The sequence below is a fragment of the Mauremys mutica genome, chromosome 4 (genome assembly GCF_020497125.1).
Source record: "Mauremys mutica isolate MM-2020 ecotype Southern chromosome 4, ASM2049712v1, whole genome shotgun sequence".
Taxonomy (NCBI): Eukaryota; Metazoa; Chordata; order Testudines; family Geoemydidae; genus Mauremys; species Mauremys mutica.
Genome location: NC_059075.1, coordinates 117,207,221 through 117,490,066, shown reverse-complemented (window position 1 = coordinate 117,490,066; position 282,846 = coordinate 117,207,221). Strand labels below are relative to the sequence as shown.

Sequence of the window (282,846 nt, the reverse complement as noted above, 5' to 3'; positions counted from 1 at the left end):
ACCTTTACTCACAGTCAGTCAGTTCTCCTTAGTCTGCAAGTGTCCCACTTAAGCTGATTAAACTCAACCTGATTATGGGTGAGCAGTACAAGGCCCCTCATGTGTAGAACAATTTGGCTGTGGTCTGATTTTTTACTGCTGGTTTGTCTATATCCCAGATACGCAAGTCTGTTGTGATTCAGTTAATGGTGTTGCCTAAATAGTCTCTTCTTACTCTCCTACAGGAAATACCTGTCTGTTCTTCAGGTTTAGCTGCTTTTCGTTTAAGCAAAGAGTGTTAACAATACACGGACATAGATCAATGCGTAACTACAGTGCAGTGTCTTCAAATGTGTTTCCATCCATGGGGCATAGCCTGTTCCCTGTGCTGTGTATAAATCCTCTCCTTTCCCAGTCCTGCCAGGTGAATGCCCTAAATACCAGGCTATTGAGTCATTCTCACCTTCACTCTCTGGCCCAGTGACTATTTATACAAAGCAGAACAGCTTCAACAGGAGAGACTGAGGGTCTGTCCACACTGCCCACATTACAGTGCGGCCATGGGCAGTGTAGTCACGCTTCAGCGCTGGAGGAGAGGTGTCCTGGCGATAAAAAATCCCGCTCCGAATGAGCGGCGGTAGCTTTATTGCCGGGAGCAGTGTCTATACTGGTGCTTTTCAGCGCTAAAACTTTTGTTACTCAGGGGGCTGTTTTTTCATACCCCTGAATGACTAAAGTTTTAGTGCTGACAGTGGCAGTGTAGACACAGGCTGAGGCCCACATCAGAATATCCCATAGACTGGGGTGTTCTCCTGCTGCGTGGGTGACGCAAGTGCAAATCCCTTCATGTCAGGCAGAGGGGGCTGACTTTTGGGTGTGCAAATAATCCGGGGCTCCAGTGATGGCATTTAGACATCTGTTGGATTTGAGGGCACCATCAGTTAGTCAGTCATCTAACGCCACAATCCTGCAATGGCCTCACATGATGGCTTTGTTCCACAGGAAAAAGAAAACTGTCAGCAAAGAGGGAAAGATGCATAGCTGCAGGAGACCAAACGGGCTCAGCACTGTGGAACTCACTGCCAAATGGAATAAGAACAATCTGCCCCCGCCCTCCCCCCACCACACACAGCGCCTTCACTAAAGAGAAACCCCACTTCTTTGACTGAACTTTCTCACATTCTCCTCAAAGCTTCACACTGTGTATATTTGAAAAAACTCACAGTATCTAAGAGAGATTTTTGTGTTTGCTTCTTGTGGAAATCACTCAGATACCTCGGCAGTAGATGACATTATAGAAACAGAGGGGTGCAAAAAGGGGACTCACATAGCACAACAACCCAAAAGACTGGATGTTTTGGGCCTGTGTTATACAAGAGGTCAACTAGGCTATCACAATGGTACTTCCTGCATTGGAACCTATTAATGGTGTAACCCCTCTGCTAGGCTGAAATGATAGCAGCAAGGGCCAGGTTCAATACATAGGGGTCCCTTTCCCACCACGTAATGCAAACCAGCTCGAGCCCCCACCCAGTGACCTGGGAAAATCTTACACACACCCCTGGGCACCTCAAGGAGGCAATACTTCCCCTCTCGCAAGCACAGACTCTTGGTGTAGCAGAAAAGGTTTAATCACATAAGATAAACAACAAGCATTAAATTTGGAAAATACCTCAACTAGAGTTCATAGGTCAAACTATGAGCAAAGACCCACCCCAGCAAATTGGGCCGTGTCCTTCTCTCTGGGCCCTTGAGTCCAGCAACCCCACCAAATCACCCACAGTCCCAAAAGTCCCACAATTCAAAAGTCTCTGTCCCGGGTCAGTGCAGCCCCAGAGTTCAAGAGTCTCTTTGCAGAGGTCCCCCTCCCCAGCCTAGGTAGAAAGGGGCACCTTACGTGGTTCGGGGCCAACTGCCCTGCCTCTTCGTGGGGTTCTCCTTCCACTAGTCGTCCCCGCAAACAGCTCCGCTCCGCTTGCTCTGTGGGCTGCTCCGCTCTGCCAGCTGCTCTGGTCCACCAGCTGTCCTGTGATCCGCTCCAGCCGTCCTCACGAGCTGCTCAGCTCCACTCACCCAGTGGTTGCACAAACTGCTCCACTCTGCTCTGCCAGTATTGCTTCAGGCTCCCCCACTCATTAGCACAGTGATCTCAGCTCAGCAAGTCCAGCTCTTCAGTGATTTCAGCTCTGCTCATTAGCACAGTGCTCTCAGCTCAGCAAGTCCAGCTCTTCAGTGATTTCAGCTCTTAGTGATTCCAGCGCATAGTAGGGGAGCCCCAGTACCAGTGAATTCAGCTCAGTAACTTGCATCTAGATTCTTAAGGGAATCAAAAATTAACTCTGACATTCCACAGTGGAGAGAGGCATAGGTGGAACTGGTGCGTCTGGCTCACACAAGAAACCTATACCACCAAGTACAGCTATCTGTCCCCAGCCTCTCTCTCAACTGGGTTTTGGAACCCATGTCCCTTGTCTAGCAAGTGCTATTTAATTGATAATGAAACCCTCTATCATAAGACAGTTTTGTAGTTCCTCATTTACTTAATCGGGGTGACAACATTTTATTGCTCCTGCCCCAATAACAATGAAATTGGGGCTCCCACAGCTGTGAAAATAACCATCCCAGGCTGCTGTGCGGTATGCTAAGTGGGGGTGGGTGTGCCAATGCAAATAACTGAATTGCTAATACGAATACTTGAAACTTCTTTCTGCACTCCCCATAATCTACCACCAGAGGTCAGGGTAAAGCTCATCCTGACTCTGCTTACAATGGGAAAACAACCCTCCCCCCAACCCCACTTCCCCCAGTATTAGGCAGCCAAGAGACTGAGGAAAGAGCGGATCGAGGACAAACCCTGGGACCTGGCTAGGACGAAGGCCCTAATGATTTTGCTTAGGGAAATTTCAGTGGAGAGGAAGCTGCATTGGAGAGGGTCTGGGAAAGCATAAACACCAATTACACAATGCATGTCATAGTCGTCAAACTTACATATTTTAAGCAAATACTATTTTTTTGGATTTTATCATTGTGGGTAAATTAAAGTCAACACTCATGCTGATTTCTATTATCTTCAGAAATGATTAAACAATTGTTGACCAACAACAAAGCACAAAACCACTGGTGATCTTCCCATTTGTACAAGTTCTTCGAACTGCATGTGAATGCTCAAAGCCCCAGAGTACTGCAAGTTCAGAAAAGGAATGGGTTGTACTTGCAGCACCTACTTTATTTGGCTCTGTGTGTTTAAAGTACGTCCTTCAGTATTGAATATATTTTTGTTTTAGAGGATTTACAAATAACTGAAACTGTAGAATACCTCATATGTAGCATACAACGACAGCAACCAAGAGGCTATTTTAATGTCCAGGAAACAGAACACAAACTTTTTAAGAGCAGCAAAGAATCCTGTGGCACCTTATAGACTAACAGACGTTTTGCAGCATGAGCTTTCGTGGGTGAATACCCACTTCTTCGGATGCAAGATCCGAAGAAGTGGGTATTCACCCACGAAAGCTCATGCTGCAAAACGTCTGTTAGTCTATAAGGTGCCACAGGATTCTTTGCTGCTTTTACAGAACCAGACTAACACGGCTACCCCTCTGATACTTGACAAACTTTTTATTTTCTCTTTTTTCAGGGAACACTGTCAGGATAAGCCAAAGCCTTCACCTATTTACTTGCACTGTTAAGCACTGAAGGATCCAAACTGTAAATTAAAGAAACTAGAGTGAATATCTCTTTTTTTCATTTTTAAATCCCCTTATCACTGCTGTGATCCCAGAAACTCTGCAGCATCGAATAGCATCTTTGCCATAGCTGGTGTAATGACCATCTAAAGTTATCTAAATGTCTAGCAATGTGTTGAAATTTCCAGTCATTGGGCACATTCTCAGCTGGTGTAAAGTGTCACAGTGCCATTGAATTTACTTTGAGCTGTGACAATTTACACCATTGGCTAGAATGTGTGCAGGGGTTGGCTCCATGTCTGCCTAGTGTTTCCATGACACTTAACCCAATTATCATCTAATGGATGAACAGGAGAGACGGAGGTGAGCATTGTGGCCAGGGGAAATTGATGTTAGGAATTACTAAGAAGGCTAGAGAGAACATCTTAGGTATTTCTGAAGTGCCCATCATCATAGTGTCTAAGCCCTGTACTGTCTGTCTATTTAACATTCAGGTATCCTCACTTCATCTGATTTCTCCCCAATTCAAAGGTGTGTGTTGTGACAGGTTTGGTCACAGAGACCCCCTTGGGACTGTCACCTGATGTGCTGAGACTACCTTTGAGCCTATTTTCCCTCCCAGCTTGGGACTTCAGAACCCTACCTTGTTGAGCCAGACACGCTAGCCTCCTGCAACACAGACCCAGGGTCTGAACCATACCCCCTAAGCTGCAGACTTAACTGAAAACAGCTCAGCAAGTACTCCTGTCTCCAGCACCCAGACACCCAGCTTCCAATGGGATCCAAACCCCAAATAAATCTGTTTTACTCTGTATAAAGTGTATACAGGGTAAACTCATAAATTGTCCACCCTCTATAACACTGATAGAGATATGTGCACAACTGTTTGCTCCTCCAGGTATTAATCACTTATCCTGGGTTAATTAATAAACATAAGTGATTTTATTAAGTATAAAAGGTAGGACTTAAGTGGTTTCAAGTAATAACAGACATAACAAAGTAAGTTACCAAGCAAAATAAAACAAAACATGCAAGTCTAAGCCTAATACATTAAGGAATTGAATACAGGTAAATCTCACCCTTAGAGATGTTCCAATAAGCTTCTTTCACAGACTAGACTTCTTCCTAGTCTGGGCCCAATCCTTTCCCCCCGTACAATCCTTGTTAGTTTCAGGTGGTAACTAGGAGATTTCTCCATGACTGGCTGCCCCCTTTGTTCTGTTCCACCCCATTTTATATCTTTGGCACAAGGCGGGAATCCATTGTCTCTCTTTGGATTCCCACCCCTCCCTTTAAATGGAAAAGCACCAGGTTAAAGATGGATTCCAGTGTCATGTGGCATGTTCACATGTCCTCTAAGACCCCAGCCTTCATTCTTTCAGCACTGGCCTGCAGGTAGGTACCCAGGAAGTTTTGCAAGTAAACAGAGCTATTCACAACCAATTGTCCAAGTTAATGGGAGTCATCAAGATTCCAAGCCACCATTAATGGCCAACACTTTTGCATAATTACAGTAGGACTTCAGAGTAATACTTCATATTTCTAGTTTTAGATACAAGAATGATACATACATACAAATAGGATGACTGCACTCACTAGATTTTAAGCTTTGTAATGATACCTTATATGAACCCTTTTGCATAAAGCATATTCCAGTTACATCATATTCACACTTATAAACATATTTTTATAAATCATTATGGAGTGCAATGTCACATGTGTGTGTGTGTGTGGGGGGGGGGGGTAATGTAGCTGGTTGGGGGAAGGGATTGTGTTTCCCCTCTCTTTGTATCCCATTCCTAATGCCACCTGCAGCTTCTTTTCTCTCTCTCTTTCCTCTCATCTCTCACCATTTCCATCTTAGGCTGACCCTGGTGTTACTGGGAAAGGCTTTAGCGAAGAAGTGGGCTTGCATTTTGCTCTGAACATGGCCAGCCCAGAGCTCAGCTTGGTCCCCTCTGACAAGTGTTTCTGTGCAGGGGATGGTGTCTGGGAACTTTGCCTCAGAATAACATATCTGGAACTCAGCATAAATGAAAGCTACAAGCCCACATGGATTGAAATTCACATGTGCTCCTCAGCATCCACTTCTACAGCACTGTGATTTTATTCGCAGATTAATGGAACACCCCCTGAGGGAACTGGACAGACCAGTGCTCATTTCCCTCTCTATTTATCTGTCTCCTACAGTCTTTCTGGTTGTGATCTCACAGCCGCCTCTTGAAGGGATCTCTCCTCTGTTCTCTGTACCAAACCAACGCTGACTGAGTTGGACCTGGGGTGGAACAAAACAAGCTGGGGAATTCAGGAATGAGGCTGCTGTGTGAGGAGCTGAACCATCCAAACTGCAGAAACTGTGGTGAGCATTTACACATTTCCTTTCTGTAAAGAACTCACCAGGATCTGAGGATGAGGTAATATGTCATTTCCCTGCAGGTAGGTGGACAGGCTGAAAGCTGAGTGTACCTCCAGCACCTGATGTGTTAGTGGCTCCCAGTATCCCAATAGCCTGGCACGTTTGGAGAATGGAAGTTATATCTAAAGATGGACCCAAGTGGGAGCAGTAATTCCAAACCCACTGAACTTGAGGAATAAATGTATATTTGTGAAGCTGATAGCAGTGCCTATTATTAAGGTTGCCTAACACTTCCCATTATAAGACTCTGTTTTCAGTTGCTTTTTCACTTTGACAGAATTTCAGCCCAAAAAGTTTGGCAGAGACCAGCCTGGCAATCACTTTTTTGTTGGAACCCTGGCTATGATTTGTCAAACATTTGTCAAACCCAACTCACAGTCACGAGAAATTTCTGGTTGAACAAACCAGCATTTTCTGATGAAATTCTGTCTTGTTAGAAAACTTGTGACCAGCTATAGTCTGCACGATCCCTACTTCATGTGTTGAAGAAGTTGGAAGGTAGATAGGGAATGAGGCAGGGGATTGAAGGAAGAGAAAGGATGGTCTCCTTGTTAAGGTAACTGAACACTGCCCTGGGGATTTGGATTCTCTCTCTGTCTCTGCTAAAGAATTCCTGTGATCACAGGGAAGTCACTGAAACCAAACTTTTCACAGGTGGTCACTAATTGTATCGGCCTCATTTTCTGGGTGCCCAACTTGAGACCCTGGAGTCTGATTTGCAGAAGTGCTGAGCACTCACAGCTGCAGCTGAAATCCACAGGAGCCGTGCTTTGAACACATGAAGTGCTATGTGATACTAAGTACTCTGAAAAATTAGGACCTAGGTTTCTCAAATTGGGCACCCAAAATTAGTGGATGCTTAACTTGAATCTCTGTCTCCATTCCCAGTCTGTAAAATGGGGGCAATAATAGCCCCTCACTTCAGAAGAGTTGTGAAAATGAATTCAGTTGTGTGTGAAGCACTCAGATGCTACAGTGATAAACACCATAGAAAAACTTAGGAAAAAAATAATAATTCTGTCTTCTGTGTGGGGTTTGGCCAGTGAGCCATTAATAAGACCCAGAGCAACACACTGATGAACAATGAGGAGAAAACAAAATATTGAGTAGCTGCTCCTTGAGTGATCACTGTCCCTTCTGTGCACTAAATGAGGCAGAGGCCTGTGGAAAATAATAGTATGTGATGATGTAATGGGCTGGTCCACACTAAGAAGCGGGGTCGAACTAGGGTACGCAAATTCAGCTACGTGAATAGCGTAGCTGAATTCGAAGTACCCTAGTTCGAACTACTCACCCGTCCAGACGCCGCGGAATCGAAGTCCGCGGCTCCAAGGTCGACTCCGCCACCGCCTTTTGCAGTGGTGGCGTACCGGAGTCGACCGCGGCGCTTCCGGAGTTCGAACTATCGCGTCCAGATTAGACGCGATAGTTCGAACTCCGAGAAGTCGAACTCACCGCGTCGACCCGGCTCGTAAGTGTAGACTAGCCCAAAGACTAACATAACGCATTGAAGACTAACAATGGGGCAAACTAAGTTAATTCTGGCATTTCCTTACATTTGAGTGCTTGACTTTGCAACCTTAATAATGTTCTTTTATTTTAGTGCTTCTGTACATTTATATATGGGGCTAAGCCCCTGTTTTTCAGTTGCTTATAACTTTGCCATACTTTAACTGTTTGGGCTGATGTTATCTGTGCTGGATGTTGGCCTCAGGCTGAAGGTTTTTGTTAAATTTCAGCTAGTACACTTCAGATGTTTCCAAGAACGGGGTTAGGGGAGAACACATTGTTTTGCCCACATTAAACAAACAAAACTGGTCATTTTTGTCTTTGACAAGCTGTAATTCCCTCATGCTTTGGAGAAGGGAGTCTAAATGTGGCAGGGGCTGGCCTTTATATCAGGCAGATTTGGGCAGATTTTCTCAGGCAAATCAAGTATGGCATCTCGGGGCCTTACTATAGTCTTGTCCATTTCTACAGACCATGTTAAGGTTTTTATTTCCCCCCCTTCCTCGACCTCCCACACGTATAGGCTCAAGGGCTTTCCCATTAGATAGCAGCATCTCATTTGTCTTTAGTGTCCTTTGTTTTTTGGGTATGTAGACCTCTGCAATGGGTATGTAATGCCAAAAAGACAGTGGGTGGGCTTGACCCTGCGCTTCCCCTAAAGATGATCCTTGCACTGTTATTATAGAACCGATCTGAGCTTGGTGGATGCATGAGGAAAGTCACTGCATCTGGTATTGAGTGTCTGTTGTTTCAGACATTGTTTCACAGTGACTTTACTTGATGCCTTCATAGTTGGGTACCTAGCAGCAAGACCAGGAGGACTATTTTTTCCCAGACTCCTCTTGCTCAGTGACCTACAACTGGGCAAGGATGAGCTGCAGCTTCACATCTGTTTTTTCCCCCAAAACTTACAAGCAAGGTTTAGAGGTGCCTCTGACATGCTCTCACCAGGAATAGACAGGTCTGGTCTGGTCTGGGCACTGGAGGCTGATCTGCTGCTGTGACCGAGAAGGGAGGGCTTTATTTTCTTGTATGGGCATGGGAGCCTACTGATGGGCAATCAGTTTGTATTGGTGCTCTGGGTGGCACTGCCATTTCTCAAGAGATCTTCATGTGAGTTTGGGACCAATTCGTCTCAGACTGGGATGGTCACTTCAGCAGTGGCTGCTGGTTCTCAGCTCACTGCTACGTGTGGGATTGGAAGCTGGCAACACATCCCAGTGAGAGCACTAAGGGGACTGCAAACTGCTGTGAATAGTCAGTCACAGATTTAAAAAAATACAGTGAGCCCTGCAAGGATATCACTGGGAAAAGACTGTACCTCAGCCCCCGAAAAACAACTGCAAGGAGAGAGAATTGACTCTCTGCTCTCTCGGGGGCTCTTCTCTCTCCATACCTTGGGGATCCCCATCACCACTAGGCTCTTCTCCTCTCTGTCTCTCCCCCGCATCTGAACCTGGTGACAGTGGAAGGTGGGTGTGATGCTGCCAGTGCTGGGCCTGGTGGCTGCCTCCCCTCCCCAGGCCTGACGATCAGAGCTGGGAGCTGATGGGCTGGGGGCAGAGACAGGGACAGGAGACGGCCTCATCCTGCAGGGGAGCAGCAGAGCCAGTGCCAAGGGTGTGGAGGGACAGGATGTCCCAGCTCCTCCTGCTCTGTGCCTGGCCCAGCTGCCTGGGGAGAAGGCTCCCCCTACAGCCTCCCTGTAGCACTGCTCTGATTGGGTTGCACCGTCCCAGGGCTGATTAGTACAAAGTCCAACGTGATTGACTGAGTGCTGAGCAGCTGGTGCTTAGGTGCGGCAGCTTTCTGCCCATCCTGAATTCTGTTTGGTCAGTGAACCAGGCTAGGAGTGGTGCTTAGAAAGTCTTAGCCCAAACCTTATTCCTCATTGGTCAGTGGAATTGGGTGAAGTGCAAATGGTGGGGTTTAAATGGGGGATTTAACCCCCCCGCACTGGTTTCTCACTGACTGACCGGTGGGTCTTGACACGGTGTAGGGCAGGACTTCTGTTCCATTCTCAATGCTGATTGGTGAGGGAGAGGGGCTGGTGGGCAGGATCCCTCCAGCAGAACAGCTGTGATGAGCCCCTTCACACTGTGATTGACCTTCTCTGTGTTTCTCTTGCAGGTTGGAGTATTGTGATCTCACCGCCGTTCTCAGAAGCAGCCTGAGCCTGACAGAGCTGGAGCTTGGTGCTAATTATTCTGTGCAAGATGCTGGAGTGCGGCTGCTATGTGAGGGACTGAAACATCCAACCTGCAAATTACAGAGACTGAGGTAAGTAACATTTGGCTATTTACAGGCGTCTTCTATGTAAAGTGCTTGATAGGGTGTATGGCTGGTGGCTCATGTCTGTTCCCTGCGGCCACATGGAGAAGCCAAGAGTTCAGTGTCTCTTGAGCACCTGTGTCAATGGCTCATAGTAAGCTGGCCCTGTTTGGAAAATGGAATTTATATTTTCTTTTAAAAAAACTTTAATAAAATTCATTTATTAAAAATAATTCATTCTTGGCCTTCAGCTATAGATCACTGTAGTGACTTTTGACACTGTTTAATTAGTTTATTTATTTAAGTTTATTTAAAACTAATAAAAGAAAAGAGGCCCCAGGAACCCAAAGTTTCTAAACCTCTCCATCTGAGCTGAAATACTCAATTTGGGTTACAGCTTCAGCCCCACCCAAAGTGACTCCTGTCTGAGATGTTTCCAGGTTTGGGACTGAAGTTGATCTTAGCTGAGAGACACCACACGTTTGAGGAAATATTTTTGGTGGTGTAACCCACTGAGAATCAGGTTGTGTTTACAGTTACAAATTGGCATTTTCTCTGATCTGCCCTACATTGGATTCATTATAAAAAACTCAACCTTTTAGAGAAAGCTTATGGCTCTTCCCTTTTCTACCTCAGTACAGTTCTGTTCTGCTTTCAAGGCAGAGGCCCTATCCCAGACCTGTGAGATCCTGGGGAGATCTGGGGACTTAGGGCCAGATTTTCAAACAAGCTCAGCACCCAAGAGCCCCCATTGTTACACTTCTGCCCAGATGTTTAAAAGGCCCGGTTGCTGAGCTCTCTTGATAATCTGCCCCTAAAGCACCAGAGTGAATGGAAAATCAGCCTCCTTTGACTATAGCTGATGTCCATCACTGGAGCTTTGTGGTTATTATCAACAACTCATAATGCAGGGACACCCACCCTTCTCTCCCAAGGGCATCGTATCCTCTGCTTGAGAGGCTGAGGTGCTTCTGTCTGCATCCACCAGTCCTCAAGCAAGGTCTCAAAGCTTTGCCTTTGAGTATATGGATAATAGTAGTTAAGGGCCCTACCATCAATCAAAATCTAACCCCGCCCCTTGACCCCTGTAACCCCGCCCCTTGACCCCATAGTCCCTCCCACCTGTCCCCGGAAGTCCCACCCTATGGGGGTATTACTTCCGGGGTCAAGGTGGCCACATGACCAGTGAGATGTGTCATGTGACCCCTCTAAGAACTCCTCCCACCACCCTCTACCAATCAGGAGGGGTTTTGTCCAGAAAGGACCACCCCGAGAGGACATTTTGCCCAATGAGGGTGACTTCCGGGGTGGCCACATGACTGGAAGCGTGGTGGCCACCCCGGAAGTCACCCTCTGGCGGGGGTGGTGAAGGAGTCCATGTTTCCTCTCGGCAGCCTTTCTACGCTTTTCTAAAACACGTGTGCTTGGTAAGAAATGGCCTCCTCTGTCCGGCGGTGGGACTTATGGGGTAATGGTGCTGCACTCAGATTGGCGAAGGGGCTTGGGAGGAGTTCTTAGAGGGGTCACACGACACACCTCGCTTCCGGTCATGTGGCCACCCCGGAAGTCACCCTCATTGGGCAAAATCTCCTCTCGGGGTAGTCCTTCTGGGACAAAACCCCTCCTGATTGGTAGAGGGTGGTGGGAGGAGTTCTTAGAGGGGTCACATGACCCACTTCCGGACCGCTCACCCCACCCCCGGAAGTCACCCTCATTGGGCAAAATCTCCTCTCGGGGTGGTCCTTTTGGGATGAAACCCCTCCTGATTAGTAGAGGATGGTGGGAGGAGTTCTTAGAGGGGTCACATGACACACCTCGCTTCCGGTCATGTGGCCACCTTGACCCCGGAAGTAATACCCCATAGGGTGGGACTTCCGGTGACAAGTGGGGGGACTATGGGGTCAAGGGGCGGGGTTATAGGGGTCAAGGGGCGGGGTTATGGTTTGATCGATGGTAGGGCCCTTAACTACTGATAATGAATTTGATCACAAAGACAATGCAAAGGAGGAGCATGAGGCCACTGCTGGGCACAGCTGTTTGAGACTCTGAAACCATGAGACCCCAAGTGATTCAAATGGTGGGATGTAAATAAAAGAGCCAAGTCACAGGTGAGGTGTAGGTTAGAATGTTTAGGGGGCTGAAGAAAAAGGGGGGTGCTGGTGATAGCCACAGCATTTGGTTCCCAGACTTTAAATTCCAATTTGGATTTTTTTCCCAAAACTTTGGAATTTCTCACTGAGCAGAAACTCTGATTTTCAGCCAGCTCTAGCTTTATGTTTCAGGAGGATACTCTGTATTTTTATAGCTAAGAGAAGAGGTTGAATCCCTGCTTCAAGTGCAAAGTGGAGCTCAACCTAGTGGTGGAGTTGCAACTAGAACCTCTGTAATCAACCCAGAAACAAAATCATTTGCTGGAAGTTAAGGTGGCTTTCAAACATAACTCAAAGCCCAGACCACACTGGAAACAACAACAGGTGTAATACAACATGATGTATGCAACTCAGATCACATGCTGTGAAATTTATACCACATTAAAACATTAATACAAGTTACTGAACAGTTCACAAGTCACAACATGCAGCCTTCACTCTGACTTAGCCCTGGTTATTTTTATGTTGACTGCACTCTAGCCATAAAATTAATACAGTTTTTACATAAATGAAATATTATAGGTATGATAAAATAAGTGATAGAAATAATAACTTATGTTTGAAAACTACTACATTAATACTGTAAGAATCATTAAATGTCAGTAAAATCTGTTATTAAAAGCTAGGAAAACAAATGCATTTTAAATTTTTCTTTACACCCTAGACAATATTTTAATCTTATTAATGCATACATGCTCTCACTATAGAAATTGCCAGGAGGGATGGGAGTATCAGGGAACAGAACTTTTCAGGAGCCAGGGAAGGGAAAAGATCAAGGAGCAGGGAGTGTCAACTTGCAGCAGGACACTGAAAATGTTACGTTGTCAGTACTAAAAATGTTGGGATATTCTTGTTATCTTTTACTTGAACTTAACATTTTATCAAAAAAACAAAAACAGGAATATTTATTTGTAACTTCTGGTAGCAACTGACACACCTAAGTGAGACACCCTAGTCAACATTTGAAAAAAGCAGCAATTTTCAGGGGTTCTAATTCTGTGTGCATGAACTCAGTGTTCATCAGGCCAACATTGAAATTCACCTTTTGAAGACATATCAAAATAATTGTTTAACCCTCCTGTTAAAATGAAAACTCTGCTGTAATCTTAACCATGATGTGACTACTGTAGGGTTAACAACTCTCATGATTGTATCATGTTTCATAAAATATGGTGTTTTCTTATAGCTCTAGCTCCTGGAGTCCTGTGATTACATGAAAATCTCAGCATTTAAACAATGTTTCTAGTCCTCATGACTACAGGGAAAAGCCTGATAATGTGAAGCAAGTGCAGCCTAATGCTCAGAAATCAGAAGGCAAATAAAAAGGACCTGAAAGTATTATATTTTTAATCTCATGATTTTCTGTCAGACTCATTTTTGATTGCTTAAGTTGTCAGTACTGCTACTACTACAACACAATAAAAAGCTTGGGGAAAAAATCATAATTAGGATTCAGGGGAGTGTTTCTTTCCTGTCAGATCTCTACTGAGAAATACTTAAAGCAAAATACAGAAAACATCATCCAGACCAACATGCAGTATTAATAAACTATTAAAGGGTTCTCCATATTAGCCAGAGCGGTCAGTGTTATTACCCCATTTTACAGGTGAGGGAAGTTGAGACTCAGATTTTGAGTGTCCCCAAGATGTCTCAGTAACACATTCTGTGATCCACACCCAGGCTTCCTTCCTGTGTAGCAGCTTTATAAACAGAGGCGTTTTCTGTTGCGGAGCCTGTACAACAACAGGCAGTTTATCTGGAGATAACTTGGTCCCTGAGAAGGCTGAAATCACCTGTCCCAGGTACAAAACACATTGCTGTACAAAGGAGCACTAAGCAGGATTCACTGTGAATCCCTTCATTTTACAAGTATTGTAAACCCCACTTTAGACTTTGTTAATGGGCCTAATACAGGGAGGGGAGGAGGAAGATCATTTTTCACACATCTATAAAGTCTCTGGGAGTAGGGAACCCAGTTCTGCTGAACAGACGGGCTGTGGGTGTGTTTATTCTGTCATTTGCAGACTATGAGAAATATAATGTAACCTGTCTCGCAGTTTGGAAGGGTTCTGGCTTCCACAGACATGACACGGGGGAATGGTTTGGGGAAGGCAGGGGAGCTTTTACAGACTCTTTGGTTCCTTTCTGCTTAGGCAAATGAAATCTAGAGTACCAGCACTGGGAAAGGGTTTGCACTGTTCCTCAGTGCCCGGTGTTAGGATTCTACAGTTCATTACAAACACCCCCTCCCTCCCATGCACACACACACACACGCACTCTCTGCTTCCCTCCCTTCAGCTCATCTGGACATTCCTTTGTGGAACACAGGGTGACTGACAGAGTAGGGGCAGGAATCCACACAGGGGCCTTTGGTATCAACAGTCCCACAGCCTCCTGTAAGAGCCCTGTGACTGAACTCTTCTGAATGAACCATCCCCTTCCACACAGGTGCTGACATCAGTGAGAGAATTGCCACAAACAGGGAGGAAATGAGTGATCGTTTCCCTCTCTGTTTCTGTCTCCTGTAGGATGTGGGATTGTGGTCTCTCAGCTGCAGGTTGTTGGGATCTCTCTTCTGTTCTCTTTATCAGCCAGATCCTGACAGAGCTGGACCTGGGGTAGAACAAACGGGGAGATTCCAGAGTGCAGCTGCTGTGTGAGAGACTGAAATATCCAACCTGCAAACTACAGAAACTTGGGTAAGGAACAGCTTGTTTCCTTCAGTGTGTGCCTGTTAACATTGTGACTCCAGCTCTTTCTACTAGGATCACAACACTAGAGATTTCATGAGATTAAAAAACTTAATTGCAATTAATCATGCAATTAATCTCATTGTTAAACAATTGACTACCAATTGAAATTTATTTAATCTTTCTGGATGATTTCTACATTTTCAAATATATTGATTTCAATTACAACATAGAACACAAAGTGTACAGTGCTCACTTTATATTTATTTCTGATTCCAAATATGTGCACTGTAAAAAGCAAAACAAATAGTATTTTTCAATTCACCTCATACAAATACTGTAGTGCAATCTCTTTATCATGAAAGTTGAACTTACAAAAGTAGAATGATGTACAAAAAAAAACTTCATTCAAAAATAAAACAGTGTAAAAGTTTAGAGCCTGTATGTCCACTCACTCCTATTTCTTATTCAGCCAATCGCTCAGACAAATAAGTTTGTTTACATTTGCAGGAGATAATGCTGCCCGCTTCTGGTTCACAATGTCATCTGAAAGTGAGAACAGGCATTCGAATGGCACTATTGTAGCTGGGGTCGCAAGATATTTACATGCCAGATGCGCTAAAAATTCATATGTCCCTTCATGCTTCAACCACCATTCCAGAGGACATGTGTCCATGCTGCTAATGGGTTCTGCTCAATAACTATCCAAACCAGTGTGGATCAAAGCATGTTCATTTCATCCTCTGAGTCAGATGCCACCAGCAGAAAGTTGATTTTCTTTTTCGGTGGTTTGGGTTCTGTAATTTCTGTATTGGAGAGTTGCTCTTTTAAGACTTCTGAAAGCATGATCCACACCTCTTCCATCTCATATTTTTAAACCTTGGATTGAGTGCTGTAGCTATCTTTAGAAATCTCACCTTGGTACCTTCTTTGCATTTTGTCAAATCTGCAGTGAAAGTGTTCTTAAAAGAACAACATGCTGAGGCTATGGCTACACTTGCACTTCAAAGCGCTGCCGCGGCAGCGCTTTGAAGCGCTAAGTGTAGTCAAAGCGCCAGCGCTGGGAGAGAGGTCTCCCAGCGCTGTCCATACTCCACCTCCCTGTGGGGAATAACGTACAGCGCTGGGAGCGTGGCTCCCAGCGCTGGGGCTTTGATCACACTGGCGCTTTGCAGCGCTGCAATTTGCAGCGCTGGAGAGGGTGTGTTTTCACACCCTGCTGCAGCGCTGCAAATTTGCAAGTGTAGCCAAGGCCTGAGTCACCATCCAAGACTGTTATAACCTGAAATATATGGCAGAATGCAGGTAGAACAGAGCTGGAGACATACAGTTCTCCCCCAAGAAGTTCAGATACAAATTTAATTAAGGCATATTTTTTTTAAACAAGCATAATCAGCGTGGAAGCATGTTCTCTGGAGTAGTGGCTGAAGCATGAAGGGGCATATGAATGTTTAGTATATCTGGCATGTAAATACCTTGCAATGGCAGCTACAGAGGTCCCATACGAATGCCTGTTCTCACTTTCTAGTGATCTTGTAAATAAGAAGCAGGCAATATTATCTCCCATAAATGTAAAGAAACTTGTTTGTCTTAGCGATTGGCTGAACAAGAAGTAGGACTGAGTGGACTTGTAGGCTCTGAAGTTTTACATTGTTTTATTTTTTAATTGTTTTTTTTTGTACATCATTTTTGAGTGCAGTTATGTAACAAATCTACATTTTTAAGTTGCACTTTCACAATAGAGATTGCACTGTAGTATTTGTATGAGGTGAATTGAAAATATTTTTATCATTTTTAAGTGCAAATATTTGTAATCAAAATGATATAAAGTGAGCACTGTATACTTTGTATTCTGTGTTGTAATTGAAATCTGTATATTTGAAAATGTACAAGACATCCCAAAATATGTAATACATTTCAATTGGTAGTCTATTGTTTAATAGTGCTATTAAAAGTGCAGTTAATAACAATTAATGTTATGATTAATTTTGAGTTGATTAATTGCAGTTAACTCATGTAATTAACATCCCTACTATGAATCCACTAATCCCTGAAAAGCACCCACATCTTCCCAAAGAGACCCTGTGAATGGATGGCCTCCTCCCTAGTGCCCCCTGACGACTTTTGGGCAGTCCTGCAAGTGCTCCCTTGCCTCAGTTTCCCTCTGGGTCCCCAGTAACCCCATACAAGCTTATCTTCGAGTTCATGAACATAGTTTTAGTAACCAAAACATAGCGCAAATAGTCCATAAGCAGCAGTCCCACAACATAGTCTACATCACTCCCATGCAAGTAGTCTTTTAAAATCTGGCTTCGTTCTCACTATCCCGATGTCTTCTGCCACACTGGTCTCTTCATCAGTCTTGTTCTGTCCCTCTGCCAGGGACAGCCACCCCAGCCATTCCTTCTGGAGCTGCACAACCCCGCTCTTCCCACTGAGAATGGGCACAGCCTTTCTGCTGGGGGCAACCCTCACTCCCCTGGACCTCTATGTTCCAGCTCTCCAGCAAGGAGACGCCAGCAGCTCTCTGCTGCTCCCCTTTCAGCCTTCTCTTGCCCTTGGCTCTGGCTCTAAGCCAGAAGCAATCTCCCTCTGCTGCTCCTTCTACCCTCAGCCCTGGCTTTCTGGCTCAGGGATGCCAGCCAGCAAATCCCTCTTGCTGCTTTCCTGCCTTCAGCCTTCTGCCAGGAAACACCTTCTCTCTCTGGCAACTCTCATTTCCTGCAGTCTCCTGTCTGCTCTCCCATTATTCTTCTTCTTGGGGTGGGTGGCAGGCTCACATTCTGAGTCTATAACCACCAGGTGCTGGATTCCATGATATAGTTCTAGTCTCTTTCCCAAGTATTTTTTTTTAAATATTGCTTTCTTAATGTGCCCCACTTTCCTGATGCTCTGACTAGCTATTTTAATGTAAACTTTGTCACTTTTAAGTTGTCATACAAAATCCTCCCATCAGTGTTACACTCTTGACACTCCCAGTGGATGTGATCAAGCATTTCTTTGATGTTGCATGTCTCACACAGCTCATCTCTGTGTTCTGTGTTGATTAATTAGCGCCAAGTTACTGTTTAAGCCACAGTGTCTGGTAAGTATTCGGAGAAGAGCTACCTTAATCTTTCTCACATTCTTGCACTATGTAGCATTTTCAATTCTAGTTCTTTTAGATTTTACATCATAAAATCTTTTTCCCCCTTTGGTTCTTTTGTCCATATTTCCTGCCACTCCACTCATAGTTCATTTTAAATGGGATTTTTAACTCCTGTTTCTTTACAGGGATTTTGGCCAAAATTTTTTTTTTTTACACAGCATTTTTTGTTACGTTTTCTCATTTCCTGGTATTCAAGCATAGCATGGATTCCAGCATATTTCAGTGTTTACTCCCATCGGGTGCCAAATGTTGTTGTTAACAGTATTTAATTACAGTATATCATTTCTGCTATCTGAATTCCCATTTTTGTTCGTCAGTAGTCCTGATAGTGAATCAGACAAGACGACAGAGGTAGGTCGCTCATTCTATATCCAGTATAATGATAACATTATCCCTGCTAGTTCAGTTGTCAGTTCAGTTTCCCTGTTCCCTATGACTTTTGCCCAGAAGATTAAGTCTAATAATTCATTCTTAATGCTACAGGCATTTTGCCAGCAACTATCTGCATTACATGCAAAGAGGTCGTGATGAAAGCACCACATGCAGTGTGAAATGCCTGGGCTTGGATCAAGTCTAATTTTCTTAGCTTCATTTATGAAGCTAAAGTAAATGTTTGAAAGTTCTGTGGAATAATTGGTCATTATGCTCTATACAGCATTACAGATGCTCTCTTATCCATGCCCCAGGTGGTTTCAGAAATACTTTTAGATAGCATGATTTTATCTTTGCATTCATCTACAATATTTTCAGTGTGATCCTTCCATGTTAACTTGCTATTAAATGCCATACCCAGCTTTTAACTATGTCGACTATAGAGACAGTTTACATCTTTTTTAAAATTTTCCTTCTGTAACCCTTCTGCCCCTCTGAGTTGGCAGCAACAAGGGCTGGGTTCAGTATCCAGGGGTTCCGTGTCAATAACACAATGCAAAACCGGCTCGAGCCCCCACCCAGTGACCTGGGACAATTACCTACCACCCCCCCGGGCGCCTCTAGGAGGCAATACTTCCCCACTCGCAAGCACAGAGTCCGAGTGTAGCAAAATCATTTTAATAAAGGAGGGAAACAAGGCGGCATCACGTTGGAGAGACACCACAAACAGGACTATACACAAACCATAAGCAAAAAACCCACCTCCAAGTACATTTGGCACTGTCCTTTCCCCCTTAGGGTCTTAAGTCCTATCACCCCAAAGTCCAACAACCCAAGAGTCTCTGTCGCTGGTCAGTGCCACCCCAGAGTTCAAAAGTTTATCTGCAGAGTTTTACCCCCCCCCAGCCTGGGTGGAAATGGGGGGGGGGACACACGCAGGGTGTTAAGGGACACCTTACGTGGGCCAGGGCCGACTGCCCCGCTTCTCTGTGGAGTTCTGCTGTAGCCTTCACCACGACTGGCTCTACTCCACCAGCTGTGCCGCTCCTCCAACCCGTGAACCGCATCAGCCGTCCACGCGAACCGCTCCACACTGCTCATTGTTCCACGGGCTGCGCCAACGTGCTGCAGACTGCTCCGCTCTGCCAGCTGCTTAGCGATTGATCTTCAGGCTCCCCCACTCAGTGATCTCAGCTCAGTAAGCTTAGCTCTTTTAGTGATTTCAGCTCTTAGTGGTTTCCACTTGTAGTAGAGGAGCCACAGTGCCACCTTGGCCCAATGTGAATTCAGGTCAGCAGCCTCCAGATGGACTCCTAAAGGATTCAAAATTAGCTCTGCTCTTTAACAGTGGAGAGAGGAGGATGTGCAATTGGTGTTCCAGGCCCTCAAAAGGGGCCATACCATCAGGTACACACACCAGTCCCCAGCCTCTCTCCCTTCACTGGGTTTTGGAACCCATGTCCCTTGTCTAGCAAGTACTGTTTAATGTAGGTTGAGTCATTTCTGTCATAAAGCAGTCTCATAGTTCCTCATTCACATAATTAAGGTAACAGCCCTTTTTTTTTCCTTCCTGCCCCAATAACAAAGAAATTGGGGATCCCACAGTGTGAAAATAACCATCCCATGCTGCTGTGTGTTATGCTAAGTGGAGTGGGTTTACCAATGCAAATGCACATTCCTAAAATTCCTTTGCCCACTCCTCATAATGTACCACCAGATGTCAGGGTAGATCTCATCCTGACTCTGCTTACACTTCTAATGAATATTATTCCTTTAGTTTCGAGAATCGAACATTTAAAAGCCCCCAACGTCTCTCTATTCTGCACTTTTCCTAAATGCGTCATTAATTTGCTTCTGAGCTTTTCCCTGGTTTCTGCTTTTAGCCCATCTGGCAAAGTCATCTGCAAACAAAGAAATGCACATTCCTGCACTCATCCTTTTTTGGGAGAATATTTATCATTATATTGAGTAAGGTAAGGCTGATAACACTCACCTGTGGAGTGCTATTTATAATTATATTATTATTATTTATATAATTGGAAAAATCTTACATCTCTATTTTCTTTCTTTTGTGCCCATGGATGCTATTTTATGCAATAAAATCATAAAAAAATAAGGTTGGAAGAGACCCCAGGAGGTCATCTAGTCCAATCCCCTGCTCAAAACAGGACCAACACCAACTAAATCATCCCAGCCAAGGCTTTGTCAAGCCAGGCCTTGAAAATGTCTAACAATGGAGATTCCACCACCTCCCTAGGTAACCCTTTCCAGTGCTTCACCACCCTCCTAGTGAAACAGTGTTTCCTAATATCCAACCTAGACCTCCCGCACTGCAACTTGACAGATCAAGGAGCAATGGTCTCATCTGCCACCACTGAACAGCCGAGCTCCATCCTCTTTGGAACCCCCCTTCAAGTAGTTGAAGGCTGCTATCAAATCCCACCCCCCTTCTCTTCTGAAGACTAAATAACCCCAGTTCCCTCAGCCTCTCCTCATAAGTCATATGCCCCAGCCCCCTAATCATTTATTTTTTTTTGCCCTCCACTGGACTCACTCCAATTTGTCCACATCCCTTCTGTAGTGGGAGGACCAAAACTGCATGCAGTACTTTAGGTGTGGCCTCAGTAGTGCTGAAAAGAGGGGAATAATCACTTCCCTTGATCTGCTGGCAATGCTCCTACTAATACAGCCTAATATGCCATTGGGCTTCTTGGCAACGAGGGCACACTGCTGATTCATATCCAGCTTATTGTTCTGTAATCCCCAGGTCCTTTTCTGCAGAACTGCTGCTTAGCCAGTCAGTCCCCAGCCTGTAGCGGTGGATGGGATTCTTCCTTCCTAAGTGCAGGACTCTGCACTTGTCCTTGTTGAACCTCATCAGATTTCTTTTGGCCCAGTCCTCCAATTTGTCTAGGTCCCTCTGGACCCTATCCCTACCCTCCAGCATATCTACCTCTCCCCCAGTTTAGTGTCATCTGTGAACTTGCTGAACATGCAATTAATTCCGTCACCCAGATCATTAATAAAGATGTTGAACAAAACCAGCCCCAGGACCGACCCCTGGGGCACTCTGCTTGACACTGGCTGCCAACTGGACAATAAGCTCTCTCTCCATAACAAATTATCTGTTTTTCCATATCTAAGAAAGCTACTCTCATACTTTCTTGTGCTTCCATCTCTACTCTTATTATATGATCAGCTGTACTCCCTCCCCTCCTGAACCCCTTTGCTCATTGTCTGTAAGTCCATTTCTCTCCAGACATACTGGCAATTTTTCAGTCACCATTCTTTCCATGGCTTTACCCATGCATGATGCAAGGGCAACTGGCCTGTATGCATCAGGTTTCATTTGCAGCTTGTCTGGTTTCCACACTAGAACTACAGCCACATGTTTCCACTCCACTGGTAGCTCACCTTTTTCCCCCATGCACTGTTGTACAATTTTAGCAGTATTTTCAGACTCCCTTCTTCCAGGTGTCTTAGCATTACCTTACATACCCCATCTTTGCCTCGTGCAGAGTTTTTGCTTTTATCAATAGCTCTTTGACATTTCTTCCTGCAGAAGTTTTCATTTAATATTGTATCCTCATTCTCCTCCGACCTCTTCCATTTCTCATGATTCTCTTCACTGAATTTTTTTCCTCATGCAGATTTCTTCACTCTGATTTTCACGATTACCAACGGTATGGAATATTTTTGCTGGGGCTTCTGCCTTTTCTTCATTAGAGTTTAATCCCTTGGCTTTCTACAGTGAAGCCTGGTATAGAATTGCCTTTACTCCATATTCCATTCCCTGTCGTCATCTGCCTACATCTCTCTGATGTTTCAGTATTTTTATTTATTTTCCCACAGTACTTTCTCCAGCTCTTGTTTTGCCTTTAATACCCCTTTGCTCAATTTCCTTTTTCTTTTATATTTCCTTAAGTCCTCACTCCTCGTTCTATTATTAATTTTCTCATAGGCCTTGTTCCTTTCCTTAAGTGCCTTTTTACTCTCCTCATTCCACCATGGTTCATTGTTTCTACCTTTTAGGGTGACTTGGTGTCTCAGGTATAGCTAACTTTGCTGCCATCATGATTTCCTTAGTTATATGGCTACTAAAGTCCTCAGTGTCATCCCTTATACATTGTTCAGTAATACTTTCCTTCCATTTGCTTCTAAATAGTTCCCCATTTTTTAATGTTCCAAACAGGGAGCCTTCCTCCATCCTCAATGTTATCTTTACCTTGATATACTATAAGTACGGGGAAGTGATCACTTCCCATTCCCTCTGCATTGACTTCCCAGCTGCATTTGCTTGCTATATACTACTTGACAATTCCCAGGTTTAGACAGGGGACACTTCCATTAGCTCCATTAAACCTAATGGATGTACCCTCATTCAGTTATTACTAAAGTATTTTCACCAACAAATTTGCCATTCTTACCATTTTCCCCCACTTTCTTACAGTCTGTTATGGCTGTTTAGGTCTCCACATATAATCTATGGGCCCATTGCATCTTCAGCTATCTTTGTCAAATTCGTAATCTCCAGTTTTCCACAGGAGTTGTATATATTACATATTCTCAAAGATGCAGATTTATTTTGCAGAGGAATCTTAATAACATTAAACTCTATATTTAGTTTCTTTACCTCAATTCTACTTCCACTTTCTCATGTTCTCTGTAGGTATAAATATCTTCTTGCTGTATGTTCCAGTCTATGCATCCGATGAAGTGGGCTGTAGCCCACGAAAGCTTATGCTCAAATAAATTTGTTAGTCTCTAAGGGCTTGGCTACACTTACAAATTTGCAGCGCTGCAGCAGGGTGTGAAAACACACCCTCTCCAGCGCTGCAAATTGCGGCGCTGCAAAGCGCCAGTGTGGTCAAAGCCCCAGCACTGGGAGCGCGGCTCCCAGCGCTGTCCGTTATTCCCCACAGGGAGGTGGAGTACGGACAGCGCTGGGAGCTCTCCCAGCGCTGGTGCTTTGACTACACTTAGCACTTCAAAGCGCTGCCACGGCAGCGCTTTGAAGTGCTAAGTGTAGTCACAGCCTGAGGTGCTCCTGTTCTTTTTGCAGATACAGACTAACATGGCCGCTACTCTGAAACCTATCTAGGAGGTGTTACTCGGGAACAAAACATGCTTGAGAGACAAATCATAGCCAATATTCATAACTTTAGATACAAAGGCGATACATATATTTAACCAGAATAATCATACTTGATAGATTGTAACTTTTCCATTGACACCTTACATGAAAACACTCATACAAAATGTGTTGCAATTTTATAATAGTGGTAATATCAGTGATATAAATGGTTGTCTTTAATCATACAGCATCACACCACAACCCAAGAAATAGCTTTCATTCTTCTCCCACTGCTATATTGATGTAGTTTACTTATTTAGAAGTTGGATAATATGGTGTATTTTAGTGCACTCTAAAGCAGGGTATTGTTGTGTTAGAACCTGAAGTTATTTTATTCAGTGAGGAGGACTGAGAACTTTAAGGAACCTTCCTTCACTCAGCTAATTTGCTACTATTACCATAATAAATCCTGGGATAAAAACTAAAAGAGAAACAGAGAAAGAGAGGAAGAGTGAAAGGACACAAAGGGTATGGCTACACTGGCGAGTTGCAGTGCTGGAAAGCCTCCACCAGCGCTGCAATTAGTAAGTGGCCACACCTGCAGGGCACTTCCAGCGCTGCAACTCCCTGGCTGCAGCGCTGGCCGTACACCTCACTCAGCATGGGGAATAAGGATTCCAGCGCTGGTGCTGCAGCGCTGGTCATCAAGTGTGGCCACACACCAGCGCTGTGAATGGCCTCCAGGGTATAAGGATGTATCCCAGAATGCTTTTATAAATTACTCTCTTTGTTTTGTTATGCAGCCTCTCTTTGTTTTGTTATGAACGAGCTCTGATCGGAGCTCCGTTGCTTATCTAAAAAACAAACAGAGCTCCTGTTTGTTGTGATCATCTGTACCTGGCTGTAAACAATCAAATGAGAGGCAGGCAGGGAGGGAGTGAAACAGCGGGGAGTCGTGTTGGCTGCAGGCTGTTTGCAATTAAGAGTTAAGACTAAGGGGTCGGAAACATGTTCTGATTTTTCAATGCAGGAAGCTAAACACACAGTGTTGGCTCCAAAAATCCCCTCTCTCTTTCCCCCTGCTCCCTATCACACTAAACCCCACTCCACCCCCCTCTTTTGAAAAGCACGTTGCGGCCACTTGAACACTGGGATAGCTGCCCATAATGCATCACTCCCAACAGCGCTGCAAATACTGCAAATGTGGCCACACACCAGCGCTGGTAGCTGTGAGTGTGGCCACACACACCAGCGCTGGCCCTGCACAGCTGGATGACCAGCGCTGCAAACCGTAAGTGTAGCCATACCCAAAGAAGAGTATTAGCTTAAGTATTTTCTTGTTGATCCTGTACATTTGGCCTTCCAGTCCATGAGAGGAGCTCCCTTGCCTGTAGCATTGCCAAGATGTGATAGGGCCATTCACCAATCCTTTGTATTGTGATGGTCTTCAATGGCTCATGTACTCTTGATAGGCCTCCTGAATGGGGAGGTGAGGGGGTGGATTCCCCTGCCTGGGTCCACAGGTTCAGAACAAACATTTTCAAAGTTATAACAGGAATGCTGGGAACTCCCTAAAAGTAAGTGTGTGTGTGTGTGTGTTGGGGGGGGGGGGGTCACCAGCACCTGAACTGTTGCCCTGCCCCATGCCACCCTTTCCCCTTAAAACCCCTCCCTTGCACCTACTCTTCCCCCCCTAAGGCCCTGCCTCCTGCTCGCTCCTCTCTGCCCCCTTCTCCCTGTTGTTAGCCCTTAGGGCTGGTCAAAAGCTGGAGGACAAAGCTCTCCCACTTTTAAAAGTGATGGGGTCCTGGCCCTCCCCTTCTGTTCTGGTGCCCCTGAGTTATAAAGCAAAGCTACATATTTCTGTATAGCGTTGCCAGGAAATCAATGCATGCAGCAACTAACAGTGTTTTATACAATCTAAACACTAAATACATTTTTATAAGGCTAGTACCTATTTTGAAGAAAACTAAGATACAGATGAGCTGGTTTGGTTTCCAGCTATGAGTTTGTCAGTTCTTAGCTAATGCCTGAGGCCTTGGCCAGAGCTGGCACTTGGTTTACCAGAGTTAAACCAAGTTAAACCAAGTCTGCAGCCCCACAACAGCTGCTGAAACCTCACCCCCTTATAGAGCTGTGTTACCAAAGCCCTGTGGGGAGATGGCGTGAGGAGCCCACGCAGCACTGAGAGCTGAGGTCACACTGCTTCCAGGGAGAGATTCTGTGAGCTGGATTTTGCAGCCTCTGCTCCCTATGAGCTCTGAGTAGCCCCACAGTGATCAATGAGACTGTCCCTGTCAGTAAGTGCTCACTGCCCTGAGCAAGGGCTGCTCAATCCAGCCCTTTATGTGCAGAAAGGACATTGCTGTCCCTGCCCAGAGCTCACAGAGTGGGCTGTGAGTGGGGTGTGGGGGGAGCAGGCCAGGCTACAGACTGCACGAGCTCTTCTCCTCCCCTCCCACAAGGGAAAGGCACCTGCAGGCCCTGAGCTCAGCAGGCAGGGGAGCGACAGTGACACGGATCCTGCGAGCTCTGCCAGGCAGCAGGGACTGTGAGCTCTTTGGGGTTGGGACCGTCTTTGTGTTCTGTGTTTGGGCCGTGCCCAGCACAATGGGGTCCTGGCCCATGACGGGGGCTCCTAGGCACCACCACGCTACAAGGAGTAATAATACTAAACCCAGTGGTGGGCAGTGCTTTGGGCCTCAGAGGGACCGTGGGCTCAGGCATCATGTCTCAGAGACAATTAACACCTTGTTTTCTTTCCTTATTTCCCCTTCAGGTTGGACTATCGCTGTGTAAACAATGAAACCCGGCCAGAGCTGGATGCTGTGAAAAACATAAAACCTGATCTGGGCATAGAGATTTGATGCAGCTGGTGGGTGCCAACCCCTGCACCAACATGGCTGTGGCCTGGCTGCCCTGCCGCTAGCCAGGACAGCAGCTGTGGGATGGGCAACACCTGCCCCTTCTAAGATCAACCGCACCATTACCAAGGACTTTGTCAACATATCTGAGCATCTGTGGTAGAGGGGCTGGGTAGAGATTGTCAGGGCCAACCCTCCTGCCTCAGGGTGAGAGACTCAGGACTAGGAGCTGGGTTTGCTCCACTACTGGGCTGACCTTGGAGGTGGTAACTGGTTTGTGGGGGGAATGAGCAGGAGAGAAGAAGGGGGTCAGGACCCAATGGAGGGAGAGACGTGAGAGCATGAGATAGAGGGGTCTGTAACCTCCCTTCTCAGTCCCTGTCAGTGCAGGGGGGAGACTCAAGAACCATCCTTGGAGCCACTGGGGAATTTCATTCACTATTATTTGTATATTTACAAGGGGCTTTATAATTTTACACAGTTCCAAAGCTATTAAAGTGGCATTTTCTGCATTCATCTCCAACATTTTTTTTTATCCCAGATGTACCATTTGTGTGTCATTTTGCTGGAGACCCATAAAGATCATGAACCAAGAGCTAATGTTGCCCTTCAGAGTTTGTATTTCTTGCCATAGTTTGTGCTAATGCACAAGAATTCTCCCATTCCTCGGGGCTAGGGGAGTCCTCAAGGATAGTCCCCAGGCATTTATTTCATTGTTCCCATTTCCTATTCATTATGGTTAACATTGTAATGATAGTAGGAACCCAAGTTACCCACAGCGTTGTACAGAGGTGAAGATGACCGAATCTTTATGTAGTGAGTCTTATCATCAGAAGCACTCATAGAAGATTAGGGTTGCAAGAGACCTCAGGAGGTCATCCAGTCCACCCCCCTGCCTAAAGCAGGACCAACCCCAATTAAATCATTCCAGCCAGGGCTTTGTCAAGCCGGGCCTTAAAAACCTCTAAGGATGGAGATTCCACCACGTGCTAGTGCAGTTGGAGACATGCTAGCAACCCTACAACATGGTAAGTGTTTGTTACTTCAGAAGTGCATCATCTTTTCTTGTTATGTTGGCAAGAGCTACTACAAACACTTTCAGAAGCTTAGGCAGGGAAAAAGGACAGTTTGGGCAGCTGGGAGAAGGTTTGTTTGTTTGTTTTCTGTTCTCTAGGGGTTCCCAGCTATTTCAGCAACATGGTGGGGGGGGGGGCAATAAAGGCCCCTGAAGGCTCAGGTGGGAATGGAGAACAAAGGCACAGGTCTGGGGGATAGGAAAGAGCTAACAGGACAGATGCTGCTGCTGTGGTTAGGCCTAATGCACAGCTAATCTGGCAGTTACAAGTGAACACACCCACCTCAAAGCCACTGACTTGCTCACTCAGATACAACACAGCTGCAGGCTCCATTACACACAGATTGAAATATCCCCAAACACACAGACTATGGGCTTGAGTGAGACACAGAGAGCTTGTGTTTGTGGGTTTAGCCTGAGCAGGAAGGCAGGAGACAATGGGGCTTTCCCTAGCTCTGTGCTAACAAGTAGTAGAAGAAAAAAGAGATTTTTTTAAAAGCAGGGCAAAGTTGAGGACTGTAGGCCAAAAACCCCTTGACCAAAGGAGTCCAAGTTTCAACCACAAACTCCACGCTGGATCCTCGACAGGGCTAGCAGTTTTCAGGCCAATCTGCCAATGCACATGGATTTTAAAGCACTTGGAAAAATCAGCTGTAAACTGCAACAGAGGCTTGCCTGTGGTGCAGCTCTTGTCACCCCATAATTGAAAAGGGGTCTTTGGAGGAGTTCTAAACTACTTTACAAGGGTGACTATTGTGATGTCCCCCAGGGTACAATCGGGATTGTAGGACAGCTGTGCCCCCTTAATTCTCCAGTCTGGAGAATGCCTCGCTTTGCTGTGTGAGCTGCCACTCTGCCAATCACCCCAGCCTCCAGCATGCAAGTCCCCCCAGACATAACAGGGTGCAGTGCCCAGCCACTCTTGAATTACATATAGGGCAATCTGCATATCCCTAGTCCCAGCCTCGCAGCCCAAAAATGTACCATGTTGTACTGTTCAGTAACTTACTGAGCAGCAGCAGCTCATAAAATCCGCCATTCCATCAAAGGGAAATGGACATGTACCAGCCTTTGTAATATGAATAGATTTCCCAAACACTTCAACCCAAACCATATGGGTTTAGATGAAATATAAAACAGATGTATTACTATAGATAGATTTTAAGTGATTAAGTGGTATTGACATAGAAGACCAGAATTGGGTACAAAAAGGAAATAAAAGATAAAATCACAACCTAAATCTTAAATTTTATCAAGCTAATAATTCTAAAAGCCAAAAGATTTCTGTCACCCACAGCTTCGCAGCAGTTCATGCTCACTAGAATGCCTTCTAGGTAGGACAAGCCCCTCCCATAGTCTCAATGAAGATTTCTTTTTCTTCCAGATGATCTTGTTTCCTTGTGTAGAGGTGGGGGCGGAGAGGCAGGTGAAGTGATGCTGTCACTGTCCCTTATTTATGCTCTTCTCCATGTGCTGGGAAAACCCATGCTGTGTCATGGGGCTAGGCAGCCCCCACTGTCTGCGTGAGCTGTCAAGTGTCCTTCATTTGAATGGCAAAATCTTGCTTGCATCTTCTGAATACATGCAGCCTTATGCCAAGTGTCCTTCATTTGAATGGCAAAATCTTGCTTGCATCTTCTGAATACATGCAAACTTATGCCAAGTGTCCTTCATTTGAATGGCAAAATCTTGCTTGCATCTTCTGAATACATGCAGCCTTATGCTTCTCCTCTCTGGGGATGACATGCAGGTCTTTTGTTTATAGTCTTTTTGTTATTTCTAAGGGGCTACTCCAGGGATCTCAAGCTCAAATCACCAGGAGGGCCACATGAGGACTAGTACCTTGGCCCGAGGGCTGCAGCACTGAAATCTTTTCATACAACAATACAAAAGTATAGTAAAAGATGAAGAGTAATACAGTATGCTGTTAAAAGTCAATGTATTAACTTTTTAAAAACTGTAATGCGAAAAGTCAGTGCTAATTTTGACAGTCATTTCATTTCTGGCCACTTAACTGGCAGCATTAATTTGTTAATTGTATGAGTTAAAAAAAGTTCTGTCAGCCTGTGATGGGGTGTCCCTCCCACACAAGCACTAAGTAGGTAAATGTGGGCCAGAAAGGGCCAGTTAACCTTATATGTTGCACTTGGACAGAAGCCAGGGATTTGATAAGAACTAATGGAAAATGAAGCCCAGCAGGCGGAAGACCTGGGCTAGGATGATAAAGCTGGGAAGTGAGAGCAGGAAGAAGGCTGTAGGGTGGAGGTCTGCAACCACTCTTTAAAAGGAAAGGGAGTTGGCTAGAGACAAGGAGGAGATCAGGAAGAAATTAAATCTTGTGGTTCTGTCTTGGATTAGGAACTCTCATGCAGGGGCAGCTCTAGCTTTTTTGCCATCCCAAGCACAGCAGGCAGGCTGCCTTCGGCGGCATCCCTGCAGGAGGTCCCCGGTCCTGCGGATTCGGCGGCACACCTCCGGGACATCCGCCGGTCCCGTGGCTTCAGCCTACCCGCTGTCAAATTGCTGCTGAAGCCACGGGACCAGCGGACCTCCCACAGGCATGCCGCCGAAGGCTGCCTGCCTGCCACCCTCTCAGGGACTGGCAGGGTGCCCCCTGCGGCTTGCCACCCCAGGCAGATGCTTGGAGCGCTGGTACTTGGAGCCGCCACTGCTCTTACAAGAGGCCTGAAAGGGTGGAGTACCCACAAGGAGGTGCTCCTGTGGTGAGTGGACCCCTTTACACAGGTCTGCAAATGTACCTTGTAATTTCAGTCCAGCAGTGTTCTTTCTCACTTATGCTTCTTCACCAATACTATATTTTGCAACTGGAATTTAGGGTTTTGTCTAACTCCCATTAAAATCAATGGAAATAATGTAATTGATTTCAAAGGGGGTTAGATTAGACTCATAGTCAAAAGTTCTGTTGATGATGCATAAGCCTGAATAGTATAGAGCTCATGCTCTCCCTCTCTGCCCCTATTCCACCCACTTCCCCAAATCCCCACCCCGCCCCTGCCTCTTCTCTACCTCCTCCCCCGAGCGTGCTGTGTCCCCACTCCTCTCCCTCCCTCCTGGAAAGTCCTAAGTATTGCCACACAGCTGTTGGTGTCAGGAAGCCCTGGGAGGTAGGCAGGGCAGCAGGGATGCGGCTCACTGGGGTGAGGAGGAGAAGAGGTAGCGGGGAGTCAGTGCTTATGGTGGGCCACAGGAAATAGCTCCAGGGGCCGCATGTTTGAGACCCCTGGGCTACTCCATTGGCATTTCCCTGACTCACAAAGGGCCTCAGTAACACACATGTAGCAAAATCTCAGAACTTCATATACATGCTGAAACACACATTTAAACAGGACAATTTTTAAATGCTGCCTTTCAAGGCATACTTAGTACAAAATGTCATAACCATACACAAGTGGTGAATATGGGGGTTACAGAGTGTTATTTTCAGGTACAGTGTGTCACAACTATAGAGGGTGGGTGATGTAATATCTTTTATTGGACCAAGTTCTGGTGGTGAGAGACAAGCTTTTGAGCTTACCCAGAGCTCTTCTTCAGGTCACATTAGGATGAGATGTTTCAGGGAGAGTCCCAGGAATATTGGAGAAGTTGTTGGGTATAAAATCTGAACCTCCCAGGCATGTGGAGGTGGATTTTGACAGGCCCTGTCTGCTGCCAGGCGCTTGGAGTGATTAGTAATGCCTGGCTGAGGAGTGACTAGTAAGGAGAGTGCACAGAAGGAATCACCTGCCTTCTTCCAAATGCTCCTCTTCTCTCCTTGCTCTCTGGGGGATGAGAAGTGCATCTTCCTTTGGAGTTAAAAATGTTTCTGCTCTCAGAAACATCTGTTCCTTTCCATAGCGAGGGCAACTTTCCTCATGAGCCATGAATTGGATTTTTCACTGTGTGTGTTTATAGCAATTGGAGCAGGATGTGCAGTAGTTTGTCCTAGTAAACCTTGGTTGGTTTATATGACAATAATTCCTCTCTTCTGGAACTAGGATGGAGCTAATAGATTGCTGGGCTGCAATTACATCCGTGCAGCTCCACTGACCCTTGGAAGTTACACATGGACAAGACCCAGGATCTTTCTGCTAGTGCAGGATTGTTCCTGCAGAAGCCAAAGGGGCTGCACAGCGGGTAACTCAAGGTGGAATTTGACCATAACACTCTGGGTGATTCTCCCATGTTCAGATAGTTGCATCTGAGCAAAGCTGGCGTGAAGAGCATATAAAACCTTACTTGGAAATTTTACCCACTCTGTAGGCCCAATACTGCTGCCATTGGAGTCAACTGCACAACTCCTATTGACTGCAGTGGGGCAGAAATGGGCTTTATGTGCCTGGTCCAAAGCTCATGTGAAACCTGCAGAGAAACCTCCACATCCTACCAGCATCATTCTTTTCTGGGGACAGGACTGGGCTGGCTTAGTGCTTAGTCTGGAGACGGCTTTTTCTTCATTCTCTGAACAGAAGCCAGGGTGAGTCGGGGTGTGATGGTTTTATTCTCTGGCTGTTAGAACATCCCCAGGGTGCCCTGTGTTCTATGGAATCAGGAGGGGTGAGGTGAGGGCTCCTCTTCCAAACTGCAGCTGAAGAACACGGGGCACTGCCAGAAGACAGGAGAACCCAGATGCATTTTATAAAGGGTAGGGAGTGTGCCCTGCTCTATGGCTGTCCCTCTCCAGACGCCTCCCAGTGAGCTCTGTTTCTCTTTTCCTGCTCTCATCTCTGACAGCCTTTTTTGTACCTAGTCCATGGCCATGGGAATCTCTTTGCTTTTGTGCAATGTGGCAGGTCAACCCTGGGACCATGTTTGATTGGAGTGACAATCACTGAGGCCTTGTGCAGACAGGTGGTGGGGAGAGAGCAAAGAGTCACAAAGCAGCTGAACAGGTTCTCAGATGGTAAAGTGAGGCCCCTCAAATCCCAGCCAGTGCTTGTAAAAAGCAGGCAAGGTCTTTGCAGGCTAAACTGTGAACACTGCAGTGCTGCAGATCCAGGGGATTTTCCCAGGGCTGTGGACAGGGAGTGAAAGCTTTTGTGGAGAGACCCATTTCCTCTGCAAATTTATTCAACATTTGTGTTGGGAACTGCTTGGGACAATTTCACATGCAGCCAACAGATCCTTTCACCCCCTTGTGCTACTCTTCACATTCCCCAGGTAACAGGGCCATCAGTTGAGTGATTACTAGTCCCCACTGCTACTGCAGAGACTGGGAATGAACAGAGATTGACATATTGCCTGTTTTGTCCTACTCACACCCACTTGGCACATTCCTTCCATCCATCTCACTGAGCATTCGCTGCACACCCACTTTCATTCCGTCCTGTTCTTCCACCCACACGCTCATTACACACAAACTCTCCAGACACCACTTACTGCACCACCCACCCCCATTCACTCCACACTGAGTGCACAGACACTGGACACAGACAGAGCCACTCACTGTGCACACCCACCCCACCCATTCTATAGCCATCTGTGCCCCATGCACACACCCATTCACGCTCCATTCAGCGCACACATCGCCCCACTTGTTTCATGTACACGTCACCCAATACACATCATCCCCATTCATCCTGTGCACACATCCCATCACCTCCAGGTGTCTCCACAGAACCAACCCGCAAAGCAGGATAGCACAGCCAGAGGCCTGCCCCTTTATAGGCAGACCCTTGAAGAAGGAGGGGTTTCCATGTGTTCAGTGCAAGTCTTATCTTTCCCTGTGAGCACCCCAGCCCCTGGCTCCCGCCTCTACCCCCATCTCCTAGTTCCCTGGGCAAGAAACTGCCACCGTCCTAGTCCCTCGTGCAGGCCACAGGTTCCCCCCCCAGTATCTGGTCTCCCAAGTTTAATGCCTGGTTCCCCTGTCTCTGGCCAGAAAATTTCCCAATCCAGTGCCCCTTTATATCTCCCAACCAAGGGGTCGCTCAGCCTGGTTCCCCTGCAAACCTCCAGCCCCCACATTCCCAATTTCCCTGAGCTCCTAGATCCGTGCTCCACCCCCACAGCTGTGGGCTGGACTTTGCCAGTGACACCCCCAGAATCCTCAAACCTCCCGTGGTGACTGCCAGGGACTCCCAACCTCCTCTGTGTGGTGTGCACCTCTGACCCTTGGTCCGCCCATCTGACATCCCCACATGGCTCTGACCCATGGCTTTCATGTGCCCATGACACCTCATGTGCCTCTTCTGCCCCCGCCCCACCCCATGTGTCTGCACAGCCCATGCTGGGGCAGGTGTGGAGCAGCACTGCCCCAGGCGAGGGGCTGGGGTGATTGAAGCTGTTCTACTGGACTTCATCCGAAAAGGGTGCTATTCTTGTTACTTCTTGGTCCCTTAAAAAAATGGGGGGAGAGAAAGAGGGGGAGACCAATGCTGGACCGCAGGACTTTAAACACCTTTGTCCGCTCTCAACAGTTCAGAATGGTAACCCTAGCAACAATAATTCCCTCTCAGATCCAGGAGATTGGTTTGTTTCCCTCGACCTTCAGGATGCTTATTTTCATGTTGCCAATCATTCCTCACACAAGTTCTTTCTATATGTTGTGGCAGGCAGGGACCACTACCAATATCCTGTCCTACCCTTTGGCCTCTCCACTGCCCCAAGGTGAAGTTTTCTTTACCAAAGTTCTGTTGACCACAGCAACCTACAGATGAACATAATTGTCTTCCCCTGCCAGGGGCTGCCCTAGAGCAATCGGGAACCTGCTAGAATCAATGAAGACAGGAAAGCTAATCAAGACACCTGGACCCAATTAAGAACTTTCTAGAAACAGTTATGGCAGGCAGGCTAATCAGGACACCTGGTTTAAAAAAGACCTCCCGTCAGTGAGTAGGGGGGGTGTGTGCAAGGATTAGGGAGTAAGAAGGTGCTGCTGCTGGAGGAGTGAAGAGTTCAAGTGTGATTAGGCTTCAGGAGGAAGATCCTGCAGTGAGGATAAAGAAGTTGCTGGGGAGGCCATGGGAAAGTAGCCCAGGGAGTTGTAGCTGTCACACAGCTGATACAGGGAACATTGTAGACAGCTGCTATCCACAGGGCCCTGGGCTGGAACCCGGTGTAGAGGGTGGGCCTGGGTTCCCCCCATTCTCCCAACTCCTGATCGGACACAGGAGGAGTTGACCTGGTCTGTGAGAAACATCAGAAGGGAAGGTCTAAATGGGAAAGGGATCTGGCCTGTTCCTGACCCACTAGATAGGACACAGAGACTGCGGGGATTGTACTCCGTTTCCCGCATGCTGGCCAGTGATGAGGTTAGCTGAGTGGACCCCAGGTTGGAGCCACTAGCAAAAGTGGCCAAACTGAGGGCTGACATGAATCTCTGAGGCGAGCAAATCTGCCAATAAGCACAGGGCCCACCAAGGCAGAGGAGGAATTTTGTCACACATGGTATAGAGATCCTTCTCTCTAGATGCCTGGCTGGAGTGTCTTGCTCACATTCTCAGTCATATACTGATCTCCAGATTTGGGGTTGGGAAGGAATTCCTGCCCTGGTCAGATTGGCAGAGACTTTGCGGGTATTTACTCTTCTCCTGCACTGAGGGGCTCAGATCACCTGCTGATATCATCTGGGTATATCTCAGCCATTGGTGGCACCTCAATCTCTTTTGTTCTCTGCCTGTGGGGCACAACAGTTTAGTTTCCTGAGGCATGAAATGTTTGGGGCTAACTAAAGCCTTTGGGTTTGATATAGGGCTAACTTGGTGCAGTTTAGTGTCTGTGATCTACCGGAGGTCAGACTAGATGATAGGGTGGTCCCTTCTAGCCTTTAACACTGTGAAACTATGGAAGTCCCCAACTGGAATCCATCACTAAGTGGTGGTTCTTCGTGTGATTGCACATGTGCATTCCACTTTAGGTTTCCACTTTGTTTCAAAGAAGAAGAAACAATTACTAACCTGTTCTGTGAGATGTGTTGCATGTGTCCATTCCACATCCTACCCTCCTACCCCTTTACATCGAGTCTTTCTGGTTAGAAGAAACTGAGGAGGGTTGGGGGGCAACACCAGTTTTTAGACCATCACACGGCAGCAAGTGTCAGCGGATGACACATGAGCCGTCCCTGCTGATGGAAAAATCTCTGACAACAGTGCCCTGGGCCTGCAGATGTTTCTTAAGTGGAAAGGGATGTGTGATATATTTTGAAGATATATCTTGAAGAACAACCGTTACAGAACAGTTAGTAACATGGACCACAGGTATAATAGGCCAGGGGAGGCTAAGCCTCCCTACAACCAGGCCGTGGCCCCGCCCACCCTGTGCCCTGAGGCCCTGCCCTCGCGCCGCCTCTCCCCAGAAGCCAGTGTGGGCTTAGCTTGGGCCAGTGGTCCAGAGCTTGGTGCCCGAGCTGCCCAATGGCTCAGGACCTGGGCAGCGGGCGTCCCTCAAGTTGCAATGGGGGATTTGGGGGAGCTCAAGCTGCAATGGGGGGCTCAGGGCTACTCTGGCTCTGGTGAGGGTGGGGTAGGAGTGGGTCTCAGGCGGGGCAGGAGGCTAGCTACTCTGAATGGAGAGTTCACCCACCATATGGTTAGTAACCGTTTCATTCAGTGCAGAAGTAACTTAGATCTGTCCATTTCTTCCCTTCAGCTTGTCCAGCTGCAAACTCTCATCTGCTTTCCCTGAGGACCTCTCCCCTAAGACTCTGGTCCCTGGAAAAGCTAGATCTGAGTGCTAACACACTGGGAGACTCAGGACTGAAACATCTGTGTGAGGGACTGAAACATCCACACTGTAACCTGCAAACACTGCTGTAAGTAACCCAGCGCTGTATTTTGTTAGTACGTGACTTTTTCACTAATCTCTGTGTTGTTTCACACACCTGCTTTGTCCTAGCTTTTAGCCTAATAGCTCTTTGAGGCAGAGATTGTCATATTTTTGTACAGCACCTGGGACACTGGGGCCTAGACCTGGTTGAAGCTCTACATGTTATTGCAATGCAAATATTTATTAATCAGTAATAAATATCACACGCTGAGATCCATCCAGTCTTGCAAACTCAGCAGGAGAAGGACGTGTAAACACATGTAGGGCAGGAAGTGGTGTTGATGGATCCTTCACTGAGCGTCTGTGGTGGGAGTCCTGCCACTGTGCTGACGTCCTTCAGTTCTGCCACCATCTTAGCCAAGCGGCTCGACTTCTCCATTCTCATTTAATTCATAACCACAAACTCAGGTGTCTTGTAACCCTTCCTTAAAATCCAGTGTGACCTGCCTCCTTCCTCTCCCTGCTAGTCCCCAGCTCACTCTCCACTTTACCAAGACAGAGACATTCCCACATGGGTGAATGCAGTCATACAGGTGTAAATGTGCTTGATGCTAGCGCTGTCGATTAATCGCAGTTAACTCACATGATTAACTAAAAAATTGCAGTGTTAATCGAACTGTTAAACAATAGAATCCCAATTGACATTTATTAAATATTTTGGATGCTTTTCTACATTTTCAAATATGTTGATTTCAATTACAACATAGAATACAAAGTGTACAGTACTTACTTTATATTAGTATTATTACAAATATTTGCACTGTAAAAATGATAAACAAAAGAAATAGTATTTTTCAATTCACCTCATACAAGTACCATAGTGCAATCTCTTTACTGTGAAAGTGTGATTTACAAATGTAGATTATAACGATGTAAAACTTTAGAGCCTACAAGTCTCCTCAGTCCTACTTCTTGTTCAGCCAATCGCTCAGAGAAACAAGTTTGTTTAAATTTACCGGAGATAATGCTGCCCATGTTTTATTTACAATGTCACCTGAAAGTGAGAACAGACATTTGCATGGCACTGTTGTAGGTGGCATTGCAAGGTATTTACATGCCAGCCATGCTAAACATTCGTATGCCCCTTCATGTTTTGGCCACCATTCCAGAGGACATGCTTCCATGCTGATGACGTTCATTAAAAATAATGCATTAATTAAATTTATGACTGAATTCCTTGAAGAAGAATTGTATGTCCCCTGCTCTGTGTTTTACCCACATTCTGCCATATATTTGGTGTTATAGCAGTCTCGGATGATGAACCAAACGCTATCTGAAATATTCTGAAAATCTTCTTGCATTGTGCACAAATCAAATCTGAGTCAGGAATTCATCATGTAATGAATTTTAATAATTAAAATGCATTGGATGACATGCATACAGGCTTTGTAGACACTGAAAGTACCAAGTAGCAGAGGGCTAGCCGTGTTAGTCTGGTTCTGTAAAAGCAGCAAAGAATCCTGTGGCACCTTATAGACTAACAGACGTTTTGCAGCATGAGCTTTCGTGGGTGAATACCCACTTCTTCGGATCTTGCATCCGAAGAAGTGGGTATTCACCCACGAAAGCTCATGCTGCAAAACGTCTGTTAGTCTATAAGGTGCCACAGGATTCTTTGCTGCTGAAAGTACCAAGTTACCGGAAAGAAGGAAGTGTCACTGCACTAAGTGAAGTGAATACTGACCCTTTATGGAAGGAGACGGTAATTGTTCTCTCTGTTCACTTTGCAGGTTGTGGCACTGCCATCTCACAACTGCTTGTTGTGGGGATCTCTCTACTGCACTCAATACAAACCAGTCCCTGACTGAGCTGGAGCTGAGTGGGAATGAACTGAGATTCAGGAATTAAACTTCTGTCTGAGGACTGAAACATCCCAGCTGTAAACTGCAGAAATTAGTGTAAGTCATTGCTGGGTTCCTTGTTAGACCAGCCTTTGCAAAAGTGCTGAATTTTGCACTGAGAATATTTTGAGGTCCTTTTTTCACTTATGAGATCACCTGCATTTGCAGAAGCAACTGGATATACAGTCACTAAATTGTGAGCACAGACATTTGGGCAGGTAATTGTGGGTTTTGTACATTATATCTTTTGGTTGTACACAAACATTCATAATAGACAGATGAAAATTCATTTTTTACTGGTCCATGCCTCAAATATCAGGACTGTCCCTATAAAATCAGGACATCTGGCCACCCTACTGTCTGTTCCTTGTGCCCATTTCCATCTCTGCAGGGTTTGGGATTGCCATCTGACTGATGCTTGCTGTGGAGATCTCTCCTCTCTGCTCAGCACAAACTAGTCACTGAGAGAGTTGAACCTGAGCAGTAATAACCTGAGTTATTCAGGAGTGAAACTTTTGTGTGAAGGACTGAAACATCCAAACTGCAAGTTAGAGAAGCTCAAGTAAGTGACTTCTGGTTTCTGTAGGAAAAGAATCCGTCACAGTGTGTGCTGGGCTTCCAGTCACCTAGCTGTGTATGAACTGCATGGCCCAGTGAGGTGAATTGGGCTGATCTGCACGGGCTGAGGGCGGGAGTGTGTTCTGTGCCTCCAGGAGGCGCTGCACACACAAGTGCAACTGAGGGAGGGGGCCAAAGTGTCTTTAACCTTCCTTTGAGCCATTCTGACTCCAGTCTGGTCAGGGATTTAAACAGCAGACAATGTAATGTAGGCAACCTGCCTCCTCCAACCTCCTACACCGGGGCTTGCACAATACAGCCTGTGACTGTCTGGCACAGTGCTAGTACTGGAGGAATTTCCCTCCCCACACTTGCTAAGGAGAAGAAGGGAGAATTCTCCTCCACGTGTGTGAGATTTTCAGGGCAGGGACAGTGTCTCCCCAAGTGTTTATACAGCAGTTAGTAGAGCTGGTCTGGAAGTTCCCACTAATATATTTTTTGATAGAAAATTTTGGTTTCTTCAGAAATGAAATTTTCCATGGGAAAATATTGGTTTTTGTGAAGCTCTTTCAACTTATTTTCAATTTTATTTTATTTTTTGGTTAGGAAACATTTCATTTCAGGTTAGGTTGACATTTAATCATTGCGTCTGTCTGAAGTGCCGCAGTGCCCCATGGGAATTGTAGTTTGGGTCCCTCATCCCCCTCATTCTCATTTGTTGGCTGCATTTCCCTTCCAGTATATGTACCCCATGATGGGCCTGCACTGCAGAGCTCAGTCACAGGAAGAGACTGTGGTGCATCATGGCAGATAGGCCCTGGTGCCCACACCAGTGGGGCAAAGGGAGGCAGGAGGTATTCCAGGAGACAGAGCAGGAGCTCCAGTGAGAAAGTTCCCTGCTTAACAAGTAGAAGTCAGCAGCAGGACTGGTTGAAATTAGGACTGGTTGACATTTTTTTAATCAAAAGTTCATTTGACAGAAAATTGAGTGTAGAACTAAATGGAAATTTTCACATATAGTATCTGCTTTCTTATCAAATTCTCAACCTTCCTTCAGGAAACAGAAGACTCAAAACGCAAGAACTTTCAGTTGAAAACCAAAATATTTTTTTCAGGGTTTCTTTCCCCAACTTAACAGGTGAACATTTGGGGGATGAGAGGATGGAAGGAGGAAAACATTTTCTAACCAGCTCTAGTTGAAATATTCTCTGCCAATTTGTAGAATTTTGGTCAATATTTGACTAGTGAACCCTTTACAAAACAATTAAAATAACCTATTTATCTGGATTTCTAAACTATTCACCAAATAATACCAGGGCACAATTGGGTTACCCTGCCGCCCACCCCTCCAATGGGTAGTGCACACAGTAGCAATGTTATCTCCTTCCTAACACCAAACCAGTCAATCATTGCTAAATCTATTAGGAACTCATGTATGGCTGTCTGTCCTATACGATGATGATGTCACAGCATTGCATGTGTATTCATGTGGCTGTATAGCAAGACCACAAACATGTCACACACAAACATGCAGGCTCCCATGATGCTTGGGCCTTTTTTTCAGTCAATTTTTCTTGTCTGTCTTCCTCAAACTGTTCTTGAGAGTAGCTCTCCATTCATGTGTGTCCTTGGCTATGTCTTCAAAGTTATCAATATTTATGCCACATAAGGCTCCCTTCTTGAGCTTTCTGAGTTTCAGCTCACCAAAGGGAACTTTCTTTGGAAGTCCATCATTGCCGGTTCTGATAACACGACCTGTCCATCTAAGCTGAGCTTGGCCGATCATTGCATCAGTGGTGGTTTTTCCATTTTCAAGGATGTTAATGATTGAGACTTTGTCTTGCCATTGACCTTCCGAATGGAGAGGAGAGAGCACATGTGGAATTTTTAAAGTTGCTTAATGTCTCTGTGCTAACCTGTCCATGTTTCACATCCATACCTGGATATTTATAGACTGAAACAAACAACTGGGATACACAACTTACGTACCACATTTTTGTTACCTCTCCTTGTATCTTATTCCTGATATTTCAGACAAAACATTCCTATTCATTATTCTGTCAAAACATCTTATCTTATGCTAGGTGTATTTGTAATGGCCTTGTGGAATGTATTTATATAAATATCTAGGGCCTAGCTTTTCTTAGGAGGGCCTATGTTTTGGCAATGCTAGCAGCAGCTTTGACAAGTTCATGTACCAGTCAGTGAACTTTGCTTTACTATATGGCCTGATGCTGGTCCACAGCCTCTGGCTCAGGCCTCAGTTCTTGTACCAGGGTCTCTCTGACTATTACAGTGGCCTCTGAGAACCTATCAAGGATAAACTGTAGGTCATGTTTAACTCCGATTAAATAGAGCACATTCACCTAGAAAAAGAGCTATGTGTATGAGTTTCTCAAGAACTTTTGTCTTTGCAGTAACCCTTTGGAGATTGAAGAGTTTTCCATTCAATCTGTACCTAGTGTAGACGCCCTTATGAAGGTTGTCAGTTGCATAAGTCAGAATGGTTGCAAATAAGAGACTCAAAAGGGCTGGTGCCAGATTTCAGCCCTGTTTCACCTCATTAGATATGGGAAATGGTTTAGAGAAGCCACCATCAGAGAGTACTTGACCAGTCATGTCTTCATGGAATTGACATATGATATTAATGAATTTGGTGGGGTAGCCAAACTTTTCTAGAATTTTCCAGAGGCCATTTCTGATCAGTTTTTAAAGATCAGTGATGACAGCAGACAGTTCCATGTTTTGCTGAATGCATTTTTCTGGAATCTGTTTCACAAAAATAAATCCTGTCTATGGTGCTCCGACCTGATCTAAATTCATATTGGGTCTCTGGTAGAAACTTTTCTGATACTGTTCTGACAAGTCAATTGAGCAAAATGTGGAATAGGATTTTGCCACCTACAGATAGCAGGGAGATACCCTGATAATTACCACAGTCAGATTTGTTCCCTTCATTTTTGCATAGTGTAATTATAACACCTTTGAAGTCCTGAGGAATTTCCTCAGCTTCCCAGATATCCTTAATGATTTTGTGTAGAAACACATGAGTGCATTGTGGTTCCCAGCTGCCAATTGAAGGCTTTGACTTGTGCCCATGGCTGTCTGTGTGGTACATACAATTACATTTCTACATTTAATACTGATTATGGGGAATGGTCCAGAAATTGGTGCAGGCCCACAGACCATTGCTGGAAGGCTTTGTTCATCACCTCCCAATATTCCTCTACTTGCTGATTGGCTCCTTTCTGGATCCCCTTCCTCTCATTCTCCCCAATTCTCTTCCATGAATCCACAGTTCCTCTATCTGTCGTTTTCCATAGTGTCTTGACTCCTTGCGCATCTGTGATTGACTAGTATGTTTTGGGCCTTGATAATCAGTGCGCAGTGGAGGGGTCTCCGGGTGTGGAGCATCTTGTCTAACTAATGCCTGGCCAGGAGGTGAGGGTGTGAACTTGCACCTTGTGAGTTAGTTCCATGTCTCTAGTGAGAACAGGACATGTCTGGGACTATGAGAGCCCTGCTAGGGCTTTGAATATTCAAAATGAGCCGCTGTGCCCTTAACCACACCCTTTTCTCTCCTTTTGTTCCATACTCACCCCAGACCTCTGATGTATGACTAACGTCTCCCCCCGCCCTTTAAATAACACTCTGAGCTTCCAGAGGAGCAAAACGGAAACCTTGTAGCTGCCCAGCCTGCCAGGTTTGGCTGCACAGGCTTTGGAAAATGTCATCTCTTAGTGCTTCAGTTACCTCGTTTGTTAAATGGGATTATCTCACAGGTGTGCTGGGGGCTAAATTCGTTCATGTTTGTACAGTAAGTCTAGATGGTAAATCAGGGCTGCCCAGAGGATTGAGGGGGCCTGGGGCAAAGCAATTTCAGGGGTCCCTTCCATTAAAAAAAGTTGCAATACTATAGAATACTATATTCTCGTGGGGGCCCATGTGGGGACTGGGGCAAATTGCCCCACTTGCCCCCCTCCACCCCCGGGCGGCTCTGTGGTAAATAGAAAAGTGAAGCAGTGGTTTGATTCTTCCTATAAGCACCAAAGGTCTCTCCAAGTCCCTCCACTCCCTGATAGAAATTCCTCCTGTTGATCCCTGGATATTTGACAACCGTTTTGACCATTCACTGATCCAGCTCCTCGCTATAGTGAATATCTTAAATCTCTTCTTCCTTTACCGGTTGGTTAGGTACATTCAGCTGCACGACGTGTGTTGGCCAGGGTTTAAGATGCCTGCTGACAAAACTCCACAGTAACATGGGGTTTGAGATATTCCTGGTTGAACTGCCAAGCTGTCTGAGATTTAACACGTCACTCTGTGATGGTTTTAGATACACATCTACCTGACAGTGAGGGTGCACAGGATGGCAGGGGTTAGGAGGGCAAAGTTAGTGTTGTGGGAGCCTTAATTCTACATTTCTATACTTTCTAAAGTTGTTTTCTCTTATTGTAACTTGAACACTGACTTTTGTGGCACCTGTAGTTAAAATTGCAATGCTCTATTAAGCTTCATTTCTATTAAGAAGCTGATAAATATTTACAAGCTTGAGTTTAGGTTGATAGTTGTTTGTCATGGTTCATTTTTGTTTTCACAGTTTGTCAGTAATCCACATAGATGAAATAACAACTAAAGAACTGGAAGTTTTGCAGAAGATAAAACCTGGTTTGTCGATTGTGCATAACGCAGCATCCAGCCATCAGAACCCAGGTACAAGGACAAGGAGGATGGAATGTCTTCTATCTCAGTGTCATACATTCAACTTTAGACTAACGTCTCGGAGTTCAGAAATGATGTGGAATATTTTTGTGATGCACTGTCGGGAGGTTGTCTGTACAGCAGCCCCGCAAGAGGACAGGGCTGGGGATGGAGCTGGGGCGTTACAGCTGCGCTGGAGGAGCTGCTGTCGTGGGCTTCTGCACTTTTTGCCACTGTGGTTCCCGGGCTGCCACACACTGGCAGCTGCTCCACTGCGGCTGTCCAGACCCCAGACAGGAGATGCAGGCACACAGCTGTGTGGTAGGGCTGGGGGCGGTACAGCCGTGCTGGAGGAGTTCCAGCATGGGCAGCTCCTTCTGTGTCTTTCCAGTATGCCGTACTCGCTATAAATAGGTATACCATGTACCAGTAACCTGACCAGACTACCCTACTTGCACCACTGAAAGCAGGCTTATATGTGTGGCAGGATGGGAGTGTGACATCCCCCCAGGGCACAATCTGGAACTGTGGGACCACTGAGTCCCCTTAAACTCTTTAACCTGCTCTATCTCTTATCATGCTGTGCTAGTGATAACCCGCAAACTCCTCCAGGTGCTGTAATCACTCAGCCATCAACATGTGGATGTCAACACCCAGCTGAGTTGCATGAATTTTCTCTAAGCCACTCATGAATTATACATAGAGAGACCCCAGCCAATCTATCCAGCCCTCCCAGCCTTGCATCCCAGTGATATACCATCTTATACTGCTCAAGACCTTCTCTTGGACAGTGCAAGCACATTAATTAGTTCACCACTTCATTAAAGGAAAGTGGACATGTATCAGCCTTTGTAATCTTAGCAGATTCCCCAAGCACTTTAGACAGACTCATTGATAAGGTTAAAACATTAAAAAAAAGTTTATTAAAATCTTTCTTTCTGTAGTTAAGTGTTTATAAGTGTTAGACACAGAGGTCAAAGTTGGTTACATAAGAAATAAAAATACTCACAGTCTAAATTCTAAACTTTACCAAACTAAACTAAATCAAACAGCTTTTCTCACCTCACTGGCTGTTCCTGGCAGTTTACAGTTTTTAATACACAGGCTGAATTCCCTTCCCAGCCTGAGACCAATCTCCCCAGTTCAAAGTCTTTGTCTTCCAACCAATCTTCCAGGTGTTGAGAGCATGATGTCCTCGACTCTCACTTAGACTTTCTCTCCAAGTGCTAGAAAGAGCCTGGCTGTGATATGGGGAGTTAAGCAGCCCCCACTGAATATGTGCCTTCTCTGAAGAGCCTATGGGAGAGTGGATTCTTTTTGGTGCACCATCAACTCCTGTCTGGCCAATCTAGATGTAAATCAGTCTTGTCAGTGTTAGTTGCGCCATTGTTGCCACTGGCAGGTTAGCTGTAGGCATTTCCCACTTACCACATATTTTAGTAACAAACCTTCAGCAATATTTCCTAACCTCACATACAAATTTCATAGACGACATGTCCGAGGGGTGTGTAGGGTCAAGTGCTCCCAGATTTCTGCTTGGCATGCTGGGGAAGTAGGGAGAGGGGCTCTGTCCTTCTTCTACAGTGCCTGCCCCCCCGCAGCATGGTGGAAGGGGTGGGACCAGCCACTTCTCATGCCAGCCACTCCAGGTCGCTGCTCTATGCTTCCCGCCCAGGCCTACTTACTGGGGACAGGGGCTGAGTGAGCCAGGGGCCTCTCTGCCCCTAGCAATTTTCTGGCTTGCTTTCTCCCTGTTCCTGGCAGCTGGGACCAGGTGGGGATCGGAGGGGCCAGGCTCCTCAGCCAGGCTCTCTGCACAGAGCAGCGACCCTTAGCAGCCACTTTCAACTGCTTGAGAAGTGGCTGCATACCGCTCCCCGCCCGGGTCCTGCTGCCAGGGAGAGCGGCAAAATGTGCTGAGGGGAGAAGGCGTAGAGGGAGCAGGACAGAGACCCGTCTCTGCAGGTAACTCTAGTGGGGTGGGGAGAGAGCAGCAGTCCCTGGCTGGTCGCATGCTGGGAGGTCGCTGGGGAAGGTGCTGGGAGCAGGTTCCCAGGTCTCTGCCTAGCTGGGGCCAGAGCTGGCCCCGGCAGGCCCAGAGGCACATGCTCCCTGCTCCTGTGGCCCCAGGAATTGCCCAGGAAAGGCTGGAAGGTCCTCCCAGAGGAGAAATATAGAATGGTCATGTGTTCTCCCCTTTACATCACCTCCCCTACCCCCCCCTCACCCAGTATCAGGAGGCAGGAGTTGTCTATGCATGTGATGATAGTACATAACATTTAACAGGATAGTAATGCTCAACAGATCAATATTTTTAAAATGCTACTTCACAAGGCATACTTTGTACAAAGCATAGCATAATCATATCACAGTGGTGAATACAGGCGTTCCAGGGTGCTATTTTGAGGTACAGAGTGTCTCAGGGAGTTAATACAGGGAAAGAAAAATACAAGGGAAAAAAGAGGAGACGCACAGACAGTGAAGGGGGGAGATAAACAAAGGACAGAAATAAGAACTAGTCCTAAAGGAGAGGAGATTTACCCAGTGACTGATACTGAATGGGACAGGAAGATACTGAAGAAATAATAACAGAACTTTTCATTGGTTGGTATCATTGCTACTTACAGGCAATGTTCTACCCTGCAGCTCTGTGCCAACCTCCCATTGCCATCCATGGGAGCTCTGCTGTGGATCAAGGGGAGTGTGGTGTCTGACATTTATTTCCTGACCCAAGGACCATAATTTAACAAGGAAATTCAGCCGCTTCTAAAGAGTGAGTTTGAGAAACACCATAGGTGTCAATGAGAGACAAAGGGTTAATCCCCCCAATCCATCCGGGATCTATGTTGAAACAGAATCTCTGCTCTGTACATTGAGGACTCTATTTATCAGTTAAAGCAACTCTTGCTGAAAGCTTCTTCTTTGCCTAGCTAAACTTAAAATGGCCAGAATGATACAAAGCTCATTATGACATGTCCTTGCTTAGAGTCCCAGAGAGAATGTTGAGGCTCCAACCAGATTGAGGCCTCTAGGTGCTATTGTAAAATAATCATAAAAACAATACAAGGGGAGTGGACATTTCTGTAACCATAAATGCCAGTTCCAAGAGACACGAGTGGAGAGGCTGTTCTCAATTTAGTCCTGGCTGACTGAAAGAAGTTGGTTCAGCTAGTGACAGTGACCACAACCCTACATGTAACATCTTTAGGGGAGAGATTCTGCCAGAACTATCTGGATGACACTGAAATTTGGAGGGAGTAGGTTGTTAAAATTGGGGAAGCTCACAGTAAAGACCTTACAGCAAGGGTTTCAAACTCAATTTACCTTAGGGCCAGTGCCAGTCCTCAAATCCCCCAGCAGGCCAATAATGTCACTCATGCTGACCAGAACCCGCCTCCCGAAATTCCACCCCCAAAAAACTCCACCCCAACCTTTCTAAGGCTCTGGGAGGGAGTTTGGGTTGGGGAGGAGGTCTGGGGTAGGGTGTTGGGGTGCAGGTTCTGAAAAGAAGTTTGGGTGCAGAAGGGGTGAGATATTGGGCTCTGGGATGGAATTTGAGTGCTGGGTGCAGGCTCTGGGCTGGGGCAGGGGGCGGGATGTAGGAGGAGGGGTGTGTGGTTGCAGGCTCTGGAAGGGAGGAGGGGGAGGGGTGCAGGCTCTGGGAGGGAGTTTGGGGGCTCAAGTGTGTGGGGAGGGGGTGCAGGCTCGGAGAGAGAGTTTGGGGGAAGGTGTGTGGGGGAAGGGGGAGGGGGTGTACGCTTTGGGAGGGAGTTTGGGAGTGGGAATGGGTATGTGGGAAGGGGGGGTGCAAGATCTGGGAGGGGATCGGGGGGGTGCGGTGCTTACCTGGGGTTCCAAGGCAGGGCAGGCTGGGGGGCCTCCGTGCTCTGCTGACCCCTGGCACCACCCCCACAGCTTTCCATTGGCCACAAGGGCACTAGAGGCGGGGCAGCATGCGGGGGCACAGCCCTGCCCCGCCCTGCCCCGGGATTGCAGGGATGAGCTGGCAGACATGTGCAGCGAGCAGGCAGAAATGCTCAGTTCCGCTGTGCTGCCAGTGGTGGGCAGAGCCCCGGGCCACTCTAAATCACCCGGGGGATGCACAGGGCGGGAGAGTGCCTGGGGGTGGCAGGTGGAGCCAAGGGAGAGACCCGGCCCCAAAATTGCTGGAGCCCCGTGGCCCACATTGGGAAGGTTCTTGGGCCGCAGATGGCCCATGTGCCAGGAGTTTGAGACCCCTGCCCTACAGCCAAAAGTGAGGGAATTACAATCCTTAGATTCAGCATGGAGGTTACTCACCTGTACCACAGAACTGCAGCAAGCGGGCATAGCCCTACACCAGAAAGGAAGCAGGAAGGGTTAATTGGCAAGAATCAAGAGGTTTTTCAAACTAAACAAGCCGACTTCCAACACCAGTGAAGCCAATAGAAAGGAAGATAAAATATGGCAGCTAAATGTAACAATGGGCATTTGGAGGGTTTTGAGAGACTTTAAAGAGCAGTTAGCCAAAGAGAGAGGCTCCTTCACTATAGGGAAAGCAGGAAGCCTGCGCTGGAATTAGTGAGCCCCTGCACTTGCAGGGAGTAATGGGAGTGATTCAAGAGTATAAAGAGATTGCAGATGGAGTAAGGCTTTAATCCTAAATGTTTGTAGGGTTGGGAAACAAATCATTTATTCGTATCAGTCATCACTGTGACAGAGATTTCAAATGAATGCAGCATGTTTGGGGACCATATTGTATTAAGGTTGCTAATGGTTTATGTATCACTGTGGGCCAAGGATTGTATGCAATTCTGAGGGGAGGAGTCACCTCAGCTGCTCCAGGAACTACAATCAGTGGGGGGTTATTGAAGTGAATCACTCAGGCTGTAAAAACATCCAGAGAGGTCCCATCCCCTGGGGAGGTTTCAATGCTCTGGTACCAGCTGGGTTTTCCAGAAACTAACAGACAAGGAAAGGGCTTTTGACATCAAAATACTGAGTCTGAACTGATCCAGCCTTCTTTTTCCTTCTTTTGATCCAGCAAATGGACAGGTCTTTCTGCCCAAGGGGGCACCAATCCTTGCTTACTAGGACCCCATAAGACTGAGGGTGACCTCTGGTAAGCTTTTAGCATGTGTATCGGGACTGTTGTTGTTTTGTATATGTTTCCTCTGTAATGCTTTCACCCTAGCAACAAAGGAGCTTTGCTTTTGGAAGACTGGTTGGTAACAGGTATATGTTGTTGTTGCTCCTCGAGAAAGGTTAACCGCAAGTGCTGGATTCCAGGCAGACCGGCTGGGGAAATCAAGTGAAGTGCAGTGGCCCTGAAATACCTAACCTCAGTTTGGTGGGAGAGAGACACAGGTCTGTGCCCAGGGGAGGTGATGGCTGGGAGCCTGAACCTTAATAGGGCGCCTTCCAGGAAGACCAAGAGTGGGATCAAAGTTGCAGTTGTCTCTGAAACTGGGACATCCCTTATTCACAGAAATGAAGTTACCTAATTCCTCTTCAATTCCCGGGTCTGTTTGTTGCACAAGTGCTAATATCATGGGATCATGTACACTCTTGGTGCTATGCCATACTGACATCGGGAGTGTAACCAGCACAGCACAATGAATTTCACCCAGGTTTTGCAATATTAGCAAATTATTGTTGACCAATGGCAACCGAACACCAAATTTGAAACTCTTTATTCTTAAAAGTGACAATTGTGAAAACATTTCTCATTTCAGGTCTCTGAAAGACAGAAATGAATCCTTTGGGCACCTGGGCAGGCTGCAGATTGGCACATTTCTGGATCTCAAAGCATTCACCTAACTCTACAAGTTCATTGTATTATGGCAGCTAATAGAGCTAGCTCAGATTTCTTTCAGCTGCATCCATACTAGGAAATCTCCCTATTCATGGAGTAGCTTAAAATTCACTTTAGCTGTTCAACTAATTCTAAAGTTGCCACAGAAATATTAATGCAGAATAATAATAATTAATAAATACATAATCATTAATAATATGCTCATAACTTGCCACTCCAAACACTTCAATTTAAACACACTGGATTAGATAGAACAATAAAAGAAGATTTTAAATGAGTACGAGTAATGACAAAGGAGTCAGAAATAGTTACAAGAAAAATAGAGATAAAATGTTTACTGATGCCTTATTTAAGAAGCTACATTAGATCCAAAGTCAAGTCTTCTCCCCACATGCTTCAGCAGTCTCACTGACCAAACTTCTTAGGTCAGGACCCCTTCTCCCAAGAATCCAGCAAATGCTTCCTTTGTCTTGTCACTTCAGGTACAGCGAATGTGATGGGCACGGAGAGGGGGTGGAGGTGCCTCGTGGTGTTTATTCCTCCTTTTTATAATATCAGTCTCTCTCTTGGAAAATATTTCCAGCTGAGATCCTGGAGACAAAAAAGTCTATTGAGGTCTTATGTTTTGTCCTACAACTCGGTGAAATCTACTGTAATACTGGCAAATATGTAATAAACATTTAGAAAAATATTTGGTGTACATCTTATGTAAAATTCCTTCATATTGCAAGGAAAGAGACATCTGTAAGACATAGCTAAGAGTGGAAATATACCAGCAACAACTTCTTTAAAAAAAGCCACACACACACTGACAATTTTTTGACAACATGAAAATTCAAAGTTAAAATTCCACTTTAAAAAGCATCCAATAGAAATGATGGGAAAGCACAGGCTGGCCCAGGCAATGTTGATTCTTTCCCTCAAGGATAGCCAGCCTCAATCATCCCTTCTAATCTTAAATTTGAAGAAGAGATTGTCCTTTTTACATTTTGAGGGTGAAGAATTGAAAATATTAACCACAGAATATTGGTTTTTATAACCTGGTCCATGTATGTCTCATATTAAGACTGATGCTTTGTCACACTGAGATGGATTGGATCCAGGAACCCCCTTGGGAGCTGTCACCTGATGCTCTGAGACTATCCCTAAGCCTGTTTTCCCTGCCATCTTGGGACTCCAGTACCTTGCCTGGTTTGAGCCAGACACACTTGCCTGCTGCAAACACAGACCCAGGTCTGAACAACATCCCTTAAAAGCTGCAGGCTAAACTGAAAACAGCTTAAGAAATGTTCCTGTCTCCAACACCCAGGTACCCAGTTCCCAATGGGGTCCAAACCCCAAATAAATCTGTTTTACCCTGTATAAAGCTTATACAGGATAAACTCAAATTGTTTGCCCTCTATAATACAGATAGAGAGATATGAACAGCTGTCCCCCGCTACCCCGGGTATTAATACAGTTAATTAATAAGTAAAAAGTGATTTTATTAAATACAAAAAAGTAGGATTTAAGTGGTTCCAAGTAATAACAGGCAGAACAAAGTAAATGACCAAACAAAATAAAATAAAACATGCAAGTCTAAACCTAATACAGTAAAAAAGTGATTACAGATGAAATCTCACCCTCAGAGATGTTCCAATAAGTTTCTTTTACAGACTAGCCTCCTTCTAGTCTGGGTCCATTAATCACTCATACCCCTGTGGTTGCTGTCCTTTGTTCCAGTTTCTTTCAGATAGCCTCTCCACCTGCAAAGATATCTCTTGAGCCAGCTCTAGACTAAATAGAGGGGTCTCCCACGGGCTTAAATAGACTTTCTCTTGTGAGTGGAGACACCCTCCTCTCTCCTATCCAGAATCCAGCTCCAGGATGGAATTTTGGAGTCACATGGGCAAGTCACGTGTCCATGCATGACTGAATTCCTTACCAGCCAGGTCACATTCCTGGAAAAGCTCAGATGTGGACTGGCGTCTCTAAGTCCCTTGTTAGCTTAAGTGTTTCTTGATTAGGCACTTACTGAGACTAGTCTTTTCCCAGGGCTTGGCTACACTTACAAATTTGCAGCGCTGCAGCAGGGTGTGAAAACACACCCTCTCCAGCGCTGCAAATTGTGGCGCTGCAAAGCGCCAGTGTGGTCAAAGCCCCAGCGCTGGGAGCGCGGCTCCCAGCGCTGTCCGTTATTCCCCACAGGGAGGTGGAGTACGGACAGCGCTGGGAGAGCTTTCTCCCAGCGCTGGCGCTTTGACTACACTTAGCGCTTCAAAGCGCTGCCGCGGCAGCGCTTTGAAGTGTAAGTGTAGCCAAAGCCTCAGGAAGCTGACCAATTGCTTCACTGAGGCTACTTAAAATCAAACCAGTACATAGCCAATATTCATAACTTTGAATACAAAAATGATACATGCATACAAATAGGATGAATATATTCAGTAGATCATAACCTTTACAGAGATATGTTACATGACATATGTAGCATAAAACGTATTTCAGTTATGTCATATGTACTTTCACAAGCATATTTCCATAAAGCATTGCAGGGTACAAAGTCACACACAGACCATCTAGCTTTTTGTTTAATTGACAACGGTTCTCTGAGCAATGCTGTTACATGTCATGAATTCATCTCTTTTTGTTACAACTAAAGCTGGACGGCCATGTATAGACTCACTCAGTCTGTTGCAGAGATTTCTTTGTTGCAGACATTTGCAAAGCAATGACAAGATCCTTTCTCCACACATCTGCTAAGTATTATTGCTCGGATTTGGCCTCCACAAGGGATTTCTATCTTAGACTCTCCACACCCCAGAACCTGTATTCGAAGCAATTGAGGCCCAAATCTCCCCTTTTCAAAACAGGTTTGTTTATATGTAGGTTGGCCAGACTTTTCTCTAGTTGAAGTTTTGATCTGTTGCAATATTTTTACTATTCTTCCTTTGGAAAGTGTTAGACTGCATGGTACCTTTAGGGAGATATTTTACCCATCTTATGATATTTAGAAAAGGAATTAATACTTCCCATTTCTCTATTAGCAATGGCCTTTAGGGTTGCTGGTTGTTGCAGCCTGTTTTTCCTTTTGGGACATCTGCCTCCTCAATTCAACAGGTCTCTCTCTCTCCTGGAGATGGTTTCTGCTGAGTGATGTATAGGAGATGCAACTACAGTTCTTCCTACTCCCCACACACTTGCTTCTGGGGAAGAGTATCTCCAGTACAAACCCTGTGCTCTCCCAAGAACTCAGTGGGGATACATGATACACCTGATGTGGCTGCCTAATGTGGGGGAATTCCTGTTCTTCTGAATGGCTATGTAAGGGCTGGGAACAATCTAGCCCTAATTGTATACAGTTCCAAGATAGAGAAGAAGTGCTGGAGCATTCTTGAACTCCATAGTGTACAAAGATATGGAGGATATCAAGCTGGGAGGGGTTTCAAGTGCTTTGAAGGATAGGATAATAATTCAAAATGATCTGGACAAACTGGAGAAATAGTCTGAAGTAAATAGGATGAAATTCAATAAGGACAAATGCCAAGTATTCCACTTAGTAAGGAACAATTAGTTGCACACATAGAAAATAGGAAATGACTGCCTAGGAAAGAGTACTGCAGAAAGGGATCATAGAATCATAGAATCATAGATCAGAAGGGACCAATATGATCATCTAGTCTGACCTCCTGCAAGATGCAGGCCACATTAGCCGATCCCCCCACTCCTTTAGCAAGCGACCCCTGCCCCATGCTTTGGAGGAAGGCGAAAAACCTCCAGGGCCACAGCCAATCTACCCTGGAGGAAAATTCCTTCCCGACCCCAAATATGGCGGTCAGCTGAACCCCGAGCATGCGGGCAAGACTCTCCAGCCATACCCTCTGGAAAAAGGTTAAGAATATCATATAATTGACCCATTGTACTATTTACCAGTGTGGCACTTAATTAACCTATTGACTAAGCCCGGTATCCTATCATACCATCTCCTCCATAAACTTATCTAGCTTAGTCTTGAAGTCATGGAGGTCCTTCGCCCCCACTGTTTCCCTCGGTAGGCTGTTCCAGTATTGCACTCCCCTGATAGTTAGAAACCTTCGTCTAATTTCAAGCCTAAATTTCCTAACTGACAATTTATATCCATTTGTCCTCGTGTCCACATTAGCACTAAGCTGAAATAATTCCTCTCCTTCCCTGGTATTTATCCCTCTGATATATTTAAAGAGTGCAATCATATCTCCTCTTATCCTTCTTTTGGTTAGGGAAAACAAACCGAGCTCCTCAAGTCTCCTTTCATATGACAGGCCTTCCATTCCTCGGACCATTCTAGTGGCCCTTCTTTGTACCCGTTCCAGTTTGAATTCATCCTTCTTAAACATGGGAGACCAAAACTGCACACAATACTCCAGATGAGGTCTCACCAACGCCTTATATAACGGGACTAGCACCTCCTTATCCCTACTAGAAATACCCCGCCTAATGCATCCCAAGACCGCATTTGCTTTCTTAACGGCCACATCACATTGCCTGCTCATAGTCATCCTACGATCAACCAGGACTCCTAGGTCCTTCTCCTCCACCGTTACTTGCAACTGGTGCGTCCCTAGCTTATAACTAAAATTCTTGTTAGTCATCCCTAAATGCATAACCTTACACTTCTCACTATTGAATTTCATCCTGTTACTAATACTCCAGTTTACAAGGTCATCCAAATCTCCCTGGAGGATATCCCGATCCTTTTCCGAATTGGCAATACCTCCCAACTTGGTGTCGTCCGCAAACTTTATCAGCCCACTCCTACTCTTGGTTCCCAGGTCAGCAATAAATAGATTGAATAAAATCGGACCCAAAACCGAACCTTGAGGAACTCCACTAGTAACCCCCCTCCAACCTGACAGTTCCCCCTTCAATACGACCCTCTGCAGTCTCCCCTTTAACCAGCTCCTTATCCACCTCTGGATTTTCATTTCAATCCCCATCTTTTCCAATTTAACCAGTAATTCCTCATGCGGTACCGTATCAAACGCCTTACTGAAATCCAGATATATTAGATCCACCGCATTTCCCTTGTCTAAAAAATCTGTTACTTTCTCAAAGAAGGAGATCAGGTTGGTTTGGCACGATCTACCTTTCGTAAATCCATGCTGTAAACTATCCCAGTTGCCATCGGCCTCCTGCTCCGTAACCACTCTCTCTTTTAAAATTTTTTCCATGACTTTGCATACTACAGATGTTAAACTAACAGGCCTGTAGTTACCCGGGTCACTTTTTTTCCCCTTCTTGAATATAGGAACTACATTAGCTAATCTCCAGTCCAACGGTACAATCCCCGAATTTAGAGATTTATTAAAAATCATCGCTAACGGGCTAGCAATATCACTCGCTAATTCCCTTAATATTCTAGGATGAAGATTATCCGGGCCCCCCGATTTACTTCCGTTAAGCTGTTCAAGTTTGGCTTCCACCTCTGATACCGTAATGTCTACCCCCATATCCTCATTCCCATCGGTCCCTCTATCACTGTTCCTTAGCCCTTCATTAGCCTCATTGAAGACCAAGGCAAAATATTCATTCAGATATTGTGCCATTCCAAGATTATCCCTAATCTCCACTCCGTTCAAAGTTTTAAGCGGTCCCACTTCTTCTTTCTTGGTTTTCTTCCTATTTATATGGCTAAAAAACCTTTTGCTATTGGTTTTAATCCCTTTCGCTAGGTCCATCTCCACCCGTCGCTTTGCCTTTCTCACTGCTTCCCTACACCCTCTGACCTCAATAAGGTAGGTTTCTTTGCTGATCCCTCCCATTTTCCACTCCTGGTACGCTTTCTGTTTTTTCTTAATGACCCCTCTGAGACGCTTGCTCATCCAGCTCGGTCTAAAACTGCTACCTACGAGCCGTTTTCCCTTTCTCGGGATACATGCCTCTGACTTCTCCTGCAACTTCAACCTGAAGTAACCCCAGGCGTCATCTGCCTTTAGATCCCTAAATATGTTAGTCCAGTCTACTTCCCTAACTAGTCACCTTAGTTTAGTAAAGTTAGCCCTTTTGAAATCGTAAACCCTAGTCTCAGATGCAATATTGATTATCCTCTCATTTATTTTGAAACGAATTAGCTCATGATCACTCGAGCCAAGGTTGTCCCCTACAACTATTTCCTCAACAAGGTCCTCGTTACTCACCAAAACCAGATCTAAAATGGCATCCCCCCTCGTCGGTTCAGCAACCACTTGATGAAGGAATTCATCAGCTATCACGTCTAGGAAAAGCTGAGCCCTATTATTGTTACTAGCATTTGTCTCCCAATCCCCCATGATCAAGCAGTTCCTATTAGTGTTTACCTCCTTAAAAACATTAAAGAGCTCTCTATCCGTCTCCAGGCTAGATCCTGGCGGTCTATAGCACACCCCAATCACTATCCCGGGTGAGGCTCTAGTAGTTTTCTTCCCCAATGTGACCATTGCCCAGACAGACTCCGTATTATCCATTGCATTGCTAGTTATTTCATTACATTTCACCTCATTATTGATATACAATGCTACTCCCCCACCTTTACCTTTGCATCGGTCTTTCCTAAACAGCACATACCCTTCCATACCTGTACTCCAGTCATGGCTACCGTTCCACCATGTTTCGGTTATTCCTACGATATCCGGTTTCAATTCTCGGACCAAGAGCTCCAGTTCTTCCATTTTATTACCTAAGCTTCTCGCATTGGTGAACAAACATCCTAACTTTTGCTGTTGGGCTCCTCTCACTCTTTTCACCCAACTCGGTAGGGACACAGTACTACCAGCATGACCTGTAGATCTAGTATCCGTCCCCCCCCACTTCCTTACACCTGCCTGCCCCCCTCTGGCTATATCTGTTGTTATCTTGTTGTTCTCACTCCCAATGTATAAATTTGGCGTGGAGAGCACCAGGACCTCTCCCAACCGTCTCCCCTCAGTGTCTAGTTTAAAGCTCTTTTAATCAGATGAGCCAGCCTCCCTCCTAGAAGTCTACTTCCTTCCCTACTTAGGTGGAGCCCATCCCGTGAGAACAGTTGTCTGTCCCCAAAAGCCTCCCAGTGCCCATACATCCCAAAGCCCTCCTTGTAACACCACTCCCTCAGCCAACTGTTAATCGTCACAATTCTCTCGCCCCTTTGGCGCCCTTCCCTAGGGACAGGTAGGATCCCACTGAAGATCACCTGAGCCTCAATTTCCTTGAGCGTCTTACCCAACCTGGCATAGTCTCCCTTGATCCTGTCTAGCGAGAATCTAGCAGTGTCATTCGTTCCCACATGAAGGATGACCAAAGGGTTCTTACCTGCTCCTCTTAGGATCCTTTTCAACCTCAGGTCCACATCCCGTATTTTAGCGCCCGGTAGACAGCACACCCTTCTGTTCTCCGGATGGGCCCTGGTCACAGACCTATCCAACCTTCTCAGTATGGAATCCCCAATCACGTAGACCTGCCTTTGCCTGGGGATAGTGCGGTCCTCTAACCTATCCCCCGTCCCCCCTCGTCGCACGCTCCTTCCATTCCTATCATCCCTTGTGGTTCCCCTTAAGCCATCCTGTAACCTCCCTGGGCCCAAACTTGGTGCTGTCTCCATAGACTCCTCCCCTCTTTCTATGGGACTGGCCGCTCGTCTCTTTTTCCTTGGCCTCCCACCGTCAGCTACCACCTGCTGTACCCCTTCCTCATTCTCCAAACCTTCAAACCTGTTCCTTAGCTCTATTTCCCCCTCACTGGCTCTCCTTTTCCTCGGCCTGCTTCTCACGGTCACATGCTTCCACCGCCCATCTTCCTCGTCTGGTGGTCCCCCCTCGTTGACCTTAGCCCCTGCTCCCCCCTGTGCCCCTGGGCGTTCCCCTTCAATTACTGCCTGCCATTGCTCCATCAGCTGCTCGAACCCCCTTCTATTCTCTATCAGGGTTTCTACCTGCAGCTCTAGGCCCTGGATCTTTTCCTCCAGCAGCTCTATTAGGCGACACTTCATGCATACATAGTACTGCTCTGGGTCCCCCGCTAGAACCAGGTACATACCGCAGCTGCTGCATGCTCTCATCCTCGGTGTGTCCTCCACGGCTTGGCTCATGGCTGCTGCTGTCCCGGCCTCGCTTGGTGCTTGTACCTAGGGGAACACAGGGGACACGGCGCCGCCCCCTTCCGCCTCCCCCTGCAAACTCCCACTCAAACTCCCCTGTTAGCAGCCCTGTTTTCTGCCTCCTGTGCCGCTGCCTGGCTGGGCGGCCGCTTTTATAGGCCCCTCCTAGCCTGGCTCCACCCCCTAATCAGGGCTCAGCCAATCCAGGCTCGGCTGCCCCTTCAGCAGTCTGCCCCTCCGGGCCTCTGCTCCTCCAATGGGAACTCCCACTCAAACTCCCCTGTTAGCAGCCCTGTTTGCTGCCTCCTGTGCCGCAGGATCTGGGGGTCATAGTGGATCACAAGCTAAATATGAGTCAATGGTGTAACACTGTTGCAAAAAAGTGAACATCATTCTGGGATGTATTAGCAGGGGTGTTGTAAGCAAGAAACGAGAAGTAATTCTTCTGCTCTACTCCATGCTGATTGGTCCTAGACTGGAGTATTGTGTCCAGTTCTGGGCACCACATTTCAGGAAGGATGTGGACAAATTGGAGAAAGTCCAGAGAAGAGCAACAAAAATGATGAAAGGTCTAGAAAAAATGACCTATGAGGAAAGATTGAAAAAACTGGGCTTGTTTAGTCTGGAAAACAGAAGACTGACAGGGGACATTATAAGAGTTTTCAAGTACATAAAAGTTTGTTACAAGGAGGAGGGAGAAGAATAGTTCTATTCTGAGGATAGGAGAAGAAGCAATGGGCTTTAATTGCAGCAAGGGTGGTTTAGGTTGGACATTAGGAAAAACTTCCTAACTGTCAGAGTGGTTAAGCACTGAAATAAATTGCCTGGGGAGATTGTGGAGTCTCCATCATTGGATATTTTTAAGAGCAGGTTAGGCAAACACATGTTAGGAATGGTTTAGATAATACTTACTCTTGCCATGAGTGCAGGGACTGGACTAGATGACCTGTCGAGGTCTCTTCCAGTCCTATGATTCTGTGATAAGATACATTCATTCCTGATGCAGGAAAGGAGACAGATATGCAACTTGCACACACTCATCCAGCCAAATTGCAGATCATACATAGAGGAAACATATATTCTTTAATATCCCAGAAGAGTCAAATAAGTTTCTGGACACCCTGGATGATCTGGATAATATTCAAACATCAGGTAAGTGAGCAAGTTGTTGCCCAGCAAGAAATGGAGACAGTTGAAAAAAACATAATAGAGGAGAATTCTACAGGAATTTCAGAGAAGTGACTTTCTAAATTACATTAGTACACCTCTACCCCGATATAACGCTGTCCTTGGAAGCCAAAAAATCTTACTGTGTTATAGGTGAAACTGCGTTATATTGAACTTGCTTTGATCTGCCGGAGTGTGCAGCCCCGCCCGGAGCGCTGCTTTACTGCGTTATATCCGAATTCATGTTATATCGGGTCGCATTATATCGGGGTAGAGGTGTCATTATTTTCTTCCTGGCTAATGGAATTAGTTTGATTTAAGGGAAAGAGAAAATGATTTTCTTTTCCCCCTAGCCCCAGGAAAGTGTCTCCTGAGGGAAATATTTTTGCATTTGATCAGTCAATAACTGAGGATTCTTTTTCAACTGATAGTCCCTATGGGTGAGCCACTTTAGGTGAGAATGCACCCCATGTGCCTTTGATCAACGCTTTCTTGTGAGCAGTGTTCATGTGGTTCATGCATGCTTCCTAACTGTCTTCATGCCCTATACTGTGTGTATACAGAGCAGTGCTGGACCATGCACCGCATTGATTCCATCTCAAGTGCCTTTTGCCTGAGCTGGAATGCTGTGCAGTCAGTATAGCTAGTTCTTTCAGGTATCTACACAAAAAGCTGAAAGGACCTTTCCCAGCACAGGTTGACAGACATGCAGAAGCTCTGCTCAAGTTAGTGCACTAAAAATAGCAATGTAGTCGTAGTGCCATGGACAGTTGCTGAAGCTGGTGGGCCAAGTACAATCCCACCGTGGGTCCAAGTGTCCAGTGTTTTGTAGGTGGGTGGGTTTTTTACTGTTAGATTGTCTGTTAGTTAAAGATAATGGTTAGGATTATATTTGAATTTATTTTATTTATGGGGAAGTTTCTTATTTTATTCGAGTACTTCCCTTAACCCACCTTCCTGAGAGAGAGAGCGCCTCTCTGTTTACCAGCCATGATAGCAGGGAGGAAAACAGTGGTACTCTGCTGCTTGGGAGGGTAAGAAGTCTTTATATTTTTAGGGAAGAAAGGTCTAGATTTCCTAGTTGCAAGATGTATGGCATTTGTAGGGGAGGTGTCTGCTTAAGTGATAGTCACATGACCTGCCTTTACTGTTTAGAGCAGGGATTGGCAATCTTTGGTACACAGCCCACCAGGGTAAGCACCCTGGTAGGCTGGGCTGGTTGGTTTACCTGCTGCATCCGCAGGTTCGGCCGATCATGGCTCCCACTGACCGTGGTTCGCCATTCTTGGCCAATGGGGGCGGCGAGAAGCAGCAGCCAGCACATCCCTCAGCCCGCCGTGGTTTAGAGGAATCATATATCATATAAAAGTAGCAAAGAATCCTGTGGCACCTTATAGACTAACAGACGTTTTGCAGCATGAGCTTTCGTGGGTGAATACCCACTTCTTCGGATGCAAGTGGTGGAAATTTCCAGGGGCAGGTTTATATATGCAAGCAAGAAGCAAGCTAGAGATAACGAGGTTAGTTCAATCAGGGAGGATGAGGCCCTGTTCTAGCAGTAGAGGTGTGAAAACCAAGAGAGGAGAAACTGGTTCTGTAGTTGGCAAGCCATTCACAGTCTTTGTTTAATCCTGAGCTGATGGTGTCAAATTTGCAGATGAACTGGAGCTCAGCAGTTTCTCTTTGAAGTCTGGTTCTAAAGTTTTTTTGCTGCAGGATGGCCACCTTAAGGTCTGCTATTGTGTGGCCAGGGAGGTTGAAGTGTTCTCCTACAGGTTTTTGTATATTGCCATTCCTAATATCTGATTTGTGTCCATTTATCCTTTTCCTTAGAGACTGTCCAGTTTGGCCGATGTACATAGCAAAGGGGCATTGCTGGCATATGATGGCATATATTACATTGGTGGACGTGCAGGTGAATGAACCGGTGATGGTGTGGCTGATCTGGTTAGGTCCTGTGATGGTGTCGCTGGTGTAGATATGTGGGCAGAGTTGGCATCGAGGTTTGTTGCATGGATTGGTTCCTGAGCTAGAGTTACTATGGTGCAAGGTGCAGTTACTGGTGAGAATATGCTTCAGGTTGGCAGGTTGTCTGTGGCCGAGGACTGGCCTGCCACCCAAGGCCTGTGAAAGTGTGGGATCATTGTCCAGGATGGGTTGTAGATCCCTGATGATGCGCTGGAGGGGTTTTAGCTGGGGACTGTATGTGATGGCCAGTGGAGTCCTGTTGGTTTCTTTCTTGGGTTTGTCTTGCAGTAGGAGGCTTCTGGGTACACATCTGGCTCTGTTGATCTGTCTCCTTATTTCCTCGTGCGGGTACTGTAGTTTTGAGAATGCTTGGTGGAGATTTTGTAGGTGTTGGTCTCTGTCTGTGGGGTTAGGGCAGATGCGGTTGTACCTCAGTGCTTGGCTGTAGACAATGGACCTTGTGGTGTGCCCGGGATGGAAGCTGGAGGCATGAAAGTAGGCATAGCAGTCGGTAGGTTTTCGGTATAGGGTGGTGTTAATGTGACCATCAATTATTTGCACCGTAGTGTCTAGGAAGTGGACCTCCCGTGTAGATTGGTCCAGGCTGAGGTTGATGGTGGGGTGGAAGGTGTTGAAATCGTGGTGGAATTTTTCCAGAGTCTCCTTCCCATGGGTCCAGATGATGAAGATGTCATCAATGTAGCGTAGGTAGAGAAGGGGCGTGAGTGGACGGGAGCTGAGGAAGCGTTGTTCCAGGTCAGCCATAAAAATATTGGCATATTGTGGGGCCATGCGGGTGCCCATAGCGGTGCCACTGATCTGGAGATATATATTGTCATCAAATTTGAAATAGTTGTGTCTGAGGATAAAGGCACAGAGCTCAGCAATCAGTTGTGCTGTGGCATCATCAGGGATACTGTTCCTGACAGCTTGTATTCCATCAGCGTGTGGGATGTTGGTGTAGAGAGCCTCTACATCCATGGTGGCCAGGATGGTGTTTTCTGGAAGGTCACCAATGCATTGTAGTTTCCTCAGGAAATCAATGGTGTCACGGAGATAGCTGGGAGTGCTGGTGGCATAGGGTCTGAGTAGAGAGTCCACATATCCAGACAGTCCTTCAGTGAGAGTTCCAATGCCCGAGATGATGGGGCGTCCAGGATTTCTGGGTTTGTGGTTTTTGGGCAGTAGATAGAATAGCCCTGGTCGGGGCTCTAAGGGTATGTTGATTTGTTCCGGTGTTAGCGTAGGGAGTGTCCTGAGTAGATGGTTCAGTTTCTTAGTGTATTCCTCAGTGGGATCTGAGGGAAGTGGCCTGTAGAATTTGGTGTTGGAGAGTTGTCTGGTGGCCTCCTTTTGGTAGTCAGACCTGTTCATGATGACAACAGCACCTCCTTTATCAGCCTCTTTGATTATAATGTCAGGATGGTTTCTGAGGCTGTGGATGGCATTGCGTTCTGCACGACTTAGGTTATGAGGCAAGCGATGTTGTTTTTCCACAATTTCTGCCTGTGCACGTCGGCGGAAACATTCAATGTATAGGTCCAGACTGTCATTTCGACCCTCAGGAGGAGTCCATGTGGAGTTCTTCTTTTTGTGCTGTTGGTGGGAGGGTAACTGTGTATCAGTGCGCTGTTCAGTGTTGTCCTGAAAGTATTCTTTGAGTCGGAGACGGCGAAAGTAGGCTTCCAGATCGCCGCAGAACTGTATCATGTTGGTGGGGGTGGCAGGGCAGAAAAAGAGTCCCCGAGATAGGACAGACGTTTCTTCTGGGCTGAGTGTGTGGTTGGATAGATTGATGATATTGCTGGGTGGGTTAGGGGTACCACGGTTGTGGTCCCATGTGGCAGGTAGGAGTTTAGACAGCTTACAGTCCTTTTTCCTTTGTAGAAAGGTGAAGTGAGTGATGTAGATCTCCTGTCTTATTTTAGTGAAGTCCGTTTGTATCATATATCATATATCCCTTCTAAGTGCAGCATTCAAGAGGAGGATGCCTAAAATGGGAGAGAGATCTTTTAGGTCCTTCCACCAATTCATAGAATTGAGGACCAATGGACAACCTCTTGGATAAACTGTGTCTGTTGGGGGCTCAACTATGCTTGGAGACACCAAGAGCATAAGTACGGCCATACTGGGTCAGATCAAAGGTCCATCTAGCTCAATATCCTGTCTTCTGACAGTGGCCAATGCCATGTGCTTCAGAGGGAATGAAGAGAGCAGGTAATCATAAAATGATCCATACCCTCTCGTCCATTCCCAGCTCTTGGCAAACAGAGGCTAGGGACACCATCCCTGCCCATCCTGGCTAATAGCCATTGATGGATCTATCCTCTATGAACTTATCTAAGCGAAGTCTAGCAAAGAAATTCACGAAAGTATAGGATACCAAATGGCCCAGAAGTTGTAGACAAGCCTTTGCAGTGGTTTCTGCTGAATTGTTGAAACAAGGTTTGACATTGTGGTAAATGTCCCTGGGTAAGTACACTGATGGAAGAAGAATGGAATGTGGCCCTGATAAAATCTATACATTCTGTGAGTTTTAGGGCAGACTTTCCCACACTGCGGGAGAGACCCAGAGAATGAAACAGAGCCGGGCCTTGCTGGTTGCTGTCTGCACTTTGAGAAGTGAGCAGACTTTGAGGAGCTGATTATCCAGGCAGGGGAAGACAATTATGTCCGTCTGGTAAAGATAGGTTGCTGTGGTCAACAGAACTTTGGTTAAAGAGAACTTCACCCTTGGGGCAGTGGAGAGGCCAAAGGGTAGGACAGGATATTGGTAGTGGTCCCTGCCTACCACACCATGTGTGAGGAATGATTGGCAACATAAAAATAAGCATCCTGAAGGTCAAGGGAAACAAACCAATCTCCTGGTTCTGAGAGGGAATTACTGTTGCTAGGGTTACCATTCTGAACCGTTCAGAGCAGTCAAAGATGTTTAAAGTCCTGAGGTCCAGAATTGGTCTCCTCCCACTTTTCTTAGGGACCAAGAAGTAACAAGAATAGCACCCTTTTCGGATGAAGTCCAGTAGAATGGGTTCAATCACCCCAGCATTAGGAGGGATTGTACCTCCTGTTTCAAGAGATTCTTGTGAGAAGGGTCCCTGAAGAGGGACAGGGAGGAGGTGGAGGGGGGTGGTAAGAGCTGAATTGGATGGAATAGCCTGTGGAAACCAACTTCAGGAACCATCTGTCTGAGGTGATGAGCTCCCAGGAAGGTAGAAAATGGGAAAGACGATCGTTATACAGGTGAAAGCAGGGTGCTGGTACAACATTACATCTGGAGCAGGTAGTTTGTGATCCTTGACCATGGGGTCAAAATTGACATTTTGAGGCTGTTGATGAGTGTGAGGTTCCTGAAGAGATGGGTCCTTTCTTAGGGAGTCTGGGTTTTCTCCTGATGGCACAGCTGGTAGTGGACCAGAAGAAATCATTGATCCATCTGCAACCTTCTGTATTTTCCATTCCTTTCAGGTGTATAACTGCCCAGAGGTTGTAGTGTCTTGGAGAGAAGTAAACAACTTGGGTCCCTCAAAAGGAAAGTCCTCAACAGTATTTTGTATCTCCCGGTGGGGGATGGGGGTTGGTGTACAGACGCTCTCTGATTTAAACAATTGTTCCATGCTGGAATGCCTTGCGTAAGTCAGAAACGTATAACTGACCATTACGCCAAAAAAAAAAATGAACCCAAACCTCTCCTATTTCTAGCTTACAGAACTTTTTCTGTAACTGCGGATTTGTGTAACTCGGGTCTTGCGTAACCCGGGGAGTGTCTGTACTGCAGCCAGGAGACATGGCCCATGGGCATTTCTGCTGTGGTTTGCAGATTTGCTGTGGTTTGATCAGATTTGCACGTAGGTCTGTCTTTGAAATGCTAGGCCAATCTGTTTCTTTTTTCCTACCTCAGTTGTAAGCATTTCTCAATCTTGCATTTGTATTGGCCCATTTCCTGTTTTGAGGTTTCCACACACTATTTTACTGACATTACTGACTCTTTGGTTTCCTAGAAGAGCAGAAGCTTCAGCTTCAGCTGCCCGGTCTGCGGCACATCTCCATTAATCTTTCCTTGCATTGATTTTTGCTGCTTTGTCTGCATTCTTGTTCCATTTTTCTTTATCCGCTATTTCCTTGGTCTTAGCATTCAGAGTTCCTTTCAGTGCTTTTCAATTTGTGATCCACTATAACCACCAGATCCTTTTCAGTAGTACTGCTACTTAGCCAGTTATTCCTCATTTTGTAGTTGTGCATTTGATTTTTTTTCCCCTTCTGAAATGAAGTAGTTTGGATTTATCTTTATTGAATTTCATCTTGATGAATTCAGACCAATTCTCCAATTTGTCATGATAGTTTCGAATTTTAATCCTGTCCTCCAGTGTGCTGGCAGCCCCACCCAGCTTGGTGTCATCTGCACATTTTATAAGCAGACTCTCCACTCCATTATCCAAGTCATAATGAAAATATTGAACAGTCCTGGACGCACGATTTATTTCTGTGGAACCCCATTAGAATGCCCTTCGCATTTGATAGCCAACCATTGATAACTACTCTTTAAATGCAGTCTTTCAATCAGTTATGCGCCCACCTGTAAATAATTTCATCTGGATCATATTTCTGTAGTTTGCTTATGAGAATGTCACATGAAACTGAGTCAAAAGCCTTACTAAAATCAAGATATATCATGTCTACTGCTTCTTCCCTATTCCCATGACCAGCAATCTGTCAAAGAAGGAAATTAGGTTGGTTTGGCATGATTTCTGCTTGACAAATCCACGCTGGCTATTACTTATAACCCTATTATCTCTCAGGTGCTTACATATTGGTTCTTTAATAATATGTTCCAATATCTTTTCAGGTATTGACATTAGGTGGAATGATCTATAATTCCCTGGGTCATCTTCGTTCCCCTTTTTAAAGATAGGTACAATGTTTCCCTTCTCCTGTCATCTGGGACCTCAACTGTCCTCCATGAGTTCTTGAAGATAATTGCTAATTGTTTCAAGATTGGATCAGCGAGTTTGTTAAGTACATTAGGATGAATTTCATCAGGCCCTGCTGATTTGAATACATCTAACAGATATGAACATCCTTTAACTTGTTCTTTCCCTATTTTGGCTTATGTTCCTTCCTCCTTGTTGTTAATATTAATTGTGTGGAGTATCTGGTCACCATTAACCTTTTTAGTGAAGACTGAAGCAAAATAGGCATTAAACATCTTAGTCTTCTTCACGGCATCAGTTATTAGCTGTCCTTCCCTTCTAAGTAGAGGACCTGCACTTTCCTTCGTCTTTCTCTTGATCTTAATGTATTTATAGAATCACTTCTTCTTGTCTTCTATGTCACTTGCTAGGTGTCACTCATTTTATGCTTTAGCCTTAGATTTTGTCCCTACATGCCTATGCTAGTCTTCTGTACTCCTCCTTATCAATTTGTCCATCTTTCCACTTTTTGTAGGATTCTTTTTTGATTTTCAGGTCATTAATGAGCGCCTGATGGAGCCATATTGGTCTCTACTATTCTACCTCTCTTTCTTTACAATAGGATAATATGCAGTTGTGCCTTTAATAATGTGTCTTTCAGAAACTGACAACTCTCCTGGAAAATATTTTCCCTTAGTCTGTCTCCCCATAAGACCATAACTACCAGTTCTCTGAATTGATTAAAGTCTGCTTTTTTGAAGTCTATTCTCTTTATTCTGCTGCTGTTTCTCTTTCCTTTTCTTATAAACATGAAATCTATCATTTCACCAAAACTGCTTTCCACCTGTAGATTCGCTACCAATTCCGCCCTGTTGGTCAAAACCAAGTCTCAAATGGCTACACACACACACACACGCACACACACAATGGTTACTTTCTCAACTCTCTGAAACAAAAACTTGTCCCCAATACATTCCAAGAAATTACTGGAAATTTTGTGTTTTACCATATTATTTTTCCAACAGATATCTGGGTAATTAAGTCCCCCAATTCTATCAGGCCTTTTGTTTTGGATACTTCTTTATTTATTGTAGAAATGTCTCATCCACCTAGTCTTCCTGATTTGGAAGAAAAACTTGGGAGGCAGTTTATTTTTGTCACTAGGTTCTTCTGTCAGAGCATTGCACTGTATGATAGACATCTTTGGGAATTTGGTTTGGAATCTGACATATATGATACATTGGTTGACAGGTTCCCAGTTGTGAGTGCTTTTTCCACAGAATCTGTCATAATTAGTGCTACTCCCTCTGAGTACATTGTTACTGTGATCTGAATAGATTAGATGTTTCTTCTCTTGCTGGAAGTGCTTCTCTTCAAAACCAGTCAGTCTGCTCTCACTGATGCCCAGGATATAGGACTGAGAAGACGTGTAGGCTCTAAAGTTTGACATTGTTTTATTTTTGAGCGTAGGTATGTAAAAAAAATCTACATTTGTAACATTTGTACAACATTTGTAAGTTGCACTTTAACAATAAAGAGACTGGACTACAGATCTTGAATGAGGTGAATTGAAAAATACTAATTCTTTTATTTTTTACAGTGCAAATATTTGTAATAAAAATAATATAAAGTGAGTACTGTACACTTTGTATTCTGTGTTGTAATTGAAATCAATATATTTGAGAATGTAGAAAAACATCCAAAATATTTATATAAATGGCATTCTACTGTTTAACAGTGAGATTAAAACAATGATTAATCATGACTATTTTTTAATCTAGCGATTAATCACATTTAATTTTAATCATTTCATAGCCTTAATAAATAATAAATTATAACCATCTCAGTTTAAATTCTCTAGTTTCCATTTGAGATTCTTCCTAATATCCCACAGTGAGCGGAGGGAAGTCACTGACTGACGTCCTCGAGTAGTGACTGGGCAACATGTTGTCATAGGAGGGCTGATATAAAAATCAAGAAAGCATTGAAGATCAGCTTTAATTGGAGATGATTCAGTTTCTTTATTGAGGAAATAGCCATCTGCTCAAAGTTTTTCTGTTCCTCTTCCTAGATTTTTTTTTTTTTTTTTTTTTGCATCTGTGTTTGAGCACTGAGAAAACTGAGAGAAACAAATCAAAGAACTCCAACAGATCTAACCTGTAGCTTTCTGGCTAATAGTAAGTTCATCATTCTCTGCATTTTGCCTTGGAATGGGATCATTTTAATCTTCAGAAGTAGTTTTGCTTTCTGATACCTGGTGATGGAAAACCGAAGCAGAATCAGTGACCTGCTCGTGCATGCCCTTGACAACCTTCCTCAGGAAGACTTCAAAAGATTTAAAGACAAACTATCACATTCTGGCTTTAAGGGAAAAGGTACCATCCCCCTAGGTCGGCTGGAGAATGCTGACAGGATAGATACTAAGGCCTTGTCTACACTACAAGACTATTTCGAATCAACTTAGTTCGAATTTGTGGATTCGACCTTATGAAGTCGAATTTGTGTATCCATACTAAATACACTAATTCGAATTTCTGAGTCCACATTCACGGGGCCAGCGTCGACTTTGGAAGCGGTGCACTGTGGGAAGCTATCCCACAGTTCCCGCACTCCCCGCTGCCCATTGGAATGCTGGGTAGATCCCCCAATGCCTGCTGGGGGAAAAAATGTGTCGAGGGTGGTTTTGGGTAACTGTCGTCATTGAACCGTCAATCACGCCCTCACTCCCTCCCTCCCTGAAAGCGCCTGCGGGCAATCTGTTCGTGCAATTTTCTGGTCAGTGACAGCGTGGACGCCACAGCACTGCAAGCATGGAGCCCGCTGCGATCCTCGCCGTTTTCTCCTCCTCGCACTTTATCGTCCACCTCTTCCACATTCAGCTGCTGAGAAATTGGGCTACTTTTCAATGGTTCTGCAAGCACTGGGGGACCATAGGGGACGTTTTACCAACATGAACGTCGGATGGCCGGGCAAGGTTCCTGATGCGTGTGTTCTCAGGAACTGTGGGCTGCTCAGACGCCTGCTGGAAGGTAGTTTCTTCCCGTACCACGAAATAACTGTTGTGGATGTGCATTTGCCTATAGTGATCCTCGGTGACCCAGCCTGCCCGCTAATACACTTGCTCATGAAGCCCTATACAGGCGCCTGGGACAGCGACAAGGAACTCTTCAAATACCAGCGAGCAGCGTGAACTGTGACTGTTCAGTTTCTTTACAGAGAAGCTGAACCTGCCCCTGTTTCTTTACCCAGTTACTGTTGACTCTCCTCTTCGGTTAAATACCCCGTTCTCCCCGTTTCCCCCACTTCCAAGACACGTGTAAAAATAAAATACATGTCACACTGTTACTGAGGAGAGGTTTCTTTATTCATGACTTTTCGTTAAAGGGTTGAAATTGGAACGCAGACTGTGGTGGGTAGGGTGTGCGCTGATGTAAAGACCGCCTCTAAACTCAAGGAATGACAGGCTCCTGCTCCTACAGCGGTCCGCATTGCCGGACTGCTTGTTTCAACGGAGCCTGCCATCCCTCCTTTTTGGGATTCTGTGTGCGGGGGGCTATGTGGCCTTGTGGCGGAGGAGGACAGATACAGATTCCTCTGCTGCGTGACTCAGCGGTCCAGGACAAGGACCGCTGTATAAGATCTGTAACCGCCCTCCCCCGCTAAAAAGTCACATCCCCACCGCCCACACAGAACCTGGAAACCACCTCCAATACCGACCACGGTGCCTACTGACTGCACTGTGTGTGTGACCCGCTGCTGATCCGGCCCCCGTGTCTGTACCCTGGGAAAGGTGCCTGTCCTATGCAATTAGCAACGCACTTCCCCACGCACCCCATTCAAACACAGTCTTCAGTGAAAAAACATGACGGAAACAGTACTTAACAGCAAAGTATTTTTATTACTTAAGTACACAGTTATGGGATGGGACTGGGATTGGGACTTGTTTGAGTCCGGAAGGGAAGGACTTATGCAAACGTAGGGTATGAGAGCTTTTGGTTACTTGAGCACTCTGCTGGGGTGCAGTGACAGTATTCACGGCCCAGGGCGGGCATCCTCCTGGTTATTTAGGGTGAGGGGGGTATGTGACTTTGTGGCGGGGGAGGGCAGTTGCAGAGATACTGCCGGGGGCTCTGTCCTGCAGCGGTCCTGCAGAACATACACAAGTCGCCGGAGCGTGTCCGTTTGCTCCCTCACTAGTACAAGCATTGCTTGAGTCGCCTGCTTGTGTTCCTCACGCCACCTCTCCTTCCATTCGCTGTGTGAGCGCTGGTACAGAGAGACTTTCTCCCTCCACTGCCTCTGCTGGTCCACCTCGGCTAGGTAGCAGACCACACATTCATCGAAAATCGTGTCCCTTGTCTTTTTCTTTCGCCGCCTAATCTTCGCCAGCCTCTGCGAGGGGGATGCTGTGGAAGGTCTGGAGACAGTGGAAGCTGTGAGATGGGAAACAGTTAGTTAATTCCTTGCAATGATACTTTTTTGTGAACAATTAACTGAGTCTAGGCTGTCTCTGTGAATTTTTTGTTGAGACCCCTGTGCCTGCTGTTGCACAAATCATTTGCGCGGTGGATTCTGGGTAAATGTCGGCAGTCATTCCTTCCTCCGGGAAAGCAACGGCAGACAATCATTTCGAGCACGTTTTCCATGAAATGCCCTGGCACACGCCATAGCGTGGCAACAATGGACCCTATTTTGCCTTTTGTGTATGTCACCGTATGTGTACTAGATGCCGCTGACAGAGGCGGACCAGCAGCGCTACACAGCAGCATGCTTTTGCTTTTGCATGACAGCAGCGATGGTTACCAGGCATACTGCACCGTCTACCATACCATGAACTGGTAAGAAGACGGTAATAAGATGGTCATGGTTACCTGTCCTTTTGCACTGCGCCATTTGGTGCTGTCATAAGTGCCCCTGGCCGATCAGCCAGGGGCGCAAAAGCAAAATTTGGGAATGACTCCCCGAGTCAATCCCTCCTTTTTGGGTATCTAAAAATAGAATCAGTCCTGCCTAGAATATGGGCAACTGTACTAGAGAACCACTGTATCATAGAACCAGAGAGCACAGCTGCTCTCTGGCCAATCATGCATAAATTTTGAGCTGAATGCTATTCACAGGGTGTGCTCCTGAAACAACCCCAGCTGTTCATTCCGTTCTTCCCCCAGCCTTCCTGGGTTCCAATACCATTGTCCCCCCACTTGTGTGATGAAGTAATGTAGAATGCATGAATAAGACACAGGTAGTCGTTTGTGAGAAATGAGTTGAAGGAAGCCTCCAGCTGCAATGATAGTCCAGAGATGACATTAAGGGGTGTGGAGGAGGGAGCCAATCATCCCTCTGCTAGTCCAGGGGCAATTGAATCTTTTCTTTACAATGAAGGGTGGGGGCTGATGGAGCTCAGCCCCCTGTTGCAATGATGAGGACGGTTACCAGCCATACTGCACCATCTACCATGAAAAATTAGGACCAGGCGACCTTGATCGACCTGTCCCAAGCAAGTTGGTATGGGTTACCAGTCCTTTTGCACTGCCCCATGTGCCAATAGGCTGATGATGAGGACGGGTAGCAGTCCTATTGTACCATCAGCCACCCATGGCGGGGTGGGAGGAAGGATGTTGTTGTTGAGTGCTGCAGCAGCGCGTCTATCTGCAGCATTCAGTACAGATACGGTGACATGTAAAAGAGTCAACAGAGGATTGTTTTCCCTTTAACTTCTGGGGGTCGGGGGGGGTGCGTAAATTGCCGAGCTATGCCCCGACCCACCGCGGACACTGTGTTTGACCCTAGAAGCATTTGGAGATCAGCCAAGAATGCAAATGCTTTTCGGAGACAGCAGGAACTGTGGGATACCTTGCGTCCTCATTCCCCCCTCCCTCCATGAGCGTCCATTTGATTCTTTGGCTTTCCGTTACGCTCGTCACGCAGCTGCGTGCTGAGTCTGTGCTATGCCGTCTGTCCGTTTATTTATTAAAAATACTTTGGACCAGGCGTAACGTAACAGTTCTTCCCCTACTTAGATGCAGAAGTCTCCGAACGAGATCACCCTGAGGACGGTCACTGAAGGAGATAGAGAGCGCATGCTGTGTGAAATCTAGCACGAACCACGGACCTATGCAGCCGTGCTCTGGGAGGCAGTGCTCCCTGAATACCGCATGAAAGCCTCGCGCGGAAAAGTGTGCTATCATGGAGCACCCAATAAGGCAGCTCTCCCCAGGAACCTCCTGCTGATGCTTATCGATTAACGGTAGGAGAGCTTCGTGGAGATCTCCCAGGAGGATTTCTGTTTTATCACCATATATACAGAGACCTCCTTTTCACACACTTCAGATTCCTGTTATATTAAGAATAAAAGTTAACATGGTTAAAGCACTTACCGACTGCTCCTACCCCTGATTCAGGATCCGGGTTCATGGCCGGGGAGGGTTGGTAGGGGATCTCCGTGACGGTCATGAAGAGATCCTGGCTGTCGGGGACACCAGCGTTGTAAGCGCTGTCGCCTGCCTCGTCCTCCACAAACCCTTCCTCATCTTCCCCGTCCGTGAACATCGTCGAGGAACTGTCTGTCGACACTGTCCCATCATCAGAGTCCATGGTCACTGGTGGGGCAGTGGTGGCAGGCTCCGTAGCATCCGTTGGCCGCTTTGATTTTTTGGTAGGCTTGTCTGGGGTCCTTGATTTTCACGCGGCACTGCGTTGCATGACGGCTGTATCCTCTGTCTGGATCATGGCTTTGGAGACCTTCTCGTAGGTCTTTGCATTCCGTTTGTTGGAGCGCAGCTCCGAAAGCACAGACTACTCGCCCCCCACACCGATCAGATCGAAGAGTTCCCGGTCAGTCTATGCTGTGTCCCTCTTTCTATTCAGAGATTACATGAACTCCTCTGCTGGAGAGCTCTGCATTGCTGCCAGTGCTGCTGAGCTCGCCCCGATGTCCAACCACAAAATGAGATTCTAACTGTCCAGAAAGGAAAAGGAATTCAAATTTTCCCGGGTCGTTTCCTGTGTGGCTGGTCAGAGCATCGAAGCTCGGACTGCTGTCCAGAGCGTCAACAGAGTGGTGCACTGTGGGATAGCTCCCGGAGCTACTAAGTTCGATTTCCATCCACACCTAGCCTAATTCGAGCTAGCCATGTCGAATTTAGCGTTACTCCACCTGCCGGGGTGGAGTACCAAATTCGAACTAACGAGCCCTCTAGTTCGAATTAAATGGCTTCCTGGTGTGGACGGTTGAGCGGTTAGTTCGAATTAACGCTGCTAAATTCGATTTAAAGTCCTAGTGTAGACCAGGCCTAAGAACATATTGATGGCATTCTATGGTGGAGATGCTGCAGTAGATGTGACCATAGAAATTTTCACTCAGATCAATGTCAGAGAAGCTGCTGCTAACCTCAGAGAAGACAGAGAGAAAGGTAAGAAATCTAAAATTACTGTAAAACTGGGAGTCTTGCCTAGGGCAGCAGCAACCGGAGCAGAAGGAGAAACAGGCTGATGACAGGAATGACAAATTCTAAATCCCAGCAGGAAGCCAGGGGGACTTAAAGCAGAGATGCCTACAGCAGACCAGATTCTCTCACCTGCTCCACTCCCTTTTCATGACTCAGCTGGCACAAGGGGAGCATAGACAGCCTGTAATTCTCCATCTGAGTAAATCCCCAGTACTGGGGAGTCCTCAGTGGGTGTAGAGCCAACATAGCGATGCGGAGGGAGTGTCGCAGCCAGAGAGAGGTGGGGAGGAGGAGTAATTGCAGTGCATCTCCAGCTGGGGGACTGTTCCTTAGGGACCTTGGTAGCTGGTGCAAGTTAGAACAGCCCCCAGTCTGCTGTAACCTGTGCTGCAGCTGGGACATAGAACTGAGGCTCTGTAATTGGAAACTAATCACAGCAGAGAATCTGTCCCAGTATATTATCACCAAGGCTACGTTTATGTCCCAGAGGTAATGGAAGTCGCAGAATTCATGGCTTCCAGAGACCTCAGTGACATTCTCTGCTTCAGCTCCAGGGGTTGCGGGACTCTGGACCTGGCAGCCAGCGGGGTCCTGGCAAGGTTCCAGGGACAGGTGACAGCAGCGACAGGGGGCCCTCTGCAAGGTTCCAGTGACAGGTGACAGACTCCTGAGGGGGCCCTCCTCGGGGTTCCAGCAACAAGTGATGCATGGGGGAAAGTGGGAGGAGGATGCTTCAGGTAAGCAGCTGGGAGTATCCCATTTTCTCTTTCTCTTCCAGCTGCCACAGGCCAGGGAGGGGAACCCTCACAGCTCCCAGCCACCACATCTGGGAAACCAAGGAGGTTCACGGTCACGGCTTCCATGAATTTTTGTTTATTGCCCATGAACTTTCCATGACTTTTACTAAAAATAACCATGAAAAAATAACCATGAAAAAATCTTAGCCTTAATTATCACCAAACAGCTGACTGGCTCCATGAGACCTTTCTGGGGTTCCAGGCAGGAACTTTATCTTCAAGGCTATTTTTCATTACAAATAAACAAAACAAAACAAATTCAGTGCAATACAAACAGCCAGATAGCCAGCAAATCTGGACAGCTGCAGTTCCAAAGGCGCTTGGCTGCTTTGCAATGTTCCACAAGAGTGCAGTGCCAATGGGGATCCACTCTTTAGTGGAGCAGTGTTAGATTCCATGTGCTCTGTGATGGAGCTAAACTCAACCCTGTTACAGTCATTCCTGTTCCTCTCACCCACGGTGCCAGTGGAGCTCAGCTGGGCTGGTTCTTCCCGGGGTCCCTAGTATGGAAGCTCTGGGGCTGGCAGTGGGGCTCTCCCTAGAGGCCTTTGGAATTCACTGACCTGGACAGTTCCCCAGGGGGAGAGTTTAGTAGCCTCCAGAGCACAATGCAGGGGGGCAGTTACTTGGTGTAGACAGTGAGCTCCGTCAGGCAGGCACGTCCTTGTGCAGCGACTTGGCAATCTCTCAGATACTTTCTATTTCAATCTTTTAATCTCAAAATCTGATGATGATGGAAAACAACATCCCCCATGGTGAGCTAGAGAAAGCCAATGTGTTAGATGTTGTGCCTCGCATGTTAGACTACTGTGGGGAAGATGTGATGGATGTAACCCCCGAAATCATCAATCAGATCAACCTGCGACATTCTGCTGCTAAAGTCATGGAGGAAACAAAGTTGGGTAAACAGTCTAAAGCTGCTGCGACTCCTGGGAAACACTTATTCAATATTCCCCCTCCCACCAAACCCCTAAAAAGATACAGCAGAAATGGGAACAGCTGTAGTCGGTTAATAATATCAAGTAGGTTCCAAGACACAAGGGAAAGCCAGTGGGAGCCAGAGTGATTCAAAGCAGGGATGCAGGATTTTCCTAGTGAGCATGTGAAATTGGATGTTCCAACATGAGAGGGAACACACAAGTTGCTATATGGATACTGTACAGGCAGGCGACGTCAGAAGAAAGCTGTGATAAATGGCCTGGCATTCCTGTTCCCTTTTCAGATTGGATCTTAGTGGAGTAACTGAGGGTGAGAAATGGGGCTAGAGCAAGCGATTTGGGGGAACTGTCAGTATAGGCCCAGACTCTTCTGCGTTCTACTCCTTTGCCCTGGTTTGATGGCACAAGGAATGTAGCAGAAAACCGCCTCAGCCGGGGCTTCCCTGTGCATGGGGAATCCTCGGCTAGCAGAGAACTGGCCCAGGTGGCGCCTGTGCCACCATCTCATGCAGTCCCTAGCACAGCAGGCGTGGAACGAGCACTATTGTGCTCCAGCAATTCTTGCAGGTGCACTGGCCCCTTAGGATCACATCTGGTTGGTGTAACTGAGAACAACCCTCAAACTCAGATCCTTTTAGAACTAGCCCCAGCCCCAGAATCAGGGAGATGCAATCTTGGTGGGGAGGGAAGGGAAAGGAGACAACCATACCCTGCTGTGGCTGCAGATATGGCACACAGCAGAACATCTGGCCCCTAAAGAGAGCTTTTGGGTCTTCTTGGTTTTGTTAGTTGAAGTTTCTAAACCTTTTCCCTGTGATTACAGCCTTTAAACCTGAAACCGATCACTGGGGTTGAAAGGATCAAGCAGCTGTCTGCACTTCTGTAGCAGGAGGCTGAAGGGACCTAAAAGTACACCCAAGGGTCTTTACAGACAAACTTACATAGATCTATATGAGATGTACCTAAGGGTTAACCCTTCCCAGAGCCCGGAGATCAGCTCTGTGTGTGCTGGTGCAATCGTGGTGGGCATGGGATCCATAGAGAGGGGGAGGTGAGCTAGGGCAGAAAGCTGAGGACTAGGACTAAAACCAGAGCAAAGCCAAGGAGGAGGGGGGGGGACATTGGACATGTCACTAAGTCGCCTGGGGCTGTATGGGCTGTTTATCAGAGCTCCGTCCATGCAGGTGGAAAACTGGGACAATGTGGCTCCATTGGAGCTGTGCTGTCAGGGAATAGAGGGAGCAGGACAGGGTCAGAGGGCAAAGGGAAATTTGGCACGTCTCAGAGATTTTTGCAACATCGTCATTGAGCCTCCCTGGGCTAGAGTGACTCCTCTTGAATAGTACTATAGGAGTTGAGGGATGCAATAGCTCAGTGGCTTGAGTGTTTACCTGCTAAATGCAGAGTTATGAGTTCAATTCTTAAAGGGTCCACTTAGGGATCTGGGGCAAAATCAGTACTTGGTTCTACTAGTGAAAGCAGGGGGTTAAACACAATGACCTTTCAGGGTTCCTTCTAGTTCTATGAGAGAAGTATATCTTCTTTTAAAAAAAAATCATTGCAATGGCAGCAGCAGCCAGTAACTCTGATTTTGCTGGAAGAGAGAAACAGCTAAGGGACAAATCTTAACTATTTTTACATTTCAGAAACTTTGGCATTTTACATAATTTTCACAAGAAAAATATTGAAAAAACATAATAAATAAATTTGGTGACACCCTATTTCAAGTTCTAATTTTTTGTGAATTCTTGGATCAGAGAAATGTTTTGGAAAGACCAGTGCAAATGCTTTCAGGCGCAGGAAACTTTTGTAAGCCTTGCTTGTGGCCTGTAATGATCAAAGAGACATTCAGTCCCTTATTTCAGCACCTACAATCTCCATGAGCTCCCTGGCATGCATGGGAAGTGTGACCAACAAGGTACAGCATATAGTCAACAGAAAATTGGGTTTTTGTCGAAACAATTTTTTTCGGGGGGGGCAGGGAGGAGGGGCTCAGAAGGGGATTGTCGGCTTTCCATGGGGAAAAGAAACAAAAACTTTTCTCATGAAAACAGAAACATTTTGATTCTGAAATGCTCCTGGAGTGCAGTGTAGGAGTCTCAGGTACCTCATGACCCCTTTCTTTTGTTTGGGCCAGGCTCCCTCTCTTGACTACATCTCCCACAATGCAACATGGTGGATCAGCAAGCGAGAAAACTGTGGTGCATCATGGAAGAAGAAGTCAAACTGGGAAGCTTGACCCATAAAGGAGAAGGGGAGCATAAGGCAGCCAAACTACAATTCCAATATGGCATCACAGCAACATTTTTTACTTAAAAAACCTTCGAAAGTCAAAATGTTTTGGCTGAAAATAAAGATTTTGTTTGTTTGTTTGTTGTTGTTGTTGTTTTTGTGTTTTATTTTCTTTTGGCCAAAAACTTAAAATTTTCTATAGTGGGGAAAAACATTTCTAACCAGCTCTAATATACTCCCATGTGTGCTGCTCCTGCTCAGCAGTCAGATGTGGAGTAGAACAGGGTCAGGGCTCTACCTCCTCTCTGCTTTTCATTGACCTTTTGGGGTGCTGGTTCTCCCATGGATGCAGTCCCTCTGCTCCCCTGAGAGTAAGTACTACAATTATCCCTGGGTTTTGTGAGGGAATTAGGACCATGCCTTCTCCCTCCACATCTGCATAAACACCAGGTACAATCTAGCCCTATTATAGAAATAGTATTAGTGACACTATAGTTTTGGAAGAGGTGGCAATTGCATAATAAAACCCTGGGTAGGATTTTATAACTTGTGCATGTAAACCAGCAGGTCAGATTGGCCGTGATTTTGCGGGTTTTTTCCAGCTCCCTGTGCAGTGTGTGGGTGTGGTTAACTTGCCAGGATTATCTGGGTGTATCTCACTTAATCAATTCCCTGCCATTGCATGGGCTTCAGACACTGGTGCACCTCAATCTCTCCTATTCTCTGCCTCTGGTACATAATAGTCTAGTCTCTTCTGGGCCTTAAACGCTATGGTATTATTAGAATTAATCTCTCTTGTTAGTTTTTTCAAAGGAAAAGGAGAAAAAAGCAAAAGTTGAAGAAACAAGAGGGAACAACAGACACTGGGACCTGGGACCATGTGCAGAGATACGTCATACCAAGGAGCAGGGAGATGATCATCCCTCTCTGAAAGGCTGTGGTAAGACTGCATTTAGAATACCACATCCACTTCTTAGTCCAATTATGCCAAAAAGATGCATCTCAAATGAAGGGAACTCAGAGAACAACAGTAAATATAATTAAAGGACTGTACTATTGACCTATGAAGAAAGAACAAACACATGAAACTGTTATGGCCAAACTATTATAAAGTCACAAATCCCACACTGACACAGGCAGGGCTGCTTCCTATGAAGAAGTCATTTACTGTGCACGTATTGGGTCAATTTACACTGTATTAGGAATTATGTCTGATGACCATTTGTAGAAATGGTTCACACATGAATATTGCTAAATCATGTAATGCATTTTGGTTGGTCTGTGTGCTCGTACTCAGGCTAGAACATGTTTTTTGTTGTTTTTAAAATGTGCGCCTATGGTTTGGCCCTATGCACACAGCCTGTAGACTGGTGTAGTGGTGCCCATGGTTCGAAACATTTTAAAGTCTGTCTTTCTAACACATCTAACATAGTGTAGACAGGGTCTTCATAAGCAAGTCAGCTGTCCACTGAAACACTGGCACTCCACCTCCCACACTGCACTGCACAGGACTAGAGATGGGCCCAGACTCATCATCGGTGTCCAGTCCTATCCTCCAGTTGTTGGAGTGGCAGTAGCAGGGAATGGGGATGGAGGGTGAAGCAGAGACGAGCATCTTGAGGTGAGAAAAACAGAATGGGATTAAAAGAGCTAGCAACAGGAGAGGAGAGAAAATACAACCAGGGAGCAAGAAGAGAAGTAGTTAAAAATGAGAAAAAAGAAGACTCACAGTACCTGGGGCAGCGGGGAAAGGGGGGAAATAAAGAAATAAGACAGAAATTAGAAGAAAAAATCAGAAGAAAGAGAAAAGGAATGAGTCAAATTATCCTTATTCAGAAAAGCAATTGAGCAAATTCTTAACTTTAAGCACATGCTCAGATTTCATTTATTGTAATGGAACTTCAGTTTGCGCATAAGGGCTTTGCTAAATCAGAATCAAGGTGAGAGATGATCAAGGACAAAATAATTAAACTATAAAAGACAAGAGACTATTTTTACATGACATTTTGCTAGAATTGTACAAGTCACATGATGGTGGGAATGCTGGCCGAAAGAGGGGGAGAACAGAGAGAGTAGAATGCCACCAATATTTTGATCTGTCCAACTTGAGGATATAACCAAAGAGTGGCAGTTCACATGACCTTTGTTTGAATACCTGTACTCAGTATGTCTAATGCTTCATGCCATTGTCATTGAATTAGATTACCGGAAGAAGTATAGAGAACATATACAAGGAGAATACCAAATAATAGAAGATAGGAATTCTCGCCTGGGTGAATGTGTGAGTCTAGACAAAAGATATACAAAACTGCTTATTGTAAAGGAACATCAGGGACGGGAGGAGAAAGAACATTAAATAATCACCAAAGGAAAGAGACATGCACAGTTGATGGCTCAACAAACCAATCTCACTAAGATTAGTGCTTTATTTGATCCTGGTAGAAATCAACAAATCACAAGAACTGTTGTGCTGCAGGGAACAGCTGGAATTGGGAAAACAACGACAGCAAAAAAGATTATGTTGGACTGGGCAGCTGGAAAACTCTATCAGAAAAAGTTTGATTATGTTTTCTTTATAAATTGCAGAAAAATAAATCTTGTTACTGCACAGAAAAGTGCTGCTGATTTGGTTTTAGACAATTGTCCTAATGGAAAAGGACCAATTAAAGAAATCTTTGAGAAGCCAGAAAAACTCCTGTTCATAATAGATGGTTTTGATGAATTGAATTCCTTGCTAGATATTGATGAAGTTAGTCTGTGTACTGACCCATTTGAGAAGAAGCCAATGAAAACTGTACTGTGCAGCTTATTGAGAAAGAAAGTTCTACAAAAATCCTTCTTACTGATCACTACAAGACCAACTGCTCTGGAGAAATTAAAGCAGAATTTGAAATTTCCATGTTATGCAGAGATAATGGGATTTTCTGGAGAAGAGAGGAAAGAATATTTTCATAAATTCTTTGGTGATGAAAATAAAGCAACACAAGCTTTTAATTTTGTCAAAGAAAATGAAATGCTCTTCACCATGTGCTTTGTCCCCATTGTGTGTTGGATCGTCTGCACGGCTATGAAGCAACAGATGGAAAAAAAGGAAGATCTTGCACAAACTTCAAAAACAACCACCTCAGTATATTTGCTCTTTCTGTCCACTCTGCTAACTGATCATTTCACTGACTCAATACATATGCAACCATCTAAAACTACCCTGTGGAAGCTTTGCTCATTGGCTGCGGATGGAATTTTAGAACGGAAAATCCTGTTTGAAGAAGATGACCTGAAGAAGCACAATTTATCCTTGTCTAACATTCAGAATCTCTTTCTGGGTAAAAATGTTTTTCAAAAAGACACAGAATGTGAAGGTGTCTACAGCTTCATTCACTTGAGTTTCCAAGAGTTTTTTGCAGCTCTGTTCTATGTGCTAGAGAAAGATGAAGAGACAGAGAAAAAATCATCGATTTCTAAGAAAGATTTAAACCACTTGTTAAAAATGTATGGACCATCTAAAAATAATTATTTGATGTTAACAGTACGTTTCTTGTTTGGTCTCTTAAATAAAGGGAGACTAAATGATATGGAGAAAAAGTTACACTGTAAAACATCATCTGCAGTAAAGCTGGAATTATTGAAGTGGTTTGAAGCAGAAGCTAAAAAAAATCTCCTCTCTGCCCTATAAGGACTCTGAGGAACTGCATGACCAGCTTGAGTTGTTTCACTGTTTGTATGAAAGTCGGGAAGAAGAGTTTGTGAAACGCGCCATGGCTAATTTCCAAGAAATTAGACTGGAACGCATCAGGCTTACAACAGCAGATGAAATTCCTCTTTCATTCTGTGTAAAGAACTGTTGTAGTAATCAGTCACTTTACCTATGTAAATGTATGCTTGGGATTGGAGAACGAGAAGAAGGATGGATAGCAAAGCTACGGAAATGGTTATTTCCTCTGTAAGTATCAAGTTTATTTAATAGAAATCCATAAATCCTTAGAGTGGCATCTTGTGATGTCACCATTATACTGCCTTTTTTCATAGCTTTATAAGATATTTGCAGATTTGTCCTCATCTTTCCCAGTAAAATGAGGTTACACTGTCCCTCCAGACCTGGTAGGGTCGAGGTAGCTGGGTCAGAAAACCTCATGATTTCAGGGAAGGCAGGAGTAGGGAAGTGAGGGTTAACCAGAAAGATCCAGAAACAGCTGGAACAAATGATCTTCCTGGGAAACTAGCTTGTATAAGATAGAAGGATGAGGAAGCAAGCTGCTATGGGCTGGGAGTGGTTGCATAGCTAAATATTATCTCAATTTCAGAAAATCAACTTCCTTTTGAAGAGAGATTTCAAAGGCCATTGCTAGTTTGCTTTATTGAATTTAAAAGTCTATTTGAGAGCTCTGATCTCTCTGTCCTAAGGGAGAAGTAACCAGAAATGCATTGCTTGATCCTGAACGCAATAGGCTCTTGGACAAATTTGGTGTATCTCAGCCCAGCAAGGGACCACTTGCCACACAATGGCATAATCAGATGTTTGTTCAGTTAAGCAATACAGCTATTCTAAGTGCACACATCCCAGAACTGAAACTCAGGTTGCACGACCTGAAGTCTGAGTTTCTAGTGCTACATTGTTTAACAATTTAGTGACATTTATAATTTCAAAATTCAGCTACAGTGACTTAGGCCTGGTCTACACTAAGGGGGGGGGGGTTTGAACTAAGGTACGCAAGTTCAGCTACACAAATAGCGTAGCTGAACTCGAAGTACCCTAGTTCAAACTACTCACCCATCCAGACGCCGCGGGATCGAAGTCCGCGGCTCCAGGGTCGACTCCGCCACTGCCGTTCGAGGTGGTGGAGTTCTGGAGTCAACCGGAGCGTGTGGGGAGTTCAAACTATCGCGTCTTGATTAGACGCGATAGTTCGAACTCGGAGAAGTCGAACTCTCCGCGTCGACCCGGAGAGACAGGAAGCCTCACACAGAACAATGAGAATTAAATAAAATAAAATAGAACAGTGGCCTCATTCACTAACATCACAACAGCAACTCCCTTCTCCATCCCCACCCCGCTAATAACTGGTTCAGATTAATAGATTTTGTGGCCAGAAAGGACCATTGTGATCATCCCATTTGACCTCCTACATAATGCAGGCCATAGATTTTCGCACAGTGAGCTTGAGCATAGCTTCTAGAAAGATACACAAACTTAATTTAAAGATTTCAAGTGATGGAGGATCCCCTATGTCCCTGGGAAGGTTATTCCAATAGCTAATGAATGAAGAATGTGACCTTAGTTCCAATTTGAATGTATCAAGCTTCAACTTGCACCCATTGATCTTGTGCTGCCTTGTGCTGCCTTTGTCTGCTAGGTTAAACCCCTCTGTTATCACCTATCTTCTCCCCAGGTTGGTGCCTATAGATCATACTCAAATCACCTCTCAGCCTTCTCTTTGATAAGTGTGACAGAGCCCCTTTAACATTTTCATTGTAACACAGGTTTTCCAGTCCTCAAATAATGGTTGCATTCTTCTCTGAACCCTTTCCAATTTTTCAGCATCCCTTCTGAAGCTGGACACCAGAGCTGGAGCAAACATTTTAGCTTCACCAGCTTCACAGTGCTGTATAGAGGAGAAATGTAACCTCCCTGTTCCTACTCAATAAACTCCTGTTCATACAGCATCCAAGCCATGCTGTTTCCTGCACTGCCCAGTAACAGGCCATGTCACAGGTGTTCCCCAGCCATTAGTCAACATCTACAATATAGCTCCACCTGGCTGCTGATGGAGGCAGTGCCACTGCATTCGCCCACCTGGAGAGGAGAGATATTGATCTGTGTGTAGGCTCTGCTGGGCAGTATCCTTAATTTCTTCTCTTCTGGGTAGTAATGCTATTGGTAACAGCTGTGTGTATGTGGAAGGGGATTTGAAAATCTCTATGCCCCTAGAGATTAGCCCCCTTGACTCCAATTAAAGGATCAGGCCCATTAGACTGAAGGCATCAGCAGCATCTTCGTCATTCTTTTCACGCTAACTGAGCAGAAGGCAGATATCAAACAGTGCCAGTTATCCCTGTGCTGGGCTTGTTTTCCAGGTCTTATATATTCAGCTGTAATAATGCCACTTCAGCCTTTATGGAGCTACAGACTGCGCCTTTAGGTCCGTCTCTCTGTCTCTTGCCCTGGAGTAAACAAAGAGGCCTGTTTGGGTAACCTCTTCTGAACATTTTAAAAAGATGTCCGGAGCATGTCCATCTCTTCTTCCATACCACTTTTATTGTAGTAGATAGTTGTGCTCATTCTAACACCTCTTCACTACTTATTCTGTCAGAGAATCATAGAATATTAGGGTTGGAAGAGACCTCAGGAGGTCATCTAGTTCAACCCCCTGCTCAAAGCAGGACCAACACCAACTAAATGTCCACCCATTCTACTTTGAATAGTCTATGCCAGTGGTTCTCAACCTATTTACCATTGTGGGTCGCATCCAATACTACCTGTCTATGGAGACGCCACCAATGAACTCTTGTCAATTTGCATTAAATTGACTTATTTTTTCCAGAACTCTGCTCCATATACATCCTAAGTTTTGATGATTTTGCTAATCATATTTGACTTCTATATTGAACTTAGTTTTTGAAATACAGCACTCGCTTCACCTATTCTGCGCTTTATATCAAATGCAATCACCAGTATCATGAATGAGGCTGCCCAGATAAGTTAATCTATTAAGATTTTTTCAAGACTTCATGTCTCAAATAGATAAAAGTTTTGCTACATAAATTAATTTTGATAATTTCTGTCTTTAATTGATTAATAGTAAGATCTACTTCCTTGGCAGTATTTGCAAGACCATCTGTCATTTGCTGCCTATCTTTAGCTCATTTATTTATAAGACAAATGTCATCTGCAAAGTCTACATCTCCAACCTCCCCATCTATCCACACAATGCACATCTCCATACTGACAGTCTGTCGAAGTCAGTAGCAAATCCAAACATTGTGAGGGACAAGATACAACCTTGCCTGATACCAGCATTAACATTAACTAACTCTTGGTTTATCCTTATGGTACACTGAGCTTTCTGATACAACTTTATAGTAATTTGAATGATTTTCTCTGGCACTATGATTTCCTATCTACACCGTCAAATACCTTTCAGAAACCCACAAAATTCAAGACTGCTGGCAACAGCCATTCATTACTTTGTTCTGCTGTTTACAAAAGTTCTACGTGGCCAAAAAACAGCTTGTTCTCTGCTATCAGTGGCCTTTAAAGGCTTGTCTACATGGGGACATGCAGGAAAGTTAATCTGAATTAACTGAGCATATACATTTGAAGTAGATTTGTTAAACTATATTAAATCTCTGTGTGGATGTTGTTATTCAGAATTAAAGTGGCCTTAATTAGGTTTAGTTTAATTCACTTTCAAAGGCCATTTTAATTCTGAATAATGACGTCTACATGGGAATTTAATGCAGTTTAACTAATCTACTTCAAATTAATACTTTAGTTAATTCTGATTTAGGATGATTGCACAGAAAACGTTCCCTGGGCCTGAAAGCAGTGTAATCTTGTACCAGTTGTCACAATCACTCAGATCATATTTTTAAGGGATTTTGATTAAGTACTCTCTTTTCCATTCTTCTGAGACAAATTTCTTCTCCTATACCAAATTGAAAAGGTAAAGCAGGATTTTCACTGAAAGCAGCAGCTCACCCATAATCCTCTTTTACATAACCCAGCCACTAGAGGGGGACAAATGCTGCACAGGGTTAGTGTGGGTTACACTACTTTTAGGAATGAATAGCTAACATGACATCAGAAGAATGGACTGTGGTGTCTTCAGATGCTTCTCTTTGTTTTCTTTTTAAAATGGATAATAAATGTCTGCTGTGGAATAAAACCTACCCCATCATCGTCAGGAAAGGAGATGGGAAATCTGCCTTTAGGAAATGATGTTTTCAACTTCCGTTCTCTCTTCTAGGAACCCAGGGATTAAAGATATGAGAACATCAACTGCATACTCATTGTGTCAAGGACTGAAGGATCCAAACTGTAAACTAAAAACAATAGTGTAAGCAAACTCCTTTCTTTAGCTCTTTTGTTACTGCTGCTATGCCAGGAGTTTGGCAGCAATGCATTTCTGCCCATTGTCTGGTATTACTCTGTATTCCATTTAAAATGTATCTCTGAGCTGCAAATCATAGTAAACACTTTAAGAATCAAACTCCATTTGACATGAAACCACTAAAGTAACTGTGTGGCAAACCCTCTTCTCTGCCCCCGCCCAGTAAGTAGGCAAGTGCTGGGCTGATGCACAAGGTGGAAGACTCCTCCTCACCTAGGGCACGGAGCAGCTGTGGAGTACCTTCACAGAGACTAATCCAGCCTAACGCTAATAGTGTGAGAGAGACCCACCCTCTGCACAGCATCTCACACACCCAGCCTAGGTGAATACCAGGCACTACAAGCGGGCATAATAAACTGATACAAGGTGAGCGGGGGTTGAGCAGAGGACAAGTAGAAATTACAGTCACAATTATCTGAATAAATCATAACCATGTTTTTCATGTTTCTGAAGATAAGGGAGGCATTACGTATTTTGTAGGAAGGATATATTGTTTTCTAGGCAAAAAACTGTAAATCATCAAGATTATTCATTGATGTGTTTTGGTGTGAGAATGCTACTAGAGCCTGATCCTGTAAAACCTTATCCATGTCATTAGTTTCAGGGAAGTGAAGGTGACACTGCTTTACTTAGTAATTAACTATTTGTATGATGCTGTTAGGTCATTCCAATCCTTGACTCTGGGAGCCAGCATTACCACTCCTGGGCTGTTCACACACAGCCTCTGGCATGTAAGCTGCTCCTTGGATTCTGCAACCAAATGACACTAGCCAATATCTCCAGTCCCACACACAAACCTAGGAACCTCCATCTTGCAGCTTATATGAGTCCATCAGTTTAACAAATAAATTGATATGTACCAGGCTTGTTATCCCAAGGGGAGTCTCTGAGACTCTTCAAACCAAACACACTGCTTCAGGTAGAATAAACAAACCCATTTATTAACTATGAAAGATAGATTTTAAGTGATTATAAGTGATAGACGAAAAGTCAGAGTGGTTACCAAAATACAATAAAATATAAACATACAATCTAAACTCTCAACCCTATTAGACTGGGCAACAAGTAGATTGAGCAGTTTTTCTCACCCCACTGGATATTGCAGTCCTTAATATACAGGTTTGTTCCTTAAACCTGTGCCAGTCTCCTGTGTTGGAGTCTTGTCTTCTTCTCAGAGTCTTGGTTTCTTGCAGCATGGGTGAGGGGGCAGGAGAAGGGCCCAGTATGTGTCCACTCTGTCTGTTTTATACCCTCAGTCGATGTGTTTGGGGAGCACAAGTCCAGGCTTGTATGGAGTAGGGGGCATTGCTGAGTTTCTCTAAACAAGGTTTAGCAATTCCCCTGGTGTGGCCTCATGCAGGTGAATCACTGCATTGTAGCTCCCTTGCTGGACAATGGTTGTTGATGGGTTGTTTGACACCCCGCCGCACATTGGTTACTGTCCTTGCTGTTGCCTCTGGGGAGCTAATATCTGGCTGATTCCCCAACTTACAGCATGTTTTGGTGAAGTCCATACAACACAATTCCTATAACTTCCTATGCATTAATGATACACATATATGGATAGAGAAATGACTTTCAGCAGATCATAACCTTTCCCTGATACCTTACATAGCATGCTTTATATGTAAGATCACGATTATATGAAAATGAGGAATATGGGGGTTACAGTACACTCCCCCAAGGTACAGAATGTCACAGAGATACCATTTGGAGAAAAGTTTTACTAAAAAATCACATCCAATTTTATATGGAGTGAAAATGGTGCTAATTTTGGCCTGTTGTGTGAGGGATTCTGCGTGACAACAAGATTTGTTAGTGTAGAAAGAAGAGGACTGACAGGTTTTTATTGTCTGTTCTCTTCTGTTTACTCATCATCTCTAGTAACTCTGATCCAGCTGAGGTATTTTACAGCTGAGGTCTACACTTATATCTTACCTAACCTTGTCATAGCCCTCAGTTGGTTCAGGGTTGCTAGTGATGCTGCTAAGCAGAGTAGAGACCACTTCCGTCTTTGACCCAGGGGGTGGGTGCAGGGCTGGCAGTGGAACTGGTTGAAAAACCTGAAAGAAACATTGTGAACATTTCAGAATCATTTAAACTTTGTTAGTTTCTGAAATGCAATGTCATTGTGCTTGTCAATTAAAAAAAATTGAAAATATTTTCATTTAAAAATAAGAGAGTGAATCAGGGATCATGATGTAGGCAAGAAACCTTGAGGGGAACTGGTAATGTACTCCACTAGTCTAATGAGATGACCAAAGCTCTCATCCTCTACAGGAACTTAGCTTGTTAAGCACAGGGCTTGGCAGGTGGGAATATGTGCACAGAATGTGCATATCATATCAGATGATTATCCAATTTCTGTATTTTTGTGGGATGCTATGTGAAATATTCTGAAACTATTCTTGCACTGTGTACAAATACAATCTGAATCAGTAACTCATCACATATTGAATTTTAATAATTAAAATACATTGGGTGACAGGTATACAGCCTTTATAGACAGTGAAACTACCAAGTTACCAGAATGAAGAAAGTATCACTGAACTAAGTAAAGCAAATACTGACCCCTTTATGGAAGGAGATGGTTATTGTTCTCTCTGTTCCCTTTGCAGATTGCGGCAGTGCGGTCTCACAGCTGCTTGCTGTGGGAATCTCTCTTCTGCCCTCACTACAAACCAGTCCCTGACTGAACTGGAGCTGAGTGGGAATAAACTGGGAGATTCAGGAATTAAACTTCTGTGTGAAGGACTGAAACATCCCAGATGTAAACTGCAGAAATTAGTGTAAGTCATTGCTGGGTTCCTTGATACAATAACTCCTCACTTAGCTTTGTAGTCATGTTCCTGAAAAATGCAACTTTAAGAGAAATGCTGTTAAGCGAATCCAATTTCCCCATAAGAATTAATGTAAATAGGGGGGCTTAGGTTCCAGGGAAATATTTTTCACCAGACAAAAGACTATATTATATATATATATGTATACACAGTATAAGTTTTAAACAAACAATTTACGTATTGTTCCGAGTATAGGCCGCTCCTGATTATAAGCCGCACCCTTAAAGTTTGGTGCTATTTTAAAAAAATTAAATTTTTAACTTTTTTTAACTTAAAGAAAATCTCAGCCGCGGCCGGGACTCAGAGGGCTCTGGGCTGTCTGCCGCGGCGGGGAGCCCAGAGCCCTTTAAATCCCAGCCGCGGCTGGGACTCAGAGGGCTCTGGGCTGTCTGCCGCGGCGGGGAGCCCAGAGCCCTTTAAATCTCAGCCGCGGCCGGGACTCAGAGCGCTCAGGGCTGCCCGCCGCGGTGGGGAGCCCAGAGCCCTTTAAATCCCAGCCGCGGCGGGGAATCAGAGCGCTCTGGGCTCCCCGCCGCGGCGGGGAGCCCAGAGCCCTTTAAATCCCAGCCGCGGCGGGGAATCAGAGCGCTCTGGGCTGCCCGCCGCGGCGGGGAGCCCAAAGCGCTTTCAATCCCAGCCGCGGTGGGGAATCAGAGCGCTCTGGGCTGCCCGCCGCGGCGGGGAGCCCAGAGCCCTTTAAATCCCAGCCGCGGCGGGGAATCAGAGCGCTCTGGGCTGCCTGCCGCGGCGGGGAGCCCAGAGCTCTTTAAATCCCAGCCGCGGCGGGGAATCAGCGCGCTCTGGGCTGCCCGCCGCGGCGGGAAGCCCAGAGCGCTTTAACTCCCAGCCGCGGCCGGGACTCAGAGGGCTCTAGGCTGCCCGCTGCGGCGGGGAGCCCAGAGCTCTTTAAATCCCAGCCGCGGCGGGGAATCAGAGGGCTCCGGGCTGCCCGCCGCGGCGGGCAGCCCGGAGCGCTCTGATTCCCCGCCGCGGCTGGGATTGAAAGTATTTTTATTGGGTTTTTTTTGGCAAGATCCCGCTTATAGGCCGCACCCCTAGTTTAAAGACTTAAATTAGGGGAAAAAAGTGCGGCCTATACTCGGGACAATACGGTAATACTGTACACAGCAATGATGATTGTGAAGCTTGGTTGAGGTGATGGAATCAGAGGGTGGGATATTTCCCAGGGGATGCCTTACTGCTAAATGAGGAACTAGAACTCAGCTGAGCCCTCAAGGGTTAACACATTGTTGTTAATGTAGCCTCATACTCTACAAGGTAGCACAAATAGAGGGGGGGAAGACAGCATGGCAGACAGAGACACACATCCTGTGTGTGTGTGTGTGAGAGAGATGTGCATTGCCCCTTTAAGGACACTGACCCCTCTCTAAGTACACTGCCTTTTTAGATCAGGAAGTTGAGAAAGCAGCTGTGCCTGCAAGCTCCCTCAGTCCTGAGCCTTGTCATGTCCCATTCCTCCTCCCTCCCACCCCACTCTATGGAGATAGGGTAAGTGGGTGGCAGGAGCAGGGGGGGTACACTCTGATATTAGACCCCATTTCCCCCACACATAGCAAGCAGGAGGCTCCCGGGAGCAGCTCCAAGGCAGAGGACAGGAGCAGCACATGGCAGTGGGGGGAGGGACAGCTGAACTGCACAGGGAACTTAGGAGAGCAGGGAGCTGATAGGGAGGCTGCTGGTCCACGCTGGTTCCAAGCCCCCACCACTAGCTGCAACGGGCTGCTCTTCCTGCAAGCAGTGGACAAAGCAGGCGGCTGCCAAACAACATTATAAGGGAGCATTGCGCAACTTTAAATGAGCATGTTCCCTAATTGATCAGCCACATAACAAGGAAACAACATTAACCAGGATGACTTTAAGTGAGGAGTTACTGCACTTTCCTTGTTAGACCAGCCTTTTCAAAAGTGTTCTCTAATTTTGCACTGAGAATATTTTGAGGTCCTATTTTCACTTATGAGATCACCTGCATTTGCAGGAGCAACTGGACATACAATTACTGAATTGTGTGCACAGACATTTGGGCAGGTAAATGTGGGTTTTGTACATTGAGTCTCATGATTGTACACAAACGTTCATAACAGCTAAGAGAAAATCCATTTTCTGCACGACACAATAGAGCCCTTCCCCAGCCTAAGGGCCATTTCTCCCACAAGTGTTAACTTTATCTCTGCAGGCACTTCTGTGCTCCTGTGTGACAATAGTCAAGATCAGGGGTGGGCAAGCTTTCAGAAGTGGTGTGCCGAGTCTTCATTTAGTCACTCTGATTTAAGGTTTTGCGTGCCAGTAATACATCTCTTTCTATAAGTCTATAATATATAACTAAACTATTGTTGTATGTAAAGTAAATAAGGTTTTTAAAATGTTTAAGAAGCTTCATTTAAAATTAAATTAAAATGCAGATCTCCCCAGACCGGTGGCCAGGACCTGGGCAGTGTGAGTGCCACTGAAAATCAGCTCGCGTGCAGCCTTTGGCACATGTGCCATAGGTTGCCTACCCCTGGTCAAGAGTCAGAAAGAGTCGCTTTCCTCTGACAATGAAACAAGACCATTATCCCTAAAGTTATTCTCTCCCTTTAACTCTCAAGCTTCTACCTGGAGCCTTCCCTCATCCCTCTTGCCTGGCTTCCTTCTACAAATGTAAAGAAATAGCGCACACATACTCACAAGCACTGTAGCAAGAGTTGTTGGTTTTCTTTTAAAATTTTAACTTTAATTTGATAATAAAGGAAAGTGTGTTCCCACTCCTCCCTCGCCTCCCCCCCCCCGACTTGCCTTATTCGCAAAAATAGCAGGATTGGTTTTTTGTTTTATCCCAAACTTGCAGAAGACATTCACGCTTGGGCAATAGTGAGCAGAACTGGAATGTTTCACTCAAAGGTAAGTTTTAGAAAGTCCTGAGTGACTAAATCATGGCACTAAAGGGGAAATGCTGAAGCAGCCTGAACACATGCCACAAGGGGCCACAACAGTGGTACCCTTAACTCAATCAACAATATTGTTAATCTATCCAGCTATACTCTTAGCCTGGCAGAAGAGTCTGTCCTATCTCGGGGCTTCTTCTTCCTCCCCACCACCCCCACGAACATGATACAGTTCTGCAGTGACCTGGAATCCTTCTTTCGCCATCTCTGACTCAAGAAGTATTTCCACCACACCACTGAACAGCACACTAACCCACAGACACCTTCCTACCAACGCTACAAGAAGAAGGATTCTGCATGGATTCCTCCTGAAGGTCGAAACAAAAGACTGGACTTCTACATAGAGTGCTTCTGCCAACGTGCACGGGCTGAAATTGTGGAAAAACAGCATCACTTGCCACATAACCTCAGCTGTGCAGAACACAATGTCATCCACACCTTCAGAAACAACTCTGACATTATAATAAAAAAGGCTGACAAAGAAGCTGCTGTTGTCATCACAAATAGGTCGGAGTATGAACGAGAGGCTGCTAGGCAACTGTCTGACACCACATTCTACAGGCCAGTACCCTCTGATCCCACTGAGGGTTACCAAAAGAAACTGCACCATCTGCTCAAGAAACTCCCCGAAGAAGCACATGAACAAATCTATACAGACACACCCGTAGAGCCCTGACCAGGGGTATTCTATCTGCTACCCAAGATCCATAAACCTGGAAATCCTGGACACCCCATCATCTCAGGCATTGGCACCCTGACAGCAGAATTGTCTGGCTATGTAGACTCTCTCCTCAAGCCCTATGCTACCAGCACTCCCAGCTATCCTCGAGACACCATTGACTTACTCAGGAAACTACAATCCATTGGTGATCTTCCAGAAAACACCATCCTGGCCACTATGGATGTAGAATCCCTCTTCACCAACATTCCACACAAAGATGGACTACAAGCCATCAGGAACAGTATCCCCAATAATGTAACGGCAAACCTGGTGGCTGAGCTTTGTGCCTTTGTCCTCACCCACAACTATTTCACATTTGGGGATGATTTATACCTTCAAGTCAGCAAAACTGCAATGGGTACCCGCATGGCCCCACAGTATGCCAACATTTTTATGGCTGACTTAGAACGCTTCCTCAGCTCTCGTCCCCTAGTACTCCCACTCTACTTGCACTACATTGATGACATCTTCATCATCTGGATCCATGGGAAGGAAGCCCTTGAGGAATTCCACCAGGATTTGAACAATTTCCATCCCACCATCAACCTCAGCCTGGACCAGTCCAAATGAGACATCCACTTCCTGGACACTACAGTGCAAATAACCGATGGTTACATAAACATCATCATATACCGGAAATCTACTGACTGCTATACTTACCTACATGCCTCCAGCTTTCATCCAGACCACATCACATGATCCATTGTCTACAGCTCAGCCCTAAGATACCACCGCATTTGTTCCAATCTCTCAGACAGAGACAAACACCTACAAGATCTCTATCAAGCATTCTTAAAACTACAATACCCACCTGGGGAAGTGAGGAAACAGATTGACAGAGCCAGAAGAGTACCCAGAAGTCACCTACTACAGGACAGGCCCAACAAAGAAAATAACAACACTACTAGCCATCACCTACAGCCCCCAACTAAAACCTCTCCAGCGCATCATCGTGGATCTACAACCTATCCTGAAGGACGATCCCTCATTCTCACAGACCTTGGGAGACAGGCCAGTCCTCGCTTACAGACAGCCCCCAACCTGAAACAAATACTCACCAACAACTACACACCACACAACAAAAAAATTAACCCAGAAACCAATACCTGCAACAAACCCTGTTGCCAACTCTGTCCACATATCTATTCAAGGGACACCATCATAGGATCTAACCACATCAGCCACACTATCAGGGGTTTGTTCACCTGCACATCTACCAATGTGATATATGCCAGCATGTGTCAGCAATGCCCCTCTGCCATGTACATTGGCCAGACCGCACAGTCTCTACTGTGGAAGCAGAATTAGAAAAAGAGGCCTCTAACCCTAACAATGTGAGAGTTAAGAGATGCTGCTTCACCTCGCTTTTAGCTGTACTTTCCTTGCTTTTAGCTGATAAGGATGGAATGCTAATTTAGCAGAAACCTTGAGGTAAGGTAATATATGGACGAAGTTTGTATAAACAAAGGATAACCGCTAGCCATTTATATATGTAACAGGAAGGTATAAATACTTGTCTTATGCTGCTTGTAGAGTGTAGATCTGCCTAAGGTGGGGGGGACCCCCTGCCTAAATCAGTCTACTCTTGCAATTGCTCGAAATAAATTGTCTCTGGCTTGTTGCTATAAACACAGACTGAGGACTGGGTTTTCTTCCACACTATGCAAAAGAATAAATGGACATAAATCAGACATCAAGAATTGTAACATTTAAAAACTATTAGGAGAGCACTTCAATCTCCCCGGACACTCAATAACAGACTTAAAAGTGGCCATTCTTCAATAAAAAACTTCAAAAACAGACTCCAATGAGAAACTGCAGAACTGGAATTAATTTGCAAACTTGACACCATCAAATTAAGCCTGAATAAAGACTGGGAGTGGCTGGGTAGCTACAAAAAGTAATTTTCCCTCTGTTGATATTCACCCCTTCTTGTCAACTTTTGGGACTAGGCCACATCCACCTTGATTGGATTGGCCTCGTTAGCACTGACCCCCATTTGGTAAGGCAACTCCCATCTTTTCATGTGCTGTATATTTATACCTGCCTACTGTATTTTTCACTACATGCATCTGATGAAGTGCTAATGTTCAAATAAATTTGTTAGTCTCTAAAGTGCCACAAGTACTCCTCGTTCTTTTTGCTGATACAGACTAACACGGCTACTCCTCTGAAGCTAGTGCTTCAGTACACTGATGAATGAATTAAACGGAGTGAACTGGTCAGTTCCTCTCTGTTCACTGTTAACATCTCCATCTCTGCAGGGTTTGGGATTGCCAGTTCACTGATGCTTGCTGTGGAGATCTCTCCTCTCTGCTCAGCACAAACCGGTCCCTGAGAAAGCTGAACCTGAGAGGTAATAACCTGAGTTATTCAGGAGTGAAGCTTCTGTGTGAAGGACTGAAACATCCAAACTGCAAGTTACAGAAGCTCGAGTAAGTGACTTTTGGTTTCTGTATCAAAAGAATCCATCACAGTGTGTGCTGGGCTTCCAGTCACCTAGGGACGCGTGTGGCCTACATGAACCAATGAGGTGAATTGGGCTGATCTGTATGGGCTGAGGGCGGGAGTGACAATGTAACTTAGGCAAACTGCCTCCTCCAACTTCCTTGCACAATACAGCCTGTGACTGTCTGGCACAATGCTAGGACTGGGGGAATTTCCCCCCTGCCAGCTAAGGAGCTGTTACTGCCCTATATGCTGCTGCAGCTGTGTGCAGGGGCTGTAGAAGGAGAGACAATTCTCCCCCATATGTGTGTGATTTTCAGGGCAGGGACAGTGTCTCCCCAAGTGTTTGTACAGTGGTTAGTAGAGCTGGTCTGGAATTTCCCACTGATAGTTTTTTTAGATAGAAAATTACAGTTTCTTCAGACATGAAATTTTCTGTGGAAAAATGTTGATTTTTGTGAAGCTCTTTTGACTTTTTTTTAAAACGAAAATCAAATTAAAACATATTATTTCTGGGCAGGTTGCCATTAATCATTGTGTCTGCCTGAACTGCCACAGCGCCCCATGGGAATTGTAGTTTGGGTCCCTCATCCCCCTCATGCTCACTTATTGGCTTGGTTCCCCTTCCAGTATATGTCCCCCATGATGGGCCTGCACTGCAGAGCTTGGTCACAGGAAGAAACTGTGGTGCATCATGGGAGACAGTCAGGCCATGGCGCCCACACCAGTGGGGTGAAGGGAGGCAAGAGGGATCCCAAGAGACGCAGCCGCAGCTCTGGCAGGCACATTCAGTAATGTCAACCTCAGCTCATACAGAATGTTCTGATGCAGTAATCTCGGTATGTTTCATTTAGTTGGAAAAAGTAGGACCAAAATTTTTAAACATTCCTAAATCAAGATTTTTTTCTGAACATTTTATTTGAGAAAAGATTCAATATTTCAACTGCTACAATTTAGGATCTAAAAAAATGTCAAAATAGTGGAATTTCCCAAAAGATGGAAATGCTGTTTTTTGATAAGCTGCGGGGGCTGGCATTACTTGATCACCGAGTAAGAGGTTTTTTAAAAAAAAATTTAGTCGAGCACCTGTGGAAAACCCAGTGGGCAAGTTCCCTGTTTGACAAGCAGACAGCAGCACAAATGGTAGAAATTTTTTTGTCAAAAGGTCATTTGACAGAAAATCGAGTTTAGAAATGTCTGCTTTCCTCTCAAATTTTCAGTTTTTCTTTAGAAAACAGAACACTCAAAACTCAGAAACTTTCAGCTGAAAACCAAAATGTTTTTTGGGGTCCCCCCCATTAAAAGGTGAATATTTGGGGGGTGAGGGAATGGAGGGAGGGAAACGTTTTGTGCTCTAGTCATAATGTTCTCAGCCAATATGTCAAATTTGTCAAATTTTGGCTAGTGAAGCCTTTACAAAATAATTAAAAAAAAAACATTTATCTGGATTTCTGAACTATTTACCAAATAATACAAGGGTGCAATTTGGTTATCCTCCCCCAGTCACCCATTGTGAACTGCACATAGTAGCAATGTTATTTCCTTCCTCACACCAAACCAATCAATCATTGCTAAATCTCTTAGGAACACATGCATGGCTATCCGTCATATCTGATGACGATGTCACAGCATTGCACGTGTTCTCGTGTGGCTGTATAGCCTGACCTATGAAGAGCAAGACCACAAACATGTCACACACGAACATGCAGGCTCCCATGGAAGACTTTGCATGATGGTTGGCCCTTTTTTTCAATCAGTTTTTCTTGTCTGTCTTCCTCAAACTGTTCACAACCGTTATTGACAGTAGCGCTCCATTCATGTCTGTCCTTGGCTGTGTCTTCAAAGTTATCAACATTTAAATCACATACGGTCAGATTCTGCTTAAGGGTGTTTTTGAAACATTTTCTTTGACTCTCCCTCTGGAGCTTTCTGAGTTTCAGCTCCCTCCATAGGGAACTTTCTTTGGGAGTCTGTTGCCCATTCTGATAACAGGACCTGTCCATCTAAACTGAGCTTGGATGACCATTACCTCAGTGCTGGTGCTTTTTGCTCTTTCAAGGACGTTAGTGTTTGAGACTTTGTCTCGCCAGTTGACTTTCTGAATGGAGTGGAGACGGCAAGTGGAATTTTTAAAGTTGCTTAATGTATCTGTGATAAGCTGTCCATATTTCACATCCATATGAAAGGGACACTCTCACTGCTGCATTATCCATAATCAGTTCCGTTGTCTGATGGTGCCTATCCAATGGCAAAGTCTTCTGAGGGCCTGGCTTGCCTTTTGTATTCTATCTGGTATTTCTTCATCCAGAGAACCATAATTTGAGATGGTGCTACTCAAGCATGTAAAGTGATTGATGCTTGTTAGTTCTGTACCATCAATGGTGATGTTTTGCTCAATAGCTGGAGTTGATGGAGCTGAGTGAAAGAGGACGTCAGCTTTTTCCAGGATGATGGTGAGTCTAAATTGTTTAATTGCTAAAGGGTGAAATGTTGTTGCTTTGATGCTGTCAAGGCTGCTAAGCTGTTACAGCTGCTCAGTGCTTCTGTCCTTGGATCTCTGATGTTATCAGCACTAGCAGAGAGTGCAGCCTGCTAATTCAGCAGACCTCAGTGTTATTCAGAGAGAAGGACCACAGGCATGGTTGAATGACAAAGGCACTTGGCCAGGTTTATTGCCCTCAAGACACAGTCCTAACAACTCGGACAACTTGCACAAGTACATTAACACATAGGTGCCCTGCGGCAAGGAGCAACTCAGTCAGGAGTGGGAGTCTGTGCTGTCCCCTTGGCCACTCAAAGGGTTAAGGTGAGGTACCCCAACATTTATAGACTGAGACACAACTGGGATACAATTTACCTACCACCTTACGTGTTTCATGACATCTGTTTGTTACCTCCTCTTGTGCCTTATTCAGGGATTGTGTCCCTAGCCTCTGTTTGCCAGAAGCTGGGAGTGGGTGACAGGGGATTGATCACTTGATGATTACCTGTTCTTTTCGTTCCCTCTGGGGCACCTGGCATTGGCCATTGTCGGAAGACAGGATACTGGGCTATATGGACCTTTGGTCTGACCCAGTATGGCTGTTCTTATTTCTGATATCTTGGACTAAACGTCCCTATTCATTATTCTATCAAAGAATCTTATTTTGTGCTGGACTGGGGGGCACTGGCCTTCTGGAATGTATTTATATAACTATCTAGTGCCTCGTACTTTTAGCAATGCTAGCAGGAACATTGCCAAGTTCATGTACTGGACAGCGAGCTTGTAAAGCATCTGCTTTAATTCATAGCCTGACTTTGGTTCACAGCCTCTGGTTCAGGCCTCATATCTTCCACCAGGCTCTCTCTCTCTACTACAGTGGCCTTGAGAACCTCTCAAGGATAAATTGTATGTCTTGTTTAACTCTGATTAAATAGAGCACATTCATCTGGAAAAAAAGGCTTCATGCATGAATTTCTCAAGAACGTTTGTCTTTGCAGTAACCCTTTGTAGATTGTACCTTACGTAGATGCTCTTTTGAAGGTTATTGGTTCCATAAATCACAATGGCTGCAAAAAACAGAACAAAGAGGGCTGGTTCCAGCTTGCAGCCTTGTTTCACCCCATTAGATATGGGGAGTGATTTAGAGAAGCCACCATCTGAGGGTACTTGACCAGACATGTCTTCATGGAATTGACGTATGATGATAATTAATTTGGTGGGGCAGCCAAACTTTTTTCTTGAATTTTCCAGAGGCCATTACTGATCAGTTTCAAACTTATTTTAAGATCAACGACAACAGCATATAGTCCCATGTTTTGTTGAATGCATTTTTCTGGAATCTGTCTAATAAAAGTAAACCATGTTTGTGGTGCTCCGACCTGGTCTAAATTCACATTGCAGTCTGTGGTAGAAACTTCTCTGATACTGTTCTGAAAACCCAACTGAGCAAAATGTGGACTAGGATTTTGCCACCTACAGATAGCAGGGAGATACCCTGATAATTACCACAGTCAGTTTTATTCCCTTCATTTTTGTATAAATGTAACTATGGTATCCTTGAAGTCCTGAGGAATTTCCTCAGCTTCCCAGAGATCCTTAATGTTTTTGTGTAGAAACACATGAGGGTGTTGTGGTTCCCAGCTGCCATTTGAAGGCTTTGGCTTGTGCCCATGGCTGTCTGTGTGGTCTGTACAATTACATTTCTACATTTAATACTGATTATGGGGAATGGTCCTGAAATTGGTGCTGGCCCTCAGCTCATTGCTGGAAGTCCTTGGTCAGCACCTCCCAATCTGCCTCTACTTGCTGAGGGGCTTCCAGGACCTCCTGATGGACACGCACCCAATCATGCTTCTGCTGTTGGAGAGAAATCACTTAAGAGACAATTGTGAGCTTTCCCCAGACACTGGTAATATGTGGCACCACTTTGTTGCTGCTACTGTGGGCAAACTTTGACTTGTGTCTGCCACTGCACCTCTCCCCTGCACCTCTCCACCTCTGGTACTACTGCTGCTGTTCCTGCTCCTATCACTTCTAGCAGCATGGTGGGCTGCTTCAGGGACCTCCTCTGCTTCCCTGTCTGCCCCACTGTGTCTGCAACCCTCCAATGCCCATGTCTGGGCACAGGACCAGAGGCAGCTCCCATGGTGCTCCCAGCTGCATTCCCCAGCAACCTCTTATGGTCTTGGATTTGGAACCACTGTTTGATATGCCCAGGTCCTGTGTTGTACTTCCCCTTCCCTCCCTCAGTCTCCATGGCCTTGTTAAAGCCATGGGAGCTGCTCTATGAGTTACTTCACTGCAGTGTTGCTTGTCCCTCCAGCAGCCCCCTAGGGAAGAGACTTTCCTCACAGGCCTCTCCTCTCTCTCTCTCCCTCTTCCCTTGCATCCCTTCAATGCCAGGGATATGAACCTCTCCTTTCTGGCCCCTCTCCCCCTTATTCTCCCCAGTTTTCCTCCATGAATCCACAGCTGCTCTATCTGTGTCATTCTCCATAGTGCCCTGACTCCTTGTGCAGCTGTGGTTGTGAAGTGTGTTTTGGTCCTGGGTCATCAGTGTGCAGTCGGCGGGTCTCTGGGTGTGGAGCATCTTGTCAGAACTAATGCCTGGTCAGGAGCTGAGGGTGTGAACATGCATCTTGTGAGTTAGTTCCATGTCTCTTGTGATGAGACCAGCGCCTGTCTGGCAACGTGGGATCCCTGCGAGGGCTTTGAAAATTCAGAATGAACCACTGTGCCCTTAACCACACCCTGTTCTCTCCTTTTGTTCCATACTCCCCCCAGACCACGATGTATGACTAACGCCCCCACCCCTTCTTTTAAACAACACTTTGAGCTTCCAGAGGAGCTAAAAGGAAATGCTTGTAGCTGCCCATCCTGCCAGGTTTGGCTGCACAAGCTTTAGAAAATGTCATCTCTTAGTGCTTCAGTTACTCGTCTGTTAAGGGGGGTTATCTCATAGGTGTGCTGGGTGCTAAATTCATTTATGTTTGTGGAGTAAGTCAAGAGCCTTAAATGGAAAAGCGAAGCAATGACTTGATTCTTCCTATATGCACCAAAGATCTCTCCAAGTCCTTCCACTCCCTGATAGAAATTCCTCCTGTCAGCACCTGGATATTTGACAACCATTTTGACCATTCACTCTCATACAGTGATCCAGCTCCTCACTGTAGTGAACAGCTTACATCTCCTCTTCCCTTGCTGTTCGGTTAGGTACATTCAGCTGCATGACGTATGTTGGACGGGGTTTAAGATGCCTGCAGACAAAACTCCACAGTAACGTGGGGGTTGAGATATTCCCGGTTGAACTGCCAAGCTGTCTGAGATTTAACACATTACTCTGTGATGCTTTTAGACACACATCTACCGGACATGGAGGGTGCACAGGATGGCAGGGGTAGGAAGGCAGAATTAGTATTGTTGGGGGACCTTAATTCTGCATTTCTGTACTTTCTAAAGTGTCTTTTCTTATTGTAACATTTTAGCACTGACATCTTTGATTAAAATTGCAATGCTCTATTAAACTTCATTTCCATTAAGTTGTTGAAAAATGTTTACAAACTTGACATTAGCAATTTGGAGGATGGTGTGGACTGCAATCTCAGCAAGTTTGCAAACTGGGAGGAGTGGTAGATACACTGGAGGGTAGGGATAGGATACAGAGGGACTTAGACAAATTAGAGGATTGGGCCAAAAGAAACCTGATGAGGTTCAACAAGGACAAGGGCAGAGTCCTGCACTTAGGACGGAAGAATCACATTCACTCTTAGGTCTGGTCTACACTACGGGGGGGGGGGGGTAAAAATAAGGTACGCGACTTCAGCTACACGAATAGCGTAGCTGAAGTCGAACTACCTTAGTTCGACTAACTTACCCGACCAGATGCGGCGGGGTCGAACTCCGCGGCTCCAAGGTCGACTCCGCCACCGCCGTTTGCGGTGGTGGAGTTCCGGAGTCGACCGGAGCGCGTGGGGAGTTCGAACTATCGCGTCTTGATTAGACGCGATAGTTCGAACTCCGAGAAGTTGAACTCACCGCGTCGACCCACGCGGTAAGTATGGACCTGCCCTTACAGACTAGGGACCAAATGGCTAGGCAGCAGTTCTGCAGAAAAGGACCTAGGGGTTACAGTGGACGAGAAGCTGGATATGAGTCAACAGTGTGCCCTTGTTGCCAAGAAGGCTAACGGCATTTGGGGCTGTATAAGTAGGGGCATTGCCAGCAGATCGAGGGACTGATCATTTCCCTCTATTCAACATTGGTGAGGCCTCGTCTGGAGTACTGTGTCCAGTTTTGGGCCCCACACTACAAGAAGGATGTGGAAAAATTGGAAAGAATCCAGCAGAGGGCAACAAAAATTATTAGGGGGCTGGAGCACATGAGTTATGAGGAGAGGCTGAGGGAACTGGGATTGTTTAGTCTGCAGAAGAGAAAAATGAGGGGGGATTTGATAGCTGCTTTCAACTACCTGAAAGGGGGTTCCAAAGAGGATGGATCTAGACTGTTCTCAGTGGTAGCAGATGACAGAACAAGAAGTAATGGTCTCAAGTTGCAGTGGAAGAGGTTTAGGTTGGATATTAGGAAAAACTTTTTCACTAGGAGGGTGGTGAAGCACTGGAATGGGTTACCTAGGGAGGTGGTGGAATCTCCTTCCTTAGAGGTTTTTAAGGTCAGGCTCGACAAAGCCCTGGCTGGGATGATTTAGTTGGGAATTGGTCCTGCTTTGAGCAGGGGGTTGGACTAGATGACCTCCTGAGGTCCCTTCCAACACTGATATTCCATGATTCTATGACATTACATTGATAGGTTTTTTTTGTTTTTTGTTTGTTTTTGTTTTCACAGCTTGTCTGAAAGGAACATAAATGGAAAAACAACCAAAGTATTGGAGGTTTTGCAGAAGATACAACCTGGTTTGTCGATTGTGCATAATGCAGCATCCAGCCATCAGAACCCAGGTACAAAGACAAGGAGGATGGAATGTCTTCTATCTCAGTGTCATACATTCATCTGCAGACTAATGTCTCGGAGTTCAGAAATGATGTGGAATATTTTTGAGATGCACTATTGGGAGGTTGGACTCATTCTGCTGTTAAACATTGCTACATATTGGCTTCTCTGGCTGATGTATATTTAAGTATCTGAAATGCAAGGCTGTGCAGAGGATTTACAAATCTTGAGACAGTTTTTGACTCCCTTTAAGGAATTGAAGTAGTGCAAAAGATTTGAAGTGGGAATTGCTTTCCCTTTAAAGCTGGTGTGTCAAACACCTGTCCCATGTGATGTGTTTTTGTTGCTGCATCATATACTCAGATTCTACAGAGTATAAGCTTTCCTTTATTGACTTACTTTTAAAAGTACCTTTTTTGGCCTCATAATTGTGAAGAAATTTCCTGTATATGAAATGAATGTCACTGAAGCAGCGATGTCTGGCTGAGTCTGCAGATGGCCTGATGACCCTGGGAGATGTGAATGCTAATGCAAACACTGCCCCTCAGTAATCTCCCTGGGGTGCTAGTTCTAAATCCCCAATTCAATGTCAACCTGAACTACAGGTGGGAGGATGGGAGTTAACAGGGAAGAAAAACCAGAAGAGAGACACAGACCATAAAGGGGGGAGATAAACAAAGGGAATTAACTGATACTGAATGTGACAGGAAGACACTGAACAAATAATAAACATCAGAACTTTTCATTGGTTGGTATCATTGCTACTTAAAGGCCATGTTCTACCCTGGAGCTCTGTGCCCACCTCCCGTTGCCATCAGTGGCAGCTCTGCTGTGGAGCGAGGGGAGTGTAGAGTCTGATATTTATTTCCTTACCCAAGGACCATAATTTAACAAGGAAATTCAGCCCCTTCTAAAGAATAAGTTTGAGATACACCATAGGTGTCAATGAGAGACAGAGTACGAAGGGTTAATTCCCCAAAGCCATTGAGGGTCTATGCTGATGTAAATCTATTAATACTGAAATGGAATCTCTGCTCTGTACATTTAAAGCAATCCTTGCTGAAAGTTTCTCTTTTGCCCAACAAAATTTAAGATGGCCAGGGAAATACAACGCTTATTATTGCATGTCATTGCCTAAAGAGTCCCAGACAGAATAACGAGTCTTCAACCTGGTTGAGGCCTCTAGGTGCTATTGTAATGTAATAATAACAACACACGGGGACTGGACATTTCTGTAACCTTAAATGCCTGTTCTAGGAGACATAGCAGAGAGGCTGTTCTCAGCTTAGTCCTAAGTGACACGGTGTTGTTGGTATAACTAGTAATAGTGACTTTTTTTTAAGTGCAACATCTTCATGGGAGAGATTCTAGCAAAAATCATCATGATGTCACTAAAATTCAGAGATGGGGATTTTTAAAAATGGGGAAGCTCACAGTGAAAACCTAAAGTCAAAAGTGAGGCTATTAAAATCCTTAGATTTAGCATGGAAATGACTTAACCTTACGTCAGTTGAGTCTTAGGAAGTGTGCCTTCCCCTAAAGAAAAAAAAGAAGCAGGAAGGGTTAAATGGAAAGATTCAAGAGGTTATTTAAGCCAAACAGGTCAAGTTCCAACCCCAGAGAACGCAACAGAAAGAGCATAAAATATGGCAGTGAAATGTAAAAATGGAAGTTTGGAGGGTTTGGCGAGACTTTGAAGAGGGATTAGCCAAGAACACACATTCTTTCTTTCTGTATATCGAAGACAAGGAGCCTGCACAGGGACTGGTGAGCTCTCTGGCCTTGCAGGGGAAAAGGAAATAATTAAATAGTATAGAGACACTGCAGAGGGATTAAGACCCCAAGCTTAAATGTTTGCAGGACTGGGACACAAATCATTTATTTGTATCAATCACCACCACAGAGGATGTTGGGGTGATGCCTACGCTTTTTCAGGTAGCGGAGATGAGTCACTGTCGAAGACTGATGTGTCAAAAGTAGAATTGCTGGAATAAACCAGTTAAAAAAATGGCAAACAGTCACCTGGACCAGATGGTTACACCGAAGAGTGCTGGAGGAATTTAATAATGAAGTAAAGCTGCTAACCATTGAAATCAGCTCCTGTAGCTGAGACCTGGGACATAGCAAACACTGAATCTATCTCTAAGTGTTGGGGTGATCCAGGGAGTTACAGACTGGTGAGCCTTGTGACAGATGAACACAGGCATGTCTTTGAGACTTTCTATTATCTACATGTTTATGAGCCAGACTTTGGAAGCAGGAAAACTTCAAAGATTTATACTGAGATGGGCCAGGTGAGATGGGCCTATTCATAGGCTGTTGTATCAATACGTGTTATATGTATTTGTGGGTTCTTGGCTTGCTGGCTGGATTTCCTCAGGAATCTGGAGTCACTAAGGCGTGAATAAAGCAAATCCCAAGGCTGGTTATGCAGATGCCCAGACTTTGAAGCTTCGCTCCCTGGGAAAGGGTCAGTGGCTGGTTTTACCTGTTTCAGGAGGCCTGGGAAACCAAAGCACTAAAATCATGTACAAGTGTGAGCCTCAACAGACACAGAAGGGCTCATTCGATTCAATAACCTGACATGAACTTTGAGTGAGAGACTCAGGAGCAGGAGGTGGATTCGCTCCACTCTTGTTCTGACTTTGGAGGGTGTTAGTTTGTGGCCGGGGCAGAGGGCTGGGGCCTAAGGGAGGGAGAGACGTGGGTTGGAGGGAGGGGCCTGGTCACCTCACTGTCAGTGCAGGAGGGAGACTCAAGAGGCCATCCTTGGATCCAGGAGAGAATTTTCATTCTGTCCCAGTACCAGCCACTGTCATTTGTATATTTACAAGGGTTTTGTACAAATCCACAGCTGTTAAGTTTGCATTTTGTGTCACTATTTCCAAGATTTGTTTATCCTGGATGTACGTTTGCATCAGTTTTGCTGGAGTCCAATAAAGATCAGAATCAAGAAAGAATGTTGCTCTTTAAAGATTGTATTTCTTGCCATGGTTTGCGCTAATGCACAAGAATCCTCCTGTTCTCTAGGGCTCGGGGAATCCTGATGGATATTTTCTGGCCTTTTTTTCATATTCCCAGTTTATCTATTAGAATCAACACTTCCAGAAGCTTGTGCAGGGAAAATGACAGGTTGGCAGCTGAAAGAGGGTGTTTGTTTTTCTCTTGGTGCCCATGGCTTGTTACAGAAGGGGAGTAGGACACACCCTACCTTTCTAGCATCTATGTTTGAACATTTTGGTTGAAATATGTGAGGATGGTAAATAAACGAGACCAGAGTATTTTATAGCTCACTACAGAACTTGTTGATCTCTGTAAAGTGTGTTCAACAATATTGCTACTGAAACTGCATATTCCTGGCCATTTACTAGGTGTTTCTTTTCTTAAGTTTAAGAAAACTCTGTTTCTTGTGTGTGTCAGTATTTTCTTTAACTGGACAAGGGGAGGGAAAATGAGGTAAATTCAGTGCCAAGAGATGGGCAGAGATTACACTTAGAAAGTGAAACATTCTTCCTGTTTACAGAGGTTTTAGCCCCCGCAGGATATTCCACAGTGCCTAGGTGACCAGTCTGGCCAGCAGCTCGGCTGCTCTGATGCCAGCTAAACAGATGTCCACCCCTCGCCCTGTAAAGACCCGGGAACTTTGAAACCCCCCTTCCTGTTTTCTCGGCAAGTGCTCGCTTCTCATCTGGCCAGGTGACAATGCCTGCTCCATGGGGCAAAGGATCTCCTGCTTCTTGGAACAATGCTGAGCTACTGGAGCTGATCAGTGTTTGGGGAGAGGAGGCTGTGCAGGGACCCAGGATGCCCCACGATCACCCTCCCTGCCCTTCCCACAAGACCTATTGTCAAAATGGAGAGAGCTGCACTGTCGAATAGCTGCCCTCGGTCCGCTACTCTCATCAGTGATGGAAGTGCTGCAAATGTAAACACTCTCTGATGCCTGTGGAAGTAAGTGAGTACACATACCAGTGCTTTTCTTTCACCGGTTCACTGACAGCGGAGAAACTCTGCAAGTGTTGACATAGCCTAAGATAAGAAGCAACCCTTAGATGCTAGGGACTATGGACATGATCAACCTGGAATGTAAAGATCAGGTTCCACATGAATAGCACTTGGACAGAGCATGCTGGTTCCTGCAAAGTAACCAAGCCAATCCAAAATGTGTGGTGTAATGTATAGCGAATGCAATACAATGTGTAAATGTATATAAAGGAAGAGGATGTCTGTGTAAGTTTGAATGTGTGGAATGCCCTCTCCCTACCCCTTATGCTTGAGTCTGATCAACTCAGTGTAGTTTTGTTGCATGCAGGGCCGGCTCTTGGTTTTTTGCTGCCCCAAGCAAAAAAGAGCCGGAGTGCTGCTGTCGAAGCAAAACAAAAACAAAAAAACCGCCAGAGTGCCACTGCCAAATCAAAGGTGCTGCCCTGAGTACTACCCCTTGAGAAGTGCTTGTTGTGCTGGTGCCTAGAGCCGGCCCTGGTTGCATGCCAAATGAAGGAATCTGAGTGATGAAAATCCAGAGTCAAACTGCGTGTTCTGGCTCCCAGAGACCTGGATGAGGTGTTCTCCCAGGACTGGACAAGCTGTTCTGGATACGCTGAATGGGGAAAGGTCTCAGAGGGAAATCCAACAGGGGGGGCAAATAGCTGAGAGCTGTGCAAATGCCTCATTTACACCCACATTTGCAGGCATCATCTCCACATTGTCTGCGGATGCAGATTCCTCAAAGTTCTGACCACAAGGATCCCTGTGCAGGCTTGGGCTCCAAATGGCATCAGATTTGCCTGCAGTGAAGTGTAGTCACAAACTTACATCTGCAACTGGCTGCAGTTACCAAACTGGGGTCTGGTTTTAAAAGTGTGGCCCTGAGTATCTAGCTGGTTTATGTCATCGGGTGTATGGAGATAATTCTTATTTTGAAAGGCATTGGACATAATGTAGTGCTCAGTTGTCCTTTCCTTTGTCTGTACAGGTAGCAGTGGGTCTTTTGGGATTTCACTGTACCCCAGAACTTGTCAGGGCTGCATTCTGCCACCTTTACTCACAGTCAGTCAGTTCTCCTTAGTCTGCAAGTGTCCCACTTAAGCTGATTAAACTCAACATGATTATGGGTGAGCAGTACAAGGCCCCTCATGTGTAGAACAATTTGGCTGTGGTCTGATTTTTTACTGCTGGTTTGTCTATATCCCAGATACGCAAGTCTGTTGTGATTCAGTTAATGGTGTTGCCTAAATAGTCTCTTCTTACTCTCCTACCGGAAATACCGGTCTGTTCTTCAGGTTTAGCTGCTTTTCGTTTAAGCAAAGAGTGTTGTTATCAATACATGGACGTAGATCAGCATGTAACTAAATGCAGTGTCTCCAAATGTGTTTCCATCCATGGGGCATAGCCTGTTCCCTGTGCTGTGTATAAATCCTCTCCCTTCCCAGTCCTGCCAGGTGAGTGCCCTAAACACCAGGCTATTGAGTCATTCTCACCTTCACTCTCTGGCCCAGTGACTATTTATACAAAGCAGAACAGCTTGAACAGGAAAGACTGAGGGCATGGCTACACTTGAGAGTTGCAGCGCTGGGAATTACAGCGCTGGTTGTACAGCTGTGTAGGGAAAGCGCTGGTGTGTAGCCACACTCACAGCTACCAGCGCTGCAGTATGGCCACATTTACAGCGCTGTTGGGAGTGATGCATTATGGGCAGCTATCCCAGCATTCAAGTGGCAGCAATGTGCTTTTCAAAAGAGAGGGGTGGGGTGGAGTGTGACAGGGACCGGGGGAGAGAGAGAGAGAGAGTGGATTTTTGGAGCCGACACTGTGTATCAGCTCCCTGCCTTGCAAAATCAGAAAATATTCCCGACCCCTTACTCTTAATTGCAAACATCCTGCAGACCAGATAAGCAGCTGCTCCAACTGACTCCCTTTCTCTCTCTCCTCCCCCCCCCCTGTTTCTCTCATCAAGCAAACACTCTTCCTCGTGCCTGCCTCATTCACAGCAATTTAGTGGGTTTATCTCATTTGATTGTTCAGTCAGTTACAGATTGATCACGGCAAACAGGAGCTGTGTTTGTTTTTTAGATAAGCAGCTCCTGGAGACCATCCTGAATTCTGTACTTTTCCAGGAGAAGCTGGGATGTGTGTGTCAAACTAGGAAACAAAGGACTCCTGCCTTATGCAAATCCTATTTAAGGGTGCGGAGTGAGGTAATCCAGGTGGTCAGTTCTCCCCAGCTACCCCACCCAAGATGACGGCTGGAAACAACTAAACTGAGGGAAGGAACTGGGCCCAGGCTGGAAGGGCGTCTGGCCTGTGAAGAAGATTATTAGAATCACATTTAAGGTGAGAAGTTACATGTAACAAGTTTATTTAGTGTATCTCACTTAGATTGCGTGTTCTGTATTATTTTCCTAGTAATCTGCTTTGTTCTTGTGGCACCTTAGAGACTAACAAATTTATTTGAGTATAAGCTTTCGTGGGCTACAGCCCACTTCTTCGGATGCATATGATGAAGTGGGCTGTAGCCCACGAAATATTATGCTCAAATAAATGTGTTAGTCTCTAAGGTGCCCCAAGTACTCCTGTTCTTTTTGCGGATACAGACTAACACGGCTGCTACTCTGAAACCTACTTTGTTCTGTTTGCTACCTCTTTGACCACTTAAAATACAGCTTTTTGTAGTTAATAAACTTATTTCTGGTTTATAATATAACCCAGTTTATGTAATTTCTAACTCAGGGTAGGGGTTGGGGGAAGAGGCTGTGCATACCTTCCTTCACATTGAGGGAGGAGGCGTCCTTCATATCACTTTAGGTTTGTACCCCAAGGGGTGGTGGGTGATCATCTGTGTGCTGTAGCAAGTCCCTTAAGCTGAGTCTTCCCAGAGCTGTTCTCAGTGTCTGTATCTGCAGCTGGCAGCGGCCCTGCCTGTAAGCTTTGCTAGACGAGGCTTTAGTGCCTGGCTCAGCAAGACCAGGTAAAAGGGGGCCCAGGCTGGCAGAGAAGCCAGTCTCAGTGGTGACGACCCAGGGGTCCTGAACTGTCACACCTGTAAATATAATTCATCCAAAAAATTATTTTAAAAGAACATTAAGGTTGTAAAATCAGGCACTCAATAGTTAAATGCCAAAATGAAGGTTGTCTGTGCAATCTTAATTCAGCCTCCTTGTAAATATGCATTATTATGCTGTAGTTAATTACATGATTACATACTGTGTTTTTCCACAAGACCATACCTCATTCAGTGCATAGCATAGACCTGCTCTGGGAACAAATCAGGTCTGTATAGTGAAGGAGGCTGTTGCCTGTAGGACCCCTGCCTCGTTTGTGGCAGAAGTTGAAAGGTGTGTAGTGGACAAGGCAGGGGACTGCAGGAAGAGAAAAGGCTGGTTTCATAGTAAGGGCAGGTGTATGGTGACCCAGAGAACTGGATTCTATCCCTGACTCTGCCACAGAATGTCCGTGTGGTGCTGCACAAGTCACTTAAACCAAAGTGTTCACAATTGGCCCCTAATTGCGTGTTCCTCATTTTCTGGGTGCCCAGCGTGTGAGACACGTGGGGCCAGATGTGCAGAAGTGCTGAGCGCTCATGACTCTGTAACCCACACTCCTTCTGGGTGTGGTGTTTTCTCCCCTCTAGTGGCACCAAGACTACTTAGAGATTAGTGAGTCTGCTACAGCCTTAGCTAAGGGCCATGTGGCTTTTAGCTCATGCAGCAGAGGCTCAGGCACTAAGGTCCCAGCTTCAGTCTTGCCTGCTGACAACTAGAGTCTGGCGGCGTTACCAGGGCCACCCAGAGGATTCAGGGGGCCTGGAGCAAAGAAATTTCAGGGGCCCCTTCCATAAAAAAAAGTTGCAATACTATAGTAACGTGTATTTGGAAATGTAAAAAATAACCAGTGAAATACATTCAAAAATTAATTTTTAATAATTGGAAAATACACAAAATACATTATTTAAAAACATTAAATGATTTAATAGTATGTATACATTTGCAATTACATAATAGGCTGTCGCTGGGTGATGGTGATGGTTGGTGCCAATGGGCTGTCACTGCCTGGGGGTGGCGCAACTGTTGCCCAGGGCTGAGTGGGGAGCTGGGCTCTGGGTTGGGGGGTGCCCAGCTCAGAGGGGCTGGCGGTCAGGGAATGGAGGAACATGGTCACAAGAGTGAGTGAGCAGGGCCACGACAGCCTAGGAGCCTGCAGAGGGCTCCCGTGCTGCCACAGGGTCTTTGACACCTGATCTTGGAGCTGGCGGTCAGGGCTGTGGGGGGGATGGGGTCGGGGGGTGTCAGGCTTAGAGGGGCTGGGCTCGGAGCTGGGGGTCAGGGCTGAGGGTGGATGGGGTCAGGGGGTGCACGGCTCAGAGGGGCTTAGCATACCACTTACCCCCACCTTCTCCTTCTCCCAGAGCCTCAGTGAGCCGCATCCAGGGGCTCCTGCTGCTGAGCCCACCATACTCACAGCCCTGCCCCCTTATCACGTGGCTCCAAGTGGGAGGACCTCAGGCCCCACTGGAGCCACACTGCTGCAGCACTGTCCAGGTCTGCTCCTGATGCGGTGCACTGAGGTGCCAGGGGATGGAAGAAGGCAAAGGTGGAGGCAGGGGGAGCCTCCGACATTCTCATGGGGGCCCCTCCGGGGCCTGGAGCAAATTCCCCCCCTTCCCCCCCCCCTCCCCCAGCGGCATTACAAGAGGGGGATTGTCGGGGATATTAACTGGGAAGTCTCTGAAGCTTGGGACATGCTTCCTCAGCTAGGGGAAGTATGTAACCCACACATCTCATGGGTGTGGTGCTCTGTCCCCTTGAGTGGCACTCAGAGATTAATGAGGCTGCTACAGCTTTAGCTAAGGGCCACATGGCTTTTAGCTCATGCAGTAGAAGCTCATGAAAAGCTGAAAAGGTCCCACGTTCAATCCTACCTGCCAACATCTGTTGGTGTTACAACTGCGACTGAAGTCATTTGGAGCCATAGTTTGAACATATAATGTGCTTTAAAATGGTAAATACTCAGGAAATTCAGGCCTCAGGTAACCCAAATTGAGTTCTAAAAATGAGAGGACACTTTTGAAAATTTCAGCCTTAATTTCCATGCCTCAGTTCCTCCTCTGTAAAATGGGGATAACACAGATATTATGTGAGTCACCGGGAGTTCGGATAACTGAGAGGCAGGGGCATGACCCCGCTCACTCATTCCCAGGACAGTGGGACTGCAGAGGGCTCCCTGCTCTGCGGCAGGCCCAGTGACATCTGATCCCTGCAGGCACACGATGCAGGGAAGGCTGCAGTCCTGGCGGGGCAGAGCAGAGTGCTGGCCAGGGGGGTCTCTGTGCTGCCCCCTAGGACTGCAGCCTCCTTTCTGCACCTTGCACCTGGAGGGATCGGATGTCAAAGACCCTGTGGCAGCGCGGGAGCCCTCTGCAGGCCCCCTAGGCTGTCGTGGCCCTGCTCACTCACTCTTGTGACCATGTTCCTCCATTCCCTGTGCTGCCACAGGGTCAGTGACACCTGATCCCTGCAGGCGCAAGGTCTCTGCTCTGTTACCCAAACCTCTGCATTATCTGACTCCCTTCCTTGTCCACTAGTCTGAGATACATGCTGCGGGGGGGGGGGGGGTGTCTCAGGCTGGGGGACGAGGAAGGGATTGGGATCATGCGGCGGTTCAGACGACAGGATTTTGGATAAAAGGGAGTATACAGCATGTGTATAAGAGCTGTTCCTGAAGGAGGTGTCCTGGGGAGTCTGTCTGGGCTGGAGGTGCGAGCACAGGCTCATGGATGCAATAGGAGACCAAGCAGAGAGAGGAGCCATCGCACTCACATCACCAATCTCAACCACTGCTGCAGAGAACTCATCTGTTACCGTAGTCACTCTGTGTGGAGGTTTGATATAAGCAAATCCAGGCCCCTCGTGTGGGGACCCATGTCCCGGTGACCTGCTGGCTTTCTTCCCAGCCCCTCCGTCCCTTTCGGATACAAATAGCTCCTTGGCCAGATCCTCAGCTGGTGTAAATGAAGGTGGCTCCATTGATGTCAGCAGAGCTGCGCTGATTTACCCCAGGGGAGGATTGGACCCTGGCTGTCAAACCAGGCCGAAACCCCCCATTCTGTGGCCCTCCTAAGTGGAGTGAGACCCATGGATCCCTTGTCACCATTCTTCTCATTTCTCTGCTGAAACTTCTCAGCAGGGACAGGAGTTTCTGGGAACTGCAAAGGAAGACAACAAGCGTGATACATTTTTATTGTAACTGAAACCAAAATGAGAACACAAAGCCCCAAATGATGCCAGGGTGTGAGCCAGCACTGGGGGCTTTGCACTCAAAGAGGAACAAATCTTTGAGGGAATAAAGGAGCTTGCCCCAGAAAGACAATGGCAATAAAGAATCTCACAGGAGTGTGTCAGAAACGCCTTCTCCCTTCCACGTCTTATCAAGCAGCAACTTCCTCCTGAGTAACTGTAAAAGAGAATTGTAAAGCTATTTCGTGGTCACTTTGTTAGCTTATGAAATTCTCCGTCCATGAAGATCTACTTCTGCTTCCTTCATGTTTTATTTAAAATACCTATTTTCATTACTTTTAATTTAACACAGCAATTCCATCCCCCTCACAGAAAAACCAGAGTGAGAGGGACTGAAGCCCCACCCCCTGCTGATATCACTGCTATTTGCATATTGAGCAGATGCAGGGAGCATTCTCCACACTCTGCCACATGCTTTACTTTATACATTGTTTGTTTATCTTAGTTAGACTTCTACATGCCTTTGAATCTGGGTATTTTATTTTCTCCCAATACAGAGTGTGTGGGAGGGGAAAAAAGATGAACACGTCTATGGAGTTTGTGGTGTCACTAGTCACAGGAAACAGTTGTGCAAACTGCTGAAAAAATATGTAATAAACTTTGAGCAAATTGTTTTCTCTTCCTCTTTTCTAGATTCTCTGGGTGCCAGCGTTTGAGCATTGAGAAGACTGAGAGAATAAATCAGCTGAGGGTTACCAGCTGTTTCCAATAGCTGTCTGGCTAATAGTAAATACATCATTCTCTGGGGATAGGCTGCTTCTAATCTGATCATGTTACAGTTTATACAGTTGTGAGACCTGTCAGAATGGGCCCTAGTCAGTATATCAGAAGTTACCATTGCTACCCTTCACCTTGCTGCTCTAATATCCAAAACCTTCCTGAGGCCATGCGAAGCTAACAGTGCATCTCTGAACACAGGTCCTGATATTCCAAGACTGTGATGTACAGATTCCAGACTGCATTTGGTTGTTCTCTGAAATATTTTAAACTGTGGGTGGAGGGTCCCATTTCTGTGTTCTGAAATCCATTTGGAAGATAAATACTATTATTATAGCACCTTTCATTCCAGATCCTCAACAGGCTTTGCAGACATTAATTAAGCCAGACAATGCCTCTGTGTGCTAGAGCACTATGATTATTCCCACTTTACAAAGGGGAAAACTGAGGCACAGAGAGACAAAATCAAGTGAGTCCTTTGTGAGGCAAAGCACCAAGGAGTTATGAGCCCCAAGGTTAAGCTACTTTCTTCTACATGGGAAATATTGTGATTATTCCATATTCATTATTAACAGCAAATTACTTTGTATTTTAGTTTTATTTCCTGTTACTCAGGGATGGGAAACTGAAGTAGCAGAATTAGTGACTTGCTCTTACGAGCACTCAATGACCTTTCTCAGGAAGACTTGAAAAGATTTAAAGACAAATTATCACACTCTGACTTTGAGGGGAAAAGTAATATCCCCTGGGGTCTACTGGAGAATGCTGACAGGCTAGATCAGGCCTGCACAACATGCGGGCCGCATGCGGCCCGCGGAGCCTCATTGTGCGGCCCGCGAGGGGATTCTAAATCCCACACATACGGCGCTCTGCGGGCAGCCCAGAGCCCTTTGAATCCTGGCTGCGGCCAGGAAGCAAAGAGCTCTGGGCTGCCGGCAACCGCGGGGAGCCCAGAGCCCTTTGAATCTCAGCCGCGGCTGGGAGTCAGAGGGCTCTGGGCTGCCCGCAGCGGCGGGGAGCGTAGAGCCCTTTAAATCCCAGCCGCGGCCGGGAATTAAAAGGCTCTGGGTTGCCCGCAGCGGCGAGGAGCCCAGAGCCCTTTAAATCTCAGCTGCGGCCAGGAGTCAGAGGACTCTGGGCTGCCCGCACCGGTGGGAAGCCCAGAGCCCTTTAAATCTCAGCCACGGCTGGGAGTCAGAGGGCTCTGGGCTGCCCGCAGCGGCGGGGAGCGTAGAGCCCTTTAAATCCCAGCCGCGGCCGGGAGTCAGAGGACTCTGGGCTGCCCGCAGAGATTCCCAGCCGCGGCTGGGATTTAAAGGGCTCAGGGCTCCCCGCCGCTGAGGGCAGCCCAGAGCCGTTTGAATCCCGGCATTCGGCCGCTGTTTGCCCCCTCCCCAGACCTCTGCCCCAACTGCCCCCCAGAACCCCCACCCCTTATCTAACACCGCTGGTCCTTGTCCCCTGATACCCATGTCCTGGGACCCCACCCCCTATCTAAATGCTGCTTCTCCTTGTCCCCCGATTGCTCCCTCCCAAGACCCCTGCTCCAACTGCCCCTTGGGACCCCAGCCCCTATCTAAGCCTCCCTTCTCCTTGTCCCCAACTGCCCTCTCCTGAGACCCCCCCAACTTTCCCCCAGGACCCCACCTCCTACCTGTCCCCTGATAAACTCCTGGGACTCCCATGCCTATCCAACTGCTGCCTGTCCCCTGACTGCCCACCTGAACCTCTGCCCCATCCAACAACCCCTGCTCCCTGTCCCTTGACTGCCCTCTGGAACTCCCTACCCCTTTTCCAACCCCCAGCCCCCTTACCGTGCCACTCAGACCAGCATGTCTGGCTCCATGCAGCTCCAGACACATTGCTGCCATGCTCCCCCGTGGAGCCCACCGGCGCCCCCCCCCCCCCCCCCCCCCCGCACCCCGAGCACCTGCCTTCCAGATTTGAACACCTCCAAATTCAGGAGTGCTCAAGCTCAGTTTGGGCAGCTGTTACTTCATTTCTCCCAAATCAAATATACTCATCCACTGTAACTTGCTGTAGAAAAAGCAGGATAAAATTGAGCAAGAAATGCTTATTAGCACTGGAATTGCTATTTTCAACAGCCATTGCCTTTTTGTTTGTTTGAAAGGAAGACAGTGATATTGCATTGGCAAATTCCCCATAGAAAGAAAGAGTGGAACAAAAGAATAATAAAGGCACCTCAACTTTCCCTCATTTATGGAGGACAGTCTTATAATATGCATCCAGATATCCTCCAATCACACAAGCTGAAAATTGTTCCACTTTACTGCAGCTCTGTAACCATATGGGAACCAATCCTGTTTATGTTTTGTGCACATCCAAAATTCCCGCTGAATGACCTGCCCTGGGAGCGTTACCAGTGACCCAGGGCTGGGGAGGCAGGAGGTGTGGGGGGGGGGAGGCACTGATGGTGGGGAGCCCAGGGCTGGGGCAGCAGCAGGGTGGGGGGAGAGCACTGGTGGGGAGGAAAGGGGGAAGCCCAGTGCTGGGACGGCAGGGGGTGTGGGTCAGTGGGGGGAGAGCCCAGGATTGGGGCAGCAGAGGGGTACAGGGGGGAGCCCAGGGCTGGGACGGGGGGCAGCAAAAAACCTAGAGCCGACCCTGACGGGTTCCCCCAGCTGCCGGAGCCCCGAGCCCTTTAATTTGACCCTGAGGGCTCCCAGACACCTCTTCAGCTGGGAGCCCCCGGCTGATTTAAAATAAAGTATCACCTTCCCACCCCCAACCTTCCTTTTTGGCCCACAGCTGTTTTGGTGGGGCGGCGCTGGGGAAGGAGGGTTTGTTTCTGCAGGGCTGGACGGCCCTGGGGTGGGGTGTTTCTGCGGGGCCGGGAGGTTTCGGCCCTCGGCTGTTTTCTTTGGAGGAATGTGGCCCTCGCCGCTTTACGAGTTGTGTGGGCCCGGGCTAGATACTAAGAACCTCCTGATGAAATTCTATGGTGGAGACGCTGCACTAAATGTAACCATAGACTTTTTCACTCAGATCAGTCTCAGAGCTTCTGCTGCTAAACTCAGAGAAGAGAGAAAAAAAGGTAAGAAACTTAAAGTTATTGAAAACCCGAGAGTCTCCCCCAGGGCAGCAGCAGCAGGAGCAGAAGAAGAAACAGGCTGATGGCAGGAATGACTAATTCTGAATCCCAGCAGGAAGCCAGGGGAACTCAAAGCAGAGATGCCCAGAGTGGGCCAGATTCTCTCACTCCCTTTTCATCACTCAGCTGGCACAAGAGGAGCAGAGTCAGCCTGTAATTCTCCATCTGAGGATATCCCCAGTGTGGGGGAGTCCCCTATGGTTGTAGAGCCAACAGAGTGGTGCAGAGTGCCATGGACAGAGAGAGGTGGGGAGGAGGAGTGACTGAAGTGCATCCTAGCTGCAGCACGATTCTTTGGGAAACAGCGGCAGCTGGCACAATTGTCCCCCAATTCTCCCCCAAGGAGTTCAGTCACAAATTTGGGGAGAGAATTGTGCCACAAACTGCCTTGGCCAAGAGGGGCAGAAGCCCGTCTACACTGCTGACAAAGACTCCTGGCAGCTTTTAAAAGCACTCTTGCTTGAGGAGAAAGGGTGGAAACCACAGGAACCCACTGATGGTGGTGGAGAAGCTAGGCCTGCCTAAGTCACCATTACAGCCCGGTAGGACATGAAGCAAGGTAGACATGGCTGTTTGTTGTTTCAAAGTTCTTTTATTCGAATGTTTTGTTTCTATTGCTAAAGAAAAATATTTCGCTTTACGAAGGCTGTTGGTCACCATCACTGGTCAGAGGTAGCTGCAGGGAAGCAAAGGAAGGGCCTGAACCCATTTGGGCCTGCAGAATGAAAAGAGTTTGGTACACACAGGCAGCGTCACCACTATTCCAGGAGTAGACAGAGATGCTAGCTCAAGGCATTTGCATGGCACTGTTGTAGCTGGCATCACAAGATATTTACTTGCCAAATGCTGGTCCCTACATGCTTCAGCCATCATTCCAGAGGACATGCATCCATGTTAATGACGGGTTCTGCTCGATAACAATCCAAAGCAGTGCGGACCGACGCATGTTCATTTTCATCCTCTGAGTCAGATGCCACCAGCAGAAGGCTGATTTTCTTTTTTGGTGGTTTGGGTTCTGTTGTTTCTATATCAGAGTATTGCTCTTTAAAGACTTCTGAAAGCACGCTCCACACCTCTTCCCTCTCAGATTTTTGGAAGGCACTTCAGATTCTTAAACCTTGGGTAGAGTGCTGTAGCTATCTTTAGAAATCTCACCTTTGCGTTTTGTCAAATCTGCAGTAAAAGTGTTCTTAAAATGAACAACATACTGAGTCATCATCCGAGACTGCTATAACATGAAATATATGGCGGAATGCAGGTAAAACAGAGCCGGAGACATACAGTTCTCCCACAGGAGTTCAGTCACAAATTTAATTAACACATTTTTTTAACAAGTGTAATCAGCATGGAAGTATGTCCTCTGGAATTGTGGCTGAAGTATGAAGGGGCATATGAATGTTTAGCATATCTGGCTTGTAAATACCTTGCAATGCCAGTAGAAAGGTCTCATACGAATGCCTGTTCTCACTTTCTAGTGACGTTGTAAATAAGAAGCAGGCAGCATTATCTCCCATAAACGTAAAGAAACTTTGTCTAGCGATTGGCTGAACAAGAAGTAGAACTGAGTGGACTTGTAGGTTCTAAAAATTTACACAGTTTTATTTTTGAGTGCAGTTATGTAACAAATCTACCTTTGTAAGTTGACTTTCACGATAAAGAGATTGCACTATAGTACTTGTATGAGGTGAATTGAAAATACTATTTCTTTTATCATTTTTACAGTGCAAATATTTGCATTAAAAATATAAAGTGAGCACTATACACTTGGTATTCTCTGTTGTAATTGAAATCAATATATTTGAAAATGTAGAAAAACATCCTGAAATATTTAATAAATTTCAATTGGTAGTGTATTGATTAACAGTGCGATTAAAACTATGATGAATCGCAATTAATGTGAATTAATTGTGTGAGTTAACTGTGATTCACCAACAGCCCTACTATGAATCCACTAATCCTTGAAAAGCACCCACAACTTCCCAACAAGTGGGAAAGAGACCCTGTGAACAGATGGCCTCCTCTCGGGTGCCCCCTGATGACTTTTGGGCAGTCCTGCAAGTGATCTCTAGCCTCAGTTTCCCTCTGGGTCCCCAGTAACTGCATACAAGCTTATCTTCAAGTCCATGAACATAGTAACCAAAACATAGTGCAAATAGTCCACATCACTCCCACACAAGTAGTCTTTAAAACTCGGATTCTTTCTCGCCAGTGTCTTCTGCCACCGTGGCCTCATCAATCCTGCTCTGTCCCTCTGCCAGGGACAGCCACCCCAGCCATTCCTTCTGGAGCACAACCCTGCTCTTCCCACTGGGAACTGCCACAGCCTCTTTGCTGGGGGCAACCCTCACTCCCCCTGGACCTCTCACTGTTCCTCTGGGTCCAGCTCTAGAGCAAGGGAGACGCCAGAAGCTCTCTGCTGCTCCCCTTTCCTTCAGCCTTCTCTGGCCCTTGGCTCTGGAGACAGAAGCGATTTCCATCTGCTGCTCCTCCTACCCTCAGCACTGGCTGTCTGGCTCAGGGATGCCAGCCAGCAAATCCCTCTTGCTGCTTTCCTGCCTTCAGCCTTCTGCCAGGCAGGGGCGGCTCTAGACATTTCGCCGCCCCAAGCAGGGTGGCATGCCTCGGGGGGCTCTCTGCTGGTCGTTGGTCCCGCAGCTCCGGTGGACCTCCCACAGGCATGCCTGCAGAGGGTCCGGTGGAGCCGTGGGACCAGCAGACCCTCCTCAGGCACGCCTGCGGGAGGTCCACCAGAGCCATGGGACCAGCGGACCCTCCACAGGGACGCCTGCGGAAGGTCCACCGGAGCCGCCTGCCGCCCTCCTGGCAACCGGCAGAGCGCCCCCCATGGCATGCCACCCCAAGCACGCGCTTGGCGTGCTGGGGTCTAGAAATACCCCTGCTGCCAGGAAACACCTTCTCTCTCTGGCAGCTCTTATTCCCTGCTGTCTCCTGTCTGCTCTCCCACTCTTCTTCTTGCATTGTGTGTGTAGCAGGCTCACATTCTGAGACTTGAACCACCAGGTGCTGGATTCCATGATATAGTTCTAGTCTCTTTTCCCAGTATTTTTTTTTAAATAGTAATATTGCTTTCTTAAGGTGCCCCATTTTCCTGATGCTCTGACTAGCTATTTTAGTGTGAACTTTGTCACATATTGATCTGTCAAATGTAATACATTTAACTCTCCTTTTCTGTTTTAATTTCATTGTGTAGTTCCACATTTATATCGGGAAGGGTGTGTGTGTGATTTTCTATCTATAATGCATTTTCCCATGGCTATATATGCTCATTTCTTTTAAGTCTTTTTCTCTTAGTTTCTTTGTCCATACTTTAATCCTATTAACATGAGACATTTGGGGTTTTTCCTTCCATGTTGTCCACTGAGTTCGCAGCTTTCTTCTTATATTTGTTTAGTGTTTCCATTTTCCCTGTTCCCTATGACTTTTGCCCAGAAGGATAAGTCTAATAATTCATTCTTAATGCTACGGGCATTTTGCCAGCCGCTATCTGTATTACATGCAAAGAGGTCATGACGAAGGCACCACATGCAGTGTGAAATGGCTGGGCTTGGATCGAGTCTAAATTTTCTTAGCTTCATTTATGATGCTTAACTAAATGCCTGAGAGTTGTATGGAATAATTGCCCATGGATGCTATTTTATGCAATGAGTCCTCTCTCCATAACATATATGTTTTTTCAATATCTAAGAAAGCTACTCATTCTTTTTCTCATACTTTTTTGTTCTTCCGTCTCTACTCTTACTATATGATCAGCTGTACTCCCTTCCCTTCTGAACCCCTTTGCTCATTGTCTGTAAGTCCATTTCTCTCCAGACATATTGGCAATCTTTCAGTCACCATTCTTTCCATGGCTCTATCTATGCATGATGTAAGAGCAACTGGCCTGTACGCATCAGGTTTTGTTTGCAGCCTGCCTGGTTTCCACACTAGAACTACAACCACATGCAGGGGCGGCTCTACAAATTTGGCCGCCCCAAGCAGTCATGCCCGGGAGGCGCCCCCGAGCCGCGGGAGCAGCGGACCTCCCGCGGGCATGACTGCGGAGGATCCGCTGGTCGCACGGCTCGGCTGGACCTCCCGCAGCTGCGGGCGGTTCGCTGGTCCGGCGGCTCCGGTTGAGCTGCCGCAGGAGGTCCAGCCGAGCCGCGGGACCAGCGAACCGTCCGCAGTCATGCCTGCGGGAGGTCCACTGGAGCCGCCGGTCGAGCGTCCCCTCCGCAGACATGACTGCGGCAGGTCCGCCGGCCCAGCCTGCCGCCCCCCCGGGAAAGGGCCGCCCCAGGCGGGTGCTTGCCCCGCTGGGCTCTGGAGCCGGCCCTGACCACATGTTTCCACTCCACTGGTAGCTCACCTTTTCCCCATACACCATTGTACAATTTTAAGCAATATTTTCAGACTCCCTTCATCCAGGTGTGTTAGCATTCCCTTACATACACCATCCTTGCCTGGTGCAGTTTTTGCTTTTATCTATAGCTTTTTGATGTTCCCTCCTGCAGAAGTTTTTATTTAATATTGTATCCTCATCCTCCTCCGATCTCTTCCATTTCTCATGATTCTCTTCATTGAATTTTATTCCTCATGCAGATTTCTTCACTCTGATTTTCACTATTACTAACAGTGTTGAATAGTTTTGTTGGGGCTTCTGCTTTTTCTTCATTAGAGCTTGTTAATCCCTTGGCTTTCTACTGTGAAGCCTGGTATAGAATTGCTGTTACTCCATATTTCATTCCCTGTCGTCATCTGCCTACATCTCTCTGATGTTTTAGTATTTTTATTTATTTTCCCACAGTACTTTCTCCAGCTCTCTTATTTTGCCTTTAATACCCCTTTGCTCAGTTGCCTTGTTTCTTTTATATTTCCTTAAGTCCTCACTCCTCATTTTATTATTCACTTTCTCATAGGCCTTGTTCCTTTCCTTAAGTGCCTTTTTACTCTCCTCATTCCACCATGGTTCATTGTTTCTACCTTTAGGGTGACTTGGTGTCTCAGGTATAGCTAACTTTGCTGCCATCATGATTTCCTTAGTTATATTGCTACTAAAGTCCTCAGTGTCATCCCTTATACATTGTTCAGTAATACTTTCCTTCCATTTGCTTCTAAATAGTTCCCCATTTTTAATGTTCCAAAGAGGGAGCCTTCCTCCATCCTCAACATTGTCTTTACCTTGATATACTATAAGTATGGGGAAGTGATCACTTCCCATTCCCTCTGCACTGACTTCCCAGCTGTATTTGCATGCTATACTACTTGACAAAATTTCCAGGTCTAGATAGGAGAGATTTCCATTAGCTGCATTAAACCTAATGGGTGTACCCTCATTCAATTATTACTAAAGTATTTTCACCAACAAATTTGCCATTCTTACCATTTTTCCCACTTTCCCACAATCTGTTATGGCTGTTTAGGTCTCCACATATATTATATGGGCCTGTCACATCTTCAGTTATCTTTGTCAAATTCGTAATCTCCCATTCTCCACAGGAGCTGTACTTTTCTGCTGCTTTACCTGTAATTTTCATTTTCTCTGTTTCCCCCTCTCCGATGTGCAGTTTATTACTTCAATAATCTAAAACCTCTTTGTCTAGACATAATACATCATCTCCTATTTTCCCTGTTATCTCTCATTATATTCTTTGATTTATTCTGCTGTGTGTTTATCTCTTTCTCCTTATTGAGTCTCCTTTCCTCTTCCCTTTTTGGTCTTAAATGCCTCCTAATAGCTTCCACGTATGCTCTATTTGTAACTTTTGTTTTTTCTCTCTCGTTTGCTTTGCTACTATACAACTTCCATATGGCTGCACTGTGCTTTCCCCTAGAGTCGCTACACTTTATGACAATTGTATGGAAGGGCAGAATTGGAGTTCTTCCCTGCACACTTACTGCATATAATTTTCCCTTTACATATATTTCCCATGTGTCCAAAACTTTTGGCATCTGTAGCACCTCACCAGGGGTGGGATATATGGTTTGGTTCAAAAAAATCTGGTATCTTATTGTTACCCCACCTGGAATGGTTTGTCCTTTAAATGCAACTAGCACAGCTGTTGAGGGCTTTCCTTCCCCTGCCTGTCTTGCTAATTAACCTCTTCAGATATAGTACCTTGTCACCCCCTGTGCCTTGCTTTACCTCATCTCCAGCCATTTTGATTGGCACCCGGGGCTTAATTCATAATGAAAGAGGTGCCAGGGCTCAAGCAACATTTTTACTTTCATAATTGAGGTGGCAAACCCAGAGGTGCCAGAGCTCTGAACCGCCATGTTGGGAGGTGCCAGTACTCAGGGCTAGCTCAAATTCAGCACTGTTAGCACCCCACAGACAACTCCTCTTGTCTCCATCAGATACTTAGGCAGTTGGCAGCTTACTTTCAGTTCTCTTATTTTAATCTTTAGTTTTCCCCACTTGTTTCTTGCTTTTACATCCAATTAATAGAGTTCAATGTAGTTTTCTAGCTCTGCCCATATCTTCAGCATTTTTTAAATCCACTCTGCCACTTTCAGAGGATTCACATCCCCTGTCTAAGCATCCTTGGCTAGTGATTTCATTACTGTAACAGTTTTTTCTCTTTTACTCTTTCCTGTCTTTCTGCCGGCTGCTGCTTCTTCTAACTCTGGCATGTCCATCCTGTTCTTTTCCTAACCTGCAACCAGTCTTCCCCTCTATCTCCTGCATCATTTTCTAGACTAGTTCCCGCCTTTTTTTTTTTATTTTGTACCTGCCAAAGCTCAACTCAGCTGCTTATCGGCCCTATTCAGGCTCTTGACCAGATGTCTTATAGCCCCCAGGTGCTGCCCTGCCCTCTTAATTGGTCCAACTGAGAGCACCTGGACTGGAACAGGAGAGCTGAGCTCAAAGTCATTGAATGGGTCAGTGTAGCTTTATCTACTTCCATGTAGATTTATCATAGTTTACTAGATAAAAGTTGGATCACACAGTGGCTCTTCATGCACCATAAATGCAGTGCATTTTAGTGTAGCCCCTTGGGTTATTGTACCCACTCAGTATGAATGAAAACACTATTATAGGAGACTTTCACAATTTGATTAGAATCATCCTCCATGATTGAAATTCTTTACCACCCATCACAAGAACTAATGCTGGGACAAAGCCTAGCAACTAGATAAAGGAGGAAAGAAGGAAAAAGAAAAAGACAAAAAGGAAAAGAACTGAAGCTGGAATTATCATTAGCTGGGGACTACCTGTGGAGGAACCAAGCCTTCAGCCTTCTTGTTCTCAGCCTGTCCATCTCTCCAGGCAGCAGTCACAGATTTTGGCAATGCTGGCAAATCTACTTAGCTCTGCAGGTCCAGTTCATTGCTCTGCAAATCCCAGAGTAGCAGGTTAAGTGCTATTTCAGGCCAGAAACATAGATGGGGCATTGCAACAGTTCCACTAGGAAAGTCCCTGGCCCTGTGTGGCTCTGCTGCCCTCAGTCAGTCCCTCACGTCCAGAATTCCTTAGGCTAATTTAGATTCCTTTAGGCCTATTTTCTACCATTCCCCAATTGTGCAAGGGACCCTGAGCTGATCTCCTATTTCCATCAATGATGGACAAAGTAAGAAAAATTCTGCTTGAGAACTTATTAGAATTTGAGTTAAAGATATTTGCTTTGTATATCTTGACATGTGATGTTGACATTTTGTTCTGTTATAAAGTTTTTTAACATTTTGAATCTCCACATTGACTGTCATTAAATAATTATTGTCTGACCTCCCTATTGTCTACCCCGCCCAATTTACCACAAATTTAAATAGATAAAATTGAATTGAAGCACTTACAGTGCCACCACTCACTACCAAAGCATTATGGGTAGCAGGGGATTACCCCTTAAACCATTCAGAGAGTGAAGCTGGTGCAAACACAGAGGGTCACTTACTGAGCAGAGTGTCTCGCTGGGAGCACATGACTTAATTGCTCTGGGATCTGCACCATCAGCCCATTGGTCTCCAGATGGAGTTTGAGGTGTTGGTTATGACCTATAACACCCGAAATGGCCAGGGACTGGCCTGTCTGAGGGATAACCTCTCCCATACTAGTCTGCCACAGCTGCAGTCAGCACGAGCACCAGAGCTTATCCTTCTTGTTATAAAATAAAGAGGGGGCGAGCGGCAGGGCATTCTCTGGAATGGTGCTGGGACTGTGGAATTTGCTCTTCTGCCCATTAGTCTGAACCAACCTGAGTCTGGCGACCTTCCAGGCCAGGGGCAGCTCCAGGCCCCAGCACGCCAAGCACGTGCTTGGGGCGGCATGCCATGGGGGGTGCTCTGCCGGTTGCCGGGAGGGCAGCAGGGAGGGTGCCTTCGGCGGCATGCCTGTGGAGAGTCCGCAGGCACACCTGTGGGAGGTCCACCGGAGCCGCGGGACCGGCAACCAGCAGAGCACCCCCCCATGGCATGCCGCCGTGCTTCGGGTGGCGAAATGTCTAGAGCTGCCCCTGTTCCAGGCACACTGAAAAAGACACTTGATCAGGGTTTTGGAGAGAGCTGAGGAGTGCTTCCCTCCGTGAAGAATGGGTGGGAAAGAGATTTTTGCTGACTTCTTCTTTGAATAATTATTTTAATTATTTTAATGCTGCTGGGGGGTTGTTGTAGTGTTAATTATGGGTTATGGGCCTGAAGATGCGTGTAGTTCTTTTAAAAACGTAAATAAATAAAATGATTTCTCTCTCCTGTCTTGAATCAGGAATCACTTTAGAGATACATACTGAGCTCAAGAGACGGCAGGGCAGAGAATGGGCATAAACAGGTTCTCATTTTATTGTCTGTACGTTTTTGTCTCCTCTAGGTTGAGGTGTTGCGGTCTCAAAGCTGCTTGTCATGGGGATATCTCCTCTGCTCTCAGCACTAGCCAGCTCCACCTGACAGAGCTGGAGCTGGGGGGATAACAACCTGGGAGTGCAGCTGCTGTGTGAGGGACTGAAACATCCACACTGCAAACTGCAGACACTGCAGTAAGTAACAGCTGGTTTCCATTAGTCGGTGCCTGTTAACATCGTGGTGTTGTGAGTTACACTTTTCTTTCCAGATTCCCAATCCTATAGTGCGTGGAACCCAGCCATGGACCAGCCCACTGATGGCAAAGAACACAGACCAGTGATTTTAAAGAAACCTTATTGAGGTTGCAGGAACAAACCATCCCGATGTGTAGGAAGAAAAGTAAATATGGCAGGCAACCAGCTTGGCTCAACAGTGAAATCCTTGCTCGTCTTAAACACAAAAAAACAGCTTATAAGAAGTGGAAGATTGGACAAATAACCAGGGAGGAGTATAAAAGTATTGCTCAGGCATGCAGGAGTGAAATTAGGAAGGCCAAATCACACTTGGAGTTGCAGCTAGCCGGAGATGTTAGGAGTAACAAGAAGGGTTTCTTCAGGTATGTTAGCAACAAGAAGAAAGTCAAGGAAAGTGTGGGCCCCTTGCTGAATGAGGGAGGGAACCTAGTGACAGAGGATGTGGAGAAAACTAGTGTACTCAATGCTTTTTTTGCCTCTGTCTTCACAGACAAGGTCAGCTCCCAGACAGCTGCACTCTGCAGCACAGTATGGGGAGGAGGTGACCAGCTCTCTGTGGGGAAAGAAGTAGTTCGGGACTATTTAGAAAAGCTGGATGAGCACAAGTCCATGGGGCCGGATGCGCTGCATCCAAGGGTGCTAAAGGAGTTGGCCGATGAGATTACAGAGCCATTGGCCATTATCTCTGAAAAATCATGGCGATCGGGGGAGGTCCCGGATGACTGGAAAAAGGCTAATGTAGTGACCATCTTTAAAAAAGGGAAGAAGGAAGATCCAGGGAACTACAGGCCAGTCAGTCTCACCTCAGTCCCTGGAAAAATCATGGAACAGGTCCTCAAGGAATCAATTCTGAACCACTTAAAGGAGGGGAAAGTGATCAGGAACAGTCAGCATGGATTCACCAAGGGCAAGTCATGCCTGACTAATCTAATTGCCTTCTATGATGAGATAACCAGCTCTGTGGATGAGGGGAAAGCAGTGGATGTGCTATTTCTGGACTTTAGCAAAGCTTTTGCTACAGTTTCCCACAGTATTCTTGCCAGCAAATTAAATAAGTATGGGCTGGATGAATGGACGGTAAGGTGGATAGAAAACTGGCTAGATGGTCGGGCTCAACGGGTAGTGATCAATGGTTCCATGTCTAGTTGGCAGCCGGTATCAAGTGGAGTGCCCCAAGGGTCGGTGCTGGGGCCGGTTTTATTCAATATCTTCATTAACGATCTGGAGGATGGTGTGGACTGCACCCTTAGCAAGTTTGCAGATGACACTAAACTGGGAGGAGTGGTTGATACGCTGGAGGGTAGGGATAGGATACAGAGGGACCTAGACAAATTAGAGGATTGGGCCAAAAGAAATATGATGAGGTTCAACAAGGACAAGTGCAGAGTCCTGCACTTAGGACGGCAGAATCCCATGCACTGCTACAGACTAGGGACCGAATGGCTGGGCAGCAGTTCTGCAGAAAAGGACCTAGGGGTGACGGTGGACGAAAAGCTGAATATGAGTCAACAGTGTGCCCTTGTTGCCAAGAAGGCTAATGGCATTTTGGGTTGTACAAGTAGGGGCATTTCCAGCAGATCGAAGGATGTGATCATTCCCCTCTACTCAGCACTGGTGAGGCCTCATTTGGAGTACTGTGTCCAGTTTTGGGCCCCACACTACAAGAAGGATGTGGATAAATTGGAGAAAGTCCAGCGGAGGGCAACAAAAATGATTAGGGGGCTGGAGCACATGACTTATGAGGAGAGGCTGAGGGAACTGGGATTGTTTAGTCTGCGGAAGAGAAGAATGAGGGGGGATTTGATAGCTGCTTTCAACTACCTGAAAGGGTGTTCCAAAGAGGATGGATCTAGACTGTTCTCAGTGGTAGAAGATGACAGAACAAGGAGTAATGGTCTCAAGTTGCAGAAGGGGAGGTTTAGGTTGGATATTAGGAAAACCTTTTTCACTAGTAGGGTGGTGAAGCACTGGAATGGGTTACCTAGGGAGGTGGTGGAATCTCCTTCCTTAGAGGTTTTTAAGGTCAGGCTTGACAAAGCCCTGGCTGGGATGATTTAGTTGGGTTTGGTCCTGCTTTGAGCAGGGGGTTGGACTAGATGACCTCCTGAGGTCCCTTCCAACCCTGAGATTCTATGATTCTATGTTTAAAGCAGCTACATTTTACTAGTTAAACAATTGAATAACGTAGTAGGCTCCATCCCCGGCTCCTGTTCAGCAGTGCAGAGTGACTGGGCAACTGCCCTAAAGGGACCCTGACACCGGGTCGTCCTTGGGTGGTGCAAAGCAGGTAAAGGCAAATCAATGCCACCCTCCCCCACTATCTCCCCTGTCTCAGCCTAGGGGATGTGGAGGAGCATGAAGGTGTATGTCAGGGGCGGGGCAGAGTGCCTGGTGCTCCACGAGGGCAAAGCCCCTGGGGTAACTTACAGGAACCTCAGGGCTGCTCTAAGTTAGACCAGAGGCCACTTTGACCCCATCTGGCCCTGGATCAGGGGAGCACAAAGGTGGCTTAGAGCCAATTTCTTCACCTCCAAGTCTCCTCAGCAGGGCTGAGTGAATCTGAGAACAGAGCCCAGTGTTTTCTAGGGCCTAGACGCAGCACATGACAATGTTACTAAAGCACTGCGCTCTTCTCCCAAACGGGCTGTGCACAATAAATATTAATGTGTTTTCTACAAAGGGCCTGGGATCCCCTCACCCACTGCTCATTTCAAGTAGTTTCAGGCCAAATCTGCAGTGTCCTTCCAGCTACTAACAACAAAGCTCAGACAGCAAGTGTATAACTAAAGGTGCGTCTACACCTTGAGCTGGGGGTGTGATTCCCAGATGGCGGAGACGTCTGACAGAACTAGCGGGCCAAAAATAGCAGTGTAGCCACGGCAGTGTGAGTCTGGGGAGGGGCTAGCTGCCCTGAGCACGTGCCAAGTGTCTCAGACCGGTACGTACGCAGCGTGGCCAGCTGCTTCCACCACCACAGCCACGCCCTTATTTTCTGTGTGCCGGCTCAAATAGAGCTAGCCTGGGTGTGTCTCCTACCGCTGGGACCTGCACCCCCAGCTGACAGAGCAGATGGAGCCTGGTGTGGCCGAGCATAACTGAGCCCAATGCTTAGCTGAGGCCCTATGCGTAGCTGTCTGCCCTGCTTCCAGCACCTTCTGGACCCTGCTTCTGGCACCTTAGCTTAACTCTTGGTGGAAGCAGAGATGCCAACTCTCCTTCATTTTTAATAATCCTCCCAATTTTTACATTTTTACACCACCCCTGTGGCAGTGCCCGGACTACTTGGTGAGAGTCTGATCGGACACAAGCTGTGGCAATGTTGAACAAAGTTCAGGGCACTGATGGAGTCACTGCCCAAACCACCGGCTGTATGTTGAGCTGTAACTACCACTTGGGGACCCTGCTGGATCATGTAAACATGCTCTAGCTACCTGGATGATGTCGGCAGCAGGGTCCACATAGGATGTAAGAGCACCATATGCAGCATGTTGCTTCGTTGTTGAATCCAGCACACCAGACCCCCCGACAACGGCTGCGACTTGCCTCCTGTCAGACCCTAACTGCACCGTGTGTGGGGGAGAAGCTGGAGGGCAGGAGGAGGCAGTGGTGGAGGAGGAGAAAGGGAACAGGCCAGAGGAGAGAGAAGAGGAAGAGGATCATCCCAGGAAGGGCTCAGGCTCAGGACTGGCCAAGGCAATTAAGGGCCCTAGGTGGCATAGGAGGGCAGCTTTCCTAGCACCAATCTTCCCTTTCTCTCATTTTGGGGGTGGAGGGTCAGGGGTGCAATGAATGGGGGTAGCCCCCCTTGGCCAGAGACAGGGAGGGGAGTGGGGAGAGGTCCTAGTATCTTTAGGGGAATGGTGGGGAGAGAGAAGTTCTAGGGGGAAGAAGTGCCAGTGGAAAGGAATACCCCCCAGGGACTGTCATGCCAATGGGAGCATTGTGATGTATCTGTGCATGTCCAGAGTAAAAAAACTCCTTGTAGACAACACTGACATCAGTGAAGGGGGCAAAAATAAGCACAGCTTCCTCTCTGTATCTCTGAGGAAAATCTGGGAGATTCCAGAGTGCAGCTATTGTGTGAGCGACTGAAACACCCAAAATGCAAACTGCAGAAATTGTGGTAAGATGCAGCTGGGTCCCTTTAATTGGTGTTTGTTAACATGGTGCCATGATTGAGTTCTTTTGACTAGAATCACAGTGTTACTGTCCATGCCCCCTGTGACCGAGTGCCTGGGATGGAGCACACTGTGTGAGAACGCCACACTCAGGGCAGGTTGCAAGGGCAGACAATCCCCCAAACTGGTGGTTTATTCTATAATTAGATTCACCAAGACAATAATAAAAAAGCTTATGCAGTTCCGCATTGGTTAGCCAGAAGCCAAAGACAGTCCCCTTTAGGCATTCCAGCCCTTGGCTCCCATCCAGACAAACAGGTCTAATATAGTGAGGAGTTATTGAAAACTTAATTCACCATATGTGAGGTTCTTACTGATCCCAAAAGATCCGACACTTACCCCCAATTCAGTTTGGATCTCAGATCTTACCCAAATATCCTGCTATCAGCCAATCCTTAGTAAACTAACTAAAGATTTATTAATTTAAAAAAAAAAGGGAAGTGTTAAAATGGTTACTAGATCACATACACACAAATGATTGCAAAGTCCTTGTATCAGGTGTGTAGCAGTGATGGAATAGATTGCTGGCTTGCAAAAGGCTCCCTGGTAACTTCCAAAAGATTGAAAGGTCCTTAGTCCATAGTCCACAGAATTGCAGTAGGAAAGAAGCAACACAGAGATGTGTCAAGTGCCTTTTATAACCTCTGCCATGAGCATGGGAAGTTACTGGTAAAAGATGAAGTCCTCATCACATGTCCTTTCCTGGTTTGCTGAATCACAGGGGCAGGCATTGGCACCTTGCTGTCTGAGGCATCTGCAGGAAGAGCTGTCTGGGCGGGATACGTTTCTTCAATGGCCCATTGTGAGAGTGGAGTGTCCTTAGTAGGCCATCAACACATAGCTGTCCAGCTGTGATGTAACGCAGGCTATGACTACACTTGCACTTCAAAGCGCTGCCGCGGCAGCGCTTTGAAGCGCTAAGTGTAGTCAAAGCGCCAGCACTGGGAGAGAGCTCTCCCAGCGCTGTCCGTACTCCACCTCCCTGTGGGGAATAACGTACAGCGCTGGGAGCCGCGCTCCCAGCGCTGGGGCTTTGACCACACTGGTGCTTTGCAGCACCGCAATTTGCAGCGCTGGAGAGGGTGTGTTTTCACACCCTGCTGCAGCGCTGCAAATTTGCAAGTGTAGCCAAGGCCTCTGTGTCTCGCTGTGATGTAAATCTATCTAGGGGGTGTTACCCAGGAACAAAACACATGTTTGAGAGACAAATCATAGCCAATATTCATCACATTAGATACAAAGATGATACATGGATTTAACCAGGATAATCGTACTTGATAGATTGTAACTTTTCCATTGACACCTTACGTGAAAACACTTCATACAAAATGTGTTGTGATTTTATAACAGTGGTAATATCAATGATATAAATGGTCATCTTTTATCATACAGCATCACACCTCAACTCAAGAAATAGCTCTCATTCTTCTCCCACTGTTATATTGATGTAGTTTACTTATTTAAAAGTTGGATAATATGGTGTATTTTAGTGCACTCTAAAGTAGAGTATTGTCATGTTAGAACATGAAGTTATTTTCTTCAGTAAGGAGAACTGAGAACTTTAAGGAACCTTCCTTCACTCAGCTGATTTGCCACTATTACCACAATAAATCCTGGGATAAAGACTAAAAGAGAGACAAATAGAAAGAGAAAGAGAAAGGAAGAGTGAAAGGACACAAAGAAGAATATTAGCTAAAGTATTTTCTTGTTGACCCTGTTTTATTTTTTACATTTGGCCTTCCAGTCCATGAGAGGAGCTCCCTTGACTGTAGCATTGCCAAGATGTGATAGTTTTTTTCAAAATAAACATGCAGGTGAGCAGGTTTGGTTTCCAGCTATGAGTTTGTTGGTTCTTAGCTAATGCCTGTGGCCTTGGCTAGATCTGGGACTTGGTTTTCTGGAGTTAAACCAAGTCTGCAGCCCCACAACAGCTGCTGAAACCTCACCCCATTCTAGATCTGTGTTACCAAAGCCCTGTGGGGAGGGGATGTGAAGAGCCCCTGCAGCACTGAGAGCTGAGATCAGGCTGCTTCCATGGGGAGATTCTGTGAGCTGGATTTTTCAGCCCCCGCTCCCTGTGAGCACTGAGAAGCCCCACAGCGATCAATGGGACTGTCCATGTCAGTAAGTGCTCACCGCCCTGAGCAAGGGCTGCCCAATCCAGCCCTTTACGTGCAGAAAGGACATTGCTGTCCTTGCCCAGAGCTCACAGGGTGAGTGGGGTTGGGGGGGAGCAGGCCAGGCTGCAGACTGCACCAGCGCTTCTCCTCCCTTCCCGCACATGAGAGGCACCTGTAGGCAGTGAGCTCAGCAGGCAGGGGAGCGACAGTGACACAGATCCGGGGGCTCTGGCAAGCAGCTGGGACTGTGAGATCCTTGGGCAGAAACTGTCTTTGTGTTCTGTGTTTGTGCCACGTCCAGCACAACGGGGTCCTGGCCCATGATGGGGGCTCCTAGGCACCACCACGCTACAAGGAGTAATAATACTAAAGGCAGTGGTGTGCAGCGCACTGGGCCTCAGAGGGACTGTGGGTTCAGGCATCATGTCTGAGAGAGAATTAACACCTTGTTTTCTTTCCTCATTTCCCCTTCAGGTTGGACTATCGCAGTGTAAACAACAAAACCCGGCCAGAGTTGGATGCTGTGAAAAACATAAAACCTGATCTGGGCATAGAGATTTGATGCAGCTGGTGGGTGCCAACCCCTGCACCAACATGGCTGTGGCCTGGCTGCCCTGCCACTAGCCAGGACAGCAGTGGGGGGCGGGGGCAACACCTGCCCCTTCTAAGATCAACCGCACCATTACCAGGGACTTTGTCAACATATTTGAGCATCTGTGGTAGGGGAGCTGGGTAGAGATTGTCAGGGCCAACCCTCCTGCCTCAGGGTGAGAGACTCAGGACTAGGAGCTGGGTTTGCTCCACTACTGGGCTGACCTTGGAGGTGGTAGCTGGTTTGTGGGGGGAATGAGCAGGAGGGAAGAAGGGGTTCAGGGCCCAGTGGAGGGAGAGACGTGAGATCATGAGACAGAGGGGTCTGTAACCTCCCTTCTCAGTCTCTGTCAGTGCAGGGGGGAGACTCAAGAGCCATCCTTGGAGCCAGTGGGGAATTTCCATTCTGCTACAATGGTTCATTCACTATTATTTGTATATTTACAAGGGGTTGTATAATTTTACACAGTTCCACAGCTAATAAATTGGCATTTTCTGCATTCATCTCCAACATTTTATTTATCCCAGATGTACCATTTGTGTGTCAGTTTTGCTGGACGCCCATAAAGATCATGAATCAAGAACTAATGCTGCCCAAGTTTCAACCACAGACTCCATGCTACGTCCTCGACAGGGCTAGCAATTTTCAGGCCAATCTGGCAAGGTACATGGATTTTAAAGCACTTGGAAAAATCAGCTGTAAACTGTATCAGAGCCTTGTCTATGGTGCAGCTCTTGTCACCCCATAATTGAACAGGGGTCTTTGGAGGAGTCCTAAACTAGTTTACAAGGGTGACTACCGTGGTATCCCTCAGGGTACAATCTGGATTGTAGGACAGCTGTGCCCCCTTAGTTCTCCAGTCTGGTGTGTACTATGCCTCGCTTTGCTGTGTGAGCTGCCACTCTGCCAATTACCCCAGCCTCCGGCATATAAATCACCCCCAGACATATACTAGGGTGCTATGCCCAGCCACTCTTGAATTACATATAGGGCAACATCTGCATATCCCTAGTCCCAGCCTTGCACCCCAGAAATGTACCATCTTATACTGTTCAGTAACTTACTGAGCAGCACCAGCTCATAAAGTCCGTCATTCCATCAAAGGGAAAAGGATATATACCATCCTTTATAATCCGAGTAGATTCCCCAGATACTTCAACCAAAAACATACTGGTTTAGGTGAAATGTCAAACATATTTTTGTTACTATAGAAAGATAAATTTTAGTGGTTAAGTGATAGTGGCATGGAAGCTTAGAATTGGTTACAAAAAGGAAATAAAAGATAAAATCACAACCTAAAACCTAAACTTTACCAAGCTAATAATTCTAAAAACAAAAAGATTTCTCTCACCTAAAACTCCACAGCAGTTCATGCTCACTAGAATGTCTTCTAGGAAGGACCAGCCCCTCCCATAATCTCAATGAAGATTTCTTTTTCTTCCAGACGATCTTGCTTCCTTGTATAGAGATGGGGGAGGAGAGGCAGGTGAAGTGATGATGTCACTGTCTCTTATTTATACTCGGCTCCTCGTGCTGGGAAAACCCATGCTGTATCATGGGGTTAGGCAGCCCCCACTGCCTGCGTGAGCTGCCAAGTGTCCTTCATATGAATGGCAAAATCTTGCTTGCACCTTCTATATACATGGAGCCCGATGTGTCTCTGGGGATGATATGCAGGTTCTTTGTTTATAGTCTCTGTTATTTCTAAGAAGCTAGACCAGGGGTCGGCAACCTTTCAGAAGTGCTGTGCCAAGTCTTCATTTATTCACTCTAATTTAAGGTTTCGCGTGCCAATAATACATTTTAACATTTTTAGAAGGTCTCTTTCTCTAAGTCTATACTATATAACTAAACTATTGTTGTATGTAAAGTAAATAAGGTTTTTAAAATGTTTAAGAAGCTTCATTTAAAATTAAATTAAAATGGAGAGCCTCCCCAGACTGTTGGCCAGGACCCGGGCAGTGTGAGTGCCGCTGAAAATCAGCTCGCATGCCGCCTTCGGCACACGTGCCATAGGTTGCCTACCCCTGAGCTAGACCATGGGCTCAGAACAGGCCTCGGCAACACACGTAGCAAAATCTCAGAACTTCATATACATGATGATACACACATTTCAACAGGACAATGCGTTTCAGCAAATCATGACTTTTTAAGTGACGCCTCTCAAGTCATGTTTAGTACAAAATATCATCACCATACACAAGTGGCGAATATGGGGGTTACAGAGTGTTATTTTGAGGTACAGTGTGTCACAACTATAGAGGGGTGATACAGGGTGGGTGAGGTAATATCTTTTATTGGACTGATTTCTGGTGGTGAGAGACAAGCTTTTGAGTTTACACAGAGCTCTTCTTCAGGTCATAGAGGGGTGAGATGTTTCAGGGAGAGTCCCAGGAATATTGGAGAAGTTATTGGGTATAAAATCTGAGCCTCCCAGGCATGTGGAGGTGGATTTTGACAGGCCCTGTCTGCTGCCAGGTGCTTGGAGTGATTAGTAATGGCTGGCTGAGGAATGACTAGTAAGGAAAGTGCAGAGAAGGCGTCACCTGCTTTCTTCCAAATGCTCCTCGTCCTCCTTGCTCTCTGGGGGATGAGAAGTGCATCTTCCTTCTGAGTTAAAAATGTTTCTGCTCTCTGAGGGGATGTACATTTGCTCCATTCCATACTGAGGGCAACTTTACTCAGGAGCTATGCATTGGATTTTTCACTGTATGTGTATATAGTGATTGGAGCAGGCTATGCAGTAGTTTGTCCTGCTAAACCTGAATTGGTTTATATGGTAATTCCTCTCTTACAGGCCTAGGATGGAACCAGTAGGTTGCTGGGCCACAAGGGCCAAATTCTTCCCTCAGTTATGTCCGTGCAGCTCCACTGAAACATGGAAGTGACACATGGACAAGACCCAGGATCTTCCTGGTAGCATAGGGTGGTTCCTGCAGAAGCCAAAGGGGCTGCACAGGGGGTAACTCAAGGTGGAATTTGCACCTAACACACTCTGGGTGAGTCTCCCCTGCAGAGCCCCATGTCTAGACAGCTGTGTCTGAGCAAAGCTGGTGTGAAGAGCATATTAAACCTTACTGGGGAATTTCCTCCACTCTGTAGGGCCAATACTGCTGCCATTGGAGTCAACTGCAAAACTCCCATTGACTTTGGTGGGGCAGAAATGGGTTTTATGGGCCTGATCCAAAGCTCATGGGAAACCTGCAGAGAAACCTCCACATCCTACCAGCATCATTGTTTTCTGGGGATGGGACTGGGCTGGCTTGGTGCTTAGTCTGGCGATAGCTTTTTCTTCATACTCTGAACAGAAGCCAGAGTGAGCTGGGGGTGTGATAGTTCATTCTTTGGCTGTTAGAACATCCCCAGGGTGCTCTGTGTTCTATGGAATCAGGAGGGGTGAGGTGAGGGCTCCTCTTCCAAACTGCAGCCAGAGAGCATGAGGCACTACAGAAGATGAGACCCAAGCTGCATTTTGTAAAGGATAGAGTGTGTGCCCAGCTCCATGGCTGTCCATCTCCAGATGCCCCCCAGTGAGCTCTGTTCCCTTTTTCATGCACTTGTCCCTGACGGCCTTTTTTGTAATTAATCCATGGCCATGAGGATCTCTCTTTGCCTTTGTGCAATGTGGAGGGTCACCCAAGACCATGTTTGATTGGAGGCAGCATGTGACAATCACTGAGGCCTTGTGCAAACAGTAGGTGGGGAGCCAGGAGAGTCACAAAGCAGCTGAACAGGTTCTCAGATGGTAAAGTGAGGCTTCTCAAATCCCAGCCAGTGCTTGTAAAAAGCAGGCAAGGTCTTTGCAGGCTAAACTGTGAGTTCTGCAGTGGGCAGATCCAGAGTATTTCCCCGTGGCTCTGGCCAGGGAATGAAAGTTTTTGCTTCACCGGCGGGGGATCCTTCCGCTCCGGGGTGGAACGACCCCCCCCCCCCGCCGGCGAATTACCGCTGAAGTGGGACCCGCAGCCGAAATGCAGCCGGGTCTTCGGCGGTAATTCGGCGATGGGGGGCCCTTCTGTTCCGGGACCTGCCGCCGAAGTGCCCCGAAGACCCGCGGCGGGGGCCCCCAGCCCCTGAATTACCGCCGAAGACCCGGCTGCACTTCAGCGGCGGGTCCCGCTTCGGCGGCAGGGGGCCCCCGCCGTGGGTCTTCGGGGCACTTCAGGGCAGGTCCCGGAACGGAAGGGCCCCCCACCGCCGAATTACCGCCGAAGCGGGGGCCCCCCCCGCCGCCGAAGACCCCAGGCCCCTGGAATTCTCTGGGCGGCCCTGGCTAGGGAGGCCCCCAGAATCTTCAAAACCCCCACCTGAGGTGATGGCCAGGGGACTCCCAACCCCTGACCCCCTCTGGTGTGCGCCTCTGACTCTTCAGTCCTCCCATCTGCCATTCCATGTGGCTCTGACCCACAGCTCTCAGGTACCTGTGATGCTTCATGTTCCTCTGCTGCTGCTGCCTTCCCTCCCCGCCCCATGTGTCTGTACAGCCCCGTGCTGGGGGAGGTCAAGGGCGAGGTCAGGGAGGAATCCTGGGTTTGCAGAAGGAGCACAGCACCTGCTGCCCTCTCTAAGTGTGTTATACCGCCCCCCCTGTGTGCGCCAGTCTCTTTCTGCGGGCTGGTGTCATGGCCCCACCTCTCCTGGCTTCTCCCCTCCATGAGGGTGCTCTGGAGGGAGCAATATCTGCAGGGACTGCAATTGTACCCGGCCTTACACAGCTGAAGGCAGGCAAATCACATCACAGGCTGCTGCTAAGAGCAGTAGTGCCCTCCAGTCCACCTCCTCCATAACCCAACTCCCTCCCTGCCCACCTAGTGCCATGTAGGTGGCTGGTTGAATTGAAAGCAAGGCAGGGAGCCAGCAAGCACCAAGCACACACTCACCTGAGTCAAGCCACGTGAAAGGGGAAATCAACATGGAAAGGAAGCAGCCTTTCAAGCTTGTTTTTTAGCTGTGTGCTCTCGCGCAGAGAAGAGGATTGCACAACTCGCTGGGGGTGTGTGTGAAAAAAAACAACCACCCCAAACACAAAAAGCAGAAACCACCAGGGCTGCTGGGGGGGAGGGGGAAATGGGGCAATTTGCCCCAGGCCCCACAGGGGCCCCCACGAGAATATAACATTCTATAGTATTGCAACTTTTTTTTTATGGAAGGGGCCCCCAATATTGCTTTGCCCCAGGCCCCCTGAATCCTCTGGGCGGTACTGGAAGCCACCCCCCAAAACATACAACAGTTTGTGCAAGTTGCAGGGGAAGTGCCCCTCCTCCTGTGTAATTGCCAGGCTCAACTGAACCCCCGGAGGACAGGGCAGCACTGAGGTGACTGAAGGGTTAACACTGTGAGTGGCTTGCTCTGAATTTCCCTTTCACAGGTGAGTTTTCCTCACTCAGTGCAGACTCTGCAGGTGGGGTGAGGGAGCCAGCAGTACTGGTTGTGGGTGCTGGGATCTTGTCTCTATTTGTGGGTCTAAATAGTGAGAAAACGGAGGCAGAGAAAGGAAACTGGCTCCCAAGTTCTGTCTGGCCTCCCTTTGTCTCACCATAAGTGCATCACGCTCTGCATTCCTGTGACTCAACTCAGTACAGCTTTGTTTGGGTCAGAGGGTTGCCAACTTTCTATTGGCACAAAACCAAACACCCTAGGCCAGGGGGTGGGAGGGAGTGAGGGCTCTAAATGGCAGTGTGGGGTCCAGGGTGGGGCCAGGAATGAGGGGTTCAGGGTGTGGCAGGGGGCTCTGGGCTGGGGCAGGGATTTGATGTGCAGGAGAGGGTGAGGGCTCCAGATGGGGGTGCAGGCTCTGGGGTGAGGCTGGGGATGATGGATTTGGGTGCATGGGAGGGTCTGGAGGTTGGGGCAGGGGCTTAGCGGGGTGCTTCCTGGTCAGTGGTACTCAGGCAAGCTCCCTGCCTGGCTCCCTGCCTGTTGCGCGCGCCCCGTCGGAAGTGGCCAGCTGCGGCACCTAGGTGAGGGGGAGCAGTAGGCTCTGCTCCATGGGTGCTGCTGTGCCCCCTCTGCCTGGATTAGCCCTGCTCTGAGCCCTCTGCTCTGTGATGTGGCAGCTGGAAGCAGGGTTGCCAACTCAACCAGACCGGATGGACTGGACGCCATTTTGTAGCGATGGCGTCCCCATTTCCGTCAATGGCGTCCGGTCCAGGAGACTTGGCAACACTACCTGGAAGTGAGTTAAAATACTTCTACACAGCAAAACAAAAAAACTCACGACTGGCCCCCGACTCTGGCTCGGAGAACTTGGACTCCAGGGCTGAGAAACTGCTGTATTAGATGTTCGGGCTGGAGCCTGGGTCTAGGACTCTGCAAGGTGAGAGGGTCCCTGAACTTTGGCTGCAGCCTGAGCCTGAGCCTGAACCTCTATTAACTGCAATTAAACAGGACTCTGTGAGCCTGGGTCATCTGGTGTGGGCCAGCCACAGGTGTTTAATTGCAGTATAGATTTCCCCTTAGTGACCTGGATGCTATTCTCAGGTCTCCCTGAAGTGGCCTTGTGCAAGCTGTCAACTATCAAAGTCTATGTCTGCACAGCACGATTACCCAGGTAACTGGCACCCACGTCAGAGAGTCCCCACAGTACTGTTTTGCTAGGGCAGCAGAGTGTTCTAAGTGACCTCTGTATAACAGGGTGCAGAAATATTGGTGTAAGTGAAAGAGCTGGGACTGGAACTCATGGTTTTGGGACTGGCAGTTGAGTGTACTTTCCATGAGGCTACAGAATATTGGATGGGAAAAGTGCCTCTTGTTTTGCTTCCCGAAATTGTGAGAAGGCTGTAGCTTTTCACATCATCACAATAAGGACCAAAGCTTGGGACAAACTCACACTACTCATAGAATATCAGGGTTGGAAGGGACCTCAGGAGGTTATCTAGTCCAACTCCCTGCTCAAAGCAGGCCCAATCCCCAGACAGATTTTTGCCTCAGATCCCTAAGTGGCTTCCTCAAAGATTGAGCTCACAACTCTGGGTTTAGCAGGCCAATGCTCAAACCACTGAGCTATCCCTTCCCCCAAAGCCACTCTAGTTATTTTCTCCCTTCCAGCCCTTTCCTGTAAAGTGTTAGTTTTTATTCTGAAAGAGGCCATGGTGGGGAGAGGGGGCCCGTTTTTCTTACCGCTTCTCTAACAAAAGTCTTCCCAGTGACACCCCTGACAAAGGGCCTCTCAGGTTTTAACTTTTAAAAATAAGACCAATGAGACTAGAAGGCTGTGTGCGCACTGGGCATTGTACGCGGCTACCTGTAGGCCCACCAGTTATTTTGGACACCATAATTAAACTTTAGCTTCAATTTAAAACTGTTTTTCACCTTTTGGGACAGGGACAGGGCTAGTTCTAACAGTGACTGCTTTTGAAGAGATAGGAAATGCAGGGGCCACATGCAAAAGTGAAACTTCTCTCTGATCATAGCAGATTGCACAGAACAGTTGTCCTCCATTTCTGGACAGCAAAAAAAAAAAAAACATCTGAAACTCAGTCTAAACCAGCTCTCTCCAGTGCATGATATTTTTAGTGAGCTGATATCATATTACAGTCAATCAAATTCTATGGAGAAAGCCAAGATCTTCAGTGCAAATAGACAAAGGAACGTATGGCTGTGGCAAGCTCTCGGTTCCCTCCTGGAAATGGAGGGCGTATGTTTGCAGGTTTATATGTTTGTATAGTTTGTTTGTATTAAAGCCAGAAAAGAGAATAACAGATTCCATTTGCTCTGGCTCCAAAATGTCTTGAAAGATCTCTGGAGCTGTGTTAGAAGAAGTAAAAGAAAGTAACTGGGGTGGGGCAGTGGGGGTAGGAGCTGTAACGGTATGACGCATGAAATGTTCCTCTCTGCTTCCCCAAGTAAAGCGATAACTGAACCAGACACCTCAGCCCTAGGAGTGAAGAAGGGAGGAGTGCTTGCATATTTCATCTTTCATTCATCCTCAGGGCACAGCAGGAGTGGGCACTTCAGTGAGAGGAGACACTTATAAACCATTTCATGGACACAGAGACATGCCATAGAGAATGGGAGCATTCCTTCGCATAGAGGCTCATTGAAATGTTGGTCAAAAGTGTGTGGCATCCACCTGCTGTCAAGACCCCAGAACCACCCTGTCAGCCACTTTCTCTTCCAGTTGCTGATCAGGGTGCTGCCAACCCAGATCCTGTTACAGTAACACCTCCCATGACTGATCAGGAGGAGAACACTGAGCCTGCAGGAAACCTGGAACACCATATCCTGCGCCTGAAACCTCTCACGCGGGCCATCCCCAGCTCTCAAGATTTCAAAATCTTTCCATTAAACCTTCTATCAAATATTTTCAATAAATGTTATGCTTTAACTATGTGTTGGTCCTCCTTAATGATGAACTGAATATGGTTTTTCATTGTTGAAGGGGTCGGAAGCTTCCTACTGCACATAATGGAATAGTGTGTAAAAATCTGGTGCCCTCATAGTGTAAATATTTTCAGTGTCCCCTAGGTGGTTCAGAATCAGCTTAAGTCATACAGACACACAGATGGGATGGGGAAAGTGCAGTGTCTGGCATCATGTGCTTTAAAAAGCACTGCTATTTCTCTACAGAGCAGATGTCTAAAAGGCACAAAAGGGGTCGATCAGTGTCTTAAGGGCTTTATTACACATGTTGAAAATCAAACCCCAAGAACAATAACAAAGAAAGAAGGAACACTCTGGCAATATCAGCTGTATCAGGTTTAGGGTTAACAGCTGTTAATTACACGTTGCACTGTTGACAATAAAGTAAAAAAACCATAATGCCTGCAGTATTCCCCACCCAAAGTATACCATCATCAGCTTGTTAAAAAGACTGAAGTGCTCCCACTACAAGAGCGTTCTAAACAACTGTGAATAGTGAAGACAAAAACATTGAACCATGACAGCATAACAATTTAGCTGGCACCATCAGCAGCTCAAACCCAAGTGTGATAATCCAAGGGAGGTGCTCTGTTATAATTGTCTTTAATGTGTGCAATGTCTCCTGAACGAACAGCTAATGTCTTTCCGCTACAAGGGAACAAAACCCTCCCAAAGCTACATAGCCCCATAAATATGTACCAATGTTCCCTTATGTGCATTTCCAGCAGCTTTACAGGGCGGGAAGGTGTCCCTCGGCACAGGCAGATGTCAGCTTCTGCCTCCCTGTTGTGCCAAGATGTGTGCACATATGGTAGCCCTGATTTCCTCTGCCTGCTGTGAACCAGGATGACTGTGCACATGCCAGCATTTGTAAACCATACTTGCACTGAGTCCACTCTGGTTGGAAAGATCCCCTTCTCCTTCACAAAAGTTATGTTGTGTGCTGAAGGTAACAATTATATGAATGTTTGCCCACTGGCATCCAGATGACTGCATAGGCAACACCAGTGAGCTTTCAGACTACCAAACGCACACTCCACATCCCTTCTGCAACTACTTAGCATGTAATAATTGCATGTTCCTGGGTTATCAATGTTGGAGGCAAGGTTTAATGAGTCAAGTGAGGAGTAAGTATGTGGAGCCTCTCCCCCCCAAATAGCTGGCAGGGACACACCATACTGAACCATAGTTTTTTTCTGGGGAATAAAGTTCCTTCCCCTCCCCTACTCCAGGTACAATCCTGGTCTCCTCAGCACTGTGTTGCCATGAACCTTTCCAGTCCTTCCCATCTTTGTATTCAGGAATATACTTCTGTGATTCACTAAGCTTTGCAGAATGATTGACTAGTAATCTTGTCAGTTCACTGACTCACTTGCCCAGAGCAGGGGGCAAAGTATTGGGATATGCACTGTTCAGAAACCTCATTCTCTGAAATCAGCTACTATTTCTGGAACTTTTCTTATGGCAACCACCTGTGACTAAATCAGAGTTCATTGCCTCACAAACCTGCACAACCACAACCCTGACAGTGGATGGACCAACCCCAAAGTGCTTTACAATGGACCTATAGCTGTCTGGTGTAGCCAGCATCCACAGGGCAACAGCCACCCACTTCTGAACTGGTGCAGCTTCTGTGAATCAAGTGTTCTGGTGCTGGAGAGTTAGTGCAAGCTCGTTACAGAGTACCATGTAGGTCTATTGCCTCATTCGGCACAAAACTTAGATCCTACCATAGGGTGCTGGTTCTCCTTCACCAGATGTGACAGTCACTAGAAGGACGCACCATGACAATAGCTGTACAGTGTGAGCAGAATTGACTTGTCAGTGCCCCACAGGGTCAGCCATGTGTTAGAAAATGTGTTAGAAAATCCTGCCCAAATTCCATCCAGCATCTTGCTGAGCACCCACTTCACTGCATAACCATTTATCCCTCAGTAAGGAATGGGAGACAAACCAGATCATCATCCAATTGATCCATGTCTTCCACCCAGTTCTGTAGGAGTAACAATCAGAGAGTGACATGATCAAGAACTGCCATAGGCAAATGTGTGAAGGTGGAGGACAATAGCAATACCTCACAGCAAAGCAGTTCTTGTAGTGTCTCCCTGTGACACACAGAGCCCTGAGATACCACCCCTGAAGTGGCAGGGCTACCGTTGTGCACTTACAGTGGCAGTGTGGCCACAGAGCTATGCATGTACACAATGTCATACCCGATTTCTTCAAATGATTTTTGGCCATGAGTATGTGATGCACATGGGGGCATAGTCTTAGCGTGAGGGGGAAAAGCTTTCACCAATGTAAGATCCAAATCAAACCAGTCACATTAAAAAAAAAGTCCATTGCTGGTGTGACGTGGTGATTACTCCAGAGGTCACTTTTCCACATAAAGCCGAATCCAAAGCCCAGGGAAAGAGTCACTTTGACTTCAGTGGGCTTTGGAGCAGACCCATAAAACCTATTCCTGCCCCAACGAAGTCAATGGGAGTTTTGCAGTTGACTCCAATGGCAGCAGTATTAGGACTATAGAGCAGGTGAAATTTCCTAGTAAGGTTTAATACGCTCTTCTCACCAGCTTTGCTCAGATGCAGCTGTCTGGACATGGGTCTGTGCAGGGGAGAATCACCCCTTAATGTGTTAGGGTCAAATTCCACCTTGAATTACCCTCATGCAGCAACTTTGGCTTCTGCAGGAACCATCCCGCACTAGCCCTAAGATCCCAGGTCTTATCCAAGTGCAGGGGTGGCTCTAGCTTTTTTGCTGCCCCAAGCACTGCAGGCAGGCCGCCTTCGGCAACTTGCTTGCGGGAGGTCCGCTGGTCCTGCGGCTTTGGTGTACCCATCGCCAAATTGCCACCGAATCCGCCAGACTGGCGGACCTCCCGCAGGCATGCCACCGAAGGCTACCCGACTGCTGCCCTCGCAGGGACTGGCAGGGCGCCCTCTGTGGCTTGCCGCCCCAGGCACATGCTTGGAGCGCGAGCTAAATGAGTCCCGGCCACAATCATCACTCAAACAGGACCTGTTTCCTACACAGTCCGGACTGCAGAGAATCTTACCTGGCGGCGACATGTAGATCAGCTGTTGCCAGGTCATGCCAGTCCTCAGGACACGTCTGCAGTTGAGTGGTCTGACTTCACCTCTTCTGGTGAGACCCGAATCACGAATCACCTGTTCCTGACTGTTCTCCTCCATTACTGCCGGCGGCTGAGATACCCCTTTGCCCAGCACGAGCTGATACCACCTCCTCACCTGTTCGTGCTGCGGACCCTGAGCCCATGGTACTTTCGGGTGCAACAACACCAGAAGTTCGCCATAATTCACCTAGAGACAGAAGGCCTCCTCATCAGCTGGATCTTTAGCTAGGGCGAACTCACGGTTATGGGGCAAAATAATCCCCAGGGTTTAGCCAGGAATGGAGGCAGTCTACCCTCCTTCTCTAGTCTAGTGTGTGTTTTATTTAAGGGATGTTCTTATTAGGGGGGGAGGAATATGTTGTGTATTTGGTTGTCATGGTTTTTGTTCCTATGGCAACTGAGTTAGATTATTAGGGGATAGCTAGGCCAGCTTCGGCCGATTGAGTGAGCTCTGTGTCTAAAAAGAAAATGGTAGTTTTGTTAGCTGTCTGCTCTCTGGCCTCAAGTGATTTCTTCCTAAACCCAGGGCTGCCCAGATGGGGGGCAAGAGTGGCAATTTGCCCCAGGCCCCGGGTCCCACCGGGGCCCCCACGAGAGTTTTTCGGGGACCCTGGAGCGGGGTCCTTCACTCACTGCGGGGGGCCCAGAAAACTCTTGCGGGGCCCAGGCCCCGGGAGCTTCTTCCACTCCCAGTCTTCGCCGGCGGGGGGGTCCTTCTGCTCCGGGGTGGAACGCCCCCCCCCCGCCAGCGAATTACCGCCAAAGTGGGACCTGCAGCCGAAATGCAGCCGGGTCTACGGTGGTAATTTGGCGACGGGGGGCCCTTCCGTTCCGGGACCTGCCGCCGAAGTGCCCCGAAGACCCGCGGCGGGGGCCCCCCACCGCTGAATTACCACCGAAGACCCGGCTGCACTTCGGCGGCGGGTCCCGCTTCGGCGGCAGGGGGCCCCCGCCGCGGGTCTTCAGGGCACTTCGGGGGCAGGTCCCGGAACGGAAGGGCCCCCCGCCGCCGAATTACCGCTAAAGCGGGGGCCCCCCACCGCCGAAGACCCCAGGCCCCCGGAATCCTCTGGGCAGCCCTGCCTAAACCGACTGCCCCCAAGGATATAACAATCTCCCTGTCCTGCTTCTTTATTTTCCATTCCCAAATGAATCTTCACGGTCCTTTGTGGCCACCTACAGCACCTTTCTGATAAAGCCATGAGCACCCAGAGAAGGGTAAATGAACCCTCTTTTAGCTGCCCAAACTGTCATTTTGCCTGTGCAAGCTTCTTGACTCTGAGGGCAGGTCCATACTCACCGCGCGGGTCGACGCGGTGAGTTCGACTTCTCCGAGTTCGAACTATCGCGTCTAATCAAGACGCGATAGTTCGAACTCCCCGCGCTCTCCGGTCGACTCCGGAACTCCACCACCGTGAATGGCGGTGGCGGAGTCGACCTTGGAGCTGCGGAGTTCGACCCCGCCGCGTCTGGACGGGTAAGTCAGTCGAACTAGGGTACTTCGAGTTCAGCTACGCTATTCGCGTAGCTGAACTTGCGTACCCTAGTTCGACCCCCGCCCTTAGTGTAGACCAGGTCTGAGTAAGTGGTCTGAAAAGCAGCCCTAAGGACTCCCCCAGCCTTGGACAATGGGAGAATTCTTGTGCACAAGAACAGCACAAACTATAGAAAGAAATACAAACTCTGAAGTGCAGCATCAGTCCTTGATTCATGTTCTTTATTGGACTCCAGCAAAACAGACAGAGAAACATCCATCTGGCATAAACAAATGCTGTAGATGGACATAGAATGTTGATTTAATGGCCAGGGAATTGTGTGAAATTGGGGTGTGGGGGACGGGTAGGAGAAGAAACATACAACAAATAATGACTGAGCTATTGGAACAGAATCCACTGGCTCCAAGGATGGTTCTTGGGTCACCCCCCTGCACTGCCCCCCTTCCTTCCTCCTGCTCCATCCTGCAAATCAACTCCCCCATCTAAGGTCAGACCAAGCATGGAGCAAATCCAGCTTCTACTTCTGAGTTTCTTGCCCTCAGACAGGAAGGTTGGGCCTGACAATCTCTACTTAGCTCCCTGCCACAGATGCTGAAATATGATGCTGGAGTCCCTGGGGATGGTGGGATCTCTAGTAAGTGGGCCAGGTCTTCTCCTTGCCCTGGCTGCTGACCCAGCTAGTGGCAGGGTGGCCAGGTCAGAGCTGTGTTGGTGCACGGGCTCCCACTCAGTCGTCCGGGCCGTTCTTTATGATCAAATCAGGTTTTATCTTTTTCACAGCATCCAGCTCTGCCTGCATTACTGGAGATAGAAAGCAAAAGTCCACTCTGTGGGGAAAATAAGGAGAGAAAAGAACGTGTTAGTTCTCTCTGCAGACATGATGCCTGAGCCCACAGTCCCTGTCACTGTGCTGCCCACCACTGGGATCTTTCCCAGCTGCCTGCCAGAGCCCACAGGATCCGTGCCAATGTTACTGATCTGCCTGCTGATCTCACTGCCAGCAAGTGCTTTTCCCTTGGGGGAGGGGAGGAGAAGCACTGGTGCAGTCTGTAGCCTGGTCTGCCCTCCCTACCCCACTGACACTGTGAGCTCTGGGCAAGGACAGCAATGTCCTTTCTTCATGTAAAGGGCTGGATTGTGCAGCCCTTGCTCAGGGCAGTGAGCACTTACTGACAGGGACAGTCCCATTGATCGCTGTGGGGCTACTCAGTGCTCACAGAGAGCAGGGGCTGCAAAATCCAGCTCACAGAATCTCTCCATGGAAGCACCTTGGATCTCCGCTCTCATTGCTGCATGGGCTCCTCACACCCCCTCCTCACAGGCTTCAGTAACAGAGTCCTTGAAGGGGGAGAGTTTTCAATAGCTGTTGTGGTGCTGCACACTTGGCCTGACACTGCTGAAATGCAGGTGGAAGCTCAAACTCGACCCCGGCTGCAGGAAGACAGGAAAATTTCACTTACTCTTCTATTTACTCTTACAGCCAGGTCAGGAGAATGGGGTTTGTCTGTCTGCAGCAAGTTTGGGAGAGCAAGAGCCAATGCTCAATTCAGAGCATGGTGCTCGTGACACTGGTAAACCAAGTGCCAGCTCTGGCCAAGGCCGTAGTGTCAGCTAAGAACCGACAAACTCATAGCTGGAAGCCAGACCAGCTGACCTGTGTTGTAGTATAGTTCAAAGTAGATGTTAAATTTGTTTAGTGTTTAAACTTCATGAAAAACCGGCAGGATGTTGCATGCTTTGTTTTCACTTGTCTGTACCCTGTTAAACTGTAATAGCAAACATTTGCATTGTATTTACCTCTGTAACGCAGTAACTCATCAAACAAAAAAGAAGTCTTGTGTAATACAAATGAAGAACTCTACCAGAAAGTGTTAAATCCTGTGCATTCAAAGCAAGTGGTCATTGTGTGTGAGTTCAAAGTCTCTATGTGCATTCCTCTTTTCCCGCAATGAAGAAAGGAACCTATGTCCTGGCAGCTTGGTTTCTGTGAGGAGAAGTTATAAATATGGACCCATGGACAAATTCTTCATTTCTTGACTGTTTGGATTCTAGCAGGGCAGAATTGTTTATTTGTTCTTGTTTTCATTCTCATTTTAGTTACCACTAGTAAGTGGTTCACATCCACAAGTGCTTCATTCCTGCTATGTACATCTTCTAAAGTTAAGAACATAAGAGTGGCCATACTGGGTCAGATCAAAGGTACATCTAGCCCAGTATCCTGTCTTCCGACAGTGGCCAATGCCAGGTGCCCCAGGGGGAATGAACAGAACAGGTAATCATCAAGTGATGCATCTCCTGTTGCCAGTTTCCACATTCCCAGTTTCTGGCAAACAGAGGCTAGGGACACCATCCCTGCCCATCCCGGCCAGCAGCCATTTATGGACCTATCCTTTCTTTGTTTAACCCTATAATAGTCTTGCCTTCACAACAACCTCTGGCAAGGAGTTCCACAGGTTGATTGTGCATTGTGTGAAAAAATACTTCCTTTTGCTTGTTTTTAATCTGCCACCTATTAATTTAATTTGGTGACCCCTAGTTCTTGTGTTATGTGAAGGAGAAAATAACAATTCCTTATTCACATTCTTCACACCAGTAATGATTTCAAAGACCTATATCATATCTCCCTTTAGTCATCTCTTTTCCAAGCTGAAAAGTCTCAGTCTTCTTAATCTCTCTTCATATGGCAGCCATTCCATAACCCTAATAATTTTTGTTGCCCTTTTCTGAAACTTTTCCAATTCTAATATATCTTTTTGAGATAAGGTGACCACATCTAAACATAGTATTCAAGATGTGGGTGTACCATTGATTTATATAGAGGCAATTATGATATTTTCTGTCTCATTATCTATCCCTTTCTTAATGATTCCCAACATTCTGTTTGCTTTTTTGACTGCTACTGCACATTGAGTGGATGTTTTCAGAGAACTATCCATAATGACTCCAAATTCTCTCTCTTTAGTGAGATCTCCATGATTTGATATGTATAATTGGGATTATGTTTTCCAATATGCATTACTTTGCATTTATCAACATTGAATTTCACCTGCCATTTTGTTGGCCAGTCACCCACTTTTGTGAGATCCTTTTGAAGCTTTTCGCAGTCTGCTTTGGACTTAACTATCTTGAGCAGCTTTATATCATCTGCAAATTTTGCCACCTCACTGTTTACCCCTTTCGCCAGATCATTTATGAATATGTTCTTCTCCTTTGCACTGAATTGTAATGTGATCAATTTGGTTCCCTGTCCCGTGATCTGATGTAGAAGCCAAACTTGAACAGCTTAATGGGACAAAATTGGAGGGCCCAGATAATCTTCATCCAAGAATATTAAAGGAACTGACACATGAATTGCAAGCCCATTAGCAAGAATTTTTAATGAATCAGTAAACTCAGGGGTTGTACCGTACGACTGGAGAATTGCTAACATAGTTCCTATTTTTAAGAAAGGGAAAAAAAGTGATCTGAGTAACTATAGGCCTGTTAGTTTGACATCTGTAGTATGTAAGGTCTTGGAAAAAAATTTGAAGGAGAAAGTAGTTAAGGACATTGAGGTCAACGGTAATTGGGACAAAATACAACATGGTTTTACAAAAGGTAGATCGTGCCAAACCAACCTGATCTCCTTCTTTGAGAAGATAACAGATTTTTTAGACAAAGGAAATGCAGTGGATCTAATTTACCTCGATTTCAGTAAGGCATTTGACACGGTTCCACTTGGGGAATTATTAGTTAAATTGGAAAAGATGGGGATCAATATGAAAATTGAAAGGTGGATAAGGAACTGGTTAAAGGGGAGACTACAACGGGTCGTACCGAAAGGTGAACTGTCAGGCTGGAAGAACGTTACTAGTGGAGTTCCTCAGGGATCAGTTTTGGGACCAATCTTATTTAACCTCTTTATTACTGACCTTGGCACAAAAAGCAGGAATGTGCTAATAAAGTTTGCAGATGACACAAAGCTGGGAGGTATTGCTAACACAGAGAAAGACCGGGACAACATACAGGAAGATCTGGATGACCTTGTAAACTGGAGTAATAGCAATAGGATGAAATTTAATAGTGAAAAGTGAAAAGTCATGCATTTAGGGATTAATAACAAGAATTTTAGTTATAAATTGGGGACACATCAGTTGGAAGTAACAGAGGAGGAGAAGGACCTCGGAGTATTGGTTGATCACAGGATGACTATGAGCCGCCAATGTGATATGGCCATTAAAAAAGCTAATGCAGTTTTAGGATGCATCAGGCGAAGTATTTCCAGCAAAGATAAGGAGGTGTTAGTACCATTATATAAGGCACTGGTGAGACCTCATCTGGAATACTGTGTGCAGTTCTGGTCTCCCATGTTTAAGAAGGATGAATTTAAACTGGAACAGGTTCAGAGATGGGCTACTAGAATGATCTGAGGAATGGAAAACCTGTCTTATGAAAGGAGACTCAAAGAGCTTGGCTTGTTTAGCCTAACCAAAAGAAGGTTGAGGGGGGGATATGATTGCTCTTTATAAATATATCAGAGTGATTAATATCAGGGAGGAAGAGGAATTATTTAAGCTTAGTACCAATGTGGACACAAGAACAAATGGATATAAACGGACACTAGGAAGTTTAGACTTGAAATTAGACGAAGGTTTCTAACCTTTAGAGGAGTGAAGTTCTGGAACAGCCTTCCAAGGGGAGTAGTGGGGGCAAAAGACATATCTGGCTTTAAGACTAAGCTTGATAAGTTTATGGAAGGGATGGTATGATGGGATAGCCTAATTTTGGCAATTAATTTAGCAATTGATCTTGATTATCAGCAGGTAAGTATGCCCAGTGGTCTGTGATAGGATGTTAGATGGGGTGGGATCTGAGTTACTACAGAGAATTCTTTCTTGGCTGGTGAGTCTTGCCCACATGATTGCCATATTTGGGGTCGGGAAGGAATTTTCCTCCAGGGCAGATTGGCAGAGGCCCTGGAGATTTTTCGCCTTCCTCTGCAGCATGGGGCACGGGTCACTTGCTGGAGGATTCTCTGCAGCTTGAGGTCTTCAAACCACAATTTGAGGACTTCAGTAACTCAGACATAGGTTAGGGGTTTGTTACAGGAGTGGGTGGGTGAGATTCTGTGGCCTGCATTGTGCAGGGTCAGACTAGATGATCATAATGGTCCCTTCTGACCTTAAAGTCTATGAGTCTATGAGACCTCCATCTCTGCTACCTTTGAAATTGTACACTGTAACTCACCTGTACATATATTTTTACCTGCTTTAACCCCTGAAAAACTTATTTTTCTTGGGGTATGTCTACACAGCAATTTAAGCCTAGGGTTAGTGGGACTTGAGTCAGGGGACATGTGTCAGGGAACCATGGGCTTGAGCGTCTACCCTGAATTTTAACCTTAAATTAAGAATTTTCTGACCCGTGCTCAAACCTAGGGCTTTGTCATCCATGCTGCAGTGCACAGACCCAAGTCGAAATACCCCAATCCCAGAGTACCAAGTGCATCTTCTCCTCCCCCACCCCAACGTTGACACTCTAGCCCAACAAATGTGTTGCACTGTGGGAAAACTCTATTGCCTACCCTATTTCCTAACTGTCACGGTGCTGTTCATGGGATTCAGGTGCCCACAAGGACACACGAGCACATCAACTAAATAATTAGCACCTCTCGTGGCTGTCTCAGTACAATGACTGCAGTTTGTGAAGATACTGAACTACCATCTTATCTGAGAACTGGGCTCTCCGTCTCTAGGCTTAGTCACACTGGCAGGAAAATGCCCATGTGCTCCTGTTCTGAGGATAATTACAATGTCAGTCTCCAGGGCTAACAAACTATTCAAATGAAACTTTACAATTCTTAATTTTTAAAATGGGCTGTTCAATTAAGCTGTTTTTGTTCGTTTTTTAAATTCATTTTTTGACATTTGACAAAAATTTCAAAACAAAAACAAGTTTTTCAGATGGAAAAATGCCCATAGTATCTTTACTGTGACTTTGTTGCTTATACCCTTATTTGAAAAAGTCTAAAGTTCTTTAATATGCATATCTGTAACTCATGAACCCTAAATTGTAGTATAAGTTCTATATGCGAGTGTGAATCATGATTCATTAATTAGGTCAGTGATTCTCAAGCTATTCACAATCCAGTCTTTCTTTTATCAAAGGAAATAAACATGGAAGGGAGAAAGTGAAGACAGTGATAGGAAAGGGATAAAAGCTCCTCTACATTATGGGTGAGGAGAGATTAAATGGAGGCTTCATCTGAGCAAACAGGTAGAGGCACGAATTTTTGTGTACATTGAATATTTATTTTTCAACCTGATGGTATTTCACTCATGTTGGTGTAGTAGGAAGAGAGCTTGAGCCATAAGCCCTTGCATCAGAGGCTTGAGGCCTGGCCTAATGTAGTGGTCAAAGCTTTGCTAATATAAAGCACAGTCAGGCTATGAACTGGAGGCAGGCCCTGCTCACAGAATCTGGCAAGAACAGGGCTGATATTGCAGAAATACACGTTCCTAAGAAGTGCTAGGCACTGAACATACCACATTCCAGAAGTGTGGTACCAGAACACCTCGATACCGACACATTCCCCAAAGATAACAGGGACATGTTGACCCATCTTAAAGATAGGATCAGGATGACAGCATGATGAATAGAGATGTTTGGATCAAACCAACAAGGTGATGGGTGGCACCTAGCCACGTCAGGGGGCAATAAGTAACTTGTTTGTATCGGTGCATAAAATGAAGTCTCAGAGGGAGTTTCTTTGGCCCACCAGGGGAAAATGGAAAATCCTGCCATTCACTGAGCTGCATCCATTACCACAGGCACACATGTGCTAGTGTACTTGTAGACATTGATCTGGGGAGCTAGGACCATGCTTCGTTGGCAATAAACCTGGCCGGGTGCCTTCGATACTGAAATGGGTCTTGTGGTCTCACTGGGTGGTTCGATTGAGGTCTGATGTGCCGACTATCTGCACAGAGCTGAGACAGCACACAGAGAGAACAGACACCCAGCCAAACATCTGACTACATTTGACAAAGGAGTAGACGGGAGTTAAAAAGTCAAAAGACACTAAAAAACCCACAATTAGATTGTTTTTTTGGTCATCTCATGATTTTCAGGGGTCTAACTCATGATTTTTGCTCTCTTGATGTTGGCAATGCTGGGTTGTAGTTTTTGTTGTCTTAAAATAATAGTGTTTGTAACATCAAAATATGCTGCATCTGGGATTTGCTAAATACATTGTCCTCAACTGCACCAAGTTCACACTCAGTGCTGATGAGGAGATTGAAGAAACTGGTTATAAGCCACCTCTGCACTGCCTTGATCCTAGACCAGGTGGGGGGAGAAAAAGGTCTCTGGTCTAACACAGAGGAACCTCAGGGTTGCCCTAAGTTACCCCAGATGCTGTGCTGGCCTAGCAGAGGAGGAGCACCATGCACTCTGCCCCAGACATACACCTCCATGCTCCTCCACACCACCTACATGCGGGCAGGGCGATGCAGGGAGTGGGTGGTACAAAGTTCTCTATACCTGCTTTCTACCACCTGAGGATTATTCTGAGTCAGGAGGATCCTTGGCTGCCCTTTTAGGGCAGTTGCCCAGCTAATTTCCAGCTGCTCAACAGAGGCTCAGGCCTGAGCCCACTACATTGTTTAATTAGTAAAATACAAGCACTGAACACATCAGTGGGTCTCTGCTCTTTACCTGTGGAGCAGAGTGGGACTGGTCCATGGCTGGTTTCCATGCACTGTAGGATACTGTGATCCAGGTACACTGAGTTTAACTCACAACATCACAGTATTTCCAGGCACTGACTAAAGGGAGCCAGCTGTTACTTACCGTAGTTTGTGTAGTTTGCAGTTTGGATGTTTCAGCCCCTCACACAACCTCTGCACTCCTGAAGCCTCCAGTATGTTCTCCCCTAGATCTAGGAATGTCAGGCTCTGGCTGGTGATGAGAACAGAGGAGAGATCCTCACAACATGCAGCTCTGAGATCACAACGGCGCAGCCTGCAAGAGACAGATATATACAGAGTAAAATGACTTGTGTATGCCTCATTCTCTGCATTTCCCCTCACTGCTACCCATGTGTATCTCTAAAGGGATTCTTAATTCAAGACAGTGGCTAGGAATAATGTTATCTGGTTATTTTGATTGAAATAATCATAAAAGATGCCTACTGAAAGTTATAGACCCTTGCAAAATCATTAATTAAATAAACCCCCCTATGTTAAGAGAATATTATGGCTGCAAAATCAACCAACCAAAAGCTAGGAACTACCACGTTTTAGACTGCCTGGGCAACCTTAATGTAGCTCATTTCTGTGTGTACATTTTGATACAGTCTGGGCAGGGAATTCTGGTCACTGCTGGTGCTGGAGGTGGGGTGGGGTGGGGAGAAGTGGTGTGGAGCTCTCCCTTTTCCCTAACCACTCCTGCTGTGCATCCACCTTCCGGCCTGCCTCCATCTGAAGGTGCTACAGAATCATTGCCTTTCTTCTTTGCTAATGCATTGGGGTGCATGTGCTCCCCATCAGACTTCCCTCTCCTTTCTCCCCTCAATTTGCATTAGTGGATTGGTGGGCCTTCTTCTCTTCCCTCTGCCTGCCCAACAGTCCCTTCCACTCCTACCCCACATAATGCCCCCCTCACTGCCCCCATCTCATGTGGTCCCCCTTGTGATCCACTTTCCCCCATGGTGTGCTGCCTGTTTCTCCTGCCCTTCCCAACCAGACCCCTCACTACTTGTTGCCCTTTCCCCACCCAGCCCCACTTGTCTTGTGAAGCCATGTGTGCCTGTGCAGGTGCTTCCCCTCATTTTGTTTGAATCCTACTCACCTGCACACACATACCCCCACACACTTATATGCTCCCCTTCACTCCCAGTGCGGCTGAAGAGGTGGATTTCACACATACCATTTATCTGGTTAATCCCCCAGCTGACATTTGCTCCCTCCTCACCGCACTGCAGTCTAGTGAGGAGAAGACGTTAGGTTCCCCCATCCCCTTTCTTATATATCCCCCTCCAGGGGCTGTTCCTGTCACCTGTCCTCAATGGGAGACCCTGACCCAGCCTTGGGTGAGGCTTCTGCTTTAGCAGCTTGGTCCATGGGGGGGAAGCTGGGGAGACTGAAGGAAGGGGACCTGCTGCCAAATCCACCACCACCAATGGAGCCTCTCAGACAGGAAGAAGGGCCGGGGCAGAAAAAAAAAGGGCAAGAGCCCTGCCCAGAAGGCTCCTGCCGCTGCAGTGTTGGCTGCAATTGCTGTGGCCCTGCTATTGGCTGCAGCTCTCTCTCCCCTTGCCATCTGTTTCCCAGTGCCACTAGAGGACAAAGGAGTGTCCGTGGGCTTGGTGATTCTGCAGACTTCTCAGCTCTCACAGCACTGTGGGACAAGCTGTAATTGTTCCTGGAAGACTCACAAGGCTCCAGGAGGAAGGTGCAGCTTGCTCTCCAGCAGTGGGGAGATTTTGAACTTGTCCTCCACAGTGTGCTGGCCTTATTCGGGGAGAATAAAGGGAGCAAAGGGCAGAGCTCTGCAGCCTACCTGGGGGCCTGAAACTTCCATGACTCCCTAGTCACCTTTGGGATCGAGCACAGGTTGCTGCTTGGTTCTGTGTGTACAGGCAGCACCATCAGCTGTGAGGATCCTCAACTCTCCCAATCAGACCTACCCCATCACATCTCTCAACATCAGGGACAACAGGGTGCATCTCCACAGGTGTCAGGTACCATCCTACCTTTGCACAGGGTGTGTGTGTGATCCTTCTGCAGGAGTCTCAATCCGAACCGGCCACCAAAGCCAACTGGTAGCTGGAGTTGGGGTGGGGGGGACAGGGTGTACTATAGCCATGTTACTGAATTTTTGGGGGTGGTGGTGACCTTTCCCTCCCTGGACTCCGGCCTGACAAACTGAGGTTCACCAAAGTCTTGCCAGGTCACCTGCTGGATCACTGGATTCGGGTGAAGCGGCTGATCCTCAATCTCATTAATATCTACATCCTGATACTGAGTGCAGAGTGGGTGTGATTCTATCGGCAGGCAAACACATTCCTCAGTGTCTTGGATCCTCCCAAGGGCCTGGTCCTGGGTAGGGATTTTAACACTGCCCTGGACTTGAGAGGCCACACCGGCAAACAGATTTACGAGGCTTTCACTGACATCCTCAGGCAGATCGTCGACTATCATTCCCTGGTAGAAGTCTGGCACAATCACCACCTGGATGATTCCACCACCATCACCTATGTCTAGGTGGAGGAGTCTCATTCATGGTACTCCTGCTTGGACCACATCTATGTCTCCTGTTTTACCATCTTGCAGGCCCACTCCTCCAGTATATGGACAGTCATAGAATATCAGGGTTGGAAGGGACCTCAGGAGGTCATCTAGTCCAACCCCCTGCTCAAAGCAGGACCAATCCCCAACTAAATCATCCCAGCCAGGGCTTTAATGAAAAAGGAGAGGAAAGCCACGGGCAGGGCTTGTCTGGGATTTGAACGCCGGATCTCTCACACCCGCAGTAAGAATCCTACCTCTAGGCCAACAAGCCACCCTCAACAGTCCCCTTCTCAGATCACCACATGGTGGCTGTGATGGTCGTTTTAACACCTGAGTGATCAGGGCCCGCCTACTGGCATTTTAGCAAGGGCCTCCTGAGGAGTGGGCTTTGTAGCATCCTTCGGGGCATTCTGGCTGGCGGGGCAGGGATATGCCTTCCCCTCAGCACTGCGGTGCTGGGACATGGAGAAGGTGCATGTTGGGCTCTTCCACCACGTCTACTCCCAGGTGGCCGGTTAAAGGAGAGATGTGATAATAGAACAGTCGGAGTGGGAGGTTTTGGAGCTAGAGCGGTGCATGGCTCTTTGCCCCAGGGATCCATCCCTCTGCAGGGAGTGTCAGAAAAAGCAGGACAAGCTCCAGGCTGTCGACAACCATCAGGCTCAAAGCACTTTTGTTTGCTCAAGTTTCTAGCTCCTTTGGGACATGGATTGCAGCCCCTGCTTCGTCTATGCCTGGAGAAGAGAGGTGCCATAAAGCATGTCCCCTGCTTCCTGGAAGAGGATAGCACTCCTCTCATGGATCTGGTGGAGATGCAGGAAAAGGCAAGGGCTTTTTACTCCAATCTCTTCTCCCTGGATCCAACCGACGCTCACACATGTAGAGTCCAGTTGAATGAACTCCCTCTGGTCAGCATGGACAACCGGGATCAGCTGTAGCTTCCCCTTACTTTGGCCAAGTGCTCAAAAAACTTCCCGCTGATGCCGACCAACCAATCTCCAGTCATCGACAGGCTGTCCTTGGAGTTTTTCTGAATGTTCTGAGACGTCCTTGGCCTGGACCTTGCCATCATCTGGGCCAAGTTCCTGGGGAGAAAGGTGCTCCCCCTGTCATGCAGGAGGCCCTTCTCACTCTGCTGCAGAAAAATGGGAACCTTCACAATCTGAGGAATTGGCACCCAGTTTTCCTCTTCAGCACTGAATATAAGGTCATAGCGAAGACCATCTCGTTGCAGCTGAAGTCCAAGCTGGTGAATGTGAGCCACCCCGATGAGACCTACATTGTCCAGGGCCAGACCATCCTCACCATATCATCCTCAGCAACCTCTAGCTGCTCCAGGACATTCTCCACCTCCACAAGTGGGCCCATGGATGGTTCTGTTGGCATATGCTGATGACATACTCCTTGTGGCCAGGACCTGGTGCAGATGGAAGCTTGCAAAGCCATGTATTCAGAGGCCTCCTCTGCTCAGGTCAACTCCTGTGACCTGATAGGGACATATGGAAGGTGGCATCCAGTGGGCAGCAGGTCTGCTGCTCTATCTCTGTGTTTACCTCTGCCACTTGTGGAACTGGGTAGAGAGCCACTTCCCCAGAAGCAGCAGCCCTGAGTTGGGGAGATATAGTCTGAACCAGGAGCTGCTTTGAAGAGAGCCAGATGTTCCACTGGTGTTTGCAGAGGGGGACTCTTACAGACACACAGCTTGGAGCCAACAGGACAGCTGAGCCCACACAGCAAGACCCACCATTCTGAGCTCAGAGCACACGCCAGCATGAGAGTGCACGGACAGGTTGGACTGACCCAAACAGGGTGGGGGGAGGGTGTTGCATTGGCACGGGACAGAGTGTGTGTGTGTGTGTCTAGCCAGGCATGAGGGAGGGCTGTGTGTTGTATGCTGTGCCAAAAGCAAGGGAGTCTGTGTAACTCCTGCTACAGAACCAGACCAGGGTGTATTCCTGGCTTTTCCTGACTAAGACAAAAGTGGTGTTTCATTCTTAAGTGTGGTGCTTGATCAATGGGCTAACTCTGACCTCCTAGGAAGAAAGGCTGGTGTTTGTGCAGAGGCACATGGCTGGGACCTGGGGACCCCTTTCCCAACTCTGGGAATCCCCCACTTGACACCGATTGCTCTATCCATGCTCTGGCACCAGTTCAACACCTGAGCCTGTCCCAAGAGCCCTGGCCAGCTTCCAACGGTCCTGGAGTTCTTCTGGCCAGGAAAGCACTGGGTCTCTGTGGGTGTCTGAGCTTCCCCCTGGGAGAGGGAAGGCAGGGCCTGATTTTCATCCACAGGCAGGCCCACATATTCCACCTTCAGGCTCTGCAGAGACTCCTTTATGGTGCTTGTAGTCCAGCATGGAGTGTACTGATGCATGCGTTCCTCTGCTGCCTCTGAGGGCTTCGATAAGACTGGAAGCTCTTTTATATCCATCCAAGAAGTCCCCCTTGAGACTTCTCCTAGCTGCTGATCCAACAGGACCTGGGAGTTATTTTCAGCAACCTGGTACATAGTAGCCAACAAGGGGGAAGACCTTAGGTAGTGGAGTCTCCCTTGGTGCACTAGAGGATGGTCCGGGCTGGTGTCACCAGAACTGGAAACTTCCTTGACTCTGGTCAGAGGGACAGGGTGGACCCTACTGTCTTTCGACAGAACATGGGGTTGCTCACCCTGAGCATCCCCCATCGTGTGCTCCAGGAGATGAGGGCTGCATTGACCCCGCTTCTCTCGTATCTCAAGTGGGTCTGCAGGAGAGCGCCCTCCATCCAATCCTCACTCCGGCCCCTCCAGAGTGTGTCATCAGGCCCCTCCCTCAGGAGCCTCCGCAGTTGTCCCCACACATTTTCTGAGCAGGCTGAACATGATCCAGCAACTCCATCTCTGAACTACACCCCGTGAACATGTCTACACGCTTATGCTCCATACCTTCCCCGCCATACTTTGGCAGAGACGTGGCGGTTGGGGGATCAGGGAAGAGCTGTTTCTTAGAAAAGGCTAAACCAATCCCATAGTATCTTTACTGTGACTTTGTTACTTATACCCTTATTTGAATAAGTTTCAAGTTCTTTAATATGCATATCTGTAACTCATCAACCCTAAAATGTAGTATACGTTCTATATGCGAGTGTGAATCATGATTCTTTAATTAGGTCAGTGGTTCTCAAGCTATTCACAATCCAGTCTTTCTTTTATCAAAGGAAATAAACGTGGAAGGGAGAAAGTGAAGACAGTGATAGGAAAGGGATAAAAGATCCTCTACATTATGGGTGAGGAGAGATTAAATGGAGGCTTCATCTGAGCAAACAGGTAGAGGCACGAATTTTTGTGTACATTGAATATTTATTTTTCAACCTGATGGTATTTCACTCATGTTGGTGTAGTAGGAAGAGAGCTAGAGGCATAAGCCCTTGCATCAGAGGCTTGAGGCCTGGCCCAATGTAGTGGTCAAAGCTTTGCTAATATAAAGCACAGTCAGGCTATGAACTGGAGGCAGGCCCTGCTCACAGAATCTGGCAAGAACAGAGCTGATATTGCAGAAATACACGTTCCTAAGAAGTGCTAGGCACCGAACACACAGACAAACACATTCCAGAAGTGTGGTACCAGAACACCTTGATACCAACACATTCCCCAAAGATAACAGGGACATGTTGACCCATCTTAAAGATAGGATCAGGATGACAGAATGATGAATAGAGATGTTTGGATCAAACCAACAAGGTGATGGGTGGCACCTAGTCACGTCAGAGGGGCAATACGTAACTTGTTTGTATCGGTGCATAAAATGAAGTCTCAGAGGGAGTTTCTTTGGCCCACCAGGGGAAAATGGAAAATCCTGCCATTCACTGAGCTGCATCCATTACCACAGGCACACATGTGCTAGTGTACTTGTAGACATTGATCTGGGGAGCTAGGACCATGCTTCGTTGGCAATAAACCTGGCCGGGTGCCTTCGATACTGAAATGGGTCTTGTGGTCTCACTGGGTGGTTCGATTGAGGTCTGATGTGCCGACTATCTGCACAGAGCTGAGACAGCACACAGAGAGAACAGACACCCAGCCAAACATCTGACTACATTTGACAAAGGAGTAGAAGGGAGTTAAAAAGTCAAAAGACACTAAAAAACCCATAATTATATATTTTTTGTCATCTCATGATTTTCAGGGGTCTAACTCATGATTTTTGCTCTTTTGGTGTTGGCAATGCTGGGTTGTAGTTTTTATTGTCTTAAAATAATAGTGTTTGTAACATCAACATATGCTGCATCTGGGTTTTGCTAAAAGCCACTGGACACTGTCCTCAGCTGCACCAAGTTCACACTCAGAGCTGATGTGGAGACTGAAGAAACTGGTTATAAGCCACCTCTGCACTGCCCTGATCCTGGGCCAGGTGGGGGGAGAAAACGGCCTCTGGTCTAACACAGAGGAACCTCAGGGTTTTCCTAAGTTACCTCAGATGCTGTGCTGGCCTAGGAGACGTGGAGCACCATGCACTCTGCCCTGGGCATACACTTCCATGCTCCTCCACACCCCCTACCTGTGGGCAGGGGGATGCAGGGAGTAGGTGATACAGAGTTTGCTATACCTGCTTTCTACCACCTGAGGATTATCCTGAGTCAGGGGATCCTTGGCTGCCCATTTAGGGCAGTTGGCCAGCTGATTTCCAGCTGCTCAAAAGGGGCTCAGGCCTGAGCCCACTACATTGTTCAACTGTTTAATTAGTAAAATACAAGCAATGAACACATTGGTGGGTCTCTGCTCTTTGGCTGGGGAGCAGAGTGGGACTGGTCCATGGCTGGGTTCCATGCACTGTAGGACACTGTGATCCGGGTACACTGAGTTTAACTCACAACATCACAGTATTTCCAGGCACTGACTAAAGGGAGCCAGCTGTTACTTACCATAGTGTCTGTAGTTTGCAGTTTGGATGTTTCAGCCCCTCACACAGCCGCTGCACTCCTGAAGCCTCCAGTATGTTCTCCCCTAGATCTAGGAATGTCAGGTTCTGGCTGTTGCTGAGAACAGAGGAGAGATCCTCACAACATGCAGTTGTGAGACCACAATAGTACAGCCTGCAGGAGACAGACATATATACACACAGGGTAAATGACTTGTGTATGCCCCATTCTCTGCATTTCCCCTCACTGCTACCATGTGCATCTCCAAAGGGATTCTTAATTCAAGACAGTGGCTAGGAATAATGTTATCCAACGGATTGGGGCCAGGGTCGCTCTGGCCAGCCTGCCATAGCAGGGGCGGGGGCTGAGGTCTGGCCGGCATGGCATAGCTGGGTTGCGGCCGGGGTCCAATGCAGCTGGGGCTGGGGTCAAACCAGGGTCAGAAGCCAATGTGGCTGGGCCCAAGTGCAGCCAGTGCGCCTAGGGCTGAAGTCCAGCCATGATCAGAGCTGGGGTCCGGTTGGTTAATATGGGTTAATCGGTAAGCCTGATGCTTACCGATTAACCTTTTACATGCCTAGAATATACCATCTTGCACTGCTCAAGACCCTTTCTTGAGCATTGCAAGTTTACTAATTGGTTCACCACTTCATCAATGGAAAGTGGGCATCCACCAGCCTTCGTAACCTGAGCGGATTTACCAAGCACTTCAGTCAAGCTCACTGGTAAGGGTAAACATTAAACTAAGTTTGCTGATTTTAAAAGATAAGTTTTAAGTAATTATAAATGATACGAAAAAAGTCAGAGTTAGTAGCACAATTTAAATCTTAAACTTTAAAACACTAGGCAATATTTAGAGCAAACAGTTTTCTCATGCGACTGGATGTTACAGTTCATAATACATGGGTTTCACCCTTGAAACCTGGGCCAATCTCCTTTGTTGGAATCTTCAGTCTTCGGAGCGTCATTGTTGCTTGCAGCATAGGTGGGGGGAGGAGAAAAGGTGAAACATGGGGCCACTGTGTTCTCTTTTATGCCTTAGTCCATATGCTTGGAAAATGTAAGTGCAGGCATGTCTGGTGGACATTGCTGAGTCACCAGGCAAGGTTGAGCAATTCCCCTGGTGTGGCTTTGTGCAAGTGAATCACTGAATTGTAACTCCCTTGCTGGATAAGGTCTGTTAATGGTTATTGTCTCTGGGGAGCTAGTATTTGGGTGCTTCTGAAACCCACAGCATATTTTAGTGACAACCATACAACACAATACTCAAAACTTCATACGCATTAATGATATAAAAATTTATATGGAACAGTGGGTTTCAGAAGTTCATAACCTTTCCCGTGATACCTTATATGGCCTGCTTTTTATGTAATATCACATTTATATACACATGATGAATATCGGGGTCACAGGGCACTCCCCCAGGGTGTAGAGTGTCACAGGAGGGGAACCCCAACATTTGGAGAGGAAAGAGCCCCTGAATTTGTACAAGGGAGAGAAGCCCTCATGCCTCTGGGAGCCCCCAGAGTCTGTAAGGGTTTGTAGAACCCCCAAGGTATTTTGGAGGTATGAAAAGAGGAACCTGCAATGGGAGGAGAGAGTCTAAGATTGGGTTGAACAGGGGGAGAAAAACCCCCAAAGGTGTATGTGGGAATCTGAGGGGATAAACCCTAATTTGGGGAGGGGTAAAGAGAAGAGGGCATCCAAGTTGAAGCAGAAGAGAAGCACACCACGAGACTTAAAGGCTAAAAGAGAGATAGAGACAGAAGACACCTGAGAAGGTGAGGAGAAAGAGACCCCGAAGTGTGGGGAGGACATGTGAGCGGAATAGGCCTCACTTGGGATCAAAAGGAGACCACCTTTGCCTTAAAAATATTGTTGCTCTACTCAATGGAGAGGTTTGAAGGGACCCTCAGGGTGCAACCTGAGAAGGGTAGTGAAGGGAGTCATGAAGGGAGTAGTGAAAAACACCCCCACACACTCCCATACCCTGATATCTTTGATGGAAGAGATAAGGCTAAGGTGGGGTAAGGAAATACCCACCATGGTGCAGAGGAAGGCAGACCTCCAAAGAAGAGCACTGAAAGGGGGAAAACTGTAAAGGAAATAGGGGAATCCGCTAGAAAATAATATGGGGGACAGAGGAGAATTAATAAAGATACAGGGAGCAAGACAGAAAAAATTAATGAAGCATGGAGGGAGTGTCTAGGGAGCGGCAGAAGGAAAATGGAGAAGATGGATTGAGGGAAGATTGGCAGGAAAAAGAAAATGGCTAAATTTGAGGGTAAATACAGTCATTCAAAAGACTAAAGGAAAAAAAAAAAGAGACCGACAGAGAGAGAAGAGAGAAGAAAATATCTGAGCAAAGAGAGAAACAACAGAACAAATAAAAAAAAATTAAAAAGGGGGAGACAGATTGGCACTTAGATTTTTTTAAATATTTTATAGTAAGTTTGATGTCAAAACATTGCACTAAGATACACACTCACCGTATGTTGCCAAATGTTAAAAAATCACGAGTCAGGCTGCAAAGAGTCTTAAACTGAACATAGCCATGTGACTGTCTTAAAACTCATGAGATTTTTAAAAAAATAATACACTGAATTCCTTTTATTTGGCTTCTGGTTTTTCAGACTTTAGGGTTCATGCTCTCAGGCTGTCTCTGCAACCACAAGTGTAGAAACTAAGCTTTCTCTTTTTTTAAATGGAGAGTCTTACTTAGTCACATGACTCGGAGCTAGGACTTTCAGAAAAACACCAAATATCAAGAGATTTGTGATAAAACCACAAGATGGCAACATTGTCATGTATTACAACATGATTCTCTGGTGTAACAGGGGTCTCAGAGGCCTGGCTGAGATTGGTAGAGGGCATGAGAAGCCATCGTTCTTGAGATCAGAAGCAAGAATAACCTGATTTTTCTTTCTAACAAAATGATGTGTAAAATAAAGTGTTTTCAGTGTGGATTTAACTATAAATCTGAATGCAAGCTTAATCCTGGCGCTGCTCGTGCCCTTCCCTACATGCTGAGTTTTAGAATATAGCTGGGTATGCATCTGTTGGCAAATAATTGTATCTATTCAGGGTCCCATGGCTTTGATGCACTTCTATATTAACAATATGTAATCTGAGACACTAGAAAGTTTTCTAGTGCAGAATTCCAGATGAACACCATGAATGCTCTTATTATTCTAACTGCATAGAATTTTGCCTTTGAAATGTCTGAAGACCTTCAAATATACTGGGAATGGCTTCTGACATTTCAAAAATGTTTGGGAGTTGGCCACCCTTCACCCTCCACCTCCAGGCAACCCCACCTGGATTTTGTTTTGCCACTGCACAGTTTTCAGATGTTTGTTTGGGTCTGGTCTGGTCAGTAGACAGAGCTTTTTGAATTTTTCTGACACATTAAAACAAATCACATGTATTGTGGTCAGAAAATTCGTCAGTAGTACTGGCCCTAATTTTTATATGCTGATTGTGAAGTGTGTTATTGTTTAAAAAACATGCCCATATAAAAGAGACGCTGTGTCCAATCCAAAAAGGAGAGAAGCTGGGCATGGGTACACTTGCCCAGGCCAGATTAACCTTTTCTGGGCATGGTGCCAAACATAATTCTGGGCCCCGATGGGGGCAATGGGGCACAGCATGGCGGGGATGGCGCCACTCCGCCCAGCCCAGCATGAGGGCACTGTTTACAAACTGGCAGCCACCAGACGTATGCTGGCCCGCCTGGCCGTGCAATACCATCATGTCCCTTCCCCTCGGGGATGGGCTCGGACTGCACTACCCCACCCCCCTGCCTAGCACCCTACTCGCCCACAGACACACACCCCCACAAGCCCCTATGTCCAGCGCCCCCCTGCTGAGACTCCCCCACCACAACTGCACAGCGCTCTGCACACCACCCCCTGCCCCAACCTCCCCACTGTCCAGTGACCCCGCCCCCCACAACTGCACAGAGCCCTGCAAACCACCACCCCGCCCACAAACCCCCTCACTGCCTACCACCACAACTGCACAGGGCCCCACACAGACCCCACCACTGCCCAGTACCCCAACATACAGAGACCTTGCCCACCACCCAGCAGTCTCCCAGACCCTCCTATGCCCAGTGCCCCAAAACAAACAAACCTCCCCCAACCCCACTGCCCACCAACCCCCCCAGCCCCGATCCCTCAGAGACCCACTCCCCCGCACTCTGCCCCCCAGCTGCACTCACCAGCCCCACAGGAAATTACCATGTCTGCCAGGATGAGCAGGCAGCACAGGCAGGGCCACGCTCCCACTCTGGCCCCTCAGGAGTGGTGTGATCAGCCAGACCAGAGTGGGAGTGGGGCCTGACAAGGCCAGGCTCCCTCAGGACCCACTTCCCTGGTGGGGACCAGCCAAGACCCCAGTTTCCCCCCTTAAATACTGGCTGAGACCAGCCCAGCCCCTGCACCGGTCCCAGGTGGCTTGGCCCCGGGGAGGCAAGCAGGGCCCCACAAGTGCTGGGATGCAGAGGTCGGAGCCAGAGCCACACTGGGGAGCAGGGAAGACCCCCCAAGGCCTGTCCTGCTCGGCTGCACCCACAGGCCTCGTGGCCAGCAGTCCTGCCCAGCCCACGTTGTGGAGCCTGGCTGCTGTGCACATGAGCGGTACCTACTGGCTGGGAGCTGCTCACACACCAAGGCCTGGGCTCTGGACTGCCCCAGGGTGATGGGCCAGACCCAGCCCTGTGGAAGGGGTAGATGGGTCCGTAATGGGCCCCTTCCCAGTGTGGGCCTGGTGCCATTGTAAACCCGGTACTGTGCTTGACTCGCTTCAGAAATTGTCCAACACTGGGGAGGGAGGAAGGGACACCCACTGACATGAATGGAGCAATTCACACATCTCAGAGACATTGTTTCAAGCTGTGTTCATCTCCCTGGGGAGAACATCTCATTGAGATTAATGTGGTATTTAACACTTCTCTGAGCCTGTAAGGCTGACGTTTGAAACCCATCCTGGGCAGAAATCTCAGAATGAACTTTAAATATTTGGGAAAAATCTGCCTCTGTTGAGGTTTTATTGGTTATTCTGGAGAAATGTCACCTGAGCACAGCAGAATATTCAGAAGACACTGACACTATTGTTGAAAAGAAAACACATGACTGCTCATGGGCTGGGAAGGGTGATTAAGGGTGCAAGAGTAGGTAGTAACATGATAAGGGAGGTTTGGGTTTGCAGCAAAGGATGGGGGTATTGTGGGGAGGGAGACACATGGGAAGAGGTGATAACGGGGGGAAGAGGCTTTGGTGGGCTCAAGTAAGAGGGAAGGGTGGGGAGTGGAGAAGTGGGAAGGGCTGGAGAACATGAGTGGTAGCAGAACATGTTGAGGGTTTAGTGCTGGGACGCCTGTAAGCCTTGAATTCTCCCCTTCCATGTGAGTGCTGGGATCTCTAGCAGCTCTACCACTTTGCAGGTGTCTGAGCCCCTCTCCCTGCCCACTGGATGTTCTGCTCAGCATGCTTGGAGTCAGGACTAAGAATAGAAGAAACAAGGAGCCATTGCTGGGCCTAGTTTGAGAGGCTTTTGCATGGGATGATCTGGACAAGACATCCACCAGTCCAATGACAAGCCAGGGCAGTACACCCCCATCAGCAAGTTAGCAGGGAAAAGGGCAGCCTGACAAAGAGAGAGGGCTTAAAGTTGGAAGCTGGGAGAGAGACAGCACAGATCAGGGAGCCCCTGCTAAATTCCTGCTCCCCGCAAAAGGAGTCTGTATTACTCTTAGACTGTGACTTCAGGGATATGGCGTCTCCAGCACTGCAGTGACCAGAATCCAGAGAGAAAGAGAGAGAGTTCTTACCCAGCACGGGTTACCAAGAGCCAGCCGAGATCCCAAGGGATTCTAATGAACCTGGATGGAGTCAGGAGAGGAGTCTGCCCTATACAAGGCATGAATTAGAAGGTGACTTTTGTTTTAGGCAGCCACCACCATAGCGCTGCAACACTCCATCTCAGGACATGTGACCTCAGCAGCACCATCCACCTGGGGAAGGTGCCAGGGAAAGATGTGGGGTTAGAGGAGTTTGAGACCATTAGGATGCAGGAAATTGGGTTAATAATAATAATAATAATAGATAAACTTAAACCCTTCCTGCCCCTGATCCTATTTTCCTGTAACCAGTACAGTTCACCTTTCTGTTACAGTGTTATTTTTGGTGTATCATTCATTTGCTGAGGTTTACTTTATTTACTCTATTCTCCCCTGTATACTGAGCTTTATGCTTCTTTCCAGACTGAAGTATTATCATGGCTTTATCAAAGGACAGTCACCCTGTTCACTGGGCATAGTGCATAGTCTCTTTGAGTGGAGACACCAGGAGCCAAAAAAGATAAAGAACCCGGAACCTGACCCATGCAAGGAGTGGAGAGAAAATACCCCAAATACTGGTGATAGCAAGCACCTGGGAGAGAAAAGGGAGGAGGGGCTACATATTTTTATAATAAAAACAAGTTTTAAAACCCAGAGACATGTTTAAAAGAAAACCTGAAGGAAAGTTAAAAGAAAAATAATGTAGCTAAAAATTGTTTTGTTAAGTTTGTCAGGGATCAAAGAGGAGTCTTTGGTGACCATTTAAATAAAAGTCACTTTAGTCACAGCCTGAAGTAAAAGAAGGAAAGGCCTTTCATGCTAGTTTCTATGTTTCACAGGGACTGAGTCCTCATTTAAGAGTCAGATCCAAAGTATTTTGAAAGTAAAGAACTCAATGATCAAACTCATTCAACAGCAGAGCTAACCAAAAGTCAGATTTTCCATCCAGCAAGGAAATTCTGCATTAAACTGCATTTTCCTGTTGTTATGCATTATTTCCTGGGTAATAGAATGGGTAGTATGGGAACCTGATGCATCCATTCTCCACTGTGCCCAGGGTTTCTGCATGGGCTAGGTCTCCCATGATGCTGCCTCCATGCCCCCATGATGCATCACCCATGTTGGTCAGAGGAGAGTCCAGTTGCACTATGGGAGACGTAGACCTCCAGGAAGTCTGACTCATAGGAGAATGAGGACCTGAGGTATAACTCCCATAAGGCAATGTGCTAATAGGGGCACACAGTTTAATGAAATGTTTTGTCAGTTCAACAAAAAAAATCCAATTTGGGGTGAACCAACCCAAAACAAAAAATATTTCATTTTGATTTTTCTGATGGAAAAATCTAAATATTTATACAAAATCAAAATCTGAAGCAGCATTTTCCTTCAGGAAATCATTCCAGTGGTAAATTCTTGACCAGCTCCAAACAACAGTCTGCATATGCCATTAGCTGCCAGAGCAAATTCTTCTAGTTTAAGGATTGGAGCATAAAATGTACATAATCAAGTAACAAACTCAGTTACTGCTATATATCTGCAGGTCTCGCTCCTCAGGAGGGAACAGGACACTGCAGATGCACTCAGCAGGGGGATCTACAGCTGAGTAGTGACTCCAACAGCCAGGGGGAGGGAAGGAAAATGGATGTAGTAGTAAATACTCTGAGATGGGAAATCACTGACAGATGGCTCTTTTCACTACCAGTGGGTGAGTGGGTGGTGGAGGGATCATTGATAGCAGCTGATTGATACTGGCACCTCCTGATCATCAAGAAGGAACAGAAAGAAGAAACTAAACAACACAGATCATGGGAATAAAAGGATAAAACAAACAGCACTGAGATGAGTCCTATCCATGTACAAAGAGATGGTAGAGCTCTGAGACCTTGACAGAGGTATTGTGGGGTAGATGGTGACAGAAGCACCCTCAGCCTTCCAGGCACCATATTTGATGTTCTTGGGAGAGAAAATGGGAACCTGCATTAGGCGTTAGTGGCATTAATCCCAAATTCTCAGTGAGGGACAGCAGCTGGTGCAACAGGAGGCTGATTTTGGGGCTCACTCTGCTGGTGCTCTGGGGGCAGATTTTCCAGAGGGCTCAGCATCCAACATGCAGATCCTTTGAAAATCTGTTCGGAAGAATCACAATGGGAGCTGCTGGGTGCTGAGCAATTTTGAAAATCTGGCCTCAAGTCCTCCATGTTTCCCAGAATCTCAGAGGCCGGGGATGGGACTTTTATCTTGAAAGCAGAAGAAAAAGAGCAGAAATGTACTGAAAAAGGAAGAGCCACAGCTTTCCCCAAGGGGTTTAGTTTTTTATAATGAGTCCAACATTGGCACCTGCTCTCACCTGCCCTATTTGTAACTGTAAACACACATCCCTATCCCCAGCAGGCTGCACTTCAAAGGGTATTTCTTCAAACTGGTGCTGGCTCTCAGCTGGGAACACGTTGAGCCCCAGCCCTGGGAACATAAAAGGGAGAAGCCACCATGGCTGGGGCTGAAGCATAAACCCAACTGAGTATTTCTGCTCAGATGAGGAGGTTTAGAATCCTCAAAGTCCTGGGGTCTCTTTTGTTTTTATTTGTTTTATAATATATATATATATATATATATATTATATATATATGAAAAGTCAAGGTGTCAAAAATATTAGAATGATCAATAAAATAGGCTGTTAGCTGAACGATAACAGTGACCCCTTTTAATAAATGCATTGTATTGAAAGTTATTATATACCGTATTGTCCCGAGTATAGGCCGCACTTTTTTCCCCTAATTTAAGTCTTTAAACTAGGGGTGCGGCCTATAAGCGGGATCTTGCAAAAAAAACCCAATAAAAATACTTTAAATCCCAGCCGCGGCGGGGAATCAGAGGGCTCTGGGCTTCCCGCCGCGGCGGGGAGCCCAGAGCCCTTTAAATCTCAGCCGCGGCAGGGAATCAGAGCGCTCTGGGCTGCCCGCCGCGGCGGGGAGCCCAGAGCGCTTTCAATCCCAGCCGCGGCGGGGAATCAGAGCGCTCTGGGCTGCCCGCCGCGGCGGGGAGCCCAGAGCGCTTTCAATCCCAGCCGCGGCGGGGAATCAGAGCGCTCTGGGCTGCCCGCCACGGCGGGGAGCCCAGAGCGCTTTCAATCCCAGCCGCGGCCGGGAATCAGAGCGCTCTGGGCTGGCCGCCGCGGTGCGGAGCCCAGAGCCCTTTAAATCCCAGCCGCGGCCGGGACTCAGAGGGCTCTGGGCTGCCCGCCGCAGCGGGGAGCCCGGAGCCCTTTAAATCCCAGCCGCGGCCGGGACTCAGAGGGCTCTGGGCTGCCCGCCACGGCGGGGAGCCCAGAGCCCTTTAAATCTCAGCCGCGGCGGGGAATCAGAGTCCCAGGTTTTCTGTGGCTCCACCCAAGTCACCTACATTCAGACCCATTCCAGGGTAGAAGAAACAAGTCCAAAGAAAAGTCCAAATTAATAATTCTTCTGCCTTCTTGGGCTACCATTCTCTTCTCTACTTAAAAATCCTGTCTCAGGGCTCCCTCCCACAGGAGCCTACATTACTCCCGCTGTGAATTTCCCTCTGTAGAAAAGTCCTGCCTTCCCCCAGTCTCTCCCTAGATCTTGCCCCCATTTTTTCCAGGGCCCACCACGGGTACCAATCCTGTCCCTCTGGCCTTCCTTAGTCTGCCTACCCCAGGCCTTTCCCGGGGAGGGAACTCCTTACCTCCTCTCTCATGGGTCTTCCCTCCACAACTGAGCTCCCTCAGTTAACTTATTAGGCCTTGCTCTGCCTCTTCTGGCCAGGAGGCAGTTAATTAATCAGCTACCCTACAGATGCAGAGCATGACTAACTGCAGTGTTTGTCCCTTATCTTGCAGGTGATGGGGATTAAGCCCCATCGCACCAATCTAATCCAGGTTTTTAAACTATAATTTGAAAATATGAATTTTTTGGTGAGTTTGCACACAGTCTAAGATTTTAGTGAGAAAAATAGGCCTTTACAAATTGCATGTGTATATTTTCTTTAAGTTAAAAAAAGTTAAAAATTTTATTTTTTTAAAATAGCACCAAACTTTAAGGGTGCAGCTTATAATCAGGAGTGGCCTATACTCGGAACAATACGGTATATATTCCCCAAACACCAGGGGCTGAGGATCTAATCATTTGGTGTGGGCTCAGCTTTACTTAGTTTTCATTTTCCAGACAGGGCAGGCTGGGTACATGTTTTGTGAGCCACTGACACATGTGCTGGAGACACTGAACTCTCATCTTCTCCATGTAGCTACAGGGAGCAGACACCAGCTCTTTACATAGAGGACATCTGTAAATACACAGAGGAAGTCAAATGTTACTTACTTCAGGCTCTGTAATTTGCAGTTTTGTTTCAGTCCCTCACACAGCAGCTTCACACCGGCATCTCCCAGTTTATTATAACCCAGATCCAGCTCTGTCAGGCTCTGGTTGGTTCTGAGAACAGTGGCGAGATCCCCACAGCCAGTGTCAGTGAAAAAACAAACCTGCAAGCTGCAGGAGAGAGAAATGCAAAGAAGAGGGATCACAGAGTGAGCAGTGCTCATCACAGCTGTTCTGACAGGCAGCCCCACCCACCAGCCCCTCTCCCTGACCAATTAGCATTGAAAATGGGCCAGAAATTCTGCCCTAGGCCCTGTCTAAAGCTCTACTCCCTAGCCAATGAGTATCCAGTGTTGGGTGGATCTTTCTGCTTAAGCCCCACTGCTTCCCCTTGAGAGATAACCAATCAGCATTGAGAATGGTCCAAACATGTCAATCCTCAAAACTCTGCCATTGACCAATGAGGAATAAGATTTACTTTAAGGCTCCCTCCCTATGCAGCCCTCCAACCCTTTCTACTCAACAACCAGAATTCAGGATGGGAACTAGGTCCCTTAAGTCCTGCCCATTTAGCTCTCAAGCAACCGCAGATCAGCCCCAGGATGGTTCAGCCCAATCAGAGCAGGCCCATCACTACAAGTAGGCTGTAGGGGGAGTCCCCTCCCAAGGTAGCTGGGCCAGGCTCAGAGCAGGGGAGATCCAGCTCCTCTGCTCCCCTGGCACTAGCTCTGCAAAACACAACCCTCTGAAGCATCTGGCATTGGCCACTGTCAAAAGACAAGACGCTAGGCTAGATGGACCATTTGTGAGCCAAACTCTGAGCCAAACCTGGGATGCTCACTCAACTGCCCTTCCAACAGTGCCTACACTGATCAGGCCTCAGGCTTGCAACAACAACCTATCTCTGAGCAGAGTCTGGGCCAGATGACCCCCAGGCTCAGGTATTTTCACAACCCCACTAGAGCTGCAGATCAGTCTGCGCAACAGCACTGCCTGGCCAGGAGCCCTCCTGCTGCCTCCCAGTGCATCAGATTCTGGAAACTTCCAGCCTGCCCCGGCCCCTGCCTTGCCTGAGCCCTGTCCCAGTATTGTCCTTTCTCTACTCTAGTCTCGTTCCAGGCCTGTCACCAAGCTGCTCCAGCCTTGCATCCACCTCCCGATCCTCCCCAGACCCTCAGACTCTACATAGAGGCCGAAGGTCGAAGCCGGGTAGTTAGACACTCACTTTGATACTGACTTGTCCCTGGACTCTGACCACCTGTCCTCGACCTCTTGCCTGCCCCTGGACTCCGACTACAATTCTGATTCTGGTTTGTCTATGGACTTTGATCTCAGTTTTGATTCCAGCCTGTCCCTGGATTTCATTTCAGTGCCACCTTGGGCTCAAACCCAACCCTACACCAGGCTGCAGCCTACAGTCCAACCACTAGGCCTGCTTTTCAGAGGCACTGCTGGACACCATTAGTCTGACCCAGTATGGCCATTTTTATGTTCTACTGTCTCTGTCTCTCCCACCAGCCCACATGTATGGATATTGATCTCAAAAGCCCAAAGGGTTAAAGGTGTTTATAAACGCTTTCTCTGCCCAACATTAAACAGTGATAGGTAGGTTTGGGGTTATTTTAAACAGAGGCCTTGGTTTTACTCAGTTATCTGGCAAACAGCCAAAAGCATTCATTCCAATTAAAAGTTTATTGATTAACCACAAGAAAGAACAAGAAGTCAAAACAGTCATTTATACTGAAAATGTCACTGAGTGATTATGCAAAACAAACTTAGTCAAAATCTTCAAAGCCTTTCTTTTTTTGGAGGCAAAATATCAGAGTCTCTTATTTTCGGAACAACTTGTCTTTGATGAAAAGGAAAGGAGTCATTTTATTATCAGTCCTGATGTATACTTTCCTTTATCCCGTTTTTTAACAAACAGAGAGACACATGGTGGAAGAGAGACAGGATAGAAAAGATGAGTGAAAGATGAGTTTTGTTGATGTTTTTGGAACACTGTATTGCCGGTTATTTATGTGTGGATGCATTTTTGGCTGGCAAGTTGACCATGACACTTGCTGCTTGGACCCTGGTTTACGATCTGGTCAGGGATGTTAGCTGAATGGATCTTATCTTCTTAGACAAGGCAGGTTTGGAGGAATACAGCACAACTGACTTCTGAATTTCATGACAAGCCAAAAGAGTAAGAGAGAGAACAGAAGGAAAGGAAAGGGGGACAGAAAATAACACAACAAAGGAAGGGAGAATAATGCAGCATCTTATGTGCTTCTGCAGTGCTGGCAGTTTGATACCACACTGCTGCGCTGAGGATTGGATGTCATGATAATGTGATGACCTTCAGCACTCACAGGTGAAAACAAAGTTTCTCAGACAAGTTTAAGGCCAGCTGGCCTTCCTCTCAGGAAGAAAGTCCTTTAGATGAGCCGAGATGAGTTGCAGTGCTGGCGGTTTGGGGGATGAGCTGGGATGCAAGGTGGGTTGGGAGATGAGAGGGGGAGTTTATCTGAAGTGATCTGAACACTTTTTTCCAAAGTCTCTTTTTAAGGAAAAGCAGGCATCATAGTTCATCTCCCTTATCATTTGTCCACCAATTAGGCCTAATATCTATCATACCAGTTTCCGGTTCCATATCATCTGTTTTCACAAGCATAATTTCAACAGTCCTTGGATTATAACAACACGGCCTTTTTGGTTTAAATTAATCTGTTTTCTCTGTCTGGTTTTCTTGCACCTCTGGAAAGATTCAACATCGTAAACAGCTTGACCTATGTTTCATGGTTATTGTAACATTTTATGGACTCTCACATGCTGTTCACATTTGAGTTCACAATAGGGGTACAGCTTATAGGCCTAATCGTCCCAACAGCTCCAAGCTCTGACTGTCAGGCCTGGGGAGGGGAGGCAGCCATCAGGCCAGGACGCAGCATCACACCCACCTTCCACTGAGACCAGGGTTGAAGGGGGAAAGACAAAAGGGAAAAGAGCCTCCTGGCAAGAGGGATCCCTGATAATTTGGGGAGAAAAGAGCCCCTGAGAGGGGTGAAACCATGCAAAACTGTTGGCAGGGCCTGTTTCACACTCCCTGTTGAGCTTATAAAAGCAGAAGTTCTGCTGGTTTCTGTAACCCTTCAGCAGAGTCTGGGCTCCTGATAAAGCCGCCAGTCATTTGAGTGGGTAACCATTTAAGCAGACTGGGTAACCATGTGCCCTCAGGGACCACCCCCAGGCATGGCTGTCTTTGTCCTCCTTCAAGGCCTCACAGGGAGCCCCCTGCACACCCAAGCATGAGCCCTCCCCAAATCCAACAGCTGCCAAATTCTGTGCACGTCCCAGACTCCACACCCACCAGAACTGGACATGGCAGTGACCCCTCCATCACTACAGCTGCCTTGAAACTATGGTCATCATACTGAAGGGAGAGCAGAGCCCCCCAGCACTTGGGAGAGAAAAATAGCCACTGAATTTGTACATGGGAGAGAAACTCTCAATCTCTGGGTGAGCCCAAAAGTTCAGTAAGGGAGAATAGAGCCCCCAAGATATTTTGGAGGCAGGATGAGAGAGGAGCCACATTGAGTGGGGGACTCTAAGTTTGGAGTGAAGATGGGGAGTAAAACACCATGGGTATATGTGGGAAATTGGGGAGATAAGCACTAACTTGGGGGGCAGTGGCTAGGGAGAGAAGAGCCCATCCAAGATAAAGTGATACAGAAACCCCCTATAAAATTTACAGATAAAATAAGAGAAAAGACACCTGGGAAGGTGAGGAGAAAAAGACCCCAAAGTGGGGGAAATGTGAGAGGAAAGAAGGACTCCAATTGCTACCAAAGGAGAAAACCCCATCCCCCCAGCAGTAGTAAAGGGGTGATGTATTAATTTTATTAAATTTTCCCATCAACATTCATTATTAAGAACATAAGAACGGCCATACTGGGCCAGAACAGAGGTCCATTTAGTTCAGTATCTTGGCTTCTGAGAGTAGCCAATGCCAGGTGCCCCTGATGGAATGAACAATACAGGTAATCATCATGTGATCCATTCCCTGTTGCCCATTCCCAGCTTCTGGCAAACAAACAGACACTAGGGAAACCATCCCTGCCCATCCTGGCTAATAGCTATTGATGGACCTATCCTCTATGAACTTATCTAGTTCTTTTTTGAACCCAGTTAAAGTCTTGGCCTTCACAACACCCTCTGGCAAAGAGTTCCACAGGTTGACTATGCGTTGTATAAAGAAATACTTCCTTTTGTTTCTTTTTAAACCTGCTGCTTGTTAATTTCATTTGGTGACCACTAGTTCTTGTGTTATGAGAAGGAATATATAACACTTCCTTATTTACTTTCTCCACACCACTCATGATTTTATAGATCTCTATCATTTCCCCCCTTAGTCTGTTTTCCAAGCTGAAAAGTCCCAATCTTACTAATCTCTCCTCATATGGGAGCTGCTCCATACCCCTAATCATTTTTGTTGCCCTTTTCTGAACCTTTTCCAATTCCAATTAATCTTTTTTGAGATGGAGCAACCACCTCTGCACACATTATTCAAGATGTGGGCATGTCATGGATTTATATAGAGGCAGGTGACTGAACCATTTCATAAATTTCCATTCACATTTCCACAGTCAGGTTTACAACTGAGGTAGGACTATCAGGACCAAATTATTACTAGAGGGGTAAGGAAATGACCCTCTTCCCATCCACCATGATATGTTCAATGGAAGAGATAAGGTTTAGGTGGGGTAAGTGAAGACCCACCATGGTGTGGACTGTAAGAGAGACCTTTAGGGAAGAGCAGTGAAAGTGGGGACTCCATGGGAAGCAATATCGGGAAAGGGGGGGAGGAGAATTAATAAAGATGGTGGTGGTGAAAGAGAGAGAATGAATGAGCTATAGAGGGAGTATCAAGGGAACAGAGAGAAGAAGGAGGAAAAAGGGGAAGACGAAGGGACAGGTTTAGAGGGAGAAAGGCAGAGAAAAAAAAGAGTTAAATTGGAGGGTAAACACAGACAAGTGAAAGGCTGAAGGGAAAGAGACAAGAAAATACCCGAGCAAAGAGAAATAAGAGAACAGATTTTTAAAAAGGGGGTGGGGGAGAGAATAAATAGGGGAACTCAGGGTTTTTTAAAAAAATATTTTGTAGAAAGGTTGCAACCAAAAGGTTGTAATAATATACACACTCATATGTTGAAAGTGTTCCCAAATCACGAGTCAGGCATGAGTCAACTGAAAATAGTTACAAAACTGGCTTAAAAATCATGAAATTTTCACCATTATCCTGTATAAGACAGTATGATTCTCTGTGATAACAGGGGTTTCAGAGGACTCATTAGGAATGGTAGAGGACATGTGAGTCCATCATTTCTGAGTTCAGAGGCAGAAAAAATCTTGTTTTTTGTCTATAACAAAATGTTAAGTGTAAAATAAAGGGTTTTCAGTCCTGATTTAACTGTAAATCTTAATTCATACTTAATCACTGCTCTACAGCCAAAATGCTTCTGAAATAAATGTAGTCAAACTTTACTAATTCTGGGTCACTGAGAACGAAAATGATGCTTAAATTGTTGATTGGCTCTAGTTTCAAGATATGCTATTGGGTCACTATATATGACCCATGACCTGGGAATAGCGGAGGATAAGTGAGTTATAAAGGGAAGGGATCTCAATTTAAACCAAAAATGAATAAAATACATCTTTGACTGGATCTATGAATAAATCTATGACTGGGTTTGGACAGTACTTGCTTTTTAGGCAAAACAATGAATGATGCAATCTGAAGCTGGTATTGCGTCATACATGATATGAATTGCATCATTTTATTCCTAGACGTCATGGATGATGGAATCATAATGAAGCTTACATCACTCTGCTGAACAAATTGCCCTATATCAGCTCTAGAAATCATACAATGTCGTGCTCTCTTATTTGTCAGTGTTTGATTTTGCAAAGGGACACATTTCTGTTTAGCCAAAGTGAGCAGAGATGCCTCGTACTTGTGTGAACAGTGCAGATAACTTCTGCTATGTTTGTGGTGAAGTGACTTTTGCATCACAAAAGCGCAGTATAACCACTATGGTTAAGAAAGCCTATCACCTTTATTTTGGCTGCAAAACTGGAGATCAGGACAAGAGGTGGGCCCCACACATATGCTGCAACACTTGTGCAACAAATCTTCGCCAGTGGTTGAACAGGAAAAGGAAATCTATGCCTTTTGCAGTGCCAAAGATTTGGAGAGAGCCAACAGATCATACCAGCAATTGTTACTTCTGCATGGTGCATCCAGTTGGGAAAGGTGTGTCAAAGAAGAAAAAGTGGACTGTGCATTATCCAAACATTCCATCAGCTATACGCCCAGTACCCCACGAAGAAGGACTGCCGGTTCCTGATGCACCAGAATCATTCTCACTTGAGTCAGACAAGGAAGAGGAAGAGGATGAAACTTCTGGTCCTGAACCATCAATGTCACAGGACCCACATTTTCTCCCATCCTCCTCCTCTGAACCACACCTCATAACACAAGGTGAACTGAATGACCTTGTCAGGGATTTGGAACTACCCAAGAGTAAGGCAGAGCTGTTGGGCTCCAGACTACAGCAGTGGAATCTCCTGGCAGGTGATGTTAGGGTTTCCATGTTCTGTGACTGTCAAAAGGATCTTGTCCCATTCTTCTTCATGGAAGGTGATCTTGTAGCCTGCAACAACATTGACGGTGTGATGGCAGCCCTCAACATCGCTGATGATCCAGATGAGTGGAGACTGTTCATTGATTCATCGAAGACAAGTCTTAAAGCTGTTTTACTGCATAATGGCAATGTTTTGCAATCAATTCCAGTTGGTCATGCAGTCCATATGAAGGAAACCTATGACAACATGAAACAACTTTTGAGGTGCATAAACTATGACCAACATCAGTGGCAGCTTTGTGGTGATTTGAAGGTTGTTGCTCTCTTGCTTGGTCTGCAGACTGGATACACAAAGTACTGCTGTTTTCTCTGCGAATGGGATAGTTGTGCAAGAGATTCCCACTACATCAAGAAAGATTGGCCATTGGAGCCTGGGAGGAAAAGTGTTCAGCATCCACCACTTGTTGAATCAAGGAAGATTTTGTTACCACCCTTACACATCAAGCTGGGTCTGATGAAGAACTTTGTCAAGGCCATTGACAAAACACAAGCAGCTTTCAAGTACCTCCGTGGAAAATTTCCAAGGTTAAGTGAAGCTAAGATAAAGGAAGGTGTCTTTGTTGGTCCTCAGATTCGTGAACTTCTTCAAGATGATGCATTTGACCATGCACTGCGTGGCAAGGAAAATATGGCATGGAAAGCCTTCCAGTTAGTGGCAATACATTTTCTCAGAAACAACAAGGCAGACAACTACAGGTTGTTGCTGGAAAACCTCCTCAAGGCATATAAAAGCCTTGGTTGCAACATGTAACTAAAGAGACATTTTTTGCACTCTCATCTAGATTTTTTTCCACCGAACTGCGGAGCAGTGAGCGACGAGCACGGCGAGCGATTTCACCAGGACATTGCAACAATGGAGAAATGCTATCAGGGCAAATGGAGCCCATCAATGCTTGCAGACTATTGCTGGACAGTGACAAGAGATGCTCCATTTAATGAATACAAGAGACAAGCCAAGAAGCGCCGAGTAGACACTGAATAGGACTAAACTATGTACATAATAGTTTTTTGCCTTTTGTTTCATAATAAATTTTAGTTAGATAACCCTTTTGCTGATTTTTAAAGTGTTACATAAACAGGACAGGTGAAATATTATCATGTAAAGCAACCAGAAACACATGGAAAGACCTAGGTTTACAGTTTATGATTAAAACTCTACTATCTACACAATATACATAGACATAAAATGTAAAAACTTAAATATCTTAGAAACAGTAGCCAATCAGTTTTAATTGTCATATTTGAATTCAGCACATCAAAATACATAATAAATAGGACATTTTATCTCTGAAGCAGACAACTTCTCAAAAATTGTAGACCAGTGTTATTTTACTGTTGGAGGGAATGTGGGTGAGTCTTTGCATCTGGGTTTTGATTAATTCTTTGGGTGGGAACTGTTAGGTGGGAAAATGGAAAGAAAGAGGAAGGGAGAGGGGACAAAGAAGGGAGGGAGGGAAGGAAGGAATGAGGGGAGCATGGAAAGAGGCTGAGGTGCACAGACTGAGGGAGGGGAAAGGACAGGGTTGCAACAAACAGCCAATCAGCACAAGAAAAGAATGTCAAGAGTGACAACTTGTAGCAGGCAGTCTGATGACATCAGTGTCCATCAATCCCTGCTGAGGCTGCTTTTGTGTCTGCTCCTTTTGGCTGGGAGTCATCTCTGGTCCTGGGCTTGGTTCTGGAGTTTCATGGAGGATTAAGATCATGGCATTAAACTGGAAGCAGAAGCTGACTGGGAGCCAATGGAGGGACTGGAGCACGGACCTGATGTGGTCATAGTTGCATAAATCATGGAAGAGGTGGACAGGCCTTTTCTATCATCTGGAACATATGCACGGTTAGATTCAGTGTTAGGCACAGTGAATCACAGTGATCCTGTCTGGAGATGAGAAGTAGATTGAACTATTTGGCTAAATCCTTGTCTGATCAGAATGTATGAAGTTGCTCAGCAAACTGGCAATTCCTATTCAAACTCTGACACAGGTCGTACTGTTAAGGGTGGTTAGCATAAGTAACTCCATTTTGGCAGCATAGGGCCGCCATTAAGGGAAAGCAAGTACATCACGTACCGGGGTCGGCACTAGGGCAATGCTGAAACATAATGAAACCATAAAAGGAAGAGAGACGTTAAGCTAAGATCAGAAGGAAAAAACAACTTAACGGTTCAGGAAGGTTGTGGAATGTAAAATAACTGCTTGCCTAAGGGCTAGCTAGCATGCAAAAACATTCAGTTGTGATAGGTTGAAAATAGCTAAATGACTTGTTTATTGGCTAAAGCTTACGATGCATGAGGGCAGCATGCACTACTGAAAGGTATATGAACCCTCTGTAACCTGCAGCTGGGGTCCTCCCCTGGTTAGCAGGGGGGCACCACGCTCAAGCATAATAAAATATTTCTGGTATTCAGACATTCTGCGTAACTTTGGTCTTTATGCCTCAGCCTAGCAACAAACTGTGTGTGGCCTATTGGTGTAATTCGTAACAGTACCTCTAGGCACCCCTGTAGGGTGAAGGTGGGCACCTCTTTCATCCCCAATGTCCCTTTCTGGCTGTAGGTATCACTATAGCGTTAGTTTGGAGTGTAGGCTGCAGTCTCCTGGCTGTGAGTCTTTGGGAGGCTGTGACACTGTACCTTGTGGGAACACCCTACACCCCCATGTTCATCCTTATGATATGATTGTGTGGTATCTAATGCAAGGTTTGTCATGTCGGGTGTCTCCAGAAGGTTCATGATACACTGAGCATTGTTCTTCTAGTAATGTTATAGGTTGTAATTTCATGTATATAGTTATGAGGCTGAAAATGAGTCCTCATGGCTTAAAACAAGCCCAGGCAAAAACTCTCCAGGAGCAGAGGGGCAGTTCACACCTCATCAGCGCATGTATGGGACAAACCCAGCCCAGCCTCACAGGAACAAAGAACACTGACCTAGGCAACAAAAAAGGATCTGTTGGACTCTCGAGTGAGTCACTTGTAACGGTTGGACTCACCCCTGCGGCACCTCCTGCTGGTGACTCCGGGGAATTAGCTTGGTTTCCAGCACGGAGCGCCCTCTGCAAGCCAGTGATCTGCCTGTTCCCTGGCCCTGAGTCCCTCCCTGGACCCCGGTGCCCTTTTACATGGGGTGCTGCACCCCCTGCAGTAACCCCTTTCTCTCTGGGTCTCCCCTCCCCAGGGAACCCGCACCCTCTATCCCCACCTTGCTTCAGTATATGGCTACTGCCAGTCATTGTCTAGCCCCATAGCCTGGGGAAGACTGCAGTATCAGCCTATTCATCACTAGGAAGGAGGGTTTGGACTTGCTGCTTTGGCCTACCCCTGGGCTGCCCTCTGCAACCCCCAGTACCTGTTAGCCCAATGCTAGGCGGCAGCCTGGGGCTTTCCAGGCTGGAGCTCCCCAGCCTGTCCCCAGCCCTGCTCCCCTCAGGTACTTTGTCTGTAGCTCCCTGCAGCCAGGCCCTTCTCCCTCTTCAGACAGAGGAAGACAAGCAAGAAGCAGGCTAGAGATAATGAGGTTAGTTCAATCAGGGAGGATGAGGCCCTGCTCTAGCAGTTGAGGTGTGAAAACCAAGGGAGGAGAAACTGGTTCTGTAATTGGCAAGCCATTCACAGTCTTTGTTTAATCCTGAGCTGATGGTGTCAAATTTGCAGATGAACTGAAGCTCAGCAGTTTCTCTTTGAAGTCTGGTCCTAAAGTTGTTTTGCTGTAGGATGGCCACCTTAAGATCTGCTATTGTGTGGCCAGGGAGGTTGAAGTGTTCTCCTACAGGTTTTTGTATATTGCCATTCCTAATATCTGATTTGTGTCCATTTATCCTTTTCCTTAGAGACTGTCCAGTTTGGCCGATGTACATAGCAGAGGGGTATTGCTGGCATATGATGGCGTATATTACATTGGTGGACGTGCGGGTGAATGAACCGGTGATGGTGTGGCTGATCTGGTTAGGTCCTATGATGGTGTCACTGGTGTAGATATGTGGGCAGAGTTGGCATCGAGGTTTGTTGCATGGATTGGTTCCTGAGCTAGAGTTACTATGGTGCGGTGTGCAGTTACTGGTGAGGATATGCTTCAGGTTGGCAGGCTGTCTGTGGGTGAGGACTGGCCTGCCACCCAAGGCCTGTGAAAGTGTGGGATCATTGTCCAGGATGGGTTGTAGATCCCTGATGATGTGTTGGAGGGGTTTTAGCTGGGGACTGTATGTGATGGCCAGTGGAGTCCTGTTGGTTTCTTTCTTGGATTTGTCTTGCAGTAGGAGGCTTTTGGGTACATGTCTGGCTCTGTTGATCTGTTTCCTTATTTCCTCGTGCGGGTACTGTAGTTTTGAGAATGCTTGGTGGAGATTTTGTAGGTGTTGGTCTCTGTCTGCGGGGTTAGAGCAGATGTGGTTGTACCTCGGTGCTTGGCTGTAGACAATGGATCTTGTGGTGTGCCTGGGATGGAAGCTGGAGGCATGAAGGTAGGCATAGCGGTCGGTAGGTTTTCGGTATAGGGTGGTGTTAATGTGACCATCACTTATTTGCACAAGTTTGTAAGGGCACTGAAAGTGTTAAGAGCAGCTTAGAATGTGTTTTGCTTTTATTTCATTTGACCAAATCTGACTACTTGTGCTTTGACTTATAATCACTTAAAGTCTATCTTTTGTAGATAATAAATGTGTTTTTTTATTCTACCTGAAGCAGTGTATTTGGTTTGAAGTGTGTCAGAGACTCCCCTTGGGATAAAATGCCTGGTACATATCAATTTCTTTGTTAAATTGACAAACTCATATAAGCTTTCAGTGTCCAATAGGCATAACTGGACATTGCAAGACGGAGGTTCCTAGGGTTGTGTCTGGGACCGGAGATATTGGCTAGTGTCATTTGGTTGCACAATCCAAGCAGCGGCTGGCCAAAAGTGCTCACTCACGTAGCTGGGAGCAGTCTGCATGCTAGAGGTTGTGTGTGAACAGCCCAAGAGTGGGGTTTCTCACAGCAGAGCAGGGTAAGGCTGGCTCCCACAGTTGAGGATTGGAGTGTCCTAGCGATCACCAGTCCGGATAACACCAGGGGAATGTCACAGTGGTGCAACAAGCAGGGTGTATATACGGCTTGTTACTGCAAGTGAAGTTCACACTTCAAGCACTGATACTTTTGATTTTAAGTGAGTCTTAAGTGCAGTGGCTAAGAACATTCAGGATGAGGTCACAGTTTTGTTATTTTCTGTTTATTTCGGGTGAGGGAAATAAGAACAAAAAAGCAGAAAAATGACTACCAGTGAGGCAACTACAACACTAGAGCTGGCCAGACTGGAAACAACAGAGAAGGCAAAGGACCGCAAGTTTCAAATTGTGGCAGGCAGAAATTAGGCTTAAAGAAGCACCTGCGCCCAGGAAAACTATGGAGGCAGAGGCAGCCAGGGAGGAGGCTGCACACAGAAGGGCCATGGAGGAGAGAGAGAGAGAGAGAGAGAGAACACCAGCTGGACCTATTAGAGAAGCAGAACCAGATGCCCCCGATCCCAACAATTCCCATAACTCCAAAAGTCCACAAATGGGAACACTTATGTCCTGCATACAATGAGGAGGACAATATTGCTGAATATCTGACCACCTTTGAAAGCTGTGTGTAATACATGAAATCCCTGATGATAAGAGAGTTCCTACCCTGACTGCAAAATTAACTGGTAAAGCTCAAAATGTATTCAATGGAATGCCTATTGAAGATGCTTTACACTATTGTAAATTTAAAGATACTGTTTTGGAAGCTTTCAGATTACCCCTGAAACATGAAGAGTTAAATTTAGGAATCTTAGGAGGGAAATTGGTATGAGGAATGGGGAATATGTAAACAAAATGAAAGATTTGTTGGGAAAATGGGTGAGGGCTAAAGAGGTGGCAAGTTTTGAAGGAATGCTTGAGCATTTCTTGAGCATATGTAAGGCTGATGTAAAGCAGTGTCTATGGGATAAAAACGTTAAGTCTGTGGATGAGATGGCTTTTTTAGCTGATGCCTTTGAACAGACTCAGGCGTGTATTGAGGGCAGGCCACAGAAAGAAGGGTTTAAAACTGGTGGGAAGAGAGGATCCCATTTTGCCTCTGGGAAGAGAGAAGGGGGTTGGGAGCCTAAACATTCTCTTACCCAAAAACCAACCCTCTAATGGTAACTCCTATCCCAAACCTCCCAGCAAAACAGAGGAACCCAGAAGGTGCTACAACTGTAATTCCATGGAGCACCTGAAGAACAGATGCCCCAAGCAGAGGGAAAGTAAGCCCCCAGCAGCCATGTTAGTGCGGTTGTCCTCAGTACAGAGGCCCCAGAAGGGAACCAGGTAGGAACTCTCACAAGTTACCTAGCAAGTTTTGTGGGGACTGGCCCCAGTGAACCAGATATGGAACACATTAAAGCTGTCAAAATTAATTGCAGGAAATACTTGGGGTGGAAGGATACAGGGGCCCAGATCTCTTTGATTAAGCAGAATGTGGTCCCAAAGGCTAATATATTACCTGGCCAAATAGCAGAAATTGTGGGGGTGGGTGAAACCAGGTTCCCTGTACCACTAACTAAAATGCATGTGACGTGGAAAGGTTTGGAAAGTGATCTGGTTGTGGGGGTAATGGAACGCATTCCAGCTGACATGTTAGTGAGTAATGATTTCTTCCACAAGACTAAGACCATTAGTGTGGTGACCCGTAGCAAGAAGGAATATTGTATTCGGTCCCCGGAGGGAGAGGTTGAAGCCCCAGAAACTGCTGATGAGAACAGGCAAAGTCTCCTTGATTCCTCTGCGGCAGAAAGCAGCATTCTGCTCAGGGCCAAGGACGGGGGAAATGTTGTCTGTGACTGAGGACGCTGTCCCAGTTGCCAGCTGCCAGGATTTTACAGCCGTGCAAAAGACTGACCCCACTCTAGAAAGCATCAGGAAGTATGTTCTAGGGGGAATCCCAGGGAGGGAGAACAGGGAGAAGTTTTTTGAAGAAGGTGGGAAATTATATAGAGAGGCTCCTGTGGGAAAAAAACAGCAGCCAATGCTCTGGGGACTTAATGCAGCTAGCACATGATGGTTCTTTTGCTGGTCACTTGGAGGTACAAAGAATCTATGACAGGCTGAAGGAGAATTTCTAATGGCCAGGAATACAAAATGGTGTAAAAGATTATTGCAGGTCTTGTGTATTGTGCCAGATGAGGAACAGGCCTGTAGGACCACAGAAAGTTCCTCTACGGCCCTTGCCTGTGATACAGGAGCATCCTAAGTGTAGCGATGGACATCGTGGGCCCTATGCAGTGTCACACCCGGAGAGGGAACAGGTATATCTTAGTGGTAGTAGATTTTGCCACCGGGTATCCTGAGGCAGTTGCTCTTTCTAATATTGAAGCCAAGACTGTGTCAAGGGCCCTTCTCACTATATTCAGCAGAGTGGGTTTCCCTAAAGAAATTTTATCTAGTCAAGGGTCAAATTTCATGTCACAAATTTTCAACAAACCATGGAAGTTGTGTGGAACAAAACAACTTAAAACTGCCCCATATCACCCACAGGCCAAGAGTTTAGTGGAAAGGTTCAATGGACACTAAAATCCATGCTAGGGATGTACAGAAGACGGGCCAAAATTGGGATGAGTTATTACCATTTCTGTTGTAGGCTTACAGGGTGGTACCCCAAGAATCCACAGTTTTTTTCCCCATTTAACCTTTTGTATGGAAGAAAAGCAAGGGGACCCCTTGATCTCATTAAAGATTCCTGGGAGGGAAACACTGAGGTAAAAGAGGAACCGGTAACTGAATACAGAAGGATCGCATCATACGTGCATTTAACTTGCATGAATTCAATTTTACGCACTCGGCAAAAATAAATATATTTTTTTTTAAAAGGAGAGAAAAATAACAATTTTAATAGGGTGGGCGGCTGGTATCCCAGACTGGCAGCGGGCTGAGCAGCTCAACCCGCTGCCAATCTGGGGTTCCATCCGCCGGCTCCTGCCGCCGGGGTCCCAGCCTCCAGCTCTGCTCAGCCTCATACCGACCTAGGTGAATGGAATCCCAGACCATCAGAGGGCTGAGCAGGGCCAGCGGCCGGGACCCCAGACCAGCAGCGGGCTGAGCTGCTCAGCCCGCTGCCACTCTGGGGTTCTGTCCACCGGTTCCTGGCAGCTGGATCCCAGTCGCCAGCCCCGCTCAGCCTACTGCTGGGCTGGGGTTCCATTCACCCAGGCTGGCAGGAGGCTGAGTGGAGCCTCCAGCTGGGACCCCGGCTGGCAGTGGGCTGAGTGGGGCCGGCGACCGGGACCCCAGACAGGTAGCGGGCTGAGCTGCTCAGCCCACTGCTGTTCTGGGGTTCCAGCTGCTAGCTCCTGCCAGCTGGGGTCCCATCCACTGGCATGCTCAGCCCGCTGCCGGCCCCACTCAGCCCGCTGAGGGTCTAGGGTTCCGGCTGCCAGCTCCTGCCAGCCGGGGTCCCTGCCACTGGCCCGCTCAGCCCACTGCCGGCTGAGTGAACGGAACCCCAGGCCAGCAGCGGCACTGTGTGTACAGTGGAGTCACTTCTTACAGGGGTTAGGTACTGTACTTTATGGTAATTTTCACTATACACAATTTTTCTCTTACGCGTTGACCTTAAATCCTAACCCCCTGTCATAAACAGTTAAGGGTTAATGTCTCTTTTACCTGTAAAGGGTTAAGAAGCTCAGTAAACCTGGCTGACACCTGACCAGAGGCCCAATAAGGGGACAAGATACTTTCAAATCTTGGTGGAGGGAAGTCTTTGTTTTGTGCTCTTTGTTTTGCGGGTTGTTCGCTCTTGGGACTAAGAGGGACCAGACGTCAATCCAGGCTCTCCAAATCTCTCTGAATCAGTCTCTCATGTTTCAAACTTGTAAGTAGCACAGGCAAGGCGTGTTAGTCTTATGTTTGTTTTCTCAACCTGTAAATGTTCCTTTTTGCTGAGAGGATTCTACCTCTGTTTGCTGTAACTTTGAACCTAAGGCTAGAGGGGTTTTCTCTGGGCTATATAAAACTAAGTACCCTGTAAAATATTTTCCATCCTGATTTTACAGAGATGATTTTTACCTTTCTTCTTTAATTACATTTTTTTTTAGAACCTGATTGATTTTCCTTGTTTTGAGATCCAAGGGGATTGGATCTGGACTCACCAGGAGTTGGTGGGGGGAAAGGAGGGGGAATGGTTAATTTCTCCTTGTTTTAAGATCCAAGGGGTTTGGATCTGGGTTCACCAGGGAGGGGAAGGTTTTGGGAGGACAGGGAGTGCGCCATACACTGAATTTCTGGCTGGTGGAAGCATTACCAGATCTAAGCCTGAATTAAGCTGAGAGGGGTCCATGCAGGTCCCCACATCTGTACCCTAAAGTTCAGAGTTGGGGAGGAAACCTTGACACCCCCACATAAAATGTGACTCTACTGTATGTTCAGAGGTTTAGAAAAAAGATAAAAGACATGATGGAAATCGTCCAAATCAATCTACAAGACAGTCAATCCAGGCAAAAGGCGTGGTATGATAAAAATACTTGTAACCACACTTTTGAAATAGGGGATTTGGTAATGGTATTAAGCCCGGCGAAAAAGTATAAAATGCAAAACTCTTGGCAAATGAGAACACGTATCAAGTTAAAAAGCCCCTTCATGATGCTGTCCCACTGCTTGCACATGTGAGCAGGCTGAAAGCCTATCACTACAGAGCGGCCATAGTAAACACGATCTGTTGTGTGGAAGGGGAAACTGAGGCACATCCTCTCATTGATTTGATGGCTGAATGCCAAGACGGTCCGACTATGGAAAGCATTGAGATCTGCAGTGAGTTGGCACTAGCTGAAAGGGGGGAGGTGTTATCAGTGTTGCAAGGATACAGTGAGGTGTTTTCCAACAAGCCAGGAAAAACATATATGCTAACCACAAAATCCTTACAGTCGGGACATAACCACTCCCTTCCAGGCCTTACAAGGCCAATAGCAAGGTACAAGAACAATTCATACAGAAATACACAATACGTTGGACCTGGGAGTGAAAAAGGACAACACTGTAAGATTGTGTGTTGTAATGCTGTTACAGTACCAGATGCATACCCTATGCCTAGGACTGATGACATGCTGGATATACTGAGCAAAGCCAAATACCTCAGCACCTTTCATCTAACTCGGGGTTACTGGCAAATCCCTCTGGATGAGTATGCACAGAAAAAATCCACTTTTATCAGTGACATAGGCCTCGAATTCACAATGTTACCTTTTGATTTGGTCAATGCTGGTGCGACCTTCTAGAGGCTGGTCAACAAAGTGTTAAATGGTTTACAAAATTTTACAAGGGCATATATAGATGACATTGCGGTGTTCAGTGACTCATTGGACGATCATAAAGAACACTTGGGAACTGTGCTGTCCAAACTCAAGGAGGCTGGTCTAACCATAAAACCCTCTAAATGCAAAACTGGAGCAGACAGAGACCCTTATTTGGGACATTGAGTTGGAGCAGGACAGATATCCCTGATCCTCTTAAAGTAGAAGCCACTGTAAATTGGCCTGTGCCCCAAACTAAAAGACAGGTCCAATCATTCATCAGTCTGGCAAACTACTACACAAGGTTTGTATGTGGGTTCAGTGACATTGTATCTCCAATCACAAACTTGTGTAAAAAACACCGACCCAATAAGGTGGTTTGGTCAGAAGCATGCTGTGACGGAGCAAGGCCAGATGGCTCTAGGAAAGTAGTGAGAAACAGGTATGTTAACCCCAGGCTTAATGAATCCCTTTTACTATGGTAACCAAATGGCAGTTGCTCCAGGTTAATCAAGACACCTGGGGCCAATTAAGATCCTTCTAGAAAGCAGTGGAGACAGCTAGGTTGATTGGGACACCTGAAGCCAATCAAGGGCTGTCTGGAACTAGTTAAAAGCCTCACAGTTAGTCAGTTAGGGGCATGTGTCAGGAGCTATAGGAGGAAGCCACACTGCTGGGGAAACTGGGCAGTACAAAACCTATCAGGCACAAGGAAGGAGGCCCTGAGGTAAAGGGTGAAGTAGTTGTTGAGGAAGTGTGGGGCTGCTGTGGGGAAGTGGCCCAGGGAATTGTACTCATCTCATTTCAAAAAGGCAGCTACCAATAGCTACTAATATTAGGGTCCCTGATCCAGAGCCTGGAGTAGAGGGCGGGCCCAGGCTTCCCCCCTCTCCTCCCCGATTAATCACAGAGACTGTGAGACAACCGAGACTGTGTGAGGGAGGGTTGCTTCTTCCCACCTCCTTTACTGGCTTATGATGAAAATGACTCAGTAGGCTGTGACCCTTGCCTCGAGAGAGAGAGAGAAGGGCTACGTGGAGGGTCATAGTGAACCTTTGAGGCTAGTGTAATCCATTTGGAAGCGCAGGACCCACTGAGACAAGGTGGGAGTTTTGTCACTTGTTCACAGTTTGTTCACAGTTTGGCGGAAGAAAGAAGTATTAAAAAAAGAAGAGTGCACTGAGGTTTGGGGTTTTTTTTTGTTTTTCCACAATGTAGGAGGTGGTGAGAGCTCTGGTGCAAGCCACGGAGGCCCAGCAGGAGGCCACCCGGGTTCAGGCGATGGCGCAACACCAGTCTATGCGGCTACAGCAGGAAACCAATCATTATTAGTGGGCCAGGTGACCCAAGATCAAGCCCTCCTGCAAGAGGTAGTGGACCAGCTGAAGTTCCTCATCACCCAGTCCTGGGGATCCGACAAGATGTGAATCCTGAGGGCCATTGGTTGTCTGCCAAAGATAAGGCCAGAAGATGACGTAGAGGCATATCTCCTCTCATTCAAAAGGACTGCTCCGCATCAGTATGGCCCCAGCATTTTTGCCCCTTTTTTGTGCGGAGAGGCCCAGAAGGCCTACTTTGATCTGCCTGTCGAGGACACCGCTGACTATCCCCGGCTGAAGACAGAGATCCTAGCATGATCGGGGTGGGGGCAGCAGTATGGGCCCAGAGGTTCCATAAGTGGTGTGACGGTGCACCCGATAAGGCTTTATGCTAATATGCTTATGAATGTATATATGACATAATTGGGATATGTTTTATGCTACATATGCCATGTAACATATCTCTAAAGATTATAACCTACTGAATCTATTCATCCTATTTGTATGCATGTATCATTTTGGTATTCAAAGTTACGAATATTGGCTGCATACTTGCTTGATTTTTTAAGTAGCCTTAGTAAAGCATTTGGTCAGCTTCTTGAGAAATGAATGTGCAAATTATGTGCTCAATCATGAAAGACTTCATGAACAATGGATCTTGGAAAGCTCCAATCCACATAAGAAGTCTTCCTGGAGACATTCAAGATAGCATGTGGGCAATGGCTGCTGCCTGTAAAACCTGAGTCAAGCATAGACATGTGACTTGCCCATGTTACTCCAAAATGCCATCTTGGAGCTGGACTTTGCATAGGAGAGAGGAGGGGGTCTCCACATACAAGAGAGAGTCTGTTTAAGCCCACAAGAGACCCCTCCATTTTGTCTTCAGATGGCTCAAGGGATAGCCTCTCCACCCCCAAGGATACCTGGAAGAAACTGGAACAAAGGACAGTAGCTACACGGGTGGTGAGTGATTGCTGGATCGAGACTAGAAGGGGACTAGTCTGTAAAAGGAAGCTTACTGGAACACCTCTGAGGGTGAGGTTTTATCTGTATTCAGTTTTCTTACTGTATTAGGCATAGACTTGCATGTTTTGTTTTATTTTGCTTGATGATTCACTTTGTTCTGTCTGCTATTATTTGGAACCACTGAAATCCTACTTTCTGTATTTAATAAAATCACTTTTTACTTATTAATTAACCCAGAGTATGTATTAATACCTGCGGGTGGCGGGCAGGCAAATGGCTGTGCATACCTCTCTATCAGCATTATAGAGGGTGAACAATTTATGAGTTTACCCTGCATATGCTTTATACAAGGTAAAACGGATTTATTTGGAGTTTAGACCCCATTGGGAGTTGGGCATCTGAGTGTTACAGACAGGAACACTTCTTAAGCTTCTTTCAGTTAAGCCTACAGCTGTTAGGGGCTGTGGTTCAGACCTGGGTCTGGGTTTGCAGCAGGCTAGCGGGTTTGGCTCAAATCAGGCAGGGCACTGGAGTCCCAAGCTGCCAGGGCAGGAAAGCAGGGGCAGAAGTAGTCTTGGCACATCAGTTGGCAACCCCAAAGGGGTTTCTGTGATCCAGCCAATCACAAGTGGAAATACCAGGAGAACAAACCTCCAAGGTCCCAGCTATTCGACCTCATACACCTTGCGTGAAAGTGGTAACAGCACAAGGCATGCAGCCCGTAGGAGATTTTGGAGACTTTGGTCATGGACTACTACATGTGGGGAGTGCCGCCAGATTGCCACAAATGGGTAGGCCAGAACGATCCATCCACCCACGACGGAATGATCACTCCGGTAGAAAGACGGATGACAGCCAGGGCGAATAAACAGGATGGAGAGTACAGTGCTTGTGGACTCTGGGAGTGCTATCGCTCTCAAATGGGGTAAGCTGGTAAAAAGTATCCATCTGCTACAGGCCAAATGCATGACAGTGACGTGCGTACATGGGGCTGTGAGCCATTACCCCACCATCCTGGTGGAGAAGGAGGTTCAGAGGAACCCCTCTGAAGTGACAGTGAGCGTAGTTCCTAAACTCCCATATCCCGTAGTCATTAGGAGGGACTATCCAGGGTTTGATAATTTACTCCCCCCAGAGAGGCTGGAGGGAGGTGGAGACCCTGTTGGCAGCGACTCATCATTGGGGGAATGTCAACCCCCCAATGTTTTCTGAGTTTTCTCAGGATCTATTCTCAGCCCCCCAAAAGGCCCGGAAGACAAAAAAAGAAAGGAAGGCCGCGAAGGCCTTGGGAACCCGAATCCTGACCCAGGTCCAGAAGACCAAGCTAGTAGGCAGATGGACACAGGTAGCCATCAGAGAAACTATCAACATGGAAGGTGAGCCAGAGGCTGGACCCAGGCATGATGGTGGCGAGCCACTGGAAGAAGCAGGAGCTGGCCCCTGTGAGCTTGGGCAGGTTAGTCCCGGAAGAGAGACTTTCAGGCGAGACCAGGTGGAGGACTCTGGATATGAAAATGCCAGTAGAAAGGTCGCTGAGATAGACGGAATGCCCATGGATGGGAAGGTCCGGGAACCAGGACCTTACTTTATAGTGAAGAAAGATCTTTTGTACCAGGTTGTGCAAATGCAGGAGCAAGAGACACAGCAACTTCTGGTGCCACGAAAGCATCAAAAAACCATACTGAGCCTCGCCCACAGTCACCTTTTGGAGGACACCTACTGGTAGAGAGAACCCAGGCACAGATCCTGCGGACGTGCTTCTGGCCAGGAGTACATGAAGATGTCCAGCAGTACTGCACCTCCTGTCTGGAGTGTCAGCTGCATAGCCCTTGCCCATGCTTTAGGGCCCCTTTGATACCTCTTCCAATAATAGAGGTACCTTTTAAACAAATAGCATGGATCTGGTAGGGCCCCTAGAGAAGATAGCATGGGGCCACCAACATGTACTTATTGTCCTGGACTATGCAACTCGGTACCTGGAAGCAGTCCCCCTATGCAACACGGCTTCCAAGACAATAGCTAAGGAGCTAGTACAGATCTTTGCCTTGGTTGCGCTACCCAAGGAGATATTGACTGATCAAGGGACACCTTTCATGTCCAAGCTGATGAAAGATCTCTGTTCATGGTTCCATGTAGAAGCCCTACAGACTTCTGTATACCACCCGCAAACCAATGACCTTGTGGAAAGTTTCAATAAAACCCTCAAGGCCATGATTAGGAAAGTGGTAAACTGGGATGGGAAAGATTGGGATACCCTACTGCCTTACCTCATATTCGCCATCTGGGAGGTCCTGCAAGCCTCCATGGGCTTCTCTCCGTTCGAACTACTATATGGGCACCACCCCCAGGACATATTGGATATAGCCAGAGAAGCCTGGGAAGAAGGAAATTCCAGAAGGAACATAGTTGAGCATGTACCGCAGATGAGAGATCGTATAGCCCAAGTTACGCTCATTGTATGGGGACACTTGGAGAAGGCACAAGAGACCCAACGAACCAATTCCAGCTGGGGGACCGAGTGATGGTACTAGTACCCACAGCAGAGAGTAAACTTTTTGCTCAGTGGCAGGGACCCTATGAAGTGGTCGAAGCTGTGGTGGGAGGTAAACTATAAAATGCGGCAGCTAGGCCGCCAGAAACTGGAGCAAATATACCACATCAATCTTCTCAAACCTTGGCATGATCAAGAGGCATGCTTAGTCACCCAGGAGACCCTTCCCCAGGAGGATAACTTACACGAGCAAGTGAGGATATCACCCGACTTGACGCATGACCAAAAAGTCGAGGCAGCCGACATGATCAACTGCAACCGAGATGTGTTCTCTACAAAACCGGGGTGGACAACTGAGACCTACCACCATATCTGCACGATCCCCTAAGCAAAGGTAACATTGAGACCCTATTGAATCCCAGCAGCCAAAAGAGAAGAGATAGGCCGAAGTGAAGAAGATGTTAGAATTAGGGGTTATTGAAGAACCTCACAGTCAGCGGTCCAGTCCGATCATACTAGTACTCAAACCTGACGGTACCACAAGATTCTGTAATGGCTTTTGCCAACTGAATGAAGTATCCCAATTCGATGCATACCCCATACCATGTGTGGACAAACTGGTTGACCGATTGCATAGTGCCCGGTTCCTGACTACCCTGGATTTGACAAAAGGGTATTGGCAGATTCCCCTGATCAAAGAAGCTAAAGAGAAGACAGCGTTCTCCACCCCAGAGGGGCTATTTTAGTACACCATTCTTCCTTTCGGGTTACATGGGGCACCGGTTACCTTCCAGCACCTCATGGATAAGCTGCTGCACCCCCCTAGTAGTTATGCAGGCGCATACCTAGATGATGTAATCATCCATACACCAGATTGGGGAACCCACTTGGAGAAAGTTAAGGCAGTACTGAGCACCTTAAAGTGGACTGGCCTCACTGCTAATCCCCCTAAATGTGCCATAGGGCTAGCAGAGGCTAAGTACCTGGGTATATTGTAGGAAGCCCCAAATGAATAAGCTAGAGGCCATTCAAAACTGGCACCAGCCAAGCCGGAAGAAGCAGGTCCACGCATTCCTAGATGTAGTAGGGTATTACTGACGTTTTATTCCCCACTTCGCCAGTTGTGCAAGTCCCCTAACGGACCTGGTAAAGGCCTGAGCTCCAGACACGGTGAAATGGACTGATGCAGCAGAGAGGGCATTCACAGACTTTCAGACAGCTCTCTGTAATGACCACATACCCATAGCCCCAGACTTTAAAAGAGAATTTATTTTACAAACAGACGCTTCCGAGATGGGGTTGGGGGCTGTTCTGTTACAAATGGTGGGAGAAGAAGAACACCCGATCCTCTACCTAAGCAGAAAGCTTCTCCCAAGAGAACAGAAATACACAGTAGTCAAGAAAGAATGCCTTGCTGTCAAATGGGCCATGGAGACACTGCGTTATTACCTTTTAGGCTGGTGATTTACTCTTGTGATGGACCATGAACCCTTCCAGTGGATGCAGCAGAATAAGGAAAAGAATGCAAGGGTCACTAGGTGGTTCTTATCCCTACAACTGTACCAGTTCCGCATATGGCACAGGGCTGGAAGCCACCATGGCAATGCTGACAGCCTGCTACAAGTACACTGCGTGGCATCCCAAGTTGCCCAACTCCATGGTGTTGAGCAGAGGGGGGCGGGAAATGTAACTGGGCCCCAGGCTTAACAAATCCCTGTTACAATGGTAACCAAATGGCAGTTGTTCCAGGTTAATCAAGACACTTGGGGCCAATTAAGATCCTTCTAGAAAGCAGTGGGACAGCTAGATTGATTGGGACACCTGTAGCCAATCAAGGGCTATCTGGAACTAGTTAAAAACCTCCCAGTTAGTCAGTTAGGGGTGCATATCAGAAGATGTAGGAAGAAGCTGCACTGCTGGGGAAACTAGGCAGTACAAATCCTATCAGGCACAAGGAAGGAAGTCCTGAGGTAAGGGCAGGCCTGGGCTTCCCCCCTCTCCCCTACTCTCCCCGATTAATCACTGAGACTGTGAGGCTACAGAGACTGTGCGAGGGAGGGTTGCTTCTTCCCACCTTCCTTGCTGTCTTATGATGAAAATGGTTCAGTAGGCTGTGACCCTTGCCTCTAGAGAGAGAGGGGCTACATGGAGGGTCACAGTGAGCCTCTGAGGCTAGCACAATCCACCTGGAAGCGCAGGACCCACTGAGACAAGGTCGGAGTTTTGTCACAATGCCAAAAGGGTTTTGATAAGATAAAGAAAATCTTGTCTTGAAAACCTGTACTAGCCAGTCCTGACTTTGAAAAAAACGTTTGAGCTATATATAGATGCCTCTGACATCGGTGTGGGTGCTGTACTGATGCAGAAAGGGGAAGGTAACAAAAAACACCCAAGTGCCTTCTTGAGTAAAAAGCTCTCACCAATGGAACAAAATTACTCTGTCATTGAAAAAGAAAGTTATGTTACGATGTGGACAGTTAAACAATTGAGGCCCTATCTCTTTAATAGAAAGTTTAGGATCCTGGCAGACCATTCACCCTTGGTATGGTTAAACAGAACCAAAGGCACAAACTCCAAACTTCTGTGCTGGAGCCTTATCCTGCAGGAGTTTGACATGGAAATTATACACATAAAGGGAAGGCAAAACCTGGTTGCAGATGGCGTGGTCAGGAAAGAGGACCCCAGGCACACTGCCTTCAAGACAGTCAGTGACTATCTCAGGAGGCAGGGATAGCTCAGTGGTTTGAACATTGGCCTACTAAACCCAGGGTTGTGAGCTCAATCCTTGAGAAGACCATTAAGGGATCTGGGGCAAAAATTGGGGATTGGTCCTGTTTTGAGCAGTGGGTTGAATTTATGACCTCCTGAGATCCCTTCCAACCCTGATATTCTATGACTAACCCTCTTGCAGTTATCTAAGGGGACAGGTGTGACACTCTATACCTCTGGGGAACATCCTGCACCCGCATGTTCATCCTTATATGATTGTGTGGTATCCAATGCAAAGCTTGTCATACTGGATGTCTTTGGAAGGTAATTTAAAGGTAATAATTGGAGATATACCAATCTCCTAGAACTGGAAGGGACCTCAAAAGGTCATCGAGTCCAGCCCCCTGCCTTCACTAGCAGGACCAATTTTTGCCCCAGATCCCTAAGTGGCCCCCTCAAGGATTGAACTCACAACCTCATGATGCACTGAGCATCGTTGTTCTAATAATGTTATAGGTTGTAATTTCATGTGTATATAGTTATGAGGCTGAAAATGTCCCCATGGCTTAAAACAAGCCCAGGAAAAAACTCTCCAAGAGTAGAGGGGCAGTTCACACCTCATCAGGGCATGGATGGGACAAACCCAGCCCAGCCTCACAGGAACAAAGGACACTGGCCTAGGCAGCAACAAAGGATCTGTTGGACTCTTGAGTGAGTCACCCCCCTTCCCATGGTCAGTTTGGGACTGCAATGAGGTAATGCTTGCCTGACTCTGAAGGGGGGGACAAACCAAGAGGAAAGAAAGAACATGATAAAAGAGAGAGACGCTTGCCATGCCCTCTCTCTCTTCCACCTCCATCTACAGACACCATCACCATGCGACTGAAGCACTGATCAAAGGAGAGAGACTGGCTGAAGGGCAACCAGCCAGCCTGTGGTGAGAAGCATCTAAGTTTGTAAGGGCACTGAAAGTGTTAAGATCAGCTTAGAATGTGTTTTGCTTTTATTTCATTTGCCCAAATCTGACTTGTGCTTAGATTAAGTGATTATAATTCAATCTTTTTTAGTTAATAAATTTGTTGGTTTATTCTATCTGAAGCAGTGCATTTGGTTTGAAGCACATCAGTGACTCCCCTTGGGATAACAAGCCTGGTACACATCAATTTCTTTCTTAAATTGATGAACTTATATAAGCTTGCAGCGTCCAGTGGGCATTAACTGAACACTGCAAGATGGAGGTTCCTAAGGTTGTGTCTGGGACCGGAGATGTTGGCTAGTGTCATTTGGTTGCACAATCCAAGCAGCGGCTGGCCAAAAGTGCTCACTCACATAGCTGGGAGCAGCTTACATGCCAGAGGCTGTGTGTGAATAGCCCAGGAATGGGGGTTCTCACAGCAGAGCAGGGTAAGGCTGGCTCCAGGAGTTGAGGATTGGAGTGATCTAGCAGATCACCGGTCCAGATAACACCTGGGGAACCTTACAGAGGCAGCTTCCCCTCTTTTAAGGCATGCCCACAGTGCAAGATGGAAAAAAAACAAATGAAATAATCCTGCATCCCACAAAACAGTGTGGCTTCACCCCACTGTTCCTTGCAAGGTAACAGGTAAATAGTCTCAGAAAAGGGGGCTGGATTCGTAAAACCCTGACTGTCAGAGGCCCAGGCTTAGCGCCTGGGCTCTAATGAAAAGCAAAGCAGGAGTAAAGATCGTTCCTCTACCTCCCCAGAGAGTCCAGGCAGCAGAATCTTTTCTGCAGAATCCCTGATGAGCAGCCCCTGCTCTGCAGGGCAAGGGAACTCTAGTTCTGCTTCTCTCTGAATGCCATCCTGCACTGGACTTGGATCCTCCCTTTTAAGCAGCCATCCCTCTCTAGGTGCAATAGATCTCACAGGTGTGCCAGGTTGGGGTTGACTGTGCCTGGAGGAAGTCTTTAACCCCTTCCTGAGTGGGGTGGGAATCTGTCTCACCATATATCTCACCCCTCAAGACTGAACTCAGGATCCCCTGGTTCCAATCCTGATTTCCCCACCGGTCCCAGGCAAGACTTGCTCAGCCCTCTGCAGCCCCAGGTTGGACAATGCTCACTTAAGAAGAGACTCTGGAGATTGTATCTGCAAAGCTGAAACAAGTCTCTACTGAGCCTCAGCACTGTGATTTTTTTCAAAGGCTTATAACTTGGGGAAATTGGGGTAGACTTTCATAGGAACAGACAAAGGCACATCCCTGGCACAAATGCTACCCTCTTGCCAAATTTCAAGTTCCTGCTCCAAAGCATGGGGATGATAGAGCTTCTCAAAGAAAAGTTCACCAGAATTACTTTTAACTTATGGGAAACAGTGTGTTTCCCTAGCCTATGGATGAAAATGTATGAACCATTCAGGCTGAAATTTCACAAAAATATCCAGCTTGGAGCAGACACCCAACATAGAAAATTTAAGTCAAAATGATTAAGGTTAGCGAAGTTATAAGCAATAGAAAACAGGGTCTACTGATGGAAGTGTCAGGCTACAATAAAGAACAATTTACCTTTTCCATAACTGGTGTTCTTCAAGATGTGTTGCTCATGTCTATTCCAAAATAGGTGTGCATGCTCGCCACATGCACCAGTGCTGAAAGTTTTTCCCCTAGCAGTACCCATAGGGGGGAGAGCCCCCCTCCCCCCGCGACCCCTGTAGTGGCACCTGCCTGGCACGGTATAAGGGGAGCTGCATGCTCCCCCCCATCCTCAGTTCCTTCTTGCCAGACATGAGCACACATCTTGAAGAACATCAGTTACAGAAAAGGTAACTGTTTTTTCTTCTTCAAGTGATTGCTCATGTGTACTCTACGATAGGTGATTCCAAGCTATATCTGTTGGAGGTGGATAGCAGTTCACAAGTTCCCAGGACTGAGGACAGCCCTGCTGAACCCGGCGTCATCCCTGGTTTGGGAGACTATTGCATAGTGTGAGGTGAACGTGTGAACCAACAACCACATGGCAGCCCTACAAATGTCCTCGATGGGGATGTGGACCATGAAGGCAGCCGACGAGGCCTGTGCCCGGGTCGAGTGTGCCCTCACAATGGGTGGGGGGGGGAATGCCCGCCAGCTCGTAACAGGAATGGATGCGTGAAGGGATCCAATTGGAAAGCTGCTGAGTGGAAATCGGCTGGCCCCTCATGCGCTCAGCTGAGGTGACAAACAGTTACGAGGACTTTCTGAACAGCTTAATCTGCTTGAGGTAGAAAGCCAGAGCCCACCACACATCGAGCGTGTGGAGGCGGCATTCCTCACTGGACGCGTGAGGCTTGGAGCAGAGGACTGGGAGAAAAATTTCCTGAATCATGTGGTAGGCGGAGACCACCTTCAGGAGGAACGTGGGGTGTGGGCAGAGCTGGACCTTGTAGTTATGGAAGACCGTGTACAGCGGTTCAGAGGTCAGGGCCATGAGCTCCGAGACTCACCTGGCTGACGTCATAGTGACCAGGAAGGCCACTTTCCATTAGAGGTAAGACCAGGAGCATGTGGCCGGTGGTTCAAACGGGGGCCCCGTGAGACGAGCCAACATCAGGTTTAGGTCCTACTGTGGAACGGGTCGGGGGAGGGGGGGTCTAGAATACAGGAAAAGACAGTCTAGACCCCTAAGGAACCAGCCAGTCATAGCATGGGAAAACACAGTGTGTCCTTGCACTGGCGGATGGAAGACCGATATGGGCACCAGGTACACCTTGATGGACGAGGACGCCAGGACCTGGGCTCTCAGGTGGAGGAGGTAATCAAGGATAAGCTGGATTGGGGCGGTCTTCGGGGAGACACCCTGGTCTGCCACCCACCTAGAAAACCGGGACAACTTTGCCAAATAAGCGCGGCGAGTGGAGGGCTGTCTACTTTTGAGGAGGACGTGCCGAACTTGCTCTGAGCACATCCTTTCCTCTCCATCTAACCATTGAGCATCCATGCCGTAAAGTGAACAGCCGCTAGGTTGGGATGGAGGAGGCGGCCCTGGTCCTGTGAGAGCAGGTCTGGGCAGAGCGTCAATGGCCACAGCAGAGCTACCCCCAGGCCCATGAGGGTCCCGATACCAATACTGACTGGGCCACGCTGGGACAATCAGAAGAACTCAGGCCTTGTCTGACTTTATCTTCTCCAGGACCGTGCTGATTAGAGGGAATGGGGGGAAGGCGTAGAGAAGCCGGCCTGACCAGGACAGGAGAAAGGCATCGGAGATATCGCTCCTCCCCAGACTCCACCCCCGGAGCAGAACCTGAAGGCTTCGAGGCAGAGGGCGGAGGAGCAGGCCCTGCCTTACCTGTTGATATAGAACAGGGGTAGGCAACGTATGGCACGCGTGTCAAAGGCAACACAAAAGCTGATTTTCAGTGGCACTCACACTGCCAGGGTCCTGGCCATCGGTCCGGGAGGCACCGCATTTTAATTTAATTTTAAATAAAGCTTCTTAATTTAATTAATTAATAATTGGAGATATACCTGTCTCCTAGAACTGGAAGGGAACTTGAAGGTCATTGAGTCCAGCCCTCTGCCTTCACTAGCAGGACCAAGTACTGATTGTTGCCCCAGATCCCTAAGTGGCCCCCTCAAGAACTGAGCTCACAACCTTGGATTTAACAGGCCAATGCTCAAACCACTGAGCTATCCCTCCCAACATTTTAAAAACCTTATTTACTTTACATACAACAATAGTTTAGTTATAGAAAGAGACCTTCTAAAAATGTTAAAATGTATGACTGGCACGCGAAACCTTAAATTAGAGTGATTAAATGAAGACTCGGCACACCACTTCTGGAAGGTTGCTGACCCCTGATATAGAACATTGAGGCCATGTTGCCCATGAGGACCCTGACTACCTTGCCCTCCAGGTGTGAATGGAAGGCCATACACGCCAGCTGCACCGCTCTGAGGTCCTTGATGTTTATATGTACGGTCAGGTCCTGAGCCGACCACAGGCCTTGGGTCTGAAAGCTCCCCACATGGGCCCCCCAACCCAGGTCTGACGCATTGGACACCAGCTCCAGTGACGGGGCCCTGTCCCTGAACAGGACCCCTTGGAACATGTTGTTCTGGGTGGACCACCATTGCAGGGAGGTAATCACAGTGTATGGCATGGTGAGGACCTTGGCCTGGGAGAAATTCGAGGCCAACTAGAGCTGGAGGGGCCTCATCCTAAGTCTGGCGTGATGGACCACGTACATGCACGCCAACATGTGACTCAAGAGCTGCAGGCAAACCCTGGCTTTTGTCACCCGGAACCTTGTGACCGAGTCGATGAGACCTTTCAGGGTCTTGAACCTGTCTAGCGGGAGGGAAGCCCTGGCCAGGGCCGCACAGAGGATTCAGGGGGCCTGGGGCAAAGCAATTTCGGGGAGCCCTTCCATAAAAAAAATTGCAAAACTATACTATATTCTTGTGGGGGCCCCTGTGGGGCCCTATGCAAATTGCCCCACTTGCTCCCCTCCATGGGCAGCCCTGGGAAAAATAAATCTTCTGCATCTCGGCACAAACCCAGTTTTGAGAAAACTTCTTTACATGGTATCACTAGTTCTCATCATCAGCTAGTGCTAAAAGGCACTAAAGTTCATTAAAAGGGTTGGACAAATATTTTCCATGAAAACTTTTTTTGGATCGAAAACTAGGGGGGTTTAAAAAGCAGAAAAAAATCACAGATAATGTCTCCTTTCCTTCAAAATTTGTTGTATTTTTTTTTAAATTGAAAAGCGGAAATTAGTCTGCCAAAATCTGTACATGGTTTGGGGTTTCAGAAGTGTGTGGCCAAATATTTGCTGCTTGCTATGTTTGATTGTTTAAAGAAACAATAAAAAAAATCCAAAGCTTTTGAACCACCTCAGCTTGTGACCAAATGCCTGAGCTCATCCAGTCAGAGATTTTTCCAGGTTTCTGATACTCTGCTGGCTTCCTTGACTCACATCTATCTCCATAACTTTGGGTTCATTTACCTTAGAACATAAGAACAGCCATACTGGGTCAAACCAAAGGTCCATCCAGCCCAGTATCCTGTCTACCGACAATGCCCAATGCCAAGTGCCCCAGAGGGAGTAAACCTAACACATAATGATCAAGTGATCTCTCTCCTGCCATCCATCTCCACCCTCTGACAAACAGAGGCTAGGGACACCATTCCTTACCCATCCTGGCTAACAGCCATTAATGGACTTAACCTCCATGCATTTTGCTGTTTCCTAGAGACTGGCTCCATGGGGTCCCTCACAAACTGAAGACGGTTACTGTGGGTTTGTCTTTAGTATAGCTTATGTACATACTCCATGAACTGAGCATTTGAGCTTGGTTCCAGAATCTAGGATGAGCCTATGCTGTGAAAACTGAAATGCTCAAAATAGCACATGCATGTGAATGGACACAGGGTGCTAAAATTAAATTAACCCAGGGGTTCTCAAACTGGGGGTCGGGACCCCTCAAGGGGTCACAAGGTTATTACTGGAGGTCCCGAGCTGTCAGCCTCCACCTCAAACCCTGCTTTGCCTCCAGCATTTATAATAGTGTTAAATATATTAAAAAGTGTTTTTAATTTATAAATGGGAGGGGGGTGTCACACTCAGAGGTTTGCTATTTGAAAGGGGTCACCAATACAAAAGTTTGAGAACCACTGAATTAACCACTCTGAAGCCTCAGGGAATGCGGGGGGGGGGGAGGTCTCCCTTGGTAGGGTTGGGATGGAGGCAGGTGGTGTAGGATATTGCTCTTCTTATGTGATCCCTCCCCCAGTGGCTAATTTTAAATGAAGCTACCCTCCCCTGACACGAATCTCCCTATGGCACTGAAATTAAATACAGACTATAATTTGGCATTTGAGAAGTGAAAGGGATGGTAGCCCTAACGGAAAAGCTAACAGCTTGGCTCTTCTGCAAGCCTCAAACTGCTGAATGAGCTTTAGGGTAGGGAAGGCTGTACCTCCCATACAGCCTGGCCCTGTCCCCATCTGACCCCCCTCTCACTTCCTGCCCCCCAACTGCCTGCCCCCCCTCAGAATCTCTGACCCCCCTCAGAATCCCTGACCCATCCTGCTCCTTGTCCTCTCACTGTCACCCAGAGACCTCACCCCCCACCCCATCCCTGCTCCCTGTCCCCTGATTGCCCTGCTGAGTCTTGACAGACCCTCGGAACACCCACGATCCAACCCCCCCATTCCCTGTCCCCTGACTGCCCCCCACCCCCAGCCTCTGTCCCCTCCCTATCCGCGGGACTTCCTGCCCCTTATCCAACACCCTTGGCCCCAGCCCCTTACCCCCAGCTCCCCCCTCACCTGGAGCCTCAGCACATCCAGCAGCATCCCTCGACAGTTGCAGCATGACTCCGGCGGGGCTGGAGCTCCTCCCCGCTCAAAGCCGCGTGGTAAAGGGGCAGGGCTGTGAGCTCCACGCTGAGCTCAGCTCCCTCCGCTTGGCTTGGAGCTCGCAGATCAGCCCTCTTACCACAAGGCTCTGAGCGGGGCAGAGCTCAGGGGCCCCACCAGAGCCAAGCTGCAGCTGTCCAGGGACACTGCTGGATGCACTGAGGCCGGAACCAGGACATAGAGACCCAGGGTCTGGAGGGTCGTGCGGGAGTCCTTCATGCCTTGCAGCCTTGTATCTGTTTCCTCTGCGAACAGAGCTTTCCCATCAGATGGGAGATCCTGCATGGAAGATTGCACCTTGCTGGAGAGCCCGGAGAGCAGGAGCCATGACGCCTGTCTCATGGACACTACGGAGGCCATTGAACGTGCGGTCATGTCTGCAGCATCCGAGGCAGCCTGCAGGGAAGCCCGAGCTGCCGTTGCCCCTTCCTCCACCAGCGCCCTGAACCCCTTTTTATCACGCTCCTGGAGGAAGACCTCAAATTTAGGCAGGGAGCCCCACAGATTAAATTTGTTCCTACCCAAGAGGGCCTGATGGTTTGCCACTCGTAACTGGAAGCTCAAAGACGAATACATTTTTCTTCCGAAAGAGTCCAGCCTCTGAGAGTCTTTGTTCTTTGGGGTCGGAGCTGGCTGACCCTGTTGTTCCCTGTGGTTGACCGGCTTGACCACTAGGGAGTTGGGGGCCGGGTGGGTATACAGGTACTCATGCCCTTTAGTGGGTACAAGAATTTACGTTCTACCTTTTTTGATATAGGGGCCAACGAGGCCTGTGTTTGCCACAGGGCATTTGAAATTTTAGCCACCCCTTCATGGAGCAGCAAGACCATCCTACCCGGTGCTGATGGGGACAACACGTTGAACAGGGAGTCCGAGGGCTCCTCCATCTCCTCTGCCTGGAAGTGAAGGCTTGCTGCCACCCTCTTTAAGAGATCTTGGTGGGCCCTGAAGTCCTCCTGCGGGATGGAGGGAGGCGGGGCCGCAATCGCCTCCTCTGAGGCAAAGAGGCCGGTGAGTGTTTTGGGTGCCGGCCAGCACCGGAGGATCCACCACCTGGTTGGACTCCAGGCATGGTACCAAGGACAATTGTCCCACCAACTCCTTTGTCGGGGGTCTGGAGAGGGAGGCTGACAGTGCTTCCGAAGCTCCAGCTACCGAGCGATTTCCCACCGGGGGCTGCACCAGAGGCCACGGTGCCCACTGGTACCAATGGGCCAGCCACAACTCTCGATGCCACTGCACCTGCAGTGGCACCAGCAGAGCATGCTGCCCGAGTTGGCCAGTCTGGCCCGTCAAAAGACGGCTACTAATGGAGACCAGGCTAGCGTAGAATCTGCTGCTGTCTCTCAAGCGGGAGGAGTGGCGGTGCCAGGATCTGCGACAGTCATGGAACCGCAATCTTGGCATGGAGGACTGGTACTGACGGTAATGGCTGCTCCACGAATGGCCTTGCTGGGTGGACCCGCGACAGCAATCAATGCCCAGGGCTGCGGTGCCTTGGCGGAAACTTGGAGAAGGAGCCCGAGCGGAAACGGCATCGATGACCGTGCCATGACTGACTGTGGTACCCTCTCCAGGATGAGGACCGATGACGACGTCCGCAGTGGTCCCATTGATATCCATTCTCTGAGGGCTGGTGGATATCAATGGGACCCCTGCGGCTGTCCCTCTCGCGAGTCACGGCTGTACGGAATTCAGTCCAAGAGTCTGGTTGGTGTTGAGGGAGATCCATGTGGACTCTGCCCCGAGTGGATGCTGGTCGGTGATCGGCATCAGGAACATTCCCTCGACCGAGACCAGTACTGAGCCAGGGGCGACTGCGGTGGTCCCAGTGGAGTCTTGCCTCTGGAGCGTGAGGCCAACATCGGCGGTGCTCCGGGCACCAGCATGGACAAGATGTCCCAGGCTGCCTGGAGGGCTTCGGATGTGGATGGCATCCGGACATCTGGAAAGGCCTGTTCTGAAGGGGATGGGCTACTCCACTCTACGTGAGTCAGAGGCCTAGGGTCCGGTGGGGATCGAGAACTGCTCGACATGGGCCTAGCCTCTGTCCCAGACTTCCCTCTGTGCCAGACTTCCCTCTGTGCCACTGTGAAGAGACTTCCCTCTGTGCCCTGTGGATGGGAAGCAGAGCCGATTGGTTGGTGGCCCCGATGGATCACCATGTACTGACACCGTGGTGCCTGGTATTGGCTTGGAGCGGCGTGCCGGGGTTGGGGTCAGCCCTGACTCCATCAGAATGGCTCGGAACCTAACGTCCCTTTCTCTTTTGGTCTGAGGCTTAAACGATTTGCAAATCTTGCACCTCTCGCTGATATGGGTTTCTCCCAAGCAGTGCAAACAGTCTGTGTGTGGGTCGCTTCTTGGCATAGAACACCAACAAGTACTGCACGACGTAAATCAAGGGGCTCAGGACGTGCCCCAGCTCGGGCTCACTGACTAACTATGCTAACTAACTACAGGTACTAAACAAACGAACAATTCTGGGGACGAGCTACAGCAAAGCTGAAGCAGAGCAGTTCCGACACACCTTCACTGGTGGCAAGAAGGAACTGAGAGTGGGTGGGGAGTGCGCAGCTGCCCTTATATCGCGCCAGGCAGGCGCCACTACAAGGGTCGGGGGGGGGGGCAGCTCCCCCCTATGGGTACTGCTAGGGGAAAAACTTCTGGCACCGGTGCACATGGTGAGCACGCACACCTATTGTGGAATACACATGAGCAATCACTCGAAGAAGAACAGCAGGTAGCACTTCTAGCTTCACTTAAAATATATGTACTCCACAAAGCAAAACATAGCTCGTAACATTAGCAAATATAAAACCTATCAAAGGCAAGATACATCCATTGTACATCCTAGTACAGGTTGGGTAGAGCCTAGGTAGCTCTTGTAATGTAGTATTCAAAAGAAAGAGAAAGATACACCATGATACAAGAAGAAAAGGTAAAAAGTTGACTGGTGAATTTTAGTCCTGGGTGACATATTCAGTTCCTTCTAATTTGGAAATAACCATGCTGTGCTATCTTGGATGCATATTTTTGAAGCACAACTTCTGCGTAAGAGGAACATGCTGAGACATTAATTGCTTCCCAGAAGGAGTGGTATGTATGCCTTCTTTTCATATTGTATTGCTTTGTCTTTTATTAATAAATTTGGCTAAGCCTGGTTATTTGGTCTCTTAAGTATTTTTAATATTGAACCACAAGTGTTGCCAAGTATAGGATTAGACTGACAATTCACTGTACCCGGGGGAGATATAAGTAACCACATTCAGATGCTCAGTTTTTAAATAACAATGGCTGATGTGAGCCCCTTTCTCTGATGCTCCACAAACTCAACTGGTTTCCCATTCCCTTCAAGACTGATTCAAAGTCCTTGTACTCCACATTGCAACTTGCATCAGTGTGACTGAACTGCAAGCTGCAATGATGCAGTGCAGCCATACTAGCCATTCCCTCTCGGATGTACACAATGCACCACATCCTCAATGAGCACACTCTGCAAATGTTGCAGGGCCTGTGGATTGTTGCACCTAGAGCAGGTGCATAGAGTCTACAGCAGGGGTTCTCAAACTGGGGGTTCGGACCCCTCAGGGGGTCCTAAGGTTATTACATGGGGGGGTCGCAAGCTGTCAGCCTCCACCCCAAACCCCACTTTGCCGCTAGCATTTATAATGGTGTTAAATATATAAAAAAGTGTTTTTAATTTATAGGAGGGTCACACTCAGAGGCTTGGTATGTGAAAGGGGTCACCAGCACAAAAGTTTGAGAACCACTGGTCTACAGCTTATAGCATTATGTGTGCACTTTGTCACTATTTTTGGTTTGCTGCACTGCCTGATTTAAATGGTTGTATCCTGCCCAAGGATCAGGGCCGGTGCAACCATTTAGGCGACCTAGGCGGTTGCCTAGGGCACTAGGATTTGGGGAGCGGCATTTTCTTTGGCAATGACCGTGGCAGCCAGATCTTCAGCCACCCCAGTCGCCGCCGGCATTTAGGCGGAGAGAGCTGGGGTAGGGGAGCGCGAGAAGGCCCCCTGCAGCAAGTGGGGGGGGGGGCGGCACGCAGGGGAACTCCCTGCCCCAGCTCACCCCTGCCCCGCCTCCTCCCCAAGCATGCTGTGGCTGCTTCACTTCTCCCGCCTTCCAGGCTTGCGTTGCCTAAGCTGATTGGTGCCGCAAGCCTGGGAGGTGGGAGAAGTGAAGCAGCAATAGCATGCTCGGGGAGGAGGCGGGGCAGGGGTGAGCTGCTTCACTTCTCCAGCCTCCCAGGCTTGTGGCACCAATCAGCTTAGGTGCTGCAAGCCTGGGAGGTGGGAGAAGTGAAGCAGAGATGGCGTGCTCGGGGTGGAGGTGGAGTAGGTGTGAGCTGGGGCGGGGCGGGGGGTCTCAGGGCGGAGAGTGGGGGGTGGGGAGTTGCCACAAGGGGGGCACCTCAGGGCAGAGGGGGGCGAGCTCCCGTGGGGGGGAGGGGCTCAGGGACAGGGGAGGGCGCAAAGTGGAAGTTTTGCCTAGGGCGCGAAACATCCGTGCACCAGCTCTGCCAAGGATCTGCACATGCATTGTGAGCAGCAACACCCTGACACTTGTAGAAGCCAGGACAGAGGGTCAGCAGCTCCTATTGCCACTTCTCCTACCCCCATACAGTTTCTGGGACTCGTGGCCCAGAGTGGATCATGAAGAGCACCGGCAGCTTTGGGTGCCTGTGCTCCTGCGGGTGAGGAGTTGGATTTTTTTTTCTTTTAATTCATTTCTTCAATAATGTTAGTTAGTTAGTTAGTTAGTTAGTTTCTTAGGCAACATTTGTTTAAATTTTGTTATTTTTTCAGTAGTTTTGCTGTTTCATGGTTTGTTTAGTACATTAACTCCACACTTTAAGTTGTCCCGGTTAATGTTGTTTCATTGTTATGTTGCTGATCAATTAGGGAACATGCTTCTTTAAAATTGTGCAATGCTCCCTTATAAGGTTGTTTGGCAGCCGCCTGCTTTGTCCACTGCTTACAGGAAGAGCAGCCCATTGGAGATAGCTGGTGGGGGCTGGGAACCAGGGGGGTAGCCCCCCATCAGCTCCCCACTCCCCTAAGTACCCCGTGCGGCAGCCGCCCAGCAGGCTATCAATTGCTGGGCAGTTCAGGTGTCCCTCCCACCACTGCCTTGGAGCTGCTCCTGTTCTCTGCCTTGGAGCTGGTCCCAGGAGCCTCCTGCTTGCTGTGCGGGGGTGTGTGCGCTAATATCAAGTTTTCTGCCTCCCTCCTGCTCCTGCCTCCCCCTCCTCGCTTACCACATCTACATATAGCAGGAGGGGGACACACAGGCTTAGGATGGAGGGAGCTTGCTGGCCCCAGCTGCTGTCTAGACTTGCTGATCTACTTAAAAGGGCATGTACTTAGAGTGGGGTCAGAGTACTTAAAGGGGCAATGCGCGTCTCTCTCACACACACACTGTATGTCTCTGTATCTCTCTGCCATACGGTCTCCCCTCCTTCCATTAGTGCTGCCTTGTAGATTGTGAAGCTACAATAACAACAATGTGTAAATCCTTGAGGGCTCAGCAAGCGCTAGTTTATCATTCAGCAGCAAGGTATTCCCTGGGAAATATCCCACCCTCTTCCACCCTCTGACTTTACCACCTCAACCAAGCTTCACAATCATCATTGCTGTGTACAGTACAAAATTGTTTGTTTAAAGCTTATTGTGTATGGGTATTTTATCTGGAGAAAAAAAATTCCCTGGAACATAACTCCCCATTTACATTAATTCTTATGGGGAGATTGGATTTGCTTCAATCATTTTGCCTAAAGTAGCATTTTTCAGGAACATAACTACAATGTTACACGAGGAGTTATTGTATATGGACTCCATTTCTCTCTATCTTGTGTATTCTTGTAGGATACGAGAGTACTCTGGGCCGCAAGAAGACCATCCTTGGGGGTCCTTCACGCACCCCATGCTCATCGAATTTCTCCCCCACCTCCTATAGTGGAATCCCTTGGGGTTGGAAGGATGGACACAATCAGAGGGTGATGGAGAACCATGGAAAAGTAAGAGGATTTAGTTGAGGTGTGAGAGTGCAGAGGATAGGGTTCATGTGGATGTCAATTTGTTAAATATTACCATGCTCTGTGTTCTCTTTAGCCGATCTCAGGAGTGTGAAAATTGCTGCTGAGCCTGTCAACAAAGAGCCATTGTGCATTCGGGGTGTCTGTGTCCATGTACATGCACCATGGCCATGCTCACTAACCTGATTTAATGATTTTATATTTTGTGCAAGAATTCCCAATGGACCAAACAATTTTTTTAAGTTGACACGTTTGAAGTTCTGATGTTATAACATTGTATTTCTCATTCATTGTGTCTTTGTTAATCTGAGAGATGGAGTGTGTGGGGCCAGGCCGAGCAGAGACCAGCCAGTCTTCCGTCAGCTGCTTTGGGGCTGGCATGCAGCAGGGATTTGAGTGGCAGAGCTTGCTGAAAAATGGAAACAATTCTCTTTTGACTATTTTGCTTCATACTTCATCCATTTTTTCATCAAAATTATGACATTTTCCGACTAAGTCCAGTGAGCAGCTTGACAGGTGCCAGAATCAGCTTCATAGAGTTTAAGGCTAGAAGAGACCATTAGTTCATCTAGTCTGCCCTCCTGCACATCACAGGCTCTTACATTTCCACTAAAGTACCCCTGTGTTCAGTCCAGTGATTCTGAGTTATCAAAGCAGCCACAAAAGGATGGGTAGGGTCAGTGTGGAACTGCATTGGAAGGAGACTCATTGCATGACTACAGCTTCTCTGCTAGTGCTTGTGCTGAAACAGTGCAGAGGGACATGGAGGTGGAAAATATGTGATTGCATTTCCTCTGGGCAGGTAAAACACCAAAGGTGATGTAATCCCTTCTGCACTGCTGTATGCACGTTCGTGTGTGGTTGTGCAATATTACAGGTCTGGTAGGGAGCTGTATTGTTGCTGCCAAGGCCAATGGCCTGTAGCAGACATAGTCTCTGAGACTGATTTATCCATCCAGCACTCTGCGGCACAATTGTGCTGCACAGGGACAATCCTATTGGAGAAGCCCAGGATCAGACTCTTGAGCACTGGAGGATTGGAGCAGAGGGTTCTCAACACTGTACAGCTCCTTTTGAGAGGGGATGAGACTGAGTCCTGGCCTGGCCATGTTCAGATCAAAATGCAAGATCACCTCTTTGCTAAAGCCTTTGCCAAGAACAACACCAGGTTCAGCGTGAGATGGAGTGGGTATAATAAGAGGAAAGATAAAGAATAAGAGAAAAGAAAAGGGGGTGGGCATGACACAGGAGCCCTTGGCAAAGGGTCCCCTGTTCTTTGCAAACAGCTCTCACCTCAGACCTGACAAACTTAATACAAACACATCTTATAGGATATTTAACTATCAAGTGTAACACATCTACCCTTACCACATATCAGAATAATCAATGGAAAACCAACAAAGACAATGGAAAATGCTCAAAACCACATGGAGATGAAAAATAACCTTACAGCTGGCAGCGGATCGCCCTGGTTATGAATACAGCAGATGATGGTTCTCAGTATAACAGAGTGTAGGGAAAGGTGCTCTGTATTCATTCACTGAGGAAACCCCTTAAGGAGTTGTGGGGGCTGTCCTGAATGTTTGGATCCTAGTTCTTATGAAACCAGCTAGTTCTGCAATGGACTGAACTTTGTGTGGAAAACCTACTTTATTACCTAGGAAAGGTAACTATTGCTAAGGGTAGACCAAGGTTCACACTTTAGTATTTTGTTTTGTGTTGTAACCAGTTGTTTCCATCACTTTCTCTCATTTCTAGATAAATCTTTTTTCTTTCTTAAATAAGCCTACTTTTGTTTTATTACAAGAGTTCACAAGTGCTGCGTGGTGTACTGGAGCAGTGATTTAAGGTAAATCTGATAAACTGGGGTACACAGACCCTTTGGGTGCAGAGGATCTGATACTTATATGAGTAGCCAGTGTCAGGGGCTGGGTATCACAGGAGAAGGATTCAAAGGAAGGACTCAGTGATTATGGTGCCCCCTTGTCACCCTGCAAGGCAAAGCTGGGGCTGGCATAAGCCCAGAGAAGAGTGCTTGAGTTAGTGAAGGGCTGGTGGTATTAGGCAACTAGCGCCCAGCTACTACAAGTAAGACCCCCTCTTGCTGTAAGCAGGGGGTAATGAAGTGACTCTCAGAGTGGGGCAGAAAGAGAGTGGGGCAGAGAAAGAGAAAAATCCTTTTGTTCCCTCCACCATCTCTCACCCTGTCAAGTGCTTTACATAGAGGACACCTGTGAATACACAGATGAGGCCAAATGTTACTTACTCCAGTCTCTGCAGTGTGCAGGTTGGGTGTTTCAGTCCCTGACACATCAGCCGCACTCCGGCATCGCCCAGATAATTATCACTCAGGTTCAGCTCTGTCAGGCTCTGGCTGGTGCTGAGAACATCGGCGAGATCCCCACAGCCCGCGTCTGTGATACGACAACTCTCCAAGCTGCAGCCGGAGAGAGAAAGAGAGGAGGGATCACACTGTGCATAAGGTTCATCACAGCTCTATTGACAGGCAGCCCCGCCCACTAGCCCCTCTCCTTGACCAATCAACACCCAGAGTGAGCTAGAACCCCCGCTGCACCACCTGCCCAAACCCCACCCTTTGTCCAATGAGGAACTGGTGTTAGGAGGGACTTCCTGCCTAAGCCCCACCCCTTCCACTTCACTCTTGACCAATCAGCACTGTGAATGGCCCAGACCCCTCAATCCTTAAACCTCTGCCATTATCCAATAAGGATGAAGGTTTGGGGTAAGACTTCCTCACACAGCACCGCCCCTCAGCCTTTCCGCTGACCAACCAGAATTTAAGGTGCAGCCCTCTGGCCACCCTAAGTCCCACCTACCCAGCTCTCAGCCAATCAGACTGGACTGGGCACTGATGTGTCCCAGGATGGTTTGACCCAATCAGAGCAGGCCCATCACTACAGGGAGGCTGTAGGGGAAGCCACCTCCCCAGGCAGCTGGGCCAGGCTCAAGGCAGGAGCTTGGAGGTCCTGCTCCTCTGCACCCACGGCACTGGCTCTGCTGCTGCCCTGCCAAATGCAGCCGTCTCCTGTCCCTGTCTCTGCCCCCAGCCCATCAGCTCCCAGCTCTGACCCTCAGGCCTGGGGAAGGAAGGAAGCTGCGAGGCCCAGCACTGGCAGCATCACACCCACAATCCTCTGAGACCAGGGACCAAAGGGTTGGGGAAGGGCGATTGGAAGACAAAGAGGAGAACAGCGCCACAACCAGGCGGAATCCCCAAAATCTAGGGAAGACTAGCCTTGAGAGGGGGACGACTATGTGACCTCTTGGCAGGGCCTGTTCCAGAAACTCTGGTGTGGTTATTACAACAGAAATGTTCTGCTAGTTTCTGCATCCTCCCTGCAGAGACTGGACTCCTGGGGGAGCTGCCAGCCAGCGGAGTGTGGAACTATGTCAGCAGCACGGCCATGACCATGTGCATCTCAGAGACCAGCCCCCAGCATGGCTGTCACATACTGCCACTCCTCCCTCCAGCCAAGACTCATAGGGAGCCCTCTACACCTCCAACAGCTGCCAAATCTTGCATATATGTTGAAACACTCATCTCACCAGAACTGTCACCTGCACAGTCTCCTCAATCACTAAAGTTGCCTTGAAAATATGGTCACTCTGCCAAAGGGGGAGGAGAGTCCCGAAGTTTGGGAGAGAAAAAAGAGCCCTGAATTTGTACAAGGGAGAGAAGCCCCCAATCCCTGAGGAGACCCCAGGTTCAGTAAGGGTTAGTAGCTCCCCTGGAATATTTTGGAGGCAGTAAGGGAGGCACCCACAATGGGATAAAAGACTCTATGTTTGTGTTGAACAGGGGGAGACAAAAAAATGCTGGGTGTATGCAGGAAACTGGGGAGATAAGCCCTCACTGGGAAAGGTAGGGAGAGGGTGTTCTTGATGAAGCAACTGTTATTTAAAGCCTCGGCTCAAATGCAATTGTAAGATCTGTAACTTGTATCATTAAGTTCTGCAACCTTTTTGCAGACTTTGTAACTTCAGTTATTGTTAGCATAGCCTTTTAAGTTTTGTAACCTTTGCAAGCTCTGTGGCCTTTTCAGGTTGCCACTTGTATGAACTTCCAAGCTTTGTAACATTCCATCCCTCAGAGGGAGTGTGAATGAGGGAGTGTGAATAAGGGAGTGTATGTGGGACTGGGCGGAGAGGAACTGCAAGGAGACAGGAGACAGATGTGTCTGATATAATCTGCCCTGAGAAGGCAGTCATGAAGTGCTGTAAAGAAAAGAAGAACCTGGTATGCATGAAAGGAACTGGTCTGGGAATGCTTCTCGGTGACAGACACAGAAAGGAAACTCAGTGTATGTGACAGGAGCCACCCAGTTCCAAAATAAGAGGAAGAAAGCACGCACACAAGCCCCTGCTTCTTGACCCTCGAAGCAGCCTGGATTCGTGACCACAAACAGACACACCAGATCTACCATGCTTCGGCTTCTCAGCCTCCATGCTGTCTCCAGTAACTTTCTGCCTGTGTAAGTGTGTGGGTGCATGAGGGGTATGAATGCAGTGAATGTGTGCATGTATGAATAAGCTCCATCTCTTTTTTATCTGACCTAACAGCAGCATTGTAATAAAACGAATACAAGTGTGACCCTGGGTTGGTTTTTAGGGGAATCTAGGTAACAGCAACAACAAGAGCTCCACAAGATTTAAAGGTAAGAAAGGAGGGAAGACAAGTGAGAAATTGAAGAGAAAGAGACCCCAAAATGGGGAGAGGACACGTGAAGGGAAAGAAGGACCCCAGCTGGGATAAAAAAAGAAAGACACCCCCCCGACAAGGAGTAGTGTTGGGGGTAAGCTTTGGGAGGAGGTAGCTATGCCAGCAGTAGGAGAGTTTGTTCTCTGCCTTGGGCTTTGACTAGAATCCATTCTTGAGGGAGAGTTTTTCCTTGGGAATTTGGTGCTGGGCTGAGATCTCTGGACGAGGAGCCCACTCTGTGTGCTGTGTGACCATTTCATTCCAAAACAGGTGAATATATGTAAATATGACAAGTTTCACTTAAAGTTTACCCAGACCCCCTGTCACCGATTTCTCCTCCGATCTGCAATGTGCAGGACACCTGCCACCCTCTGGCTGAGGGTAATGCTGGTGTCAGAATAGGACACTGGTGCTAGAAGGAGCAACAATACACACAGACAGTCCCTGCCCTGAGGATCCTACAATCTAGACAAAAGTTAGGGTAATATTTTTCAAATGGAAAATTGAAATCCATAAGAGAGTGGATGACTTGCCGAAGGTCACACAGATAGTCTGAGTTTAAATCCAGCAATTTAATTACAGGATCATCCTTGCACAGAGGTGTGCTTAGTCTCTCGTGTTTCTGTTTCAGAAGTGCCCCCATTTTTTTTAACCAAAATGACTCCTTTTTTTCCTCAGTGCAGTGCAAAGAAATCCTAAAGTGAGCTTCCATGGCCACAGAAGGCTTCTCTCTGTACAGATCCACATGATGGCAGCTATATGCAATAGTGGCTCAGGTTCTGTAGTTTCCACATCAGAATGTTGCTCTTTTAAGATTTCTGAACGCATGCTCCACACCTCGTCCTTCTCAGATTTTAGAAGGAAATTCAGATTCTTAAACCTTGGGTTGAGTGCTGTAGCTATATTTAGAAATCTCACATAGGTACCTTCTTTGCGTTTTGTCAAATCTGCAGTGAAAGTGTTCTTAAAACAAACAACGTATGCGGGGTAATCATCCGAGACTGGTATGATATTAAATATATGGCAGAATGCAGGCAAAACAGAGCAGGACACATACAATGCTCCCCCATGGACTTCAATCACAAATTTAATTAAAGCATTATTTTTTAACAGCGTCATCAACAAGGAAGCCTGTCCTCTGGAACTGTGGCCAAAGCGTGAAGAGGCTTACGAATGTTTAGTATATCTGGTACATACAAACCTTGCAAAGCAGCTACAAAATTTCCATGTGAATGCCTATTCTCACTGGTGGATGGCATTGTAAATAAGAAGAGGGAAGTATTATATCCCTTAAATGTAAACAAATTTGTTTGTCTTAGCAATTGGCTGAATAAGAAGTAGGACTGAGTGGACTTCTGGCTTAAAGTTTTACATCGTTTTGTTTTTCCGTGCAGTAATGTAGCAAAAAAAATCTAAATTTGTAAGATGCACTTTCACGATAAAGAGATTGCACTACAGCATTTGTATGAGGTGAATTGAAAAATGAGATTTATTTTTATTATTTTTACTGTGCAAATATTTGTAATGAAAAATAATATAGCGTGAGCACTGTACACTTTGTATCGTGTTGTAATTGAAATCAATATATTTGAAAATGTAGAAAAACATCAAAATATTTAATAAATTTCAACTGGTATTCTATTGTTTAATAGTGAGATTAAAACTGTGATTAATTGTGATTAATTTTTTTAAATTGCAACTAATATTTTTAGTTAATCGCTTGAGTTACATGTGATTAGTCAACAGCTCTTCTTGGGAGATTTGTGTTCAATTACTGGCTCTTCCACACACAAGTCATTCCATTTTTATGGGACTCAATTTTTCATCTGAAAAATAATATTTCCTTCCCCTTCCCTTTTTCTGTCCTGCAATGAGATGGTCACACAGTGTGATACTCTGTATCTTGGGGGAACACCCTGCAAACCCATGTTCATCCTTTTAAAATGACTGTGTGGTATCTAATGCAAAGTTTGTCATGTCGGGTTTCTTCGGAAGGCTCATGATACACTGAGCATTGTTGTTATAGTAATGTTATAGGTTGCAATTTCATGTATATAGTTATGAGGATGAAAATGTGTCTTCATGGCTTAAAACAAGCCCAGGCAAAACTCTCCAGGAACAGAGGGGCAGTTCAAAACTCACCAGAGCATTTATGGGACAAACCCAGCCCAGCCCCACAGGAACAAAGGACACTGGCTTAGGCAGCAACAAAGGATCTGTTGGACTCTCGAGTGAATCACCTCCCTTCCCTTGGTCAGTCAGGGACTAGATGAGTTAATGCTCACCTGACCTGAAGTGGAGGGGGCAAAACTAAGAGGGAAAAAAGAACATGATAAAGGAAGAGATGTTTGCCATGCTCTTGCTCTCTCTTCCACCTCCATCTATAGACACCACCACCAAGTGACTGAAGCGCTGATCAAAGGAGGGAGCCTGGCTGAAGGGTAGCCAGCAAGCCTGTGGTGAGAAGCATCTAAGTTTGTAAAGGCACTGAAAGTGTTAAGAGCAGCTTAGAATGTGTTTTGCTTTTATTTCATTTGACCAAATCTGACTTCTTGTGCTTTGACTTATAATCACTTAAAATCTATCTTTTGTAGTTAATAAATCTGTTTGTTTATTCTACCTGAAGCAGTGGGTTTGGTTTGAAGTGTGTCAAAGACTCCCCTTGGGATAACAAGCCTGGTGTATATCAATTTCTTTGTTAAATTGATGAACTCCTATGAACTTGCAGCATTCAGCGGGTATAACTGGACACTGCAAGACGGAGGTTCCTAGGGTTGTGTCTGGGACTGGAAATATTGGCTAGTGTCATTCAGTTGCACAATCCAAGCAGTTTACATGCCCAGAGAGGGAGCTCCACACATAAGGGCTATGGAAGAAAAAGCTCATGCACGAGAGAGAGAGAGAAAACACCAGCTGGACTTGCTAGAGAAGCAGAACTAGAGGCCCCTGACCCCAACGTCTCCCATCACTCCAAAAATCCACAAATGGGAACACTTATGTCCTGAATACAATGAGGAGGAGGATATTGCTGGATATCTGACTACATTCAAAAGGCTGTGTATAATACATGAAATCCCTGATGACAGGAGTCAGAGGGGTAGCTGTGTTAGTCTGGATCTGAAAAAGCAGCAAAGAGTCCTGTGGCACCTTATAGACTAACAGACATGAGCTCCAATGCTCCAATACGTCTGTTAGTCTATAAGGTGCCATAGGACTCTTTGCTGCTTTTACTGATGATAAGAGAGTTCCTACCCTGATTGCAAAATTAACTGGTAAAGCTCAAAATGTATTCCATGGAATGCCTATTGAAGATGCTTTAGACTATTGTAAATTGAAAGGTATTGTTTTGCAAAGTTTTCAGATTATCCCTGAAACATATAGAGTTAAATTTAGGAATCATAGGAGGGATATTGGTATGAGGAATGGGGATATTGGTATGAGGAATGGGGAATATGTAAACAAAATGAAAGTTTTTGGTCAGCACTGGTCCAGTGAAAGCCATTATCAGAACTCCTGGTACTGATCTCTGACCTACATGCAGAACTCACCATATCAGCGTTGTCACTCGTCATGTCAATGTCGGTCACACTCCCGATCTATGGACCAGCATCAGTCACAAAGCCTTCGGCGTAGATTGCTGGTATACTATCACGGATCTGCTGAACACTGACTCCAGTCACCGGGATCTCAGTGCAGTGGGTTGTCGCCCTCACTCATTCACACTCCAGGCAAAACTCATTCACACTCCCTCCATGTTAGTGCAGTTGTCCTCAGTACATAGGCCCCAGAGGGGAAACAGGCAGGAACTCTCACAACTTACCTAGCAAATTTTGTGGGGACTGGCTCCAGTAAACCAGATATGGAGCACATTAAAGCTGTCAAAATTAATGGCAGGGAATGCTTGGGGTGGAAGGATACAGGGGCCCAGATCTCTCAGATTAAGTGGTGTGTGGGCGCAAAGGCTAGTATATTACCTGGCCAAATGGCAGAAATTATGGGGGTATGTGAAACCTGGTTCCCCATACCACTAGCTATAATGCATCTGACATGGGAAGGTTTGGAAAGTGATCTGGTTGTGGGGGTAATGGAAGGCATCTCAGCTGACATGTTAGTGGGTAATGATTTCTTTCACAAGGCTAAGACCATTAGTGTGGTGACCCGTAGCAAGAAGGAATATTGTATTGGGTCCTGGGAGGGAGGGGTTGAAGCCCCAGAAACTGCTGATGAGAATGGGGAAAGTCTCCTTGATTCCCCTGCGGCAGAAAGCAGCATTCTGCTTTCAGACAGGGGAGGGGCCATGGCTCCCCCATGCCCAAGGATGACAACATGCCCTCAGGGTCAAGGACGGGGGAAATGTTGTCTGTGACTGAGGACACTGTCCCAGTTGCTAGCTGCCAGGATTTTGCAGCTGAGCAAAAGACTGACCCCACTCTAGAAAGCATCAGAAAGTATGTTCTAGGGGGAATACCAGGGAGGGAGAACAGGGAGAATTTTTTGAAGAGGGTGGGAAGTTATAGAGAGAGGCTCCTGTGGGAAAAAAACATAAGCCCTGGGCAGCCCTTTAAACAGTTGGTTGTACCCAGCCAATGCCATGGGGACTTAATACAGCTAGTGCATGATGGTCCCTTGTCACTTGGGGGTACAAAGAACCTATGACAGGCTGAACTCTGGGGTACAAATGTGGGGACCCACATGAAAGACCCCCTAAGCTTATATTCAACCAGCTGAGGTTAAAAACTTCCCCAAGGCACAAATTCCTTTCTTTGTCCTTGGATGGTATTGCTGCCACCACCAAATGATTTACACAAAAATTCAGGGAAGGGTCACTTGGAATCCCTATCCCCCCAAAATATCCCCCCAAGCCCCTTCACCCCCTTTCCTGGGGAGGCTGGAGAATAATATACCAACCAATTGGTTAGCAATGTGAGCACAGACCAGACCCTTTGTCTTTAGGACACTGAAAAAATCAATCAGGTTCTTAAAAGAAGAACTCTATTTATAAAGAAAATGTAAAATAATCACACCTGCAAAATCAGGATGGAAGGTAACTTTACAGGGTAATAAAAAGATTTAAAACACAGAGGATTCCCCCCTGTGCTCACCTTTACAGTACAAAAACAGTAATTAAATTACCTTTATAGCATAGGAAAATTTACAAGTCAAAACAGAAGATAACCTAACGCATTTCCTTGCCCTACTTACAATTTTTGTAATTTTAGATGATCATTTCAGTTATATTTTCAGGAGATATTGTACCTGCTTAGTCTCTCCTCTGTCCTGAGAGGGAACAACAAAGAGAGACACAAACAAATTCTCCCCCCTCCCCCCTCCAGATTTAAAAGTATCTTCTTTCCTCATAGGTCCTTCTGTTCAGGTGCCAAGTAGGTTATTTGAGCTGATTAACCCCTTACAGGTAAAGCAATTTAGTACAGCTGCAAAGGAGGGATTTTACGTTACCTTTCTTTTTATATTTGTGACACAAGTTGAAGAAGAACTTCTACTGACCAGGAATACAAAATGACATAAAAGATTATTGCAGGTCTTGTGAACTGTACCAGGTGAGGAAAAGGCCTGTAGGACCCCAGAAAGTTCCTCTACATCCTTTGCCTGTGATACAGGAGGCATTCCTAAGGATAGCGATGGACATATCACCCACAGACCAATGGTTTAGTGGAAAGGTTCAATGGGACTCTAAAATCCATGTTAGGGATGTACACTAAGAAGAGGGGCCTAAACTGGGGTGAGTTATTACCATTTCTGTTGTAGGCTTACAGGGAGGTACCCCAAGAATCCACAGGTTTTTCCCCATTTGATCTTTTGTATGGAAGAAGAGTGAGGGGACCTCTTGATCTCATTAAAGATTCCTGGGATGGAAACACTGAGTTAAAAGAAGAACCGGTAACTGAAAGTTCAGAGGTTTCCAAAAAGAGTTAAAAAAGACATGATGGAAATCATTCAAACCAATCTCTAAGACAGTCAATCCAGGCAAAAGGCGTGGTACGATAAAAATACTTATAAGTGCACTTTTGAAATAGGGGATTTGGTAATGGTATGAAGCCATGCGAAAAAGTATAAAATGCAAACCTCTTGTGAGGGACCCTTCGAGGTAATAGAAGTGGCATATGAGGAAACATATCAAGTTAAAAAGCCCCTTCATGATGCTGGACCACAGCTAGCACATGTGAGCAGCCTGAAAGCCTATCACAACAGAGAGGCAGTGGTGAGCTGGAGCCGGTTCGCAAGAACTGGCTGTTAAATTTAGAAGCCGGTGTAGAACCGGTTGCTAAAGGGGTGGCCCAGCTTCCCCCGGGGGCAATTTAAAGGGCCTGGGGCTCCCAGCAGGGGCTAGAGCCCCAGGCCCTTTATATTGCCACCAAAGCCCCACTACTGGAGCCCTGGGGTAGGGCTGCGAGGCTCTGGGGGCTATTTAAAAAGTCCAGGACTCCCGCTGCTTCTACCACCCCGGCCCTTTAAATAGCCGCCAGAACCCCACTACTACTCCAGGGGTCCGGCGGCTATTTGAACGGCCAGGGCGGTAGAAGCAGGGGAGCCCTGGCCCTTTAAGTAGCCCCTGGAGCCCCAGGCTGCTGCTGCTACCCCAGTGGGAGGAGAAGGAGAAACTTGCGGGTTCTGAGGGGGGCAGGACATGGATTGGGGTTGGATGGGTGGGTGGGGAGACAGGCATGTGGGGCTTGTACTGCACTCACCGCGTGATTCCCTACCGGGTCTTCAGCGGCACTTCGGCAGTGGGGTGTGTGTGTGGGGGGGTTGTTCTTCATTTGCTCTGGGTGAAGGACCTGCCGCCGAAATGCAGCCGAAAACCCGGAGCGAGTGAAGACACCCCCCCCCCACTGCCGAAGTGCCACCAAGGACCCAGTAGGGAACTGGTTCTTAGGATTTTGGGAGCTCATCGCTGCAGAGAGGCCATAGTAAACATGATCTGTTGTGTGGAAGGGGAAACTGAGGCATGTATGGGCCACACACATCCCAGCCTCACAAGAACAAAGGACACTGACGTAGGCAGCTTGCAGTGTCCAGCGGGCATAACTGGACACTGCAAGACAGAGGTTCCTAGGGTTGTGCCTGGGACCGGAGATATTGGCTAGTGTCATTTGGTTGCAGAATCCAAGCAGCTTACATACTAGAGGCTGTGCGTGAACAACCCAGGAGTGGGGGTTCTCAGAGCAGAGTAGGGTAAGGCTGGCTCCCAGAATCAAGGATTGGTGAGACCTAGCAGATCACCAGTCCAGATAACACCAGGGGAACATCACAGTATGGTCCAGGTAGAATGCCAGGGCCCATCGGATATCCAGGACATGAAGCCGCCTTTCCTCACTGGTCCTGTGAGGCTTGGGACAGAATACTGGGAGGAAGATGTCCTGATTGACATGGAAGGCAGATACCACCTTCGGTAGGAAGGCCAGATGTGGACATATCTGTACCTTGTCTTTGTAGAAGACCATATATGGGAGTTCTGAGGTCAGGTTTTTAATCTCCCAACACTCGTCTAGTCGACGTCATTGCCACAAGGAAGGTGACCTTCCACAATAGATGGGAAAGGGAACAAGATCCCAAGGACTCAGAGTGGACCCATGAGCGTGAAGAGAACCAGAGTGAGGTCCCATTGGGGAACCAGATCCCTGGCAGGGGGGAAGAGCCTTTCAAGGCCTCTCAGAAACCGGACCAATATTTAGTGCAAGAACACCGATCTACCCTGGATTAGTGGATGAAAAGCCGAAATCGCAGCTAGATGGACCTTGATGGAAGAAAGGGCCAGGCCCTGATTCTTCAGGTGGAGAAGGTAGGTCAAAATGGACTGCAAAGGAGAATTCATCGGAGAGACACTACGCTCAGACACTCAGCAGGAGAACCTTGTCCATTTTGCCAGGATAGTCGCCGTACAGGAAGGTTTCCTGTTTTCCAAGAGGACCTGTTGCACACCACCCTAGAGCAGGCTCGTTCCTACAAGTTCAACCATGCAGCATCTATGCTGCGAGAAGGAGGGAGGTGAGACTGGTGTGCAGGAGGTGACCGTGATCCTGCAAGAGAAGGTCCCAATGGTTGGGCAGTGGACCCGGGGTGGGGGGGCTACTGTCAGGTTCAGCAGCGTGCCGAACCAGTGTTGGCATGGCCACACTGGGGCGATAATTATGATTCTTGCCTTGTCTCTCTTGATTTTTGACAGGATTCTGCCCATGAGCGGGATTGGCGGGAATGTGTAGATCAGACCTTCTCAACAAGACAGGAGAAAGGCATCGGAGAGGGCACCCTTGCTGAGGCCCTGCAGGGAGCAAAATTGATGACACCTCCTGTTCTGCCTGGTGGCAAACAGGTCCACTTGGGGAGTTCCTCAGCTCTGGAAGAGCATCCACACCATCACTGAGTGGAGCGACCACTTGTGGTGAGAAAAAAAAAGACTTGCTGAGGTGATCTGCCCACATGTTCCTGACGCTGGGAAGGTGACAGGGCTCCAGGTGGATTGTGTGCTGGATGCAAAAGTCCCATAGGCGAAGTGCCTCCAGACAGAGGGCTGACGAACATGCTCCTCCCTGCCTGTGGATGTAAAATATTGAGGCTGTGTGGCCCGTCAGCCCTGGAACAACTCTGCCGGACAACTGCAGAGGTAAAACCTAGCAAGCTAGGTGAACTGCTCTCAGCTCTTTGACACTGATATGCAACATCATTTCCTCTGCAGACCACATATCTTGCCTTCTCGCCGTGCTTAGGTGTCCTCTCCAACTGAGGTCTGAGGCATTCAACACCAGTAACATCAAGAATCATGGACTGTCGAATGGGATACCGATGAGAATCGCTCCGGGGTTGGTCCACCACTGCAACGTATTTATTACCTCCAGTGGGATGGTGACAACCTTATCCAGTTGATCTCTGGATGGGGTGTAGACTGTTGACAGCCACAGCTGGAGGGGTTGCATCCAGAGCCTTGTGTGGCAGACAACATATGTACATGCCGCCATGTGGCCCAGCAGCCATAGGCAGACCCGGGCCATCATGAGGCGGAACACAGAGACTACCCAACGATAAGGTCTCTCATCATCTGGAATCTGTCGCTTGGCAGGAACACCCTGGCCTTGATAGAATCAATGACCACCTCGATGAACTCCATCCTTTGCACAGGGACTAACGCTAATTTATCTTCATTTATCAACAGCCCTAGTCTCCTGCACATGGACAGCAACACCCCAACAGTGTCCTTGACCTGGGACCTAGAGTGACTCTTGACCAGCCAGTTGTCAAGATATGGGTAGATCAGGATACCTCAACACCTGAGGTAAGCTGCTGTTGCATCGCAGAAGAGCAAGAACAGAGTTCAACATTCAATGTGATCCCAAGCAGAGAGAGAGAGCGTGTGTGTGTATGCATATGCGTTTATTCATTCCCAGCATGCTCTTATATACAATATGGTAAGCAATCACAATTGCTAATTAATTAATTAAACCCACACAGCCGCAGCTGTAACCCATAGGGTAATTATCATCCTACACACCTGTCTGACTTATCATCCTGTTCACAATTAGCTGGCCAATGAGAACGAGCCCAAGGCCAGCCCTTCACACACAATTCCCAGCCCAGAAGCCTAAACAATCTCAGCATCTCACATTCTATTCCCACATCTCCCCCCTTTATTCACAATCAAAAGAAGAGGGAAAAGGAAAACAAGATAAAAACATTCGCCAAACATTTCCAACTTATAACAACATAACACCACAATCTATCACAAGCCAAAATTAAAACTTTATAAAGCCAACCCATATAACCATGCAATCCTTAACATATAACCCCAATAACACCAAACAAAAACAAGGCACAACAAATAAATAGTGCAAACTCTACAGGATTCCCCCCTTCCCAATAGAAGGATGTCAGGTGATCAGACTGACACTGAGGGAGGGGGAGTCCTAGAGAAAATACATAACCACATAAAAATCTTAACAACACAACAACAATTCTGGCCAGAAGACATCACAAAACAAAAAAAACACAAAACATAACTCTTAATAATAATTGCATGGTACACTAAATGCTATGCAGCCAGCACAAAATTTCTTGCAAGCACAGCAAAATTATCTCAAACAAATAAATATCAAACAGGAAAAAAAAATCCTGGCATAGCTCTTCAAGTCTCTCAAAATTAAGATGCCTTCTTCCTTCACAAGGTAAATTCTCATGAATGAACAAGTGATAGAATTGTAGAAACTGAAAAGCAGTTGTAGCTTTAACTCTCCAGTATAGCTTCTCTAACCCAATTTTCTCCATTCTCATCATGTCAGATACAGTGAACCTGTACTGGCTTATTCGAATTAAGTCAGTGGCTAAGGGAATGTTTCTTTCTTCTTCTACTGCTTTCACAGCCAAGTAGAAACAGCTTAGTCCAACACAGCCCAAATGTTTAGGCTGCACCTTCATTTTTGCCAAAGAATTGAGTTAAGCTGAGGAGATCTTTCACTTCAAAGTCTCACAACCTTGCAGTCATTCAGAGGCCATTGTCATGAGCAATTTCAATTAGTCTCAGGTCAGATGGTTAATATCTTAACTCTTGTTCCAACAGAGCATTGAGCTGATCTAGCAATTCCTGAGCTTCAGTTATTACAAGCATTTCAGTCATCGTGTGATCGGGGGCAGGCGCCGGGTCCTGCTCGGGGCCACGGGCACCTTACGTTTCCTAAAAGCCCGCCACATTTAAAAATAAACAAACCGCGCGCGCCGCCGCCGCCACCCCACGCTACCCGCTCCTACTCCTAAGCCTGCCGCGCTGCTCCCCTCGGCGTGATACAATAGTCACTTTAAATAAACCAATCTTTTACTCCAGATTATCTTCAGATTTTCACGCCATGGAGATTATAGTCCAAGATGATCAAGATCTACGCCGCGCCGGGAAGGAGACAGGGGAGGCGGGACGGAGGCAGGCGGCTGAGTCACAGCTCCTGCTGCTCTGCGATGCATATCACCGTCCTTTCTTCCGCTGATGCAGCGGTTCCCATGGTAGCTGCTCACCTCTGAGTTCGGGTGTGCCTCCCTTTTCAGACGCCCTGCAGCTTGCCGCTCAACACTGAGCTCAGGTGCGCCCCTCTTTTCGGACGCCCTGCGGCTCTCAGCCGCTCGACACTGAGACTCAGGTGTGTCCTTCTTTTTCGGACGCCCTGCGGCCACTGCTCGACACTGAGCTCAGGTGCGCCCTTCTTTTCGGACGCCCTGCGGCTCCCAGCCGCTCGACACTGAGACTCAGGTGCGCCTCCTTTTTTCAGGCCACCGACACTACTGCCCGCAGCTTCTCCACCATTTGTTGCATCACAGAAGAGCAGGAACAGAGTTCAACATTCAATGTGATCCCAGGCAGAGAGCGAAAGCGTGTGTGTGTATGCATATGCGTTTATTCATTCCCAGCATGCTCTTATATACAATATGGTAAGCAATCACAATTGCTAATTAATTAATTAAACCCACACAGCCGCAGCTGTAACCCATAGGGTAATTATCATCCTACACACCTGTCTGACTTATCATCCTGTTCACAAGTAGCTGGCCAATGAGAACGAGCCCAAGGCCAGCCCTTCACACACAATTCCCAGCCCAGAAGCCTAAACAATCTCAGCATCTCACATTCTATTCCCACAAGCTGCCACCACCGACATGCACTTGGTAAACACAGCCGGTGCCATAGTCAAACCAAAGGGGAGCACTGCAAACTGGTAGTGGGCGACTCCACCATGAAGCAGAGGAAATGTCTGTGTCCTTGAAAGATTGCTAGGTGAAAGTACGCATCCTTCAGGTTTAGGGTGATATACCAGTCTCCCAGATCCAGGGAGGGAATGATGGAGGCCAGGGAGACCATGCGGAACTTCAACTTCTTGAGCTATTTGTTGAGGTATCGCAGATCCAGAATGGGTCTTAGTCCCCCTTTGGCTTTGGGGATTAGAAAGTACAGGAATAGAACCCTGTGCCCCTGAGGTCTAGGGGAACCTCTTCTATGGCCCCTGCCTGCAAAAGGCCCTGCACCTCCTGTTGCAGTAGACTCTCATGAGAGGGGTCCCTGAAGAGGGATGAGGAGAGAGGGTGGGAAGAGGAGACAGAAATAAACTAGAGGGTATAGCCTTGTGCCACAGTATTGAGGACCTAATGGTCTGAGGTTATAAACGCCCAGACCGTGAGGAAAAAAGATAAGTGGTTGGAGAAATGTAGGAGGGACAGGATCCAGGACAGTGGCTGGAATGTCGCCCTCAGGCACACCCTCAAAATGCCCCCTTCCACCCCAGCAGGGAGTGGGAAGAACCAGTCTGTGCAGAGGTAGAGGGTTTCTGGCCCTGACGGCATTTGTAGCCCTTGCCATTCTTCTGGAAGTGCTCTTGCCTAGGCTGGCTATGCTGCTGCTGGGGAGGCTGTGGCTTAAAACGCTTTCTTTGCGGGTCCAGGGTGTATAGGCCTATGGTCCTAAGCATAGTGCGTGAATCCTTTAGCCTGTGCAGTTTATCATCCATGTTTTCTGGAAACAGGGCTTGGCTGTTGAACAGAGTGTCTTGGATGGACTGTTGGACCTCCATCGACAAGCCCAAGGACTGCAGCCACATCGCCCTCCTCATAGAGATGACTGAGGCCATGGTCTGCACAGCAGAATCAGCTGCATCCAAAGCCGCCTGCAGCACTGCCCTCACCACTCCCTGCCCCTCTTCCAGGATTACCTGGAATTCCTTCCTGGGGTCCTCTGGGAGGGAGTCCACGAATTTGGCCATCAACTGCCAAATATTAAAATCATAACGGCCCACCAAGACCTAATCGTTTGCCACCCTCAGTTGCAGGCTCGAGGATGAATAAACTTGTCTCCCAAATTAGTTTAGTTTCTTTGACTCTTTATTTTTGGAAGTAGCCCCCGGTTGCCCCTGTCTTTCCCACTCATTGACAGCCAACACCACCACCGAGTTTGAGGCAGGGTTGGTATTCACACAAGTATTCACACCCTTTTGCGGGCATATAGTATTTACACTCTGCCCACCCGGAAATTAGGGGTAGCGATGAGGGCGTCTGTCAAACGGCCTTGGTAATCTTGGCCACCCCCTCATGTACTGGCAGCACCATCCTAGTAGAGGCTGTCGAGGCGAGGACATTGAAGAGAGTGTCAGAGGGCTCCTCAAGCTCCTCACTCTCCAGCCCCAAATTAGAGGTTAACCTCTTCAAAAGCTCCTGATGAGCTTTGGCATTGTCCTAGGGGACCATAGGTGGGGGTTCCGTGATGGCCTCATCAGGTGATAAGGACAATGATGCAGGTACAGCAGGTGCCACCACCTCTGCAACCTGCTCAGTAGGACTCTCTTCCCCAGTTTGTTGCACTTGGGATGTCCCAAGCATGGTTACAGCCGTTACCAGCAAGCGGGAGACTATGTCAGAGGCTTGTCGGAAACTCCAGACACCAATCTATGCCCCTGAAATGGCTGAGGGATCCCCCACAGGTTTCAAGCAGGCCAAGACATAGGCCTTTGGCCTTGGGGCCATGATGCTCCTGGCGGTGCCACAGGGGAGACTGGAGCACATGGAGGAAGACCTTGACCCACCTGCAGGGGCTCCTGGTCTGACTCTGAGCCCGAAGATGAAGGGCCATGCTCCAAAGACAGGGACCGTACCGAGGCCAATCAGGTGCCTCGGTCCTGGCTGTGCCTGATGCCATGCTCCACGCGGGATGAGTGAGGGCGACAACCCACTGCACTGAGATCCCGGTGACTGGAGTCAGTGTTCAGCAGATCCGCAATAGTGTCCCAGCAATCTACGCCAAAGGCTTTGTGACTGATGCCGGTCCATAGATCGGGAGTGTGACCGACATTGACATGACGAGTGACAATGCTGATACGGTGAGTTCTGCATGTAGGTCAGAGATCAGTACCAGGAGTTCTGATAATGACTTTCACTGGACCAGTGCTGACGTGATGAGGAGCGGCTACGGTGCTCCTGATACCAGGGTCGCGGGGTTGAGCACGCCTCAGTAGGTTTGTGCCATTCCACCAGCGACCGACGCTTCAAGCCCGCAGAGCGATGACCAGAGTCCAGGGACTTGCACTGGGGGCTCTGACTGGAGGGCAGCCCCATGTCCAATGCTTGATGACTCTGTGCAGGCAAGCGCTGGCGGGATGCTCCCTGAGGAGGCGAGTGGTGCCACACTGACGGGGACCAAGGAGATGGTCCATAGGCAGCCTTACCCCTTTATTCGGGAGCTGCCGATGCTGGTGTGAGCGGCACCGGAAGGGACAAAACGTCCTGTACTGCTTCCAGCATCTCTGGTGTTGACAGCATCGTCAGGTGCTGGACTCCCTTGATGCTGTCCGATGTAGCAGGCACATCCCGTGATGAGCTGACCTGCTCGACAAAAGCTGGGGCTCCACTTCCACTTGGAAGGGATGAGCTACCCTTCATGGGTCTGGGCTCACCTCCTGCCCTCTCCTTGCCCTTGCGAGCAGGAGAACGACCTCTCCCGGTCTTCCTCTTTTTACTAGGCGGTGCCAGGGAGGTTGACTTTCGTCTGACTAACGACAGTGCCGGTGGGGCACTATGCACCAAAACCGTGGTGCTGGGCATGGAGTCCGATCTCGGCTGCTCCAGTGCCGATGTCAGCGCCGACTTCATAAGGAGTGCTTTGAGTCAGATGTCCTGTTCTTTCTTGGTGCGGGGCTTAAAACTCTTGCAAATGTGACATCTGTCGCTGATGTGAGACTGCCCCAAACACCGTGAAAACTGGTATGAGGGTCAGTGACCAGCATAGGCTTCCTACATAGGTCACAGTTCTTAAAACCTGGGGAGCAGGGCATGCCCCTTTCTGAGGCTAAGTCCCATCTGGAACAACTATAACTAACTAACTAACACTAAAGGAACTAATACTAACAGTAAAATACTATTTACAGTAGACAGTTCACAACGAACAGTTCTAGAGAAGCAAAGGTTTGCAGAAGCAAAGGAACATTCCAGCACCATCACTGGCCATAAGAAGAAACTGAGGGTGGGGGGAGCCGGCCATGCCTCTTATTCCGCGGCATATGCACACCACTCCAGAGGGTGCCAGAGCCGGCTCCCTATGGATACCACTGAGAAAAAAACATTTGGCACTAGTACATGTGGTGAGCACACACACCTACAATGGAATGGACATGAGGAAGCACTCGAAGAAGAATTTGAACATCTTGGCATTCTACAGCATTGCGGCAACTGTGGGAAAATGAAGCCATGGAGCCTCATTGCATCTGGGATGGAGATGAGGCCTATGTTCCTCAGAGACAGGAAGCTCTGACAAGGGAGATTTAGGTAATAATTGGAGATATACCAATCTCCTAGAACTAGAAGGGACCTTGAAAGGTCATCAAGTCCAGCCCCCTGCCTTCACTAGCAGGATCAATTTTTTGCCCCAGACCCCTAAGTGGCCTCCTCAAGGATTGAACTCACAACCCTGGGGTTAGTAGGCCAATGCTCAAGACCACTGAGCTATCTCTCCCCCTTTCTAAGACCATTATGTGCCCCATCCACATCCCCTCCCTGGGAACCTGTTCTTTTATGGGGAACTTCAAGACCATCACATCCATATGATTCCATGCCTTCATGGATCTATTAGTCCATGTAGGTTTCCCCCATCCATGGGGGCAGAGCCTAGGAGCTGATCTCACTTTTAGTCTCAGAGGAAGTTTTCTCTTCAAATATCATCAACTCCTCATCTATCTCTGAAATCACAGCCTCCTCTCTTATGTCTACTCAGCCTGTATGCTCCCTCAGAATTAAAGAAATCAATATACTTCCATTTCCAGGATCAGTCTCACCCCAGACTCTAACGTACCAGAAAGCTCAGAGGTATTCCTTCTTCTGCCAGGTGCAAAACCAGGCATTCATAGCAATGACCTGCTACACCTGGGAATTCCTATACAGAACCATGTGCTAAACAGATGATTTGATGGTACAACTGAGATTCACAAACTAATTTCTGTAGGGGATTCATATGCTCACCCCTTTGGGGAATGAGATTTTCTTTTTTTCAGAGTGGAATTACATTAGATCATTGAATCTTGGAAACAACAGAAAAAGAGATATTCCATTCAATTCCTCTCTAGATTGCTGTCCCACTCTTATTCCTCAGTCTTTTTCAGTCCTTTGACACTGTTGTCCATTCCTTTGTCACCCTCCCTGTTGTTAGTCAAAACATGTTAGGGCCAGGTGTGATGCTGTATGATTGAAATATGACCATGTTTATCATTGTTTCTAACACAGTTATACAACTGCAACAAAACTTGGACAGAATCCATCATGGAAGATGCCAATGGAAAAGTTATGATTTGCTAAATATGATTCTCCTGATTATATGCATGTATCCCTTTTTATCTGAAGTTATAAATATTGTCTATGTACTGGCATTCTACATATGTGCCATATTCCTGGGCAAGACCCACATGGTAGTTTACATCTAGTCTAGCCAGCCATTGTTAATGGACTGACTATTCAAGATTGATGGCCCATTAAAGGCCATTAACCCTCACAATGGGTCATAGAAGATAAAACTCATGCCACCCAGCAAGCCTTCCTATGGACTCCCCAGCCAGAATATGGGTAATGGCGGTGACTGAAAGTCATCAAAGCATATAAGGGCATGTGACTTGCTCATGTGACACTGGACTCCATCCTGTGCCTGTAATTTTCCACAAACTGAGACGGTGAGATTTGTATGGGACACTAAAATTCCACTCATATGGCAGAAGATATAAAAGATCCTGGAAATGTCTCCATTTTGCCTCTTTCCTACTCCGATTCTCTGGACTGTGGATTTACAACAGAAAGGAGCATATTGACCATGGACAATCTTTCAGAAGTTAACAGAGATTTTAAAAGTCAGCTGTCTGTAACATCACTGCTACCAACCACGTATAAGAACTTTGCAATGATTGTATATATACACATGATATATTAAACCCTTTAACTCTACTTCTTTTCTCTTGAAAATAAACATTTAGAGTTTAGATATTAAAGGATTGGCAACAGCGTGATTATTGGGTTGTATATTGACTTGGCTACTTGGCTGGTCTCTTGAGATCAGAAGAACCCTTTGTTTGATAAAAATGGCTTACAGTAATCATTCTTCATAGAGTCTAGTGTCTGGGTGGTGAAATAAGTGCTGAAATGCCTAAGGAGAGTGCATTTCTGGCTTCTTGTTAACCGGTGAGGTGAGACAGAAGTTTACTTTTGTAACTACCTCGGTATAGCTAATGGTAGAATAATGACCAGTTTGGGGTGACCCTGCCCTATTTCTCAGCACTTTGTCCTGAATCTGGTATTCTCAGCTGTGACCCATTGAGGCACGGTGACACCAGGGTACATGACATTAATATGTTATGTGTATTTTATGTCTTTGCCACAATTTTGTTCACTTTTGCTCACTTATGTCAAAAGATAAATATCTCATATTATTCTAAAAAGCAAAATGCAGCTTTTGGCATTAGCAACTATAAAACCAGTCAAAGGCAAGATACATCCACTGTACATCCTAGTATAGGTTGGGTGGTGCTTTCATGGCACTTTATAAGGTAGTATTGAAAACAAAGAGAACCCCATGATCAGGAAAACAAGGTAAACAGGTGAGTGGTGAGTTCTAGCCCTGGGTGAAATATTTAGTGCTTTCTAACTTGGAAACAACCATGCTGTACTATGTCGGATGCATATTGTTGAAGCACAAATTCTGTGTAAGGTGAAGATGCTGCGAGATTAATTCATTCCCAGAAGGAGTGATGTATGCCTCCTTTTCATATTGTACTGTTTTGTCTCTTATTAATAAACTACGGCAAGGTTCGTTATTTGGTCTCTTAAATATTTTTAATGCCGAACTGTAAGTGTTGCCAAACAATTGGCTATACCTCAGTGAATACTGTTTGTATTGTGTTAGTGACACAATTCACTGTACCTGGGGGAGATATAAGCACCATGTTCAGATGGCAGCAGTTCACTTTTTAAGCAACAACAGCTGATGTGAGCCCCTCTTTCTGAGGTTCCGCAAACTGAACTGGTTTCCCATTCCCTTCCAGACTGAATTCAGAATCATAGTCATAATTTGCAAGGCCCTAAATAGGTTATGATCTGACATGTACATTAGAGCAGTGCTTCTCAAAGCCGGTCCGCCGCCAATTCAGGGAAAGCCCCTGGCGGTCTGGGATGGTTTGTTTACCTGCCGCGTCTGGAGGTTCAGCTGATCGTGGCTCTCACTCGCTGCGGTTCACCGTCCCAGGACAATGGGGGCTGTGAGAAGGGCGGCCAGCACATCCCTCGGCCTGTGCTGCTTCCTGCAGCCTCCATTGGCCTGGGACAGCAAACCATGGTAAGTGGGAGCCATGATCAGCCGAACCTGCGGACGCGGCTGGTAAACAAACAGGCCCGGACTGCCAGGAGCTTTCCCTGAACAAGTGGCAGACCAGCTTTGAGAAGCACTGCATTAGAGAACTCCATGTTGCAACTTGCATCAGTATGACTGAAGTGGAAGCTGCAAGGATGCAGTGCAGCCACACTAGCCATTCTCTCAGGGGCACACAATGCACTTCCTCCACAATAAGCACACTCTGAAAATATTGCAGGGCCTGTGGGTTGTTGAACCTACCATACATTTCTTCGCGCTGCTCCCTGGAGCAGGTGCTTAGTGTCTATGGCTTACAGAGTTTGTGTGCATGTATTCACTATTTTTGGTTTGCTGCATTGCCCGCTTTAAATGGTTGTGTCCTGCACGAGGATCTGCACATGCATTGTGAGCAGTGATACCCTCACACTTGTAGATACCATGACAAAGGGTCAGTTGCTCCTAATGCCATTCCACACACCCATACTGTTTGTTGGCCTGGAGACCCAGAGTGTATAATGAAGAGCAACAACAGAGTTGAGTGTCAGTGCTCATGGAAGTGAGGAGCTGGATATTTTTCCTTTAATTCATTTCTTCAATAATGTTGTTAGTATCTTAGGCAGAGCTTGTTTGTTTAAATTTTCTTATTTGTTCATTAGTTTTGCTGGTTCATGGTTTGTTTTGTAGCTGCTGAACTCAGTCCTCTCTCTCCTGTGTTATCCTTTAGGAGGTAGAGATGAGAGTGCTCTGGGCCCAAAGGAAGAATATTGTTTGCCAGAAACAACACCAGGGTCAGCATGTGTCATAAACATGCTAAGTGTAGCATAAAATCCCTCCTTTACCTGTAAAGGGTTAATCAGTTCCATTAACCTAGTTGGCACCTGACCAAAAGGACCAATGCAGAAAGAAGATACTTTCAAATCTGGGGAGGGGGGAAAGTTTTTGTTTGTGCTGTTGTTGTTCTCTCGGAAGACAAAAAGAGATCAAGCAAGTAACCCAGCTCCTACTGAATGATACATCTAAAATTACAGAAATAGTAAGTAATAGGAAGGAAATGTGTTAGAGTATCTTTTGTTTTAGCTTGTGAATTTTCCCTGTGCTAACAGGGAGGTTTATTCCTGTTTTTTGTAACTTTGAAGTTTTGCCTAGAGGTGAATCCTCTGTATTTTGAAATCTTATTACCTTATAAAAATTACCTTCCATCCTGATTTTACAGAGGCGCTTCTTTAACTTTTTTTTCTTTATAATAAAGTTCTGAGGTTGTTTTTTTGTTTTAAGACTCTGATTGGTTTTTAGTATCCTAAAAACACAAGGGTCTGGTCTGTGCTCACCTTGTTTACTTATCTGGTTGGTAGATTATTCTCAAGCCTCCCCAGGAAAGGGGGTGAAGGGGCTTGGGGTGATATTTTGAGGAAACAGGAACTCCAAGTGGTCCTTTTCCTGAATCTTTGTCTAACTCACTTGGTGGTGGCAGCAGTACTCATCCAAGGACAAGGAAGGATTTGTGCCTTGGGGAAGTTTTTAACCTAAGCTGGCAGAAATAAGCTTGGGGGGTCTTTCATGCGGGTCCCCACATCTGTACCCCAGAGTTCAGAGTGGGGAGGAAACCCTGACTGCATGAGATGGAGTTGGTGTAATAAGAGGAAAGATAAAAAATAAGAGAAAAGGAAATGGGGTGGGTGTGACACAGAGAGCATTTGGCAAAGGGTTCTCTGTTCTTTGCAAACAGCTCTCGCCTCATACCAGACAAACTCACTACACCAAACATATCTTACAAGGTATTTATCCATTAAGTACAACATGTAACATATCTACAGAAAGCTGTGTTGTCTACCCTTGCCACATCCCAGGAAAACCATAAAAGACCATGGCAAATGATCAAAACCACTTGGAGGTGAAAACCTTACAGCAGACAGGGGACCGCCCTGGCTATGAATACAGCAGACGACAGTTTTCAGTATAACAGAGTGTAGGGAAAGGCACTCTGTATTTATTCACTGAGGAAACCCCTTGAGGAGTTGTGGGGGCTGTCCTGAATGTTTGGATCCTGGTTCATATGAAATCAGCTAGTTCTGCAACTGACTGAATTTTGTGGGAAAAAGCTACTTTATTAGCTAGGAAAGGTAACTACTGACAGGTGTAGACCCCGGTTCATGATTTTATGATTTTGTTTTGTGTTGTAATCAGTTGTTTCCATCACTTTCTCTCATTTCTAGATAATTCTTTTTTTCCTCTTTCTTAAATAAACCTACTTTTGTTTTATTACAAGAATTCACAAGTGCTTTGTGGTGTAGTGGAGCGGTGATTTAAAGTAAATCTGGTAAACTAGGGTACACGGCACATTTGCATTCAGAGGATCTGGTAATTATGTGAGTATCCAGAGTCAGGGGCTGGGTATCACAGGAGAGCCATTCAAAGGGACTCAGTGATTAGGGTGCCTCTCGTCAGCCTAAATGGCAAAGCTGGGGCTGGCATAAGCCTAGAGGAGAGTGCTTTTGTGCGATAAGGGCTGGTGGTGTTAGGCAACTGGTGCCCAGCTACTACAAGTAAGACCCCCTCTTGCTGTAGGCGGGGGTAACAAAGTGACTCTCAGTCCTCGAGAACCATCAGAGTGAGGCAGAGAGAGAAAAATCCTTTTGTCCCCTTCACCGTCTCTCACCTTGCCAAGTACTTTACACAGAGGACACCTGTGAATACACAGAGGAGGCCAAATGTTACTTACTCCAATTTCTGCAGTTTGCAGTGTGGATGTTTCAGTCCCGCACACAGCAGCCGCACTCCAGCATCACCCAGATAATAATTATCAGGCAGTTTCAGCTCTGTCAGGCTCTGGCTGGTGCTGAGAACATCAGCGAGATCCCCGCAGACAGTCTCTGTGAGACCACAATAGCTCAAGCTGCAGCCGGAGAGAGAAACACAGACAAGAGGGATCAGGCTGTGAGTAGGGCTCATCGCAGCTGTTCCGACAGGCATCCCTGCCCAACAACCCCTCTCTCTGACCCATCAGCACCCAGAATGAACCTGAACCGCCCTTCCCCCCTCCGCTTTCCAAGCCCTACTTTTTGTCCAATGAGAAACCAGTGTTGGGAGGGACTTCCTGCCTAAGACCCACCCCTTCCACTTCATTCTTCACCAGTCAGTATTGTGAATGGCCCAGACACCCCAATCCTTAAACCTCTGCCATTATCCAATAAGGATGAAGGTTTGGGGTAAGACTTCCTCACACAGCACCGCCCCTCAGCCTTTCCGCTGACCAACCAGAATTTAAGGGGCAGCCCTCTGGCCACCCTAAGTCCCCCCTACCCAGCTCTCAGCCAATCAGACTGGACTGGGCACTGATCAGCCCCGGGATGGTGCGACCCAATCAGAGCAGCCCCATCACTACAGGGAGGCTGTAGCGGAGCCCCCTCCCCAGGCAGCTGGACCAGGCTCAGAGCAGGAGGAGCTGGGAGATCCTGTCCCTCCGCGCCCCTGGCACTGGCCCTGCAGAACACAGCTGTCTCCTGTCCCTGGCTCTGTCCCTCAGGCCTGGGGAAGGAAGGAAGCTGCGAGGCCCAGCACTGGCAGCATCACACCCACCTTCCTTTGAGACCAGGGACCAAAGGGTGGGGGATGAAGGATTAGAAAACAAAAAAGTGACAAGCCCCACAACAAGGGGGATCTCCAAAATTTGGGGTGGGGGAGTCCTGAGAGGAGGGCGACCATGTGACCCTGTTGGCAGGGCCTGTTCCAGGAACTCTGGTGGGGTTATTACAACAGAAATGTTCTGCTAGTTTCTGCATCTTCCCTGCAGAGTGGGCTCCCAGGGGAGCTGCCAACCAGCGGAGTGTGGAACTATGCCAGCAGCATGGCCATGACCATGTGCATCTCCGAGACCAGCCCCCAGCATGGCTGTCACATACTGCCACTCCTCCCTCCCGCCAGGACTCATAGGAAGCCCTCTGCACCCCCAACAGCTGCTAAATCTTGCATAGATGTGAAACACCCCTCCCACCATAACTGTCACCTGCAGAGCCTCCTCCATCACTACAGTTGCCTTGAAAATATGGTCACTCTGCCGAATGGGGAGGGGAGTCCCAATGTTTGGGAGAGAAAAGGACCCCTAATTTCTATGAGGGAGAGAAGCCCCCACTCCCTGAGGAGACCCCAGGTTCAGTAAGGGTTGGTAGAGCCCCTGAGATATTTTGGGGGCAGTAAGAGAGGAGCCCACAATGGGATGAGAGACTCTAAGTTTGTGTTGAACAGGGAAAGACAAAAAAAGCTAGGTGTATGCAGGGAATTGGGGAGATAAGTGCTAACTGGGAGACGTGGGGAGAGGCTGTTCTTGATGAAGCAACAACAAGAGCTCCACAAGATTTAAAGGTAAGAAAGGAGAGAAGACAAGTGAGAAGTTGAGGAGAAAGGGACCCCAAAGTGGGGAGAGGACACGTAAAGGGAAAGAAGGACCCCAACTGGGATAAAAAAGGAAAGACACCCCGAAACAAGGAATAGCGTTAGGAGTAAGCTTTGGTGTTATCTGCCTGGGGCTCTGACTAGAGACCATTCTTGAGGCAGAGTTTCTCCTTGGGAATTTGGTGCTGGGCTCAGATCTCTGGATGAGGAGCCCACCCTGTGTGCTGTGTGACCATCTCATTCCAAAACCAGTGAATATATGTAAATATGACAAGTTTCACTTAGAGTACTCCCAGACTCCCTGTCACTGATTTCTCTTCCAAACTGCAAGGTCCAGGACACCTGCCACCACTTGGCAGAGGGTAGTTCCGGTGTCAGAACAGGAATGACCTTGAGCAGATCACTGCAGACTATATGGCTCTGGGAAGAAGGATAAAGGAGTTTGAGGCTCAAGTGGTGTTTTCGTCCATCCTCCCTGTGAAAGGAAAAGGCTCAGGTAGAGATCATCGAATCATGGAAGTCAACGAATGACTACGCAGGTGGTGTCGGAGAGAAGGCTTTGGATTCTTTGACCATGGGATGGTGTTCCAAGAAGAAGAATTTCTAGGCAGAGATGGGCTCCACCTAACGAAGAGAGGGAAGAGCATCTTCGCAAGCAGGCTGGCTAACCTAGTGCAATGGGCTTTAAACTAGGGTCACCGGAGAAGGAAACCAAAGCCCTGAGGTAAGTGAGGAAGTGGGATACCAGGAGGAAGCACGGAGCAGGAGCGTGCAAGAGGGGAGGACTCCTGCCTCATACTGAGAAAGCAGGATGATCAGCGAGTTATCTTAAGTGCCTATACACAAATGCAAGAAGCCTAGGAAACAAGCAGGGAGACCTGGAAGTCCTGGCACAGTCAAGGAATTATGATGTGATTGGAATAACAGAGACTTGGTGGGATAACTCACATGACTGGAGTACTCTCATGGATAGATATAAACTGTTCAGGAAGGACAGGCAGGGCAGAAAAGGTGGGGGAGTTGCATTGTATGTAAAAGAGCAGTATGACTGCTCAAAGCTCCAGTATGAAACTGCAGAAAAACCTGAGAGTCTCTGGATTAAGTTTAGAAGTGTGAGCAACAAGGGTGATGTTGTGGTGAGAGTCTGCTATAGGCCACCAGACCAGGGGGATGAGGTGGATGAGGCTTTCTTCAGGCAACTAACAAAAGTTACTAGATCACAAGCCCTGGTTCTCATGGGGGACTTCAGTCACCCCGATATCTGCTGGGAGAGCAATAGAACAGTGCACAGACAATCCAGGAAGCTTTTGGAAAGTGTAAGGGATAGTTTCCTGGTGCAAGTGCTGGAGGAACCAACCAGGGGCAGAGCTCTTCTTGACCTGCTGCTTACAAACAGGGAAGAATTAGTAGGGGAAGCAAAAGTAGATGGGAATCTGGGAGGCAGTGACCATGAGATGGTCAAGTTCAGGATCCTGACAAAAGGAATAAAGAACAGCAGCATATGGACCCTGGACTTCAGAAAAGCAGACTTTGACTCCCTCAGGGAACTGATGGGCAGGATCCCCTGGGACAATAACATGAGGGAGAAAGGAGTGCAGGAGAGCTGGCTGTATTTTTAAGAATCCTTATTGAGGTTGCAGGAACAAACCATCCCAGTGTGTAGAAAAAATAGTAAATATGGCAGGTGACCACCTTGGCTTAACAGTGAAATCCTTGCTGATCTTAAACACAAAAAAGAAGCTTACAAGACGTGGAAACTTGGACAAATGACCAGGGAGGAGTATAAAAATATTGCTCAGGCATGCAGGAGTGAAATCAGGAAGGCCAAATCACAACTGGAGTTGAAGATAGCAAGGGATGTTAAGAGTAACAAGAAGGGTTTCTACAGGTATGTTAGCAACAAGAAGAAGTTCAGGGAAAGTGTGGGCCCCTTACTGAATGATGGAGGCAACCTAGTGACAGAGGATGTGGAAAAATAACGTACTCTACTTTTTTTGCCTCTGTTTTTCACGAACAAGCTCAGCTCCCAGACTACTGCACTGGGCAGCACAGTATGGGGAGGAGGTGACCAGCCCTCTGTGGAGAAAGAAGTGGTTCAGGACTATTTAGAAAAGCTGGATGAGCACAAGTCCATGGGGCTGGATGCACTGCATCCGAGGATGGTAAAGGAGTTGGTGGATGTGTTTGCAGAGCCATTGGCCATTATCTTTGAAAACTCATGGCGATTGGGGGAGGGCCAGGATGATGGAGAAAAGGCTAATGTAGTGCCAACCTTTAAAAAAAGGAAGAAGGAGGATCCGGGGAACTACAGGCCAGTCAGCCTCACCTCAGTCCCTGGAAAAATCATGGAACAGGTCCTCAAGGAATCAATTTTGAAGCACTTAGGGGAGAGGAAAGTGATCAGGAACAGTCAGCATGGATTCACCAAGGGCAAGTCATACCTGACTAACCTAATTGCCTTCTGTGATTAGATAACTGTCTCTGTGGATATGGGGAAAGCAGTGGATGTGATATATCTTGACTTTAGCAAAGCTTTTGATAGGGTCTCCCATAGTATACTTGCCAGCAAGTTAAAGAAGTATGGGCTGGATGAATGGACTATAAGGTGACTCAGGGGGTAATGAAGTGACTCTCAGTCCTGGGTGCCCCGAGAACCATCACAGTGGGACAGAGAGAGAGAGAGAAAAACCATCCCCTCCAACCCCCCAAACCCCATCTTTGAATCAGGGAGAAATGAGATCAAACAACATGAATGGTAAACAAATAGATTTGCACAGGGTTTAGATACTATGGTGACGGGCACCTTAGAAATACCTAAAATTAAAATACCTAAAATCTTCTCCCCAACCTCCTTAGTATTTCCTGACCTTAAACCACCCACAGCCACACTGCTTAGCTCTGTCTCTCCTCCTCACCTGGGATAAATGTCATTGAACCACTAGGCTGCCATATAAGCCAAACCCACATGTATTCCAGCAAATACTCAGCTGGTACAACTTGACATCAATGAAGCTATGACAGTTTGTCAGTATCTGCCCCATTGACTGGACAGTTAAACAAATTCCTGATCAGCCATAGTGAAGAGCTGAACAGCTGTAGAATTTCTGGGATAACAGCAGTAAAAACGGGATTTAAAAAAAAAGAAGGAACAATTTCTTACTGTAGTTTCTTTAATTTACAGTTTGGATCCCGCAGTGCTTGACAGAGCAGGTAAATAGGCGAATGATGCAGCTCATGCTGATGTTCTGCACTGAAAAGAGAGAATAGACATTTTCTATGTTGTTCTCAGGACACAAATATTAAATCTATTTCCTGAACAGTAAAATAGGCTCTTATATGGCAGGATCATACACTATGAATGAGATATTCTGCCGTTTCAATGCATTACATTCATACCTAAATCCTCCAAACCAAAAATATATTCAGTACATTAAGATGTACTTTAAATACAGAGTCAAACAGAATAGGCTCTGCTAAGTGTAACCTATTTATTTTTTGAACTTGGTACTCTGAGTATTCACATGCAGTTCTAAGAACTCACACCAATAGGAATGTCTCCAGTGGTTTTATGCTTTTGTGTTGGTCAGTCATTTTTAAAATCAGTTCTGGAGATACAATAGGAATGATTGTGTTTCTCTGACCAAGAGAGTTGACTTTAATTTATCCACAAAAGAAAAACCAAAAAGATGTGTATTTGCTTACAATTTAAAGTATGACGACTATCACTCAGCAATGTGTAATTGATGTTACACTTTCTGAAATGGTGGCTGATTATATCCAAACACCAAAGAGCATAACAGGGCAAGTTAATTTGAAGGCAGCTAACAAATAGTGCTGGATTATCATCATCATGGCAAATCCCGAATGGACATAGCCTCCTTGCAGATCGAGCACCACTCACATCAATCTCTACCTGGGACCTTACAATGGTCTGGATGGATTCTCAATCTATGTACATTATTGGCATTCTTATTGCGTCACCAAAGCTTTTGGCACCCATGTGACCACCAACCATCTAGTAGTATTCCTTGGTAAACGTGTTTTGTAATTCATGAATCTTCCATCCTAATAATGTATCGATGCCGAGCAAGATGCTGAAACCAAATCAGTGCTGAGCTTGTCCTGTCACTTAATATGAAGCAACCAACCAAGACAACAAGAATCAAAAATGTAAATCCAGCCCTCTTCAGCCTCCCTCAGTGGTGTTTTTACGAATGCAAATTGGTGAGACTGATACTGGAATGCTGTGTCCAGTTCTGATGTCCACATTTTTAAAAGGTTGTGGAAACACTAGAAAGGAGCCTCAAAAATGATTTGAGGGCTGGAAAAAATGTCAGTGAGTGACTGAAGGAGCTCAATTTTTTTTTTTTTAGTTTAGCGAAAGTAAGATCAAGATGTGACTTCATTACGGTGTCTAAGTGCCTTCATGGGGAGGAAATAGCAGGTATTAACGGGCTCATTAATCTAGTGGAGAAAGGCCTAACAAGACCCAATGGCTTGAAGTTAAGGCTAGACGAATTCAAATTAGACATAAGGCACACTTTAAAAAAACAAAGAAACAGTGAGGGCGGTTAACCATTGGAACAAACTACCAAGGGAAGTGGTGGATTCTCCATTTCTTCATGGCTTCAAATCCAGACTGGATGCCTTTCTGGAAGAAATGCTTTAGTCAAATACAACCTATTAGACTCAATACAGGGGCAAGTGAAATTCTACAGTTTATGTTATATATGAGCTCAGACTAGATGAGCTAAAGTTTTTTAAGGTCAGGCTTGACAAAGCCCTGGCTGGGATGATTTAGTTGGGGATTGGTCCTGCTTTGAGCAGGGGGTTGGACTAGATGACCTCCTGAGGTCCCTTCCAACCCTGTTATTCTATGATTCTATGATACTAATGGTCCCTTCTGGCCTTAATATCTATAACTCCAGAGGTGACTCATGGGGGAGGGGCATATGGGTTACATGCCCCCCGCCCCGATTTCTATCAGGGTTTGCCAACTGCGTCCCCTCCCTGTACAGAAGCTCCTGGAGCTGGCGAGCTGCAAACTGTAGCTGCATGGAGAAGCAGCAGCAAACAACTGGGAGCTACAGAGAGGGGCCACTGACAGCAACCGGGGAGGGCGTGCCTGGGAGGGGCATGACTCAAGCTGTTGGGGGAAGCGAACCTTTAAATTGTTCCCCCTACTGTCAGCAGATACTAGTCTTTTCTGTAGACACTCTGGTTGAAATTCTGGCCCCACTGAAGTGAATAGGAGTTTTGTTATTGACTTAACTGAAGCCAGGATTTCACCCACTATCTGTCTCAGCTCCCATCTCTTTACTTGAGCACTCGCAACCACATCACTGCATCTCACACCTTTGAGCTAACACATCCGCAGGCCAGCAGAAACATCTAAGAAATGAGCAAAAACAAGCAAACCAGCACCATTCTACAAAAGAATGTCATGAGCCTCAAGCATAAATTGATTCTTTTTTGCCAAAGCACTGCCAAAAGATTAAAATTAAAACTATTCCTAAAATAATTTAATGGGATATTAAAATGACATTGTAACTTAAACACCAAACTGGTTAAACTTGCATTTATGTAGAGAAGATACTGTATGCTTTGGCAAGATTAGACTTAAAAATAAAATGGATTTAATTTGAAAGAGAAAATTATTATATTCATTAATTTGCCTGTCTAAAGACCATTCCTTGAAGTGAATTTGTTTTTATTTAAAATTGCTATGTTAAATAAATAATTTCTCATATGGTGTATTTTAGGTACCTGGAATAAATACTTTCTTCAGTTTCATGGGACTTAAGACTACTAATGCCCATTCATACACTGTTTAGGTTATCTATAATAAACCAAACATAACTCTCTGTCTGTTTAACAAAAGTCCTATGACCATTTATAGATGGTTTAAGTTTTTATGGTTCCATAGTTAAGGTCAAATTGAGATTTGCATTTAAAGCACGGATTCAACCACTAAGGTGTATATGAAAAATATAGTGCAGCCTCCCCAAAATTACAGCACTTACTCTTTGAATACAGAATGAGTTTTCCAAGAAACAAGTAAATTAGTTAATTAGGGTTATTAATTCAAATTATCTGTAAAATAGGTGCTTTGAAAAATTTAGTACCAGCCATCAGTATGGATGCACCATTAAGGCACCAAAACAATCTTAATTCTGCTCTATAATGACCAAAATCTAATGTGTCTTAGTTTAATATAAGCTGTGACACCTGCAGTGGGGTGGTGGGACTAGGGGCTTCTGCCTTGCAGGGCGGGGGGTGTAATGGCTTTAGATCAATGGGGGGCATCAGGGCAGAAGCCCTGCACCCCAGCAGGTGCCACCCCATGGGGCAGCTCTTGGGGCGGGGCCCAGACTAAGCTGTTCTTGTCCCCTCTCCAGCAGTTCCCAGCACCCACAGGCCATAGTCAGCACAGCAGAATCACCAAGTCAGCTTCTAACGCAGCTCTGAACACCTCTATTAATTCAACTACTGGTAAGCTCTGAGATCCCCCTAGAGGCCCTAGTTGGGGCCACTAGGTAACTTCATGGATGTAAACTGTGTTAAGACCCATGTTGTTCACACCGTATGGAAGGACCCTCCAGATCTGATTGAGACTATTGATCAGTCTCTCTTCTCCTCAGTACCTGTAACCTGCAAGACCATGCCAGTAACAGTTATCTCCCTCTGGGGGCATAAGGAAACCCCGCAATTTGGATTAATCCAGGCTCCTCATGCTGCAGTTATCCTAGGTATGCCCTGGTTTACCACCCATGACCCTCACATTCACTAGCAGAAGAGGACCCTACATTTTAATTACAGGCATTGCTGGCTATCCTCCCTCCCAGGATCCTAGAAACACACCTTTGCAGTGTCCTGACCTTCAGACAGCAGAACCACCAGGACCTTCAGTGCCCTCTGTGGCCCCACCTGTTGTGGCCAAGATCCCCCACAAATACCATGATCGGCTGATGTTTTTGACAAGAGGAAGGCGGACATCCTGGCCCTCCATCAGACTTACAATTGCCCAAATGGTCATAGAATCATAGGATTGTAGGGACCTCAATAGGTCATCTAGACCAGTCCCCTTCACTCATGGCAGGACCAAGCACCATCTAGACCATACCCGAGAGGTGTTTGTTTAACCTGCTCTTAAAAATCTCCAATGATGGAGATTCTACAACCTATCTAGGCAATTTATTCCAGTGGTTAACCACCCTGACAGCTAGGAAGTTTTTTCCTAATGTTCAACCTAAACCTCCCTTGGCTCTCTAGTCAGAAGCCGAGATCCTATTCAGTCAGATATCTGCCCTCTACGAACCCAAACTCTGGGCTGTATTTGCACCTGTATTTGCATGAGAACCTTCAGAAGGGTTTCATCCACCCATCCACATCCTCAGCAGATGCTCCAATCTTTTTTATCAAGAAGAAAGATGGCTTCTTGTGGCCATGTATTGACTATCAGGCCCTGGACAAGGTGACTACACAAAACCACTACATGCTCTCTCTTCACCTATTACAGTTCAGGGCCAAGAAGAAAATGTGATTTGTGCTAGATTAAGTTTTAGATTTTTAGAAACGTATTTTGTTTTGTTTTATTTCTAATTTTGTAACTTTATTCCTTATACTTGAACTCACTTAAAATCCTATCTGTGTTTAAATTGTTAATAAACTTGTTTTACTATTAATCTAAACCAGAGGTGGGCACACTTTTTAGTCCGAGGGCCACATCTGGGTGGGAAAATTGTATGCAGGGCAATGAATATAGGGGTGGGGCAGGTGGCTCAGGTAGGGGGTTGGGGTGCAGGAGGCTTGTGGGGTGTGGCAGGGGGCTCAGGGCAGAGGGTTGGGGTGCAGCAGGGAGCTCAAGGCAGGAGGTTAGGAGTCTCAGGGCAGGGGGTTGGGGTGTGGGGTGCAGAAAGAGTTTGGGGTGTGGGCTCCCTGCCTGCCCTGGCCACGTGCCGCTCCTGGAAGTGGCCAGTATGTCTGGCAGTGGCTCCTGGGGGTGGGATGGGGCAAGTGGCTCCCCAGAAAGCACAAATCTGCCAACGGTGTGCTCCTCCTGTTCAGCCTCTTTGCACTTGGCACATCAGCCCTCGTTCTTCTTGGTACTTGTATAGTTCGGCTGTTCTCTTTGGCTTTGTCATGGGACTGGAACTCAGCCCAGCAGTATCCTTCTCCCACATTTGCTCGACTAGCTGCTGGTAGGGTGACCAGATCACAGAGGTGAAATATCGCGGGGGGTGGGGGGACGGAGCCGAAAAAAAAAAGCTGGCAGCGGAGAAAAAAAAAAAACATGAACAAGTGGGAAGCGCCTAGGCTGGCGCCGGCCCCATGCAGATGTAAACGGCAGCCCTGGGACTCAACAACCCCCACCCAGAGCCCGAGGACTGACACCCCAATGCCACGGAGATAGGCATGGATGGGGGAGCGCCCCCACCAGGTCCCTGCGCGGAGACCGGCCTGGGCTGGCCGTGGGCGCGCCGTCGTGGAGCAGCCCCTTCCCCAGCGGGCTCCAGCTCCCCATGGGCCCGGGAGTGCAGAGCCATAGCGACCTTTGTGCCACTGGGCTGCACCCTGCTGGAGAAAGCAGGACCTTGCCGCGGCCCCCAGGCTGGGACCCGCCCCAGCATCGCGGGCTGGGATCTCCTCACCTAGGGTCGCACACCCAGCCAGGCACGCACTGCTCCCCCCGCCCTGCTCCCCGGAGGCAGACAGACTCACAGATACTAATTATCCCCAGCACCGCGGCAGAGCCGCCGCCCGACCGGCCCTTCCAGCCGCTCCTCCACCTCTTCCTTGCTGCGTGTCTGGCAGAGGCGTGTGTGCGCCTGGCACCCGGCACCAACTACACCCCCCTGCCCGCCCAAGCAGCAAAGCTGCGGCAGCAGCCAAACAACCGTGTGGCGCAGCACCCCCAGGGCAGCAGGAAGGGAGGCACTCTGGGTGGGCTGCTGCAGAGCTGGCTTCACAAACACGGGTTGGGCAAGGGGACCGGCAATTCGGCACCCAGCTGCTCACGAAGCCCAACTCTGCCCCCCTTTTCAAAGTGCCTCGCAGGGCACGGGACCGCTCGGCTGGGGCACGGGCGGCGGAGCCGCAGCCGGCATCCCCCACCCCTTCCCCGGTGCTGAGGCCAAAACCTCTGCCTCCTCCCCCCAGGGTGGGGATTTGGGGAGGTATCCAATGGGGCAGTGAGGGGGCAGAGTCGGGGCGGGGGACTGCGAGCCCCCTCTGGGCTCCGCCTGTGAAGGCAAAATAACTGAACAATTTGTGTCCCGACCGAACGTTGGTCGGGACGCAGGACAATGAAGTAAAAATTGGGACAGTCCCAATAAAATCGGGACGTCTGGTCACACTAGCTGCTGGTAACTTTTGGCATCCTGGTGACTACTACAGAGATGAAACTGGACATGCTTCTCTCTCCAGACAGAAAGGAAATCCAAGACCACAGCACGGGGCCATTCACAGGGCCTGGATGTGGCAATGGCCTCAGGAGCCACATGCTTGCAAATACATGCTTTGGGGATGCTTTTAATCCTTCCACATTTAACTGCCCAGTTCTCTGCTTTCAAAACATGTGCACAAGGCATCCCTGTCTCTGGGTCTCCTGGTGATGGAGACACTGGTCAGAGGAAGCTCTCTGGGTGTTCATAACAAGCCAAAAGTCACTCCACTCTCCCTCCAACCCATCCAAGAGTCTCTTGGCCTTGCTCTCACATATATTGTGAAAACTCAATAAGCACTAATAACATGAGTCAGATGTCTCCCAGAAGTGTCAAACCCTGTCGTGAGACACCTACATCTTCCTTTCCGGCTTCTACATGCATAGTCAGGTTACATCTATGCTTGGAACTGGGGGTGCGATTCCCAGCTCACACAGACATACTCACACTACCTCTCATTGAGCTAGCGTGAGTATGTCTATATGAGCAGGGAATCAGACCCCTGGCTCCAAGTGTAGATGCAGCCTTTGTGCCAAGGACATTAATGAAAATATTAAATAAGATCAGTCCCAAGACTATTCCTCGAGGAACTCCAGTAGTAACCTCTCTCCAGCCAGTAGCGTAGTGGGGGGAGTGTCAGGGGGAGCGGCCACTCCCTCACTGAGCACAAGTGGCGCCTTGTCAATTTATTGGCACCTTTTTACTCACCCAGGGGAGCAATAAAATAAAAGGCACCACCTGCTGTGGCGCTTTTATTTTACTCACCCAGCAGCGCTCCAGGTCTTCGGCGGCACTTTGGCAGTGGAACCTTCACTCACTCTGCGGGTCTTTGGTGGCATTTCGGCAGCAGGTCCTTCAGTGCCACCGAAGACCTGCAGAGCGAGTGAAGGGCCTGCTGCCGAAGTGCTGCCGAAGACCCTGTCACTCAGTAAGGTCTTGCCACCTGGTCATTCTGTGACTTTGAGTTCATCAATGAGGATTACTTCTCTTCTCTCAACCCTCTGCTCCCTTTTTTCAATTGACAAGGTAATTGATTCTCTCCATTCTCCACCCTTGGCTCTTTTGCCCCTCTCCGCATCACAAGGTCCACACACCCCATTCCTGGCTCACTCCCAATACCCACTTCCTCTGCTCCTGCACTAGCACAGCTGAGACAATCCTGTGACCAACCTGACTTCCTCCACTACAGATTTATTCTCTTTTTTCAGTTCTGCCATCTTCCTGCCTAAACAACTCTACTTCTCCAACTTAATTGAATCCCATGCCTGCAATCCCAGACACCTAATCATCACCTTTGACTTCCTCTTCCCTCCCCCCACCTCACTTTCCTTTACACAGGATGCCTTTAAATTCTTCAAATAAATAATTAACAAGATCCCTCGCCTCACCTCACACTGATGTCCTACCATTCTCTCCTCCTTATCCTCAGCCACTGACACAGAAATTTCTTGTCTGCTGTTCTCCAACCCCTCCAACTGCCGCAGTGACCCTGTGATGGGATGTACCAACACCTCACTGGTGAGGCGAGAGTTAAAGAGCTGCTCTGGGCACCTCAACTCTGCTGGGTATGCTCCTAGCGGTAGGATCATTTAAAAAGAAGTTACTCAGCTCAGTCTGGGCTGACTGAGGAGAGCAGACAGGTGCAGCAGCCTTCTGCAGGGAATCTGCCAGGACTGAGCCTCATAGCTGAGATGCTGGAAGCCCATTGACTGCAGGAGCCAAGGGTGATGACTCACTGAGGCCAGTGGAAGTGATTCGGCAGGGGAGCTGGTCTTTGTATCAGGGATATGCCTTTTGCTGTTCCCATGAAAATCCACCCAAATATGGCCAAGTTATAAGCCTTTGAAAAATCTCCATTTGCACAAGCTCTGTAGAGACTTGTGTGATGTTATATGATTATAATATAACATCTCATTGAAGTATGGCACATTGTCAGAAAGGGTTAAGCATCCTGTAGGCCAACTGAAGCAAATTCAACCCTTAAAGACATATGGGAAGATAATGTTTGTGTGTATTTGCATATATATTGATAGTAGTCAACAATGTAATCAGCAATCTCTGTCTATGCTGTATTCTGTTAATTCAAAGACTAAAAGAACATCCTAGCATTTAAATAAATTGTAAACACGGGATGTTGCTGTATTCATCTCTCTTTGAAATGTATAGCAAATCATCTGTGAATGGTGGAGGAACAAGCAAATTGCCTTGTGTTAATTTGTATGGCTAGGTAAAGTAACTCTTCACTTAACGTTGCCCCAGTTAACCCTGTTTCGTTGTTACCTTGCTGATCTATTAGGGAACAGGCTCATTTAAAGTTGTGCAATGCTTGTTTATAATGTTGTTTGGCTGCTGACTGCTTTGTCCGCTGCTTGCAGGATTCTCTGGAAGAGCAGCCCCTCCTCATGGAGATTAGAATGCCCCCCCTACCCTGCATCAGCTCCCCTAAATTCCCTGTAAGGTATGTGGCTCCGCAGCTGCCCAGCAGCAGTTCAGGTGGCCCTCCCCCAACTGCCCTGCTGTTCCTGATCTGCCCTCTGCCTTGGAGCTGCTCCCGGGAGCCTCCTACTTGCTGGGGGAGGGGAGGAGAGGAGAGGGGTGCTGATATCAGGATGTCCCCCAGCTCCTGCCCCCCCACTCCGTACCCCCTCTCCACAAAGCAGAGGAGTGGAACAGGGCTGTGGAACAGAATGGAGGGAGCTTGCTGGAAGCAGCTGCTTCCTGTCTGAACTGGCTATTCTGCTTAAAAGGGCAGCGTACTTGAACTGGGGCCAACGTATTTAAAGGAGCAACACATGTCTCCTTCTTTCACTCATGCACGCATCCCCCAACACTTTGGAAAGTCAGCGAGGGTGACCAGATGTCCCAATTTTATAGGGAAAGTCCCAATATTTGGGGCTTTTTCTTATATAGGCGCCTATTACCTCTCACCCCGGTTTTTCACCCTTGCTATCTGGTCACCCTAAAGTCCGCTCCTGTGCACCCATGCATGTGCTGTCAGGAGGAGGGAGTGGTGCGCTCCAGCTGGATAGTGTGGGCTCATCATCATGTTCAGTTTTTGCAGGGAAGTGTTTGCAGCCACTGCCCTGCATCTATTGTGTGTCCTCTCTCTTGCCTCAGTCCATGCTGCCCTGTAGAGTGTGAGGCTATATTGCCAACAGCATGTTAACCCTTGAGGGCTCAGCCGAATGCTCTTTCATCATTTAGCAGCAAGGCATTCCTTAGGAAATATCCCACCCTCTTACTCTACCACCTCACCCAAGCTTCATAATCATTCATTGCTGTGTACAATATTAAACTGTTTGTTTAAAGTCTTGCTAGCAAAAAAAAAAATCCCTGAAACCTAACCCCCGCCCCGATTTACATTAATTCTTATGGGGAAATTGGACTCGCTTAACATCTTTTCGCATAAAGTCGCATTTTCAGGAACATAACTAAAACATTAAGTGAGGAGTTACTGGTACCGGTTATGGATCTACTTCAAAGTCATCCTAATTACCTTTTGTTCCCTGAGGAAATCCAACTTGCCAGAAAGGACATGAAATTGTATAAAAGATCCTTGGGTCCTGATTCTGACATCTCAGATCTGCTTGAGGTTTCATGCATGGGAAACCTAAGCCATAAGGATTGAGATCCCAGTCCAAAGCTGGATTCACCCTGAATATGGACATTGGACTATAACCTCCAGACTATTTCTAATAACTCTTTGCAACTTCCAAGCTCACCATCTCTGGTATGTATCTAAACCTCAGGAACTGAGCTCATGTCTCTATGTATATTGATCTTTTAACGAATACTCTCTCTCACTTCTGTTTTAATAAATTTTAGTTTAGTTAATAAGAATTGTCTATAAGTGTGCATTTTGCATAAGATCTAAGTTATATATTGACCTCTGTGTGTGGCTACATTTTCTTTTATATGATGAAATAAGATTTTCAGTAATCATATTTGACTTAGGTACCTGAATGGAGGCCTGAGGCTGGGTACTTTAAGAGAAAAGCATTGTTTGGACTTCTGAGTAACCAGTGAGGTAATACAAAAGCTGTTTTGGGCTGGCTTGGTAAATCTAAATATTGGAATTTCCACCAGCTTTTGGAGTTTGTCCGCCCCATTCTGTATGCCGTTCACCCTAATTGAGTGACCTCACCTGGCTCCCACAGGGACCACGGTCACAGTAACTGCTCTTTAACCAACAAAACTCTCAATACCAAAATTCAAATTTTGAATAGCGTGGGGTTCTGTTCCAAACCTTCATTGACCTGGTTCTGTGGATCCCAGCACCTACCACCACCACCTTGGCTCCTCTACTGCTAGTCTTCCTAACCTCATGCCCACCTCTCTGCTTTCCCACCCTCAGCTCCTCTTCTCTGGCACATCCAGAACACCCACTCCATCTCTAAAAAGATCTCAACCATCCACAACCTTTTAATCTCTCATTCCTTCCAGTTGCACACGCTAGCACTCCATAGGGTTTGGCACTGGAGTGCAAGTGTGATGAAGCTGGGGTACATATTGCTCTTGGTAGCTATTGGAGATGGGAGTGAAAGCCAAAAGGAGCACTGCAGCATTACGGACAATGTTTAGGTAACATGAAGGGAGAAAGGAGTGCACAAGTCTTTCCCCTTAACGTCTTATTTCCATGATTTTAAAGTTTGGAGTGGATGGGGCATTATCCTTCCCAGGCTTAAATGTCTGTCACTAAATGGAGTCACTTTTATGGTGGGTCATTTGGCCATTTGTGAGCTATGAAAACCTGGGCAGGGGGGAAAATCAATGTTTAAATTTTTTTTTAAAAAAATAATAAATTACATAGGTATTTTTACAGCTCAGATAATACTCACCCGCATAGCCACTCGCATTGAACTGGGGAATCTTCATTCAGGTCTTCAGTTAGAAACTTACAGGTGTCTAGATAAACTGACTCCAGTTTACAGCAATTCTTTATACAGAATTGAAGAACAATTTGATCCATTTTGGTAAAGGTATGACGAGTTAATTTTAGCTCCGTGAAATGATTCATTGCACTCTGCACAAATTCTGTTTCTTGAATTTCATACAAACAGTAAAAATAATCAAGATAGAAAATTGTCATTTTATCAGGAGACAACTTGTCATAATTGAACAACGATGAAAAGGGTTTTTCTTGAACCCATGTTAGTAAATTATTTTTGATTTTCGGTGAAAATTTGAAGCTAAGTTTTTTCTCCATCTCCTCCATTCTCTTTTTATTTAAGAGACCAAACATGAATTGCACTGTTAACATTAAATAATTCCTAGATTTTCCACACTTTTCAAACAATTCTTCCACAGGTTGTATAGCAGTTTCTGAATTTTCTACTGGTTCTTCTTTCTCCAACACATAAAACAAAGCTGCAAAAAACTCTTGAAAACTCAAGTGAATGAAGCTGTAAATACATTCACAATCAATGTCTTTTTTAAAGATGTTCTCATTCAGAAAGAGGGAATCACATTTATTTAAGCCATGTTTCTTGACATCTTCTTCCTCAAACAGTATATTCTTCCTCCAGATTCCATCTGCAGCCAAGGAGCAAAGTCCCTTTAAGTTCCTTTGCACCTGTTGCTCTGAATTGCTGCTGTGACCCTTTAATAAACTGAAGAGATAGAGCATGTACACTCCAGTGATTGTAGTGGAAGTTTGTGCAAGATCTTCACCTGCTTCCATCTGCTGTTTCAGAACCGTACAGATGATCCAACACACAATGGGGACAAAGCACATGGTGAAGAGCATTTCATTGTCTTTTACAAAGTTAAAGGCTTTCCTTGCTTGTTCTTCATTCCCAAAGAATTTGTAGAAATATTCTTTTCTCTCATTTTCAGAAAATCCCAGGATCTCTGCATATGCACAATGTTCATCTTTCAAACACTGCCCAAGTTTCTCCAGGGCAGTTGGTCTTGTAGTAATTATTAAGTAAGATTTGTGAAGCACTTCTTTCCTAAATAAACTGCTCAGTATGATTTCCACTGGCTGCTTCTCACAGGGATCAGAGCACAGATAACTTGTTGGTTGATTAAAGGAAAATCTCAGTTCATCAAAACCATCAATTATGAACAGGAGTTTTTCTGGATTCATCAGAATCTCTTTAGTTGGTGCATTTTGATCAGGGCAATTCTTTAAAATCAAATCTTCAACACTTCTCTGCTCTCTGACAGAGCTATTTTCCCTACAATTTATGTAAAAAACATAATCAAACCTGCTCTGATACAGTTCTTCATTTGCCCAGTCCAACATGATCTTTCTTGCTGTCAGTGTTTTTCCAATCCCTGCAGCTCCCTGCAGCACGACAATTTGTGGTGATTGTCCCTTTCCATCAGATTCAAATAAATCGCCTATGGTAATAGGAGTAGCATACTTAGTCATGATTTCTGCATGTTTCCATCCCAAGGCCATTATTTCATGTTCTCTTTGCCTTTTGTGACGATGTTTATTTACAATGATCAGCTTTGTGTATCTGCTGTTTAGCTTCACATTCTCACCAAGACAGGCATTCATGTCTTTTATTTTGTTGCATTTGCTTTTTATATGTTCTCTATACTTCACCCTGTAAGCTGAGTTTGTGACATGAAGCATTAGATATTGTAATGTTACAATAAAGCTATTTAAACAATAATACTGGTACTGTAAATTTATAGTGCACCTATCAAAAAGTATCCCCACATAAATTAACTATAGTTCCAGTCCTTACTCACAGGAATGATCCCATGTAAGAGAAAAGGCTCAGATCTTCTATGCATATTATATAAATAAAAGAATCACTTTATAAGTTACTGAATGTGGCCACCTCTATGGTGAAACCTGTCAAGTGTTTAACAGTGAACAATGGTACTTTATAACAAACTAGGGCATGAAGGGATGGAGAATGACATGTGTAACTGAAACAGTAATGGGAATTTATGTGCAAAGAATATAACTAAAGTATAACCTAAAATTTGTGCAGGGCCCAGAGGTTTAAAAAAGTGCCATAGCACCTTCAGTGACCACAAATGCTGACCTCCAGTTATTTCGACTCATTTAAAAGATGGCATCCCTAGCAGGAGAGTGTCTTCCAGCATGATGCTGCTGCACTGGTTCAGTACTGCCCCTGAGACAACAGCTCCACCTACTCACCAGCACCATGTTCTGCAGCACCTGATTCTTTCCTGGAGATCTCTCCATTCATTTCCTCATCCTCCATCCCACCCTGAGTAACCTGTGTGATCTGGTGAGGCTGCACTCTGAGGTGTTACTTATTATTTCCACTAGTAAACCGAATGTCTGGCTGACCTAGCCTATTTCTGGTAATCACTAGTAATTATGCAATGCAATTCCTTATTGAATGCCACATACCATTTGCTGATGTTTCAGGTGTTTGCTGAGGACCCAAAGCTGAAAGAGAAATTTCACATGAACGTTAGTGCAACAAAAATCACAGAGTATCACACAGTTCAGGACATTGAGACAAATCAGGGTTCTCTGCAGTAATAAGCTCCCTAGTAAACCCACAGCTGAGGCAGGCAAAGAGCATTTCTTTGGAGACACTAGTTCAATGACTGATTCAAAATGTCCACCAGAAGCAATACTCTTATTTTTTTAAACCACTGGAGTAGCCACTGGAGTAGCCACTTAACGTTATTTCTACACAACAATATAAGCCTGGGCTCAAGTCTAACCCCCATTGTGTCCATGCACCAATTGTGCTAACCTAGGGCTCAGATCTAGGGTTCCAGGACCTTGCAGGGCTGGAGGGTCTGAGCCCATGTTAAGCTGGGACCTAGGATCAAAGCCCTATTGCTTTCCTGTGTGCACGTAACCCTGATTTGACTTGGGTCCTGGAAGCTCTCTGGGTGTATCCAGAGATCTTGGTGGCAGAGGAGCAGTGCTGCAGGCAGCCAGCCCAGCAGCCATTCCTGCCTGGCCAAACACGATCCCTGGGCCTGCTCCTCTCGCAGCCGCAGCAGCTCCTGCTCTGGCTCCTCCTCACTGCTGCACAGAGCTTCCTAGAACCAAGGAGCAAAGCCGCCAGGTGGGAGGCAGCTCCCAGCCACTGGGATGCTGGGAGTCATCCCTCTCCTGGCCATGCTGAGCCGGGATCCCTGCTGCTCCCCTCCCTGCATGGCAGCCGCTTGATCCCTACTCCACTCTCTGGCCCTTGCCCCCAGCCCCTCTGGGGCTGCATATGCAGGGGTGCCTGGGCTGCAGGCACTGTCAGGGCAGTGAGTGGGGGTCAGCCTATTTCAGTGGTGGCAGCTCCAGCTCCTCCTTGCTGCATGGCAGCCGCTTGTTCCTACTGTGCTCTCTGACCCTTGCTCTGGAGCTCCCTGGGGCTGCATGTGCAAGGGTGCCCCAGCTGTGGCATTGTCAGGGTAGCAAGGGGGAACCAGCCACAAACCTTCCCCGCAGCCTCCTTGTAACAACGTGGCACTAACCTCTCACGAGTGCCCCTTCTGGTTGGATGCATCTTCAGTCTTAAAATAGCTCCAGTCCTGGTATCAGGCTGTAGCCCCAGGGCTTTCTCCCCAGCAGCAATGGATAGGTCCTCTCTGGGCCCTTCTGGCCCCAGCTCTTCAGCAAGGCCACTAAGTAGTTCAGATCCCCTTCTTGGGAGTTATGGCTATCCAATTATAGGCCACTTTCCTAGTGGCCTATGGGGGCACTCAAGTCCACCCATTACTCCAAGTCCCAGCCTGCCTAGGGACCCTGCCTGTGTCCCTCTAACTAAGCTGCTTTCAGTTTCCAAGGTCACTTCCCCTCAGCCCCAGCCTTCACCGGTGCTTCACCCTTAGCTCAGGGCTCTTCTGTGTTCAGGCCCAGCAGCCAACCAGGAGCTCTCTCTCATTCCCCCAATCCCAGCTGGCACTGATCTGTCCATGGTGCTGCAGTTTCCTTTGGCCAGCCAGGGGCACCACCTGAACTCCGACACCAGAAAGGAACTGCCTGTCTCTGGCTTTGCAGCTCCTTTTTACATGGCCTTCCTGTGCCTGATTGGCTGCTTCCCCTTCAGCCACTCTAGGCTGCTTGAAGGACTCCTATACTATTCCTTTCCTGGGACAAGAGGGCAGAAGCCTGAGGCCTCCAGCAAGGGGGCCTCTGGGCCTAGTCCACCCCATCACACTCTTATGGTAGAGGCAGCTTTGGCTCCAGCTCTTCCTTGCTGCTGTGCAGAGCTTGCCAGGAACAAAGCTGAAAGGTGGGAGACGGCTCCCAGCTACCAGGATGTTTGGCATTATTCCTCCTCTGGCTGTGCTGAGCCGGGAACTCTGCTGCTCCCCTTCCCTGTGGGCAGGGGCGGCTCTACAAATTTGGCCACCCCAAGCAGTCATGCCCGGGAGGCGCCCCCGAGCTGCGGGAGCAGCGGACCTCCCGCGGGCATGACTGCGGAGGGTCCGCTGGTCGCGCGGCTCGGCTGGACCTCCCGCAGCTGCGGGTGGTTCGCTGCCGCAGTCATGCCTGCGGGAGGTCCACTGGAGCCGCCGGCCAAGCGTCCCCTCCGCAGTCATGCCTGCGGCAGGTCCGCTGCTCCCGGGGCTCCAGTGGACCTCCTGCAGGCATGACTGTGGCATGTCCGCCGGCCCAGCCTGCCGCCCCCCCGGAAAAGGGTCGCCCCAGGCGGGTGCTTGCCCCACTGGGCTCTGGAGCCAGCCCTGCCTGTGGGACAGCCACTTGGTCCCACTCTACTCTCTGTTCCTTGGTCCCAGGCCCCTACTGCCCTCCCTGGGGCTGTGTGTGCAGAGATGCCTGGGCAGTGTGCACTGTGAGGGCAATGGGTGGGACGCAGCTCCAAAACATCCCTACAGACTCCAGGGATCCTTTATCTCTGCCTCTGGGGTGCAGTGGGGGCAGGGATAAAAGATCTTTGGGGGGTGCTGGAGCACACTGCACCCCAAGCCCTGGGAAAACACTGCAGCACTCCATAGCTGGCAGCAGCCAGCCTGGGGAGGGAGTGTTTTTTTCCTCTGATACTGTCATCTTATGTCAAACTTCAAAACAGACAAAAATAAATTAACAAAATAGCTGCATTGAACAGGCCATTTTTAAAAATTAAGAATTGCAAAGTTTCATTAAATAGTTTGACAGCCTTGGACACTGATGTCCTAATTATCCACAGAACAGGAGCACATGGGAATTTTCCTGCCAATGTGACTCAGCCTAGAGATGGAGAGCCCAGCTCTCAGATTAGATGGCAGTTCAGTATAAAGCCTTCACAAGCTACAGTCATTCTACTGAGAGCCACCAAAGGAGCTAGTTATGCAGCTGATGTACTCGTGTTTCCTTATGGGCATCTGAATCTCATCAATAGCATCATCATAGTTAAGAAACAGGGTGGGCATTAGATTTTTCCCACAGTGCAACACATTCATAGGGCTAGAGTGCTGACAGTAGGATGGAGGGTACCAGGCACTCTGGGGTTGGGTTACTTTGACTTAGGTCTGTGCACTGCAGTGTGGAGGCTAGAACCCTAGGTTCAAGCACAGGTCAGAAAATCCTTAACCTAGGGTTAAAATGCAAAGTAGGTGCTCAAACCGTTCCCTGACATGGGTCAGCTAACTCAAATCCCACTAACCCTAGGCTTACAGGTTGATGTAGACATAGCCATAGAGTCTTTCTTAATGATATTTGAACACTGAGATCTGCTAATGAAAAGCCCTATATTTAGAGTTGGGTATTATTATAAAAAACAAACAATCTGAAAGGGTTGGAAGCAAATATCCAAAAGAACAAAAGAAAAAATGTTAACAAAGTGGGGTTTTTCTTCTTTAAAAAAACAAAATAGAAATTTCATTACTGCTTCATTTAGTCATCCCTGGTTGTGGCAGGGGTCTCACCATGAGCCCAGATAAGTGGTGTAGAAGCTTTCTCAGCCCAATAATTAAAGGGGCAGATGTTCTGAAGATATTTTTTCTCATAACTGTATATCAGAAGCTTGAGTTGAACAAAAAATACATTAAACACTCAAGTCTTCTTTATATATAATATAGCAGGACAGATTTTTTTTTAAAACAAACCTGTCCTCCCACCCCACAGGTAAGCAGTTCAAGAGAATAAATGTATTATGACACTTCCCAAACTTATTTTTGGGCTGTCACACAGCATGAGGAATTTAATCCCAAAATAATATTTTTATAGAACTGAAAACAGGGAGCCTGATTCTCCACTGCCTTGCACCTTGTGTAGCCATTTGCACCTGTGCAAAGTGCCCCACATCATCAGTCTTGATATGGCTCATTAGTGCCTCTTTGATGATACAGGAGGGCGATATAGCCATTGTAAGCAGCCTCCTGGGGATTTCCACTGTGTGGTGGAATCCTTAGGGAGAAGGACAGGGAAGGCCTATGTAACCAGCAGTACCCACTGCACCTTGTAGACATTAGTGTAGGAGCTGTGCTGGGGACATAGCTGGGTGTGTGCCTTGCCAGCTGCCTGAATGGATCCTTATGACTCCACTGCCAGAATGGGCTATTGTAAAACCATCTTCGTCTTCCTGCCATCAACTGCACCAGATGCTGCTCTCGCACAGATGAGGATTGAGCCCCATGAGTGCAAAGGGTCTTGCAAAAAGCTTCCAGTTGAGAAATCTCCACTCAGTTTATACTGAATGTAGCATTGGACATCCACCGAGTGCTCATTTTACACAGAGATTAATGACTATGCAAAGTATAAAGCAGTTTAGAATCAGGCCCATTAGTGTGCTCCTAACAACACATCATCCTGGAATGTTGTGTGGCTAACATAATACTATTATTCCTGGATGCAGCCTGGGGCCTTCAGAACTGCAGCTCTCCAGGTTTGCTGGCTACTTAATAACTCAGTTAGAGGAATAAAATACCCTCTCTCCCCATCTCAAAAATAAAGACAAACAAATATATTGGCTGTTTGTATTGCACTGAATATGTGTCTTTAATTAAAAATAGCCTTGAAGATACAGTTCCTGCCTGGAATCCCAGAAAGGTTTCATGGGGCCAGTCAGCTGTTTGGGGAGAACATACTGAGCCAGCCTTTCTGCTGTGATCAGCTTTTAGTTACGGATCCTTGATTCTCTGACCCAGCCCTAGCACAGGCTAGAGCAGCCTGGGGGCTGTTCTAACTTATGCCAGCTGCTGCTGGTCCTCAAAGAATGGTGCTGCAACTGGGGATGCACTTCAGTCACTCCTCCTCCCCACCTCTCTCTGCCCATGGCACTCCCTCTGCACCGCTCTGTTGGCTCTATACCCACTGGGGACTCCCCCACACTGGGGATTTCCTCAGATGGAGAGTTACAGGCTGACTGTGTTCCCCTTCTTCCAGCTGAGTGGTGAAAAGGGAATGGAGCAGGCGAGAGAATCTGGGCCACTCTGGGCATCGCTGCTCTGAATCCCCCTGGTTCTCTACTGGAATTTAGAACTTGTCATTCCTGCCATCAGCCTGTTTCTCCTTCTGCTCCTGCTGCTGCTGCCCTGGAGCAGATTCTTGGAGCAGGTTCCCAGGTTTTACAGTAACTTTAGGTCTCTTACCTTTCTCTCTTTCTTCTCCGAGTTTTGCAGCAGAATCTCTGAGATTGATCTGAGTGAAAATGTCTATGGTTACATCTACTGCAGCATCTCCACTATAGAATTCCATCAGGAGGTTCTTAGTATGTATCCTGTCGGCATTCTCTAGCCAACCTCGGGGGATGTTACCTTTCCCCTCAAAGTCAGAGTGTGCTAGTTTGTCTTTAAACCTTTCAAAGTTTTCCTGAGGAAGGTTGTCGAGGGCACTTAAAAGCAGGTCACTGATTTTCAGTTTTCGGTTTTCCATCTTTGAAAACTCGGGGGAGGTCCAGGACGATTGGAAAAAGGCAAATATAGTGCCCATATTTTAAATGGAGAAGGAGAACCCAGGGAACTACAGACTGGTCAGCATCACTTCAGTCCCCAGCAAAATCATGCAGCAGGTCCTCAAGGAATCCATTTTGAAGCACTTGGAGGAGAAGAAGGAACAGTCAACATGGATTCATCAAGAGCAAGTCATGCCTGTCCAACCTGATTGCCTTCTATGATGAGAAAACTGGCTCTGTGGATATGGGGAAAGCAGTGGACATGATATATCTTGACTTTAGCAAAGCTTTTGATACCGTCTCCCACAGTATTCTTGCCAGCAAGTTAAAGAAGTATGGATTGGATGAATGGACTGTAAGGTGGACAGAAAGCTGGATAGATTATCGGGCTCAACGGGTAGTGATCAACGGCTCGATGTCTCGTTGGCAGCCGGTAATAAGCAGAGTGCTCCAGGGATCGGTTCTAGGGTCAGTTTTGTTCAATATCTTTATTAATGATCTGGATGATGGGATGGATTGTGCCGTCAGCAAATTTGCAGATGACACTAAACTGGGGGAAGAGGTAGATATGCTGGAGGGTAGGGATAGAGTCCAGAGTGACCTAGACTAATTGGAGGATTGAGACAAAAGAAATCTGTTGAGGTTCAACAAGGACAAGTGCAGAGTCCTGCACACAGGATGGAAGAATCCCATCCACTGCTACAGGCTGGGGACCAACTGGTTAAGAAGCAGTTCTGCAAAAAAGGACCTGGGGATTACAGTGGATGAGACACTGGATATGAGTCAGCAGTGTGCTCTTGTTGCCAAAAAGGCCAACAGCATATTGGGCTACATTAGAAGGAGCATTGCAAGCAGATAGAGGGAAGTGATTATTCCCCTCTCTTCAGCACTGGTGAGGACGCATCTGGAATACTGCGTCCAGTTTTGGGCCCCCCACTACAGAAAGGATGTGGACAAATTGGAGAGAGTCCAGTGGAGGGCAATGAAAATTATTAGGGGGCTAGGGCACATGATTTACAAGGAGAGGCTGACGGAACTTGGCTTATTTAATCTGCAGAAGAGAAGAAGGGATTTGATAGGAGCCTTCAACTACCTGAAGTGGGGTTCCAAAGAGGATGGATCTAGACTGTTCTCAGTGGTGGGAGATTACAGAACAAGGAGCAATGGTCTCAAGTTGCAGTGGAGGAGGTCTAGGTTACATACTAGGAAACACTTTTTCACTAGTGCTTCACCACTGGAATAGGTTACCTAGGGAGGTGGTGGAATCTCCATCCTTAGAGGTTTTTAAGGACTGGCTTGACAAAGCCCTGGCGAGGATAATTTAGTTGGTGTTGGTCCTGCTTTGAGCAGGGGGTTGAACTAGATGACCTCCTGAGGTCTCTTCCAACCCTAATATTCTATGATTCTATCACCAAGTATCAGGAAACAAAAATAAAATACAAAGTAAATCGCTGTTAATAATTAATATAGAATAATTGCAATATTTCCCAGGTAGAGGAAAGAAATATAACCTTGGGGTTCATAACTCCTCAGTGCTTTGCCTCACAAAGGATTCACTGGACTTTGTCTCTCTGTGCCTCAGTTTCCCCATTTGTAAAGTAGGGATAATCATAGTGCGTTACCACACAGGGGCGTTATACGGCTTAGTTAATGTCTGTGAAGCCTGTTGAGGATCTAGGATGAAAAGTGGTATAATAATATTTATTATCCAAATGGACTTGACAACAGAGAGATGGGACCCCCCTAATTTAAAATATTTCAGAAAACAACCAAATACAATCTGGAATCTGTACATCACAGTCCTGGAGTATGAGGACCTGTGTCCTGAGACCCGCTGTTAGCTTTACATGGCCTCAGGAGGGTTCTGGATATCAGAGCAGCAAGGTGAAGGGGCGCAATGGTAACTTCTGAAATACTGACTAAGGCCCATTTTGACAGGTCCCACAACTGTATAAACTGTAACATGTTCAGATTAGAAGTAGCCTATCCCCAGAGAACTATGTATTTACCGTTAGCTGGACAGCTATTAGAAACAACAGCTGGTAACCCTCAGCTGATTTGTTCCCTCAGTCTTCTCAATGCTCAAACACAGGCGCCCAGAGAATCTAGAAAGAGGAAGAGGAAATAATTGGCTCAAAGTTTATTTCTGCAGTAAAGAAAACATAACACATCTCCAGTTAAAGCTGAATTTAGAGCTTCAGAGCTCTCTGAATTTCTATAGCAGCCCTCATATTTTTTTCAGCCTTCCGAGGACTAATTACACACACACAAATCTTTTTGTCTGTTTTTTTATTCTTCCTGGAAGCTTGCCTTTTGGACACACCCCTTGGGCCTCAGGAGTTTGCACAACTGTTTTCTGCAACTAATGATGTAACAAACTCCAGCAGAGAAATGAGAAGAATGGACATAAGGAATCCATTGGATGGTCACAATAGGGTGACCAGATCACACAGGTGAAATATTGGGACGTGGGGGAGGGCGAGAGAGCAAAAAAACCAAAAACCAAAAAAAACCCGGCTGCTGGAGCTCCATGCTCCCCCCTCCCCCGCACCAGCTTGCCTCCGCTCCATCTCCACCTCCCCCCTCCCTCCAGTGCTTGCGCCACCATACAGCTGATCAGCATAAGCCTGGGAGGGAAGGGGGAGGAGAAGGAATGCGGTGTTTTTGGGGAAGAGGCGGGGTCAGAGCGGGGATTTGGGGAGGGATCCAATAGGGGAAGGAGGGGGCGGAGTCGGGGCAGAGGGGGGCAAGCCCCCTCCGGGCGCTGCTCCGCCTATGAGTGGAGGAAAATATCGGGACAATTCGCGTCCCGACCTACCTTCGGTGGGGACATGGGACAAATAAGCAAATATCAGGACAGTCCTGATAAAATTGGGACGTCTGGTCACCCTAGGTCACAGAATGGGGCTTCTGCCTGGTGTGATAAAAGGATTCTGATCCTCCCCTGGGGTAAGTCAGCACAGCTCTACTGAGATCAATGGAGCCACCCTCATGTACACAAGCTGAGGATCTAGCCAAGGGACTGCTGCGCCCTGAAAAGGACAGAGGGACTGGGAAGAACGCCAAGTACCTGTACATAGGTCCCTACATGAGGGGCTTCCAAGGGGGACTGGATTTGCTCACATCAAACCTCATCCTAGAGTGACTAAGATAACCACTGCTGCAGAGACCTCATCTGTTGAGATTGGTGATGTGAGTGCAACAGCTCCTCTCTCTGTTTGGTCTCCTGCGTCCATTAGCCTCAGCCCAGACAGACTCCTCAGGACACCTTCAAGAATGGCTCCTATACATGTATACTCCTGTTTATCCAAAATCCTGTTATCTGAACCACCGGATATCTGAACATCACTTCTTTGTCCCCCAGCCTGAGATACCTGCCCTCTGCAGCATGTGTCTTGTGCATTTCAGGCTGGGGGACAAGGAAGCAATTTGGATAATGGGAGGTTCACGTAACAGAGCAGACACCTTGTACCTGCAAGAATCAGGGGTCACTGGCTCTATGGCAGTGCAGGGAGCAGTCTGCAGTCCCACTGTCCCGAGAGTGAGTGAGAGGGGCTCTGCCCCTGCCTCTCAGTTACCAGAACTCCTGACTATCCAAATAATATCGGTGTCCCCCATGCTATTTGGATAATTGGGAGTACACTGTAATACATCAAACAAATAGACCCTATGTAAAAAGACAGTTATGTTACAAAGTCAAGAGTCAAAAGTTAGGAAATACCAAAATTAAAGCTGCCGAGGACACCTGAGTTCTGCCCCCTTGTGCATCTGCACCATGATACAGTCTTTCATCACAAACCATTTTCCTACAGGACCCTGCATCATTCACTGAAAGGACAGCGAGTCAATATTTCTTTTTCATCCTCCTGATTCAATGTATGGCCCCAGGTGTTATTCCACCCGCAACCTTTGCACTGAATGCAGAATTATTAATTTCTCCTTGGGCCTTTCTATGGTGCTGTCACCTTACTGAGTAATTAACAATCAATGATGAATTTATCTTCACAACATCTCTGTGAGGGGTTATCGTTACCCCCATTTTACAGCAGAAAAATGGCAGCACAGAAATTAAGGCTGAAATTTTCAAAAGTATCCACTCATTTTGGGAGCTGAACTTGGGTTACCTAGGCCCTGATTTTCCAGAGTATTTACCATTGTAAAGCACATTATATGTTCAAACCATGGCCCCAATTGACTTCAGTTGCTGTCATGAGCACTCAGCACTTCTGCAAATCTGGCCCCAGGTGTCTCTCATGTCGGCCACCCAGAAAATGAGGAATGCACAATTAGTGCCCAGTTGTGAACACTTTGCTTTAAGTGACTTGTCCAGCATCACATGGATATTCTCTGGCAGAGGCAGGGATAGAATCCAGTTCTCTGGGGCACCATTCACCTCCTTTAACTATGAGACCATCCTTTTCTCTTCCTGCAGTTCCCTGCCTCGTCCACTACACACCTTTCAACTTTGGCAACAAATGAGGCAGGGGTTCTACAGGCAACAGCCTCCTTCACTACACAGCCCTGATTTGTTCTCAGAGCAAGTCTATGTTCTTCATTGAATAAGGCATGGTCTTGTGAAAAAAACAAACAGTATGTAATCATATAACTAAAAGCAGTAAAATAATGCAGATGTACAAGGGGCTGAATTAAGATTGCACAGGCAGCCTTCATTTTGGCATTTGTTAACTTCTGAGTGCTTGATTTTACAACCTTAATGTTCTTTTAAAATAGGGTTAGGGATTTTTTTAATGAATATTTATAAGTTCAGTTCAAATGGCAGGCAATTAAACCAGCAAAAAAGAGTGTAGAATCTACATTTCCAGAATGAAAGAGTAATAAGCAACTATTTAGGCAGCAGCAAAGAGTCCTGTGGCACCTTATAGACTAACAGACGTATTGGAGCATGAGCTTTCGTGGGTGAATACCCACTTCATCAGATGCATGTAGTGGAAATTTCCAGGGGCAGGTATGTATATATATGCAAGCAAGAAGAAGGGTAAAGATAATGAAGTTACTTCAGTCAGGGAGGATGAGGCCCTGTTCTAGCAGTTGAGGTGTGAAAACCAAGGGAGGAGAAACTGCTTTTGTAGTTGGCAAGCCATCACAGTCTTTGTTTAATCCTGAGCTGATGGTGTCAAATTTGCAGATGAACTGGAGCTCAGCAGTTTCTCTTTGAAATCTGGTCCTGAAGTTTTTTTGCTGCAGGATGGCTACCTTTAAATCTGCTATTGTGTGTCCAGGGAGGTTGAAGTGTTCTCCTACAGGTTTTTGTATATTGCCATTCCTAATATCTGATTTGTGTCCATTTATCCTTTTACGTAGGGACTGTCCAGTTTGGCCGATGTACATAGCAGAGAGGCATTGCTGGCAGATGATGGCGTATATTACATTGGTGATGTGCAGGTGAATGAACCGGTGATGGTGTGGCTGATCTGGTTAGGTCCTGTGATGGTGTCGCTGGTGTAGATATGTGGGCAGAGTTGGCATTGTTAGATGTGGCCATCATGATGAATGAGCAGTAAGATCTCTGTCAGATGTGTGTGACTCCAACAAAATTGTTGTACACATTCAGGGCTATGTTCTGCCATTTCTACTCATGTTGGTTTCAGTAGAACTACTGGGGATAAGGTGACTCCAGGTAAGTAAGGAGTTGGGGGAGGGGCAGGGCTGGAATCCAGCCCTAACAAATTAAACAAAGTTTTGGTGAACAACGATTCATCCACAAACCTCTAAAAACTTCCACTACATTTTGAAACAAATGAAAGTAAATAAAGTCTGACAGATCCCTGAAAAGCCTCTCCCAGAAAATGTGACAATTGCTCAGCTAAATAAAAATTATCCCCATGCACCTAATTACATCCATCTACCAGCTACAGACTTAGGGCACAGGGTCAGAAACAGAATCCATTTTTCCACCTGTAACCAGCTGCAGGTCCAATGTTGTGGGGGCAAATCATTATAGGCCCAACAGGTGTCAGGCCCTGAGCCTGCAAAGGGAAAGATGGGCCCACACTTACTCACACCCAAAGTCCTTCATGCCTTGGTTGCAGAGTTTCTTGAGCCCTGACACAAGGAGCAAAGTTTTTCAGCCCCTGGTTGCATCTCTAGTTGGTGCCTAAGCCCTCCCTCTGCTCCAGGTTCCAGCTCTGGGACCATGTGTTATGGAGAGCAGCCCACCCTCAAACTCCAAACTGTTCTGCTTTATGGGGCCCAGGATACTTCTCTCACAGTGCTACAGTCTCAGATCACAGTTTAAGAAGACAGTCATCTAGATATGGGAAAATGGTGATGCCTTGTTTGCAGAGGAAGGCCGTGATCACTGTGAGTACCTTGGAAAAAAACCCAGGAGCTGTGGATAGTCCGAAGGGTAGTACTTTGTACCGGTAGTGACCGTGGCCAACGATGAATGCTAGGAAATGTCTGTGAGCAGGGTGCACTGCAATATGAAAGTATATGTCCTGTAGGTCAAGAGCCAAGAACCAGTCCCCCTGTTCCAGTGCTGGGATGATGGTGGATAGGGTGACCATCTTGAACTGTTATTGTCTGACAAACTAGTTGAGATTGCAAAGATCTAGGATGTGGCACGAACAGCCAGACTTCTTTTGTACCAGGAAGTAGTGGGAATAGAAACTGTGTCTTCTGTGCTGTGGAAGCACCAGTTCTATGGCTCCCATTTGTAGAAGATGTCTCACTTCCTCCTCCAGGATGGGCTCGTGAGAGGGGTCCTTGAAGAGGGACGGGGAGGAGGGTTGTTGGGATGGTATAGCTAGAAAGGGGATGGAGTAACATTCCTCTACTATTTCCAGGACCCATCTTTCCGGGGTAATGAGCATCCAAGATGAGAAAAATGGAGTGAGGCCGTTGCCAAACTGTCAGTGTGTAGATGGCGTTACAGATGGTCAGGGCAACTGGAGCAGCAGAAGGTTCTCTGGACCTCAACCAAACCTTCAAATTTGCTGCTTATTAAAGGGTGTTTGGGACGGTGCCCCTCGTGGAGGCGATAGTCTGCACCTCTTGGGAGGTCACTGACGATGGCATTGGTTTTCAGAGTAGTGTGGCTGACGGCGAGATCATGGAGAGAGCTGATATTTTCCCAATCTTCATTTTGGCTGTGGTGTGTATATACCAAGGGATTTTAGAGTGGCTCGGGAGTCTTTCAGTGAGTGTAAGGAGTTGGCCAGGCGCTCAGAAAAAAAGTGTTTTTGTCCTTCAAACGGGAGATCCTCAACCGTATTTTGCACCTCCTTAGGGAATCCTAAAAGGTGCAACCATCATGCACGTCACATTACTACCGAGGTAGCAATGGATCGGGCAGCTGTGTCAGCTGAGTCCAGAGATGCCTGCAGAGCCATGTGGGCTATTAAGTGACCTTCCAAAATGAGGAATCTGGCAGATCCTGGCAAAGTTCTTCCAGCTTAGAATAATTTCTATAATTGTATTTGGCCATAAGGACCTCATAACTGGAAATTCAAAATTGGAGGGTAGCTGACTAATAGGATTTTCTGCCCAGGAGAGCTAAACATTTCCAATCTGTGGCAAGTTCAGAATTGATATTGACTGCCCTTCATCTGCACTGCATTCACCACGAGAGAATTCGGGGCAGGATGTGGAAAAAAAAACTCTGCATTTTTTTGCAGGTACAAAATGTTTCCAATCGGCCCTTTTGCATGTAGGAGGGATAAATGCTGGAGTCTGCCCAAGAAGCTTTGCATGTTCAAGTAGTGCATCATTAATAGGTAGGGCAATTTTTGTTGATGAGGAGATATGAAGAATTTCAATCAGTTCGTGTTGTTGTTCCTTGACCTCCTCAATGTTTAGGGAGTCAGCGTCAGCCACTCTATGAAACAAGTCCTGAAAGTGACAAAAATCATCAGCCTCTGTGCATGATGGCTTCATCAGGTGAAGATGAAGAAAAATGGAGGACCAGAGGTACCTCTTCATACTGCTCTCCTTCCAGTTCCTCCTCCAGTGGTGATATTTGCTCAGGCTGTGGTTCTGGAGGTCAAGAGATTGTTGAGGGGATGGATGGAGGTCGGTGTGTTTTCAGCAGTGCGGGATAACTGAATTCTACCCTATGGTCCAGAGGTCCCAATATGGCCAATTAGGGGGAAAGAGACTATATGGTTGTATCCATGGAGGCCCCTGAAAAGGCTGGGTGCCCTGAACTGCAGCAGGTAAGATGTAAGTCAATGGCCCTGATGTCGATATCACTAGGGAAAGGAGGTGCCATCCCTGTGGGAGAGTGTGAAGACTATCTTGATCGTGAAGTGTGTCAAACTTGGGACAGCTCCTATCTGAGGAGTGGAGAATCCAGAATGTCAGGTATAGTGATGTTGACAGATGTGTGAATTCCTGTGGGTAAGCTCTCATCAATACAGGTGTGGAGTACAGTGCTGAGGTGTAATATGGAAAAGAGTCAGCAGATGGTGGAAGAGAGCTTTTCTGAGCAGTAGATTTAGTTGGCATTTGCAATGATGCAGATGGCTATTTCAGTGCTGAGGATTATGTGAATAGGGCTTCGGTGCTGTGGGCAGCATCAGGGCTGAGGACTTCACTGGAGCCGGCTGTTTCGCTGGTGCCGGTGTCAGTGCCAATGAATTCCTCAGTGCCAGAAACGGTCCTGGAGTTGCAATGAAGTAAAGGACCTGCTTTGGTCACCAACAACAGAAGGTGACACCGATAGTGGTTTCATTCTATTTCCTTCCTTAGACTGATGGACAGAGGTAGTCAGCCTGGAGCAGATCTGTGCTCCTTGTCAGAAGCTGCTGAAGCCACAGCAGAGTCGGGGATGGCACTCTTGTTTGTGCCTCAGAAAGTGAGGAAGGAGCCAGTCTCTTCTTACCTTCAGCTCTATCAGAGGATGTTTTGCTCTTGCTGGGGCGAGGGGAGTGATGGTCAGTAGACAACCTCGTTGAGCGTGAGGATCTCTCTGATGAGGAAAAGGAACTGGAATCCAACGCAGGTCTCAGGGACTTTGCCATCAGAATTAATTTGAGTTCAAGGTCCCTATCCCTTCTGTCTCTCGGCTTCAAACCCAGGCAATGGGAACACTTCTGAGGAATGTGTCCCTCTCCTAGGCAGAGGATACACTTTGCACAGCCTTCCATTATAGAGAAGGCAGCTCTGCAGGAGACACACTGCTTAAGCCTGGGTGAACTGGGCATAAGTTTGAGGGGGTAGCTTCCCTGAAGGGAAGTAGGGAAAAATGGGAAAATTAACTAATTTTGTTTTGTTTTGCTTTGTTTTAGGAGGAAGAAAGAGAAAAGGGAAATTAACAACTATGAGAGGAAAACAGGAAAGCTACTATCTAAAGAGGAACTTGGGCTCTGCTAAGCGTTCCATTGCAGACCACAGGTGGGAGGGAAGGAACCGGGGCTGGTCGGACTACACAGTGCTATACTGTATATACAACCTGCACATGGGGGGTGGGGGGTGAGGGGAGGTGTGCATGTGCGGTCCAACAGGCACTGCTATTGAGACCTCCGACTCGAGATGGAAGGCGCTGCCGCACCTACAGTGGAGCACCCATGGGAACATCACTCGAAGAAGAGCCTAGGGGAACAGTGAGTAGGCCAAGACCCCCAGAATCATAGTGGAAACAGTGACTATTTTGATGTCCCTATTCTGTAGAAATAGGGTACCTTCCTGTCCACTGTCAAGGAGTCTCAAGTTTCTAAACACTCTGGTTTCATTCATTTTATCAATACATATATTAATTAATCTCCCTCGATGGTCCTCCAAAGCTTGCAACATTAAGGAATATCCCTTTCTGCCAGTGTACTGTATTTCGGGGCTTGTGTACATGGAGCAGTAATACGGACTACAGGTGTTCAATTTCTAAAGCACACCAAGATGTTGTGCATAAGCAGGATCTGTGTAGGTCCTGCTGGTGGACGATAAAGGTTTGAAACAGTACTTTGTTAAAATGCAGTAGGGAACATTATAAGGAGATTACTTATTACAGTATATCCGACTGTATAATACTATATAATATACATTACTCATTACCGCATATACTAAAATAAACCCTGGAATCCTCTGATTTTTTGACATCTATGCAAGTCTCGAAAATTGCTAAATAATACCCCGCCCCCAGCGCCCCTACTCTACTTGCGCTACATTGATGACATCTTCATCATCTGTACCCATATGAAGGAGGCCCTTGAGGAATTCTACCTGGATTTCAACAATTTCCACCTTACCATCAATCTCAGCCTGGTCCAGTCCACACAAGAGCTTGAGCTTTCGTGGGTGAATACCCACTTCATCAGATGCATGTAGTGGAAATTTCCAGGGGCAGGTATATATATGCAAGCAAGAAGCAGGCTAAAGATAATGAAGTTAGTTCAGTCAGGGAGGATGAGGCCCTGTTCTAGCAGTTGAGGTGTGAAAGCCAAGGGAGGAGAAAGTGCTTTTGTAGTTGGCTAGCCATTCACAGTCTTTGTTTAATCCTGAGCTGATGGTGTCAAATTTGCAGATGAACTGGAGCTCAGCAGTTTCTCTTTGAAGTCTGGTCCTGAAGTTTTTTTGCTGCAGTCCACACAAGAGATCCACTTCCTGGACACTACAGTACAAATAAGTGATGGTCACATAAACACGATCCTATACCAGAAACCTACTGACCACTATACTTACCTATATGCCCTCAGCTTTCATCCAGACATCACACAATCCATTGTGTACAGCCAAGCCCTGAGATACAACCGCATTTACTCCAAGCCCTTAGAGACCTACAGGGTCTCTATCAGGAGTTCTTAAAACTACAATACCCACCTGGGGAAGTGAGGAAACAGATTGACAGAGCCAGAAGGGTACCCAAAAATCACCTACTACAGGACAGGCCCAACAAAGAAAGTAACAGAATGCTACTAGCCATCACCTACAGCCCCCAACCAAAACCTCTCCAAAGCATCATCAAGGATCTACAACCTATCCTGAAGGACAATCCCTAATTCTCACAGACCTTGGGAGACAGGTGAGTCCTTGCTTACAGACAGTCCTCCAACCTGAAGCAAATACTCACCACACAACAGAAACACTAACCCAGGAACCAACCCCTGTAACAAATCCCGTTGCCAACTCTGTCCGCATATCTATTCAAAGTACACCATTATAGGACCCAATCACATCAGCCACACCATCAAGGACTCGTTCACCTGCACATCTACCAATGTGATATATGCCATCATGTGCCAGCAATGCCCCTCTGCCATGTACATTGGCCAAACTGGACCGTCTCCATGCAAAAGAATAAATGGACACAAATGTCTGAATTGTAACATTCAAAAACCAATAGGAGAGCACTTCAATCTCCCCGGACACTCAATAACAGACTTAAAAGTCACCGTTCTTCAACAAAATCTTCAAAAACAGACTTCAACAGGAAACTGTATAACTGGAATTAATTTGCAAACTTGACACCATAAATAAAGGCTGGGAATGGCTGGGTCACTACAAAAAATAATTTTCTCTTTGTTGATATTAGTCCCTTGTTGTCAGCTGTTGAGAATGGGCCACATTCACCCTAATTGAATTGGTCTCGTTAGCACTGACCCCCAACTTGGTAAGGCAACTCCCATCTTTTCATGTCCTGTATATATATTCTTGCTTACTGTATTTTCCACTAGATGCATCCGATGAAGTGGGCGGTAGCCTACGAAAGCTTATGCCCAAATAAATTTGTTAGTCTCTAAGGTGCCACAAGGACTCCTTGTTGTTTTTCCCCTAAAAAATAAAATTAATAAACCCTGAAAAAAAAGAAGCCCTAGACAATGCTGCATATTGGTCAGGAATAAAGCTTCGGGCTGGGAAATGACATACCCCAGCTACTTCAGAACAGTCTAATGGTTGTAGAGACATGTCACTTGGGATGACCTGAGAAATATTTTGTCATAACCAGTCAAAACCCAGTTTTTTATTTTAATTTATTAATCACCAATATTAATTATTATAAGATTCATTAACATATATTATGGTGAAATCTCTGAAAAGTTAATTTTACATTGAATATTTAGGAAATTTTGGTCTTTTAATAAGGGAGCTGGGAATAAGGAACAGGGAACAAGGAACCAACTTCAGCCTTGTCAAAGACAGCGATAGTGTGATGAGATTGAAAGACAGAGACAGGGATCAAAAGATGGAAAAAGGGGAAAACAAATCCAGTAGGGATAAATTAGGGGATGGATGATTTGTGACTATTGCACAGGCCTGTGAGCCTGGACTTCAGGGTTCTATTCTTGGCTTTGTCACTGGCTCACTGTGAAATGGAGACAATAATACTGATCTACTTCACAGCAAGGTGAAATCATGAAAGAACCTTAAAACAGTGGGATGGCAATTCTAACATTAGTCCTAGATGGCTTAGGAGCAACATATCTATGAGACACTTACACCCCCGTCTCTCCTCATGTCACAGCACCTCAGCTGAGATCAGCAGAGATGTTGAAGCTGTGCTGGTATAAACAAGGGGCTGCTAGCAGGGCATTCACTGAAAGGGCCTCACAACTTTGTAATTTTCTTCCTGTCCCTTGGTTCAAAATAACCCAAATTTGATGTCCTTCAGGGTACATAGCAAAGCTTAGCTTTTCCCTGCAGCATCTGAATAGGGGAACTGCACGAATAAGAAATTACTGGGTGGGGTTTGAGTTTATAATTTGCCTGGCTTGCTAGTGGTGATTTAAACTGAATTGTACTCCTGCACAATATACATTGTGTTATATTGTTATGTCAAGGCCTGAAAGAGCAAGAGAACCACTGAGGTGGTTTTGTTTGGAAGGTACATGGGTGTGGATGGGAAGAGAAGACCCTGTGGATTGGGCAATGGAAGGACCTAGAGTGGATTATATCTGGTCTGTGGGTGAGCCCAAGGGAGCCTATTGGTAGATGAGAGAAGAAATACCCTTAATAGAGGCTGTAGGCCTGCTATCTTCTAAGGGCACCAGAAGACAGTGGGTAGCAAGCAACTTCTGCCCCCAAAATCCCAGAAGATAATGGTAAAAAAAAGGTAATAATTGGAGATATACCAATCTCCTAGAACTGGAAGGGACCTTGAAAGGTCATCAAGTCCAGCCCCCTGCCTTCACTAGCAGGACCAATTTTTGCCCCAGATCCCTAAGTGGCCCCCTCAAGGATTGAATTCACAATTCTGGGTTTAGCAGGCCAGTGCTCAAACCACTGAGCTATCCCTCCTCCCTGGGATAAGCAGGATGTCATGAAGATGGTCGTGGGAGCCTCTGTAGGTTGCATTAAGTGTCCACATTCTTAGACTCTAAACCTCTTAAGGTTTCCCAGTTACACATTTCATAGGTCATTTTGGAAAAGTGAACACTGGTTTATGGCCTGCTATTATATGAATTTACTATGCACTTCATACTATATAAGGTGTTGCAGGCTGTGTGCTTCTATACAAGTTGCTGCAATATTGATTATGGTATTTTGTGCATTTTATTACCCTTTTAGTATTAGAAGCAGGGCAATAATTTTTTTAAAGGAGGAAAAGAAAATATTATATTTAGAGTTACAGGGAGCAGGGGATATTTGGTACATGTAAAGCCCTCCATCCATATTCCTACTGGCCACAAACCCTAAGTTCTTTTGCAAATTTTATAAATTAGAGTTGTGCATAAGCACCACCTGGTACCATCTGTTTAACCAGAAATCAAGGGTGGTGCTGTGTAATAAGATCTACTTTCCCAACTTCTAGGCTAAATCAGAACCAAGAGAAATGGTGAAGGAGTGGATGTTACACAAGATTTTATTATCCACTAACTGTTTTTCACACATGGATTTCTACCTCAGGGGATGATTTTGCACCAGATCATTCTTGCTATGGAGTCATCAAGGATCTGTGTCAGGTAACACTTCCATTGCTTTTAGTAACACAGTGATGATCACATACAGTCCCACTCTGAAATTAGTGTTTGGATGGATCTGAATATATAGAATGCTTTATTTTTCTTTGAAAGATCATTAGTACTGGTCTCTCTACAATTACTAATTACACCTGCCTTCCTAGAATCATCCATCTTGAGTGAAACACACATTTTCCTTCCATCTCACACTCTGCCATATGCAGCAGAATGTCGCACATTAACTCATTTGCAGGACAGCTGCCACCAACCTCCCCTTTCCTCTTCTCATCGCTGCTCCAAGATCTCTGTAGTACTTCCTCCTGTGGCTGCCTGCAGCAGCCCTTTCCCCAGCACGTTGCTTCCTCTTCTTCCTGATTTACAAGTGCTCCATCTCCTCTCATAACACACATGCTCCACATCAGTGCTGTCAGTGCTCCAGGCTCAAGCCCTCCAGGCTCAAGCCTTCCATGGGTTCCCATAAACACTCAGGCTTCCACAGCCCCCTTATGAGAGGGGCAATTCTTCACCACACAACTTCCACAAACCATAACACTTCCTATACAGGGTTCCTCAAGACCTACACACCTTGATTGCACGGGTACTGTGAGCCCTGGCATAAAGGCAAAGTTCTTCAGCCCTCGGTTGCACTTCCAGTTGGTGCCTAAGCGCTCCCTCTGCTTCAGGCTCCAGCTGTGGGACCACGTGTTATGGAGCAGCTGCCCATCCTCAAACTCCAACCTGTTCTGCTTTACGGGACCTGGGGCTACTTCAAACTTCTCCTACAGACTTCTTCTGCTACGCCTCCTCAGACAGCTGCAGCCAATCACAGTCCCAGCTTCTCCCTTAGAACAGGGTGTCACCGTGGCTCAGTTACAACTGAGAATACCAAATTTTGGACAAACTGCTGAGAAATAGGACAGATACACCCCAAAACTGGTGGTTATTCTTCCATAAAATATACCAAACCAGCAATAAAAGTAAACTTCTGTTTCACCACACTGGCTAACAAGAAGTCAGAAAAGCAGCCTCCTTAGATATTCCAGTCCTTGTATCACTGTCAAAATCACTTGACTAAATGGTGAGTGGTTATTTAAAACCAATTTAATCAAACAAAAGGGTTATTCTGATCCCAAAGGACCAGCCAGATACTCAGGTCAATATACATACAATATTTGCAATGTTCTTGGATCAGGCTTATAGCAGTGATGGAATAAACTTCTGGCTTAAATCAAGTCTCTGGTTGCTTCCAAATCATTGGAAGGTCCTTAGTCCCTTGGTTAGAATGCTCCCATTAGTATAAGTTCATAGTCCAGAGGTTTGAGCAGGAAAGAGGAAAAATGGAGATGCTTGCAGTGCCCCTGCCAAGTGAAGGGAATCCAGTTGTTCTCACTGTAGAAAATGACGGGGAACAAGATGGTGTTTGGGGTCACATGGGCAAGTCACATGTCCATGCATGATTTTGTTCAGTCACAGCAGAAGCCATTACCCATACACTAGCTGTTCTCACGAAATTCCATTAAGTGTAGCTAGGCATCTGCCATGGTCGACTGTGAGATAAATGTTCTTTAATAAGCTATTTAACTTGAATAGTCCCTTTGAGATGTGCAGGCTAAATAACTTGTGGGTGATACCCGGAAGCAAACATGTGAGAAATACAGGTATAGAGCCAATACTCATAACTTCAGATACAAAAATGATACATGCAAACAAATAGCATAATCATATTGAGAAAATCATAACCTTTCCATAGACACCTTGCTTGACACACTTTGTATAAGCTTTGTTGCATTTATATAACAGTGGTAGTAACCATGATCTACATGGTCATATTTTAACCAGATAACATCACACATGGCCAAACCAGCCCCCCTTGCTGGTTTTCTGTCTTTGCCTGGCTTCCTCCTGAACCCACAGAGCTTTTTTACATCAAGCTTCCCCGCGAGTCACAAACTCTCTCTGGCTACATGGCCATACAGGGGCTGCAACCTCACAACAATAGCACTGCCCAGAGCAGGCAGAGGCTGCTTAGGCATTTTTGCCCTTAAACAGAATTCTGCACAGAGGTACAAAACAATCCACATTTCAACCACCAGTACAAAGAAGCCAGAATCAAAATGAGAAAGTAGTAAATGATACAACAGGGACCGTTAACAGTTAAGAAAAGTGGTGAGAAAACTGAACCACACACAGATTCAGAGATTTTCAGTCCAGAAAGGACCATTACTTACTTCATCTTGTTTGACCTCCTGTATAACAGAGGCCATTGAATTTCATGCAGTTTCCCCTGTATTGAGACCAAAGCTTGCATTTGTTTAAAGTAGATCTTCCAGAATGGCACACAATACTGAAGACTGTAAGAGCTGGTGAATCCATCATTTCCATGGGGATTGGGAATTTGCTGTGGAACTTGATACAGGGGGATAGCTCAGTGGTTTGAGCATTGGCCTGCTTAAACCCAGGCTTGTGAGCTCAATCCCTGAGGGGGCCATTTGGTGAACTGGGGTAAAAATCTGGGAATTGGTCCTGCTTTGAGCAGGGGGTTGGCCTAGATGAGGTCCTGTCCCCAACCCAGGGGCGGCTCTAGGCACCAGCAAACCAAGCTGTTGCCTAGGGCGGCCAAATCTCGGGGGGCGGCAGGCTGGGCCGGTGGACCTGCCGCAGTCATGCCTGCGGGAGGTCCACCGGAGCCGCGGACGAGCGGACCTGCCGCAGGCATGACTGCGGAGGGGGCGCTCGTCCCGCGGCTCGGCTGGACCTCCCGCAGGCATGACTGCGGCAGCTCAAGCGGAGCCGCCGGACCCGCGAACCGTCCGCAGCCGTGCCCGCGGGAGGTCCGCTCGTCCCGGGGCTCCGGTGGACCTGCCGCGGGAGCTCAACCGGAGCCGCGGGAAGAGGGGACCCGCCGCGGGACCGAGGAAGGGCGGCGCAGCACACCGCGCTGCTTGGGGCAGCCTATTTTCTAGAGCCGCCCCTGCCCCAACCCTATGATTTTTATGGGCAATGTAAAACCAGCATAGGTGGCCATCTCAGGATTGCCCTGGCCAGGTGAGTTTCTCAGGACAGGGCTCTATTCCACCACCCCAGCCCCAAAATAGGACATATGGCTAGGTAAAGAAGGCATATCTGGAGCATTATTGTGCTCCAATAATCCCTGGTTAGAAGTGAAACAGAGACATGGCAAACATATGTCTTTGACACCCCTTTGAATACCATGACAACTGGAACTCAGCTGAACACAAGAATATGTAAAGCATGACTAAACCTGAACTAAACAAGAATATGATCACGCTCTAGAAATACTGTATCAGAAAGGAATACTCCAAAGAGAGGGTTTGTTTAGGCTGGCCCAGAAGAATACAGCTAGGAGTAATGGGCTGAAATTAAGTAGGAAAATACAGATTGAACCCCAGGAAAACCTTCCTGAATGTGAGAACTACCAAAGTATATTGTGGAAAACTCTTCAGAGAGAAGTGGTTTTATGATTTAATGAACACAGATAAATGTTGGAAATGGAATGGAGCTCATTCATCCACAGTAAACTGATGGCCCACTTACGGGGCAATATGAATTTCCACAAATTTTAGTTTCTTCCAGTCTTAGATTTGTAGTAATTTGTGCATGTGAGTGGTTTTTATTTTTCTTAAATATTATACAAATGCCTTAAAATATTCCCTGGGAAAACTGGCAGTGTAACTGTACAAAACAAGGAAAGTGGTAAGGACAGAATAATCTGACATTATAAACACTCATCAGTGTTTGGCATAGTATCTGCTGCACTCACAAAGAAAATGCAGGAAAGACTGGTTATGGGAACTTTCAGAATTTTCTGCTTCTAGTAAAAATAAAATAGACACATTCTACTTATTTTCCTTTTGGTAACATTTCTTGATGAGGAATTTTAAATTGTAGGAAGAAAGTTTCCTTTTTTTCCCTCTCAATATACTGAAGCAAAATATGACAAGGTTTATTTTGTGACATTACAGCTGCCATCTTGTAAGCATTATAGGAAACATTTTACTAACCCTACCAAGTCTCAAATGCACAATCTTTAATGCAGTGGAATGTGGAGACTGGCTTATCACAGATGCTAAGAGAAAACTGTAGAGATAATCTTGCAAATCAGGCCACCCTAAACATTAACTACTTCATCTTCAAAACACAAAGCTAAAAGAACAAACTAGGTAGCTAATCCTGTTACTAATCCTAATCCTGCAGTCTTTACTAGGGCAAAATTTATATATACATTCTATTGCCACCCCCAGTTCCTACAAACATTCTTTAAAAAGAGAGGAGTTCCAGCTGCCTAGTAGGTTTGGAGAATATCAGAGAGTTGGGCTATTTCTCTCATCACTCATGACTGCTCCCACTCCAGCTCATTGGAGCCAGACCTGCACAGAAGGGCTTTCAAGGGAGTGGAGGGAAGGAAGAGGAAGACGAAATATGCAAGCACTCCTCCTTTCTTCACTCCTAGGGCTGGGATGTCTGGTTTAATTGTGCCTTCACTTGGGGAAGCAGAGAGGAACATTTCACACTTCATACCATTACAGCTCCTACCCCCTCAGCCCCACCCCAGTTACTTTCTTTTACTTAGGGTATGGCTACACTTGCAGCTGTACAGCGCTGGCAGTTAAACCTGTCTTCGTACAGCTGAGTAGGGAAAGCGCTGCAGTCTGTCCACATTGACAGCTACCAGCACACTGTCCTGGCCACATTTGCAGCATCTGCAGCGGCATTAGGAGCGATGCATTATGGGCAGCTATCCCAGCATTCAAGTGGCTGCAACATGCTTTTCAAAAGGGTGGGGTGGAGTGTGCAGGAGAGAGAGCGTGGATTTTTTGGAGCCGACACTCTGTCAGGAGCTGCCTTGCAAGTTCCGACCCTCTCACCCACCGAAAGCAAATAACCCTCTTTGTTTTTTTCCTCACAGACCAGATATGCAGCCTCCCCAAAATGGACCGCCCCCTCCCTCCTGCGCGCTGTGCTGCTTCTCTCCTCAAGCCCCTCCCTTCCAGCAAACACTAGCTGTGGACATTCCAAAGGGAGCCTCCTGCCTGTTTGCTCATTCACAGCAAACAATAGCTATGTTTGTTTTTTTGATAAGCAGCTCCGGGAGCCCCAAGTTCACAACAAAACAAAGAGAGGAATCACAACAATACAAAGAGAGTTATCTTTACTTAAAAGGATTATGGGATGGTTCCGGAGGTCAGTTACAGCGTAGTAGGATTATTCCCTGTTTACACTGGCTGCAGCAGCAGCACTATTCTCTTTATTCCTCTCGTCGAGGTGGAGTACAACCAGCACTGTAGCCAGGGAGATATAGTGCTGTATGTGCCTTGCCAGTGTGGACGGTGAGTGAGTTACAGCACTGTAAAGCCACCACCAGCGCTGTAACTCTCAAGTGTAGCCAAGGCCTTATTCTAACACAGCTCCAGAGATCTTTCAAGACATTTTGGAACCAGAGCAAATGGAATCTGTTATTCTCCCTTCTGTCTGTAATACAAATATATAAACAAACTATACAAATATATAAACCTGAAAACATACGCCTTCCATTCCCAGGAGGGAGCAGAGAACTTGCCATACCCATGTCTTCCTTTGTCTATCTGCACTGAAGAATCTGTCTTTCTCCATAGAATTCAATTGACTGTAATATGATCTTAGCTCACTAAAAATATCATGCATCCTGGACTCACATTGAGGCACTGGAGAGAGCTTGTTTAGACTGAGTTTCAGATGTTTTTTTTTCCATCCAGAAATGGAGGACAGCTGTTCTCTGCAATCTGCTATGATCAGAGCATAGTTTCACTTTTGCAAACTGCCCCTGCATTTCCTGACATTTTGAAAACAGTTTTTATTAGAACTAGCCTTGCCCCATCCCAGATGGTTAAAAACACACTTAAATTTAAGCTAAGGTTTAATTATGCAGTGACAGCAGGTGTCCAGAATAACTGGTGGGCCTACAGGTAGCCAGGTACCACCCCCGGTTTGCACACAGCCTTCTGTTCTCATTGGTCTTATTTTTAAAAGTGAAAACCTGGGAGCCCATTTGTCAGAAGTGTCACAAGGAAGATTTTTGCTGGGGAAGTGGTAAGAAAAACAGGAACCCTCTCCCCACCATGGCCTCTTTCAGAATGAAAAACTAGCACTTTACAGTAACGGGCTGGGAGGGAGAAACCAACTAGAGTTTTTAACTCATTCATTTATTGTGAGTAGTGTGATTTTGGCCCCAGCTTTAGTTCATTTTTGTGACATGAAAAGCTGCCGCCTTCCCACAGTTTGGGGAAGCAAAATGAGAGACACTTTTCCCACCTAAAGTTCTGTAGCCTCATGAAAAGTACACTGAACTGCAAGACTAAAAACTATGAGTTCCAATCCCAGCTCTTTCACTTACTGCTAATATTTCTACACTCTTTATACAGAGTTCGCTTGGACACTCTGCCACCGTAGGAAAACTATTCAGTATGCTGCCCCCATCCTACAATAGAGGTTCTTAACCAATCAAAGGGGTGTGGGGAGCCTTCTGATGGCTCCATGGTTATGATAGAAGGCAGGGTGGGGGACAAACACCAGGTTGCAGCATGACTTGCTCAGGTGTGGCCATGAGAGAGGGTGACCTAGTGACATCTGAGTGAGCAGCCCTGCAACCTGCCGCACAGGGTTGCAGAGTCACTCAGGTTTGACCCAGCCACCCCAGGCAGAATCTGCCACTGTAGGCAGCTGCCTTGTTTATCTTTGGCTAGAGTGGTCCCTGCCTTTCTAACCCTTATTCTAAGCCAAGCTCTCATACCTTGGAGGTCACTATCCTTTGTCAGTTAGGGAACGTCTGTGCTGCACAGTTCACCCAAGCTCTTACCTAGGTTTGAGCCTTAACATCCCCCATCCCATCATCCACCCAATAAAACCTTTGACCTCGCCTTGGAGGTGCTCTAAGGCCAGGCGAGCTCACCCAGCTCTGAGGATGGAATCCAGGCTCTGCTTTAAGACAGGCTGGAACCCATCCACTTTCTCATGAGGGTGCTGGCAAAAATCACTTGAGTGATGATATTCCTCCAACACCCTTCCCACAGATCCCCTAGAGGACAAATAAGTTCTCCCACAACTGACTAGGAAAGAATCGTAGAGTGTCTACACAGAGAGCCCTGGGATATCCCTCCAGATGCACACGGGTGAGAGCAGAAACAGTGAGAACATGGTAACACAGGTAGGACTTTACTGTGGTGATGCTCACTCCCAGGCTAGGCTAACCCAAATGCTCAGATGCGGGTGCCAATCACTTGGGTAACCGTGCAGTGTAGACATAGACTTTGATAAGTGACAGCTTGCACAAGGCCACTTCAGGGAGACCTGAGAATAGCATCCAAGTCACTAAGGGTATGTCTACACTGTAATTAAACACCTGTGGCTTATGCTCAAATAAATTTGTTAGTCTCTAAGGTGCCACAAATACTCCTGTTCTTTTTAAAAAAGCAAACAGAATGTTGGGAATCATTGACTGCCCCTGCACATTGAGTGGATGTTTTCAGAGAACTATCCACAATGACGCCAAGATCTTTTTCGTGAGTGTTAACAGCTAATTCAGACTCCTTCATTTTGTATGTATAGTTGAGATTGTTTTCCAATGTGCATTACTTTGCATTTATCAACATTGAATTTCATCTGCCATTTTTGTTGCCCAGTCACCCAGTTTTGTGAGATCCCTTTGTAACTCTTTGCAGTCTGCCTGGGACTTAACTATCTTGAATAGTTTTGTATCATCTGCAAATTTTGCCACCTCACTGTTTACCCATTTTTCCAGATCATTTATGAATATGTTGAACAGTAATGGTCCCAGTACCAACCCCTCAAGGATACCACTATTTATCTCTCTCCATTCCGAAAACTGATAATTTATTCCTACCCTTTGTTTCCCATCTTTTAACCAGTTACTGATCCATGAGAGGATTTCCCTCTTATCCCATGATGGCTTACTTTTCAAAAGTAATCTAGATCTGTTATGTGTTTTGGTGTAACTTGCATTATCCTTATGTTAAATTTGCATTATCCTAACAAAACATTTATTTTATTCATATCTCTTTTATATATCTCATCAGTCCTGACACCCCCCCCCCCATTTCAATTCCTGGGGAAACCACTGTCTCGGACCTCCCACCTTGCAGAGCCCTACACCCAGGCTCCAACCCGAACATCTAATACAGCAGTTTTTCAGCCCGGAGCCCAAGTCCCACAAGCCAGAGTCAGCTGACTGGGGCCAGCCTGTGGGGTTTTTTGTTTGTTTTTTGCTGTGTAGACATACTGTAACTCACTTCCTGCTGCCACATCACAGAACAGCAGTGCTCAGAGCAGGGCTAATCCAGGCAGAGGGGGCACAGCAGCCCCCTAGTCTCTGTCACATGCAGGGATGTGGGGGAAGCAGGAAGTTAGAGAATTCAGACCAAAGATTCTTCTTTACTGCAGCCAGACATTTGCGATGACAGAGGCCAGGCAGGACGAGCTAATTCCCCACTGACCCGTACAAAGCTGTACTGAGTTGAGTTATAGGAACACAGAGCGTGATGCACTTACTGTGAGACAGGGAGAGTCCGGACAGAACTTGGGAGCCAGCTTCCATTCTCTGCCTCCGTTTTCTCACTATTTAGACCCACAAATACAGAGACAAGAAGAGCCCAGGACCCAGAACCTGCAGCGCTGGCTCCCTCTCTCCTCACCCTGCAGAGTCTGTACTGAGCAAGGAAACAGCTGTGAAAGTGAAACTCAGAGAAAGGCATTTACCATGTTAACCCTTCACTCACCTCAGTGCTGCCCTGTCGCCATGGAGTTCAGTTGAGCCTGGCTATTACACAGGAGCACTGAGGGGGAGGGGCACAACCTGCTGTGTGTTTGGGGGCTTTCTTTTTGAGGGGCGGGGGTGGCTTCTGCTTTGTTGTTGTTTGGGGGCTTTTTTTTACCCCCCCCCCAATGTGATTGGTTCTTAGATGCACAATCCTCTTGTCTGCACCAGAGCACAGAGCTACGGAAAGCTTGAAAGGCTGCTGCATTTGGGTCCTGATTTTTCCTTTTGCCTTTTGGGTGGCTCGACTCAGCGGCGTGTGTGCTGGGTGCTTGCTGGCTCCAGGCCTTGCTTTCACTTCAGCCCCTCGTCACTAGGTACAGGGGGGGTTGTGGTTTGGGTTACAAGGGGAGAGGAGGACTGGCAGGTACTACCGCTCTCAGCAGCAGCCTGTGATTTGCCTGAGCTGTGTAAGGGCCAGGCACAATTGCAATCCCTGTGCTCAGGCCAGTGCAGAGACTACTCCCTCCACATTACCCCATGGGGGCAGGAAACAGGAGAGTGGGGCTGAGGCACAATCCTGCAGAGAGGGACTGGCACACAGGGGTGTGGAACACACACTGAAGGGGGCAACGGTGCTGTGGTCAGTCTACAAACCCAGGATTCCTCCCTGACCTCGCCCTGGGGCAGTGCTGCTCCATACCTCCCTCAGCACAGGGCTGTGCAGACACATGGGGTGGGGAGGGGGCAGCAGAGATACATGAGGTGTCACAGGCACATGAGAGCCATGGGTCAGAGCCAGGAGATGGCAGATGGGAGGACTGAGAGGAGTCAGAGGCACACACCACAGTATTGTGTATTTGGTTGTCATGGTTTTTGTTCCTATGGCAACTGAGATTATTAGGGGATAGCCCAGCCAGCTTCCACCGGTTGGGTGAGTGCTGTGCCTGTAAATAAAATGGTAGTTTTGTTAGCTGTCTGCTCTCTGGCCTCAAGTGATTTCTTCCTAAACCGGCTGCCTCCAAGGATATAACAAGTGGCGACGATGGATGGGATTCCTGTGCTGCTCCAGTAACAGAAGGAAGTAGAAGTCAAGGTAAAGAACAAACAAACAAAAAACCTGCTTATTTGCACTGATTGTGAGAGTGAAACTAAAAATCATGGCTACTCTGACCAGGCCACTGGAACCTTTTGATGAGAATATAGAGCAGTGGCATGTGTATACTGAGCGTTTTGAGCTTTTTGGTATTGCAAATGACATTACAGAAGCGAAGAAGGTGCCAATATTCTTAAGTGTTGTAGGGGCTAAAACCTACTCCCTGCTACGCAGCTTACTACACCCCATTAAGCCTGAGACTAAATCTTACAGTGACATTGTGGAAATCCTGGGGTCCCATTTTTCCCCCAAACCACTGGTAATTGCTGAAAGATATAGGTTCCACAAAAGAGACCAAAAGGAAGATGAAACAGTTGTACAATTTGTAGCCATTTTAAAAAAGCTAGCAGAACACTGTGAATTTAAGGAGATGTTAAATGATGCCTTGCGTGACAGGTTAGTGTGTGGCCTCTGCAGTGAAGCTATACGGAAGCGCCTACTGACAGAGGCTCAGTTTACCTTACAGAAGGCTGTTGATATTGCTATCTCCATGGAACTGGCTACAAGGGAGGTGCAATACATCAGTGCATCCCCTAGGGTGCAAAAAGTGTCACAATAACCGACCCACAAAACTGTGCAGAGTCAAGAATGTTACCACTGTGGTAAGCTGGGTCACCAGGCATCAGAATGCTGGTGTAAGGACCTGGTGTGTCGACACTGTGGCAAAAAGGGACACATTGAGTGTGCCTGTAAACAAAAGAAAAAGAGGACTGTGGTCTGGCTGACAAAAAGAGGAACACTGCATACCCTAGAGCAGACCCAGGATGATCAAAGTGACACCTCATCGCAAGAGAAGTGCTACTGCATGTTTTGTCTTTGGCAGTGGGTTCACATAAATACTGGGTAACCCCGTTGTTGGATGGCAAACCTATACGCATGGAACTGGACACCGGTGCAGCCGTCTCGCTGGTCTCCGAGACTGTGTATAAAGAAAAGCTACAGCATCTTCCGCTTAAGGCAACAAAAACTGTTCTGAAGACGTATACGGGAGATGATGTGCCCATGTTGGGCACTATTGATGTTAAGGTGCAGCTCAATGGACAGGCTGCTAAATTGCCACTGTTTGTGGTGAGAGGTAACTACCCAGCCTTAATGGGTAGGTCTTGGCTTGGGAAGATTCAACTGAACTGGGCAGAAGTGTACCGGATGACTAAAGAAGAAACCAGTCTAACCCCTATACTAAGGAAACATACTGCTGTTTTTGGAGATGATTTGGGAAGTATGAAGGGAATCACTGTGACATTGAACATTAAACCTGACAGTCCACCAAAATATCTGAAAGCCCGAACTGTGCCATATGCCATCAGGCCAAAAGTTGAAGCAGACCTGGAGCGCCTGGTCACCAATGGAGTCCTAATACCAGTTACCCATAGCTCATGGGCCACTCCTATCATTCCAATAGTGAAGAAAGATGGCTCTCTCCGGATTTGCGGTGATTTTAAAGTCACTGTCAACCCAGTGTTGTGTGCAGAGCAATACCCGCTTCCCCGCATCGATGACCTCTTCGCAGGCCTGGCTGGGGAACAAAAGTTCAGTAAGATTGATCTGAGTCAAGCATATTTACAGATGCACGTCGATGAAAAGTCCCAAGAGCTGTTGACTATTGTGACTCATAAGGGGCTTTATCAATACTGTCGTCTACCCTTCAGAATAACGTCTACTCCCGCCCTGTTCCAGAGGGCTATGGACCAGATCTTGTGTGGCTTGTCAGGAGTTCAGTGTTATCTGGATGATATCCTGGTCACTGGAAGAAATGAAGAGGATCACTTAAAGAATTTAGAGGCTACCCTACAAAGACTGGAAGAGTATGGCCTACGAGTACGCAAAGACAAGTGTGAATTCTTCAAGCCCTCTGTTGAATATTTGGGACACATCATTGATTCTACAGGTCTTCATAAGGCCCCTGCAAAAGTTAAAGCTATTGTGGAGGCTCCCCCACCTCGAAATGTAAGCCAGCTGCACTCGTTTCTAGGACTCCTGAATTATTATGGAAAGTTCATCTCACAGTTAGCCACACTACTAAAACCACTTCATGAGCTCCTTGGGTAGAACAAGGCCTGGAAGTGGACTGAAGCCTGTGATGTTGCATTTAACAAAGCTAAGGATTCATTGCTAAATTCTGAAGTTCTAACGCACTTTGATCCATCCTTACCCCTACAATTGGCCTGCGGTGCCTCCCCTTATGGAGTGGGAGTAGTCGTGTCACACATTATGCCTTCGGGAAAAGGGAGACCTATTGCTTTTGCTTCACTCATTCT

The 282,846-nt window shown here is 46.8% G+C and overlaps 1 protein-coding gene, 1 long non-coding RNA gene and 2 pseudogenes across 5 annotated transcripts; 2 read left to right on the top strand and 2 right to left on the bottom strand.

The window, feature by feature from the left end:
• Positions 1–13,708: 13,708 nt before the first annotated feature.
• Positions 13,709–26,691, top strand: LOC123368734. The gene is made up of 3 exons (XR_006578868.1): positions 13,709–13,813; positions 14,603–14,710; positions 26,075–26,691. It is a non-coding gene; the product is annotated as an uncharacterized LOC123368734 (long non-coding RNA).
• Positions 26,692–67,261: 40,570 nt separating this feature from the next.
• LOC123369023 lies at positions 67,262–102,190 on the top strand (annotated as a pseudogene).
• Positions 102,191–144,142: 41,952 nt separating this feature from the next.
• LOC123368703 (NACHT, LRR and PYD domains-containing protein 12-like) lies at positions 144,143–279,361 on the bottom strand. 4 transcript variants are annotated; one of them, XM_045013747.1, is made up of 11 exons: positions 279,228–279,361; positions 258,825–258,920; positions 251,373–251,411; positions 248,869–250,594; positions 237,748–237,837; positions 232,918–233,091; positions 209,390–209,560; positions 169,275–169,442; positions 159,102–159,272; positions 151,762–151,932; positions 144,143–144,758 (listed from the first exon to the last, which is right to left on the bottom strand). In XM_045013747.1, the coding sequence occupies exons 4-11, from the start codon at positions 250,536–250,538 to the stop codon at positions 144,659–144,661; spliced, it is 2,715 nt and encodes a 904-aa protein (XP_044869682.1). In that variant the 5' UTR covers positions 250,539–250,594; positions 251,373–251,411; positions 258,825–258,920; positions 279,228–279,361; the 3' UTR covers positions 144,143–144,658. The 4 variants fall into 4 exon arrangements, 3 of the variants coding, with proteins under 3 accessions (XP_044869682.1, XP_044869681.1, XP_044869680.1); XR_006578866.1 differs by lacking the exons at positions 258,825–258,920; positions 279,228–279,361 and adding exons at positions 145,200–145,362; positions 256,514–256,833; XM_045013746.1 differs by lacking the exon at positions 258,825–258,920 and having other exon boundaries at positions 279,228–279,288.
• Positions 221,879–222,467, bottom strand: LOC123368156 (annotated as a pseudogene).
• Positions 279,362–282,846: the final 3,485 nt, after the last annotated feature.

Coding starts and splice junctions, on each gene's coding strand:
- LOC123368703 (XM_045013745.1), bottom strand. CDS start 256,796: ATGGAAAACCGAAAACTGAAAATCAGTGACCTGCTTTTAAGTGCCCTC. Junction 233,092..237,747: donor TGTAAATTAAAGAAACTACA/GTAAGAAATTGT, acceptor CTCCGGCTGCAG/CTTGAGCTATTGTGGTCTCA. Junction 159,273..169,274: donor TGCAAATTACAGAGCCTGAA/GTAAGTAACATT, acceptor TGTCTCCTGCAG/GCTGTACTATTGTGGTCTCA.